This window comes from Chelonia mydas, chromosome 1 (genome assembly GCF_015237465.2).
Source record: "Chelonia mydas isolate rCheMyd1 chromosome 1, rCheMyd1.pri.v2, whole genome shotgun sequence".
Lineage (NCBI taxonomy): Eukaryota > Metazoa > Chordata > Testudines > Cheloniidae > Chelonia > Chelonia mydas.
The window spans coordinates 94,891,484-95,126,218 of NC_057849.1; the positions used below are offsets into that span (position 1 = coordinate 94,891,484).

The 234,735-nt window shown below is 40.5% G+C and overlaps 1 protein-coding gene and 1 long non-coding RNA gene across 9 annotated transcripts; one reads left to right on the plus strand and one right to left on the minus strand.

Moving 5' to 3' along the window:
* Positions 1-4,750: 4,750 nt before the first annotated feature.
* On the minus strand, positions 4,751-214,157 carry ABCC4 (ATP binding cassette subfamily C member 4). Of its 8 annotated transcripts, XM_037895822.2 has the most exons (31): positions 213,905-214,157; positions 182,607-182,717; positions 177,283-177,403; positions 176,226-176,450; positions 171,149-171,238; positions 169,328-169,491; positions 163,695-163,820; positions 159,871-160,120; positions 153,122-153,226; positions 148,364-148,453; positions 147,470-147,661; positions 146,407-146,501; positions 146,194-146,280; positions 139,582-139,678; positions 138,169-138,384; positions 135,131-135,271; positions 133,449-133,486; positions 132,931-133,031; positions 130,177-130,323; positions 90,480-90,559; positions 70,746-70,896; positions 69,924-70,043; positions 67,231-67,341; positions 65,739-65,839; positions 63,591-63,782; positions 58,954-59,109; positions 51,721-51,810; positions 51,106-51,278; positions 45,781-45,886; positions 15,741-15,875; positions 4,751-7,645 (listed from the first exon to the last, which is right to left on the minus strand). In XM_037895822.2, the coding sequence occupies exons 1-31, from the start codon at positions 213,976-213,978 to the stop codon at positions 7,538-7,540; spliced, it is 3,993 nt and encodes a 1,330-aa protein (XP_037751750.1). In that variant the 5' UTR covers positions 213,979-214,157; the 3' UTR covers positions 4,751-7,537. The 8 variants fall into 8 exon arrangements, with proteins under 8 accessions (XP_037751750.1, XP_037751759.1, XP_043390591.1 ...); XM_037895831.2 differs by lacking the exon at positions 58,954-59,109 and having other exon boundaries at positions 213,905-214,134; XM_037895837.2 differs by lacking the exons at positions 4,751-7,645; positions 15,741-15,875 and adding an exon at positions 29,890-30,351 and having other exon boundaries at positions 213,905-214,134.
* LOC122463644 lies at positions 42,973-62,171 on the plus strand. The gene is made up of 3 exons (XR_006287213.1): positions 42,973-43,199; positions 56,868-56,873; positions 62,160-62,171. It is a non-coding gene; the product is annotated as an uncharacterized LOC122463644 (long non-coding RNA).
* Positions 214,158-234,735: the final 20,578 nt, after the last annotated feature.

Sequence of the window (234,735 nt, forward strand, 5' to 3'; positions counted from 1 at the left end):
ACAAAGAAACTTTCCCATAAACACTTAAAGTGAGAAGCCCTGATGAGAAGGAACACCTAATTGCTAAGAAATATTTTGCATAAATTCTTTGTATGACTATTCTGACTGTAGAGTGCCCAGACCTGAAGGGCTCTATGTAGCTCAAAAGCTTCTCTCTCTCATCAAAAGAAGTTGGCCCAAGAAAAAATATTATTTCACCCACCTTGTCTCTCTCATAAGATGTATGGCAGCAAGGACAGACAATCTCATCCCAGAGTCTAGGATTTCAGTCAAAGATGAAACAGAAAATATAAGATAGCAGCCTTTTCTCCTTTTTCAGAAGCAGCATTAAAAAGTCTTTTTTCATCTCCAAAATACTGTGTCCTAAAGCAACAATATAAATTTTTCAAATAAGTCTGCACATTTGAAATCCTATTTCTTATTTTCCCCCACCTAGATTTCATAAGGTCATGAATAAATTGAGAAAACTAAGGTTTAAGTTTAAGAGGAAAGACTTCTGAGTTATTTTATTTATATATATATTTATATATATATATTTATATATAATTTTTTTAAAAAAAGGTGAAAATGCCATTCAGAGAATGGAAGAAAACATGGACTCCAGTTCTTCAAAAACAATAATGTCCCCTGTAAAGTACACTGAAATCCTCATGGAGGTAACTGATACTACAGACTGATAGTGTCTACACACATATACATTGTGCCATTTGTAAAAGATGGGGATTGCTCAATTTGTCTGCTATACTAAAAAAATCTGACAGGAGAAAAAGGCTGTACTAGATATACAGTATGTTTCAGTGCAACTGGAAGTTAGACACTGACCTTCAAGAGCTAGCCTCACAGCTACGTTTTATAACAAGCCTGCCCTGCCTTTGAACAATGTACATGCAGAATGAAAAAGTGAAAAGATGGAAATGTCTGGCAGAATAAACCCCTACAAGCCAGAATCAGTTACATATTTTAATTTAGAAGATATGTAATGAAAGAATAGTTACCAGTTTTCTAACACGACAGTTGTCCCATTCGAGATAGAGTAGATATTGTGGTTTGTAGCTTCACACCAGCTCTGAGTGAGGATGAAGGAGAGAGATTTCCTCCTCCATGCCTCTTCTTGGGAATTGGTCCTGCAGTTTCCTCATCCTGCTGGTCTGTTCTGGCCTTTGTCTCTTTGGGCTCCTGTACACCCTACAAGAGAACTTGGGCAGTTCCTTGGTCCTGGTCTGGTAGGTACCCTTTAAGCCCCCGGTTATCTTCACACAGCAAAGACCCCAGCTCTGACTTCTTAAGCTTTAAGATTTTAGCTTCTTTTCTTTGCATAACTCCACTTTCTGATCTTTCTTGGGCGGTTCCCTTTTCCTGTCTGTCTCTTTACTCTTTCCCAACAAAGGACACTATTTCTGTTGCTTTTGCCTTCTACAATAAAGGGTTTTACTGCTGTACAGCCAGACCTTTTTGGGGATCAATAAGGAATTCTGTCACTGACTGCCACGTAACTTGGATGTCTTAGTGCTATGCTGTTGTTCTTCATGGCTCTGCCGTTGTTCTTCATGGCTCTGCCCCCAGTAGCCAGCCTACCAGTGTAGGGTCCCATCCTGGTTTCCACCAGCCTAGTTACTTCTTACAGGGTTACCACAACAATCCCTTCTGGTCCCGAGTCCCCCCAAATCTTTCTCCCGGAGGTCTTAACTACCAGCCACTTGGACTTTTCCCCTCCAGTTCATCACCCCTAAGGGTGTGAAACCTGCCCCCAGTTATCCGTTCACTTTGGTGCTCATGCTCCCCACCGTCTGCACAACAGAGGCCTGCTTGAGGCAGAAACAAAGAAAAAGTTTGTTTAATAGAAAAGAAAATCACAGATTCAAAGCTGCAATAGTAAGGAAAAGCAAAATACATACAAGTCACACAGAACAGAGACACAATCTGAGGCTTTACGTTTCTATATGAGCTAAATTCCCTCGGTTAATACAAGTTATCTATCGCCTCTGAACAGTTTCCCAGCTGGCCCTCTGTCCTAGAGGGGATCCAGTGCTTCATGAAAAGCACCCCACTTAGATGCTGGCCCTTCATTTGTGGATAGCCTTCATTTCAAATCCCTTTCAACAGAGTTTGCAGGGTTTTCTTCCTTTCCCCCCAGACTATGGTAATCTATACATTAGTATAATGTATACTATACATTAATATAATACTATATATTAGTAACACAAAGGGGTGGGGTTTCCCAGAATGGGGTTTTCTTTTCAGTTTCAAGTTGTTTCAGTGTTTTTTCCATTAATTTTAATGGTCCACCATTGTCTCTTCCTACCTGGACAATGCTAGGTGCTCAGAGTGTGAACACCTGCCTGGGAGGTGCCCTCCCTGCCTGATTGTCTCACTGCACTGCTGTGAGGTGTTGTTGCAGTTGCACTATGGGTACGATTACAATTTTCTACACATAAATACATGCATCAATTCATAACCATAACCTGTATACATATCTCCTAATGGCCATCAAGTTCAGGACATTTTTCACAAAAGAACTTAGTTGGCATATTTTATATACATAATAACACTGTCGACAACCAGTTGATTCAATTGCTTATTTTGGGGGGTTCAGACTCCTTCATTCTCTCCTTCGGGTGTCTGGACCTTCATTGTCACAACAGCCTTTTTCGCAACTGCATCACATCGCTGACTCATAATCAACTTGTGATCTACTAAAACCTCCAGATGCTTTTCAGCAGCACTACTGCCTACCCAGTTATTCCCCCTGGTGTATATGTGCTTTGATATTTTTTCCTTCATAAGTATAGTACTTTGCACTTGTCTTTAATGAATTTCATCTTGCTGATTTCAGACCCATTCACCAATTTGTCAAGGTCATTTTGAATTCATTCTTCCTGCTTATTTGCTTAAAGCCTGCTATTAAACTAAATCAATATATTAATATAGTAAACATCCCAACAACAAACAGGTGTAATGGTCGGCACTCACAGCTGGAGCAATCTCTGGCAGCCTGTGGAGGAACCAGGTTGTGTCTCTGCTTTGGTTTCCCTTAGCGTGCTTTCAATAAGTTCAGTGAGGTTGATACATATTGAACAGTGCCCCTTCAGGGGTCTAGTTTACTCATTCCAAAAGGGAACATGTTGCACAAATAAGCCTCCTCACCAGCATCCTCGCTGACAGGGGAAGGGAGCAGAATTAACCTCAGTCCACCATCCCCCTTCCCTCCAGGCTCCTTACCAGCAAGGCCCTCTTGACTCAGAACACTCTTCTGGAGTCAGGGCTGCGACAGATATTGCAAATATCTCTTTCTCCTCCTACCCTTTGTCCATCTGGCTGTTTAGGCTGTAAACCCTCTGGGGGAGGGACCGTTTCTTACCATGTGTTTTTACAGCATCAAACACAACTGTAAGGGGACCTGATTGAGGCCTCGGGACAGTGCCATAATACAAATTATTTCAAGTGCAATACTGCATTTGTGTCTTTACATGGTAATGTGTGTGCTCATTATAACAGGGTTACACATACTTTTGAGGATTTCATCATCACACTTTCTTCACACAGCAATACGTCATACCATATAGTCAACTAAAAACCCTTCTATGACAATAACAATAAAAAGTTATTATACAAATTCCAAGGAAAACAGTGAAAGTTCTCAAACAATGCCACGTTACCGAAACTAAAGTGTGTGTAGAAATCCATTCTTCTGTTAAAATGTCAGAAGTTCACCCTCATCACAGGAAATAATTAGTCCTTTTAAAAAAGAAGAGTGAATGCAGAGATAAAAAGGTCAGATTTTTGTGGGGGAGAGAGATCAGGCAATCTGAAAAGCAACACTTTTCAGGGAGGTCTCTACACCTTTCTTGGGAGTCCTAAGGATCTTCCATTTCCCCACAATTTTATCCAAATGCATCATACCACTATTTTTCTAACCATAGGCTGGAACCAGTCAACAATCACTCAGACAACCAGATAAACTGATCCTGATCAAAGAAAGTGATGGTCTCTTTCAAGGACTGGCCATGCTGGTGTTGCTGGAATTTAGCCTAGATCTACCCTAAGAGTGAGACCTTGGTGCAGGGAATTCAACAGAACATTGCCACAAGGCCCACCGGACCCAGAGATAAACACTATTTAAAAGAATTTTGTGCAGTCTTCCTCCTGATGGTGTTTATTCTTCCACAATTTGTCTATTTTGTACAAACAGATATCAGATACGCCATGACTGTCATTTGCCTAAATTACAATTATTTAGATCAGAATCAGGGGCTGCTCTTAGTCTCTTTCCCAACAAATACACCTATGCACTGATGACTTTCAGAAGTTGTTGTATTTTAAATAGTCTACAGTAGAATTAAGATTCTAGAGAATTTTAAGGCAGCTGATGGTGAAGAAATTGTTTTAAAAGGCTTCAATAATTCAGAAGATGGAATTCATTTCCAAGAGATTCCAATTAAGGAATGTAGATCGTAACAACCCAGCTTTGTTGCTTGTAGGTAAATTAAGAATATTTTCAAATGTAGATGTGAGAACAGTTTGAATTCTACCTGAAATAGATATGTAAAAGGCTTACCTGGAACAGAACTATGTACATTTAACAGTCAAGAGACCCAGCAAATGGAAGGCTAATTCCCTCCCACACTTTACTTAAACACTAAGTCATAAATTTGATTGCTAACAATAAGGTACACTGACACATTTTTACTCATCTGAAAGTAAATGGACCAGCCAATGTTACATAATTGTTAAAACAAAACAGCAACAGACGTTAAGAAAAAAATGGAACAATGATTTATTGGTTAAATCTAACCTGTATTATTTAGCTTAACTATTTTTTTAAAAGAGTACAATATGGATTTAATGGCATTGAGAGAAGTTACTAGAACATGAACATACCAGTACCAGTTGTCCTGTTCAACAACTTACACAGGTTTTCATTTTGATTTCTGACACTGACATTTGAGACATATAGCTGGTATTGTCCTGTCAAAACATGTCATACAGTATAATCCGCATTCTCCTAGATGCCAAGCATTTTTGTGTGCATTCAAAAAGCTACAGTATCAAATTAATTCTGGTAAGTAAAGTATACTAGTTGAGGGTCTGATAAAGCAAGATCTGTCTAGCTTTCATGCCAGTGAGCCTGCAGAAGCCAAAAACTTTGGATTCTTCTCTCAAATATACCATAGAAGCATTTTTGGCTGAAATGATCTAGAGCCACATTATACCCTTGATCCATGCACATGATTCTCTTGAATATTGATGGAAATTATGGGCATAGATTCACAGTACAATATGGCCAGATGCCTGCACTTTTGTAGTATGTTTAAAAACTCCAGCATATCACACACAGTACGCATGATTCTCTTCTTATCTTGTTGTACACCAAAGACATACATCCATGCAAGGCCATAGAATTGCACCACTGTAAAACAGGGTTAGGTGAGATTAGACTCAGCCCAATAAAAGGGCCCGAATGTGAGACCCTTATGTTAAATAGCACCATATCAAATGTCGTCCTATTGAATTTAATGGGAGTAATTGTGGAGTAAGGTGCTACTCATCAAGAGAAAGGGTGTCAGAATCTGCCCAAGCAGTATTTCATTTTGGAACTTCATGATAACAATAAAAGAGTGTTACTAGGAGCCAGATGCCACACCTGTGTAGATGGGCAAATGAGAACCAAATGCAGCGGAAATGGATCATTTCTGCTGTCAGGTGGCCCATACCACAAAGAACCCACATACGGGGATGCCACAACCCTTTGAATGTCACAGAGCAGAGTTCTGTAGCAGCTGGTCTCTATTTTGAACCTTGGCATAAGTGGGTGTGGAGGGATGGCTGGCAGGACTCATCCACAATCTCCTCTTCTCCTTCAGCAAACCCTGTTGCATGAAAGCTACTACAGGTTGGGAGTGAAGACTCTGTTCTTCAGCCTTGCCAGTATTGGACTGGGTTTCTGCATAGGGAAAGCTCTTCTACTCAGCCTTTCTTCTGTGGCAAAGAGTATGACCATAATTATCTTACTTGTGGACAGAGCGGAATTTTGCATTTAAATCAGATTTTTGCTGGTATTGCTGCTTGAAATAAGATTAACAGTTTGAATTTCCCTTAATTTAGTCACTTCCTTCACTGGGAAAATAATATCTATCATATTATATAACAATTATATTCTACAGGATTTTAAAAATCACAACTTTCTTTTCCATATTTCTTCATTATTTGCTGCTCTTCAGTCGACGAAAGGGAAAACACCATTTAAAATGTAAGGTGAATAACCTTAGACTGCACTGAACCTCAAATTGTAAATATCTCTATCAAAAGCAAAGAACTGGAAGTAGCAAAGCACTTGCTTAATTTTTGAAGCATGCGAATAGTGCTACATGCTTAAGTTCTTTACTGGATCAGGACCTAACTTATGAACACACAATACAGATCTTTCCTTAAATTCTTCTCAATATCAGTAAGGACATTCAAAATTACAAGTGATACTTTTCTACCCATGAGAGCTGAAATGGCAATTTCACAAAGGTTCAATTAAACAGAATTCCTGATGCAAAATTTTTAAATGCATTAATTTAAAACAGTAAAATAAAGTATATTTAATGAATTTGCTGTGTACCCTGCAGGTGGAGATTTGGCTTGAATTGTATTAAGGCACAATAAATGCAAATAATGTACACATTTTCACAATGTGTTTTGCAGAAGATAACTTTCTGCTACATAGTGTTTACTGATGACAAGTCTTTCAATAAGTATTTCCTCTAGTTATTTTAATACTTTTTTCTTTGATTACCTGGATAAAAAGAGGAATGTATATTCAATTATTTAAATATTGGGGCAGTGCAAAATATAAGCAAAATGCGACCATTTTCTTCTAAAATACAGTAGATTGATACTGATTTTCAGCATTTGGATCTCAGCAAAGGAAAACTGAAATTTTTAGATTAATTTCAGCACACCATACCTGTATTACATTTTAATTTAAAAATTAATATTTATAACAGTATGTTCACTTATTTCTATAAAAATGTATTTTTGGTTGGTTCAGTTCTTGTTTCTGCCAGTTTGTAAAACTGCTTTAAAAAGATGGCTTATATAAAAAGTACTGCATTAGAAGATGGTGTGTTATATTATCAAAACTGCGGTAAGACAAAGTTGTCATTTTAAAGTGACACTAAACAAACTGATTTTACATGCTTTCCAAATGGGAAAACAGAGAAACTCCAGGTTTTGTAATAATCTCTAAAACTGCACCCCAGAATTGTTAGATGCCTTGCACCTGTGATTTAAAAATGAAAGTCTCCACAATGTAACTTTAAAAAACAAACAACAACCTAGGTCTGCCTAATTCCTTTAGTAATGGAAATTTATTTAGATGGAAATGATAAATGTATTGCACTGAAATTAAAGAGCTAGACAGATGAAACATTTCTCTTAACATTGAATATGATTGTTGTCTAGTGCAAAAAGCTCCCCTCTAAACACTGTCAGTCATCCAGTTTAGATGGTTTCAGGTTTGCATTCTACAGAAAGCAATCATGTCTACGCTGGATCACAGTGCAGTTTCATAAATGATTAATCCTGAGGCAGCATCTTTTGAAGAATCTGTGACAATTTGACCATTCTGAATAACTTCTGGGTAATTTTTACTGAAGTAGACCTAGAAAAAGAAAACATACATACACTGATTAAACATTTTTTAGTTTCAAAAGACATAGTTCTCCAGATTAATGCAATGTAAGCACAGAAATTAATTTCCATCAGGAAACTGAACAGGAACTTTAGTTTAACAAAATTCAAGACATAGCTCCTTATTCACTGAGGAATTAGTAAAATTACTCTCCGATCTTTCTCTCTGATCAGAATAAAGTGTAACTGAATCCTCACATGACCTGTAGATCCATTCAAGTTCTGATAATTCAGATCAATAGATATAGTTTATCACTTTGCATTAAACAGATAAGTAAAATTATTTTACTGGCTCAAAACATGGAGATAAATTAAAAACAGGATGACAAAGAGGCTGGGAAATCTAGAGTCCGCACAAGGGTTTCTCATTTTCACACATAAAATGAACACAATGGATCTGGATGTTAATATCAGGTTGTAATCCTTATATTTTACAAACTATGACTGACAACCATTGAAACTTCACAGTATATGTATGAAATATCCCAGCGTTTAATTTGTGCTGCAGGGCAGTTATAGGGCCTATAGAAATGTGATCTCTGGATAGTGTACCACAACAATGAAAGGAGAAGCAAAAGCCTTAACAATGACTCAACCAAGCAACTTCTCTAAAATGTAAGATGATACCAAATAATAGGACAGTTCTTTGCCAAGCCTTTGAGTTCTTGAATTCTACCAATTTCTAGCTGAACTAGAAGAGATACAGGTTTCCTGATAAATGTATAATCAGAACATAAAGGAAATGAAATGCTGTCAAGTTTCACTGTTCCACAATCATCAGTTTTTAGTAGCTGTATCATATCTCTGTTCCTTGACAGATGCGCATTACAAAATGAAATAATGTCAAGACTTGTGTGCTCTTATCTGAAAATGTGTTTGGGTGAAAAAGGACTTCAAATGTAATTTTTTCAAAGAAGAATGTGAAAAGTTTTGTTTGAGTCTTTAAAAAACAGAAAATATGCGATCTTTCTGAGGCTGACATGTGTCATAAGTTAGGTCTCATATTCATGCTGTCCTGAATACGGCTTGTGAAACATTTCTCCTATTTATATTTTGGGGGCACTGTCAACAAAGTTAGCTTTGCCTGATAATTATGTTCTTTTCATATCTGAATAAATGTATAGGACATAGCTATATTATACAAAACCTCCTATATGTATGAATGTCTCCCTTTGTGTACACACACACACTAACGCAGTGTATTTGTACAATTTCCAAAGAATATTAAGGTTATGATTTGAATCAACAAAAGGACTGGAAGTCAAGTATTCTCCAGTAACCAGCCATAATGGGGTGCACAAGGGGAAAAGTAATCTAGTGCCTGGCTGCATCTACATATTGGAGGTTGAAGCCTTGGTAGTTCACTTCCATCATTTTACTGATTTAAGACATAATTTTAACATATTTTTACTGGAGCTTTTGACAGTGAATTTTCTTAAGAAAAGGTAATAGAAAACCTCAGCACATTACCGGGGATACAATGAAATGGCAGTAGTTTTTTCAACCATCTCACTGTACGTGTACGGGAATCCTTCACCCGGGGCCTGACATCGCAAGATGCGGAATGCCCACAGTTCAAGTGTGTAAGGTGCTTAGAGCCTCACATAAGGCAGGTCTTCCACTAACATTAACAGGACAGTAATGACATTAAAACATCTATACAGTAATGACTGTGCATGCATAATAGCTGATATTTAAATATATATTTGTAAGCAAAAATCTTTTATCAATGTATCCAAAGGCTGTTAATATAATAACTGCCCACTCCTGGTGCCACTGAAGTTAAGAGCAAAGCTTCCCTTGACATCAGGATTGGAGTCCAAATGGTAAATTTTGTTTATCTGAATAAATCATTGTTGAGTGTGCAGCAGTGGGGTAAAATAAGCTAAACTCAATGAACATGTTGTTCTGTCCAACAAGTATTTCTCTTTTTCTTATGATGATCTCCTAACAGCTCCTTTTAAAATGAACATAGATAACAATAGGGCTCAATCTTGCAGAGTGGCTTTGAGGTGGCTGAGCAGTGTCACACAGCATTCAGACTCATAAGCAATTCTGAGCATGCTCAGCAGGATGGACTTTGAGCTGCATCATACTAAGCCAGGGTTGCTACCTTTCATATTTGCAGAAAAATAATAAGAAATGCTAAGTGGCTGAAATGGGCAGAATTCTCTGACTGGTTTATGAATGTTATAATTCTTGACATCTGATTTGTGTCCATTTATTCTTTTACGTAGAGACTGTCCAGTTTGCCCAATGTACATGGCAGAGGGGCATTGCTGGCACATGATGGCATATATCACATTGGTAGATGTGCAGGTGAACGAGCCTCTGATAGTGTGGCTGATGTGATTAGGCCCTATGATGGTGTCCCCTGATTGACTCCTTTTCTTTTTGCGAGTTCAGACTAACACGGCTGCTACTCTGAAACCTGTCATTATGCAAGGCACTGCATTTAGCCGTATGGAGTGGAAATCTATCAACTTCATGAAAACACTCGTACAGATACAGACAGACATCATCTTCCTTTCCAAATGCAAATAGATGGACATCATACCAAAAGGACTGAAGGTAAAAACTCCATTACAATCTACATACCACACAGACTATGCTGACAGCTTGTGTCACACGCTCTCAAAGAAACTGCGGAACCACCTGATCAACATCCTCTACAGCAAACAGGGAAAGATTAAGAATGAGCTCTCATAAAAAACCAACCTTCCACACAAACTTCCTCGTGGCTGGACTTTATTAAAACTAGACAAGCCATTTACAACACACACTTTGCTTCTCTACAAAAGAAAAAGGACACTAAATTATCTAAACTACTACTTGCCACAAGGGGCCACAGCAATGGTTCCCTTAACCCACCCAGCAATATTGTTAATCTATCCAACTATACTCTTAACCCAGCAGAAGAATCTATCCTATCTCGGGGCCTCTCCTTCTGCCCCTCCACCCCCACGAACATGATACAGTTCTGTGGTGACCTAGAATCCTATTTTCGACGTCTCCGACTCAAGGAATATTTCCAACACACCTCTGAACAACATGCTAATCCACAGAGACCTTCCTACCAACACTACAAAAAGAAGGATTCTAGGTGGACTCCTCCTGAAGGTCGAAACAGCAGACTGGACTTCTACATAGAGTGCTTCCGCCGACGTGCATGGGCTGAAATTGTGGAAAAGCAGCATCACTTGCCCCATAACCTCAGCCGTGCAGAACACAATGCCATCCACAGCCTCAGAAACAACTCTGACATCATAATCAAAAAGGCTGACAAAGGAGGCGCTGTTGTCATCATGAATAGGTCGGAATATGAAGAAGAGGCTGCTCGGCAGCTCTCCAACACCACTTTCTACAAGCCATTACCCTCTGATCCCACTGAGGGTTACCAAAAGAAACTACAGCATTTGCTCAAGAAACTCCCTGAAAAAGCACAAGAACAAATCCGCATAGGCGCACCCCTGGAACCCCGACCTGGGGTATTCTATCTGCTACCCAAGATCCATAAACCTGGAAATCCTGGGCGCCCCATCATCTCAGGCATTGGCACCCTGACTGCAGGATTGTCTGGCTATGTAGACTCCCTCCTCAGGCCCTACGCTACCAGCACTCCCAGCTATCTTCGAGACACCACTGACTTCCTGAAGAAACTACAATCCATTGGAGATCTTCCTGAAAACACCATCCTGCCACTATGGATGTAGAAGCCCTCTACACCAACATTCCACACGAAGATGGACTACAAGCCATCAGGAACAGTATCCCCGATAATGTCACGGCAAACCTGGTGGCTGAACTTTGTCACTTTGTCCTCATCCATAACTATTTCACATTTGGGGACAACGTATACCTTCAAATCAGCGGCACTGCTATGGGTACCCGCATGGCCCCACAGTATGCCAACATTTTTATGGCTGACTTAGAACAACGCTTCCTCAGCTCTCATCCCCTAATGCCCCTACTCTACTTGCGCTATATTGATGACATCTTCATCATCTGGACCCATGGAAAAGAAGCCCTTGAGGAATTCCACCAGGATTTCAACAATTTCCATCCCATCATCAACCTCTGCCTGGACCAGTCCACACAAGAGATCCACTTCCTGGACACTACAGTGCTAATAAACGATGGTCACATAAATACCACCCTATACCGGAAACCTGCTGACCGCTATTCCTACCCATGCCTCCAGCTTTCACCCAGACCACACCACACGATCCATTGTCTACAGCCAAGCTCTACAATACAACCGTATTTGCTCCAAACCCTCAGACAGAGACAAACACCTACAAGATCTCTATCAAGCCTTCTTACAACTACAATACCCACCGCTGAAGTGAAGAAACAGATTGAAAGAGCCAGAAGAGTACCCAGAAGTCACTTACTACAGACAGGACAGACCCAACAAAGAAAGTAACAGAACGCCACTAGCCATCCCCTTCAGCCCCCAACTAAAACCTCTCCAACGCATTATCAAGGATCTACAACCTATCCTGAAGGACGACCCATCACTCTCACAAATCTTGGGAGACAGGCCAGTCCTTGCCTACAGACAGATCCCAACCTGAAGCAAATACTCACCAGCAACCACATACCACACAACAGAACCACTAACCCAGGAACCTATCTTGCAACAAAGCCCGTTGCCAACTGTGCCCACATATCTATTCAGGGGACACCATCATAGGGCCTAATAACATCAGCCACACTATCAGAGGCTCATTCACCTGCACATCCACCAATGTGATATATGCCATCATGTGCCAGCAATGCCCCTCTGCCATGTACATTGGCCAAACTGGACAGTCTCTACGTAAAAGAATAAATGGACACAAATCAGATGTCAAGAATTATAACATTCATAAACCACTTGGAGAACACTTTAATCTCTCTGCTCGCTCAATTTCTGATCTCAAAGTGACTATCCTTCAACAAAAAAACTTCAAAAACAGACTCCAATGAGAGACTGCTGAATTGGAATTAATTTGCAAATTGGATACAATTAACTTAGGCTTAAATAGAGACTGGGAGTGGTTGAGTCATTATACTAAGTAAAACTATTTCCCCTTGTTTATTCCTCCCTCTCCTCCCCCCGGCACTGTTCCTCAGACGTTCTTGTTAACTCCTGGAAATGTGCTGGAAATGGCCCACCTTGATTATCACTTCAAAAGGTTTTCTCTTCCCCCACCCCACTCTCCTGCTGGTAATAGCTCATCTTAAGTGATCACTCATCTTACAATGTGTATTTTTTCATGGTCTGTGTGTATATAAAATCTCCTCACTGTACTTTCCACTTTATGCATCCGATGAAGTGAGCTGTAGCTCACGAAAGCTTATGCTCAAATAAATTGGTTAGTCTCTAAGGTGCCACAAGGACTCCTTTTCTTTTTGCGAATACAGACTAACACGGCTTCTACTCTGAAACATAGCAAAGAGACTGTGATAAAGGACAAGAAAGAATATTGGGATGTGGAGCTGAAGGGGTGGGGGATTGGGACAAGGATAGGCTGGTGGGGTCAGGGGCAGAAGTGTCTGTAGCCACTAAAGTCCCCTCAGAATCTAGAATAGAAACCAGGATTCCAGAATCAATATTCCTCTCTACTCAGCAAATAGCTGTATAACCAACTGGCAAAATTTTTACTACATTTACCTCCCGTGGCTGGCCCACACAGATGACAACCTACTACTGAGATCGGCTACTCCTTTAGCTCAAGTAGCAGAGGTCTGAGTGGTGGATATAAAGATTCAGATTGAGCAGGGGGTTGGATTAGATGACCTCCTGAGGTCTCTTCCAACCCTAATCTCCTATCATTCTATGATTCTGGAACAGTTGAACCACTATGTAGGAGACCATATAATTTCATGTGATGGAATTTGGTTTTTCAGGTTGCTTTTTTAAAAATCCAGGAAGTTACATACAAAAAACTACTTTACTATTAAGATTGCAAAGTCAAGCAGTCAGAAATTAGGAAATATCACAATAAAGTTGCCTGTGCATTCTTATTTCTCTCCCTTGGTCATATGCATTATAGTACGCTCTTTAATTACATGATCACCTACTGTTTGTTCATAGGACCCTTGCATCATTTAGTGCACAAGATGGGCCTGTTCTGAGAATAAAGCAGGGCTGAGTACTGAAGGAGGCTGTTGTCTGAGGACTCCTGCCTTGTTTGTTGCAGAAGTTGGAAGGTGTATAACGAATAAGGCAGGTATTGCAGAAAAAGAGGAGAGTCTCATGGTTAAGACAGTTGACTACCAATCTGGAGAATGGGATTCTATCCCTTCCTCTACCACAGAGATCCTATGTCAGGGGTGGGCAAACTACGGCCCGGGAGCCACATCCGGCCCATCAAACGTTTTAATCTGGCCCTCAAGCTCCCGCTGGGGAGCACGATCCAGGGCTTTCCCCTCTCTGGTGCTCCGGCCAGGGAGCGGAGTCATGGGCTTGCCCCACTCCGTGCATGGCTCCGCGCGGCTCCTGGAAGCAGTGGCATATGTGCCCCCTGCCCCCAGTTCCTACACGTAGGGGCAGCCAGGTGGTTCTGCACACTGCCCCCGCCCCACACGCTGCCTCCGCAGCTCCTATTGGCTGGGAACCATGGCCAATGGGAGCTGCAGGGGTGGAACCTGTGGACGAGGCAGTGCGCAGAGCTGCCTGGCCACCCCTCCATGTGGAAAGCCAGAGTGGGACATGCCGCTGCTTCCAGGAGCTGCTTGAGGTAAGTGCCACCCAGAGCCTGCACCCCTGACCCCCTCCCACACCCCTAAACCTCTGCCCCAGCCCCGATCCCCCTCCCACCATCCAAACCCCTCGGTCCCAGCCTGGAGCACCCTCCTGCAATCCCAACCCCTCATCCCAAGCCCCACCCAGAGCCTGAAACCCCAGCCGGAACTGTAGCCCCCTCCCCCCGCACCCCAATCTCCTGCTCCAGACTGGAGCCTCCTCCTGCACCCTGAACTCCTCATTTCTGGCCCCAGCCCAGAGCCCACACCCCCAGCCAAAGCCCTTACCCCCTCCCACACCCCTACCCCCAATTTCGTGAGCATTCATGGCCCGATATACAATTTCCATACCCAGATGTGGCCCTCGGGTCAAAAAGTTTGCCCATCCCTGTCCTATGTGATGCTGAGCAAATCACTTAAACCAAATTTGAGAGAACTAGAGTTTGATTTGTAGTCAGGCTAAGCATTCACAGCTGCAACAGAAATCAGTGGGAGCTGTATTCAGAACAAAAAGTGTTATAAAATGCTAAATTATCTAAAAAATCAGGACACAGGTATATCAAATTGGGCACCCCAAATTAGTACATACTTGATCTTAATGTCTCTGTGTCTCAGCTCCCCATCTGTATAGTAGGGATAATACTACCCCCTCATCTCAGAAGGGTGTTGTGAAAATAAATCACTTAATGTTTGTGAAACACTCAGATGCTGTAATGTTAAGAGTCATAAAAAAGCTCATGAGGAAATTTATAATTCTTTATTCAGAGCTGGTTTGAATAGTGTGCAATAAATAAGGCCTGGGACCATACAATGAACAATGAAGAGAAAGCAAAATATTGAATACCCACTCATTCAATGAGCACCATTCATCTTGTGCACTGAGCAAGGAAAAGATAATATGTGATCATATAACTAACATTTGTGTCATAAGGGGGTCAAATGTAGGTCGCATGGGCAACCTTAATTTTGTCATTTTCTAACTTCTGAGTGCTTGACCTCACAACCTTAACGTTCTTTCACGTTCATTTTTTTGTGAATGATGTATATCTATAACACACACTATACTATTTATACATGCATATGTGCACAAACACATACAGATGCAAACAATCCCAAGCATAATCTTTCAACTCAGGATATATATCATTTTGAGCTCTGGATGTATATTATTTTATATCCCAGTAATAAAGCACTGAATATAAGGGTTTAGAATTGAAAAGCTGATAGACCATTAACTACAGGAGTGGATGGGGCCTGCTCTAATACTGAATATGCTAACATGTGAAAAATAAGACTATAGAGACAAACTTAATTACAACTTCTTTTAAAACTACCTGTTTTGCTGTTTCAATCAGAGCAGAAGCTTCAGCCTTGCCCACTTGTTGCACCATCTTGTAGAACAGGCTCTCTTTTTCTTGTAGCAAAATGTATGGCTCATTATATTCTTTCAGTCTTCCTGCATCTAAAACCTGTTAATGAGCAGCAACACACCTATTAACACATGAAATTCTGAAACAACATATTATAGGTAATTCACTACAATAGTAGGGCTGGTAGGTGGGTTTTTTTAGACTGTATTCTTTGATTAAATGTTAAAATGCATTATATGGATTGAAGGTTGGATATTCTAATATCCTTTCAGTGGGCGCATGGTATATTTTCTGTTTCTAGACCAGGGAAGATACCTACCCTGACTCTATTCTTTACTCGTAATAAAGATGAGGTACTATTAGAGATAGAGGTGTCAAAAGAAGAAGTGCTAGAACAAATTCATAAATTAAAAAGCAATAAGTCGTTAGGCCAGCAGTACACACTCAAGAATTTTGGAAAAAAATTAAGAGTAAAGTCGGTGAGCTGCTAGGAAAAATGTGCAGGCTCTCGTTACAATCAGCCACTCTGCTAAAGAACTAGAAGGTAGCAAATATTGTACATATATACATTTAAAAGATACTGACTGGGTGATCTCAGAAATTACAGACTATGAAGTCTTACTACTTTCCTTGGTAATTTGATCAAAATGATAATTAAAAATAGAATTATAAAGCACTTAGTAAATCATGATAAATTAGGATCTAACCACCTTGGCTTTTGCAAAGGAAAATTATGCCTCACAAATTTATTAGAATTCATAGAATCATAGAATATCAGGGTTGGAAGGGACCTCAGGAGGTCATCTAGTCCAACCCCCTGCTCAAAGCAGGACCAATCCCCAACTAAATCATCCCAGCCAGGGCTTTGCCAAGACTGACCTTAAAAACTTCTAAGGAAGGAGATTCCACCACTTCCCTAGGTAACGCATTTCAGTGTTTCACCACCCTCCTAGTGAAAAAGTTTTTCCTAATATCCAACCTAAACCTCCCCCACTGCAACTTGAGACCATTACTCCTCGTTCTGTCATCTGCTACCACTGAGAACAGTCTAGATCCATCCTCTTTGGAACCCCCTCTCAGGTAGTTGAAAGCAGCTATCAAATCCCCCCTCATTCTTCTCTTCTGCAGACTAAACAATCCCAGTTCCCTCAGCATCTCCTCGTAAGTCATGTGTTCCAGTCCCCTAATCATTTTTGTTGCCCTCCGCTGGACTCTTTCCAATTTTTCCACATCCTTCTTGTAGTGTGGGGCCCAAAACTGGACACAGAACTCCAGATGAGTCCTCCCCAATGTCGAATAGAGGAGAACGATCACGTCCCTCGATCTGCTGGCAATGGCCCTACTTATACATCCCAAAATGCCATTGGCCTTCTTGGCAACAATGGCACACTGTTGACTCATATCCAGCTTCTCGTCCACTGTAACCCCTAGGTCCTTTTCTGCAGAACTACTGCCTAGCCATTCGGTCCCTAGTCTGTAGTGGTGCATTGGATTCTTCCGTCCTAAGTGCAGGACTCTGCACTTATCCTTATTGGACCTCATCAGATTTCTTTTGGCCCAATCCTCTAATTTGTCTAGGGCCCTCCTATCCTATCCCTACCCTCCAGCGTATCTACCTCTCCTCCCAGTTTAGTGTCATATGCAAACTATTCTAAAATGCATCAATAACACAGTAGATAAAGGAGAACTGGTTGACAATTTATTTGGACTTTCAAAAGGCTACTGAAGGAACTAAGTATGCACGGTAGAGACAAAATGTTTATTGCTCAGGAAGGAACGCACTAAGAGATAGAAAACAAAGAGTAGAAATAAATGGTCAATTTTTAACATGGCAAAAGCAGGATACCACGAAGTTCCATACAAAGACTGATGTTCAATATATTTATTTGTTGTGTGGAAAAGAGGTGAGTAGTGAGGTGTCAAAACTTGCAGATGGTACAAAATTATTCAGGTAAGTCTAGACCAGAGAAGACTGTCAATAACTTCAAAGGACCCTAACCAAACTAGATGAATGAGCACCACAATGGCAGACGAAAATAAATTCTGACAAATACAAAGTAGTGCATATTGGAGGGAACACTTAACGACTCATGCATCCGATGAAGTGAGCTGTAGCTCATGAAAGCTTATGCTCAAATAAATTTGTTAGTCTCTAAGGTGCCACAAGTCCTCCTTTTCTTTTAACGACTCATATACTCTACTGGATTCTAAATTAACTATATGACTCAGGAAAAAGACTTGGATATCATGGTGTACAAACTATATTCTAAGTTTAGTAGCAGTCAAGATAGCAAACAAAATGTTAGGATACAGAAGGGAATTGAATAGAAAATAACATAGAAAATATTTTTCTATTATATAAATCAATGATATGCACTCACCTGGAATACTCTACTCAGCTTTCAAAAAGGATAAAGCAGAAAGCCAGGGACAGATGATGAGAATGATTACAGAGACAAAAACTCATATAGCGAGATGTTAAAGAAGTTGGGATTATTTACTTTAAAGAAGAGATGAATAAGAGGGAACATAATAAAAGTATTGAAAATAGTAAGTAGCATGGAGAAGGTAGCTCAAAGACCTGTTCTCCCTGTCTCATAACACAAGACCAGCGGACACTCAATGAAATTGAATGGTGGCAAATTCAAAATGAGGAAGAGAAAACTGCTTCATAAAATGCCTAACCTGCCTATAGTGCTCATTGTGACAAGATATCATTGAGGCCAAGAGGTTAGGAGGATTCAAGAATGGATTGGATGTTTATATGGATAACAAGAATATACAGAATTATAATAGTAAATACTAAAAAAAGGTAGGAAGCAATATAAACTCTCATATTTCAGATTGTAAGTCAAACTCTTACTCTTAGGGGTTAGGAGGAAACTGCCCATGAAACAGGTAATTCCAGAACTTTTGGATTTCTCATAGTTTTCTCTAAAGCTGCTAGTACTGCTGACTGTCAGTGACAGAAAACAGGACTAACTGGACCAATGGACTGATCCATGTGGCAGTCCCATGTAAGAATTAGGCATTGTTGATGCTTTCTGCTAATGTGTTTTAAACATCTGGACCTAGCATTGGGAAATTCAAACTCCCAGCTCTAAGCTACCAGTTAAATTATAATAGATTCATAGATATTAAGGTCAGAAGGGACCATTATGATCATCTGGTCTGACCTCCTGCACAACGCAGGCCACAGAATCTCACCCACCCACTCCTGAGAAAAACCTCTTACCTATGTCTGAGCTATTGAAGTCCTCAAATCGTGATTATACCAGTAATGTACCAGTTATTACACATTTAGAAGTATAATATGATACATTATATTTGAACATATGATAATCAAGATCATATGCAGCAATTATTACAAAAAAAATTGCAGAGAAGTAGCCCATAGACTTTTTTCCATTTAAAAAAGCTTCTATAGTAAAGAAAAATGCAAAGTATATGCAATGAATTCCTCTAGAGAACAATATATATACAGTACTGTTGTGTGTATGGATGTACAAAGTGTTAATGGAAAACTTTTGCAAGCTCAAGTTATATTACACAGCACATAAATCACTCTTACTCTATAATAAATAAAGTATGTCACCTGGGCAGGTATTAATTATACATGCAGATATTTCAATATTCTTACACCTATCATTATTAATTTGCATATTTAAGGATAAATTACAGATGTAATTTTCATTGCAATCTTTTATTTACTACAGTAAATCATAGTTAAATGCAGCTTTCTTAAGCATTTAAGGATAATTGAATCTATCTTATATACAGTACATACATAATAATTAAGATGACCTATGGCATTCCAAGTTAGGTGCCTTGAATGTGCAATTTTTTTTAAAGTATAGCACTTTATTATGTAACCTCTCCTTATGAAATCAAAGACAAAGCATGTTCTCCAAATATAGGACACTTTCTCTCTCTCTCATGTGAAGAACTATGTAGATAAAATGAAGCTATTTCCTATGCCCTGGTCTAGACTACAAGTTTAGGTCGAATTTAGTAGCATTAGATCGATTTAACCCTTCACCCGTCCACACGACAAAGCCATTTTTTTCGACTTAAAGGGCTCTTAAAATCGATTTCGGTACTCCTCCCCCGACAAGGGGATTAGCGCTGAAATCGACCTTGCTGGGTCGAATTTGGGGTAGTGTGGTCGCAATTCGACGGTATTGGCCTCTGAGAGCTATCCCAGAGCGCTCCATTGTGACCGCTCTGGACAGCGCTCTCGACTCAGATGCATTGGCCAGGTAGACAGGAAAAGGCCTGCGAACTTTTGAATCTCATTTCCTGTTTGGCCAGCGTGGCAAGCTGCAGGTGAGTGCAGATCTCATCAGCAGAGGTGACCATGATGGAGTCCCAGAATCACAAAAGAGCTCCAGCATGGACCGAACGGGAGGTACGGGATCTGATCGCTGTATGAGGAGACGAATCCGTGCTATCAGAACTCTGTTCCAAAAGATGAAATGCCCAAACGTTTGAAAAAATCTCCAAGGGCATGAAGGACAGAGGCTATAACAGGGACCCGCAGCAGTGCCGCGTGAAACTTAAGGAGCTCTGGCAAGCCTACCAAAAAACCAGAGAGGCAAATAGCCACTCAGGGTCAGAGACCCAGACATGCCGCTTCTATGATGAGCTGCATGTCATTCTAGGGGGTAGAGCCACCACTACCCCACCCCTGTGCTTTGACTCCATCAATAGATTATCACACAACAGGGATGCACATTTTGGGGATGAGGAAGATGATGAGGAGGAGGAGGAGGTTGAGGATAGCGCACAGCAAGCAAGCGGAGAAACCGTTTTCCCCAAGAGCCAGGAACTGTTTCTCACCCTGGACCTGGAGCCAGTACCCCCTGAACCCACCCAAGGCGGGCTCCTGGACCCGCCAGGTGGAGAAGGGACCTCTGGTAAGTGTACCTTTGTAAATATAATACACAGTTTAAAAGCAAGTGCGTTTAATGATTAATTTGCCCCGAAGACTTGGGATGCATTCGCGGCCAGTACAGCTACTGGAAAAGTCTGTTAATGTGTCTGGGGATGGAGCGGAAATCCTCCAGGGACATCTCCATAAAGCTCTCCTGGATGGTCACTCCTCATGGTCACCTGGTTGAAATAGGGTAATTTTATTAAGGGGACATTCAGACGTGGCTGTTCCTGCTGGGCTGTGTGCCTGTGGCTGAAAAGAAATATTTCCCGCTGTTATCCACAGTGTGGGGAGGGGTGAAGCGATCATCCCAGAGAATTGGGTGTGTGTGGGGGTGACCGTTCCTGCTGGGCTGTGTGCCTGTGACTGAACAGAAATCTTCCCTGCTGTCCCCCATGCTGTGGGAGCAGGGGTGAAGCAATCATCCCAGAGAATTGGGGGTGTGGGGGGGAGTGTTAGTTGGGTTTGTGCTGCACGTTAACTCGAAAACTGCAGCCCTTCCTTTTAAATTGCGCTGCTGTTTGAAACCATTCCCACATGTTATGAGGGTGTCCATGTCCTCATCACTCTCGTCACTGCGCTGCCATCGCCTCCTCGCCTGCTTTTGCAGGTTCTGGTTCTGCATATACTGCTGGATAACACGCATGGTGTTTACAATGTTCATAACTGCCATGGTGATCTGAGCGGGCTCCATGCTTGCCGTGGTATGGCATCTGCAGGAGAGCAGAGTGGCAGCGGAAGCAGCGGGTGGATGACGATGCTGACAGCAATATGGCGCCCGCACGAAAAAAGGCGTGAAACTATTGTCGGCCGTTACTTTCATGGAAGGGGGGGGTAAGGGGTAGGCTGGCAGCAGACAGTGCAGTACGACTGCTAGCCGTCGTCGTCTCCTGGGTGCTCGCCAGCTGACGGTGCAGTACGACTGTAGCCATCATCGTTTCCAAGCAGACAATCTCCATGAGATGAAACTTCAGAAGAGAATGACCTGGAGTCACTCCCATGTCTGCCCAGGCGCCCTGACCGACCTCACTGAGGTCGGCCAAGAGCACCTAGGAGACGACGACGATGACGGCTGCCAGTCGTACTGAACCGGCTGCTGCCACAAGGCAATGAGCTGCTGTTGTGTAGCAATGCAGTGCCGCGTCTGCCAGGACACATACGGTGACAGTGAGCTGAGCGGTCTCCATGCTTGCCGTGGTATGGCGTCTGCACAGGTAACCCAGGAAAAAAGGCACAAAATGATTGCCTGCCATTGCTTTCATGGAGGGAGGGGGGCCTGACGACATGTACCCAGAACCACCCGCAACAATGTTTTTGCCCCATCAGGCATTGGGATCTCAACCCAGAATTCCAATGGGCGGTGGAGACTGCGGGAACTGTGGGATAGCTACCCACAGAGCAAGGCTCTGGAAGTCGACGCTAGCCTTGGTACTGTGCACGCACTCCGCCGACTTAATGGTGTTAAGTGGGAACACACACAACTGACTGTATAAAATCAATTTCTAAAAAATTGACTTCTATAAATTCGACCTAATTTCGTAGTGTAGACATACCCTATGTAAAATACTGTTTTATACTATTACGGAATACAGATTGTCCTGAAGCTACAAAGAATTTTGTGAACATTACAAAAAACAAACTACTGGATAAAATTTAAAGTTTTTGACCTATAAAAGCCCTAAATGTCCTGGGATCTACTTATTGAAAGACTGCATCTCTCCAGTGCCATACTATTGCCACAGCTGCATTCACAGGGGACAGATGAGATGGAGTCCCAGGATCAGAGGGAAGCAGCTGATGTGGCATTATCCATGCACACTCCTCAGCTTTGGAACTCACTCTCCACTTCAGTTTAAAACAGCTCTAGTTTATCAATCTTTGGAGTAGCATGAAAGGCCCATATGCTTTTGCTAGCTGTGAGGAAACAGGAAAGGCTGCAGTGGGAGTTCTTAATGATTTTAAATATGTTTTTCACTGCTGGATTATCATTAGTAGATATGAATACTGATTAATGGTTAAAGGAATGGGGGGCTATAGGTATGGTCTATTTGGTCCTTATATATTTAAGAATAGTCCGTGAATGCCTTGAGTAAAAGATAGGCACTCTTCTTTAAGTGGCCAAATATAAAAATCAAAATAAATAAAATACTTTGGCCAAATGTCAGACTCAATGTATAGTACTTAACTCCAGGAGTTAGACCTATTAAAACCAATATCACTATTTGCAAAGTAAGCTGCTAATCAGTGTAAGAGAGGTAAAATCTGGCCCTTAACCACTGACGCTTATCTTCTGATGAAATTACATCCAAAGTGTAACTCATACCACCATACAATATGACTAAACTCAGCCCAGACACTTTCCCAGGTAGTTGTACCTGTTGAATTTGGTCCAGAAAAGCCAGACAGACTCTCAGCAAGATCAGACAGGAGTAAAATAAGCATGGAGGCAGGTATTGGTGTTCGACTGAAGTCAGATCTTGATTTCAGTGTAAGTGCCAACACAGATTTTATCTGACACCTAAGAGAAATCACTTAATTTCTCAGTGCCTCAGTTTCACTATTTGTAGCCTGTCATAAATATAAAGAGAAGGGTAACAACCTTCCTGTATACAGTACTATAAAATCCCTCCTGGCCAGAGGCACAATATCCTTTTACCTATAAAGGGTTAAGAAGCTCAGGTAACCTGGCTGGCACCTGACCAAAAGGACCAATAAGGGCACAAGATACTTTCAAATCTAGGGTGGGGGGGAGAGGGAAGGCTTTTGTCTGTCTGGTCTGTGTGCTTGCCGGAGAGAGATCAAGAAAGCAAGTAATTCAGCTCCATTAGAATTAGTAAGTACTAGCAAAAAGAAAAGGAGTACCTGTGGCCCCTTAGAGACTAACAAATTTATTTGAGCATAAGCTTTCATGAGCTACAGCTCACTTCATCAGATGCATTCAGTGGAAAATACAGTGGGGAGATTTATATACATAGAGAACATGAAACAATGGGTGTTACCATACACACTGTAACAAGAGTGATCAGGTAAGGTGAGCTCTTACCAGCAGAAGAGCGGGGGGCGGACCTTTTGTAGTGATAATCAAGGTGGGCCATTTCCAGCAGTTGACAAGAACGTCTGAGGAACAGTGGGGAAGGGGGGAAACATGGGGAAATAGATTTACTTTGTGTAATTACCCATCCACTCCCAGTCTTTATTCATGCCTAAGTTAATTGTATCCAGTTTGCAAATTAATTCCAATTCAGCAGTCTCTCGTTGGAGTCTGTTTTTGAAGTTTTTTTGTTGAAGAATTGCCACTTTTAGGTCTGTAATCGAGTGATCAAAGAGATTGAAGTGTTCTCCGACAGGTTTTTGAATGTTATAATTCTTGACGTCTGATCTGTGTCCATTGATTCTTTTCCAAAGAGACTGTCCAGTTTGGCCAATGTACATGGCAGAGGGGCATTGCTGGCACATGATGGCATATATCACATTGGTAGATGTGCAGATGAACGAGCCTCTGATAGTGTGGCTGAACTGATTAGGCCCTATGATGGTGTCCCCTGAATAGATACGTGGACACAGTGGGCAACGGGCTTTCTTGCAAGGATAGGTTCCTGGGTTAGTGGTTCTGTTGTGTGGTGTGTGGTTGCTGGTGAGTATTTGCTTCAGGTTGGGGGGCTGTCTGTAAGCAGGGACTGGCCTGTCTCCCAAGATGTGTGAGAGTGATGGGTCATCCTTCAGGATAGGTTGTAGATCCTTGATGATGCGTTGGAGAGGTTTTAGTTGGGGGCCGAAGGGGATGGCTAGTAGCGTTCTGTTATTTTCTTTGTTGGGCCTGTCCTGTAGTAGGTGACTTCTGGGTACGCTTCTGGCTCTGTCAATCTGTTTCTTCACTTCAGCAGGTGGGTATTGTAGTTGTAAGAAGGCTTGATAGAGATCTTGTAGGTGTTTGTTTCTGTCTGAGGGTTTGGAGCAAATGCGGTTGTATCGTAGAGCTTGGCTGTAGACAATGGATCGTGTGGTGTGGTCTGGGTGAAAGCTGGAGGCATGTAGGTAGGCATAGTGGTCAGTAGGTTTCCGGTATAGGGTGGTGTTTATGTGACCATCGCTTATTAGCAACGTAGTGTCCAGGAAGTGGATCTCTTGTGTGGACTGGTCCAGGCTGAGGTTGATGGTGGGATGGAAATTGTTGAAATCCTGGTGGAATTCCTCAAGGGCCTCCTTCCCATGGGTCCAGATGATGAAGATGTCATCAATATAGCGCAAGTAGAGTAGGGGCATTAGGGGACGAGAGCTGAGGAAGCGTTGTTCTAAGTCAGCCATAAAAATGTTGGCATACTGTGGAGCCATGCGGGTACCCATAGCAGTGCCACTGATTTGAAGGTACACATTGTCCCCAAATGTGAAATAGTTATGGGTGAGGACAAAGTGATAAAGTTCTGCCACCAGGTTTCCCGTGACATTAGTTTACTTTAGTTTTGGCTTGTGATTTTCTCTGTGCTAAGAGGAAGGTGTATTCCTGGTTTTCTTTTTGTCACTTTGAAGTTTTTGCCCAGAGCGAAACCCTCTGTGTTTTAAATCTGATTGCCCTGTGAGATTAGCTTCCCTTCTAATTTTACGGAGGTGCTTCTTTTACCTTTTTTCTTTCTACTAAAGTTCTGTTTCTTTTAATAGCCTGATTGATTTCTCTATGGTCCTAAGACCCAGGGCTTTGGGTCTGTGATCACTTTGTAACCAACTGGTTACAATATTATTCTCAAGCCTCCCCAGAAAAGGGGGTGTAAGGGCTTGGGGGGATATTTTGGGGGAACAGGATCTCCAAGTGGTCCTTTCCCTGATTCTTTGTTAAATCACCTGGTGGTGGCAGCGTACCCTCCAAGGGTAAAGAGTTTGTGCCTGGGGGAAGTTTTACCCTAAGCTGGTAGAAATAAGGGTCCCCACATGCAGGTCCCCACATCTGTACCCTGGAGTTCAGAGTGGGGAGGGAACTCTGACATAGTCTCACAGGGATGTGGTAAGAATTATGAACTGCTTGTAAAGTTCTTTGAGATCTTTGGATAAAAACGCTTTATAAACCCAAAGTAGTGGTATATAGATTAGGGCCTGATTCTCTACTGTCTTGCACCTTGTGCATCATTTATTTATACCTGTGCAAAGTGAGTGTAAAAAGCAACCATTTTGATTTGGCAGCATTTTTTACCCACTTTTTACATGACTACACAGGGGCAAAGCTGAGAAAAGTCAGACCCTTATGTCTAATCTTGTCATTTACTTTCATGGGGCTATTCTCCTGAGTAAGAATAACTCACATGAGTATGAGTTTACAAGATAGGATCTTGGTGATCACCCACAGGACTATATGAAAGTTCATCTTTAAAGTTAATGGAAGACATCGATCCATCTTAATATGCAAATGCATGTGATTATACTTTATTTCTGCCCAGAATGCCATTTGTACTCAGGCAGCATTGTCCATACAATTTTACTTTAAAAATGTGTAAATGTGTCTCTTGGTTCTTGAATGGAACCCCCTAGCCATTTCTGAACCACCGAATGTTTTATCTGAGTTGTGGAGTCTTCTGGGGATGAATAGCTGTCATCCACCCCATCACACACAACTTAGTGTGAGAGTTACCAAAAGGTAATAGATAGAATTGGATTGGATAGACAGCACTACTAAAGTTTAGTTTGACAAAGAGAGAGAGAGATCAACAGAGAAAAGGGTGGGAAAGGATTTAACAAAATTAGAGGAAAGCAGCAATTTTACAGTGACTTGCAAAAGCTAATTCGGAAGTGCAGTGTTATCCATACAAAAATATATCCTCCCCATGGCCTCTCTAACCAGCCTCTGGGGGCTATTTGCTTTTGCCACAAAAATATTTCTGAGCTACTTTTTTATAAAGATTTTTTTTTTATGCCACAAGTTTGTTGGCCATTTTTTCTCTGGTATCTATTGCAATAGTATGTTTTCTCCCCTCAACGGTGCAATTTTTAAGGATTATTTTTTATAACTTCATTTTTATATATTAACCTGGACCCACTCTGTGCAATAGTAGATATTTCACTCTCTGTGATCTCAAAGAATGATGCATTCTGAGTGTCCACAGCAAAGAGAACTGGCCAGCAGACTTCAGGAACATTACTTTTTGCTTAAGATTAGTTTGAATTTATTATGTACTGAACTCCCCTCACAGACTGATTATTTTGGACATTTTTCAGAGTAACAGCCGTGTTAGTCTGTATTCGCAAAAAGAAAAGGAGTACTTGTGGCACCATAGAGACTAACCAATTTATTTGAGCATAAGCTTTCGTGAGCTACAGCTCACTTCATCGGATGCATACTGTGGAAAGTGTAGAAGATCTTTTTATACACACAAAGCATGAAAAAATACCTCCCCCCACCCCACTCTCCTGCTGGTAATATCTTATCTAAAGTGATCACTCTCCTTACAATGTGTATGATAATCAAGTTGGGCCATTTCCAGCACAAACCCAGGTTTTCTCTCCCCCCCGCCCCACACACAAACCCACTCTCCAGTTGGTAATAGCTTATCTAAAGTGACCACTCTCCTTACAATGTGTATGATAATCAAGGTGGGCCATTTCCAGCACAAATCCAGGGTTTAACAAGAACATCTGAGGGGGAGGGGAGTAGGAAAAAACAAGGGGAAACAGGTTACCTTGCATAATGACTTAGCCACTCCCAGTCTCTATTCAAGCCTAAGTTAATTGTATCCAATTTGCAAATGAATTCCAATTCAGCAGTCTCTTGCTGGAGTCTGGATTTGAAGTTTTTTTGTTGTAATATCGCAACTTTCATGTCTGTAATCGCGTGACCAGAGAGATTGAAGTGTTCTCCGACTGGTTTATGAATGTTATAATTCTTGACATCTGATTTGTGTCCATTTATTCTTTTACGTAGAGACTGTCCAGTTTGACCAATGTACATGGCAGAGGGGCATTGCTGGCACATGATGGCATATATCACATTGGTGGACCCATGGAAAAGAAGCCCTTGAGGAATTCCACCATGATTTCAACAATTTCCATCCCACCATCAACCTCAGCCTGGTCCAGTCCACACAAGAGATCCACTTCCTGGACACTACAGTGCTAATAAACGATGGTCACATAAACACCACCCTATACCGGAAACCTACTGACCGCTATTCCTACCTACATGCCTCCAGCTTTCACCCTGACCACACCACACGATCCATTGTCTACAGCCAAGCTCTGCGATACAACCGCATTTGCTCCAACCCCTCAGACAGAGACAAACACCTACAAGATCTCTATCAAGCATTCTTACAACTACAATACCCACCTGCGGAAGTGAAGAAACAGATTGATAGAGCCAGAAGAGTTCCCAGAAGTCACCTACTACAGGACAGGCCTAACAAAGAAAATAACAGAACGCCACTAGCCGTCACCTTCAGCCCCCAACTAAAACCCCTCCAACACATTATTAAGGATTTACATCCTATCCTGAAGGATGACCCAACACTCTCAAAAACCTTGGGAGACAGGCCAGTCCTTGCCTACAGACAGCCCCCCCAACCTGAAGCAAATACTCACCAGCAACCACACACCACACAACAGAACCACTAACCCAGGAACCTATCCTTGCAACAAAGCCCGTTGCCAACTGTGCCCACATATCTATTCAGGGGACACCATCACAGGGCCTAATAACATCAGCCACACTATCAGAGGCTTGTTCACCTGCACATCCACCAATGTGATATATGCCATCATGTGCCAGCAATGCCCCTCTGCCATGTACATTGGGCAAACTGGACAGTCTCTACGTAAAAGAATAAATGGACACAAATCAGATGTCAAGAATTATAACATTCATAAACCAATTGGAGAACACTTCAATCTCTCTGGTCACGCAATTACAGACATGAAAGTTGCGATATTACAACAAAAAAACTTCAAATCCAGACTCCAGCGAGAGACTGCTGAATTGGAATTCATTTGCAAATTGGATACAATTAACTTAGGCTTGAATAGAGACTGGAAGTAGCTAAGTCATTATGCAAGGTAACCTATTTCCCCTTGTTTTTTCCTACCCCCCACCCCCAGACGTTCTTGTTAAACCCTGGATTTGTGCTGGAAATGGCCCACCTTGATTATCATACACAATTGTAAGGAGAGTGGTCACTTTAGATAAGCTATTACCAACAGGAGAGTGGATTTGTGGGGGGGGGGGGGGGGGAGGAGAGAAAACCTGGATTTGTGCTGGAAATGGCCCAACTTGATTATCATACACATTGTAAGGAGAGTGATCATTTTAGATAAGCTATTACCAGCAGGAGAGTGGGGTGGGGGGAGGTATTTTTTCATGCTTTGTGTGTATAAAAAGATCTTCTACACTTTCCACAGTATGCATCCGATGAAGTGAGCTGTAGCTCACGAAAGCTTATGCTCAAATAAATTGGTTAGTCTCTAAGGTGCCACAAGTACTCCTTTTCTTATTTTGGACATTGAGCACATTTTGGTTGCTCGCTCTGTATTCATGTTTACTTTTCCAACTCACTTAACAAATGCAGAAAAATATAAGCCAAAGTATAAAATACAGGATAAAAAAAAGTTATGTTAAATCTAACGGTCTTTTTGGCAAAGAGAAAAGGGGTTTTAAAAGACTTTGAAAACAAAGAAAGTACATACTATATAAAACAAGATTCAACAAATGCATCAAAACATAAGTGACAAAGCGATGAATGTGCACTATTTATGTTTCTTTGTATATCCCTGTATCTGTCCCACATTACTGAGTTATGCAGGACTTGGTGAATTCAAATGACATACATTCACCATACTCTATATAAATACTAATTTTGAAAGTGAATAATACTTTTCTTCTTACATGATCTGTGTTCTCTGCATTACCTCATCAAGCTAATGTATCACAAGAAACAGATTAAGGTAAAGCATACAGCCTTTGAAAGTGGTGTAATAAATATTGTGTAACTGGCCATCCAGAGAGACAAAAGGTAAACTGCTTTTTAAAACTTTGTATATATTATTTTCTAACTTTCAACAATGAAAGCAGCCAAACAAATAGAATCACTACAGTTATAAAACATTCTGAGAAAAATAGATTACAAGGGAGTGGTGGTGTATTTCAGTTATTAAAGAATGAACAGTATTCACTGTATAGCCACAAGGAAAAATGGACATTCAAGAGTTGACCATAAATGTTTTTATTTCCTATTAAAAAGGAAACTAATTCAATCAAATTTTCTCCGGGGGAATATATCTGAATTAATTTGGATTTAGGGAGAACATAACAAAACAACAAAATTATTATAAACTTCAAAATCCTACTAGGGAAAAATACTTTAAACAGTGTTATCCTCAGAGGACACATCAAGCCGATCTTCAACAAAATGCTGGCAAGAGAGGAGTACTTAGGAGACACTTTTAATTGCATCATAATTATAAAAAAATATATTTTATCCAAGACTCTAGATAATGCATAGCTTTGTGGGAAAGAATTCAGCAGCTTGTGTCCCAGTTTGAATAAACTCAGATTTAAGTTTTAAGCCTTTTCCTCCTCATCATGGTTTGCCTAGCCGGCTCAGAAACTTATACACATTTCTCATAAGAATCATTTTGTAGATCTTATCCTCCCTGGTACACGGTTGTGACCTGAGGATACAAAGAAAACTGCAAATGTAGTTCAGGAATAATTTTCAAAGGTTTTACTCTCTACATGTAATATAAATGTTCCCCACACCCTTCCTGAGATTTGGTACAACTACTCCACTGTTAAAGGCAGCTCAAATTTGGCGCTGATTGCACATACCACTTGCTGTATCCCCCCCCCACACACACACACCCGTACAGTACTGAGCACAATGGCACCTTTAACTTCATTTGATTTGAACTGTTGTCTTTTCATGCACCTGACCATTTCTCCACTGTGGTGTGACAATGCTGCTGACCATTAGGATTCTGAATACACGCTCTCCCCACTTTCTGGGGGAGAAGTAATGCTTAAGTAGTCTTGTTCTAGCATCTGGACTGGTGGGTCTGCTTAGTCTTAAATTATAGCTCACTGGAAATTGACCATGCTACCATCAATTAGCAAATTGCTCTAGCCCCAAAAATTAAGGCATGAGTCACCTCCACTCTTGTCAACCTTTACTAGTAGGTGCTTAACAGTCTACTCTTTTTCTGTTTGCCCATTTGATTGCAGACATCTGTGGCTAGCTATTATGGCATAACAAAAATCATAGCCATGTGCAAACTGCTGAAATCCCTACGCTGGTGACCACCGTCTGATACCAACACCTCATGTAGTCTGTGCTGGGCAAAGACGTCTATGTGTACCAGCCACTGTGGAAGTTTTTGAATTCTTCAGTTTCTGCAACTCAAAACAACATCTATAATATACTACTAGATTCATGTAGTTTTCACTATACAGCATGCAAAGGTCTGGTACCACCTCCTGCCATGGGTAAGACAGTATATTAAGGGATTACATGCTTCCAAGAGTCTCACTTGAAGGTTCCTCACACAGCAGCACAAGCTTTAGCACTTCTTCTATTTGTCCATTCTTAAGAGACCAAACAGCAAAGCTTGGGCCATGCACTACTTCATCACAGTGTGTCCTTTCCAAGCTCAGTGACCATGAAACCACAAATATTTCACCTGGAGGAGTCAGATCATACATAACTACTAGCTACTCACAGAATGTCCAGAACTCCAACAACTGTGACAAACATTTTCTTATGACCAGCCGGCAATGATAGCTTTCTTCGGTGTAGATAAATGGAGACCTGGCTTGGTTGCGACCCTTAGTTCAGCCATTTTCATGCTTGACAATGAACTTGTGGCTCAAATGACTCTTGCAAATTGCCATGTTATGCCAGAAACTATCTGCTTAAGCGGCAAAGAGTCCTGTGGCACCTTATAGACTAACAGACATATTGAAGCATAAGCTTTCATGGGTGAATACCCACTTCGTCGGATGCTTAAGGTTTCAGTAACTGGTGTGTCCTTTTCTGGTCGGTGTTTAACAATAATGTTGGGTGTCTTCAGGAGCAAAAAAAAAAGCATTATTTTTAGTCTGGTGCTGCTGCTATGTGGGTTTTATTGCTCGTGGTTGCCTTCAAAGGATCTGACTCCATTGTCCTCCCCCCCAGCAAATTGTATTGATGGAAGTGCTCACAACGATCACAACTACATGAATTTCTTTTTCGATCTGGGCATAGATTATTTCTGTGGAGATGAAAGACTTGAATGTATGAATCAGTATTCGCTTCTTGCAGTAACTCAAATCCAAGTCTTCACTTCGATGCTTCCATGTGAAGACGCTGCTTTAGCCAAATGTGTTGCATTAACAATTAATTGTTTCATTTAGGTGACGGCAGAACCTTGCTGGGCGTCCTATTGAAACTCCGTCTGACTCTTTCTTTAGGAGATCTCTCAGTGGTGCCAACTCATCTGAGAGGTGTGGTTTGAACTTGGCAAGGCAAAACAACAATTTTCTTTTTAAGCTCAGCAGGATTCTGACTGTCTCGTTTTAGAGATTGCTGCTGAGTTTGCTGGGCCAGGCCTGATACCTTCAGCTGAGGGAATGTGACTGACATACTTTATTTCAGTTGTTTTTATAATACATTTGTCCAGATATCTGGAGCATAGCACATGGCTCGGTATTGTTTTCCTCAACACAAAGCACAAACATGAAGATGTCTTCCTCAATGACTGCAACCCCACAAAGCCCTGCAGAGCTTTAATCCAAGGGTTTTTGAAATACTTCTTGAGCTGAATGAATACCAAAGAGTAAGCAGGTAAATAAGTTTCTTGTGGGATAGTAAACATGGTTAGTAAACCTGGCTAGAGAATGGTAATTCCATTTTGTGGAGAATTTCAAGATTTCCAAATTTGGTTTTGTTCCAATTTTCAGCCCAGCTGTACTGGAAGTTCCTGCTCCAGGATAGCCCACTTGGTGGGCTGCCGAGGAGCAGGGAACCCAGAAATCCTGGGCTGCCAAGGACTCATGAGCCTGGTGGGTTGCCAAGTAGCTCGGAACCTGGAAGCCCAGGCTCCTCAGAAGCATGCCAGGAAGACTTACGAGGAGGCAACCTGGCTGGAATTCTGCCTGGTTTCCAGCAGTATTTTGTCAGAACTGAACAGTTTCTGCAAAATATTTTGATTTTGATGTATTGGCAAATTCTGATGACAGAACATTTTGTCAGAATTTTTCTGACCAGCTCTAGTGATAAGTATTGAATTTCTTTTCCCGTTTTTCCAACCTTGCCTTTCAGACACTGGAAAACTGGGTATCCCAAGAATGTACTTGTCACTTCATCAGACGTATGCATCTGGTAATGGTCCGATTTGATTCCCTTGTTCAGGTGTCACAGACTCAGCACAGCTGTAGCTCCCCTGTGTGCAGCTTCTCCTCTACCACTGCAGAGTTCAATCGCCTTCTCTGTAGGATCACCTACTTTGACAATTACCCCTACATTTTCCAGTTTCAATATTTCATTAGCTGACTGACTGATTTTTATGTTGCAGTACAAGTGGGATTTTTCTTGGACCGTGGTACGTACTCTGAGACCTATTGGAATCTAGACCTTAATCTGGTGTTCCCTGGCCAATATCTTCAAAACTAGAAATCTAACTTCTATAGAAGCTGCTGATGCTTAGTACTTTTGAATGACAGGGTTATTTATTCAGATGCCTAAATATGGATTTAGGAGCCTGACTTTAGCCTGGGAGTTTTGAAAATGTTGCCCCCAAATAACTGCTGTAACCCTTAAAACATCTTTGCATTCTTTCAGTCCGTCATCTGTTTTGATTGGTGTCAATGGCACTAGAACTGTGATGTTTCCCACTGACATTACCCAGTTCATGATCCAGGATCACTATAAGATCAGATGTTTCTTAGGTTTCTGTGCTTTACTATATAATATTGTACACATTTTATACCCTCATTGCAGTTCTCTCCACTTCTGAATTTCAAGCTGTGCATGCAAATTGAATAACTTCTGCTCCTCAGGATGTTTCATGGTTTCCCAGTTCACGCTGGGCTCCAGCAAATCTACCATCTACGTCAGCCAGCTTTTGCACATGCAGGACTTCTGTCTCATGTAATGCTTGCAGGAGTGAGTATGTCCTTTAGGCAATAGCTCTCCACCAATAAATGATTCTAGACAGAAACACTTGGGCAGAGAGAATAGCTTTCCTGGTGATATGCTCAGTTTCTGCATTGCAACTAAGTGCACACTTTTCTACTAGATCAAACTGCCTATACGGTCAACTAAAAGAACTTGTAAGATTATCTATAATAACGACATCCAATGATTTCCATTAACACAAAAAGCAAAAGACGAGCCTGTAAACCATTGTATGCAGAGTGGTGCTAACACAGCATTTATCCTATCTACCAGCTTCCCCCATTCAAACTAGTATGCTCAGCCATAGCTGCAAGATAAGCACAACAATATATAGGAACCTGGAATAAACTTTACCAAGGGCACAATACATTAAAAACAACAAAAAACATGGGGACAAGTAGAATGAGATTCACTGGAGAGCTTAAGAAATAACTTTTGACAGAGAACACAACTCTAGTTCACACGAACGATAGATTAAAAAATCAGTTGTAAATTGCTTGAGTAATGAGAAATTTCAATGGTTTCTCAATATAAACTGGCAAATGCTTTCAATTTAAAAAACAAAGAACAACTCTACACATGGATCCACCACTTTAAAGAGAATACACCAACAACACATAACGTGTGTCACTCTTCGTTTCTCCTTCAACAGTATCATTTTTTGATTCTCATGCTTCTAAAAACTCCATGGCCTTTGTAGGATAAGTGATGTTATATTTTGTTACCTCTGCTTGGTACTTACAAATAGACATGAGGCCAGATTGGTATAACAGCTTCTTATAAAATAGAGTGGATCAGACTGAGTCTAAGCATTTCCCAACAGAACAATGGATATTGGCTTATTGCTGCCTGAACTCTTGAGCCCTGGCTGTGAAGTACATTACAGTACTTTCACATTTTCTGCCTGGATATTAGTCATTTCAGGATGTAATCAAAGCATGTTTTCTGTACAACAAAGTAACACTCCCCATCAGTTTGAAGTTCCCTTTTACCAGAATGGTGAACTACATTTTTTTAAATTAGAAAATGAAGTATTGTTTGCACACAGAGTTTCCATATCAAAGAAACATTCCAGTGATAATAAAGTCTCCAGGAGGGAAACATTACTATAATTCAGAAATTTGGCAAATATTTCTTAGCACTTCAAAGATTCCTATAAGGCTTTCCTCATAGAAAAGCACCATGATGCAGGGTTCAGAGCAGAGAAAAGCATCAGAACTCGAGTATTTTTAGTTCTGTTGATGCCTCACTGTGACTTCGGGCATGTCCCTTAATCTCTGTGTCCCTCAATTTACCCATCTGTAACATGGGAAGATTATTATTATGGTATTATTATTACAGGAGATGGGTTAGATGACCTGACCTAACAAGTCTTTTCCAATTCTAGTTTCAATAACTGTGAATACTTCCGTACCTCGCGGGGCTGTTGAGGTTTAATTAATTAATGTTTGTACTGAGCTTTGAAATTTCCAGATGAAAGGTTCTGTATAAATGCAAAATATTATTACTCCTTGATGTGATTGTGTTGGAAAAGTATCATCTTACACAATACAACTCTTCTCTCAATGATTTCAAGTGTTTGAAGTTTTGATAAACATATTTGTAATTAAGAACGATATAGTGGAGATAATCTTAAGGCGTGACCTGGATTATGAAACCAGAAATATGGCTTTAGGGATGGAACAAACTAGAATTAAAACAATTCCTAAGGCCAACTCTGTCTGTAGTTGGGTAAAAAGCATTCTGTTCTTCCTTTTTCTCTTTCAGTTAAGCTACTTTCCTTTTCCAAAATTGAACAGATTTTATAGTGGTTATGAATAGAAGATTTACCATTTTTACACTAACCTAACTTTTATATTTGCTCATGACTTTCTCAAAAATTTCCTTGATCTAAAATTTTCCATGCTTGGACTCAACCTAAACATGAATATTGTTGAAAGTTTTAGCCAACTCGATCTAGCCATTTAAATATTTGAGCATTAAACAAAAACCAGCAACAACTTGTCCCCCTATTCCAATTAGAAATGTGGTCTGATTACTTTCAACAGAACAGTTTTTCATCAGATAATGTTGGTTCACTGAAATCCAAACATTTTGCAAAAATGTACCGGTTTTGATGAAATGTTAATCGCAAAAGGTTTCTCAGGTCCAGGATGGAATTTCTGGCCTGACAGACCCTCCCTCCCCCAGCCCCATTCTGTATAGCCCATTGGTTATGCCACTCACCTGGGGTAGGGGAACCTACATTCAAGTCCCTGTTCTGCTGTTCTCCCACTTCCCAGCTGAGTGCCCTAACTACCAGACTAAAGAAGGAGAACAAAGGCAAGACAAAATGATGATGATCAACAGATGGCTCAGGCAGTGGTGGTTTAAGGAGGGCTTTGGGATGTTTGACCACTGGGAGGCATTCATGGACAGAGGTCTGTTCTCATGGGATGGAGTCCACCTGAATAGGGAGGGATATAGACTTCTGGGACGGAGGTTGGCACAAGTGATTAAAAGAGCTTTAAACTAAGAACTCAGGGGAGATGGCTGGGAGATGCTTGTGTAATGTCCATGCCTAATTCTAACATCGAGCTGGAGGAAAATCAAGTAAGAGAGAATACAGCAACAGACAAAGGAATAATAGAGAGTAGGAGAATGGACAAGAGAAAAGATAGTGCCAATACCAATGAAGCAAACAGGTAAGTGATACTGGCAATAAAATGACTGTACCCAATTGGGTGAGGAATCTGGGTGAAGCCAAGCAGAAAAAAATAAGATGTTTATACACCAATGCAAGGACCCTGGATAACAAAATGGAGGAACTAGGACTACTGGTGCAGGAAGTGAAACCAGATATTATAGGGATAATAGAAACATGTTGGAATAGTAAAGGTTGGAGGGTATGTGCTATTCAGGGTATTGAAGGGTATGTGCTATTCAGGAAAGACAGAAATAAAGGTAAAGGTGGTAGAGTAGTACAGTATATTAATGATGAGATAGACTGCAAAGAAATTAGAAGTTATGGAATGGATAAAACAGAGTCTGTTTGGGCCCAAAATCACTTTGGGGAAGAAAGCTACCAGAGGCTCCCCTGGGTTAGTGTTTGCTACAGACCCCCAGGATCCAGTTTGGATATGGATAGAGACCTCTTTAATGATTTTAATTAAATAAATACTACTGGGAATTGTGCGATTTAGAGAGACTAATTTCTCAGATACAAATTGGAGGACAAGTGATACTAATAATAGTAGGACCCATATTTTGCTGGACGTGATAGCTGACAGATTTCTTCACCAAACAGTTACCAAATCTACAAGATGTGATGCCATTTTAGAATTTTTATTGGTGAGTAGCGAGGACCTCACAGAAAAAGGGGAAAACTTTGGTTCAAGTGATCATGAGCTAATCCATTTTAAACTAAATGGAAAGATAAACCAAAATAGATCTGCAACAAAGACCCTTGATTTCAAAAGGGCAAACTTAAAAAAATTAAGGGAATTAGTTAGGGAAGGGAACTGGACTGAAGAACTGAAGGACCTGAATGTGGAAGAGGCTTTGAATTACTTCAAGTCAAAGATGCAGAAACTATCTGAAGCCTGCATCCCAAGAAGGGGAAAAAATTCATAGAGAAGGATTCTAGACCAAGCTGGATGAACAAGCATCTCAAACAGGTGACTAAGAGAAAGCAGAAAGCCTACAAGGAATGGAAGATGGGATCGATCGGCAAGGAAAGCTACCTCTTGGAGGTCAGAAAGTGTAGGGGAAAAAGCCAAGCAGAGTTGGACCTTGCAAAGGAAATTAAAACCAATAGTAAAAGGTTCTATAGCCATATAAAAAGAAAAGGAGGAAAGAAGCACTGAGCATGTGGTGGAGATTAAAGATAATCTAGGCATGCCCCAACACCTAAACAAATACTTTGCCTCAGTTTTAATAAAGGTAATGAGGAATTTGAGGGTAGTGGCAGGGGGGCTAATGGAAATGAGGATATGGAAGTAGAAATTACCACATCCAAGATGGAGGTCAAACTCAAACAGCTTAATGGGACTAAATCAGAGGGCCCAGATAATCTCCATCCAAGAATATTAAAGGAACTGGCACATGAAATTGCAAGCCCAATAGCAAGGATTTTTAATGAATCTGTAAACTCGGGGGTCATACCCTATGACTGAGAATTGCTAATGTAGCACCTATTTTTATGAAAGGGAAAAAATGTGATCCAGGAAACTACAAGCCTGTTAGTTTAACCTCCATTGCATGCAAGGTCTTAAAACAAATTTTGAAAGAGAAAGTAGTTAAGGACATAGAGATAAACATTAACAGGGATAAAATACAACATGTTTTTACAAAAAGTAGATGGTGACAGACCAAATTGATCTTTTCCTTTGAGAAGATAACAGATTTTTTAGACAAAGGAAATGCAGTAGATCTAATCTACCTATATTTCAGTAAGGTATTTAATACAGTTCCATGGGAAATTATTAGTTAAATTGGAGAAGAATGGGATTAATATGAGAATTGAAAGATGGATAAGGAACTGGATAAAGGGGAGACTACAATGGATCATACTGACAGGTGATCTCTCAGGCTGGAGGGAGCTTACTAGTGGAGTTCCTCAGGGATTGGCCATGGGACCAATCTTATTTAACATTTTTATTAATGACCTTAGCACAAAAAGTGGGAGTGTGCTAATAAAATCTGCAGATGACACAAAGTTGGGAGGTATTGCCAGTACGGAAGAGGATCAGAATATTACACAAGAAGATCGGGACGACCTTGAAAGCTGGAGTAATACAAATTAGAAGAAATTTATTAGTGCAAGGTCATGCACTTACAGACAGATAACAAGAATTTTTGCTGTAAGCTGAGGATTTATCAGTTGGAAGCAACAGAGGAGAAGAAAGACCTGGGTGTATTGGTTGATCACAGGATTAGCTGCCAATGTGATGCAGCTGTGAAAAAAGCTAATGCAGTCCTAGGATGCATCAGTAGAGATTATACAAGGCACTGGTGAGACCTCATCTGGAACACTATGTGAAATTCTGGTCTCCCATGTTTAAGAAAGATTAATTCAAATCGGAACAGGTGCAGAGAAGGGACACTAGGATGATCTGAGGAATGGAAAACCTACCTTATGAGAGGAGACTCAAAGAGCTTGGCTTGTTTAGCCTAATGAAAAAAAGTCTTTCTTTGCAGCATGGGGCACGCAGATCACTTGCAGGTTTCAACTAGTGTAAATGGTGGATTCTCTGTAATTTGAAGTCTTTAAATCATGATTTAAGGACTTCAGTAATTCAGCCAGAGGTCATGGGTCTATTACAGGAGTGGGTGGGTGAGGTTCCACGGCCTGCAATCTTCAGAAGGTCAGAGCAGATGATCATGATGGTCCCTTCTGGCCTTAAAGTCTATCAGCCCATCAGAAGGCAGGTCCTGATTCAGCTTACACTGTCTTGGGGACCTGATGAACCTGAAGTAAATGGTGGATTCTCTGTAACTTGAAGTCTTTAAATCATGATATGAGGACTTCAGTAACTGAGCCAGAGGTTAGGGGTATATTACAGGAGTGGATGGATGAGGTTCTATGGCCTGCATTGTGCAAGAGGTCTGAACAAATGATCATGATGGTGTCTTCTGGCCTTAAAGTCGATGAGACTATTGGGTATTCTGGGTGACTCTCTCTCACTGTCTTCTGTCAGAGCTGTTCCATTTTGTGTATCTGAAGATGGGATTTGAACCTAGGTCTCCCACATCCTAGAGCAGTGCTCTAACCAGTGGGATATAAAGTCAGTCTCACACGCTTTCTCTCGCGCTCTGTACTAATGAATATTTAATACAAAGTGGAACCCCAATGGGCTATTCTGGGTTGGTGTTACTCTCTCTCACCAAAATTTCAAAAAGGTCACTGTTTTGTCTGGTATATAATGGGAAAATATTTGAAATTTTCACGAGGCAAGAAAACAGTTTCCTGCCTAGCTCTAGTTATTAGATTTTGGTGAGATCTATAAAACAAGCCCAACTTGAAGAAAGTCAGTTCAGCAAGTCTAAAGTTATGTTTGAAGTCTGCACTTGAATCCTGATAAGTTATTGAAAGCCTACAATTTGAGACAGCATAAATTTGGGATGGCCTAGAATTGGAGGCAGTTTTCTTAAGGAGCAGAAAAATATAAAAGGCTTAGAAAATTACAAGTCCTGGAAGATAAATAGTTCATTTCTGTTTTTGTATTTATACTCTTAACCCCTCCCCCGCCCCGCAATTTGTATCATGTTATTTTCAGGGTTATGGCCCTTCAACAACACCTCGTTGGAGTGCTGACAGAGTTGTATGCTTATTCTGGGTCCGGTCACTTAAGTGGGGGCACTCAATAGCACTCCGAAGGGGCTGGATTCTCAGCCCTCCAGCCAAGTTCCTTAGGATGTTTACCCCTTTCGAGGTCCCAGGGAATAAACAACTTAGGAGTAGCAACATAAATGAAGGAAAAGGGACTATACAGACAGTCCCAGACAGGCCATTGGCCTCTCCTCCTTCAGAGGGGCCTTGGATGGCGTACAATCCAGCTCCAGGTCCACTGGTTCACCTACAGTGGAAGGAATAAGATACAGCCTCCTTTGCCTCAGGTGACTTGGGCCTTCTTTTCAGCAAGGGTGTAGGCTCTGCTCTCTGCCAGGCTCTGCTCTCTGCCCTGGGAGCTAGCAAGTTGAGCATTCAATTCTCCTCCCAGAGCTGCTCCTCCTCCTCCTCCATTCTTGACGTGACTCACAAGTGTGGACCACTCCAAAGCAGAGCATCTCCTTAACCCCTTCCTCTCTGGTGTGGGCTTTACATACCTTGTCACAGTTACACATTTGTATTTAAGAAATAACACATTGTGATATTGAGAGTCCATATCTGAAAATATATGCACAAAGGGAATACAGTTAAGGTTAATTATTTAGCCTTAACTTTTGAAATTCTCTGACTTTTGAGTAATTTGTTTATTAACCTGAATCATCCATTAAGGCTAGTTTGCATGCACGGAATATATGTATTTAGGGGTACCAGATGTGCTATTTCCATAACAAAGAACAGTCTCTTGCTGTTGTAAGAATACTGAACACTGTTTTGGTTTTCTTTTGTTTTTTTTTACAATTCCAGGATCCTTCTAGCCTCTTTAATAGGTCACTTCCCATAAGGTACATGTATATATGAATGCAGATTTTTTTTTTAAAGTATACTTTTATTTAAAAGTATCCCTTCCATAGACACTGCCATTTACCCTCTGACTGCCCAGAGCTGGGAGTGGATTAGTCGATAATTGCCTGTTCTGTCTCTCTGAAGCACCTGGCATTGGCCACTGTTGGAAGACACAGTTCTGAGCTAGATGCACCATTGGTTTGACCTAGTACAGTCATTCTTATGTTATTTTCAATGGTGTACAATGCTTCTGATCTTTTGAAGGCAGAGCCAATAGTTTCATGTTGGTATCCTTCTTGCTGCTAGTGTAGTGAGAGAAGATTAAGTCTCACTCATAGCTACTGGAAACCAGCTGTAAGTGGCTCCAAGCCAGGAAAAGCTCTGTGTAGTGATGAAGAAAAGAGGTTTCTTAATGGCTCACAATAGGTATTAAAATTTCTCATTCTTTCGGTATTATGTTTCTCCCCCCTGCAAATTCTCGCAGAATTCTCAAGCCACCAATGTGGACTAGTAAAGCTTGCTGAGCCTATGGGACACTTTGTAAATCCTCTCTTTAATACAATCTAGAAAGGACAGCAAAACCATTCCAAGAGAAGTCAGATTGGATTGTATGTGGACATAAAGGGTTTTTAAAGGACAGGGGTCTGTAATGTAAGCTAAAAGGAAACAATAAAACTTCAGAAATGGCACGCTAACTCTAGAGCTACAACAAAGGAACTATCTTTAGTCGTAAGAGAGCGAGCAGTATGGGAAGAAAGACTATTTTTAATTTGTCTACCTTGCTCCAGTATTTTATAGCAAATGAGTAAATAAAGAATTAAGTAGCTATCATTATAACTGTACCATGCTAAATAACATGAAAACATCTTCATAAAACAGCATTCTGAACCTAACATGTTAATGGTGCCTAATGAACCAAAACCAGTGGAAATCCCTTTGGATAGCCAACATATAAACGAAGTTATTAATTAGGTTGCAGTTGTTTCCGAACAAGCCTTTTATTCAACATAGTGGCAGTAAACAAAACCAGATCCATCAGTCTTTCTGGGGAAGTATTCACTAGTGAAGGAATACTTAATGATTACTCCTTAAGCACTTGCAGTTACATGACTTATTATGACAAAGTTTATGAAGTGACTAGCAAGCAGTAAACTATAATCTCTCAATTCATAGCCTAATGTTTATGATGCTCCAGAACACCAATAGGCACAGATGCTTCATTTTTGTACACACCACACAACCATTACAATCCTTGACTATTGGTTTAAAATGTGTTTATGGTGTCCAAAAGGAAAAAATACCTAGTGAGAATAAAAACATTCCCTATTTCAGCTTTTATGAGAGAAAAAGTTTAATAAAGATGGTTTTATTAATATCATCCTCATCTGGCAGGAGAGTGTATGTCAGTCTTCAGCTCTGTAAAGGAGCCAAATCTTTAAGCTTCAAAGTTGGTGTAGGAAAAGTTATCAGAGGCTGGGATGAAGCTCTGTTGACAATGACTAAAGGGGAGAAGGCTCATCTGGAAATTGAACTTGAATGGGCTTATGGGAAGAAAGGGCAGCCTGATGCCAAGATTCCTCCAAATGCAAAGCTCTTTTTTGAAGTTGAATTGGTGGATATTGATTGATATGAAGACCCTTCTGTTCAACCATAAGTGTGACCTCTTGTGTCATTTCTATTGTTGGTTTTTGTGATGTAAGTGCCCACAAAGGCCCACATCTTACAGTGAATAGCACATGGGTGGACAGCTGTGCCCATGCAGAGTTGCATTAACTTGACTGAAGCTCTGTACAAGAGTAGCATAATCAGAACCTAAGAAATGAGTTGAGATGACAGATCCACACCTAGTAAGCCATTAAATAACTGGTAGTTGCTTTCATTGACTACTATCAAGCTAGTTTCAAACCAATCAATAAGAGATTAAAGGCTCCATATCTTTTGGCCCAGATCAGTCTCAAACCAAGAACTATTGACATAGTGCAGCCAAGAGGACATGAGCACCATCTTTGCCAGGAGGCGTGGGAGATGGATTGGATTGGCCATGTGCTTCGGATGGAAACTGATTCCATCACCAGAGTAGCAATAAGATGGACACCTGAAAGCAAGCAAAAATGAGGCTGCCCCAAAACAACATGGCAAAAAGCAGTGGAAGCCGAGCTGAAAAACCTGGGGCACAGCTGGGGAACCATCGAAAGACTTGCCAGAAACAGACAGGAGTGAGGAGCTTCGTTGCTTCCAGAGGCGTAAAGGGAACATGATGATGATGATGATGATCCATTCCATTCTCTTAACATCGTGCTGACCTCCATCTTGATGTATCCAGATGTATCTATATCCAGTTTTCAAGTTTCTTATAGTAAGAAAGCGCAAATGACTGAAGAAACATGGGGAGCAAATAACAAACCGAGATACAATTTACATAGATATTTAATGGGAGGAAATAATCTGGAAAGCAGTACTCCTGATAGAGGGCTAGAAGACTCAGAGCGGAACAAGGGACCAAATTAGACATAAGTTTGCAATACAATATGGGAGCAAAATAGGCCAATACAAATTTAGGCTGCTCAGACACAACAATGACGGAGCAGGGAAGCAACGGTCCTTCTTTATATAGCTCTGAGACAACTGCACATGAAATATTGTTTGCAGCTCCTTACAAATCAATGCCAGAAAGATCCTTACAAATTGGAGGAAGTTCAGAGAACAGAAACAACAGTGATTAATAATTAGGAATTTGGAGGGACTTACTTACAAGGAAAGACTTAAATGTCTCACTTGAATATTCATAGTTTGGTTTGGTGACTATAGAAGAGGAGATACAAATATCTGAATGCTGCAGAAGACTTCAAGGAGGAAAAGTTATATCAGGATGGTACAAGGCAGTATTCATACTATAATGTGATGAAATTAAGAAAATATATAAAATATCAATACAACTCTTCTCATATTGCTGTTGAATAATCTCTCAAGGGAAGTGGTGGAAACCCCACCACCACATGGGACATTTATTTGGGGAAATACTAATTCATGTACTGTAGGCAGGGCCACTTGCATGCAATGGCTGTGGAATTAAATTCTTGTTACAAAATTAATCTCCAGAATCTGTTCCTGTATAAGACACATTATGTTATTAGCCCTTATGTTCGTGAAGATAACCTTGAAGAAGATAACTGAGCGTAAACCAATGCAGTAATACCAGCCTGACCCTGCAGACAACTTGAAACAATAACCCCAAGAGCTGGAAATTGTTTAATTCATCTCAATCAGGGTCCACAATTCTATAGACACAGAATTTGGCATATTCCAAAATATTCAGCATTTTTGCTGTATAAGTCAGCATTTTACTAAAGCCAGGTGCCTGACATTTTGTTTTATGTCTCCCAGGCCTTTGAAGCCCTTCCTGCAACCTTCGAGCCTGGGAGCCTAAAATGTCCAGTTTGCACCCAGGAAGCAAGATTGTGGGGGCCTGGGGCAGAGATAAGGGTGATGGAGGGAGACCAGGTACCAGAAGTACAGGCTGGAAAGTGGGGTTGTTTGGAGAACAGCGAAGCAACTGAGCACTGGGAAGCTGAGGAAAGGAGCTGCTAAAGCTATCGACAAGCTCCCTCTTTCCCCTGGAACACAGAGGAGGAAGAATTTTCTGAGCCAGGCTAAACAACATTGTAGGAGCCACGGCCCAGGGACTGCAGCCAGGTTGCCAGGAGAGCACAGCAAAAATATCCCCTCTTGAAAAATAATCAACAGATTGCACTTCACTGAGTCTTTTTCAGCTATGAGCTGAGGGGGAGCAGAAGATGGCAATGAAAGGTATTTAATAAATGTATATGTCTGCAGAGTACATGGGACCCTGACTTTAGAGTACAATGCTGAATCAGCAGAGAGAGGGACTGGGTGATCTAGTAGGTCTTTTCCCATCCCTAACTTCTATGAGCTGCTAGTCATGGTAGTTGTCTGGGTTCCCTCCCCACTCTGAACTCTAGGGTACAGATGTGGGGACCCGCATGAAAGACCCTCTAAGCTTATTTCTACCAGCTTAGGGTAAAACTTCCCCAAGGCACAAACTCTTTGCCCTAGGAGGGTACACTGCCACCACCAAGTGACTTAACAAAGAATCAGGGAAAGGACCACTTGGAGTTCTTATTCCCCCAAAATATCCCCCCAAACCCTTATACCCCCTTTCCTGGGGAGGCTTGAGAATAATATCGTAACCAATTGATTACGAGGTGATCACAGACCCAAAGCCCTGGGTCTTAGGACCATAGAGAAATCAGTCAGGTTCTTAAAAGAAGGATATTATTTAAAAAAAAGGTAAAAATCACCTCTGTAAAATCAGGATGGAAAATAACTTTACAGTGTAACAAAAGATTGAAAAACACAGCAGAACTTCCATTAGGCTTAGTTTCAAAGTTACAAAAAACAGGAATAAACCTCCCTCCAGCAAAGGAAAAATTCACAAGCAGAACAAAAGATAATCTAACACGTCTTGCCTGGCTTTTACTTACAATTTTTGTAATATGAGAGACTTTTAGGATAGTTTAAAGGAGACGAAGGAGTTTTCTGACCTGATGCTTCTCTGCTTTCCAAGAGAACACTCACATCAAAGCCTTCCCCCCCCAACCCCCTTCAAGATTTGAAAGTATTTTCTTTCCCCATTGGTCCTTTTGGTCAGGTGCCAACCAGGTTATTTGAGCTTCTTAACACCTCACAGGTAAGGAGGAATTCTAGGCTACCCTTAGCTGTATGGTTATGACAGTAGTGTTTAGAGTGAACTTGAACCAATGCTGTTAACTTTCTTACCATAATCTTGTCACTGTCGATAATGGTGTTCAACCTGTGTGCAATGGTCAGCACAGTGCACTGGGCAAACTTTTCACGAATTGTCTTTTGAATCAACTCATCCGTTCTGAAACACAGGAAGAGCAGTGGAAATGGAAGTGAGAGATCTACATGAACAACGATCTGACTGCAGAGAAGTTCTATGATTGTACTGTAGGTAACTGTAATATCATTCAATCCATAACCAACAGGTTTTCTGCCCTCTTCTTAGAGACCAATCCTTGCTATTCTCCCTGCTGCTATTCAAGAGGGCCCTGACAACCTCTTAGTCACTTGGGAGACAGAAGCCCAGGGGAGACAAAGGGTCCCACTCTCTGAAGCAGTTGTGAGGATAGGTTATGTACACCCCTCCTCTCCAATAATTCTAGATAGAGGGGTGGTTGGGGATGGTCTATATAGAAGAGAGGGAGAAACTTTTTTTTTTTAAAAGGACAGTCATTAAGCTCAGAACCATTTTTACTGAGGGGGCACTAGGGGAGCACAAGGAGTTATAGCTTAATAAGAAATTCTGAAAACAATTAAAAATAAAGTTTAAACGATTTGGAACTTTCAAGTTGTGCCCACTGTCAGCCTTTGTAGCCACATGATCTTACCATCATCCTTGTCCTCCCTTTCTTCCTATTGTTTGTTGCACTCTCTTGTTGAATCTTTTATTAGTAAGTTCTTCAGGGCAGATGCCATGATTGCTTATATTTTGGACAGAATCTAACACAATGGGGCCTTGATCCCTAATAATAAACCAATGGTTGCATGTATGTGCAGTTTCAAAAAGTTCTGAAAGTGAGGCTGCCAAAAGAAGAGTTAACTATATTAGTTAGAAAAAAGTGGGGGCCCATACTTAAAACAGCACAGGTTACAAAATAATATAGAACCTATCACTGATAGGTACTGAGACAGATTCACCCCAAGGTTATTCAGATTCTGGAGGAGAGTCTGCTGGAGGGAAGGGGAAAAAGGAGGTTGTGGTGATTGAAAGCAGCTGCAACTTCACCTTCAACAAGGGAGGGAAGAAAGCAAGCACAGCCTCAAAAAATGCCCCTCCTAGATTTAACTGGAAAATGGGTATAGCCAGAGAGCCTGGGCTGACTGAGTGCAAATGCCATTTCCAATGTGAATTACAACTACCCACCCAGTGGAAAACTGAAGCAAAGTAGCAGTGGCTCTGCCATTCCGCAGGGAGAATTCGCACTGGGAGCAGGCACCTCTGTGGGCCAGCTTCACTATAGCCCTGATCCTTCACATATGTTTGAAAACAAAAACCTGATCTGAATGTTAATCAAATAATGGTAGTTGACAAAGAAACCCAACCCTATTTTAATTAAACTTCATGCAGACAGATTTATCTGGGGGTGAAAAAGGGATGTAAATTCTCCAGAAAGTTTCACAAGTCGCAATTATTGGAGATTTTCCAAGACATAACGCTGGAAATAAAGTGATTCATATCATATCAAGTTGCAATGGGGGAGGTTTAGATTGGATATTAGGAAAAACTTTTTCACTAAGAGGGTGGTGAAACACTGGAATGCGTTACCTAGGGAGGTGGTAGAATCTCCTTCCTTAGAGGTTTTTAAGGTCAGGCTTGACAAAGCCCTGGCTGGGATGATTTAACTGGGACTTGGTCCTGCTTTGAGCAGGGGGTTGGACTAGATGACCTTCTGGGGTCCCTTCCAACCCTGATATTCTATGATTCTATGATTCTATGATTCTATTTCCACTTCTAATGCCGAGGGTTTCATGTGCAACTTTTAAGAATCATTTAACTACTACAGAATTATTTTATTCATGGGGATAAAAATTCCAACTTCATGACCACGAAGAAAAGCTAAAATTGTGCTAAATTTCCATCAATCATCATGTGAAATACTTAGACCACCAGGCTTAGGTAAACTTTCATATTGTGACGGCTATAGAAAAGTAGTGGGAGACAGATATATTAGCCCCAGGCTAAACAAATCCCTGTTACCAGGATAAGTAAATGGCAGCTGCTCCAGGTCAATTAAGATATCTGGCGCCAATTAAGATCTTTCCAGAAGGCAGGGAAGATAGCTAGGTTGATTGGGTCACCTGAAGCAAATTAGGGGCTGGCTGAAACTAGTTAAAAGCCTCCCAGTTAGTCAGTTGGGCACACGTGTCAGGAGCTATAGGAGGAAGCCGCGCTGTTGGAGGAACTGAGCAGTACAAACCATTTCAGGCGCAAGGAAGGAGGCCCTGAGGTAAGGGTGACGTAGATATTGAGGAAGTGGGGGCTACTGTGGGGAACTGTCCCAGGGAATTGTACGAGTCCTATTTTCAAAAAGTCAGCTACCCTAGCTGCTACCATTAGGGTCCCTGGGCTGGAGCCTGGAGTAGAGGGTGGGCCCAGGTTCCCTCCCCCACAACTCCCTGATTAACCACTGAGACTGGGAGACAACAGAGACTGTGCTTGGGAGGGTTGCTTCCCCTCACCTTCCTTGCTGGCTTATGATGCAAATGGCTCAGTAGGCTGTGACCCTTGCCCCTAGAGAAAGAAGGGCTCACAGTGAGCCTCTGAGGCTAGCAAAATCTGCCAGGAAGTGCAAGACCCACGGAGACAAGGACAGAGTCACAATATTTAGACCATTTCCTATTTGACAATAGATTGCAGTATTTCCTGATGGGCATCCTATTAGATTGTACTGCTTAAAAGTCCACCACCATAGCTACGCCCAAGAGGTTAAGAAAAAGGTAGTAAAGACTGCAGTGTAAACCAACTCAAAGAAGAAACTCCAAGTTAAAGTTGATACCTCTTCAATCATTTGTATTGTAATGCTTATGGTTGCTATTAGTAAACATTTACTTTATTGCAATATATCTGCAGCACATGTCAAGTAAGATAATTTAAATGGATAATGCAAATAAAAAAAATAAAGATGTCAAAATGGGGAGGATGAATAAGAGGATATGAAATTTCCGTTGGTCTGATTAAATCACAGATACTATCACTTTTTAGCCAAAAATAAGCTAGAAGCCCAAAATCTATGGAGAAGGAAAGGCACTTTCTCTAAAGATTTTAGAAATGAAATGCATGCTTCACTGCAAAGCTTCTCTGCTGGCACCACTTCTCTCCCAGGAAGAGGTTACAAAAATGAGTCATGGGCAGATACCACAGTGGAAGGATGAATTTACGGTTCTGGACTCCACGGAAATCAGGAAGAAGTCTATTAATTGCTAATGCTAGGTGTTTTATTTTTTTTAAATACAAGTGAAAATAAAATAGCCTGTTTCTTCTGTGGAAAGAGGAATGCCACCTTGCTATCAGCAGTATAAGAACTGACAATGATACTTTGCTTCCAGAATTATAGACTTACTATAGGTAAACCAGGTACAGTTAACTGCAGTTGGGAAGGTTTCACTGGACACAGCCCTTACATTTTTGAAGTTTGGCATTCTGATACAGAAGGGTAACTTCCCCCAGCACTGGACCATTACACATCTTACCAATCTCTCACACAGTACTAAAACAGTTTGGCAATATGCAGCACTGCAGTGATGGAAGTAACTGTGTATTATGTATAGAATGACTGACTTCTTTGGGGAAATCAAAGATTTGTACTACCTCCTCAGAAACGGCCACAAAATCTGTTGATTTTGCATGTGGCAATATGTTCACAACTCCTCAGTCAGCTTTTCTCTCTCTGCTAGCACCCAAATTTAATTTTCCTCAGGAAAACTACAATCATTGCCACTCGAAAGTGACCTACAGTGAGCAAATCAAAAACCAAACACGCCCCAATCCCGCAAGCTGATCCTCACAGGAGGTCCACCTGCACTGACCATCTTGCATGATTAAAGCATTACTCTCCTTTGCCATGATGCCTACAAAAAGCTTGACAACAATCAGGCTGCTGGTGTGCAGAGAACTCTGCCCATCTTGCTGACCAATACTGTCTCATTGTTTCTTTGTACTCTGCCGTCTGTCTATCTCCATCTGTTCTCTAATCTTATACACAGATTGTGAGCCGCTTGGAACGGGGACCATCTCTTTGTCCTGTGTTTGTACACTGCTTAGCTCAATGGAGTCCTGTTCCATAACTAGACCTCCTACATGCTGTGGTAATTCAAATAAATAATAATATTAAGTATAGCACGCTGGAATACTACAGGCTAGATTTCTCACTAATGCTGTACAGATCCTTTTTACATCCAGAACTGATTATTATAACTCCTTTTATCCTGGAATATCAAAGCAACTCTACTGATTGCAGCTAGTGCAAAAAAGTGACTGAATGACCAGTCATGAACAAATAGCATCAATTCTTTGACCAATGAGTGAACTACAATTTGCTTTGATGATGTATAAAATAATAAATGCACCTATTTGAAGGACTTGCTGTTTTATTGTCCTTGGATTTTCTCAAACCATAGTTTGGTGGAACTATCTGTTCAGCTCAAACTGATGCAGCATATTTGCAGAGTTTTCAAAAAATACGGTCTCTTTTAGTGATTCCCACCAGTGTTCAAAAGAGCTTTAAAGACTACTTTATTTTGTAGTTCCTATGATACTTGAAGATCTCTTAGGATTTTGATCTCTATTTAATGGGTTTTATCTGTAACCCACTGTGTGTACTGAATAGCATCCTGAGCATTTGGAAGGAATGAAAACTAATAAATATTATTTGTTATTTGTCACAGTCATTTTTCCTTGCTCGTCTTTGTCACTATGTGCACAGGATACCCTTCCTGGATCAACAGACCTCAACACTATGCCTAACTTTTTCATCATGAGGTGCCTCATCTTTGTGGGATCGTGGTGGCCTTAGAATCTTTCCATTCTGTGAAGTCTTTCAAGAGTTTATCTTTTGTTTGCAGTGTAGCTGTGTCGGTCCTAAGATACTAGAGAGACACCAACAGAAGTTAGTCCAATAAAAGATATTGCCTCATCCATTCTGTCTCTCTAAGAGGTTATCCTGACAGTTGTGATCTGCATTTCCAAAAGGAGTCTTTTATCCATGGCTGCTGTAGGGTAAATAGCTTTGAATGTTAATTTACGCACAGAAATCAAGGATATTTTTCTCCTTCCAAAGACAGAACCTGTATCTATCCCCTCTTAGGATGCATTCAGGGGAGCTTTCATGATCGAACCCCTTAAGCTATGTACCGTGTTTGGTTTGCCTGCTCTGATTAGGCATTAGTGATGCCGTCAGCGTTCATGAGAACACAAACCCCCGCACGGGCTGCACAAGATATGAAGCTTTTCAGTTCACCTCTGTGTACGCCAACCATGTACAAACAGGATAATTCATTTTACTATGGCCTTTGGTGTTTTACCTTGGGTCCACATTTGCTGTTGCTTCGTCAATAATCAGAATTTGATTTTTTTTGAGAACTGCCCTCGCAAGGCACACGAGCTGTCTCTGACCGACGCTAAAATTAGATCCAGATTCTGCCAACTGTGTCTCCATTTTATCAGGAAGTTCTTCCACAGCCTCCTTCAGTTGAACCTGTAGGTATGCCAACGTACTGTAAGATGAGTAACTCACTTCTAAACAAAATGTTGTTGTGATTAGGTTGCCTATTTTTTGTTATGCTTTACACAACAATAAGCATGTAAGATTTACCTTTCAGACTCATATACATACACTATGTAATTCAATTCTAGAGTTAAGTCTAAAACTGTTTAAAAATCTATTTTTAATTAATCAAAATATATCAAACCTGTATCCCAAATGATAAAAAAATATTAATGCAAGATCCAGCAGGTCAATGTTATATACAGAGACATTTATATACATTTATACACCCCACAATTGTTTTCCTTTCTTCTGTCGGCCATATCCTTACGTAATCCAACAAACCAGCTCAAACCTAATATGTATAAACACTATGAATAATGTTATTTTATATGTAAACATTAGATACAAATGATCAGATATTTGGAATTACCTCTTCCAAGACATTCCACAGCTCTTCATCAGTGTATTCATTGAAAGGATCCAAGTTTTTTCTCATCGTTCCAGTGAACAGAATGGGCTCCTACAAACCAATGAAACATTACATTTTACTTTTTATATACACTTAGTTTTCGTACTGCAATACAGAATTTAAACACAGTAACGTTGAGTTGAAGCATGCATACATACATGTAGTACAACAACAAATTATCCCTAGTACAAGGCAAGGGAAAAAACTGTTGCGATTCTTTTTATATCAGAGAAGTAATAAAAGAAAAGAAAACTCAGAGGTGTATTAGGAGCATGTGGAAGAAAAAAATAAGATAAATGCATAACAAGCCTGCATGAAGATATTTTAATAAAACAGATAAAACAAAAACAGGTATTTTGACAAAATCAATATATATCCAACAATTTCTTCTGTCTGTACTTGAACTGGCTTATCTGTGCTACTCTTGACACCACAACACTTTATAGTATATTTATAAGCTAGGCAATTAAATCCACTGACACTGTTAGCGGAAACAAGCAACAACAAGATCAACTCAACGCATTAACGTTCCTAGGATACTTGGGTGCTTTTGAAACTGTGCCCCCTAACTATATAAGGCACAGACAGAGGAGAAGACTCAAGTGGCTCAAGAGGTAGAATACAAGGTGTTGGGATTTTTGTTTTATTTCAGTTTGGAGAAACCTTCCAAGTTTAACATTAAAGAATCTGAAAGATAAATAGATTTCACAACTTTTCTGCAACATTTACGTCTACACCTGAATCTGTTAATGATGGTTAATACTAATATTTGTACTTCAGTAGCACCAAGAAAGAATTTGGGCACCTCTAGGCAAACACACGACAAGGCATAATCACTGCCCCAGAGAGTTTACACTCTAATGTCGAACAAGACTCAACCCATTGAGTGTGACAAACCAAGGGAGAGAACAGGATAGCGAGACAAGGGTGGCAAAGAAAACAACATGCAGTTACACAGGCTAGATACATGCCCGAGATGATGGTTCCAAATCATCTGAATTTTCTTTTTAACCTAGTCATGGCTGACTGATTTCTTGTAGGTGTCACAGCAGAAAAGGAGCAGAAGTATGGATTAGTTCAGGGAGGGAATTCCATGTTACAGACAATGTGGAAAAAAGTCTGGAGATATTTGTAGGAGAAGCAGACAAATGGGCATTAAAGGACGACATAATTGGCAGAGCACAGGGTATGGGGGTGATAAGAATGAGCAAATGACTAAGGAAGGAAGAGTTGTAAAGAGTCTTGAGGGGAGGTTAAGAAGCTTGAATTTGATACAGTGAAATACAATGAGCCAGTGGAGGGAATCAAAGAGTGAGAAGGAGGAGGATTATGGCCTATTCTCCCAGCTGGGACAATAGGAATCCCTCAGATCTGCTGCTGGCATCCTAATGCTCCCTCTGAAGACAGCCAGGATATACTATTAGTCCATTCTATGGAGGGACTAAACATACCCTGGGTTAGGGCTGCTACCACTGCACAGACCTCAGGCAGGAATGTGACGACATCTTTGGTTCCTGAATTTACTAAAATGTTGTAGCTTGTTTTCTAAAACATTTTTCCCTTGTAAAAGTGTCCCTATTCCTTCATTCATTACATAGGGGAAAGGCAGCCTCTGATCTGCAGTCTGAGGACTGATCACCTTTCTGCTCTTGGGTTTCAGTTGTGGCCACCCCACTTTTCTGCCTATGGAGTTACTGAGCAAATGGGGTTCAATACCCCTCCCCCATCTTGTTTTGATTGTCATGTTCTAGCAGCCCTCATCAGTTGATGAGCTGGGACTGGAATCCTGTGACAGGAACCCATACCTGCTAGATTTTCGTTCTTCCTTTTTTTACTGTGTGGGTGTGTAAAATCGCTGTTAAGGCTCTGGTGGGATAGCTGTGCTCTTCTTGCTCCTTGGGATAGAGACAGCTTTTGCAAAGAAGTAGTCACTCTCTGGATCCTCATCCAAGAGAAGAAATGCCTAGGGTATCCCTCTAAAATTCCCTGCCCTCATCTTGAGACGAAGGGAAGCTGGAAGGGATGCCTGCCCCTTGCCTAATGAGAAGTGTCCTATTTAAAGACTTGTGGCAGGACTCATCTAGGTGGAACTATTACTGGTTGGAGAGGGGTTGGGTTTGATAGATTTACTCCTGGAGCAGGCATTGGGTGCCTGGACTCTTCCTCCTGTGAGCCAATCATGTTATTCCTTCCTTTCTGTGTTCTCTCTCTCAGTGTGGAATATATTGTGGCTTGATGGGAGGCAGACCCTCTCAAACTAGTCCAACTCAGAGCCTCTCCCCTAGGCAGAGCAAGGGTCCACAAACTGTGGACAGGCATGGCAAAGCTCTCCTGAGCTGCTAAACAGAACTGCCTCATTAGATGAACACTGCTTGGTCTCTGGTTGGTGTCTTCTGGACAGTTCTACCATGAAGAGAAGAGGTAGAGGGACCTGTCAGGGGGGCACTACACTGGAAGACCCAGAAGGCAAAGATCTCCATGCTGCTCTGAAGGGGAGAAGAGGCGTGAGAGAGTGAAAAGACCAGGAAATAAGTTTGTTCCTACCCAAAGGCCCTGAAGGAAATCAAAAGGTTAAGGCAACAAAAGTGGGAGAGCACTGAACCACTAAGCTTTAGCCCAATGCCACAAACTGATCTTCAAGTCAAAAAAAGCAAGAGGGACATGATTTTGCCCCAGAATTCCCTACTAACAGCCCTGAATGCCACTGATATTCAAGCAGAGACGGCACAGTCTGAGAATCATGAACTGCAGGAAATGTTAGGATGTCAGTAATTGTTGGTGTTATACACAAGATATCTGAGCCCAAAAAACCATCATAATGCAGTTGAGGACTGTGAAATATCTGACTTGTTACCAGAGTTTCTTAAATCTATATATATATTTTTTTTAAAAAAAGAGTAAACATTTGTTTATATATGATATGATTTTTTTAAAAACATCACACATCTTAAAGGTTAAATCCTGCCCTGATTAAAACCCCATGTAACCCTACTGCTGTCCATGGACCTGCATGTGGGTGTAGAAAGCCCATGTAGAATTTGGACCTAAACCTTTTATGATTATGTGTTAATTTTTAAGCCATTCCTGGAGTATTATGAAGGTATTGATGATGGCAGAATGTGGTACAATAAAAATGTAAGAAGATAATGTGTTTTCTTTTTATTTTCTTGTTATGTGCCAAGTATTTGAAAGTATTTGTTGCACCAGGACCAATAAAAACCTGTTGAATGAGCAAAGGGGTTTAATAGAAGGGTTGAGGGAACATTTTTCTTTAAAAAAACAACACTGCAAGTAATTTGTTTAACAATACACATTTTAATAAGTTATTTGAGATGTTCTGAAGGTATTGTTAAGATAATTTTCTGTTTCAATCTATTTTTATAGGTTGGCAAAATAAGAAATTGAATTTATAAAATGTTCATAACTATTATAAGAGGTCCTAAAAGCAAACATGTATTGCAACAGTAGATAAGGATAATTTTTAATTATCATTTCTGACACAGATTAGTATTTAAAATAGCCTGTTTTATGAGAGGAAGTTAATAAGCCAAACCTGTAAATAATTGTTGTAGAAATGCTTGCAGTCAGAGTAACAGATAATATTTACAGACAGACACAACCTTCATACAGCTCCATCCAAGCAAACAATTAGAAACCTAAGGACATTTTTATTTCTGTGAGTAGATATTTAAACTCAGATTTAAGAAAACTTCACTCTCTGGAGAGTGACTCAGTTAGCATGCTACCCGACATATTTTACAAACGCCTACAGCTAGACTACATAGTTTTCCAAGAAAATGCTGAGGATTGCAGCTACAAACTGTTGCCCCAAGTTATGTAGCTATTTTTATTACTCATACAAATATTAGTAATATAGTACAAAATGTCTATTGTAGTATAATTATTCCCCCACTCTCCAAAATGGTTATTGTCATTCCTTGGTCTTAGACCTTTGCATATACTTAGTAGAAAACAAACCTCTCTTTATCTGGAAGAGAAACCCTACCTGCTAACCTTCAGATACTGAAAACCCCTGGGGACCATGACAAAAACCTTCTATATAACTAGCAAGATAAAAATAATAACATTTTACTTCATTACAATAATTTTATGCCCAGGTCAGGAAACTTCTGCATGAATAAAATATACAATTAATTATGAGTGCTCAAGGTGTGGAACAGCATTAGATCAGCAGTTTTCCATCTCTAGAGTTATATTTTGTTCACCTGGGATCAGATATCCAAATGTGGAAATCACCTGAAATACTTGTGGTTAAAGTTCTCAAAACCCTGTAGCCCTTGAATGAACTGATCATCATCCATTTTCAGGAGAAAAGAACATTGTGCACAAACAAAAGAGAAAGAATTTAAGTCTATGTAAAGTCCTCTTTAGATAGAAAAAGGTCACTAACTCCACTGAGTAGCACCACTGTGCATTAATGAAGCCTCCAGTATGCGGAAACAAAAGACGGCCCACAGGAGGCTGCAATCCAATTGTATGTCTTTGCTAGTGACAGCATACTTACCTCTTTCTGTTTGGCTTCTATTCTCAAGAAAGAAAAAAGAAAGCCAGGTGATGGAGAGGCATTAAAGAGCCGTTGTTTGTTAACCTTCTTATCACATTCACAGTTGTTTTTAAAAAGAGAGATAACAAAATATAAACATATAAAACAGTACATTAAGTGAGTGCTACCTTGATTTCTTCATCCAGCTGATGGACCAACAAACATTCAGACACCAATATGGTCAAAGGCCTCTGGATCCAACGTTATTAAACAAAACAGAACGAAAGCTGGAAATTAACAGTTAAAATGCTACCTACCAAGCAAATTCCACTGGTGTCTAAACAAGTGTTTCCTCCCGTCACCCAAACAAATAGGATGAGCTACCTGCAAAGCACATGCCTTCAGGAAAGGAATAGGGCACTGCAGAGGGAGCACCATATAGTCATGGCTGCTAGAGCCATGTTCCCCCGCAAAGGGGAATTATGGCCAGAGGATAGGTCAGAGTCCCCATGGAATCTGGTGACCTGCATAGGCCCCGCTATCCAAAGGCATGTGGATCGTACCAAACTCTTCTGCTGCAACAATGTCTAGCTTGCTGTTTCAGTCAGCTGTAGGGTAAAGGTGTGTGGCTGCTCTGAAGAGGAAAAGGCGTACTTCCAGAACCACCACAAGTACTTTTCTTCCAATGCCCCTCATCAGGTCTAGGATGGCAACTTTATGGCTTTGTAGCTGGTAGCATCATCCTCAGCCAGGACCTAACACATGGCTTATGCCTCTTCTGTTAATAAATTGAAGGCCTAGAACAACTGCCCTCACTGAACAACATTGGTCACTACTCAGAGGTAGGCATCAGGCTCATCATCCAGTCCAATCTTGGACAGAGAAGGGCTGGTACTCACTGGCTGCTTAGCTGGTGTCCTGGGATTACTGAACATAGGAAACACAGCTAGTGGATCACTACTTTGGCTTGTTTCTCCTTTGTGATTTACAGTGAGAACTGCTGTTGTTGGGCTACAATTGGTTTTGCTGCTACTGTCCATCTTCCAGTTTGTGATCTCTTCCATTACTCCCCCTTTTTATACCTCTTTTGCAGATGAGGTTCAAAAGAAAAGTTCCATGCAATACCACACGCAGGATGCTCTAGAGGTCAGCAACAAGACTCATTTTTTCGGGGAGAAGAGGCAAGACATTTCTGGGAGAAGGTTTGCAGCTTTGGAGTTTGATCCCTTCAATAGTCCAAAGCCAGAACCTGGTAATATTTAAGATGCAGTGCAAATAGCATCTCTTCAGACTGGCATTTTAGCTGGCAGGAAATGTATGGTCATTTCTGGGGGAAGGAGGAAAGTGACTTAAAAATTAGAAAGGCTCTGTTGTTGAAGAGAGGTGCTGAAGGGCAAACAGATGTTTAGTTGTGAAGTCCTGTTTAGCCATTGATATTGTTTGTTATTAATTTTTGTGCTTACACCCAAATCATATTATAATACGGATATAGCCAGTAAAATAAGAAAACATTCCAAACATTCACGTCAATTAGCAAAAAAAAGTGTTTAATTTTCACTCAGAATTTAATTCAAATATATGAAAAACCAAAAATCACATACTGCTAAATAAATCTAGCTTTCAGGAGCATGTATGTGTTTGAGAGGGGAGAGCAGGGTTTCTTTCTTTGCTTTTTTTCTTTAAAAAAAAGAGAATAATAATAAAAAAATCCTACACACACACACATATTCTCTGCTGCACCACTTTCCATGTAGTCCAGCTGAGGGGTGGGAGATGGGTATCAGGGAAGCCAGTGGAGGTCTGTGATTCTCTCCCCAGCTCCTGCCCTGGTGCAGGTTGCACAGCTGGCAACAGTCCCTAAGGGATCATATGCCAGATGTTGCTGGAGTGCAACATACCCTGACATGCCTTCTCTGCAACTTTCTCCTGGTGGGGAGGGTGGCATACTGCTTGCACTCCCCTACACTCCTGTCAGAGCAGCACAAAGAGGACAGAGAAGAGGAAAGAGTCAGACCCAAAGGGCTGATCCGACACGTTATGGAAGAGGCAGTCTGTAGGAAATAATGTGATCTTATTCAAATTCTTTCAAATACATCAGATTACACAGAAGCACAATCTCAGTTATTGTCTCTTACCAGTTGTTGAAGAAGTTGTCCACAAGAATGGACTGATTTAAATGATTAAGACATATGGCCTCAAAAATTGCCCTACTTTCAGACTGAATCATTTGGATACTAAATATATAGGCTCTTGTTTTCAATTTAGTAGTCCATTCCAGAGATATTATGGAAAACAATAGCCACTAGTATTTTTAGCAAATGTTTTATGCTCTGTGCTGGCTCTTCAGCAGCAGTTAGCCAGAAACTTAATTCAAACTGTTTCTAGAATTGTGCGGATATTGATATCACTGATGCACACACAAAATAATTGGTTGACATCACAGGAATCCATAGATAATGAAGTTGTTAAAAAAAGCCGTGATTATTTCAGCTCCATTCTCAGGTTACAGTGGGGGAACAGGGGAACTAATATTTGCAAAACAGACAAGGATGAAATTCTGGGACCTAAGAGTACTGCAAACAGAAAGCAGAAAAAGAAAAAAATTATTATAAAAATGATCTTGACAGAGTTTTTGAAATGTTACAGCCCTAAAATGAAAATAGATGTGGCGGACAAAGTCAGCTTCATACCTGAGGTATGATTGAGATTTTCTTTCGCAAGTCATGAAGTCCTAGTTCTGATGTTAAGTACTTATCAATCCAAATTCGTCCTTTGGGTTCAGCCAACCGAAAGAGAGCTGCTATCAAAGAGCTCTTTCCAGCTCCTGTTCTTCCCACAATTCCAACCTGCAAAACCAACCACGCCAGTATGATTAAAATTGTTTCTTTCTTTCTTTCTTTTTTTTTTTTTTTTAAGGTAAACGCTAAGAAGAACAACACCCTGGAGTTGGATGGGATTTGAAGCTTTAAGAATTTTCTAGATCATCTCATTCAAAAGTGAAATGAATGTTTTCTTAACAAAATGCCTCCCTTAATATCAGTTGCGGAATGCCTAAATGAGAGGCAATGTGGCCAGCGGATGGAGCACTGAACTGGTACTTAGGAGTCCTGCGTTCCATTTCCAGCTCTGCCATTAGCCTATTGGGTGACCTTGCACTAATCATGTCACTTCCCTGTGCCTCAATTTCTCTATCTGTAAAAAGGGAACAATGACACTAACACTCCTTCGTAAAGCACTTTGAGATCTGCCTATGGACATTATTAGTATTAAGCAAGCATTACTAACTGCACTTGAGACAATTCTGAGTCAGATTCTGATGACCTCACTCAAGCTGAATAGTATGTAACTCAGTGAGGAGCCATAACAAAGTCAAAACTAACAATAGAGCTACAAAAAGTATCTGAGCAAAGGGCATGGAGAGATGGTCCTAATGTTTGCCATAAGGAGCTGCAGTAAAGAAGAAACTAATGCTGGCTGGGGCAGTGGATTCCTTTGATAGTCTAGCTTTCAAAGTTCAGATCACTGGAGGGGACAGATATGCTGCTTTTCTCAAAGCTCTGAATACCAGAGCCACATATCTCATAACCAGGGATCTCAAAGAAGGACATTTGAGGGAATTAAGAAATCTAGTTAAGTACAATAAGTGGAAGAAGGCCGACCAATCCTAGAAGACACTATAAGGCACAACACAGTCTAAAAATCCTCTCAGAAAAGAGGAATTCACAAAAAGGAAATCTGCCAATATGACTCCACAAGGAGCCATTGAAAAACCAGAGGATTAAAAAAACCATACTGACAACAGAAAAAAAAAAAAAATGGAGAAGCAACCCAACTAACACATTCAGTCAGTAAGTCTTTCCCAGAAAATGCAGGAAAAATGCAAAATAAGGAAATGCTAAGAAGCCTAATGGTATGGAACTAAAATATCTTTTACAAATATATCAAATGAAAAAAAATACGTAGGGAGATAGTAGGTCTATTAATAAATGAAGAAAGGGGCAAAATTAATGCTGACTAAATATGACTCAGCTAGTGAACTCCTTTCTGCAAAAAACCTGTCTTCAGAAGAAGCAGCTAAGGGATTACTTAGAAAAATGGAATGTACACCCAATCAACTGTCTCACAGAGCACTGCTTAGGATAACTCTCTATATAGAGCTGCTCTGCCAGAACCTCTTACAGTAGAACCTCAGAGTTATGATCACCAGAGTTACAAACTGACCAGTCAAAACACACCTCAATTGGAATCAGAAGTACACAATGAGGCAGCGGAGCCAAAAAATAAAAAAGCAAATACCGTACAGTACAGTGTTAAACATAAACTACTAAAAAAAATAAAGGGAAAGTTTTAAAAAAAACATTTGACAAAGCAAGGAAACAGTTTCTGTGCTTGTTTCATTTAAATTAAGATGGTTAAAAGTACCATTTTTCTTCTGCATAGTACAGTTTCAAAGCTATATTAAGTCAACGTTCAGTTGTAAACTTTTGAAAGAATAACCATAACATTTTGTTCAGAGTTACGAACAAGTCAGAGTTATGAAAAACCTCCATTCTCAAAGTGTTCGTAACTCTGAGGTTCTATGTATATTGCATTCAGTTCAAGGCACCACATTTCCAGAGAGATATTGGCAAACACTGGAGGGACTTCAGTGATGAGCAAGAAAAATTATCATGGTTTGGAGATACTGATTTATGAGGAAAGATAAAAGAGTTAAATATGCACAGCAGTGGTTCTCAACCAGGGGTAGGGAGAAGTCTTCCACGGGGTACATCAGCTCATCTAGATATTTGCCTAGTTTTACAAAAGGCTACATAAAAAGCACTAGCGAAGTCAGTACAAACTAAAATTTCATACAATGACTTGTTTATACTGCTCTATATACACTATACACTGAAATGTAAGTACAATATTTGTATCCCAATTGATTTATTTTATAATTATATGGTAAAAATGAGAAAGTAAGCAATTTTTCAGTAATAGTGTGTTGTGACACTTTTGTATTTTTATGTCTGATTTTGTAAGCACGTCATTTTTAAGTGAGGTGAAACTTGGGGTACACGCAAGACAAATCAGACTTGTAAAAGGGGTACAGTAGTCTGAAAAGGTTAAGAATCACTGATGTACAGTGTAGCATAGTTAAGTAATTAAGAGGGCACATGACAACAGAAGAATATTTGAAAAGTACAAACACCAAACAAAAGAGGGTAATTATGTAATGTGATACACAGAGATACTGAAATGATATTAAGGAAAGGAAAACTTAAGGTGAATATCAGGAAAAAATTTGTAACAGAGAAATTAAGCTATGGAACAGGCTCCCAAGCAAAATGGCAGAACCTGAATTTAAAAGAAACAAAACACCCTAGACTAAGCACAAGAAAATATACTGGAAGAAGCAACTTGGAAGATGGACTGGATAACCTAAAATGTCTTTTCTACCTCTAAATTTTCCAATTATATGATTTTATTGAATAACTGATTCAAGTAGGTGTGTACAATCACGAAGTACTATGTAAGTGCTAATCATTATATTACTGTTACCTAAAACACAGCATAGTTTTAGCAAATCTGTTTAAAGGAATGGTATAAAAGTAAAAGGAAAAAAAAACTGAAATGAGAAATATTTCTGAAGAACCTCTACTAAAGCTCCTCTTCCTTCAAAAGGATAAATCAGAAAGAAAAAGCTAAATGGAGAACACACATAAAGTGTTTTAAAGAAGAAAGAGTTCAAAAGCATTTCTTTTGAAAACCTTAGTGATATACACTATTATATTAGCAACATGAAGGAAAACATTATCAAAAATAAAGTAACTCTTAAAATAAAAATGCAGCTGCTTGTATATTGTCAATATCTCTCTTTCAGGCAGGCATCAAATGAAAACATTGCATTTTTCAGTGTTTGACCAAAAATACAAATGGATTTCTCTAAATTGACTACACGCTGCTAAAATCAACACGAATTTGAACTGGCTCTCAGTAAACAGAATTTTATTCCCTTTTATAAATCATGTTATTCAAAAGGCACATTATTTTTCCATATACAGATCATAATCAAATCTGTCCTGCAAAACCAGGCAGGCAGGCCCTTGTGCAGCCCCACTGAAGCCAATGGCTACCTGCATACACAAAAGGGTCTGTCAGCAGAATTGGGTTCCTGATTACTAAACACATAACTCAAATTTAGGTCATCCAGACAAAGAAAATAACTTACGTTTAGCAACTGTATGAACGGACATGTGTTAATGTGTTTTTAAACACCACTTACCATCTAGCTTTGACAAAGACAGTTGACTTGTGTTTAAAAGCCACCACTATTTTTGGCCTGATCTACCTTTAAAACTTATACCATAAAAACATAAGAATGGCCATACTGGGTCAGACCAATGGTCCATCGAGCCCAGTATCCTGTCTTCTGAAAGTGGCTAATACCAGGTGCTTCAGAGGAATTAACAGAACAGGGCATCCATCCCCTATCATCCAGACAGTATATTTCAGGGGTGACCAAACTTACTGACCCTCTGAGCTGCATACGAGAATCTTCAGAAGTTCGAGAGCTGGGGTGCGCCTGCTGGAACTCAGGGCTTCAACCTGGCAGGGACGGGGGTCTCGGGGCTTCAGCCCTGTGGGAAGTGCCTGCCAGGGCTTGGGGCCCCCTTCTTGCTGGGCAGAAGTCAGAAGCGATGCATGGAGGGTCTCATGGGATCACGTCCCCCCCGGCCCCACACCCCACCCTACCCCCCGGATTTTTGCTAGGGTTTGCTGGCCCTCACTCAGTCAGTTCCTGGAGCTGGCAAGCTGGAAGTTGAGGCCATGTGGAGAGGCAGTGGCAAGCAACTGGGAGCAGCAGGGAGAGCTGCTGCTTTTGCTGCTTCCTGCAGAGCTAAAGCAGCAGCCCTTCCCTGAAGCTCCCAGCTGCTTGCTGCTGGCTCTTCATGTGGAGCTAACACCAGGGAGACGCAGGGAGGGGCCGCTGAGGGTAAGGGGGGAGGAGGCGTACCTGGAGGTGCGACTCAAACTGTTTAAATTGTACCCCCCACTCTCAGCAGGCACCAGTCATCTCTGGCAGAAGCCCCTAACCCCACCACCCCACTGCAGGGCAGAAGCCCTGAGCTATCTGCCTCAGTCTGATAGGTGGAGAATGGGGGGGTATAGGAGACTCCACAAGCTGCACTTTAAATATAAAAGAGATGCATACCTCTCACAAGCCACAGTTTGGCCACCCCTGGTATATTTTATAGCACTGTATAGAGTTGGAAAAAAAGACCATAAGGTATTACCTCCTTAATGAAAATGTTGTGTATATCTGAAATAAGCATGCAATGCATACCTTTTCTTTTGATCTAATTAGAACAGACAAGTGCCTCAACACCAAGGGTCCATCTAAGCTGTAAGTGAAGTTAACATTTTCAAAGGCTATCACTCCTTGGCTTGGCCATTCAGCTGGTGGACGTTTGTTGGACTCCCAAGGAGCTTCCTTTTCAAGTTCTGTGTATTCCATTACTCTTTCTACTGAGATCATCTAGAAAAAAGTCACACAAGCCATGAAACTCTTTTATATTTTGGGTAACATTCTGATTATAAAAAAAGCTACAAAATGACAGGAGAAATTTTCTTTCAATCATATGAGAGGGAGAGAGAGAGAGAGAGAGAGAGAGAGAATGAAGCGTGGTACTGTCCTATTTTTATTAGACAGAAATGCAAGTCTTACCTCCTAATATAGGTCCTGATCCAGCATAACATTTAAGTATGTACTTAATTTTAAAGCATGTTAATTGAGTCAATGTAAGCATTAATTTGAGGTCAATGGGATTACTCACATGCTTAAGTGCTTTGCAGGACTGGAGCCTTATTTTCTACATGATAGGTTGTCTTTCTGCTGGGCCTCTATGGGAGTAATACTAAAGATCTGACTTATATCTGAGCTACAGGAAGATCCAGCCTATTAATAATATCATTGATAAGTTTATCATTTTTGTGTGTTCTGAGCCACCACCATCTCTGGGGTTTCACCAATGAGCTTGTCCCTTGCAGCTCTGGCTAAGGTTACTATGTGCTTGGAATGAATATCTATAATTCAGCAGTAGAGCCAAATCAGTATACTGGTTACTACAGTATTCGCTAGATAGCTAGCAGAATTTTTTTTCATATCCATGGACATACAAATATGAAAGAGGCAGCAAGATCTATTGTTAACTGAGATTTTATGGGATTCTAAAAGGAAAAGACTAACTAACGGAACTAACCTCTCCCCAAATTTGAGACATTTGGGCTGCCTCTCTCTTCTTGCAAATATGGGAAGCAGTTCGGTTTTGGCCATGGGGTACCGTTTCCCCCCACCCTTTCCATCCCCGCAACAGATTATTACATCAAAAACTGTAAGAAAAAACTAAACTTTTCTTAATAGATTATATTTCACCTTACTCAGCTTTGTTAACTTCATATATGAACCATGAAGAGACCATCGTAACAATACCCAAAGACTTATCTTGACAGCAGTGGATCTGGGGAGGGAGTCAGTCCCAGAAAGTGAACAATGCAGTAGCAAGTTCTCCATTCTGGACCTCTCCTCCTCAGTTGGAAACACATGAGAGACAGAATGCAGTACGAAAAAATTACTAGTGAAGGAGAGCTAAGTAGGACAAAACCTCAAAACCTCGGATTCTTGTGAGTCATGGAAAAAGGAAGTCATTTACAATAGCTCCACGAAGTACTCCACATTCTACACTAGTGTCAGCCTAGTAAATGGTATGTCTTGTTCTATGATACCTCTGAATCTTCACCTCCCACAGAGTAATTCACCCCCACAGGAGAGCCTCATACATTTGAACTTCATTAATCCATAACCTGATAATTCAGACAAAAAGCTTAGCAGTCTCTCCCCACTCCTCCAAAAAGATTTATAAGTATTGGTTAATTCTTGCCTGCAACATGCTTTAAAAATGCAATAAGCTATACAGAATAAATGCTAAATACAAAATTATTATTAGCAGGAGTGTTGTAGTACAGTTTAACACTAAATAAGCCTTTGTTATTCTTTATGTAGTGTACAAGGTGTATTTACCAGAATGTTACAGTGACTCATCATAAATAATTACAAGTAAACCAAAATTGTCAACACAAATGAATAAGTAGATTTTTGATGTTGTATTTTTTTTATTGTGGTTGCTTACTCATTAATTTAAAAAAATTAATATGCAACAAACAGCATCTTAGTAAATAGTGTAAATTGATGTTCTACCATATGCAAAAATGTATTTGGAAATTTATGCCGACCTTATGTAGTATGACTTGAATAAAGATTTAATACATCTTAAATATTTGTTACCTTTACACAAATTAACAGGGTCTAAGGCTTTAGATAGAAATAACAGGGTCTTTAAAATTCCATTAATGCAAAGATAACACTTCTAATGTATTTCATGTCACTGAACAGCAAAGAGATGTGAAAAATAAGAAGTTGAGAAATTAATATTACCAGATTTTCAACTTCAGCACTTTGCCTAACTCCCCACTGGAACATTCCCATGAGCGTGATTGCATAGGACAATGCCAAGCCAACCTGTCCTGCATCCAGAGCTGTAGGGCGAGGAGGAGAAAAATCACATCTATGTAATTACACAAAACTCTGCTTAACTCCTCCTTCAATCTAATACGCCACTGAAGTGGTAGCTGGCTCTAGGTCACACCAGTTTAAATAGTAGCTCTGTGGAAAAAGTCTATCTTGTCACATTACTTTTGTAAGCTTTCTAAAACTATATTTGTGTTTGACAATAAGGTCCTGGCTCTCCACTGCAAGGCACCTTGTCTTAAAAAAAAAAAAAAAAAAAAGCCCAGAATCAACTAATCTCTTAAGCACAAGCTTAAGGTCATTGCTATTCAGTTAAGCAATTGAGAATCTTTCAATTAATTTCAAAGGGAGTTGGATCAGGCCCCTAAACCTGTGCATGGTGAGCATAAAGTGCTACTAAAACACATTGCTAGCATTTACACAAACTATGTACTGGTATAAATGGGTGCAAAGCACTGTAAGAGCAGACAAGATGCTTTTGAAGGGCAAACTTCTGCTCACCCTACTCATATGGACAGACTCATTACACTCAGCGAGTCAGCTCTTGTGAATAAACTAAACAGGATTTGGTCCTAATATGGGAACCGATTCTCCTCTCACTATAGCCATTTTATATCAGCATAACTCCATTGACTTCACAAAAACTGCTCCTTGTACTGATTGGAGAGACAAATCAAACCCAGTGTTTTGATTTGTCTTCAAGTCTAGTAACTTGAAACCTAGTTGGAAATCTCCTCTATAATGCCATGTATATAGGTCTATATATAATTTATCTAAAGGAAAAATAAAGGAAACAAAGAACAGCAAACTAGCACCCAAATTTCATGTCCAAGATAATTACTTCCTTTGTATTTTAGAAGACTATCTAGTTTTAGAACATCTACCGTAATTACATCCTAGGATGATCATATAAAACAACAGCATCAGAATGACAATGAATATAAAATTTCTTATAATGCAATCTCCCTTTCTGGGATTGGGCTCTCCCTGAATCCAAGACATTTGAGCTGAATCCTTGAATGTTCAGCCTGCTTTGTTTTGCCTAGTCTGCCGTGACAAGACGGGAAACAAATGTTGTTGTCCCAAAGACAGCTTTAAAAGCTAGTATTTCAACAGTAAAGGCAAGATTGTAGAACTGCAAGCTTGCCTGCAACACTGTGGGGAGATAATTTGGAGAAAGGTTGTTAGGTTCATGGCCAATCCCTTGAGTCCAGAGAAGTCTGAACGGTCTCCAGTACTTACAGGAATGTCTTGGACTGAGGGACAGACCAGGATCTAGAAAGAAACATTTTACTTAACTGCAATCCGTAAACAATTAGAGAAAGTAAATTCTGAAAAAGAATAAGGTATTGCTATATATTGTAATTATAGCATTAACATTCCTAGCATCTGTACTTACTCTTTGCGAGAAGCAGGGAACCAAAGGCAACCACTATAACAAAGATGGCACAGATGGCATCCAGCCGCACGGCAAACCATCGGGAGGTAGTCAAAAACAGAAACCAAGCCTCTAAAGAGTTTTTTAAAAGTCATAATAAGAACAATAAGTTATTGGGGAAAAATAAGTTCTATAAGGACTCCCATAAGACAGTAATATAACATTAGCGTGGACTAATTCCATAAGCTGCAAAAATACCATTGTCTTGGAGAGTGTTTGCATGTGTTGATGATGATGTCCTATTTTCCTAGCTAGTGCTGGCATGTTTTCAGGTTTTCACACCGTTTAACACAGCTGAGACTAGTATATCAAATAGGAGTCAGAATAGAAATAAAAGATGCTAGGGCCTGATTCATAGCCCACTGAAGCCAACAAAAAGACTCTCATTGACTTCAATGGACTTTGGATCAGATGCCTAGTATGCTATGTAAAATACCATTGCAATTTTCTTTCATATAACATTTAGATAAAGTATATCCCAATATGCTTCAGAGAATTGAGTATTACTAGACAGTGGAGGTTATATGATATAAATCACAGAAGAAAGCAGCATAATCTGTATGATGAAAATTCAAGTATTCAAAGTTAGGGCCAATAACAGAAGTCAAATAGGCATCAGATAGAATTCTATATCGCTTTGTAATCTGGGCCTGTTCATATAAAATGTATTTTCATATAGCCAAATTCAAAGTTACATGTCTTGGAAAAAGGCCATACCTACAGACTGGGGACCTGTGTTCTGGAAAACAGTGACTCTGAAAAGGATTTAGGTGTCATAGTGGTCAAGCAACTTATCATGAACTTTCAGTGCGATGCTGTGGCACAAAGGGCTATTGCGCTCCTTGGATGTACAAGCAGGGCAGTAGTAAGTAGAAATAGGGAGGCAATTTTACTTTTGTGTATAAGGCACTGGCGAGACTGATACTGAATACTATGTACAGTTCAGGTGGCCACATTTTCAAAATATATTAAAAAACTGGAGGTGCAGAAAAAAGTCACAAATTATTTGGAGTTCTGAAGAAAATGCCTTGCAGCAAGAGACTTAGAGAGGTCAATCTGTTTAGTTTATCAAAAAGAAGATTGAGAAGTGACTTGATTACACTGTATAAGTACCTGCATGGGGAGAAAATATCACATACTACATGGCTCTTTATTCTAGTAGAGAAAGACATAACAAGAACCAATGGTTGAAAGCCGAAGTGAGACAAATACTTCAGGTCAAGACTGGATGACTTTCTGGGGATACACTTTAGCCAAACACAAGCCTCTGGACTCAGTACAGGGGTAGCTAGGTGAAATGTAATGGTCTGTAAAATACAGGAGGTCAGGTTAGATGATAAAATGGTCTCTTCTTGCCTGAAACTCTATGAATCTATCAATTAAAAAAAAAAAAGAAGGCAAACTAGTATAGAATACTTAGTGCAAACATAATTCAGATTACTTTTGCATATAGAATATTCATATTGCAGCCAAGTAGACTTTAATAAAAACTAACCTACAGTATTAACACGGACAGGAGCTCTTAAAGTTGCTCAGACAAAAAAGATAAGAGATTAACAGATTTTTATATTTTTCCAAAGGATAATTTACATTAAATATTTTTGTACAGTTTTAGGATTGGTCTACACTCCACAATCAGGTCAATATAAGGCAGCTTACATTGACCTAATTATGTCAGTGTACACACTACAGCCTTGTTCCGCCAATGTAACTGCCGTACTACACCGACATAATAACTCCACCTCCACAAGAGGTGCAGGGCTTATGTCCCTGAAGTTAGGGTGACACAGAGTCTGTGTAAACACTGTGTTAATTACATGGGCTATTAGCTCTCTTGTCAATTTCACTGCTTGCTGTGAAATTGACAAGAAAGCCAGGCAGCTAGAGCCCAGCTACCCCTACTCCTTTGGAGAGCTGGGAATCTGGACCCCACTCCCAGCAGGGAACGAGCAGGCGAGAAGCCCCAGCGGGCTTCCCCGCCTGCTCCTGGAGGAGAATGGAGAGGAGAAAAGCCCTGGGAGGCTTTCTCCTGCTCCTGCAGGGAACAGGGAGCCAATGGGGCAGGCAGCCAGCTGGGTTCCTGGCAGGGATCTGTCAGCAGAGCTGAGAGACTGGGCTCTCAGCTCCCCACATTGCCCCTCTTAGGTCAATGGAAGCGCTCCTGTTGAGATACGCACCACAAACCCAAGGAGAGTCATGTGGACATGCACCACGGCAGTAATTACTGCAGTGGCTGTAAGCCGACCTAATACAGGGCGACTTAATTTTTTAGTGTAGATGCATCCTTAGTGTTCCACCTCAATAATATTAAATATTGCTAAGTATAACTTGTTTTGCCTTAAAATATTATGCAATACAAGAACTTTGTGAAAAATGAATTTTAAATATACTTATTGGGTATACTTTAAAATGTTTATCGTAAATATTGTTATTATGTATGCTTGGCTCTCTCAAACTATACTAGAGTCCAAAGTGTATTCTACAAATCCAGAAAAACAGAAGAAACAACTAATGGGGAGATTTTTCCCTAAAGAGAGATGTATTAAAATCAGTGTGAGCTGTGCATGTATGCTGCACATGTGTACCTGAGGGGAGAAAATATTTCCCTCTGAAAGAGCTACGTACTTAGTTGTCCATGTCTATTGGTGACAAACCTGAGTGAAGATCTTGGTGAGCATCAAATAATTCTTGGAATCTTTGCTCTGCTTTGAAAGCACGAATTGTCCAAAGTCCCTGGAGAGATGTTGACAAGTGGGAGAACACTGGACTTCGAGCTGCAAAGTAAAAAAGACTCATTTATTGTAGCTGAAGGGCAGTGTTGGTAATTTTTTGCACTATGTTAACCTTTAATCCTACTTCTCTGTTTACTGACACAAGCCACTGAATCACATCTTTTAGGATAAACATAGGATAAACCTATTTTCCTGTTACTCAATTATACCCACTTGGATGGCAAAATGGATTAATCTAATTGACACAAAAAAAGTTTTCAACAGTTGTTATCATCCATGACTTCTTCCTTTGTTTCTTTCACTAATCAGATAATGCACCCATTTTTTTTTTATTCATGATGCTTAAGACTCAGACTCTGCTATTTAATAATCAATTTGAAATACTGAGATAATCATGAATCTATGAATCTATGAAGGTCATACTGGGTCAAAACCTACATTATTATGTGCAATTAGCCCACTAAGGCCAAGATTCAGCAAATCACTTAAACTTAACTTTAAGTTTAAGTTGTCCTTCACTTTAAATATATGAGTAGTCCATTTGACTTCAAAGACATTAATTGTGGGCTTAAGCCTGGGGTTAAGCAAGTTTTGAAGGATTTTGCTGGGTTAAGACTCAAGACAACAAGCAAGTAATTTGCAAAACTACAGCAAAAATTCCTGATTAATTGATTGTTTGCAGAATTTTAGCATCTCATATAATTGTTGCTCAGACTTAAAATCAGCTCTATCCAAGCAACGTACTTGTGGACTCCAGACGTTTAATATCTCTCGCTGTGTCTAAGAAATACCGTCGAAGAAAAATGAAAAGTATACAAAGTGGAACTAAAGGGATGAGTATCCAAGGAATCACTGCCACAGCCACAGCTACTACGCCAAAAATCTGAAGGAGAGTCTGCAACAACATAGGCAAGAGAAAACGTTACTTCCTTACCCAGAAGGATTCTGTTTAAAACAAGCTCAAAAACTATTTCACATCATTAAAAGGTTAAATATTCAGACATAAAGATGACACTCCAATTAAAAGGATAAAAAACAACTCTCATATAATAGCTAGATCACAATTATTTTCACAATATAATTATAAGATTTAATATTTTTAGTATTTCAGATTAATTGTAGAATTTACTCTATTTTCTGCATGATTTGTTCTGCCAGAGTCTAATGGGAGCTGCTACAATCAACTTGACCCAACATGAAAAGCTTGCTTGCATGGCATTGGTCCATTTCCTGTGATCCTGCAAATAACTAACAGTGTACCTGATTTACAAATGGTTAAAATGGACACGTTCAAGATAGGTAATAGTTAATTGCTCTGCAGCCATTCAGAGAACCGTATAGATATATTTTCTAGCTCAGGTGAAAGGTTGAATTGAGCTTTGACAGAAACTTAAGTGTTCTTTGAACCACCTTGCCCAGCATAAACTGAAGATCCGACTGCCTGACAGTATTTTTAAAGTTTGAACTTTCTATGCCTGTGTGATTAATCTGATAATAGGAAAGGTAACTTCTACAGTGAAGAACAACATGGAACACTGCCAAGAGAGGTTTCCAAAGAGACCAGTGTACCAGGTTAAGAATCCAACAAGAAACAGGAGACTGAACAGCTAGGCTAAACCTGAAGCTTACCTATAGAAATCTGGAGATACTAGAGTGAGAAGGTTAATTGTCTAGGGTGTGGAAATCCTCAGGGCAGCGAGTGCTCCCATAAGAACAGCCATACTGGGTCAGACTAAAGGTCCATCCAGTGCAGTATCCTGTCTACCGACAATGGACAATGCCAGGTGCCCCAGAGGGAGTGAACCTAACAGGTAATGATCTAGTGATCTCTCTCCTGCCATCCAGCTCCACCCTCTGACAAACAGAGGCTAGGGACACCATTCCTTACCCATCCTGGCTAATAGCCATTAATGGACTTAACCTCCACAAATTTATCCAGTTCTCTTTTAAACCCTGTTATAGTCCTAGCCTTCACAACCTCCTCAGGCAAGGAGTTCCACAGGTTGACTGTGTGCTGAGTGAAGAAGAACTTCCTTTTATTTGTTTTAAACCTGCTGCCCATTAATTTTATTTGGTGGCCCCTAGTTCTTATATTATGGGAACAAGTAAATAACTTTTCCTTATTCACTTTCTCCACACCACTCATGATTTTATAGACCTCTATCATATACCCCCTTAGTCTCCTCTTTTCCAAGCTGAAAAGTCCTAGCCTCTTTAATCTCTCTTCATATGGGACCTGTTCCAAATCCCTAATCATTTTAGTTGCCCTTTTCTGAACCTTTTCTAATGCTGTATATCTTTTTTGACATGAGGGTTCACATCTGTACGCATTATTCAAGATGTGGGCGTACCATGGATTTATACAAGGGCAAAAAGATATTCTCCGTCTTATTCTCTATCCCTTTTTTGATGATTCCTAACATCCCGTTTGCTTTTTTGACTGCCGCTGCACACTGTATGGACGTCTTCAGAGAACTATCCACGACGACTCCAAGATCTTCCTCCTGATTAGTTGTAGCTAAATTAGCCCCCATCATATTAAATGTATAGTTTGGGTTATTTTTTCCAATGTGCATTACTTTACATTTATCCACATTAAATTTCATTTGCCATTTTGTTGCCCAATCACTTAGTTTTCGGAGATCTTTTTGAAGCTCTTCACAGTCTACTTTGGTCTTAACTGTCTTGAGCAGTTTAGTATCATCTGCAAACTTTGCCACCTCACTGTTTACCCCTTTCTCCAGATCATTTATGAATAAGTTGAAAAGGATTGGTCCTAGGATTGACCCTTGGGGAACACCACTAGTTACCCCTCTCTATTCTGGAAATTTATTATTTATTCCTAACCTTTGTTCCCTGTCTTTTAACCAGTTCTCAATCCACGAAAGGATCTTCCCTCTTATCCCATGACAACTTAATTTATGTAAGAGCCTTTGGTGAGGGACTGTAGCGGGGTGGCTATCCCCACTCCTAAAATAGAAAGGGTTAAAAGCAGCCCTGGAGAGGGCTGTGGCTGGGGACTGCTGACTGGGGAAGCAGCCGCAGTTGGGCCACGCCCCAATCAGGCCCCAGCTGGCCTGTATAAAAAGGCTGTGAGCCAGAGGCCCAAGGAGTCTCTTGACAGAGAGAGAGAGAGAGAGAGAGAGAGAAAGAAAGAAAGAAAGAAAGAAAGAAAGAAAGAAAGAAAGAAAGAAAGAAAGAAAGAAAAAGAAAACTGAGGGTGGTGCAGTGCTGGGGAAGGAGCAGGCTGAGCAGGGGCGCTCCAGGCTGGCAACTCCCCAGGCTGTAAGGCCTGGTCCAAGGCCCACAGAGGTACTGGGAGGCAGAGAAAGGCAACAGATCTGAACCCCCTTGCCTATGATGAGTGGCCTTTACATTGAAGTCTGCCCCAGGGAGCGGGGGTTGGAGATGACTGGCAGTAGTCCAGACTGAGGCAAGGTGGGGATAGTCGGTTGGGGGTTCCACAGGAAGGGGAGACCCAGAGGCAGAGTGTGGGCGTACTGCCAGGGGCAGAACCCCAGAGAAAGGGGCACCGGGATACGGGGACCAGAGCTGTGTGGATCACCGGCCTGCAGAGGGCACTCCAGGCTGGAAAAGAGCTAATTCCCAAGGACGACCAGCAGGAGGCACCGCAGGGGTGAGTCTGCTCCTTTACAGGGACCTTGTCAAAGGCTTTCTGGAAATGTAAGTACACTATGTCCCTGGATCCCCCCTTGTCCACATGTTTGTTGACCCCCCTCAAAGAACTGTAATAGATTAGAAAGACACAATTTCCATTTACAGAAACCACGTTGACTTTTGCACAACAATTTATGTTCTATGTGTCTGACAATTTTATTCTTTACTACTGTCTCAACTAATTTGCCCTGTATTGACGTTAGACTTACTGGTCTGTAATTGCCAGAATCACCTCTATAGACCTTCTTAAATAGTGGTGTTATATTAGCTATCTTCCAGTCACTCGGTACAGTAGCTGATTTAAAGGACAGGTTACAAACTATAGTTAATAGTTCTGCAATTTCACATTTGTGTTCTTTCAGAACTCCTGGGTGAATGCCACCTGGTCCCAGTGACTTGTTACTGTTAAGTTTCTCAATTAATTCCCAAACCTCCTCTAGTGACACTTCCATCTGTGACAATTCCTCAGATTTGTCACCTACAAAAGACAGCTCAGGTTTGGGAATCTCCCTAACATCCTCAGCAGTGAAGACTGAAGCAAAGAATTAATTTAGTTTCTCTGTGATGACTTCATCGTCTTTAAGTGCTCCTTTTGTATCTCGATCATCCAGGGGCCCCACTGGTTGTTTAGTGTATGTACCCAATGGTACATATGTACCCAATGGTAGGTAACATAAGCCTTTATGACATGCAGCTAGCTGAAATTCCAGGTTTATGTCAAATTCCTGCTCAGTGTTAATAATTACTTCTTGGAAGGTACACTGTTAGAAAACTGTTCTCCATAGTCCATACTAGCTCCTAGATGTGGAATCCCTTCTAGTTTATGAATTTTTGTGTGTAACTAAATTCCAGCTGAATTCTACTGCTGCTGCTTGATCTCCAGATGTCAATGGAAATGTGGGACTCCCTTTGGCCTTGAGAAAGCAAGACTTGGGCAGGAAAGCATCAATCCTTATCTTTTTAAAGGTATTTGGAAAAGTTTAATGAAATATCAGATATGGATGACCTAATGGATAAACTGAATTACCTGGATTTTCATAATATTTTCCATTAATTGCCTATGAAGCAGGAAGCATTCCCATCTTACTTCTAATAAAGTCCACACATATTTAATCAAGTCAAACTTGCCCCCTCATGATGGCTGTGTTATTTCTGAGTTACCAATAGAGTCCATCAGCACAAACCTCAGAGGAACCTCTCCCCTTACGCCTAAGTGTTCTTAGGGTTTCTTACAGGATCTTCCTGTCTGAACATTAATTTCCCCTACACACATGTAAGGGTCCTACATACACATTTCTGTTATATCTTGGTAGCACAATGAATCAACAGAATTTACTCATCAGCTTTATGCAAGATTCTAACTCCTGATAACAGGATGCATCAACAAAAGAACCCTGCATCCCTATGCAAGATTATGCACTTTGCCACCCTGTTACAGTACCTCATAAAAGATTATTAAGGAAAATAACTATGGGATAAGAGGTAAAGTCCTGCTGCGAATTATACACAGATTCAACAATAGGAAACAGTTGTTATAGCCCACTATTCATCAGAGTTAAAATAAGTTAGTAGGGTAACTCTCCAGGAGTCAGTTTTGAGGCCAGTGTTGATATACAGTACAAGGTAAATTAACTTTAAAAAAAAAAATCCAAATTTGAGCTTTAGTGATGATAACCCACAACATTTTGCCAAATACTGTTGTGGGTGGGAGGAGCGCTGCTGAGATCTAGCTCATTGAACAATACCTTATTAGGCAGGAAAAGTTAGGCTACTAATTAGGCCACTGGCATGCTGAGACCACTGCCCATCATGCTGATCAATACTGTCTCACTGTTTCCTTGTACACCCACGTCTGTGTCCCTCTCTTGTCTTATGTTTACTGCTTTGGGGCAGGGACCATTTTTTTGTCCTGTGTGTGTGTACAGAACCTAATACAATGGAGTCCTGATCCATGACTAGGGCTCCTATAATTAATATCATCATCATCACCACCACCACAAGCATTTGAGGTCTCGTGCATGTAACTTAGGGATTTATCTTATGAGAAGAAGGTATCAGAAGGATTTGTTAGAAATAATTTTTTGTATGACTCCAGTAACAGAAAAGACCTCTGAATCTTGGTCTCTCCTGAGGCAGTACAAGCAGTACAGGTTGAACCTCTCTAGTCTGGCACCCTTGGGACCTGACCCAGTTCTGAACCAGAGAATTTGCCAAACCACGGGAGGTCAATGCAGAGTGCCAGCGGGTCTCCATAGGCGTGGGAAGTAAAGGTGCGGGGGGTGCTGTAGCACCCCCAGGCTTTGCACCCAGTGTGGCCCCCCGCCTGGGGGCCCCGTTGCCACCTAGAGTCTCTGTGGCCAGCCCCAGGTCCTCCGCCTCCCTCCTGGAGCTTGAAAGCCACAAATCAGCTGTTTGCGGCACTCCGGAAGCACTGGGAGGGTGGAGGAGGAGTTGCACGGGGCTGCCGGAGTGCAAGAGCTGCGGGGGCGGGGAGCAGAGAGGGAAGCATGGTGCCGGTAGATGCTCTGTACCCACTAATTTTTCCCCCATTTGAGAGAGTTGTACCCGGGTGTGTGTGTGTGTCACCCCTCCCCGTGTGTGTCACCCCTCCCTAAAGTCTTAAAGATAAGAAAGTAAATAAAAAGAATCCAACTACACAGTATTTCTTTTTAACAGGTTTGTATTTTTTTGAATGGTTATACTGCGTAGTTCTGATTACCATTGAACTTATTTGAATATGAGTAATTTTACCAGGTGTCCCTTATTCAGCATAGGGAAATACGGTCCCCCTAGTAGGTTCTAACTTCAAGCATGCACAGGGAACACCATCTCCAGAGTGGGGATCTATTGCAGTATTCTTGCCTTTGAGAATTACAGATAATATCTGAATGGGTAATAAATAAACTACCTTAACAACACTGTAGATAAAATATAAAACTTTTAGAGTGTATTTTTGACAAACTATATATATGCACTTTCCACAGTTGTTGGCAGATATCAAAACTGGAACCAAAAACCCAACCCTCTACCTCTTGAGCTATGAAGAACTCTTTTAGCTATAAGAAAAGGAGTACTTGTGGCACCTTAGAGACTAACAAATTTATTTGAGCATAAGCTTTCGTGAGCTACAGCTCACTTCATCGGACGCATTCAGTGGAAAATATAGCAGGGAAATTTATATACATAGAGAACATGAAACAATGAGTGTTACCATACACACTGAAACAAGAGTGATCACTTAAGGTGAGCTATTAAGCAGGAGAGCGGGGGGGGGGGGGGGGGGGGGGGGGGGGGGGGGGACACCGACCTGGAGTTTTCTATCTGCTACCCAAGATCCATAAACCTGGAAATCCTGGACACCCCATCATCTCAGGCTTGGCACCCTGACAGCAGGAGTGTCTGGCTATGTAGACTCCTTCCTCTGGCCCTACGCTACCAACACTCCCAGCTACCTTCGAGACACCACTGACTTCCTGAGGAAACTACAATCTATCAGTGATCTTCCTGAAAACACCATCCTGGTCACTATGGATGTAGAAGTCCTCTACACCAACATTCCACACAAAGATGGACTACAAGCTGTCAGGAACAGTATCCCTGATAATGTCACGGCAAACCTGGTGGCTGAACTTTGTGACTTTGTCCTCACCCATAACTATTTCACATTTGGGGACAATGTATACCTTCAAATCAGCGGCACTGCTATGGGTACCCACATGGCCCCACAGTATGCCAACATTTTTATGGCTGACTTAGAACAACGCTTCCTCAGCTCTCGTCCCCTAATGCCCCTACTTGTGCTACATTGGTGACATCTTCATCATCTGGACCCATGGAAAAGAAGCCCTTGAGGAATTCCACCAGGATTTCAACAATTTCCATCCCACCATCAACCTCTGCCTGGACCAGTCCGCACAAGAGATCCACTTCCTGGACACTACAATGCTAATAAGCGATGGTCAGATAAACATCACCTTATACCGGAAACCTACTGACCACTATGCCTACCTACATGCCTCCAGCTTTCATCCAGGACACACCACAAGAGCCATTGTCTACAGTCAAGCTCTATGATACAACCACATTTGCTCCAACCCCTCAGACAAACACCTACAAGATCTCTATCAAGCGTTCTTACAACTATAATACCCATCTGTTGAAGTGAAGAAGCAGATTGACAGAGTCAGAAGAGTACCCAGAAGTCACCTACTACAAGACAGGCCCAACAAAGAAAATAACAGAACGCCACCTTCAGCCCCCAACTAAAACCTCTCCAACGCATCATCAAGGATCTACAACCTATCCTGAAGGATGACCCCTCACTCTCACACATCTTGGGAGACAGGCCGGTCCTTGCTTACAGACAGCCCCCCAACCTGAAGCAAATACTCACCAGCAACCACACAACAGAACCACTAACCCAGGAACCTATCCTTGCAACAAAGCCCGTTACCAACTGTGCCCACATCTATTCAGGGGACACCATCATAGGGCCTAATCAATTCAGTCACACTATCAGAGGCTCGTTCACCTGCACATCTACCAATGTGATATATACCATCATGTGCCAGCAATGCCCCTCTGCCATGTACATTGGTCAAACTGGACAGTCTCTACGTAAAAGAATCAATGGACACAAATCAGATGTTGAGAATTATAATATTCAAAAACCAGTCAGAGAACACTTCAAATCTCTTTGGTCACTCGATTACAGACCTAAAAGTGGCAATTCTTCAACAAAAAAATTCGAAAACGGACTCCAACGAGAGACTGCTGAATTGGAATTAATTTGCAAACTGGATACAACTAACTTAGGCTTGAATAAAGACTGGGAGTGGATGGGTCATTACACAAAATAAAACTATTTCCCCGTGTTTATTCTCCCCGCTCCCCCACCGTTCCTCAGACCTTCTTGTCAACTGCTGGAAATGGCCCACCTTGATTATCACTACGAAAGGTACTTCCCCCCCCGCCCGCCGCTCTCCTGCTGGCAATAGCTCACCTTACTTGATCACTCTTGTTACAATGTGTATGGTAACCACATTGTTTCATGTTCTCTGTGTATATAAATCTCCCCACTGTATTTTCCACTGAATGCATCCAATGAAGTGAGCTGTAGCTCACGAAAGCTTATGCTCAAATAAATTTGTTAGTCTCTAAAGTGCCACAAGACCTCCTTTTCTTTTTGCAGATACAGACTAACACGGCTGCTCTGAAACCTGTCTTTTAGCTAGGAGTAAGTTATAGGCTGTTAGTTATGGAAGCAGACATAAGGGAAACCCTTACTAAGCCAGTGTATTACCTATTGGTAGCCTAACATTTTTTTCTCAGCAATGAGGACCTAAAATAATCCATTTAACAGGACACAAATGACTTGCAAATAAAGGACTGTGCTGTATTTCAAAGCCCACTGAAAAACAAGAGTTGGGGAAAAGAGGATGGAAGTAAACACAGTGGTTTAGAATAGTAGCTTTCCACAATAATGCAGGAATAGCTGTTGTCTAGAAAGTGAAAGTTCTTTTTTCCCTCTAATTTTCTCCTATTTTCAGAACTAGAGAAAATAATCCAAATGTACTGAGGAAGTAAAAAGTGCTATTAAATTAATACCAAAAGACAGCAATGCTTCCCAAAGCAAGAAATGTTACATCCCTTTTCAGTCCCTGAAAAGTGCCCTCCTCTTTCAATGTACTAGATGACCCAAGCGTCAGACATTACTTTATGGCCAACTTAACTGAAACCTATTTCCATAGCCTTGGACAACCTGCACAAAGACTGCTGCTCTATTGTTGATGCTGTTAAAATGTGGAAAGAATGTCAAACATTGAAGAAAGAAATACCCAACAACAAAGTTAAATTGCAGGCACTAAAGAAGCAGATGGATCAAGCACTTACTCCACTTCATTTTCTTGCCAATATTCCCAACCCAAAGTACCAGGGTAGATGTCTAAACTGCTGAAGGAGATGATGCTACTATGACATGAGCATCTAATAATCACCCATTAATCATGCCAACCATCATGACTTTCAGGGTTGGAGATGAACCATTCAAGCAGTACATGTTTGCTGATGATCTTTTAAAGAAAGTCACACCATTGAGCTGGTGGAAGTCACTAGCTAAGCACCTGGAACCAGAGCCTGTTGAAGTGCTACAACTGCTTTTGACAAAGTAGCCTCTTCTGCAGGCACAGAAAGAATATTTTCTTCATTTGGACTAATACATTCAAAGCTGAGAAGTCAATTAGGAGTTGAAAAAGAAGGAAAACTTGTCTATGAATAAAAACAAGGAGGGAGGGAATAAGATCCCCTAGTTTTAAAAGTTTGAAGGACAGTCTAAATAACAGAATAGACGGTCTCATTTTCAAGAGATTTAGGCCAAGTCTACATTATAAACTTACTTTGATATAACTACATCGCTCAGGGGGTTGAAAAATAATCCACAATCATACCGACCTAACCCCTAGTGTAGACAGCTCTCTGTCAGTGGGAGAGCTTCTTCCTTCAACACAGGCACCGCTCTGAGGGAGGTGTATTAATTACGCTGACGGGAGAAGCTCTCCCGTTGGCACAGAGAGTCTTCACTGAAGCACTACAGTGGCACCACTGCCGTGTTTTAAGTGTAGACCTGCCCTTAGGCAAGTAGAAACTTAAGCTCCAGTCATTTTCACTTGTACATATTTAAAAAAATTTACCATGTTGGGCTGAAATAATAGTTCAGTTTACTGACTACAGTTAACCCCTTTGTTTAAGAAATCATTTAGTTGTAAATGTGAAACATTTTGATAACTGAAATTTATGTATCTAAAATATTTAAAGCATTAAAAAAATTGTATATGCTGCTTTGTGTTCAGTTAAATTCCAGTTCCCACCCTAATGCAGCTTGACACAAATCATGAGAAAAAGAATCTTAATTATCCAGCAAACAAGCAATATATCATTTACCATATTCTAACATAATAAAAAGATACAATTAATAATAATCTGAAAAAATAAACTATTCAATGTTAAATGTTAAATAAATGTATATAGTTATAATGGACCCTCCTAGGTAGCAATTCTAGTGTAAAGGCTTTATTTAGTTGTAAATCAACATGTTTTTATGGTTCTATCAACCGATAAGAATGTAGTTAGAAAATAACTGAAGTACAAATGAAAAACTTGATTAGAACTGATGATTTATATCAAGGATTTCCACTTGGTGATATAAATCAGTGATGTAAATTGCCTTTCTTTAAATCAATCCATAGACGACGTACTGTCTGTGGACTCATCAATGCAACTCCTTAATCTGCTGGAGGATTCACTGATCAACAACTATATCAATTTCTGATCTTGTGAAAAGCAGGATAAAAGTTCTGAAGTACTGCATGATATGCACATGTAACCCTAGAAGCACATTTCTATGAGATTTTTTTTGTTACAGATAATTTCTTGTCCTCATGTTTGTTTTCAGAATAAATATGTATAATGATCCAACACCCACACTAGTAAACATAACTTAGTAATTCAAATTATGCTCAGTTTTTTTTTCACAAATCAAAAGTAAAATCTACAGTCTTTTTGCCAAACAGTGAAATCCTACTTTGTTTGTAAGCACATAAGTCATATCTATAGTATATCAATAGTTTAAGGCAATCTAGAAGATTTGTACTTATCGCCATTCGGAACAGGATTGTTACATTCTATAACTGACAGTAGAATTAAAAGATTTCTAGCTGCTGTGAAGTGTTAGAAATATTAATGACCTTGATATATCTTTTTTTTAATAATCAGGTTGTGCTACAAATGTGGAGGGTTATAAAAATGCTTGACAAGCCATTTAAATAAATAATCAAATGCTCCACCCCGTGCCAAAAGCAAATTTAGTATTACAAAAAAGATAGAGAAAAAATACAAACAAACTGTAGAAAATATATTTGCTTAGCCTTATGAATACCTCTTTGTGGCCTTTCCATACTAAAATATACCAAACCCCACTTCTAATAGACTTGAAGAGTCTAGGATCAGCAGGATCTCTTGAAAGACATTTAGGAATTTTGGGTGAACTCAGCTCCTCACTTGGCCTCTGGGTGGCCAAATCCTCAGCTGGTGTAAAGGCTGGTACACTTCAATTCAGCTAAGCTGATTTGCACCAGCTAAAGATCTGTCCCAAAGTAACTTGGGAAGGAAAATAGGGATATGAATGCCAAAGGTAAGGTCTGACCTAAATTTTTATCCAAAAGTAGAACTGAACCTTTGTTTGGTTGTTCATTTAACTTTGAAGTAGTTTTGTGCACCTCAGCACCTTTTGGTTTCATCCAGAGGCACCAAAATACTTTGAGAAAAGCTGTCCTTGCTATATTCCCGCTGCTTGCAACCAGTCAAAACCATGAACTACTAGAAATCTTGCAAAAAGACTGCATCACACGAGACTTCCAGTACTCTAGACCAGGAGCTACAGCGAAAAGAGTTCATATCACTAAATGAAAGCTAGTTTTATTTTTCAAGGAACTGAGAGATACTATATTTAAAACACTGCTTTCCCCCAATTCATTGAGAAAAATCAGAGAAATAACTTAGGTACAATATGTTGTTGTAAGCTGAGAAGTACACAAAGAAAAAGACAAAGTGAAAAGAAAATGAAGAAGAAAAAGGTCAGGAAAGAGAAACAGAGTCATCAAGGGAAAAAAGATAAATGCAAAATAATTAAGAGGAATGTTTGTTTACTGTCTTCTTCCACATATGAATAAAGGTTAGGGGGCATCTCATTAAGAATTTATTTTATTCAAAAATAGAACAGATATGAAACAAGAACAAAATGCAGAAAACACTGAAATAGTTACCTGGATATTTGATATTTTATATTAAATTTCTGTTTTGCTATAGAAATAAACCTTATTGCATGCATATATATAGAGAGAAAGAGAGAGAATGAAACTTTACCTGTCACTAATAATGCTGAAAATAGTTGTAGAGTAGAAATAAAAACTGGAAACTGGAGACATCTCTGAGCTCTGCATGGCTCTGGCCTAAATCTGGATGACCAGCCTACCCAGATATTTGGTTGAAGTACAAAATAATTTTTTAAAACATTAAAGAAAAATGGATGACAGTTACAGTGTAAAGACACAGCAATGGCTTTAGCATATATACTGGTTAATACTGGTTATCATCAAGATTACTCCATCTGGTTCCTGAGATTTAATAGTTGGGGCATTCAAAAGAGGAGTGAGAGAGCAAATAAAGGGCTGCTTTATTTAGCCAACACACCATGTTACCCTCACACCTACAGCATTTTTGATCTTCAAGGCAGAAATCCTCCCCTCCTTTTTTTCACATCAGTGTAAATAGGATATTTTTATTCTGAGTTAATGGCAACCATGAAAATACAAAAATAAATAAATCAAGGAACTTCAGAAAAAGTTACAGAATCACCTTTTTTTTTTTTTTAAATGAACATTTCCACCTCACCATATTTCTATCTAAATGCCTGTGCCTTCTTCTAATAGACCTGGTAAAAATAACATTCTTATTTTCGCCTGTCCCTCTGTCCCAATAAGACTTAATTAGCCCTATGTTAAATACTAACTGATCCATTGTGGCATGGATGCTGGACAAGAGAAACTGGAACAGAACAAGATGCAAGCAGAAAAAGGTTCAGAGAGTCCCCCCATGATTAACTGTCACCATGCTGCTATTTACTGTTCTCTTTTAGCTAAACTTCCTATAATGGCAAAATCACAGAATCTTTGCAACTAACACCACTCAAAAAATCAGAATGTAACAACACACACACAAAAGATACATGTTTGCACGACCTGCTTCACCAAACAGAACAGAGAGACATTTAACAAAGATCCCAGTCCTTGGGTATTTTTTGATACCCTCATTATTTTAATGTTTTAAAATATCATAAAAATTGAACCAAGTTACATAATCTTTTAGCGGACAAAGACCTTTTATGTAATTATCCAATGCACACATCTTAAAATTATCTTACACATACAAAAGCTGACTAACTTTGGGGGAAAAAATGAACTGTAAGAATCACAAAATGACAAAGTCATTGTAAAGCTAAAAGATGCTGGAATTCCTTCTACACACTTTCCCTGACATTGCCAAACAATAAAATGCAAGGGTCAGTGGTACTGAAACAAGTAAAGGCAGTTCCACTCTTTTGCACCTATGAAAGCAAGTGACCCTAGCTTATTATTCCAGTCTTAGGCACTTTTTGTTCTTAATATCCAGATGCAGCAGCTATTTTTTAAAAGGAATGACTGTGGACACCTTCTTCACATTTTCCTTTTCTTCAGTATTTTCACTTCATAAAGCTGCAGTCAATGTGTTTTGTGTGTGGTGAGAAGGGAATGACACATTCAGCGGTGGTCTTAGCCAAAGCCTACATTGGTGGCTCAAGTAGTCTCAAGATTAGGTCTTTGTATGTGATGAAAGGATATGAAAAGTCAGTTATTTAAGCTCAGTCAAGCTGTTGATTTTGGGAGGAAAAAAGGTTTTGCAATTCAGTTTTCCTCAATAAATCACTGCCCTTTACCAAGAGCAGCTGCTGATAGTTCACATGTTCACAATGTTCCCCAGAAACAAAACAAATCTTGAGTTTTTTAAAATCCAGCACAGGGTAAAATCAAAATGAGTGGGAGATAATTTAAAAGCAGTATCTTCTTTAAATATGAGGGAAACTAAACCAGCAATTCATTTATCTAGATATGAATAATGAAATCATAGAGGATTTACATTTTGTTATCAAAAAGACAATAAACTAAGACATCTATATTATGCTGACTTTAAATACCAACTTGTGACTATTGTAGAAGAAAGGGAATATTTAAAAAAAGAGCATGAAATGGTGAAGCTATTAGAAATGGAAGAATCGGTAGAACTTTACGAAGATGATCATACTGGCCAACATTTTCAAGTGGCTACTAATTTTGGGAGCCCAACTTCAGACACTTAAAATGCTGATTTTTCAAGGATGCTAAGCACCCACAAGTCCATTTGAACTTAATGAGATATGGACTCTCAGCATCTCTGTAAATAAGCCCCAAAGTGTCTCCAGTTGAGCATGCAGAAATCAAGGCATCATAAACAGTGGCCACTTTTGAAAATATGGGCTATTGTATATAAAATGTTACTTAATATAATGTTATATCTTACATTTCCTATTAAACTATGAGTACTATAATATTCCACCCCTGTATTCTTTCTCCAATTAAAAAAAGCCAATATACAAATATTATGTTAAGTTGTATACAGCTGTAATATTTTAACCACAGTGTATTTAAATGATAAGCCACAGTCTGTCAATGAGCTCCACATGGCTGGAACCTTGCGTCCCTGCCATGCTAGAGATAGAGTCAGGAAATTTTGGCTAAGATACTAAGTGAGCTTAGAAGGGATTTTCAAAAGAGCCTAAAGGAGCTGAGTGCCCAAGTCCTATTCACTTTTAACAGAAGTTGGGCATTGAACATCCTTAAGCCCATTTATCTATTTAATTAAATCTGATCAGTTTTATTGTTCACTAAACAAAGGATATTTGTGACTATTATTTATATTCTGGTAGCACCTCTAGACCCCACTCAGGATGAAAGTCCTATTGTGCCAGATACAGTACAAACATATAAGCAGGAATAGAATAAAATATTCGGAAGCATCTAAGGAGATGTCTTTCAGTGCAAAAAAAGGTGTTTGCTAACTCAGAATAAAATAGTAGTGAAGACATCGCAACCTAGCTTTTAATCAAGTTAGCATTTGAATGCAACACCAGACTCCGCTACAGGCTTTACCTTGAGCTTCAAACTCAAGATAATAGTGGAGTTTTCCTGTCCGTACTGCTTTTTTAACCTGTTAGCTAACCTGAGTTAAGAACTAACCCTTTATTGTATTTACAGTGTAGATGTACCCTAAGTAATTTTAGGTGTCTAAATCCATTGAAAGTCAATGAGAATCAGTCACCTAAGTCATCAATGCACTTTTGAACATTTTATCCATGGTTCCTGCCTCGAAGAGCTTACAACTTAGTTGAAAACGAGACGTCCCAAATGAATGTAACCAACAGCAGGAAAGGAAGGGGAAGGAAGAAAGAGGGTAAGAGTTATAAGGTAACTGACTAACAAAGTATATGGGCTTATATCAACCACCAAACATTGTTACCTTCATTTTGCTTTTCAAGTTATTTCCACTAGTTTAAGTCACTAACTTTCTCAAAATCAGTTTGGACTATAACAAACATGGCAGTAAATGAAAATGATCAGTTATGAATTTAATAAATATGGCACAAATTTTCAAAGAGATGAGCTGTCATGGAAACTTACGCCCACACAGAGTCCATCAGAGGCATAAGGCCCCAAACCAGTGCACCAATTTCTGGATACAAGCCTTGAACGCTAGCAGCCTGATACAGAGCCTACTGAAGTTAATGAAAAGATTCCTATTTACTTTTATGAGTTTTGAATCAGACCGTAAATGTAAAATTCAAAGAAACTCAGCTAAGTATAATAACCTAATATCCGATAATAACCCTCTGTCTGCACATACAGCTCCATTTGATATCAGTGTAGCAGCATACATCCTTAAATGTGTGCTCTGACAGATCATTCTAATTTTTATTTATAAAATGATGGAAGCAATTATTCCAACAGACAGTTATCAAGCGAACATGATCTTTACAAAGTAGCAGGCAAAAAATGATTTCCTCATTCTGTAAGGCCAAAATCTTCTCTTTTTAATACCTTCATGCTGAAGTTGAGCAGATCTTTTCACAAAACAAGGGAAGCAGAATTTATAGTCTCCTGCTCTTTAATCCTCACATATTGGACTATGAGGAGCTGACATTAGGTGCCCTTTCAGATCCACAGTTCTGAAAAACATGGTCAGCTCTGGAACCCAAATATAGTAAAGCTTTATTTAAGCATTTTTGTGCTTGTTGCATGCCCCCCATTTAATTTTTTTTTCTCTAACAACTCTTTATTACATGTCCAGAACATTTCTAGTCTCTTTTAAAAATAAACAAACTGTTTCTTTCTGGTTTATCCAATGACAGACAAAATAAATGTAATTATTTCCATTTTAGGAATTATTTTTCATCCAGGATAGCTATCTAGACTAATCATGTTCATTACAACTGTTGTGCAGTGTGTAAATTTTATTATGGGTCTACAGTAATACTGGGAATTTTTGGTATTCTCTTAAAATCTATATTCTTTTTAACTATGAAATTCCTGAAATTAGTAAATTTTTATTTATTTATAGGTACTTCTACAGCACTCCTCATTGTAGTATCTGGGCCCAGCCAAGTTAAGTTTATTTGTTCAGAAATGAAATATACACTTGCTAATATAGTAACGATAACTCACAACAAGGACCACTTCCTCAATGCAAATCTTCACAAGAAAAGCTTCTACACATAAAGTAAGATGAACCAGTTACTGCATTGTTTATTAAATTTCACTTGATTCCTCCTGACAACCATTTAAAACAATGAATTTTGGGAAATGTCCCTCAAAGAATCAACAACAATAGTAGGGATCAGAGCTTTTATACTTCGCTAATACTGTTCTTAAAAAGAAGAAAATATTTCTTCCTGAAGGGATTATAGAAAGTCTTATAAAAGACACCTGCAAACAAAACAAGTGACAAAAGATCTTTATCATAATTGATAACAGTTATCCTCTCTAGAAATCTATGCTTCCTTAGAGATAAATAATGTAATATAACTTTGCTGTTAAATTCAAGATGTATTAACTAATATGCACCACCGACGTTCAGCAGTGGTACATTTTAACAAAGAGAGGGAATGTTTTTCCTCTCATGCTCAGAAGTTTAATAGCTAAATGCAACAAACCTACAATAGGATTTAACTAACTAAGGCTTCTTTTCTTATGCCCAACAGAACAGGGAAGCACTGAAATTTATGTACAACAAAAATCATTTAAATAATTTCAGTAAAGATTCTGGACGTATACAACTAGTGTATTTAAAAAAAATCCTTTTACCCCCACTTAACTATACCATACATCTGTTCCCAAAGCTTGTGTGTTTTCACTTACAGTGCAAACTTTAGAACACCTGTCTTTCAAATATTTAAATGCCCTATTTACAAGAGATGAACTAAGTAGCTAAGCACATGAGATTTTGGATGGGAAACTTTTGCAAATTGCAGTTTTCACAATATGGATAAGAGGCTTGATAACAATCAAAAGAGCAAGAAATTCACATTTACAATGAAATACTTTATTCTCTCATCCCAGATCAGTTTTGTTTGGGTAAACATACAATACACTGACTTTACCCCCATTTGCCTATAATATCTGAGCACTTACTAACTACAGTGGCAGGCACTTGAAAGATGCATGTAATAATATAAATTATCTGCACTAGTTGGAAAGACATATTTGTACCTCTCTACCTCCAGACACTCCACAATGGGAGACAGACCCCCTCCCTACTCTCAAATGAGTGACAACATGGGACACGTTAACCCTAAATTGAGGAATACCATGCGGAACGTCATTTCCCCTGCAATTATCTGTTTACCTCTGTTCCCTTTCCCCGCCTCAGTTTCTCAACACCTCCCCTTTCCTTTTGTCCCCTAAATTCTTTCCAACTCTCTCCAGCTTTAGCAGCAGTCACCAGGCTTTGTGGAGGAGAGGAGTTTCATGCTGATTACAGGGGCAGACAATCAAGTACCAGAAGCAGCAGCAAAGCCATGTCATTTCACTGTCCGCAGCCTGGACTCACCCAGTCCTGTACACAGTGGGGAGAGCAGAAGCATACTATACGCAGGAGAGGAAGCTAGCAAAAGGGCAGTATGCAGAGTAGTCTGGGCACGCAGCAGGATAGCAGGACAAAAATACATTGCCTAAACTAATTGAAACAAAGCAAGATGTCCTAATAAAAGATAGCTGAAAAGTCTAAAGAAAGACAAAGTTTTGATTCCATATAACTGATAGAAATAAATGGCCAATACACATACACTCTAGCACAGAGATGGGCAAACTACGGCCTGCAGGCCACATCCAGCCCGCAGGACCATCATGCCCAGCCCCTGAGCTCCTGGCAGGGGAGGCTAGCCCCTGGCCCCTCCCCTGCTATCCCTCCTCCGCTGCAGCCTCAGCTCGCTGTGCCGCTGGTGCTTTGGCCTGCTGGCTCCGGCTGGGCGGCGAGCTCCTGCTGCTCTAAGCAGCATGGTAAGGGAGCGGGGGGGGGGGGAAGGGGCAGGGGGTCCCGGGGGACAGTCAGGGGACAGGGGTGTGGGTAGGCATCAGGGCAGTCAGGGGACAGGGAATGGGGTGGTTGGATAGGGGCTAGGGTCCTGGGGGGGGGGGGGGGCGGTTAGGGATGGGGGGTCCCGGGAGGGGACGTTCAAGGGACAAGGAGCGGGGGAGGGTTGGATGGGTTGGGAGTTCTGATGGGGGCTGTCAGGGGCGGGAAGTGGGATGGGGCAGATGGGGGCAGGGGCCAGGCTGTTTGGGGAGGCACAGCCTTCCCTACCAGGACCTCCATACAGTTTCGCAACCGCGACGTGGCCCTCGGGCCAAAAAGTTTGCCCACCCCTGCTCTAGCAGATTGTTTACCTTCTGCGCATAGGACAGATCTCTTGTATACTTTGGAAACTAGGCAAATTCAAAAACTTAACATTAAGAGTTAGGAAAACAGCAGATAATGGTAAAAAGTGTTTACAATTTCTAAGGGAGTTCCTGCAAGCAGATTAAAAAAAAAAAGCCATCCCATCTCCCTCTCAAAGGGGTCTACTGCACTGAACAGCTTTGAAAAGCAGGGCAAAAAGCTCTTCAACCTTAAGGCCTTGCTTAGGCAAGAAAAGAGGTGTTTTCTAAAAAATGTGTTTTAACTAAAAATGTCTTAAATTAATTTTTTAGCACACTTCAAGAGTTAAATATTATCAATGTGATGAAAGTAACTTTTACAAACCCAAAGTACATTTAATTTCAATATGAAAAAAACAGGTTAAATCTCCATGGAGTCATCCGTAAGCCTGGATAAAGCACTAAGTAATATTACTGTAGGAAACATTTCTGAATAGGTAGAATGATGAATCTACAGACTGTCTAATCAGTCTTTTCCATCTCTAATTTCTGCAATTCTGAATTTTAAGTCTACAGGCATTAAGAATATTTTAGCATACAGCGGTTGTTTTTGTAAACATTTTGCTTTTGAAGTATTGATAAAAAGGACGAATTGGGATGCCAATCAAAATCACTGGAATATCATAAATTTAATCCTTTTATTGTCACTAACATTGTTTGTGCTTATAGACATTTTTCTATTTGCAGTAACTTCTTTCTCTTGTTCCTATTAAGACTATTATTTTCACCCTGTTATTACTAATCCTTTCTTTGTAAAAAGCCACACCTATTTTAATCCAAAATGGTGTGGTAAGCATTTGCTTCTTTGTGGAAGTACACACATAATTAGGTTAATCTGTGCTATCTTGCCATGTGAATTGATTGTTTCTTTACTGTAAATATATTTCATAACACACTAGGCTTGCCAGAGTGCTTGGAGGCAAATCCTGAGTGATTTACGAAGCATGTAGCTACTATGAACTGAAATCTTGACATGATAGCAAGCTGTATAGCCACACCTACCTGCCACTTATTGCTCATGATAGCTTTTCACTTGCACATTAAATTTTGACCACACCCTTCTTTCACAAACAAGCACTTTCATTAAATTCACTCAACTAAAACTCTGGCAGATAAGTGATTGGGTTTTGTATGTCATCTGAGTATAGAGGACTTGAAATTCATAGCACAAGGTAAAATTCTCAAACAGTAGCATCTACATTACCTGTATGAAGTCTAAAATTGTCAGTGGAAGCAAATCATCCAGATGGCCAATATCTTTGGAGAAACGATTTAAGATTCTCCCTATAAAAACAGGATTCAAAAGAAATTGTAGTTTTTTTCAAAGACAATTTTTAAAAATTCACAAAAAATCAAAATAATATTTTTTAAAATACAATATGCTTTAGTTTTACAGGCAATTTAAGAAAAGCAAGAAGAAAATGGCTGACATCTGAAAATAAACAAAAAAGAAGATCTTCTGAAAACAGAACACAAAAGGAGATTTTTTACAGCTAGTGCAATATATTTTGCTAAAAAAGAATAAAAATATTATTTTTTAATGAATGCTTCTTTAATACAGATATAAATTGTTTATTTAACAGTGATAGTGTGTGGTCACCACCATTTCAAATGTTCATAACAGTCTGAAACTAGTCATTTAGATAGAACCTAAGACCTCAATCCTGCAAATCCTTACATACATGCATGACATTATCCACATAGGTAAACAGTTATAGGACTAGATTCTTAATACTTATATACATCAATCAATATGGGCCATAATCTGTCTGACTCTGGTCCTTGCTTGCAAGTTCCACTGATATTTACCTGAGTTGTATACATTTACTGCAAGGCCTAATATTGTCTTTTTTAGTAGTTCTGTGATTTTTACCCAACTTAGATTTCACAAAAGTAAAGAACTCTTAGCATATTTAAATTCACGTTGCAGCTATTCTGGAATCAAATTTTAGTTAGGTTTGTGTTGATGTGGCATGTTTTTATGTTGATGCAGCATGATTTTTATAGTTATTCAGCATGTTTTTTATATTTATTCAAAACCTTGACAATGCTGATCTTTATTAAAACTAATAACATTTTTAATCTATTATCACTGAAGCATTTATTCTCTTCTATTTTCTTAAGGTCTACTTGAGTGAAAAAAATTCAGTCATAGCAAGAGAGCTTTAATTATAAACGTCACCATTCTGCCACCATTAGGTAGATTAGCACTTTACTCCACGAACTGATGCTTCTACTCAGGAAGTAAGGTACCATTTAACCTAGGGATGAGAATCTTACCTTTCATAAGGGGTTTATGTATGTGGACACATTCAAGTTTCTTTCTTTCTATCTACCTCAATTATTTTAATGAATTTTGTGATGAAATTTAGTTTTTCTCTCTTTTGGAATCATGGATCATAAGGAGAGGGGATTGAAGAATGTATTTTTTTTTGAAGAAAAGTGATAAAAATCAGTGATTTCCAAATCCTCCTCTGGTAGAGGGGCAAGAGCGGGTCCTCTGCTGAAAATTCTGTTGAGTTTAAAAGTTTGGCATAAAGATGAACTGCAGATTAAAAAATGAAAACAGAGTTAAACTGAGATTTTTGTGATGAACATCTGTCTCATTAGCCAGGATCAGGTGGGAGAGGATTATTCAGTTCACAAATGTTTTTTTAAACCAGCTTTCTCAACAGTCTCTCCTCTCTCTCTGATATAACCTCTTGGTATGTCTAGGTTTACTGAAGATATCTGAAAGTGAATTATTCTGTGATATCACAAACACTGTGTGTCCAGGCTGTACCCCTAAAATCTCCATGCAGATCTCACCACACAGTGGGAAAGGACAGCTACTTCTACAGCACGATCCCCACTTACCTAGTAGCTCACAGAAGACTGTTCACAGGGTCGGGATTGATGTGCTGTGGGCTGGACAGGGACTGGGAAACCCCACATTGGGTGGGAGTGGGGTGAAGTGAGAAACACATAATCCCTCTTTCAACCTTGTAACGAGTACTCAGGAAAATTAACTGATCCTGGCACAGTAACCTGTTCTCAGGTGCCCTTGAATCATGGGGAATCACCTTTTAAGGGTGGTCACCCGGAGGCATCCCTGTCCATGCAGAGCCATTGTAGTGGGAGAGGAAGGGCACACTATGGGCATGGAGATAGCTCTGAGACACAGGGCCTCTGTGCAGATGGCGCAGAGATCCTGCAGTTTTTGGGTATCCTCCAGATTTGCAAATGAGCCCTGCCAGTTGTTTCATGTTGGAACAGAAAGATCAGGGAAAACTCCATCAAGGGATGCCGCTTGGAGGTTTCTTTCCCTTTGATCCCCTCATGGGGGTTTTGACACAGGAGGGGTGACTCAGCCCCTGAAATGCATGTGCTGCAGTGAGACTCCTGGTAGCTCTAACATCACATTCTGGGATATCTTCAAGGGAACCAAATAGTACCAAGAGGATTTCACAAAGTAAAAGATCATTTAAAAAAGTTTAGTGCTAACTTCTCTTCAGACTGCCCCCGTGGCCTGCTTCGCACAGGGACATACAGCACAGAAGCCTGAGCTTCTCTCTGTTTTAAATTTTGCTTTGGCATTCACCTTTAATCTGGTTTATTTGTAATAGTGATAAGAGATTGCAGCAGAATTATCTTGGTTATTCCTCAGAGGAAATTCCATAATACACAGAACTGCACCAACAAAGCAAGTTCTTTCAGACTGGCTACTTCAACACCAGTAGTACCGTGCAGGTCACTATTAACAATGTCAGGAAACCTGGAATACCTTCACCATGTCCCATGATTCAATGAGTAGATAGCACATGCAAATTCCTTCCTGGAGCAGCATTACAGTTACTCTAACACAGCTGTGAAAATAGTTTAACTTTGTACTTTTTGTAGACAGGGCCATAAAGGGTAGAAGGCTGAGACAAATTAGTAGTGAAATGCTCACAAACTATCACAAAGCAGTTTATCACTTTGAAGTTTCAATCCCAACACTATCTGAAGTTTTGTTGTCCATTTTCTGGCAGATTTTTATTGCAACTTACAAGTGAAAGTTAGAGGTTTGTTACTGTAGAGGTTTGTGACTACCCCTTTGCACTACCTCAAAAAGTTTCAAAGCTCTACGACAGCCGCCATAGACAGATGGAGAAAGTTTTAAGTTGCAACAGTAATAAAGTTCTGTTCTGGCTCTTTAAAACAAAATAAAACATACACAACACAAACATTTTATAAAATAATACCAAAACTCATTATGACTGCCAAGAACAAGTTCCAGAATATTCTCATTTACAATAACATCTCATTTGGCTAAAGTTCTTTGATGCATACAGACCCACGCTAAAACCAAGCTGGGTGAACCATAAGAAAGATTCCTCTGGCATGACTATCTCCTCCTCATATCCACATTATAATCAAACTCCTACTTAGTTCTCATGGGTAATCAAGTTGCTAATTAATACCAAAAATGGTAATTTTGGTGATTGCCTTATAAAATTATTATATGTTTTTAGAGAATGTTTTTGATACAGCAGGTAGTAGGAAAGTAGAAATTAATCTGACATTATCAATAAAATGGGAAAAAATCTTTTAATCTGCCTAATCCACATTCAAATGTAAATATAGTAATTCTGTAGAATGACAAGAACTAAAATATGAGTAAGAAAAACAGTTGGTGTATGAACATGACTGAACTTGAAAGGAATGGGCCCGTCTACAATCCACGCTATGAAAAGAAATGTAAATATCCTGGAGTTGGATCAACCAATTCCTAAATAGGAAATTCAGGTCTATCTACAATTGCAAGATTTTAATATTTTGGAATCTTCAATAGTTACTGCACAAAGTTGTTTATTGTCTATTCGGTATTTATGAACACTGCTTTTGGTAAAGCATGACTGATCATTAAGCTCATGGAAGTGTTTGCCTCCTAAAGGCTCATGTTTCCTTCTCCTATTGCTAATTAGTTATTCTAGTGCCCATTACTGTTGTATCCGGGTGCATCACAAATAAAAACAAAAAATTTCTAGCACAGAAGAAAGAAACAAACAAAGCAATGGGCCTTAATCCCACTTTCACAAAAGCTGATTTTACCCCAGTTACTCCATTGACTATATGAGATCAGAATCAAGCCCAGGGGACCCAGTTCACAGAAGGTATAACTTCTCTCAACAGTAATAAACTCCGGCAATGACAGCTTACCAGACAGAGCAAATTCCAACATTAGGGACCAGTCACAGAGAATAGCCTCCATCCAAATCTCAGTGCCCCATTCAGGGATTTGCCATTCTGATGTGGCATAGGTAGAGATTGCATATTCATAGTATGGATATGTCTACACTGCAATTAGACACCCATGGCTGGCCTGTGCAGCTGACTTGGGCTTGTGGGACTTGGACTAAAGAACTGTTCAGTTGCAGTGTAGACATTCAGGCTCAGGCTGGAGCCCGAGAACTCGGACCTCCCACCTTGCAGGGTCCTAGAGCCATAGTTCCAGCCTGAGCCCTGGGATCTTGTGAGGTGAGAGGGTCCCAGATGTCAGGCTGCAGCCTGAAGCTGAACATCTACGCTGCAGTTGAACAGCCCCTTAGCCCAAGCCCCGCAAGCTTGAGACAACTGTCACAAACCTACCATGGGTTTCTAATTGCAGTGTAGACATTACCCTAAGTTTCTAATTCAAACTGAAGACTGTTTCACAAGATATGAAGAAACATAATTCTACTTTTCCTTTTTGAATAGCACATGGTTTAGTTGCTTAGGTATACACTATTAACTGTGCAAGAGAAGACATTCTAGATGTGAAAGCAAAATTAATCATTCTTGCAAAAATTCTCAAACCTTTCCCAAGAACATGATTATACATTTTCTGCCAGCATTCACACACTCAACTTGCCCAGGGCTGCTCCCCAGATTCAAAGGATTGTTGTACCTGATATCTGGGACCCATTAAGCTGGCCTACAGAAAATATTTTCTTTAAGCCCTCTGGGGCCCTTATAGCCTATCACCATTTCTGTGGGCTCCTTTACGCTTCCCCAAGTCCCTTAAATAAGCTGTGAGTGTTCTATGGATCATTTGGACTGTGGTATTTTCAGGACACTGAATGCGTAGTAGGTAAGTCCCCACAAAAATCCTGCCTTAGAATTAACCCACATTTTCAAACTCAACTACTGCATGCAACTTGAATTATTCAAATACGAATCACATCTTCTTCACACAGCATTTTAAAAGAACCAAAATTACTAAAAATATAGACATTGTATAGTAATGGATGGATAACCTCCACTGACCAAAAAAAAGTCTTCCCATAAATCAATTCAGAAATATTTTAAAGTGTCAGTGTTGCAAGAGTACTTGAATCTGCCAAAAGAACCTGCTATTTTTAGTATTATGAAACTTCCAAACGCTTTGTGTAATTTCAGTAGCAAGCTGCAGTGGAGAACGTGCTCACTCCAGCAGTTCCATGTATGTTACTACATTAAATAACTTAATCAAACCACACTCTGTTCTTAGATTTATTCTGAAGTAATTAAATAACTATTCAATGCCAATTAATCACAGTTAAATAAGGGTCTGTCAGCAAAGTGCTATGTACACATTTGAGACTATTTAACTGTCAAATACTTGGCAGTATCTAAGTTAAACAATGATTCATTAAACCTCCCTTACAATACAATAGTTAGGCTAAACTTGAAGTGAAAGAATCGAAACTCTTTTCTTCTGCATGAAAAGAACATCAAACCTCAGAGTGTGATATTCTTTTCTTACTAACTCTGTAAACTGCTTTAATTTCATGAATCAGAATGTGTTCAGGTGCTCTATAGCCACTTTGCTTCGGCAGGTGTTTGTTGGTATTTTAGAGTAGATATTCAAATCTTTTCATCCAAACAATGAAAATACTTGACAATTTACCACACCTATTTAAAATGTTTATTCATACTAAACGATTAAAGGAATATAATCCAAACTGAATCAACATTTATGATCTAAACACCAGAAAATGAAAGAATTTTCTTCTACCAGTTTCACATTATTATCCATCACATTAACCTTCATGTGCTACTATTAGCATTTAGTATTACACAATCCAAATTCCCAAAATCAAGTGATTAGTAATCTTTGTTTAATGAATTTTACTATCCTGCTTTACTTTCTGGCCAATGTATTAATCAAAACATTCCTTTACAACAGAATAAAATAGATGGATTGATTTTAAAGTCTTGCAAATAATTTAGAAAGCCCTATACTCACTTGGGTCATCATACATTTCAGACCTACTCTGTTGTTGCTGGTCTGCTGACTCCCTTATTTCGAACGAGAAAAGGTTTTAGAGTAAGACTGCTGGGGATAGAGCCTTAGAAATGCTTGTTTTTTTCCTAGAACGTTTTCCCTGTAGAGATTAGGCTAATCTTAGTATGGAGCATTTTGAACATTCTACACTTTTATTCAATGTACACTTTATTAATAAAATGTTGGTTTCCTTTGTAACCTGAACAATTACATGGGAATGGGCTTAAACACCACGTTTAATGCTCAAGGACATCTGCTTTTCTACAAACTACGTTAGGGGCCGTTACCACCCACTCCAAAAACGTTGCTCCAGTGGCCACAAACAGGTTGAAGGAAGGGTAACAGAGCCAAACAGCATCATCCCTCACTGCCTCCAAGCCCTCACAAACCCCGTGGAAGCAACACATAGAGTGCTTGGGGATCTGTACATTTAGGAACTGCCTCAGCGAGGTACTTACGCACATACACATAAGATCAAGCAGTCCCATTTACTTCTTCAGGCTTACTGTATGCTTAAAGTTATGCATGTGCTGAAGTACTTAGCTGAGCCAGGTCTAGATATGGTTGGGAATTTTTTGACAAAATGGAAAGACAGAGACTGACTATATCTCAGCAGTTGGAGCAGCGAGTCACTTCTTGGAGGTGAATCCGACAGAGCAGGGATTTAAACTTGGGTCTCCCACATCCCAGGTTAGTGCCCCAACAGCTGGACAACAGGCTCATGAGGCGTATACGTACACACACACACACACACACACACACACTTTTCAAAATCTTGCAAATTTGTGCAAGAGAGGAAAACAGTTTCTCACCTGCTTTAGACAGGATTTCAGTGGGGGCAGCTACACAGTAGAAAGTGTGCGATTGGCCAACATCTTTTCTACTCAGTGTAAGGGGACTGTTGCCCCCTTACTAACATTCAGTGGGGGTGTCTTAGTTGCTAGCTCCCAGTACTAAAAGGGGGGAAGGGCTGATGGGAAATCAGGACCCTGAGACTGACAGCCCCCAGGAACAATGGGGAGAGGCCAATGCTCCAGGTCAGCCTGAATGAGGGGGCGGGCAGGCTAATCAGAGAGTCAGGAGGCCAGGGAGGTCCCGTTCTCCGTGTGAGCTGGATTTGCCTGGGTCAGACAGAGTGGGGCTGAGCTAAGGAGAAAACGGGGGCCCACGCTGAGCTGGGGAGCAGAGCTGTGCCAGATCCAGAGGGGCCAGAAAAGCAGCCCACGAAGCAGGTCAGTGCAGGGAGCAGAGTCACAGAAACAGCCTGCAGAGCAGACCTGTGCTGGGAGCAGAGCTGTAGCAACCAGAGGCAGAGGGGCCAAAGAAGCAGCCCAGGGAGCTGGAGGCAGAGCAGCAGCCATGCTGAGGTATGTAATGATCAGTGGGTCAGAGAAGTGCCCAGTGCAGAGAGAGTATCCCGGAGTGGGGACACCCTAGCCCCTGTCCTAGGTGACCACAGCAGTGTTGGGGGTCAAGCCCCCCAGAAATCCTGGGCCCAGCCTTGTTGGGGTTACGAGGACTCTCCCAGACAGGAGAGTGGAAGGGGAGTCCTCAAGGGCAGGGAGGCCGCTGGGTAAAGGAATTGGGAGCGAGGACTCAGATTCTTTCACTAGCCCACTTCACCAGGGTAGTGCAACTATAAGAAGTCTTCCAGTTTATCAAAGCAGAAAAAAAAAGTGGATTTGTCCATATCAGATGCTGGCAGGAAATACACATTGCATCAACCTAGTAAAATACAACTTAATGTAATCATTCAATCAACAAAATAATTAAAAATGGACAGACTCTGAAAGGTAACATAAATTTAACAGATTTCTCCAACGAGAAATCTGAAAATACATCTCCTGTGTAAGTGACAGTTACTGATCCATTCTGGCTTTTCTTCCATGTTCCCACAAATAAATGTCTATAGGCCTCTTATCTTTTTTTTTTATGGAGTTAGCACCACATGCCCATGTAAACTGCCACACAGCATTGCTGGCTTCCCTACAGGCATCCCATAAATACAAACGAATTCTGCCCCATATTTTCTCAGAGGCCTGAAACTGACAGGAATATTATCACTTTCTCAGATTCTTGCAAATGGGCACAGTGGTGCTGGCAGAAATGTGCTGAGATCATAATATCCAGATAAACTGCCAGCATGTAACAAATTCAGATGGGGTACTTGCTACCCAAATTAATTTACTACTTGAAAAAGACTTGACTGTCAAAAGACTGTCAAAAAGAAAAGAGGAAAAGAGTTAAGAAATTTCAAGAAAATCTGAGCACAGTTTGTGTTTGTCTGATTTTCAAGTATAAGATTAAAAAGAAGAAGAAGAAAATGAGAGGAAATCAGCTACAAAGAGATATACACTTTACAAAACTGGCTGATAGTTTTTATGCAAGTGTTGTCCTGTTACTATATATGGGCTCTATTTTGATAGTCTTATCTCTCTTATTGGATGACAACAGATGAATACACTATTTGGTGTGATTTATTGTTCCCAAAGTTTACTGCTGTTGTTCCTGAGCTGCTTATTCCAACTAGTATCATTATTTTCAAGAAATTTTGATTAAGTCCACCTCTGTGCAGAAGACAAGCACAAGGCCCATGCACCACTCACGTCACACTTAAACTCTATTTTGAGGTCTTAAGTGGTTCATCTAAAGGTTTTCCACTTGCCTGTTTCACGTGTAGTGTTGCCAGGCGTCCAGTTTTGGACCAGAATGTCCGGTCGAAAAGGGACCCTGGTGGCTCTGGTCGGCAGCACAGCGGGGCTAACGCAGGCCGCTTCCAGGAGCAGTGCAGAGCCAGGGCAGGCAGGGAGCCTGCCTTAGCCCCACTATGCTGTCACCTGAGAGCCGCCTGAGGTAAGCCCTTGCTGGCTGGAGCCTGCACACCCACCCGCACCCCAACCCTCTGCCCCAGGTCAGAACCCTCCCCACACCCGGCAACCAAACACTCTCCCACACCCCTCATCCCCTCCCACAACCTGACCTCTCCTCCCCCCCCCCCCCCCAGGTCAGAACCTCCTCCTGCACCCTAGCCCCAGCCCTGAGCCCCCTCCCACATTCCAAACCCCTTGGCCCAGCCTTGAGCCCCCTCCTGTACCGCAACCCCTCTTCCCTGGCTCCACCCCAGAGCCCATACCTCCTGCTGGAGCCCTCACCCCTCTCATACCCCAGCCCGGAACCCCCTCCCGCACTCCAAACCCCTCAGCCCCAGCCCTGAGCCCCCTCCCACACTCCAAACCCCTCAGCCCCAGCCCGGAGCCCCCTCCTGTACCCCAAACCCCTCCTCTCCGGCCCCACCCCAGAGCCCATACCACAGCCAGAGCCCTCACCCGCTCTCATACTCCAACCCCCTGTCCCAGCCCAGACCCCCTCCCGCATCCCCAACTGGAGCCCTAGGCCCCTCCCACACTCCAACCGCCTGCCCCAGCCCAGTGAGAGTGAGTGAGGGTGGGGGAGAGCGAGCGACAGAGGAAGGGTGGCTGGAGTGAGGGTGGGGCCTCAGAGAAGGGTGGGCACAGAGGTGGGGCCTCGGGGAAGGGGCAGCGCAAGGGTGTTTGGTTTTGTGCAATTAGAAAGTTGGCAACCGTATTCATGTGGCTGTGGTCAGGAAAACACATATGTTATTAACATTCTCCCGAGGTTAAAATTTGATCTCCCGAGGTTAAAATTTCAGCACAGAATGTATGCAAATTCCTCATTACCAATAACTACATTTAAAAGTATCTTGATTCCCACTACTATACTACTTTTTCGCTCTCAAACTACCTTCACCTTAAGTGTCAAAACACTCTATTATTATAATACAGCATTACCAGTTAACCACTTTCTCTATAATTTCAGTCTTACCAGGATTCTCCATACAGAATAAGATTTACTAGCTGCAATAAAATAAGCTCCTAAATAATCTGTTTTACAAAAGATTTTACCTTCTTTCATGGCATGTTCACAAGCAATTTTCAAATTATTGATCATTGAGCTCACTTACTGCTTCTCACTTCATATATATATATTTTCCTAAACCACTGTGTTCCTTCACAGTAAATAAAGAGATCAGAATTATTTAACAATTTTGAATAGCCTCTAGCTAAAAACCATAGCTTTATCCACCAAATACCAAACCACATCTTTTTTTTCAGTTTATAATGAGATCTTTACTCATAATAATACAGCTTATTTATTCTCTCCTTTCCCTTTCAGAAATAGCTTTAAATCTTGTCCCTCTTATACTAACATCTAAAAAAAAGACAACCAAAAACACTGACTGCACTCAAGATTCTTGACTTGTTTTTTTCACTAGCTTTGTTGGGGAGGAGGGTATTTTAATTATCAAATTTCCCCGCATTTGAGAAAAATTAAGTGCTGGATGTAATGCAAACAGGATGAATACAAAAGCAAGAAATAAAATATCCCACCTCTTTAAATGCATTGTGAAAACATTTCAATATTAATTTATTTTTCTTGTATACGTCTACTTTTATATGACAGTATGATGAGCGAGAGCATTGTAATTCCAGTAGTCTAACAACCTATAAAATAAGCAGTTTTTTTACGAATGAACAGGTCCCAGTAATAAGAGGACATGGCATCATGCATCGCTAACATTGTCTGAAGTAAAAAAATATATATATATATATATATATATATATATATATAGCAACCATTCACACTTATTATGCACAAATGCTTCATCTACTCACATTTTTACAAAGCACCAATGTAGCAGAAACTTGGAATAGGCCATATAAAATGTATGACTTGCTGGCTCTTTACCAGTCAGATCATTTACTGGACTCTCACTTGGATTTCTGTGTACCATGAAGACATTAATTTCTGAAAGAGCATGCGTGATATAACTGTATGATGATGTATAAATCCTGATTGTATTCAGATTATTTCTTATTTCATTTTGTTCTCTTTTGGATCTCTTTCCAGGAAGTAATTTAAACAATGTGCTTACTGCTGTTGAATGCAGTGGGTCTTTGTCTGAGCACGAGAAAGAAAAGGGGTTGTGGTGGCTTTGAGGGTCTCCACTGAGCAAGAGGTAAGCCAGAAGTCCAGCTCAGTGGCAGCATCGACCTATCAGGCACACAGGGGTGAGGTGGGGTGGGGGGGATTTATACCCCATGCCCTCCATGTGGAATCCTGCACCGACCAGCAGCACTCACCCTCCCACTCATGGGATCAGAGTAGAACTGGGTCTCTTCTGATCTGCTGTGGGCATTGTGCTAGCTGATTTGTTCTTTGGGGCTCGAAAGGAATTTTTCCCTCTGCCAGACTGGCCAAGCCGGGGTGGGTTTTTTCACCCTCCTCATAGCAGATCAGAGATCCAGTGGGGGTAGGTAAGGTTAGTTCAAGATGTCACAGCTCAGTAGGTGCCAGATGTGGTAGGTCTCCAGTGCACGTAATCATTCCAAAAGGGTTCTAGTTCCCTGATAAACGAGAGATGAAAGGGGATTTAGGGAAGTCATCTCCTAAACAAGCTGGAGAAGGGGACTGGTGCCCGTGACATCTGGCACCCCCTTTCTTTCCAGCTCCTCTCAACCCTCACATGGGGCTTCTCAACAATGGGCTACTTCCAGGTTGAGAATGGGGGCGGGGGCTGTTAGTCCCAATAGGTGGAGATGATTAAGGGAAGAATGATGACCTGCACGGTATTATTTATTGCCCAGTATTCCCAGATAAGTTAATAAAGTTGTAGCCGAATTAAACCACATCCACTGTATCTTGGTTTTCTTCCTATGAGGCTAGAACAATGGACTGAAATAGCTAAAGACATATTTATGTTTCCTTTCAAAGCCATTTTTAGTTTGTTTTTAGGAAACAAAGAAGAATATAGAAATATGTGACATTTTTTGGTAAGTCTGCTCTCCAAGAATATTAAAAAACAATTGCTTGCTAATGTGGTATAATGCCAGAAGCTAGAATTCAAAACAGGCTTTGGACACAATGCACCATTAAACATTAACAGTGAACTTCTTAAACAATATAAAAAGAGCGTTGCCAGCTCTCAAGATTTTATTTGAAAGTCTCACAATCTTTGGTGATTTTCTTAAAGTCCCAGTTCTTGGAGTCAGATGATTACCTGAGAATCATAACTTTCATTGAAGTAAGAAAAAAAAAAAGACAGTTTTTAGCATTCATGGTGGCAGAGAAAAGACTGACAGTATGACCCTATTGCAGTCTAAAGGCTCAAAAGGCAAATAAAAAGATAACCTAAAGTTATTTTAAAAATCTCGTGACTTTAAAGACAATCTCATGATTTTGCAGATCTGATTCATGTCTTTTAGCTTGGACTTGGCAATACTATAAAAATATATAATTTATTACAAAACAATATAATCCCCACTAGCATGCATGGATAAAATTTACAATGCAGGATATTTTCCAGAGGCTAGCATGGCAAAAAAAAAAAAAAAAGTGGTCTATTGGAACAGTGGTCTATAAAGAGTCAAAGACTAACCAAACAGGGATGTGTGTCCACAACAGAACTAAAAGAATGCTCAGATGAACTGCTGTGTCCAGAGAAAGACATGAGAGCATTTCTAGCATTGCATACACAGAAGTTAGAACCTCCATTTGTACACAGGGATGGTAGCTACCTGACCAGATATTCTTTTGCCACAGTGTTGAGTGACATGTTAACCACTTGGTGCTCAAACCACCAAATTTTGGTATGCATGCCATTAGGACTGGTGTGGCAAAATCCCCACAACTTTGGAGAGATTTGAGTCAGAGAGGGTCCAGGTGAATGGCAATGCAGATTGCAATGATATATCATTCAGAGTCAGATTGGTATGATGACAATATAGAACATCACTGAATACACAACTCTTTCCTTTTGAAATGCTCATTTAAAAAGCCTTCCACCTGCCTGTGTCCTGTGGCTATGGTCAGGAAAGCATATGTTATTACCATCTTGTATAAGACTTCCAGAACTTTTAGCAGCTTTTTTATAATATCCTCTCTCATATTGGAGAAGATAATTAGGACTGTGCTCCATCTAAAGAATACAGTAAATGTGACATTTCACACCCTCATCTGATTTTCTAGAGCCTCATCTTCCCCTTGTTAAGTTATTATTTTTTGACCCAAGCCTCTGTGAAGATTTTTACATCAACGTTTTCTTTGCTAATCTTTAAATCTATTTTAGTCTTGTCCAAACTGACCTCTGGCTTTAACCAGTAAAGTACCTGTCAAGGTTCTTTCCCCACTCTGAACTCTAGGGTACAGATGTGGGGACCTGCATGAAAAACCCCCTAAGCTTATTTTTACCAGCTTAGGTTAAAACTTCCCCAAGGTACAAACTATTTTACCTTTTGTCCCTGGACCTTATTGCTGCCACCACCAAGCGTCTAACAAAAATAACAGGGAAAGAGCCCACTTGGAAACATCTTTCCCCCAAAAATCCCCCCAAGCCCTACACCCCCTTTCCTGGGGAAGGCTTGATAAAAATCCTCATCAATTTCCATAGGTGAACACAGACCCAAATCCCTTGGATCTTAAGAACAATGAAAAAGCAATCACGTTCTTAAAAGAAGAATTTTAATTAAAGAAAAAGTAAAAGAATCACCTCTGTAAAATCAGGATGGTAAATACCTTACAGGGTAATCAGATTCAAAACATAGAGAATCCCTCTAGGAAAAACCTTAAGTTACAAAAAGACACAAAAACAGGAATATACATTCCATTCAGCACAACTTATTTTATCAGCCATTTAAACAAAACAGAATCTAATGCATATCGAACTAGATTGCTTATTAACTCTTTACAAGAGTTCTGACCTGCATTCCTGCTCTGGTCCCTGCAAAAGCAACACGCCGACTGAAAGAACCCTTTCTTTTTCCTCCCCTCCAGCTTTGAAAGTATCTTGTCTCCTCATTTGTCATTTTGGTCAGGTGCCAGTGAGGTTATCTTAGCTTCTTAACCCTTTACAGGTGAAACGGTTTTTCTTCGGGCCAGGAGGGATTTAAAGGTGTTTACCCTTCCCTTTATATTTATGACAGTGCCTAGCGAGGATAGCTACAAAACGGATATTAATAAAAGGCCTATTCTACCATACAATTTAGCAGTGCCACATCTCATATGATTCCTAAGGCGCCTTTTCTTCTCCATCAGTTTGTATTGTCAAAGAAGATACCATACTAGTGGTGTTTTTGCTATCCAAAGTTTGGAAAAGTTAGCACTATCTGATTTTCCATGTCTTTTGCCCATCATTTATGAAACACATGGAATGGCTGTGAGTAATGCTTTCTACCACCACTGGTTGGCTAGGAAACTCCATCCCATCCTAGTGGATGAAGAGTTGACCTCAGTTATTCGTGCCTTTGTCACCTCTTGGATGGATTACAGCAATGTGATATACCTGGGTATGAACTCTTCAGCATTTAGGAAACTCCAACTAATACAAAATGCTACAATGCATCTTCTCAGCAACACAGGCTACCATGACTGCATCCGATCTATTCCCTGTTCTTTACATTGGTTGCCCACAGAATTTTGAATCAAGTTCAAGATCTTGGTCCTCATCTTCAAAGAGCTTCGTGACTTTGGCCCACTGTACTTAAAAGACCACTTAAAGCTCCAGGATGAACATCATGGTCGACAACTTCACTCCTCTGCAACAACGGAACTCTCAACAATAAGAGTAAAACTTGTCTGTGTGTGGGAGGCAGAACCTTCTCCAGGACTGGTCCAAGACTATGGAATAAACTCCCCCAGGAAGTAAAGACTATCACAAACCTCACCACCTTCCACTCCAAGTGCAAGGCACATTTCTTTGACCTTCCCTTCTCTAATATAAATACATAACAACAGGAATATTTAACAAAAAACAAACAAAAAAACCTTACCAAAATAAGACACTCCACTCCATGCCCTTCACCCTCTAAGGACAGGACAAGAGAACAAACACATGGCATAGATGTAGTCACACTACCTGATGTAGTACTAGAAGGCACACAGTTACTACAGTGATGAGCGTGGTATACAAATCTATATAGAATATAATTGAAATCTTGGCCCCACTGAAACCAGTGGGAGTTTTGCTACTGACTTTAATGGGGCCATTATTCTACCCACTGTGTTTAGGAGTGGCACAACAACAGTGTAAGTGTGCTTACCCCACCATCAGGTTCAAAGAGCAACTTAAATTTTGCAGGATGTTGAGTTTGGCCTCTATCCAGCTGGAGGCAATCTGCAGCTAGTCTTTCGCCCTTTATTCCCAATCTTGGAATTGTAACAGAGTTTTTTAGAATGAGGGGAAAAAAATTTCTCTCTGACTAAAACTAAGAGATGGCTGAATAAATTTTCCTTCAATTTTCCTCCCTCCTTCCACAATGATAACACAAACTGATGGACAGAGATTATGCATAGGATTTTTTTTTTTTTTTTTGGTAAAACTTCCTTTGAGCAATCAGCTTCTGAAAAAAGGGGTTATCATAAAAATAATTATACAGCCTTATCTATAGCTTTCACTAACAGCAAAGCTGTTTGAATGTATAGGAAATCTTATACCCTATATTTCTAATTAGACAAACAAAGTTAACAATTTCTCCTTAAGCAATCCATAATGGCATATAAGATTAGATATATGAAACAAAAAGAGAAAAATCCACATTATTTTAAGTAATAATACTTGACAACGGTAATATACCCCCTCTACTGGTCAGCTATTAGAAATTTACATTTCTTAAAGATGTAAACCGTACCAGTCATTACAGTTACACAAAGTAGTTAATATTAGAATACAATGTCATGATTTATCCCAGTGGGTTCTAGTGATAAATACAAGGGCAGTGATACATGAAACTAAACCTATGAAAGCAAACTTTACACCTTATGAATATTCTTCAGCGTTCACCACAGTGATCATTCCTTATCATACACAAGCATAATTTAATTGTATCATCTCCATTCTTTGAGAGCGGAAAGATAGATTGTTTACATTAAGAAGTAGGTTACATTTGAGACATGCATGTATGTTAAAAGCAAATCACTCTAAAGGGGAAAAAAATCTCATGATCCTATAAATCTAACTTTTTTCATGTCTCTGGAAATACGTTACGCAATTACAAATATACTTAAAAAGTATATTTTAAGCTTTGATTTATACTGGACCAACAAGTCAACAAGTGATTACAAAATAGAAACAAATTAAACAAAAGTGTAGTGTTTAGGACTGCCACATGGTGGTGCTATTGTTAGTTATTTGCATTATGGTAGCACCCAAAGGCACAGTGAGACTCAAAACCCCATTGTGCTGGGTGTTGGATACGAATGCAGTAAGAGAAAGTCCCTGCCCTGAAGGGCTCACAATTTAGATTAAGACAAAACACAGACACAAAGGATTGCAGCAGATAACAAGGGAAATGGACAGGAAAAGGGAGAAGAGGGTAACAGTAATGGAGTCACAAGACCTACTTTTAAGGAAAAAATAAATAAAATTAAAAAAGAGGAAGAGGTTAATAAATTTCTACAAGCCATTATCCATTGGTAGTTTAACTATGGGAATCATGGCAGAGATGGCTCTTGACAAAGGACTTCAAGAACAATAAAGTAGTAGATCTACTTTGTGAATAAGTTCAGGACAGTCTTTCATGCACAGAGGGCATGAAGAACACATATACGACCTTGTGAGAGAAGCAGACAAAGTGGTGACGGACAGGAGAAAAACTGCAGGGAGGAACCAGCTACAGAGACTCCAGTGGGTAGGAGGAGAAGCAACCTCAGCACTGTGGGGCAGGACTTAAAATGGGGTCCAGCCAGGGCTACCTCCGACGTATCCCTCTGGAGCCAGAATTGTGCAAGGGAGACGCTCTAATATGGGAGCACTAGGATCTCCCCTCTGCCATGTAGCTTTGGGAGGAAATTGCAGAAAGGAATCAAACTCCAGCTGGTAGGAGCAGCTGCAGAAGTAGCCAAATCTGGGACCTTTGGACATTCAGAGAATGTTCTACAGTTCTTCTTGGACTTTCTCTGCCTCTGCTGAATGGCTCTATCTCCCCCTCCCCCACTTTCCTTGTTCCTTCATAGGCTCTTCAGCTGAGCTTCACTCCACATCTGTCCCTCTTACCCTCATCTCCCCATCCTGTCCCTTCAGTCTCATTCTCTACAATGTCCCCACTCCCCCTTCACTTTTCTTTTCATTTAGTAACTCCAATCCCAAAATATTGTGGAACTAATATACTGTTTGCTGCTGTCACATTGTTCACTTGGCTTGTGTGTTACAGACCTTCCCCCACCCTCCATTATCCAAGTCATTAATGAAAATATTGAATAATACCAGACCCAGGACTGACCCCTATGGGATCCCACTAGATATACCCTCCCAATTTGACAGCAAACCATTGATAACTACTCTTTGAATATGGTCATTCAAACAGTTGTGCATCCACCTTATAGTAATTTTGCCTAGACCACATTTCTCTAGTATGCTTATGATTATTAATAAATAATAATAATAGGTTGCCATCACTGGCTGAGCCAAAAAGATGGGTCCTGATAAGGTAAGACAGAAGGGGCCAAGTGATAAAGGGTCTTCACCACCTCCCTAGGTAACCCATTCCAGTGCTTCACCACTCTCCTAGTGAAATAGTTTTTCCTAATATCCAACCAAGACTTCCCTCACTGCAACTTGAAACCACTGCTCCTAGTTCTGTCATCTGCCACCACTGAGAACAGCCGAGCTCTATCCTCTTTGGAACCCCCCTTCAGGTAGTTGAAGGCTGCTATTCAATGCTCCCTCACTCTTCTCTTCTGCTAACTAAATAAGCCCAGTTCCTCCAGCCTCTCATCATAAGTCATGTGCCCCAGCCCCCTAATCATTTTTGTTGTCCTCTGCTGGACTCTCTCCTATTTGTCCACATCCTTTCTGTAGTGGAGAGCCTAAAACTGGACACAATACTCCAGATGGTGTCCTCACCAGTGCTGAATAGAGGGGAATAATCACTTCCTTCGATCTACTGGCAATGCTCCTACTAATGCAGCCCAGTATGCCGTTAGCCTTCTTGGCAACAGGGGCACACTGTTGATTCATATCCAGCTTCTCATCCACTGTAATCACCAGGTCCTTTTCTGCGGAACTGCTGTGACACTCTGTACCTTGGGGGAACACCCTGCAATCCCATGTTCATCCTTATAATATGATTCTGTGGTATCCAATGCAAAGTTTGTCATGTTGGGTGTCTTTGGAAGACTCATGATGCACTGAGCGTTGTTATTACAGTAATGTTATAGGTTGTAATTTCATGTATATAGTTGTGAGGCTGAAAATGTGTCCTCATGGCTTAAAACAAGCCCACGCAAAACTCTCCAGGAGCAGAGGGGCAGTTCTCACCTCATTAGGGCATGTATGGGACAAACTCAGCCCAGCCTCACAAGAACAAAGGACGCTGGCCTAGGCAGCAACAAAGGATCTGTTGAACTCTCGAGTGAGTCACCCCCCTTCCCTTGCTCAGTTTGGGACTACAATGAGGTAATGCTCACCTGACTCTGAAGGGGTGCGGAAAAGCCAAGAGGGAAGAAAGAACATGATAAAAGGGAGAGACGTTTGCCATGTGCTCTCTCTTCCACTTCCATCTACAGACACCACCACCAAGTGACTGAAGCGTTGATCAAAGGGAAGAGCCTGCCTGAAGGGCAACCAGCCAGCCTGTGGTGAGAAGCATCTAAGTTTGTAAGGGCGTTGAAAGTGTTAAGATCAACTTAGAATGCATTTTACTTTTATTTCATGACTTCTTGTTCTTTGACTTATAATCATTTAAAATCTATCTTTTGTAGTTAATACATTTGTTTATTCACCTGAAGCAGTGCGTTTGGTTTAAAGCGTGTCAGAGAGTCCCCTTGGGATAACAAGCCTGGTGCATACCAATTCCTTTGTTAAATTGACGAACTCATATAAGCTTGCAGCGTCCAGCAGGCATCACTGGACACTGCAAGATGGAGGTTCCTAGGGTTGTGTCTGGGACCGGAGCTATTGGTTAGTGTCATTCGTTTGCACAATCCATGCAGCGGCTGGCCAACAGTGCTCTCTCACGTAGCTGGGAGCAGCTTACATGCCAGAGGCAGTGCGTGAACCTCCCGGGAGTGGGGGGTTCTCACAGCAGAGCAGGGTAAGGCTGGCTCCCAGAGTCAACAATTGGAGTGACCTAGCAGATCACCGGTCCAGATAACACCAGGGGAATGTCACAACTGCCACTTATCCAGTTAGTCCCCAGCCTGTAGCAGCGCATGGGATTCTTCCGTCCTAAGTGCAGGACTGGGCTCTTGTTCTTGTTGAACCTCATCAAATTTCTTTTAGCCTAATCCTCCAGTTTGTCTAGGTCACTCTGGACCCTATAGAATCATAGAATATCAGGTTTGGAAGGGACCTCAGGAGGTCATCTAGTCCAACCCCCTGCTCAAAGCAGGACCAATCCCCAACTAAATCATCCCAGCCAGGGCTTTGTCAAGCCTGACCTTAAAAACTTCTAAGGAAGGAGATTCCACCACCTCCCTAGGTAACTCATTCCAGTGCTTCACCACCCTCTTAGTGAAAAAGTTTTTCCTAATATCCAATCTAAACCTCCCCCACTGCAACTTGAGACCATTACTCCACGTTCAGTCATCTGCTACCACTGAGAACAGTCTAGATCCATCTCTTTGGAACCCCTTTCAGGTAGTTGAAAGCAGCTATCAAATCTCCCCTCATTCTTCTCTTCTGCAGACTAAACAATCCCAGTTCCCACAGCCTGTCCTCATAAGTCATGTGTTCCAGTCCCCAATCATTTTTTTTGCTCTCCGCTGGATGTTTTCCAATTTTTCCACATCCTTCTTGTAGTGTGGGGCCCAAAACTGGACACAGTACTCCAGATGAGGCCTCACCAATGTCGAATAAGAGGGGAATGATCACGTCCCTCAATCTGCTGGCAATGCCCCTAGTTATACATCCCAAAATGCCATTGGCCTTCTTGGCAACAAGGGCACACTGTTGACTCATATCCAACTTCTCGTCCACTGAAACCCCTAGGTCCTTTTCTGCAGAACTGCTGCCTAGCCACTCAGTCCCTAATCGGTAGCAGTGCATGGCATTCTTCCATCCTAAGTGCAGGACTCTGCTCTTGTCCTTGTTGAACCTCATCAGATTTCTTTTAGCCCAATCCCCTAATTTGTCTAGGACCCTCTGTATCCTATCCCTATCCTCCAGCATATCTACCACTCCTCCCAGTTTAGTGTCATCTGCAAACTTGCTGAGGGTGCAATCCACACCAGCCTCCAGATCATTAATGAAGATATTGAACAAAACCGGCCCCAGGACCGACCCTTGGGGCACTCCACTTGATACCGGCTGCCAACTAGACATGGAGCCATTGATCACTACCCGTTGAGCCTGACAATTTGGCCAGCTTTCTATCCACCTTATAGTCCATTCATCCAGCCCATACTTCTTTAACTTGCTGGCAAGAATACTGTGGGAGACTGTGTCAAATGCTTTGCTAAAGTCAACGAACAACATGTCCACCGCTTTCCCCTCATCCACAGAGCCAGTTACCTCATCATAGAAGGCAATTAGATTAGTCAGGCATGACTTGCCCTTGGTGAATCCATGAATCACTTTCCTCTCGTCTAAGTGCTTCAGAATTGATTCCTTGAGGACCTGCTCCATGATTTTTCCAGGGACTGAGGTGAGGCTGACTGGCCTGTAGTTCCCAGGATCCTCCTTCTTTCCTTTTTTAAAGATGGGCACTACATTAGCCTTTTTCCAGTTGTCTGGGACGTCCCCCGATCGCCATGAGTTTTCAAAGATAATGGCCAATGGCTCTGCAATCACATCCGCCAACTCCTTTAGCACTCTCAGATGCAGCACATCTGGCCCCATGGACTTGTACTCGTCCAGCTTTTCTAAATAGTCCCGAACCACTTCTTTCTCCACAGAGGGCTGGTCACCTCCTCCCCATGCTGTGCTGCCCAGTGCAGCAGTCTGGGAGCTGACCTTGTTCGTGAAGACAGAGGCAAAAAAAGCACTGAGTACATTCGCTTTTTCCACATCCTCTGTCACTAGGTTGCCTCCCTCATTCAGTAAGAGGCCCACACTTTCCTTGACTTTCTTCTTGTTGCTAACATACTTGAAGAAACCCTTCTTGTTACTCTTAACATCTCTTGCTAGCTGCACCTCCAGGTGTGATTTGGCCTTCCTGATTTCACTCCTGCATGCCCAAGCAATATTTTTATACTCTTCCCTGGTCATTTGTCCAATCTTCCATTATCCCTACCTTCCAGTGTATCTGCCTCTCCCCCCAGCTTAGTGTCATCCGTGAACTTGCGGACCAATGCCTGGGGCACTCCACTTGATACCAGCTGCCAGCTAGACATGGAGCCATTGATCACTACCGGTTGAGCCCAACAATCTAGCCAGCTTTCTATCCATCTTATAGTCCATTCATCCAGCCTATACTTCTTTAACTTGCTGGCAAGAATACTGTGGGAGACTGTGTCAAATGTTTTGCTAAAGTCAAGGAACAACATGTCGACTGCTTTCCCCATATCCACAGAGCCAGTTATCTCATCATAGAAGGCAATCAGGTTGGTCAGGCATGACTTGCCCTTGGTGAATCCATGTTGACTGTTCCTGATCACCTTCCTCTCCTCCAAGTGCTTCAAAATGGATTCCTTGAGGATCTGCTTCATGATTTTTCCAGGGACTAAGGTGAGGCTGACAAGTCTGTAGAACCCTGGATTCTCCTTCTTCCCTTTTTTAAAGATGGGCATCTGCTCACATGGATCATCTTGCAGGATGAGAGCTTAAATTATGTGCTTTAAAAGTGACTGAAGAACAGGGTCCTTAGTGTGGAAATCCAAATGAACATTAGTAACAAACTCTAGGTGTTTTCAAGTACTACAGAAATATTTTGAAAATAATGTTAATTAGTTGCTTCTACACATACTCAATTCCTCTATTCTCCTCAGCAGAAACAGACAACCAAAGGATCACTTTTATGTTTAGAAAAGAGACACAAGAAGGTTCTGACATCTGAGAATTTAAACTAGATTTGAATCCTATTGAGGATGCATGAGTCATCTCTCAGGTTTAAATTAGATTATCTGCTAAAAGAAGAAGCACTATAATCTATAATGAAGGGTGACTGCCTACAGGAAAATAAATTTTTGTCCCTAGTGGCAGATGCTTGAACTTTAAAGGATCTGAGACTAAGCTTTTTGTGTAAGCCTTCCTGACAGAAATCAAACAATTGAAGTAATATCTTTAGTAGGTCCAAACTTCACTCCGCATACCACATGAAAACAATATCTAAACTCTGTAAAAGAAAATATATTGTCACTTCTAAAGCAACTGAGATCAAACAATTTACAGAAACCAAGACTTATTTTGATGACAATTAAATCTATCACCAGGATTTGAGATTCAATGAAATTGGACAATTGTGAAGAAAGGGGCTTTATTTTACAAAGTCTGGAGTACTTGGAAGACTCAACAGAAATTCTGTTGCACACTGAATTAGATGGAAGTATTAGATACTCTTTGAGGATTGTCTAGAGTTCAGTAATTAAAATAAGTGCTTCTTTGCTCTGCTCTGTTTCCTTCCAGAATTGTGTTTGGAATTATAGCAGAAATAGAAAGACATACTTCAAGATGCAAACAGTTTTCAGAACAAGCATTATACCAGTCAGGTTTCCTTTCTTAAAGGAGTGGCATATTTTGGTGTCTTCTTTATTGTTTCAAGTCTATTGCAACAGAACCTCTATTCCCATTAAAACTAGAGCCAAAGATGTATGATTCACTTCTGTACACCAAGCCCAAGTGCTTTTTAAGCAGTCCACCAATCTCTTTTTCATGTATCTACGATGTTGTAGAAAGCCCTCATGTTACCTCACACAGTATTTTGGATACCCAAAAGCTGTGGGCAGCAATGCGGGCCGGACCACCGCTTCCCACAGCTCCCATTGGCCGGGGACGGCGAACCATGGCCACTGGGAGTTGTAAGCAGCCATACCTGTGGACGCTCAGGTAAACAAATTGTCTCGTGGTCCACCAGGGGCTTACCCTGAACAAGCCGCGAACCAAGTTTGGGAACCCCTGATCTAGTCTGACCTCCTGCACTCCTGTAATAGACCCATAACCGCTGGCTGAGTTACTGAAGTCCTCTCATCATGATTTAAAGACTTCAAGTTACAGAGAAGCCACCATTTACACTAGTTTGAACCATGCTGCAGAGAATGGTGAAAACCCCCCAGGGTCTCTGCCAATCTGACCCAGGGAAAAATTCCTTCCTGAAGCCAAATATGACAATCAGTTAGATCCTGAGCATGTGGGCAAGACCCACCAGCCAGACACCTGGGAAAGAATTCTCTGTAGTAACTTAGAGCCCTCACCATCTAGTGTCCCATCACTGGCCTTGGAGATATTTGCAACTAGGAGTGGCAGATCGGTTACATCCCATTGTAGGCAGTCTCATCATACCATCCCCCGCATAAACTTATCAAGCCGAGTCTTGAAGCCAGTTGGGTATTTTGCCCCCACTACTCCCCATGTCAAGTCTTTTGTAGGCAACACAGCACAAAGGGCTTTTGAGGAGGGATTTGAAAGTGGGTAATGAGGAGGCTTGCAGATGTTTATGGGGAGTCTTCAGGGACAGCATGGAAAAAGACATGAAGGTGCTTATTTGAAAACTTAACAAATGAAGATGGAGATTGGCACCATGGACCAATCAGAAGCGAGTGTCGATGAAAAAGAAATGAGAGACGATAGGTAGCGTGGGGATTGACTATGAAGGGCCTTGAAAATGAAGAGAAGGAACTGATATTTGATGCCACAGAGAATTGGGATCCAATGGAGGGGTGCAAAGAGAGCAGTGCCATTGTCAAAGTGATAAACTAATGGCAAGAGCTCATGGCAAGTCCACACAACAAAAGCAGACTCTATGGCTATTACCATGGAAATTGATCTCATAGGGTTGTATCTGTGGCTGAAAACATGACTGAGATTAGTTTGATAACACAATTTTTCTTTTTACAAATAATTTTTGTCCCTGCTAGCAATAGATTAAAGGTGTTGGTCAACATATGTATGTATTACTTCTTACATTCATATGGATTAAACGCACAATATGGATATTGTATGTATAAATTTTGGCAGTTACTCCAACTGAATTGTACTGTTTTTTCCCACAATGCTGTTCACTCTTGTTAACTGGCATATCCCACAATACTGGATACAGAACAACTCAGCATTTGGCATAAGGGGATAGGAAAACTGTCAGAAACAAAGTACATTACTGTTCTGCCCCAATACAAGCTTGGGAGGTACCTTCATGGACCAGTAACTGAAATGCTATTTTGCAAACAAAGATAAGCAAGGTACAAAACAATAAGTTAAGGAACTGGCAGAAACTGAGTTTCAATTGTATTTTCCACTGAATGCATCCGATGAAGTGAGCTGTAGCTCACGAAAGCTTATGCTCAAATAAATTTGTTAGTCTGTAAGGTGCCACAAGTACTCCTTTTCTTTTTGCGAATACAGACTAACACAGCTGCTACTCTGAAAAGAATGTTTTGTAACTTGTGAAACCATGCCATAAATATAGCCAATTTAAATACATATTTCCAAAGCACACCTTCTGTGTAATATGAACTGAACACACTGCTTCCCTAGATGCATTGCTGATGTATTAACTCTTTCTTTTGTGCACCATATTTCTTTGTCTATAGACAATAAATTGGCTGTGCTTGGTTATTTGGATCTCTCAAACATTTTTAATATCCAACCACAGGTGTAGTCAAAATCAATTGGCTAAAAATATCAACACAGTGCAGCCATAGCTATTTCACTAAAATTATTTTGACAGCATTACAAAAAAAAAAAGGAAACAATCCTTTTTCCAACTATATTTCTAATATTATAAGTGAATTTAGTACTGGTGAAAGGTGACAGATAACAGACCGGGTCACACTCAAGTCCATCCCACACATAGAATACAGCATCAATGCAAGCTTTCTGCCTTCTGCCCCATTCATGTGTCTGACACCTGTTTTAGAATGATCACCTGCAGAACAATTCCCCTGAGTCTCTACTACAGACTGAGCATCACTGGATTAATCATTAAGATAAGGGGGGCGGGAATTGTGGGTTTTGTATTTTGTTGTTGTTGTTTTTTTACACATACATATAAACAGTGTTTGGTAAATGACTTTGAAGACGATGCTAAATTTCATTGTATGTGTCAATGCTGGTAACTAGCTTACTTTATTACCAAAAAATATGTACTGCCGTCATTAGTAACATAGTTCAAAAATGAAGGTCTTCAATATACCTGTCAATGCTTCAGAAAGAAACCTCAAGTCAATATTCTCTCACAGGATGAATTGGTTCTCTTTTGAAATTATTCCTTTGGATAAATTTCTGACGATTAGAACAAGTCTAAAATTGTTGAAAATGTTAGAAAGATTATTACAATTTTTCTGTGATCAATAGAATTGCGACAGAAAAGAGAAACATTTTTGAAAAACTAACAAGAACTTGATTACATAATGAATAACTTTTGACTTGAAATGTCCTATATTATTACCTTCCATCCTATCCAAGTACCAAGAAGTTCCTTCCGAATAGCAAAGATGTGCAAGATGAATAAAGAGGTCTACTATCATCTAAGGCATCTTCCAGAATTACACTCTCTTTTAGTCAAGGAATACCAGAATTACTTTTGAAGAACTAATAATAGTAGCTTTTACTCAAAGTAAGACAAATTTTGTATGCATCTTTTTTCCCTTCCCCAAATTAAAAAAAAAAAAACTACTAGCAATTTTAGAACATTGGGCTCTATTGTCTGGACATTTCACAACACATATAGTCACCCTCAAACTGAGATTTTTTTCCTGGTTGGGAAATAAATGCTTCCGCAGATCCGTTATGAGAAGTACTAAGATTATATGCAGTGTCACTTCAACAGGATTTTGTATAAATGTTTAAACATAGGCCTGGGAACCTTAGCACCTAAATTAATCTCGATTTCTCCATTTGTAAATTGGAAATATGAAAGTACCTAGCTCACTGGGTGCTGCAATGATTGATCATTGTTTATAGATCATAATGAAAATAAAAGGCATTTTATATATATATGTGCTACAATATATATTGCAAATAGTCAGCACTATAGGTCACATGTTCGTTTCTGCCATGTAGAGCAAGAAAGAGCAAAGAAGCCAACTGACCCATAAATGAGGGCAATGCTTCTCTGTCATGCTCCACACTGACTCTCATACTGCAAGAAGTCCTGCATACAAAAACCTCATGGTCAGGACTCCATCCATTCAGAAGGGCTAGACTAATTGAAGAGGTGACAGCCACTCCAGGATATTGTATCCGAGGAAGACCACAGGGATCACACACATAAAATAACTGCACTAGCATAGAAATGGAATGGATGTTCGAATTTAGGGGGTGGGGGTGACTGGGTTTTGGGGGGGTTACAGCTGATGTGCAAAGGAAAAGATGTATTGCGAAGGTCTGATGTATAGGGAAGGTCCTAAAAAAAGAAATGGTAGCTGTTTTCCTACATGAGAAATTCACGTCAATTGTCCTGGAAGACTAGATAACCTTGCCTACACTCGGAAAAGTATCCATTATTGACAATGGGTGTTCAAAGAGATGCAGCTGAACTTGTGCTACACCTGCAAGTGCAACCAAGGACAAACTGTGTTCACCATTGTTCACCATGATGTTCAACTGCATTCGCTGGTGACTAGCAATAGCAGAAGGAAACTCTTTTTTCCTATAGACAAGGCTAAAGGTGATTGGAGACTGAGAAATGACAACAGCAAAAGAATGAAAGTTGAGCAATTAACAATGGAATGTTTTTTAGTCAGACTATTTTTTTCTTAACACAAATTGGACTTCAATGACTAACATTTTGGGCAAAGACACATTTGGCAAAGATTTTGCACACACTGTAGTTTAAATGAATTACTCGTAATTAATACATTAATTTGCCTAGTAACGAATCTATTTGTTAAAAAATATATTTCCTGAACCTTTTCATTTTTGTCTGTATTATTACAGACATACTTGCTGACAGGTATTTTGAAATAAATGATTAAAATAATGGAAACTGGCATGATTATATTGTGTTATTTTGACAAATAAAATATGCAGAATTTTTAATATTTTGGCACAGAATTCCCCCAGGAGTAATAAAGAAGCAGAAAAGGCCACAAGCCCAAATTTTAAAAAAAATTATTTGCAGATCTCCCTAAGTGGATTGTTCTTCCCATAATAAAAACCTTTCCACATTACCCAAAAGGGATACTGGTTCAACGGCAGCCAAAACCAACCTATTCATGCTGTCACTTGCAGAAAGAGTAAGATTTGTGAACCACAATATATGTCTGTATATAGATAGCCTGGGCCTCCACCAGATGTCTGGGATTCAATAATATCTTGTGACGTGTGAATTTTGGAGGCCAGATCCCCTTTCCACTCTGTGGAGTGGGGCAAACCTCCTCCCACACAGACTGATTTGGATTTGGATAGTGAGTGAATCTGGAGTTTCCTCATCTTGTACCTGAGATGTTCCTGTGGAGGAAAAAAAGTGTCCCTATATCATCATCTAGCAGCTTGACATGTAGAAGTTTACTAGTTTGCAATAAATATATTTTAATTAAAAGTGTCCTAACTTCATTTTAATTAGGGAAAACAGTTTTAGTAATGAAGCTATGAGCCAAATAATGGCTGCTCCAGTGTAGGCACTGTGGGAGCTAGAGAGAGGTTGTTAGCCTTGCCCTGCCAGCCAGCCAGTGCTCCCATGCAAAGAAAGTAGTGATAATGTAGCTGCCTGCCCTTCTTGGAGCAGGGAGAGAGAGAGAGAGGGAGAGATGCTGCCACCAGCTCTGAACAATCCAGATATGTTGTAGCCATGCTTCCTTTGTATTAGAAGGCTTTGGAGAGGTCTGTTGGGGGCAATCCATGCTACATCTTTTCAGTGGTTATACAAAGGAGTACTATGGAGTGTGCTTCTCCAGCACCACCAGAGGCATCATATTTGCTCCTGTTCTGTATGCATAATGCCTCCCATTATCACCACACTTCCTACCCTTTTTCCACCCCACCCACACCATAGCTTTAACAGAAGGAGTCATAATTTAACCATACGTTTTAAATCTCTTGACTCGAAGACAGAAGTTTTATGCCATGGTCTGTTTTGCTGAGTAAGTGTAATGAGTTATCAGAAAGAACATACCAATGTTTGTTAGGATGATGCCATATGTATTTAGTTGCATACTTCTTGGCCTTTTAAATAGCAATAAATGCACATTGCAGGATCAATATCTAATATTAAAAATAGATTTTGAAACCATCCTGGTCTAATCTCAATGCTGGTACAATACGCTTACATGTGGGAAACCCAGCTTTGGGATCTAAATGTTGTCCTTAATTTATGGAGTGAGAATGCTGTGGCCGAGGAGAAGAAAGTACTTTGTGTTTGTTTTCTTGTGACCTTTCCAGTCAACTAAGGAACAATGTTGATGAGCTATCGAGGAAGCCGTGACCAGATCTCTTTGATGGAAAAAGATCCACCACAATATGAGGCTTTATGTGTGCTATTTACTAAATTAGCAGGGGTCTATATTGTATCTTATATGTATTAAAATTTCACCATGAAATAGTGTGCCTGACAAAACTGTGAAGTACTGTGCCTGACAAAGTGCCTGAAAAATGCAAGGAAATGACAAGTTAAGCCACCAAACTGTACATATACCATCTTCTCCACCGACCAACACACTATCATTACCACAACTGCCATACACAAAAGACCATGCACCACAATCTTAACTGTGGCCTTTATTTACCTTTCTGCATGCACCCGTTCATCATATTCTTTTTTCCCTCAACACCAGGAGTCGTTTAGTGTAGGGTTGTGTTGGGAGAAGTTAGAGTGGTAAAAAAGTACGTGCAGGGGGAAGTTTAAAGAAGGTGATGGAAGGATGGCATTCCTAGATAGGCAAAGTAGAGATGGAGGTATATTGTCTGAGGTACAGTAGCTGTGGCACTGGTAAGACGTAGTTATGGATGGAAGAGTAGATAGTACAAATCGCTCGGTGGCTTAACTTTTCATTTCCTTACTTTTATGGGTTAGTGTTTGTCAGGATTCAGGGCTTGAAGCAAAGACAGACTCCAAGTAACCTAACAAATGCAGTTGGATCAGCCCCACCTCTCCTGGGGGAAGGATAGCTCAGTGGTTTGAGCATTGGCCTGCTAAACCCAGGGTTGTGAGTTCAATCCTTGAGGGGGCCATTTGGGATCTTCAGCAAAAATTGGGGATTGGTCCTGCTTTGAGCCAGGGGGTTGGACTAGATGACCTCCTGAGGTCCCTTCCAACCCTGATATTCTATGATTCTAACATGGAGAAGAATCAGTGCCAGGCATTGGGCCTATGCCTATACTGTATGGGAACCAGGACACTTCCATCAAGCAGCCCTACAATGGTCTGAGCTGCGGTCACTTGGGAAACACCAAGTTCCAGCTCCAATAGAGCCTTTCTCCTCTCCTTGCAGGCCAACATTTGTCTCATGGTATCCTGGTGATGGCCAATCAGCATCCAAAACATCTTCAACTCTGGCACCCTGCCATGCCTGACACCAACGTAGAGGTGCTGCTGGACTCAAGTGCCTCAAGCAATTTCATGGATCTTGAGCACACAAGATCCCCACCAGCACAAGGACTTCCCCAAGTTAGTGGAGTCCATACATGTGTCATTCCTTTCGTAGGGACCAAATGGCTCCCTTAGAGGTAACCACTCTTCTAGGCCATCAATAAATCCTCCGGTTTGGGCTAATTCATGCACTGCATTCATCAGTTATTCTTGGCATTCTCCGGCTCATTGTCCATGACTGGTCAGAGCTGCCGAGGTCTGCTGGCCCCGGGCAGTGGTCCCCTGCTGGCCAGTCAGCTGGAGCAGCTGTGGTCATCCGCTGGCACTGGCAACAGTCCGCAGACCCCGGCAGCTGGTGCCATTGGCCCCGGGCACTGGTAAGGCATGTAGTTGTGGATGGAAGAGTACAATTATTGTTTACTTCCCATGACCTGTCCATGACTTTTACTAAAAATACCCATGACTAAATTGTAGCCTTAATCATCAGGTATTCATGAGTCCTTCCTAGTTATAGAATAAAATCTCACAGAAAAAATTGTAGTTCATCACTGAGAAGATATTGTGCACACCCAGACCCATCAACCAACCAAATAGGGTTGTATGCACACCCTGACACACTCCCCCACGGATAAACCCATTAGCCCTGTGGGCATCCAAGCTCCCTGCCCCACCAAGTGTGCACAGTGCATAAGCTTTGTTATAATGGTTAAATATGATCCTCAGTTCACCATTTTATTTCTTAAAAACTCCGATTCCACGAGTTGTTCTCAAAAGACACCCCCCTGCCAAGTTTTGCATAGATAGACAATGTTTTTAAAAAGATATTGATCAACAATATAAAACAGGACTGCCAAGGAAATTAATTCAGCAGGAGACCAAATTCAAATGCTTCCTATTAAAAATATGATAAACCAAATCAAAATGCATGGAACATTCAAAAGGGGATAAAAATTAAACTAGTGTAAAATTTCACCCCAAATGGACACCTAACATTTAGAGGGAAATTTCCACACACACACACCCATTTTAGAATACTACCCTAGCTATGGAGTCACTTCCCAGAGCCTCTGTAGTGGACACACAACATATGTCTACTTTTTATGTTTTTTACTCTTAAAAAATAATGAATTAAACAAAGCCATATGTGATAAATGAAGGGGGGGAGGAGTAGCTTCCTTTTATGGACACCCAGCCAGCCAGTTAGCTTTAAAATCCCTCTTGGTAGCTGTTCTCTACTTGCTTTACCTGTAAAGGGTTAAAAAGTCTGACTGCATGCATAAGTAAAAGGAAGTGAGTGGGCACCTGCCAAAAGAGCCAGTGGGAAGGCTAGAACTTTTTAAAATTGAAACAAGACTCCCCTTTGGCTGTCTGTTGTTGTTCTCCAGAGAAAGGAGATGCAGAGCAGGAATAGGGCTAAACTATGCCGTAGCAAGCTTTAAGCCAGGTATGAAAAACCATCAGATCATACCTAGAGACTACGTATCTGAAACCCCAGATATGTAAGTATAGGAGGGAATGTTTAGGAAGAAGACGCGATTAGGGTTATTTCTTATTGGCTTGTGGACTCCTCTGTGCTAACCCCCAAATGCTTTTGTTTTGCTTGTAACCTTTAAGCTGGACCTCAAAAATATTATTTTGATGCTTAACCCTTATAAGTGGTTCTTTTTAAATCTAGCAAAAAGACTAAGTTCCAAATTTTCTTCTTTTTTGTTTTTAATAAAATTTACCCTTTTTAAGAACAGGATTGAATTTTTGTGCCCTAAGAGGTTTGTGCATATGTTGTTTAATTAGTTGGTGGCAACAGCTGATTTCCTTTTTTTTTCTTTCTCACTTCTTCCCCGGAGCGGGAGTGAAAGGGCTTGCGAGTATCCCACAGGAAGGAATTCCCAGGTGTGCTTTTCTGGTTCTCAAAAGGGATTTTTTTGCACTTGAGTGGTGGCAGCATCTACCCATTCAAGGTCAGAGAGAAGCTACAATCTTGGGAGTTTAATACAAGCCTGGAGTGGCCGGTATTAATTTTTAGAATCCTTGCAGACCCCCACCTTCTGCACTCAAAGTTCCAGAGTGGGCAATCAGCTTTGACACCATACAAGGGCAATAACTTACTAATGCAAAAGCTATTTAAAATACTGATATCTGTCAACACACCTACCCCATCAAGCTGTTCCTTCACTTACATACCTAAATACGAAATCAAGTTCTTATTTAGGATATATTCATACAGTGGAAGATAATGTCACAAATACCCAAATCTTGATTCTCTTTAGACTTCCTGCATTTCTACCCATATTAATGCATGATGCGCTGTGATTTAAAATAGCTGACAAAACACCAACATACATCTTTTTCTGGAAAAAAAAAGGGGGGGGGGAAACCAACACGCTAATTTATTCTGGATTGTTTCTAATGGTTTGGGAATTAATTCTACCTGTTACCTTTTCTAATTAAACAACATCAGAGTAGTGATCACTTAAACACTATCACTATCAAGTGCAGAAATCTCGCCACTCCCGCAGCTACTGATTGCTATAGTTCAGGTTTTAATCTGGATTTCTGGAGTAGGTAGACTTTTAGATATAGCATCATCCCAATTTTCATTCATATCTTCTACTGAAATTTTTATTTTGGATTGTAAATCTGAGAAGTGCCTTTTCATCCCAGTCTTCTTCAAGAGCCTCACATGCAGAGAAACAATCTTCAACTGTTGCATAATCTGCTAGATGCTTACAGTCTGGTATGAGACTAATTAACTCATCCAGATGCTGCAGTGCAGATTACCCAGGATCATCTGGGAGAGAGAGTTCCGTGCAGTACAAAACAGAAAAGCACTGTTAATGAAACATTTTTTTAATTGTAATGCTCTTCAGTTCATTCCAACTTGCAGCAGCTCAGTTCACAGCACCCAGCAGGTTGATGTCTCTGCAGGCAATGTTGTGCTTTAAATTGTATCCATTTTATCAATTAGAAATGACATTAAACACTAACAGAAGGTTTTTAGAAATTTGATTATCCCAACATATGACTTTAAACACAAGGTGCAGTTTCCTGGAAGCCTTTTGGTTTCATATTTCAAAGACTGATATAGCTGTGACCAAGGGCTCTGTCCATAAACAGCAAGACAGAATGACTTTTTCACACTCTTTGTTTTGTTTCCAATTCACAACAAACCTAGAAGCCTCCCACAATTTTTAAACAACTATATTATTACTTTCTCTATCGGTCAGATCACTTATTACTAGCTTTTAAACCATACTTGTCTACCAATCTGTCTATTTCCAAATCCTTATTTTATGGTGGGGTCACACTAACTGGGCTATTCTTCAGTGTTTCAGTTTTAAATCGCTCACACATTGTTTCACTAATATTATCACTCTCCATTTGTTTCCTTTTGAAAGTGCCTTGAACCATCAATGTTTCCTTCCCACCTGTGGTGAGTTGTTAAAATGTCCTGAATCTGTTTATAACCATGGCATAACTCCTCTTCTACTTTTCTGCATGCCACATTCATGAATGACTTTAATTCAGTCTTCTAAATTCAGTACTTTTAATTAGGTTCCTTTCCCTTTGTCAGCTTCTCTCCCTACCCCTTTACATCTGGTTCAGATGGAATGGCTGCCTTTCTGACTGCTTTAGCAAGTGGCAGCATAGAATTGCAGTATCTGGGCAGGTCAGCATACGGTCAGAAATGAGATTCACAGCAGGCCATTCTTTTGCAGGGGGTCTTACTGTGAGGAAGATGGAAAATCTCTGTGAAGGGACTTGAAATCTTGTGCCAGTGAAGCAGGACACTGCCACTGGGAAGTGGCTGCAAGCACAAGTGTCACTCTATATCTGTTTCAAATATGTGCAGTATTCTTCTAAACAGCTTTTATAATATTTTAATTTTATTTCACACATTAAGGGTAAATAGAGTGAATGGCAACTTGACGAACTGCAAAGGTAGTGGGCTTGTCTCATTATCAGCTTCTGACTGAGCTTCAGCCAATGATTATTACAAAGAAAAATAAGAATAAAAATGAAATAGGTTATGATAATAGATAATAAATGTAACCAAAATACTGGTGTAATATTTACTCACCTTAGACTACTCCTACAGTAATCAACTTTATAAAGGTTATTGGCAGAATCACAATAGCAATCAAATATACGTAAGTGTAAGTCTATTTAAATTCGTAACAAAAGCTATGAGACTATCAGTAAGTGAACAACTCCCATATAATATCATTTAATATCACACCCTGATAAGACTAAGCACATATAACCATTGTTATATGAAAAAACATTAAACCTTTTTAAAAAAACCAAAACATGTAGCAATCAAACAGGTTTTAATTACCACACCTACTTTAAACTACAAACAGTTCCATTCAAACACACAAAAACAATATTTAGAGTGTTATGTGGCTGTTCAGGATCTTTATGATTGATGGAATCTATTGTGTTGTCATCTTTATAATCACTCACATTTGTTGTTCCTAACAAGGAAAAGGAGGGTATGTTTTTATTTTATAATACAGGTTGTCTTACAGTGACTAACTCCTTCCTTTGAACATAAACTAACAAACCTGTGTACACGTGAATATGTTTTAAAAGTTGGCTCACAGAGGGAAAAAAACAAAGCCTGTGGAACTTGAGCTAATATGAAAAATATTCTACTTAAGGGAGCTGTCAAATAGCTATTATCCTTATTCACCATTCCTTGAAGTTCATCTTGATCACAAGGAAACATCAAAAAACTATTTTAAAAACCCAGTATATAATATATTTTGTTATAAAAGGAAACCAGTTGAGTAATTTCACTCATATAGGCATATAACCAATTTTCTGACATTGCTACTGAATATTTTATCAGCAACGAATTATAACACTAGCGAAATATTTTAACATGAAGCCTTGCCTTGTAAACTACCTGTCCCATATGTCAAAACATCACCTACCATAAATCATAGAATTTAAGACCAGTATTTCTTGTTTAAACATGCTACTTATTCAGCAGAACCACTTGTGTGAACAAGCATAGATTAAAGTACACAAACTTAAGCAACTTTGCCATCCAACTGATAGAACTATAATTTAAACTCATTATCAGTGTTCTAATTTTCAGAGTGCTGAAATAATGTGCTTGTTGAAAATATTATACATTTAAATACCTTAACAGCATTGCCCATTTGAAGCTACTTTCAACTTGCAAATAAAACAGACAGGCATTTGTGTATTGATGAACATGCTTTTCACCCAACAAAGGAACTTTCTGTGTCAAATTATAGGTGTTTAATCAGTTGATTTATGAACACCACAATTAAATAATCTATGCCGTAGAAAAAAATAAACTGCATTATAAAACCACTTTTCTTTTATATTTTTATCTACCACATTTATAGTTGGGATTTGCTTTTGCCTCATGGCTAGTAGCTTTCAGTTTAATATATCATTTTTGGCTGTAAAGGTAAGGGACTATTTCTTTCTATGATAATGATGCCTGAATCTCAAAAAGTTTGGCATGGAAGCACCCAAAAGACTGAACGCTTATTCACAGCTTGTCCAGCCCTCTGGCACAAATGGGCTGAAAATTTCACCAGAAACAGGACATTTCTTGCAAGACTTTCAGTACTTTCTGCTGCTGAGCAGGCCAGAAATGCTGTTAGGGCCGCAGTCCACAGTATTGCGGCTCCTCTTGTTCTAGTCCCAGCCCGAAACCCAGAGTGCTAAGAGTACTAAGCGTCTGTTTGTTTTGTTTATAAAGACTGAGAAAATTTTGTGTACATCTCAGTAGTGCTTCTGCTTCTAGACAGAGCTTTGAGGGGAAAACAGGTTTCTATTTTATCTGAACAAATTCATACATATGAATCATTTATTTTATTCATTCCTATGGCACTTATAGCATGGCAGCAGCGGGTTTCAGTTTACTAAATTTAAACAGAAAAATTATGTAGCCCATCCACAAAAACTAAAATTATTGCAAGGACTAGCATCCCTTCTCTAAGGAGAGAAAGAAAGATCAGCCCACAAGATCCAAGAAACAGAAAAAATAAACACAATTATTTAAAAGCTATGGAACTATATTTCAAAGTAGGAGCTCTCAATTAAACAATCACTCCTTGTGGGATCTTGGTGTCTAACCCAGAGTTCTGTCAAATTTGATGACAAATGTTTCTTACAAACAAGTAGAAAAAGAAACTAAGTGTTGCTAGAGTCCTCCTTATATGAGCCAAATAGGTAAAATCCATAATGTTACCTGCCTCCTTTGGTGACAAGACTACACAGTTTGTGGACTCTAATCTCTTAGAAGACAGGCTTCGAACTTACAGTGAGAATAATTAAGGGAAAATATTATATTTGTATGTAATTGAGATAATACCACAGAACCATATTATTGCCCAATGTATAGACTGAAAAATTGAAAGTCCAATGCTGAAAGATTGCTTCTAAAAATAGACCAGATGAATCTTTGTTATTTTTCTAATAAACTGTTGTAATACTAGACCAGGATAAAATGGATCATGCTGCCCTCTTGTGCTAGACTTGCAAAAGAGAGCAAGCCTTTATTAATGCTGGAGAACAGATGAAGTGGAACATACGAAGCATTCACTATGAACTGGAAAATGTCCACAGTTTCCTCCTAAGAGCTAACCTGGAATGCATGTTCAGACTCCCATACTGGTATCTGGATGGAGGAGCAGAGGAAAGTTTGAAGAGCAAAGGATAACTTGTATATTCCTTTAAAAGAATGCAAGTAAGTTTTATTAACCAATATAGACAAGCAATAAATAATAAAGTCTGAAACCCAACAATGTGATATCACATATAAATCAAACATTATTATGACTCCATAATTAGGGGTCTGTCGAGATCCACAGCTAAAACTGAATTTCAGTGCCCTAATTTCCAATCACCACTTCTGCACATAGAGTAAAATTTTCAAAAATGTTTAAGTCACTTAGGTACTTCAGTCCCATTTGCAATGAGACTTAGGCTCCTAAGGATATGTCTACACTGCAATTAAAAACCAGCCTGGATGCTGGGACACTCCAGGCTCCAGCCTGAGCCCAAAAGTCTACACCACAATTAAACATCCCCTTAGAACCACACCCCATGAACGTGAGTCAGCTGGCATGAGCCAGCCGCGGATGTCTATTTGTAGTGTAGATAGACCGTAAGTCACTTCTGAATATAGGATGTAGGTGCTTTCTAATAATGTTACCAAACAGTGTTACCAGTAACACACTTAAACAATCAATACTAATTGTATTTTTACATATGTGTCATATTACATAATGGTAGAATCTGCCTACTTAAAAACCTTTATTTTCATTATTAAATATAATATTTTTTAAAATACTTAACACGTTTTTCTATTGTTTCTTTTATTTCCTAAAACATCATGACATCTAGATTTCCAAAATTATTCCAGATTACCTCAATCGTTCCTAATTCTCATTTATACCACGACACCTTTACACACTTCTGGAACTGTCAGAACAGCATAAAGGGGTTTGCATGTAAAGGAGAATCAGTCCCCATATCTGAGTCATAAGTTAATCAGTAAAATATTATTTTTAAAAAGTTATTCCCATTAATCATCTTTACTGATTTGAGATACACCACTGGGAGCTGATGAACATGTCATGATTCATCACCTATTTCCCTTTTTCAATGTCACTTCCCTAGCCCTACTTACTAGCCTCTTTCCCCAACAGGAACTATTAGGTGCTCAACACTTTTGCAAAATCAAACCACTTATTAGTTGCCTAATTGGATTTAGTAGCCTAATTTAGTCCACCATTTTTAAAATCTTGGCTCTTGTATTTAGTATTGCTGCTTATAAAGAATGATCCTCCCGAACTACAGAGAAGTAAGGAGATAGCTAAGATTGCTGTGGGGATGTTAACAACGAATTCCTTAACTTCTGCATTACTACAATCTCATCCTTACTGGTGAATATAACAGCGTAAATATAATATTAAAAGAGCAACACAATACTTTCAAAATAAAGTTGTAGTTCATTCATTCATTCATTCAATCAATCAATAAGGCACTTCTTTTAATAAATGGAGACATCTTTAGCCTAGGCAAATCTTGCTCCAGTTCAAAAGCTACCTGCACAGGAATTGATAGCAAAATGGAATCCCTAGGTTGAAGATCTAAAATAAGATGCATACACAGTACAAGATTTTCCAGATGACTGAAAGATGGTGCACATATCGTGCTTAGCACTAAATTGCAGAACTGCTGACTGCTGCAACTTTGAATAAGAACAACCAGAGTTTCATATGCCTTCTTTATGAGAGAAAGAAGACGTGCAAAAATACCTATACAAGAATATCTTTATATGCTACTGTTAGCAAATGATGTAGGAGAAGGAACATGTGTACACAGAAATTATTCCTAAATCACAGAATAACTACTAATAATGGAAACATCCATGTAAAAACCATAGAGAGATCTGGGTAATACTGGTGTATTTGTTCTGTGCATAGCTGTTGTTAAAAAACAAATAATGATCTTTTACATCACACTTTTTATCTATAGGTTTCAAAGTACATTACAAAGCAGACTGGTAAGTAATGCAGACTGAATGCAGGTATTTAATTCTATCCCATAGATATGACCTAGAGATTTTATAATAAATTATGTTCATTGAACTTACTACAAGATGATTACATCTCCCCTCAGATGGGGTTACTGTACCTTGTTAAACACTTCAAAGGGGGAAATGCTGCATATCTGGTGATATCCCCTTTGGTTGGTCCTGCCATTCCTCTTGACCAGCTCCAACAGGCATCACACAAACAGATATATCCTGCTCCACTGAGCACCAGCTCTCCACTCACCAGCCCCCTAGCTGAGCATACAGTTTCTCTTTGAGCCCTCCCGCCTAGACTGCTACATACCCATAATGTTGGCCCACAGACATATCTCTATGCATGTCTAAATGCATGTTATGTTCAAAAAATGGTACCATGGCTATCTACTGCACTTATAATCTCACATCCACTGCTTTTTACTTCATATGATCATTTATGCAAAGGAAAAATAATAATTCTCTCAATGAAAAGCACCCTAGACTTATTCTCACAATCCTGGAAGATGTTTTATAGGAGAAAAACCTCTATAGGAACACATCACATCATCCTTCCATTTCTCAAAGACCAGTGATTCTCCTCTTGGTATTTTCTTTCCCCACTCCTCCTCACTCTGCTTCACTTTCACTTCCTTTCACTTCTCCCCCTCCTCAAATATAATCACATCACAAATTTATCAGGTGTACTTTGCATCCAAACACCTTTCCCTTTATGCTCAAATAAATTTGTTAGTCTTTAAGGTGCCACAAGTACTCCTCGTTCTTTTTGCTGATACAGACTAACACGGCTACCACTCTGAAACCTGACCCAGATTATATCTTAAATTGCATAGTTTTGTTTTCTATCCATTCTGGGTGCGTGAGTGAGTTATTTTTACAGTCATTGTCCAAACTGTTGTTTCTACACATTTTTGAACCGCTATAGCATAGTTTAAATAGATTGTTTAAAATCATCTCTGTACACATCTTTGTCATCCACAAAGAACATTTAGCGTCAATTCCACAAACAACATTTAGGGTCAATTTTGCAATGAAAGACACTACAAATTACCTCACAAAAATGCACATATACTTGTTACATGCAGAAAAACTTAAACTCATGTTCACAAATCAAGTAATTAGTAATGCAACTGGTAGATAAGTGTGCAATACCAACAACAGCTTCTGTCTGCATGTGCAAGTGCAGGATTAGGTAAACATCCAGAATAAGATCAGTCAGTTACTAATATGCTTTAAAAAAATGTAACTCTAGCTTTCTAACTGATATGATGTAGTAGTAAATATGAAGATTTTATTTTTTAAAAACCAAAAATGTGTGAGTATCAGAAGACTTAATTTGGACTACCACACATTTGTTTCATTTTTCTTATCATACGTCATGATGGAGATAGTATGTAATTTTTTTAAACGTTCCTCTTACCTATAGGGTTTCTGTCAAAGAACAACACTGGAGCTTTCAAAAGTGACTGAAACATTTTGTTGTGCAAAGTTTGACCAGCATTCACAAGAACGGTGAATACCAAGAGACTTCTCACTATGCCAAAAAGTACTGTCGCCACAGTCAAACCTAAAATTAAACAAATAAATACGGTCAAAGTATATACACAGATCTATCTCTTTAATGATACAGTGTGAGAGCATTTTGGTTAAAACTACATTCATTTTGTTCAGAGTTGTATTCAGACAGTTCACATGAAGCAAATCATCATCTTAAAGCTTAAGACTCAGGATGAATGCTCTCTCCAGTAGGAAGCAGTACTATAAACTTGTTAATAGCTTAATTTATCCTAAAATTAACTGACAATTTAAACAGTTTCTTTTTTATACCATTTACAGAGGCATAACTTTATACAACCACAGGAAATTTCATTAACTATCTGATAGTCTGTACAATATCCTTTGCACATCCATTCTGTCACGTAATTCTTTATATAGTATTACACATAATTGTGGCTTATGTTGGTCACTATTGAAAAGTCAACATTTTCCAACAGATACTAAGCACATACTGACCAGTTATTTCCTATTCTAAGGATAGGGGAAATTGGCTATATTTCAGATCCCACTGTATGGCAACTGTGGGACACGGTGAGTTTTTAAATGTCAATCACTTTATATAGTCAGGTCTATCAATTGTACCATGTTATTTGCAGTAGTTTCTGCTGGCTTAGAGTTTTACCTCAGTAGAATATCCTTTACTTTTCTGTCCAGTGGCACCTTAAAGACTAACATGCATGCATCTGAAGAAGTGGGTTTTTACCCACGAAAGCTTATGCCCAAATAAATCTGTCAGTTTTTAAGGTGCCACCAGACTCCTTGTTTTTTTGGGGATACAGACTAACACGGCTACCCCCTGATACTTTACTTTTCTGAATCTCTGTTTTACACAAAGGTTCAGAAAGAAATACGGTAGCATTTATTACACCCCCACATCACCCAGGATCTGAAACAAAACATAGCCTTTTGCCAAATTCAGGAATGGTAACAATAGACATAGATCACATTAAACTATTAGATATATCCTTTTGCCTTTGGTTTTTAAGATTTTTTGGGGGTGAGGTTTAAACTTGGTTTCTGTAAAATGAACATTGTACCAACCTATTGCTTTCAATTACAAACAAAAAACAAACAATTCTATCCTTGAGAGATCTTAAAATTACAATATCAAATTTATCTTTATTTTGTTAGCATACACAAATCTTGCCTTAAATCTGTATAATTACTTTATTATTTGTAAAATGATTTAATTGTACAATCATAAAATGCCAGATTCTGCCACCCTTACTCATATTGTGTAGCCCTGTGGAACTGTGTAACACCGAGAGATCCTGATTGTCAGGTGGGATTGAACCTGGGGCCTCTGGAGCTTAGTGCATGAGCTTCTACCTCATGAGCTAATGTTTTAGCTGGCTTTTAGCTCATGCACTAGAGGCTCATGCACTAAGCTCCAGAGGTCCCAGGTTCGAGCGCACCCACTGACGACCAAGGTCTGTTGGTGTTACAAGTGGGGGCTCGCCTGGGATTTCAGCTGGGAAGTGTCTGAAGCTCGGGATGCACTTCCTCAGCGAGGGGAAGTATGTAACCCACACACGTCCTGGGTGTGGTGTTCTGTCCCATCTAGTGACACTGAGACCACTTAGAGAGCAATTAATGAGTCTGCTCCATGCTCTGTAAGAAAGGGTGGTATCATCTGGCCCTTAAACTATAAGGTTATCAGGGCATGGATTTGACTTCCCTGTGCCCTCTGTGAAAAGACTAATATACACGGAGGAGCTATGAAAATAATAAATCTGTATCAGAACACATGCACTGTGTGTTTGTTTCCCTGATGTCCCTCAGGACCACCACACATAAATGAGTGCATGAAATTATTGTGGTTCATAAAAGTTTAAACAACTACATTAAACAAACTGAAAAGAATGATAACTAGTTAAGATTTGGTGGAAGCTTCTTAATATATAATTGATTTTTTTTCAGGATGGTATGTAAAAATTAAGTACTTTTGGCCATATTTTGAAAGGTATTTTAGATGCCTAAAGGTGTAGATAGGCACCTAGTTGAATTTTTAAAAGCATGTAGGCATGTAACTCCCATTGATAGGAGTTAAGCACCTAAGCACTTTTGAAAATGCCATTAGGCTCCTATCTGCATCTTTAGGTATCTAAATATCTTTAAAAATCTGGCCCTGTGTACCTATCAAAGATGCTTTATTTTGCTACGGAACTTCAGAAGGAACATACCCATCCTGACTTTTAAAAAGCCATCACTGTATATAAACAAAAACTGGAACAGAGAGTTGCAGAATGAGGATCAATTTCTAATCCCTCTTGCCCACACATGTAATGACTGATGATTTAGCTGAAACAACCTATTAGTATAGACAATAGCCACAAGTTTACAGTGACTGCCTTTTTGAATACTCAATTCCTGGTTTACCTTTCAAAATCCAGTACAGAGCAAATTAAGAGTCTGCATTCAATCTATTGCTTCTACTAGAGTTTTTTTTTTTTTTTAATTATTCCTATTAATTTAGTCAGGAAACAAGGCTCAGTCTGCTAATCTGCTCAGACATTACTGAATCACTGTTAGAAATCCTATTTTCCCACACTGCTACTTAGAGTGTTCCTTTCAAAACCCTCTATTATATTGGAGCAAATGATTAAAATATTTTTACCTGCATAAATTCCTAAATACAAGCTAAGATCTAGATGTCTAGTCTCATTTATTCCATTATTTCCATGTGATGTGACATTCAGCTTTTCTTGCTGGTTTGACCTACAGAAATGAATGCAAAAGATAAATAATAATCAATACAACAGGAAGATCACTTAAGCAAGGCATTATCTAATCATTGTGAAACTGGAAAAACATACCTGAAGTTTTCCATATACCTGTACATTTATCATATTATTCACATGTACCTTCTACTACTTTTAAATTGAACTTCAATCAAGATCTCCAATTCTAAATATTATCTGGGCTCATGCTGTCATGGATTATACATGGGTACAGACTATTATGAGTCACACTTTACTGCAAGAACTTTATTTTGTCCCACAAATAAAGTAAGAGGGGATTGGAAGGAAGGTTGAACAAACTCTAAATTTTCTTTGAACAGACTTCCCCCCATATATATATTTCTGTTTTCTATTAATTATACAGCACTTCTCTGCAAGAAGTCAAATAACCTACCAGTATGAAAGCCACCAATCCTGAAGCACATAAGCAACCTTGAATAAATAAAGGCAAATATTTGGATTAATTTACAAAAAGTATATAGTACGAGAGAACTAAATTTCCTCAGCCATTCTTCTATGGTAAAATCTGTCATTAAAAAAATATGCTGCCCATCCCAAACCCTTCCCTCCCCTCCCCTTCCCTTCCCCCCCTCATATACTATACTGAGCTGGTGCATATATATTTAGGGCCCAATCTCATTCTTCAGTTAGTAGTACACCTCACTGCATATTTCGTAAAATCAAATACTAGGCATCCATATGAAAGTGCATGAGCTGATTTTTCTAAGACCAATAGTGATTTGCAGAGCATATGAGGAGAGCTAGAACCCTCAACCTCCAGAAGGCAAGAAGTTACCTACTTATGAGAACTGCGTGATGGTGAAACAAGGGGAAAGCAAGACGTTCAACAAAAAACAGCCATAACAACTCTCTCTAACAGATGTTAATTCATATAGCAAAGGGTTGGGTCTTTCTGTTCCTAAACTCCCTATGGTAGACATCGCAAAGTGCTTCTTGCTTAGTACATATGCTCACAGGCATAAGAGCCAACTCCTGATGTTATCAGTTCAGAACTTTATTTTTATAGGAGATAATTAGGAACACAATGTTAAAAGGAAGGAAAAACTGAAAATAATTTCTGCCCTCACTCTCCAACCAGAGATGACTATGATATTACTAGCTCTGTAACAGAGCTTAATTTGTATCAAAATCTACCTCTGTTCAATTCAATTAAAATACTGTAGGGCTATCCCAGAGAGACCAGATCATATTCATCATCTTCCCAAACACAGATGGTCTCAATTCAAGGACCTTGTGCAAATTCTCTTATTTCTTCAAACTTATCTTTGAAGCCAAGACCAATCATTTCTACAAAATTCCTTTGAACCTTCTCACCACAACACAGTAACAAGCCCACATCATACCATCCTCAAAATAACTTCACTGGTTCCCCATTCATTTCAGGATACAGTTCAAAATTGTTCTCCTTGGTAAAAATTCCTTCACAAACTTGCTCCAGCTTGCCTCACACATACAGTCTTCCTCTATTTCCCATTCCCTACTCCTTCTACTTGGTAAACAACAGCCTCTGACCTATCTCCATAATCTCCTGTCTGTTGGCAGGAGAGTCTTTTCCTCTGTAGCTCTTATGTCAGGAACAGCCTCTATCAATCTGTCTCATTAGCCATATAACACATTTCGATTCTGAATTGAAAACACATTTTCTCCCATAGCTCTACCTCAAATGCAATCTATGGCTGCCATTATTTTTATTTAATTTAGTAATTACATTATGTATCTCTGAGAAGGGTAGTGTAATACAATTTGTATGAATGGCAATATAAAATAAATTATACAACACAAAAGTGCTTTAAATTGATCAGCAGGACTATTGAACTGAGGATTATTACCCTAATGTCCCACTGGAATACAAATTTAAATGATAGAAACCACATTCAGATATTATCAGATTTGATCAGGTATACTGCCAAGTATTAAAATGATTATACATAAGAGTATCATGTATCAAAAGCTTTTCACATAAACATCAGAACAGCTGTTAAGTACACAGTGTTAATGTAAACACAAAACAAAAATCTATTCTTTATTATTTGTGGCACCCATCAGATATCTTACCTGTGCCAAAATATTTAGAAGTAAAAGTATAAAAATTACAAAGTAGTTTGCTCCAGCAGCAAAATATTTCCTGTAAATCTTGAAGTTTATTTTTCCCTCAGACCGGCTCTCTTCTGGCAGTGCAGTCACCAAAGGTTCAGTCTATAAAAAATAAAATGGATAAGAAAACTAATGCTAAAATTCATATTAAAGTCATGGTTCCAGAAAAAGTTACTGATAGATCATAGTTATGAATCAGCAATATACTAAATAAGGAGATAAAATTATACTTATTAAAATATTTTTAAAATGTTAGCATTGTGACACAAAAACAACAGAAAACAGGAAATTCACTCTTACAGCGCAGTACTACTCCAAGAATTTGACTCTGTAAAATGGGATTCTGGGGGGTTCTATCTTTGTCTCTCAGTGACTCCATGTTATAAGTACTCAGTTTACAAGTAACAAGATGTTTGTTCTAACTGCCAGTGCTGCAAACTAAACCTCAACTGAGAGCCAAACTGAGTTTTTTTCTCTCTCATGTATCAACATCAGTAATAAAGGTTCCACAGACCAAGATCACAATGTGGGAAAGCATCTGTATTCAGAAAGAGCACTTAAGCATGTGTTTAAATACTTCCCTGAATAGGAACAGTTTAAAACATGTGTGTTTCTGAATCAAGGCATTAAAAAACAAAAAGAGAAAGACTATAGCCAAAAGCTGTGCACCCTAGGGGTTCTCAGACTTTTGTACTGGTGACCCTTTTCACACAGCAAACCTCTGAGTGCGACCCCCTTTACACGTTAAAAACACTTTTTTATATATTTAACACCATTATAAATATTGGAGGGAAAGTGGGGTTTGGGGTAGAGGCTGCCAGCTCACGACGCCCCCATGTAATAACCCTGAGGTGTCCTGATCCCCAGTTTGAGAACCCCTGCTTTAATGGATCAAACTCAACAGGAGCAACTCCCTTGAAACAGTTCAGATTGCAAGAGCCACAAAATTCCAGCCAATTCTCCAAATTCTCCGAAGAGTAAGTGCCCACAAGAGAGCTTTTAATGGGGAAAACAGAAGGAGAGGATGACAAATGGAGAAAATTAGATTGAGGAAAGGGGAAAAAGAAAAGTTAATTATAGAGCACACGAAAAACCAAACAGAAGGAGGAAGAGAGACAGATGAAAAAAACAGTAAATGAACAAAAAAGAAAGAAACGAGAAAATTTGCTGAGACTATAAGTAACTTTTAGTAATTGTATTATCAATATACAGAAAGACTGGTGCTAACATGATGCAGTGAAATACACAATGTTTCATTTAGCTGTCCAGGGATATGATTGTGTAGGAACAGGGGGAATGACAGACCTCCATTGTGGATGGGAGAGGAGCAGAGGAACTCAGTATACACACACACACATAGAAGAGAACAATAATCTGTTCTGGGTTTGTATGTCACTGCTGGCACTTTGCATGGTTTGGGCTGTGATGCTGGCAACCAGGTGCCAACTCTTGCCAAAGCTTTAGGCCTCAGCTGAGCACTGACAAATTCATTGCTGGAAACCAGTCTGTTTCACCTGCGTGTTAGTATGGTTAAGATGGGTACTGGACTTATAACAATATGTTTAGTGCTTAGACTTTATGAAATGCTTGTAAGTGAGATTAATGCATGCAGCAACTTACAATATCTTTATTAAATGCTATAAGATAATATTTAAGTTTTTGCTTTGTAACTGTAAAAACTGTTTGCTATAAAACTGTGAACCTGTCGGGGGGGATCATCTCCTGCTCATCAAGAAGGGATATCAGAACTAAATGAGTCACTGTGGGACATCACAATACAAAGACTTTGTTAATTGTCCCTTCATAACCATGAAGAGGCTACTTGCAAAAGGGCTCATCCCATCAGCTTGAATTCTGGGAGAAGGAAATAAAAATAGCCAACAAGAAAATTTTTCATGTCTCTTTTACTTTTTGGACTTTTACAGGGCCAGAGCTACGAAAGAGAAGCAGATACCCCCAGGGTCAAACTGGGTTAGCCCTAAAAGACATTCATAGCTGATAGATTACTACAGTTCTGTCACCTTTCGGAAACCTGCTTTAACCTTGTAATACTTCTCTCATTTATTTTTCCTAGTTAATAAATCCTTAGTTAGTTTACTATAGGATTGGCTACAAGCATTGTCTTTGCTGTGAGATCTAAGGTATAAATTGACCTGGGGTAAGTAACTGGTCTCTTGGAACTGGAAGCAACCTGCATATGTTGTGATCTTTGGTGTACTGCAACCAACTATCACTAAGTCCAGCTTGCCTGGGGTGGCCAGACAGCTGGGAATGCCCAAGGATGTCTGTGACTCCATGGTTAGTTGTTACAGTGAGTTAGGAGCTCATATTTGTTACTGGGTTGGTGAAATCTAATTATAGAACTCACATCCAGTTTGGAGTCTTTGCCCTGCTTCTTGACAGTCTGCCCCGAGGTTGGCACTCACGGTCGTGAATCACTCCAGATAGCATGACATGGGCACATTTGATGGGAAATGAAAATATTGAGCCCACTGGCTTTAGTACCAGCTGGCAGGGACAGAGTTTAAACAAATATAACTAATCACTGACAAATTACAGTAAAATATCAAGTTTTGTTGGCCTAAAATGATTGTTCTGAAAAGTCTTAAAATACAGAAAACTGCAGAGAACCCTTGCCCCTCCTTTTTATTTATTTTTATATGTATGTACATATGCTCTTTTTTACAGAAGACTAAATAATGGTATTTATAGGCACAGGGATGGAGAGCACATAGCCCTTATGTATACACATATTTACAACCTGCCTCTGTGGCTCAGGGGGTTAGCGCAGTGGCCTGGGAATGCAAGGGTCACAGATTCAATTCCACGTTCAATTCCAGGGCAGCTATCTCGGATTCAGAACCTCCTCACTGGTGGCTTGTCTCCCTGCCTCAGTGGCTCATCTCTCCTCAACGTTAGCCTACCTTACCATAAGAATATCATAGTTTGAACAAAATTAACAAGTAATATGATGTTTAATTCATATTTGATGTACTCACAGGTGGCTGTTCTATTGCTCCATCTTTCTGTGACTGCACCAAGGAATCTTGTGACCAGACAGAGGACTGTGAAAAGGTACGGTTCCTTGCTAACTTCATAGTGGAGATTCCAGGAATTGGTGACTGTTCAACCTCTTCATTTTTTTTCAGAAGGGAAGCAAAATCTATTCCAGAACTCAGGAACTCTGAATAGGTCCCTTTCCCCACCATTTTACCCTACAGCAAAATATTTTTTAAAATTTTGTTCACATGCTGTGTGCACATTCTGTACAGGGTGAATTTAACAATCTTGTTGCATAAATCTTCATTACTGGAGCCCCATGGCTTTTGACACATGTACTGTCTGAAAATAAAAGCTCAAGAGATTTCTTACAAACCCTTACTTCATAACACTGAAAGGTTAAATCCTTCCAATTATCCATTCTTTTTCTGTAACAAGGCATTACAGGCAAGATCCTTACCTCCCCCAAACCAGCCCCTTCATGCCAGTTAAACGGGTCAGAGTGGTATAAAGGGACCCGAATCTGGATAGGGGAGGATTCCCTCATTGCAGGACCTGCACAAGGTAGTCTTACAACTTAGAGGCAGGCTTCCATATCATAAACAGGTCTCTTAGCTTATGTGATATGCCAGAGGTTGTGGAGCCATGCAGAATTGGGAGGTCTTAAAGCCACCTTAGCCCTCTGCTCCCCATGGGGCTCTTAGAGGAGCCACACAGAATTTCACCCCATGTGTTCCAGCCTAAAAAACCCCAACACAATCCATTCTTTTGCACCTATGCCAGAGATTATTGTACCTTTAAGGTGATCTGACAAGGAAAAAGATGGGTGTTTTGCAACTTTATGAAGTATAAAGAAGGCCTAAAGGGTCCTGCTTCTCCCAACCTTAAAAAGTAGGGGAACAGTCCTGTAATTTTTTTTTTATCTTAAGTATTTAGGACCATCAAGTCTGGGGCTCTCTGCTTTTGCTGGAAGACTAGTTTGTCTCAGATACATATGGCCTTTTCTCAGTCTTTAATTAAAATGGAACTGAGCTGCAGAGTCTAATAAATACAGCTTCTCCTGCTCTTCCCCCTGCCCCACCTATTTATTAAGGCACTAAAATAAATCTTAACAAAAAACAAAGTTTTAAATACTCAGTAAAAATCACTTCCCTACAAGCAGAATATATAACATGATAATATGCCGGGTCAAATTTTTCAGGAAAGTTATTCTAAGAAAACTCTTCTCAGCTTCTGTTGTTAATAACAGATACACTTAACGAATGTCTTTAGGAGACATAAAATACATTTATAAACTGTAATTATATTTTATAGAAAATCACTTTTCCTAACTCTTCATATTTTTATCTTCAAAGTATGAATGAGTAGCAGAAACAACTGAGTTTTAAAAGCGAGCCAGTGATATGACTTACCTCTTTTAAAATCAAAATCTGGTTTACAGCATGGAGGTACTGCAACTGATGAGTCACTAAAATAGAGATCTTTTGGTGCAAGGCCTGATAAATACACCTGCAAACAGAAGGAAAGAAATGGACAGCACATTAATGTTCTAAAACATTTTTGTACGTTACAGAAATATTTATAAAACCACATATATTAATTACTTTGTCGTCAAGGAAGAAAAATACCACCACAGGACAAGCAGACACCCAAAATAATGTACTTGTCAAAATTATGTTAACTTGGCATGTCTCTAATACACTGAAGAGCACACTATGGGAATCTCTTATTTAAATACTGTATGCTTACAAAGTAGGTGAAATAAACCAAATTGTGAATTAAAATTTCTGATTCTAGAGAAAAGAGATTACTAAGGAAATCTTATAATTGTGCATTCAGCCTATTATTAAGACATGTACATGTCTTAAAGTAAACAGGGCTATGAACAGAACAGACCTATTTAATCAAAATGAAATTCACAGAAGTGAATGAATTTAGGCAACATATTGTAGCATAGACAATTATCCAAAAACAAGGGCAACATTCAACTTCTGTGAGCTAAATTTCCAAAAGTTTGTGGAGTATGTAATTAATACCAACCGGAGGAGTAAACATTATTATTATTATTATTGGCCTGGACCATATTGACTCCAATATGCGTATAGTGGTGGATCCCTCAAGCATAGCTCACCCTCTTCCATCCCACCTTCACAGAAAGGGGGCTCACCTGTCTCTGTGGTATCATCCCTCTCTTGTGCCCCAGATGGACGGGTGACCAGGCCATATTTCAGTGAGTAGCACTGCGACATCACAAGAGCACAATGCTCACTAGCATTCTTAGATGTTGAAACTGAGAAATATTGCCCTGAAAATTTTGTGAACAGTAAGGTATGTGTTTTTAAAAGGTTTCCTAGCCTACGCAGAGACAGCAGAATCAAAGGTCTGATTTATTTAAAGTAGAATTGCCTTTACTGAAATCAATGTATTAATGGCTCCAGTTCCATCTAGATTACATTAGAAAGTCTCATTTTGTAAAGGGATGGGGGTGCTCCAAGTTAAAAAAAAGGTAAGGGGGGAGCATGATTCAAAAAAAGGTTAAGAACCATGGTATAACCTGTTCTTAAAAACCTCCAATAACAGGAAGTCTAGTTAGGTCCTTTGGAATCCTATTTCATTCGTTAACTATCCTTACAGTTAGAAAGTTTCTCCTAATATCTAATCTATCTCTCTCTTGTTGCAGATTTAGGGCTTGTCTACACAAACAACTAGATTGCAGCAAGATGGGATGTGAATTTACCATGCACTGGCCTGCTGTGGTCTATCTGTCCGTGTGCACTCTGCAGATGTACATTAACAGTTAGTCAGAGTGCTTTGATTGAGCCCTCTTTGAAATGGAACTAGCTCAAAGCACATTATCAAACAGTTAATGTGCATCAGAAGAACACACCTGGACAGTTAGACTGTGGCAGGCTCGCAAGGGGTAGATTCACACCCCACCTTCCCTCAATCTAATTGTTCGTGTAGACAAGCTGTAAACTGATTACTTCTTGTCCTATTTTTAGTGGACATGAAGAACAATTGATCACTGTCCTCTTTATAACAGCCTTTAGATTTTCGTCCCATGGGACCTTACTTACCAGTTCTTTGTCAAAGTCTGCTTTTTTGAAATCCATTGTTCTGCTGCTCTCACTCATTCCTTTCCTTAAAATCATATATCATTTCATGTTCACTTTAATCCAAATTGCCTTCTACCTTCAGATGCACAATGAATTCCTCCACATTAGTCAGAACCAAGTCTAAAACGTGGAACTTCCCTCCAAAATTACACTATTCTGAAGTGCAGATTTGGCAATAGTCGGGTTTTGCACAACTGATGTGTTTAAGGTCCAATATTTCACAAACTCGCCAAGCTAGGAGCAGGAGCTTTGTCTCATGCTCAAAGTATTTCTGCACATTTTCAGAAACTAAGTAACAAAGGCTTTTACAAATGCAGGTTAAAATTCTCTACAACTTACTAAAGAACAAAATATGTGGTATACAGCAAGGAGATGCTGAATGCACATAAACTTCTATGATGCCATTTCTCCTTTCACACTTATTTTGCTACATATATTCCCATTTCATGAGATGCTTCAGCATGCACTGTACTAGTGGTGTAGTTGAACTACAAGGAAGAGAACTAGCATAATGTTACCAGCAAGCTCTCCACAAATCACAACTTTAGAGAATTTTGTAGAGTTGTACTTGGGTTTGGGTTGGCCAGATACATGCTATGTTTTTTTATTTAGCATTAATATATTGAAACTGATATCTGAACTGGTAAAATCTAAAGGAAGAGCAGGTTAGAGTGGGTGAGATAATGTGTTCATTTAAAGTTTTCATTAAAAAGTACTTCACTTCTCCCGTCCCATCCATTGCTCTTTGCTCTGCCGTTCATACAATTGCTACCAGGACTCAAAAGTGCTATCTTTGAAACCACAGCCTGATATTCTACAAATACAAAAGATCGTGCTCAGAGTTCAGGTCTATCTAGCATGATTGAGAACCAGGAGACTTTAAAGCATATACCAAAATTTGTTACTCGTTCCAGCTAGCTGCTGAACATCAATAAAATTTAGACCTTTCCCAATTCTACAGCTATTATGGAGGTATCAGAAGAAAACTTCTACTTTCAAAGAGGTATCCCTGAAGACCGTGGATGGAAAAAAATGGTTACTAACCTTTTTGTAACTGTAGTTCTTCGAGATGTGTTGCACATGTCCATTCCAATGTAGCTGTGTGCATGCCCCAAACACAGTCACCAGAAATTTTTCCCTCAGTGTACCCGTTGGGTCGGCTCTGGAGCCCTCTGGTGCAGCACACTCTTAGCGCCAGTATAAAGGGCCTGGCCAACCCTGCCCCCCCTCAGTTCCTTCTTTCCAGCCAACTCTGGTGTAGAGAGGTAGGAGGACGGGTCTTGGAATGGACATATACAACACATCTTGAAGAACAACAGTTACAGAAAGGTAGGTAAACATTTTTTTTTTCTTTGAGTGATTGCACATGTCTATTCCACTGTAGGTGACTCCCAAGCAGTTGTATAGGAGGTGGGGTTGGAGTTCATGGACATGGTGACTGTAAAACAGCTTGACTGAAACTGGCATAATCCTAGCCTGTTGCGTAATGGCATAATGAGTAGAAAACAAATGCACAGACGACCAAGTAGCCATTCTGCAAATGTCCTGAATAGGCACCTGAGCCAGGAATGCTGATGATGATGCTTGCACTCTTGTGGAGTGGGCAGTCAGGATAACTGGTGGTGGAACACTGACCTGATCATAACACGTGAGAATGCATGATGTGATCCATGACGAAAGTCTCTGAGCAGAGACTTTTACCCTTTCAGCAATCACTGTGAAGAGTTGGATGGATCTACAGAATGGTATGGTTCTGACACGTGGGGGAAGAGCGTGTTCTACCTTCCTGCCTGTTAAGGTAGAACATAGCTGCAGTGTTGTCTATAAGCACCTTCCCGAAATGTGAGGCAAGACTGCTTGACAGGTCAGGCGAACTGCCCAGAGATCTCTGACACTGATGTGTAGCGAGAGCTCTTATGGAGACCATAGGCTTTGAGTCCCAAGTGGTCCTAGGTGTGCTCCCCAGCCTAGTGCTGATGGGTCCAAGACAAGGGAAATCGGCAGATGGGACCATGAGAAGGGCATGCCCATGCAAATCACCCACGAGTCCAGCCACCAGTTGAGGGAGGTGAGGACCAGAGAAGGTATAGTAAGGACCAAATCCAGATAATGGCGGTTAGGTGCATACGCTGAGGCCAGCCACCATAGCTGGAGGGGCCTGATGTGTAGTCATGCATTCTGCATCACATACGTTCATGAGGGCATGTGACCCAACAGCCTCAGACAAGAACAGGCTGTTATAAAGGGATGGTCCCTGAGGAGTACTATCAGGGATGTGATTATCTGAAACCAACCTTCTGAGAGGAAGGCTCTGGCCTGGGTGGAATCGAGCACCACTCCAATAAATGCTATCCCCTGTACCAGGCTAAGGGTAGACTTCTGTGCATTTATTAGCATGCCTAAGGCCTGGAAAGTCGACTAAATGAGGTGGAATCCACTATGGCCTCACTGAGAGGTAGGGCTACTCATGACAGGCCCACCGTGGTCAGGATGTCGATCAAACTATAGAAGGACTCTCTGACTTCCTCCACCTGTATGCCCAAATTTTGGACCACCCTTTTCAACAAGTCCTGGTGGGCCTTCTAGTTGTTATGGGGAGGTGACGCACCTGCTCCCAACATGGTAACGTTGGGAGAGGAGGAAGAGGAGCCTCGCACTGGCTGAGGGCACTCCTAGTCACCTTCTGCGCTGATCGGATCTCAAGGCACCTGCTCCTGGTACACAGCACTGGCCCTGGTACCGGAGTCTGAACTGGTTGCTCCCCAAAGGTGTGGGGGTGCCCTTCCTTCAGACGACAGCGAATAGGAACGCCTTGACTGGGGTTCCTGCATCAGTGGAAATGCCCACAAGTTCCAAAAAGGCCACTGCATGGTCATAGGCCAGTGACCAGGAGGCCAAGTACTCGATGGTATTCCCTGGCCCAGGTGCACAGCCAGGTAGGGACAACTTGAGGAATGCCAGGGCCAACTCCTTGGTTGGAAGGAGTACAACCCCCTTCTGACTCTGATGACAAGGAGTCTCTGCCTGGCGACCACGGCTCAGCGGTTCCCACCGATGCCGCCGAAGTCTGCGTCATTGGAATGGACATGTGCAATCACAGAAAGAGTTGTTCTCCAAGTCTTCCTCCCCCATAATATATCTTGGTTTTACTCTAGAGTTTGGAAAAGAAGACTGAAAAGAACTTTTACTTCTTTTCTGAGTTTCTAAATATCTCATTCTCCATGCCATTTAGCAGCAAAGGGAGATCACGTGTCATTGAACCAATGTCATCTAGCCTCTTTATGGTGTTTATTAGTAGGAAAACATTATTATTTGTACTGCGATAACAGCTAGTAGCCCCAGTCATGGACCTCACTGTGCTAGGCACTGTATGAACTCAGAATTAATGGATCTGGAAATATCAGGCTGGAAGATTAAGCCCTAAAAGGTACTTATGCCCTTTCCTTTTAATTTGCACGCTATATAATGAAAATTTAAGACATTAAAATTGTAAGTGACAGTGGACACACACACACATTTAACAGCTGTTATAGCCCTCCCACAAGAAGCAGAAAAGGAAACAGTGTAGCTCAGACAGAGTACATGGGAATGCAGTGCATCAGAATATATGAGCTTTATAAGTGATCATGGATGCACACCAATCATAGAAGGCAAAATTCTCCCCAGCACACAAGGCTAGCACAAAGCCTATACACCACTAAAGTCTTATTTAAGCCCTACAAAGCAGGTAGTGCTGGCTCACAGAAGTGTATTTTGGCTACTGAAAGAAACAACAAAATAAGCCTGATGGAATGAGAAGGTGAAAAAATACATATTTTGCACCCAATTTTCAATTGGTCTGAAAATGCAGCTGCAAATCAGAGAACCGCCTACACCAATAGGTATTCAGATGTATAATTATCTAACCTACATGTTACTTTTCTGCATGGCTATGAAAGTGTGTGCCAGATTGAATTTGCATCCACTAAAGAAAATCTTGATCAAGAAAACAATCTTGTTTAGGGCCTCATCCAAAGCCCACTGAAGTCAACGGGAATCTTTCTTCAGACTTGCAACAGGCCTTGGATGAGACCTGTCAATAGAGATAGGAGCATACCAGGTACATTGGCCTACTCGACTGTTCTTGAGTTATCTATCTGGGCTTGCAGAGCAAACCTCTGAAAGCAGAAATGGGAGAAAAGAAAAAAACCCACAGTAATTTATGAGAAAGGGAACATGATTCTCACAAAGAACAGTTCTATTTTCCTTGAGGATGAGGGAAGGGCTAGATTCCCCTTTCTTCTATGGTAAATGTGTTTTCTCTTTCCTTTCTCCTCATACTGCTCTCAAGTGTCTAGTCAACAGGACATGACTCCTTATTTCATCTGCCTGAGACGGCTTAAACTATAAAGAATGAGGGAAGAGGAAAATCATTCAAGAATTTAAAAGAGAAGGGAGATGCTTTTCCTAGCCACTTAGAACAAACAGTTGCAGTTTAACAACATAAAGCTCTAATGATGTAAAAAATGAATGACAATTCTTTGTTTCTTTCTTCAGGTATAGAGTGAAACATTATAAACTAATGTTTGGTTGGTACTAGGGACTAAAACTAGCTTACCAAATGTAATATTGCATTATGAAATTTGCCATTCTGCTCCAAGAAAAATGGCATGTTTTTCCTTAAAAAACATATAGTCCTATTTATCATGGCCTCAAAAACAGATTATAGATTCAAGTGAGGAATGAAACAGCATGAACAGATTAACTGCTTTCATACATATATCTTAAAGAATAAGTTCAGGAAGAAAATACTGATAATATAAGCTACAGAAGGAGAATTGTCTCTAAAAACAATATTTTTCTAAATTTCCCTGTTTGGAATCAGTGTATCTAAATTAAAATTCAAAGAAAAACAAAATAATAACATACTTTTCAAATAAGTGTCTGCTAACTTCTGCATCTACTGCACTCAGTGGATCATCCAAGAGGTAGATGTCTGCATCCTGATACACTGCTCTACAACATTTAAAGAAATGTTAGTCAAGTCAGTGCCAAATACATTCTTACAGTTAACTTGCTTATATTGGTCACTAGCGTCTATGATAGGTACCAACAGATATTACAAGAAATAACAATTTTTACCTAGCAAGATTTACACGGGCTTTCTGTCCACCACTCAATGTAGCTCCACGATCTCCTATCATGGTTAGGTCACCATCTTCTAACAATCCCATGTCCTGTGAATATAGAGAACATACAGTGGTAAAAATTCTTTACAAAAGGAATATCTCCCACATCTGAATCAAAATTACTTTCCCAAAGTATTTAGTAGTTACTAAGCCCTGGTCTACTCTGGGGAGGGATCGATCTAAGTTACACAACAGCAGGAGAGATTAAAAAAGTTCTATCTACAGTGTGTAAAAACAACCTTGCAAAAAAGATTTTCCATCACAGTAAGAGTCTATTTTTCACCTGTATTACTGCTGATAGGAATATCATAACATGCTGCAGGATATGCAGCATAATAATACCTTTTAGCTATCAAGCAAAATGTCTATTTCTTGACTAATAGGTTTAACCCTCTTCTGTATCACACGTGACAAATGCCTTCTATACATACATATACACACACACACACACACACACACCCCTTTCAAAAACATTTTTCCACAAGGGCTCAGCAGGTTCTCCAGTCTATAGTGTTAAGGAGCTATGAATATCACTTTGCAATATGCACATTGTACATCTTAAAGGGAGTATAGCATTCTGTAAAGGTTATTTGCAAAACAAAAGTGGCAAGTGGCATCAGTTATGAATGTTTGTTTCTACCTTGTTAGCTCATTTAGGCAGTTAGCTCCTCTAAGCATCTATTATAAAAGCAATTAACATGGCTAAAACTCATTATCATACAAAATATTTGGAACTAGCTTTTACCTGTCAAATTTGTCCTAGCTTCTCAGAAAATCAATCTCCCTCTAGTGAATTTATTATGAATTACAAGAATTTACTCTTATGCCTAAATCTCACAAAACAACTATGTACGATGTTAAATTATAGGAATCATCTATCTCACAAGTAAATTGGTAACTAATTCTATAAATTACGTATCACAACAGATACTAGCTATCATAGCAATAACATTAAAGTGAAAAACAAAGTTGGCTGTTGCTAAAACAGAATCAACATTCAAAAGAAAATCACTTACTTTTTTAAGAGCACAAACTTTTAGAACTTTTTCATACTTTTCTTTCTCATATTCTCTGCCAAATAGTATATTACTTCTCACGGTGCCAGGAAATACCCATGGCTGCTGAGAAACATAGGCTATTCTTCCTCTAACATCCATCAAACCTTTGTCTTTAGGCAGTTCGCCGAGTACAGCACTTAAGAGAGATGACTGCAAGAGAGTTTATTGTTTGGTTGGTAGTTTAAAAAAAAAGTTGTTAAACTCAGTTTTTGAACACTATAAAGAACATGCAGAAAAGAAATGATACATGCCCCCACTGCAGATTCAGAAACTAATTTTTCATTTTAATGTGTAAAAAAAACTTTGGATAAAATTTTCTAACGCACTTAAGTGACTTCAGAACTTCAGTCCCATTGAGAGTCAATGAGATGTAAGCTCCAAAGTTACCTAATTCTCAATGGGACTGAAATTTGAAGTCATCTAGGTACTTTTGAAAATTTCATCCTTTAACTTAGTTGGTTATATCATTTTTAAAATACTTTGCCATTTTTATTGCATTAAAAGCTTCATTTTGTAAATTGTAACATAATGGGACAAAACTTAAAAGAATTCTAAAACCAACACACTATGAAGTAAGACATGTGATCCATTTACCCAAACAGGAATACATGTACTGGTAACCGTCACATTTATACTGAAAGTGAAGCATTGGGGGAGGGTGGATGTCTTAATTTTGAACCTCAAACCATATTCTTCACAGTAAGTGGCATTACCCTAACTACTCTGTATTCCAGTATGCGCACCTAAATGTATTATACAACACAACATAAGAAATTCATAAAACTTGAATGCATATGTCCAACAGAACTGTAGCAAAAACAATGTAAAACAGGCCAACACATTATGACTTACTTTCCCAGCTCCTACAGGGCCAATCACAGCCAATAATTCTCCTGGTCTGACAGTGAAAGAAAGTTGCTGAAGGGTTGGGATTTCCAAACTCTATGAATTTATGAAGGGAAAAATAAGTTAATTTTTCTCAGTACTGAAAAATGTATCAAAAATGTCTTTTAAAAAGTAGAATAGTATACATAAACTAGCAGATAAATCCACACACTTAATAAACATGAAACTGTTAACATAGATATTTATTTCTAGTCTAAATCTTCTTCAGTTCATACAGAGCATTTGTCCACTTGCTTTGCATCTCTCCTTCCAACCTTTAATTGTAACATTTCAGTTTCTAGCAAAATGGAGATTCATTCCTTTTCTAAATTGTAAACTCCTTACGGCCACGATCCATCGTTTTAACGATAATAATTAATCCCCACAAGGTGGCAGCAACAGGGCATTTTTATAAATTGATTTCTCAATCCAGCATAAACAGTCTAGGATCTCTGCTGGTGTTTAGTTCAATAGAGCGATGCCAGTTTACACCAGCTAGGGACCTGGAACATATATGTTTATTTATTTAGGAAGTGATTCCGTAAAATACATTATAGCAGCTATAATGACCCATTTGTCAGTGTTTACCAGAACTGGACACAGTATTCCAGAAGCAGTCACACCAGTGCCAAATACAGAGGTAAAATAAACTCTCTACTCCAAACCCAGTTTCCCCTGTTTATGATCGAAGCATTGCATTAGCTCTTTTGGCCACAGCATGGCACAGGGAGCTCATGTTCAGCTGACAGTCTCCTATGACTTCCAAATCTTCTGCAGAGTCACTGCTTCCCAGGATAGAAACCCCCAGTTTATAAGTATGGCCTACATTCTTTGTTCCTAGATGTATAGCTTTATATTTAGGCATATTAAAACACACATTGTTTGCTTGACCACAGCTTACCAAGAGATTCAGATCGCTCTGTATCAGTGACCTGTCCTCCCCATTATTTACCAGTAACTCCCCCAAATTTTGTGTCATGTGCAAACTTTATCAGTGATGATTTTATGTTTTCTTCCAGATCATTAATAAAAATATTAAATAGCATAGGCCAAGAACAGATCCCTCTGGGATGCCACCAGAAACATACCCATTCAATGATGATTCCCTTTTTACAAATATATTTTGAGACAATATATCAGTTAGCCAGCCTATTAATCCATTTAATGTGTGCCATGTTCATTCTATATTGTTCTAGGTTTTTTAATCAAAATGTCACGTGATACAAAGTCAAATGCCTTTCAGCAGTCAAAGCATATTACATTAATACTGCTATCTTTATCAAACTTGATATTTTGATGAAATTACAAGTGTTTTATAACTTATCTTTCTCCATGATCTTTTCAGCAAAACTCCCCTAATAAACTATTTTGTAACATTACTAAAAACTTAAGACAACTTCATTCCAAATGAGTACTCTCACCTCCTTATTCTAATTAAAAATTAAAATAAAAACTGCAACTTGAGATTAATTTTAGCCAGCATATTAAGACTAATTCTAGTCATCATACTGGTTGGGCTTGAATGCTGTGCAACTTGCCTGAGGGTACAGTGCTTAAGAATGTATAACAATTGTACCAAGGGATATTTTGATCTTCCCTAGATTATTTCACACAAATATGCACACAATACTTACAATATTTGTAACATGTTATTAGTGTCATTAAATAATCAACATGATTTCAACAGATGGTTTGTTGAAATACTCTACTTACTGAAACATTTATTTAAAAAAGTGTTTCCACTAACAAAAACAATATGTATTACTTGTAAGTGCCAACAGTGTGCTTGGCACTGTACAGGACACAAATTAAAAAGACACACATGAAAGCTATTTCCTATCATTAGATGGTTAATTTAACTGGCTAAAAAAAAAAAGAATAAAATCTTTCCTTGTGTGTACATTGTCCAAAACTGGTGATTCATCATTGTACAATATGGGAAAAGTTACAGCAAAAATGCAGAAGTTAATTTTAGTTCTAATAAAAAGGAAAGTTCAAGCCATACATTCTTTTTAATAAACATTGTTCATTAGAAAAAATGTAAAATCATTATTATTAATAGTTTAAAGGCTATAAAGATAGCCAGTCACACACACAAAAAGAGCTAAACGTGTATACATCCATGGAAGAGTCTTGCTCAGCAGTCATCAGATCAGGGTGAAACAGCCCATGACTATGTAAAACCCTAGAGGTCCCTTTTTTTTTCCCCCACAGAAATTATGTGAGAAATCAGAAGTCAGTGACAAAACTTACAGACGTATACACAACTCACAGTAAACCAAATAGAGGAGTTTTCTTAATATATTTTGAATTTGGCCCGAGTATGTGACACAGATAGCACTGATCAGAACCATGCAGAGTTCAGGCAAATGTTAGTATGTAAGATTCACCCCTTAGACTTCTGGCAATGCACCTCAATCTTGACCCCCATCAGAATCCTGGACCTCTCTCAAGACAAACTAGGAGAAGACATATGGGAATGGTATTTCTTTACACTGGGTCGAATCCAAAGCCCACAGAATTAAGTGGCAGGCTCTGTATGTAAGGGGGTGATAATTCTTCTTTTGACATCAGCGGGGTTTGGATCAGGCCCATTATAAGAAATGTGAAGACTTTTAATCAAAAAACAACCAAAAAAAGCTGAAAATGTCTGTGGGAGCGCAGAAGGAGATGGCAGAGACAGCATCATGATATGTTGTAATCTGTCATCAAATCACAAATGGCCAGTATATTGACAAAAAGATACAAGACAAAATGCTAAATCACACTGTGAAACCATGTTCAAGCAAAACATTTTCTGACACAGATTTGAAAGTTCCATCTATTTCTTTAAAGCCCACAGTAACAAAAGCTTGTATGCCCTCTCACATCAAAAATACTGTTATTAAACTGATTTTACTGAATAAAGACATCAACTAGGGACTAACGTTGAACTGCACAACTGAAATACTTTGTTTTTATATATAATAATTTAACTTCTTTGGGGGCTAGGGGGTTTGAAGTCAGACTGGGAGAGCCATGCTGCATATCTTATGGATAACATTAAATTTATATACAATATAATTCTTAGACCTTCAAGATTCCTTATAACTACAGATAGAAGTCACTGTGCACTGCCGGATGCTTTCCATAAGAGAAACTATGAAGGTTTCAAAATGCACAATAGACTGCTGTTTGACACAGCATTACTAGTTTTAAAATGAAAAAGGTACCTTACCATCTTTTTTTTAAAAAACCCAAATAGTCCATGTAATAGATTTATCACCTATGTAATACCTTTTTTAAACACCACTTTGAGTTTATGAAGCGTTTTTAGCCCTTTTTACATAACGAGTAATCTGTAAATGAACTCTGCGGCTGCCATTGTAATTAAAAGAACAAAATGCTTCAGGTTCGCCACGGTGAGCTCCTGCTCTCGACCCCAATGTGCGTGGCAGTGCATCATGCTGTTTCTAGACCAATGGCTGATCTGCAGTCAGTTGTTCTGAATCACATGAAAGACTAAAACCTGATAGGTTTCAGAGTAACAGCCGTGTTAGTCTGTATTCGCAAAAAGAAAAGGAGGACTTGTGGCACCTTAGAGACTAACCAATTTATTTGAGCATAAGCTTTCGTGAGCTACAGCTCACTTCATCAGATGCATACTGTGGAAAGTATAGAAGATATTATATACACACAAAAAGCATGAAAAAATACCTCCTCCCACCCCACTCTCCTGCTGGTAATAGCTTATCTAAAGTGATCACTCTCCTTACAATGTGTATGATAATCAAGTTAAACCCTGGATTTGTGCTGGAAATGGCCCACCTTGATTATCATACACAATGTAAGGAGAGTGGTCACTTTGGATAAGCTATTACCAGCAGGAGAGTGAGTTTGTGTGTATGTGGGGAAGGGGGGGAGGGGTGAGAAAACCTGGATTTGTGCTGGAAATGGCCCACCTTGATTATCATACACATTGTAAGGAGAGTGGTCACTTTAGATAAGCTATTACCAGCAGGAGAGTGAGTTTGGGGGGAGGGGGTGAGAAAACCTGGATTTGTGCTGGAAATGGCCCAACTGGATTATCATACACATTGTAAGGAGAGTGATCACTTTAGATAAGCTATTACCAGCAGGAGAGTGGGGTGGGAGGAGGTATTTTTTCATGCTTTTTGTGTGTATATAATAAGATCTTCTATACTTTCCACAGTATGCATCCGATGAAGTGAGCTGTAGCTCACGAAAGCTTATTCTCAAATAAATTGGTTAGTCTCTAAGGTGCCACAAGTACTCCTTTTCTTTTTGTAAAACCTGATAATGTACTATAAAAAGGTCACCAGAAAGGAGCATTATACTCCATTTTACGTTTTGTGTCCTTGACTAGCAACAAATCAGAGTTAGGGTTCAGAGTATCAGGGTGACAGCAGAGTGATAGTCAACCAAGCTGAGAGAAATTGTCACATAGAACAGTAGCTTCTTTTATAACTAGTTTTAACATTTAGAGATCGCTGTATTTTATAATTAATCTAATTTGATAGTGTTTTCATAGCTATTCTTTAGTTTTGACTTCACCCGCTAAATGGTTTCACATATATGTAAGAGGTTATATATGAAGTTTGTGTACTAATGTATCGTACAATATACCCACTACCTTATTTAGACTCAAAATACTTGCAGCACCAAATTCAATATGGTTTTAAAAAAAAAACCTATATCCATGGGGTTTTGCGGAGGGAGATTTACCTTATCCCAATAACAAGTCAAGTCTTGAACATGAAGTAGGATATTTTCGTTGCTATTCTCCAATTGCAGATTGAACTGTGAAACCTCATCAAGTATTAGAAAGTTCTGTAGTAAAAGAAAAAAACAGGGATTGCTTAACAGGACCCAGAAAAGTGAATTAAAAATAAAAGTGTTTCTGGGTATACAGTACAAAAATGGAAACGATATGTGACAAACTACTCTGACCTAGGAATTATGTTTCCAAAGCAACGTACAAAGACTTCAAACGGTATCCCATTATTAACTAACCATAACTGTGCATTTACCTATTGTTCCACCAGCAATACTATTCAGAAGTGTGCATTTCATGGAATAAAAATACTTCCAATGAGGTTTCAGGATTTTTTTGTTAAGAACTCTTATGAGAAAGTTGATACCATAATCTGAACTTCAAAATCAGCTGAATTTTTGCTTTGAAATTTTGACTATAAAACTATATGAGTCTCCCCACTCTTTCTGCCCCATCTATAGCACCTTTACCCACCTGTCAGCAGTTTTGACTCTATATCTTTACTCATCACATAATTTGACAGGTTTCCACACCCCTTTCTGGGATATTGCACTAATGAGCACCCCTTTTACACATCACCCCTCTCCCCCTTTTGTCACTAGCCCAGGCTTTCTAATTCAGTGGTTCTCAACTTTTTTGGGCTCAGGACCCATTTGTAAATGTTTATGGCCTGTCACAACCCAGTAAATAGTCCGGGAGTGGAGGCCCCAGGGTGATTTTGGTCATGTCCTGTCCCCTGGGGGGGGTGATTGGGGTCTGCCCAGCACTCACCCCACAGTGGCAGGTTCTGCAGCTCCTGTGCTGTGGAGCTGACTGGGCTTGGCTCTCTCTGGGGTTGCAACACTGCTCAGGTTTGCCCCCCCTCCCTCCCTGCTGACTGAAATAAATTTGTGAGAAGTGCAATTGCAATACAACTCACTCAAATTTGGCCTACCCGCATGCCCGTCATCATGACAGCTGGGCCAAACCTGAGTGGTGCTGGGACCCAGAGGTTGCAGTGCCTGGACCAGGGAGGCAAGCCCAGCCAGCCCCATTGGACAGAAGCCACTGGAGCTGCCACGTGACCCCTCTGAAACATTTTGGAGACCCAATTTTGGGTCCTGACCTACAGAGTGAGAAATCTTGTTCTAACTGAATGTATGCTTAGAGTGGTGTATCTATAAAATAATACAGAAGTGGGCTTGAATGTATACTTAACTCTTTTATGGGCAGGGGAGGGTGCTTGTGAGTGGTGTTCTGTGTTTGCATGTTGTATGTTTTGCTAAACATTTTTTTTTTTTTTTTTAACATTTATCCATCCTTCAAAAACTTCACTAAAATGAAGAGCCCTCCAATACAGCTGAAGACAATAGGTGCTAATTTCCAACAAATATATTACAGGTTATGAAGAAATACCTTAATTTGAGTAAATGGAATAAGAGAAATTGGAGTGCAGGTTAGACATGTATTCCCATTATGGTCTCTCTATCAGTCTGTTTAAAAAGAAATGCTAAAGGAATTGTGTGAAAGAAAAAAGAAGTTTTATTCCTGTTCCAGAATTAAAAAAGCAAATAAGGCTAATTGATAAATTACACAGGTTTTGTAAAGAGTCTGATAGAAGTCTTTCTGCATACTCATTTTGCTTATTTTTTGTTTGGTTGTTTTTTGTTTTATCCCCTTTAATTTATATATTAATATGATACAGTGAATAATCCCATAAAAAGCTGTGGAGTTATAAAAACCTTCAGACTAGATCAGGAAAATGCAATGCAACTTGATATTCTATGATGTATGTGTAGGCTTGGCTTGACATTAGCAATTATGGATGAGGCCTCATTTCTTGGAGTCAGGAATAGGGAGGAAAACGGATAAGCAGGCTGGACACAGAATGTCTATACTAGTTAAAATAAGGGGAAACACCCAGGGAATCATTTACCATGGACAAGATAAGCCTGGAACATAGGATGATGTAAATAGTAAGTTGTGCATGGACAGAATATGTTGTACAGGGATTGGCTCCTACAAAGTTACCAAGCCAATCCCAGAACATGTGATATAATGTGTAAATATATATAAAGGAAGAGGTTTACTGTGTAACTTTAGATGTATGATACGCCCTATACGTATCTCCTATGCCTGTGTCTGTTCAACTCCATGTAGCTTTTCTGTATGCCAGATACAGGAACCTGAGTGACGAACTGGAGTCGGACTGGATTCTTGGGGAACTGAGTGGAAGATGTCTCAGGGGAATCCCAACAATGAGAGTCTGCAAAAAGCCCACTCATTAAAGAATACCTTCTGTTAGGCTAGGCCAATGAGGTAGGGTTTGTTGCAAGCTCTCAGAACAGGGGTTTCTGCCACATGACTTGTCGGTGGGCAGGGGTGAGGGAAGTTTCACTTCTCTCTGCCTTTTTTCAGCTGTACTTTTAAAAAACTTTCTTGGTCACCTCTGAAAAGAGGCTGTAGAACAACTCTACACTACACAACATAACTAACTCTACAGTTATATTTTGTCTCTTTGTCACTAATACTTCGAAATCTTTGTGCAATTTTATTTTTTTAGAAATGTACTAACTGCAAATAAGAATATTTTCCTCTAAAAAATGATTTTACACACACACACACACACACACACACACTTTATTCCTCTGGTAGTAAGCGTTTCTACAACTACTTAGTAGATTTTATTTAGAAAGTACTCGATCGATAAAATACTTTTAGGTAAAAATGTATTAACTCTTCTTTATTCATCCGTCATTTAGACTTTGTATACCCATTTATTACAAGACTTACTTTAGAATTGTATTACCTGGATGAAAGAATATTTTCTGCTAAAAATGCATGATTTTATATAATAAGCCTTTATTCCTCTAACATTAAGGCTTTGATGGCTATTTAGAAATGTACTAAATGCATAAAAATATTTTCCTCTAAAAATAAGAAATGTGTGTGTGGGTGTGTATTTATGTATGTATTAACACTTCTCCTTTATTCCTCTGACATTAAAGCTTTCATTTAAAAATACACTAACTACATATAAAGATATCTTTCTCTAAAAAAAGTGAAAAATGCAGTTAACATATTTATGCATTAATACTGTATTCTATCATTACTAAGATTCTTGTAAATTATTTAACGACTTTCTTTAGAAATGTACTGTGTTAATATTATTTTCCTCTAAAAATGAGAAAAATCCATGTATGTGTATATATATGTATGTATTAACACTTCTTTTCCAGTCAGTAAGCCTTTGCACAATCATTTAATGCCTTTATTTGGAAAACGACTAACTAGATAAAAAAATATCTAAAATTGCATGTTAACAGTTCTTTATCCTTCTGTCATTCAGAATTTGTGGACCTGTTTACTAGACTTTATTTAGTATTGCACTAAATGCATAAAACATATTTTCCTCTTAAAAGGAGGAAAAGGCACGAAAGCTATAGCTATTCATTCATTTTTAATGTTTCCAGTAAGCATAAATTAAATCAATTTTTTAAAAAAACTTTTTTTCCAAAGTAGCTGATGGTGGCAAAATGTACATGTATCTAAACATGATATCTAAAGGCCACAGAAAAGGAGAAAAGAGTAGGATGGACTTCCAAAATCATACGGCCTGCTGACTGGACAAAAAGGGGGCAAGACAAAAAGAGCAGCACAGTGTGTGAAACAGGTTCTCATTGGCACATTAACATAGAAAGAGAGCACGGAAACCTGTCAAAAATTATATGACAAGTAAAATTATAGAGTTAAAACTACTCCCCTCCTGTGTGATGTATGAAGGCCTCAGCATGGGGTCCAGGATTGTGTGGATTTTTATAGGACTTTCTGGAGACAGGGCAGGCTAGGGGTTGCACATTATCTCCCTTCCAGCCTAGGGAAATTTAAGCAAAAAAAGACAAGGCTTACGATTACATTATTTCTGTTGCTAAATCCCTCAGCCACTATGGTCCTTGGGATACAAGGAAATGAACACCATTCCTTCTTGGCTCATGTTTCCTCAACGGAATTGTTAAGTTCCAGTCGCAGAATCTCTACTACATATTGTACACAGGCATACACCTCAATTGTATTGTAGCCTGCAACACACTTAAGACACCAGGCAACAATGGCTGATGTGCAATTCAGAAAGAACAGAAGTAGACTTTCAGATCCCAGAGGTAATTTTCAGGGTTAACAGTTACCAAAAGTATCTTTTTTATTTATAAAACAAACATATTTGATCTGCAGTTACTGAGACACAGTAAACCAGGAAACCCCAGAATAGCTGCTCTTGGATGGAAAATATTCTGAACAGGTATCAGGCAGCTCTTGGAATAGTTGATACGTTATACGTATACGTTATACGTTATACATATATATAACGTATACGTTATACGTGATACGTTTATACGTTAAGGGCTTTCCTTATTTTTTAACCAATAGTCCTTCAAAATATGCAGATAGGATTAGTATAGGAGGAGGAGATTTTTGCTGACAATCCAATAGGGAGCACTACAGCAATAGTCCCCAGAATTCCAAGACATAGAATAGCGGACAGGGAGAAAAAAAAAAGAGTTGGAAAGGAAGAGTTGGCTGGGTGGGGCTGAAGATGAGAGACACACTGGGGATTCACTCCAGCAATGAGAGAGAGTACCTAGAGAGAAAGAGACAAAGACGACAAGGGAAACAAAAATCAGATAGGGGTATGTGAATTTTTTTTTTGAATAAAAATCATGGAAACAAAGGGGACAAGCTGTTTGACTAATTCTGAGGAATTTATAGGAAAAACACAATGGTAAAATTTTCAAAAGTGTCTCACTGACTTTTGGTTTAAAGAACTCGGGGATCTCAAAATATTCCTTAGCACCTTCTGTCCTCAAGAATCTACCCTGCTGAAAGGAGTTAAGCTGCCAAAAGCCATCCATAGGAGTTTGAGAAGCAGACATTGCTTTAGAACAGGGCTTTTGATATTGTCCTTGAGAGTGGATGCGACTATCTTCTGTATATGGGATGACATTTCACTATTGTCAAAACTGATTTTGGCACTTAGGTTCCTAACTCTCACTGAAAGTCAATGAGATTTAGACTAAGTGCTCATCATTTTTGAAAATAAGATTTGGGCACTTTTGAAAAATTTACTTTTAATTATTATAGTTTTATGAGACTCAATAATAGGAAGGGAACAGAGGACTCATTGCAGGTCATCTCCATGGCAGTACATTCTGCAGCATCAACCAATCAGCCCTTAACACCCATTAGAATACACAGGTTGCTAACTTTTAGAAGATCTGGCCACGTAAGTATGTAGAAGAAACTGAGTTGCTAATAATTTTCTGAGCTTATGTTTGCAAACACAGTATACTAATTCAACTTCACATTATTGTGCAGTGGTGTACCATTATCAAAGGAAAGAGTAGTATCACCTAGGATTAACTTAGGTTAAGTATGGAAACTAGAAGTTTATTTGTAAGCAGAGACTGAAGAATGAAATCTCCTCCTCTGGAGAAATTCAAAGATAATTGACCTCTTTCAAAGAGTTCCTTTCCTATTGTTTTCAATGGGACTGAGGCCAAAAGCTGCACAGCTAAGATGCCTTCTTTCAAAGTGGCCACTGTCTTGCATTGTTCCCAACAGGAGTGAAGCCAAGCTGTCCCAAGAGAAGATAGTGGCCCACTCTGTCATCAGGAAGTAGAGAGGAGCCTGTGAGGAGCACAGGAGCAGCCACGGAGGCGGTAGGCCATCTTCACCAAAGGCAACCTGTTGCCTCAGTCCCATTGAGAAAAATAAGAGATAGCAGCCATTTTGAAAAAGCATGTTGTGGAATTCTGAGCAATAGAACGTTCTCCCCTCTGCTGAGGAAGAAACTTTCAGTTATGAAGAATATTGGCAAAAAAAGACCCTTAATCCTAAAATTTTTCTTCAAGTTTAGCCAATGCCCAAATTTTCAATGAATTATCACTACATGGGAAGTTTGAACACTCTTTGTTATTCCATTACGAAGACCATTTGGGACCAAAAAAGGTCTGAGACAGGATTCTAAAATTTCCTTAAAGGACCCAGTATTTAATTACATTTTAACACAAACTAATTAATAGCTTTCTAAATTCTCAAAAAAATTAATTCTGCACTTCAAAAATTAAGTGCTGTAATTTTGAGGAGGCTCTGCTGGCACTGAGTCCCTGCTGCAACTGGTGCCTCCACGTTGAAGGGAAGAATTTAGCCACAAAAATATAGTTGCAGCTTTAAGAAAAATAAGAAATTTGCAGTTAGCAGTAAATATTTAAATAAAATAACATTCTGTAACTCCTTATCATATCTCCAGAGAAAATTAATATATAAGTATTTGATGCAGTGTGGTATACTACAATATTACTCAAAGCAAACTCAAGAGACCTCGCTGTTGAATTTTAAAGCAAGTACTTCTCTAGTATGAATTCTCTCCTGAAATATAACAGAAAGGAAGCTGTAGCACCTCCCCGCAACCCCCAGAAACATAGGTCTGTTGTACTTTAGAGTACTGTAGTGTAATTCAGATATTTTCCAAAGTACTGTATACAAATAAATGGGATAGTCTATTTTGGAACAAGGTCATGCCATAGGAATCCAAAACGCTACAAATTACAACATAAAATCAAACATTAAATCCAAAAATTTGTTTTGGCGACACTAAAATATTGATGGAACAGTATATATATCCATCAAACATTAAATCCAAAAATTTCTCAGTTTCTCAGTGTACCTTGATTCGTCGTATGCTGATCATTGCCTCAGATGCTCTCTCAACAGCCGCAGGGAAGAAGAGAGTGACAGTCAGTCTCACTGCACCATATAGTGACACCGCCACAAACACCCGACTTGCAGAAATAACATTGCCAAGTAGGACATATGTCATGAAAGTTAGAAAAACTGTTATTTTGCTTGCAACAAAGAACGATGCCAAGTTCAATCCTCGAAGATAGGAGCTTTTAAGAACCATGGAAATCTCCTTCCTAAAAACATAACACAAAATAGTTTCAAAGCTATGACTATATTAGACCATACACACAGGCTCACTCTCATCATGGACTTCTTTTAATAATAGGAAAACACCCAGTTTCAGCATTTTGTTGTTAACTGTTGGGATGTTTTAATTGCTTTTATGCAAGGATACATGTTGTTAAAAATAATGTACTCAAGAATGATTGCTAAAACAGTATTGCATTTGGCAAATAGTAATAAAATAAAACAATAACACAGGAGCTTCTAAATAGGGCCTAGAATAATATTTAAATGCAAGGTTCTTCACCAACAGCTATAGGAAAGGAAAGCTCTAAATAAGACTACTTTTTTTTCCAAAGGAGGAAGAGCAAAATGAAGTGCTTTCTTGTATCTAATTTAATCAGGATACAAAGCATCACTTTGAGAAACTGATGTAATTCTGAAAAAAATATACGAGTTCAGCTATGGAATGCTGGTCCAAATGAATTTGTGTAGCTAGTTGGTTGCCATTTCCTCTGGCTGAATCACAGGCCCCGCAATGTTCCCTGTTCTTGTTCCAGATCCTTCACTGGATTTGGGCCCTATTCCTAAAACTGCTGATCTAGTTCCTGACAGCTGTCATCCACAGCTGTGACCTCTGTGCCAGCTATTCTCCCAACCATTACACTACCAACCCGGTGCTGGGTGGACTGATTCAGTTCACAGGAATACAAGGCTGTTCACCTAATTCGTCTCCCCGTAGTGATCTGAGGGTTGCTGGAGCATATGTTTTCCAAACTAAAATTTATTTTCAAAATCTTCAATTTCCACTTATAAATTAGTCATTCAATATGGAGGTTGAGAGAGCACTGACAGAAATGCAGGGAGAGACACCGAAGCTGCAGCAAGCAGGAAGTCTGCTTCTCCCACCACAAACAGCAACAGGCAGAGGCTCCTGAATGAAAAGGTTTACAGATACCAAACAGTTAGGGAAACAGTGGGATCGCAGCCCAGAGATCCAGCCCCAGACTGGTTAAACTACAGAATGCCACCCTTGAGAAAGGTTTCAGAGTAGCAGCCGTGTTAGTCTGTAACGGAGGACTTGTGGCACCTTAGAGACTAACAAATTTATTTGAGCATAAGCTTTTGTGAGCTACAGCTCACTTCATCGGATTCATTCAGTGGAAAATACAGTGGGGAGATTTATATACATAGAGAACATGAAACAATGGGTGTTACCATACACATTGTAAAGAGAGTGATCAGGTAAGGTGAGCTATTACCAGCAGGAGAGCGGGGGGCGGGGTGGGGGGAGGAACCTTTTGTAGTGATAATTAAGGTGGGCCATTTCCAGCAGTTGACAAGAAGGTCTGAGGAACAGCGGGGGGCTGGGGGGGGGGGGGGGGAATAAACATGGGGAAATAGTTTTACTTTCTGTAATGACCCATCCACTCCCAGTCTTTATTCAAGCCTAAATTAATTGTATCCAGTTTGCAAATTAATTCCAATTCAGCAGTCTCTCATTGGAGTCTGTTTTTGAAGTTTTTTTGTTGAAGAATTGCCACTTTTAGGTCTGTAATCGAGTGACCAAAGAGATTGAAGTGTTCTCTGACTGGTTTTTGAATGTTATAATTCTTGACGTCTGATTTGCGTCTGATTTGCGTTTGATTATTCTTTTACGTAGAGACTGTCCAGTTTGGCCAATGTACATGGCAGAGGGGCATTGATGGCACATGATGGCATATATCACATTGGTAGATGTGCAGATGAACGAGCCTCTGATAGTGTGGCTGAATTGATTAGGCCCTATGATGGTGTCCCCTGAATAGATATGTGGACACAGTTGGCAACGGGCTTTGTTGCAAGGTTAGGTTCCTGGGTAAGTGGTTCTGTTGTGTGGTGTGTGGCTGCTGGTGAGTATTTGCTTCAGGTTGGGGGGCTGTCTGTAAGCAGAGACTGGCCTGTCTCCCAAGATGTGTGAGAGTGAGGGGTCATCCTTCAGGATAGGTTGTAGATCCTTGATGATGCGTTGGAGAGGTTTTAGCTGGGGGCTGAAGGGGATGGCTAGTGGCGTTCTGTTATTTTCTTTGTTGGGCCTGTGCTGTAGTAGGTGACTTCTGGGTACTCTTCTGGCTCTGTCAATCTGTTTCTTCACTTCAGCAGATGGGTATTGTAGTTGTAAGAACGCTTGATAGAGATCTTGTAGGTGTTTGTCTCTGTCTGAGAGGCTGGAGCAAATGCGGTTGTATCGTAGAGCTTGGCTATAGACAATGGATCGTGTGGTGTGTCCTGGATGAAAGCTGGAGGCATGTAGGTAGGCATAGTGGTCAGTAGGTTTCCGGTATAGGGTGGTGTTTATGTGACCATCGCTTATTAGCACCGTAGTGTACAGGAAGTGGATCTCTTGTGTGGACTGGTCCAGGCAGAGGTTGATGGTGGAAATTGTTGAAATCCTGGTGGAATTCCTCAAGGGCTTCTTTTCCATGGGTCCAGATGATGAAGATGTCGTCAGTGTAATGCAAGTAGAATAGGGGCATTAGGGGATGAGAGCTGAGGAAGCGTTGTTCTAAGTCAGCCATAAAAATGTTGGCGTACTGTGGGGCCATGCGGGTACCCATAGCAGTGCCGCTGATTTGAAGGTATACATTGTCCCCAAATGTGAAATAGTTATGGATGAGGACAAAGTGACAAAGTTCAGCCACCAGGTTTGCCGTGACATTATCGGGGATATTGTTCCTGACGGCTTGTAGTCCATCTTTGTGTGGAATGTTGGTGTAGAGGGCTTCTACATCCATGGTGGCTAGGATGGTGTTTTCAGGAAGATCACTGATAGATTGTAGTTTCCTCAGAAAGTCAGTGGTGTCTCGAAGATAGCTGGGAGTGCTGGTAGCGTAGGGCCTGAGGAGGGAGTCTACACAGCCAGACAATCCTGCTGTCAGGGTGCCAATGCCTGAGATGATGGGGCGCCCAGGATTTCCAGGTTTATGGATCTTGGGTAGCAGATAGAATACCCCTGGTCGGGGTTCCAGGGGTGTGTCCGTGCGGATTTGTTCTTGTGCTTTTTCAGGGAGTTTCTTGAGCAAATGGTGTAGTTTCTTTTGGTAACCCTCAGTGGGATCAGAGGCTAATGGCTTGGTGCAGCAACAGGCCTGCCACCTGATGGCTACACTTCAGATGGACACAAAAGGAGTCTAAGTATAACCTCTGTAGGATTCTAGATTTATAGCTAAGGTGAGAAACGAAATCCCATGCTATTCCCCAGAGAAAAATATTTTGCAGGTTAAAGTCAGGAGAGCCAGTAAGCAGGATTGCAAGGATGAAACTCTTTATCAATAGAGGACGTCTGATTAATAGGCAATAAACCAAATGTGAAAACAAGAAAAATGGTGATTCTATATTCACACTTACAAGAAACCAAATTAATAAATATCAAATAATTTTTTCTGCCCTCAAGACAAACTCATATTGTCACCCCTTATGCAGAGGTGAAGAAAAAAACTACAAAGCTATACAGAGATTCTAGGAAATTTCTGGATTTCAAATCAAAAAACTTAAATGAATTTAGATCAAATACCATGGCATAAATTTCAGTGAAACACGGATTACCTTCTTATACTGCTAACTAATTCTGAAAATGATTTTTCCCAGGCATACATCTTTATTATCCTCATACCAGCTATGACTTCATTCATTGTCCTAATCCTGACATCTGTAAAGGCTGCAGTTCTGCTCCTGTAATTAAAAGAAAAGTTCTCAGATTCACAACAAAAGTGACTGTTCAATCTGTACTGTTACACTTATACACTAAACTTTGACATGCAGTAAAAACCTGGGTTTTGTGTTGTCATCTATGCAATTTCCAGTGAATAGCCTAGCATTTGTCTACACCAGGAGTACAGAGCACTGCATGTACCCATATATACAGACACTGTGATTATATGCCCTATTTTTAAAAAAGAAAATGTATTTTTGCATGGTTAAGAATAACTGAAATATATTTTGGCCAGAGTAAGAATATTTGCCAATAAAAAAGACAACCTGATAAATAAAATGCCTCTCATCAAGTGTAATATACAATATAATAGAGATTTTCCAAACATATTTAAAAGACAAGATAAAAAAGGGAAGGAAAAATACTGGACATTCAAGAAGTAAATAATCTGAGTTGAAAATGCCAAAATATAAACATTTCTACAAGACAGCAACTGCTTTTTCTGCCAACACAAAGTGGGGAAAGAGGCTCTTCTGAAGAGGTCAATGAATGGGATTGACCTGATCTTGGTTACTTCTGTGGCTAATTCTGCCTGAAGCACAGCATAACTCACGATATGGAGCATTAAAAGTAATTAGTTATAATTAGGCCTGGTGAGAAAATTTTCATCAAGATTAAATTCTTTTGACAAATGAAGGGGAAAAAAATGTGAACTCTTGTTTTCTGACCAGCTTAAAATATAATAATAGTCTGTATCCAGAGCTATTGATACCTCACACGCAGGTCGTATAAACTCAGTTAACAACTACCAAAACCAGCAGTTTCTTCGAGAAGCAGTAGGACAATATGAGAGGGAAAGCAGACCACCTCTAATACTACAGGAAAGGACAGTGGGTATCTATTATACTGAAAGCAAGAATTGTAAGGAAGAAATTTTCTTGTAAATACATATATTTCCAGACTTTACAACTTAAAATCACCAGGGATATTTCCAAAAATAATATAAAAAATTGGTACAAAAGTGAAAGGAAGTGGTAACAGGAAACAATGAGAAACAGTCACTATTTGTTGATAACTGTATAAAATATGACAGCAGGATTTGTTGTTTAGGTTGCATTAAGCATATCTATTCTAACCCCATATTTCCTGTTGCTTATAACCAGGGATTCTAGACATCCATTTGCCATGGAAAAACATGGAATTTGCATTTTTACAGAGAATCTTTAGTTTTTACATTTTGTGAATAAAAACCTATGTAGTAGAACCCCATTTATCCGAGCCTCCATTATCCAGCTCTCCAGATTAACCGAACCAGGACTGACAGCCCGAGCCCCAGGCGATGGGACTACCGCGGTCAGCCCCAGGCAGCGTGGCTCAGGCTTCAGCTGAAGTTGCAGCCCTGCTACCCAGGGCTGAGGCTCTCCGGATTATCCAAATTATTGATTATCTGATCTGACCCCAGTCCCAATTAGACTAGATAAAAGGGGTTCCTCTGTATCAATAAAATATTGTGTTCAACTGATACCTATATATATTGTGGCTAGGGAAACTATGGTACAGTGTTTTATTTTAATTGTGGAAAAACACAGACTTTTTTTTTTTAATCAGAAAATTTTGGTTTCGTTTTTCTTGTTATCACGGAAAATTAGGATCTCTTCTTATAACTAAGGTCCGAGTTTATCATGGCAAACAAACTTAAAAAAAACAGCTTCTTAAATGGTAAAAAGTCACCATTTAAACTGGGGAAAAATTAACACATTTTTGCGTATGTATGAAATGGTTCCTTATTTTTAAAGTATTCTAAAACCATATTGAATTCATTCATGTAGAAAAGAAAACACAGTAAACATAAAATATTAATAAATTCTTATTTATAGTAGGTTTTATTTTGACACATCATGTGCTAAAATTTTCCACCGTTGCTACTACCAGCACAGCTCCACTAACAGCAGGAACTATTGGAGCACTAGTGTAGACAAGGCACTAGCACATCAGGGCTAGACAGCACATTCTATATCGGTGCTCCAACCATTGCTACTACTGTTGGAATTGGAGAGAAATTTCAGAGAAAATAGGTTTGTGTATGCATAGCCAAAGAAGCCGTCCTACAAAGCATTTTTCTTTCATATAAAAGTTGTGTTTAGAGATGACAGGATATCTGTAAAACCATGTCACTTAGGAATACAGCACATGATGTATCAAAATAAACCCTACTATAACTTTTAGAAGCATTTATCAATATTTTATGTTTACTATGTTTTCCAAATGTAAACAAGGTTTGCTAGTAGAACACAGGAAGACAATATAGTATCACTTACTCTTGTTTCATGTCAGGAAGATTAATAATAAAAAATAATCCTTTTTATGGTTTTTAAACTCTCCCAGTGAGGGTACATATACACAGCCAAAGTAGTGAGTCTCAGAGCCTGGGTCAAGAGACTCGGGCTCGCGGGGCTTGCACTACCGCACTAAACACAGATGTGTAGACATTGCAGCTCAGACTCTGAAGTCTAGGGAGGAGGGTAAGCTTCAGAACCTGCGTTCCAGACCTACACACAACTTAAAAGCTCTGTCCAAACAGCTATTTTTAGTGTGGTAGCATGAGCCCAGTGAGCCTGAGACTGTTAACCTGGGCTCAGAGGACATAAAGTTAAGTTTCCTATGGTAATAGTCCTCAATGGGTGCGTCTTCAACTGTTCCAGTGAAAATTGGTTTTTATTTGGATGAGTTATTATCCCTTGCAAAGTCATATTTGCACATGCATACTGGAGGCCAGATTCTCACTAGTGTAAATCAGAGTAGCTCATGGACTTCCATGGAGCTATGACAATTTATACCAACAGAAGACCTGGCCCCAGATTTTAAACAGAACAGATGCACATGTTAGTTGTGCTACGCATGCACTCACACCAAATTTAGGTGTGAAAAGGAAATATACCAAAGGTTTCCTATAGACTTCCTAAACTATGCATGAGAGGGTCCCTCGTATAGTCCTCATAAAGTGCTTACATTCAAAGTCAATGGCAAAACTCCCACTGGCTTTAATGGTAGCGGCCACAGTGCATGAGATAGCGCATAAGAGTCATGACTAGCCCAATAGTGGAATTAATCTTTTCTAACTTTTTCTCTTTTAAATCACATAAAATATTACATTTTTTAAGTACATTTAAAGAGAATGCTACCATTACATAGTTAAGTCCTGAAAAAGTCTGGAAATTATAATGCTAAGATTGCTCACACAATCTGAAGGTTGCTCCGATGCGTATATTTACAATACAGTCTTCAATTTCATGATCACAAACTGTTTCTCAAATAATGCGGTACAATACATACATTTTGTATAAATGTTTATGTGCGGCTAACAGTAGTACCATATAATACAGCGTCCCAGAGACCACAAAGGTCATTTATATGACAAGTACACCAGTTAGTCTTATTCAAGACATTACAGAATAAGGGTCCCATTCTGAAAAATAGGCATTGAAGTCAATGGTACTATTTGCATGAGCCAAGTTACTAACATGCATAGATATTTGCAAGACTGGGGCAGAAGTATAAAATGCTGCATAATAATGAAAGTTAGCTTCTCATGCAGAGCCCACCTAAACTTGTAGCAGTGGCTCCAATCCTGCAATTAGCTCCACGCAGGTGGACCCCTCTGCCCAGGTAGAGCCCCAGTCACTTCAATGCCCACACATAGCTCATTGCAGGATTGAAATCTACTTCAGCTTCATTCCCTGAACTGCAAATAAAGAAAGACTTACGCATATGTGTGCAGATAAGTATCTTCCTCATCAACATATTCCTTCCCCTGTGCTGAGCCTAAGCAAGGATCTGCTGCTGGTTGAAAAACATTGAATATTACATGGCCACTGACTAATTATTACAATACATAACTGAGAGAAGATAATTTCTCACCTCGTTGTGTGACCTTGGGCAAGTCACTTAATCTCTCTGTGCCTCAGTTTTCCCATCTGTAAAATGGGGATAATAATGCTTACCACCTTGAAAAAGCACATTGAGCTCTATGGATGAAATGCACTATGCAAGTGCTAAGTATTATAATGACTGTTAATATAAAAAAGCCTAAGTCAATAAAGCTAAACTGGATCATTACAAGAATGAAAACAGTGCAAGTGTATAGACTGAAAAAGTTATTAAAACATGGTACATGTATGTATAACTAAAGTTGTGGGGAAAAAATTGTATTCATAGATACTAAGGTCAGAAGGGACCATTATGATCATCTAGTCTGACCTCCTGCACAACGCAGGCCACAGAATTTCACCCACCCACTCCTGCGAAAAACCTCTCACCTATTATTTTATTATTTGAGAAATAGTAAGCGACCACGTAATTGAAGACTGTATCATAGTGAACATGCACAAGGAACAGCGTTCTATGGGTAACTCAAATTTGGTAATTTCCAGACTTTTGAGTGCTTAGCCATGCAATAGCAATGCCAGTTTGACTATTTTCACAATATTCTACTTTCAACCAATCTTAAAACAAATTAAAACGTCAGTACCTAGCCATATAGTTTTTATTATATAAAGACAAAGTAGGAAACTATTCACACTATAACAGGTTATGGCACAAAGAAGAGCCAGGCCAAGCTCACAGACATCCACTCTTTACTCAAATTAAAGAGCTTTAATAACATTCTCAGACAAAGCTACCAAATGCTTCATTAAAACAGAATATGTTTGTAAAATAAGTTATCTATTAATTTAACACATTACTAGAACTTTGCCATTATAAAAGTTTGAAAGTTAGGAAATCAGACTACTGTAGTTTAAAAAAAACTATCAGACTTTTCGCAATATGTGATTGGGGGGGGGGGGGGGAGCTGGGGGGGTGGGGAGAGCCATAAGGTCTGAATCCTGGTTAGAAAGCTACTGCTGAGCCACTATACATAAAAACTCTTCCTGTTACAAATCTTGCACCACTACTGAAGTCCTCAGGAGCCCATTGCCATCCCACCCCCACCCCATTGTTTCCTCACACCCTCTCCCCACTTTCAAGACCCTGAATCACAGGTACCATTCTTACAAATGAGGAGCCTTGCACAGGAAACTTTTTAGAGCTTCTGACTGCAACATCTTCATCATCCTCAGACGTCAAACCTTGTGAAAAACCAAGGCACTCTCTTTTTCATGTTGCAAGGAATAACAGTATTGTCCACAACAATCCCAGTCCCTAAATGTCCATGCAGCAAGATATCAAGGTCAAGATTTTTCAAAATATTAAACTTCCAACTCCATATGTAGGCAAGCAAATAAGCAACCTGATTTTCAAAAGGATTTGGCACCTAAGCAGGTCCCAGTGACTTTAATGGGATTTGCTGGATGCTCAGCACTTTTGCAAATCACTTCTCTTATTTTAGGCGCTACTTTTTGAAAATATTGGCAAACAATTGGAAATTGAATGAAGGGCCTTGCCCATGGCAGTTTTGACATCAGGCTAACCAAGCACATGCACTTTCAAAACCTGCACAGATAATGTGCACCACAAAAGTTTACCTTACCTTAGTGAAGAAAACAACCTCCCAATACAGGTTTGTAAAGGAAGTAGAATAATCAGAATTGCCATTCCTGCAAGGCATGATGGGCCTATTTCAATCCAGAGAAGAACAGTTACTGCTATAGCTTGAAGTGGTCCAGCCCATAAAAAGTGTAAGAAAATTGTTACCTGCACAATTAGTTAAGATATAAAAACAGCTTTTAGCATTAATTGAAAAGACAAAAATACAACAATAAAACCCTTATCAGCAGGGAAAATTTATATATAAATATATATAATATTCAATTTTAAAATATAAATTTTTGCATGCTTTGTGCTTCTGGTAGACAGTCTGAAAAATAAGCCTGCAGAAAGATTATGGTATGCAGGCGGGGGCGGGGGGAGGGGGGGGAGAGAGATTGATTCACAGCCCAGTTATTGAGAGAGAACTAAATAATGGTTTTAAAAAATCAGTATCCTCAGATAGTTAGAGTGCAGGCATTTGCATAAATGGGAAAACTGTACAATTATGCATCAGTAACTTTAGAGTATCCTGTATTCCAGGACAATTCCATGAGTATAACATGTGTCCTGTCATTTTCTTGCTTCATTTACAAAACTTATAATTGTCTGCCAAAACAGTTCAGCTATTTCTGAGAACAAGGTTCGGGAAAAATATGTTTTGCCCATGTTAAAAATTCCACCAGCCTTTTCTTTGAGAAGCTCTAGCATTCCTTTTCTTTTGGAGCAGGGACTTGAAATGTGGCAAGGAGTGGCCATTGTATCAGAAATGTGCCTTTTGCCATCTCCAAGAAAATCCACCCAAATTTGCTCAAGTAATAAATCCTTGAAAAAAAATCACAGTTCACACACGCTGAACAGAGACTTGTTAGAGTTTAAGGTCTAAATCTCTGAAGAGTCTATCCTCACTGAACATGCTCCAGCCTCCCACGGGTCCTAGTGCTGAACATATTGCAAACAGGCCATCACCACAGAGCCTATAAGGAAATCAATAATCTGTATTCAGGGCAAAGTTTGAATAGTAAACACAAAATAAGGCCTAGGGCCACAGCTGAATGATGAGGATAAAACAAAATACTGACTGCCTGTTCATTCAGTGAGTTCCATCCTTCCTACGCACTGAAACTGATAGCGGTTGTGGAAAATATAGTATGTGCTGATGTAATCAGAGATTGTAAGGCATTTCCTAACTTTTGAATGCTTGACTTTGCAACTTTAATAATGTTCTTTTAATGTAGTTTTTTGTGGGGGTATTTTTTAAACATTTTGTTTAAATTAAAATATTCTAGTAAAACACACACAACATTAGGGTGCTGCCTATTAATTCAACAGCAACACTGCCTTCGGATATCAGTTCAGCCCAGGACACCTTATTATAAAGCATGGAAGTGTTTCCCAGTTTTTACAGTAATCCTGGTTGAATTGCAGCTTAAAAGCTAAAATGAAGGGTTTTAAATGTGTTTCAGTTCACTCAACACAACCTTTTAAAAACTAAAACCAAAAGCATCTCAAATAATTCAGTCAATTGCAGAGTTGCCTTTAATACACTTACATGCACCAGCACTACGCCGGGTTTATAAACACAGCAAAAATATCTACACACAAAAAGAAAACAGATTTTTTCCCAATTTCAAGAAGATATTGCTATTAATATGTTTGGTAAAACCACCTTTAAAAATCAATACTAAATTATGAGCCTAAGTTGTCACTTTAACAATGATTGTAAAGTAAAACTTCATATGCCTCACCCCTCAAATATTGCAGCTTGGACCCATCTCTCATCTCCTTACCAGAATTGTCTAAGAAGACCAATAATAAGTCTTACCTGATCAAATTTGTTCACATCATTTGATAAAAGATTTACTATTTGACCTATGGTAGTTTTTCTCAAAGCTGTGTTACTGAGACGAAGTGCCTGAAATAGAAAAAAAAAAATCAAGCATTCTTAAATTATTTTAAATTAACTACCACATTGTATGATATCAGAATAGATGCATCGTCTCTTCTAAAGCCTAGATGTACTACTGACAAATCTGGCATCAGAGCTATGAATTATGAGGTATTTTTAAGATGAAGACACATGAGAATTCTTGGAACTGCAGTTTAAAGGCCTTAGTTAAAACACGGGCTGGTGATTAAGATTTGGCTCTGAAGTAGAAAACACATATAGAATAATATATTGGGGGGAGGAAGCAGAATTGATATTAAAAATCTATTTCCCTCTGCATTTCCAGAAGAAACTCAGAACATGAAACTAATATGGCAAAATATTAAACCTGAACCAAAACCCCCCACATGCATCCCTCCGTCAAGAACACTTGAGCAAAACTAGACTCAAAATCTCTATCCTGAAGACTCAATTTGACCAGCTGACGCTTTGCCCCAGTCTTCCAATGATAAGAATAGAGAACACTGCAAATACCAAAATACGGGTACTGTAAATATGAAGATGCAGGGGGAAAAATGCCAAGACTTTTAATGATGCCCACTGTATACTTGAAATATATCTTTAAGAGGCAGATCAAATAGTTATTGGAGTTGTTATTTATATTGCATCACTACTGAAAATATTGCCAGTGCTTTCCAAATAGTCTCTTCTCCAAAGAGCTTGCAACTGAAAGCCCTCCTGATCCTGCAAAGACATAAGCATGTGCTCAACTTCCAGCAAAGTAGTCTCACTGATTTCAGGATCTGGGCCTAAATAGGAAAGACAGACAAACCACCATTCAACCAGTAAAATGTCTGAAGTGGTCTTAGGTACAAGTCTTATTAGTTATGTTTGTGTGTTACGTTCCACCAACTCTCCCTCCTTTTTCTAGGCACCCCAGCTAACCTGCTTCACTAGTGCAGCCCCAACTTGCCCACCCTACAAAGATTCAGGCTGATATCCTCTGAGAAAGCAATCAGCCAGACATTTCCCATATTAATAGTTTAGTTTCTAAAGGCTACCTAGGGCTTGGAGAAGGTGTACACAAGAGCACACCTACAGCACACCTGCTGCTCACTCTATCATTCTCTGCCACTGGTATGGGTGGGGGAGAACCCTCCCTGTAGTCACTGGCAGCTCTTGCAGCTTAACTGCTCTCAAATTAGCATGTTTGTCATAAAAGAAATCTCAGAGAAACATTTACATTTTCCCGACAAAAAGAACCAGCCTAGACCTAAGTCTAGAGAAGTAGCAATGTCAAACACCAAGCAATGGCCTTAAGCTTGTAACCAGGTTCCATTAAAAAACCCTATTTTAGCTCTCTCCCAATCCACTAAAATACTGACTGGGAATGTTGGTTTGGCATGAAAATTGCCAAATTTACTCTAAAGGCAAAAGAGAATTTCTCGAGGGATTGAAGAAAATTTACCAAGGTGGGGTTTTTTTTGTTTTTTGGTTTGGTTTTTTTTTGAGTTACAGATTATTAAACTCATCATTAAAAAGAAACTCTGATTTGAAATTTTTCTGTTTGTCAAATGTTTATCTCTTTCTAGCACAAAAAACAGATTGGTTAATGTCCCTTTGAATTTTCCATATAGTTACAGATCCTTGTAAACACGTGGTTGGGCTATATTTGGGCTGGGGTGGTGGGAATTAGGTTGGAATTACATAAAATCATTAATGATTGTTATGGAGAAGTTAAGCTGAATCCTATTCCCACTGCTGTCTTCTTCTGAAATGCTGCCTTCTTTCAGATATGAGCTCATTGGTCCTTTGTCCATTTCCTTCCCCCTGTTACAGGCAGTTCTACTCTCCTCCCAACCAGAAATACCATCTAAATAATACTGACATCAATCCCTCGATTAGGATTTGTTTTAGAATCAGGTTAACTAATTCTGGTCTCCCTTCTTAGATCTTTGTTCTCTCCCTGTTCCAAACTGTTGGTTGCAAGTATAGAAAGATAGAGAGATATCACGGAGGAAAGGACCAGTTTGTTTCCACTGAAGGGACCGTTGTCATGTTTTAGAGTAATTAGCCCACCCTGTCCCAACCAACAAATCACTGGTCTCACAACTTGAGCTGTTTTGTTCTTTTTATTTCTGCCAAACTGAAGAGAATGCTTAGAAAATGAAGCCAATTATTTTTAAGAGAAGTAATGCATCGATGATCTTTGGGTTACAGTATCGGACTGAGAATTAGTCATGAGACAGATTCTCGTCCCATCTTTACAACCAACTTCCTGAGTGCAGCATCTTATTACTATTACTTTTTAGTATACAAAACATCTTTTTGGAGTTTTAACAACACAAATAGACAATGATTTGTTCTACAGATAAAATTAGTTTTCTATCACTTCAGATGAAGGGAAAGGGAGTACAAAAATTTAAGTAACTAGCATTTGAACTTCAGTACTAGGAATCTGTCATTTACTATGGTTAACAAAACCAGCACACATAATGACACACAGCCACCACTGACAGAAACTTAGCAATACAGGTGTATATTTACGACAGATATTAATGAATGCCAAAAAAAAGTATAGGGGAAATTAGCATTCAGCTTTTCTTTTAAAACTGTATATCAAGGATTTATAAAAGGTATGACCTATCCACACACCTCAAATGAGGATAACTGATTGCCAAGTTTATTGGTGTTCTACCATTACCTCAACCTTTACCCTGGGGAGCAAACATTTATGAGATGAAAGAAGATTAATATTCCATTTAATCATGCGTAGAAGTAAAGTACACAATGTGAACATTTTGCCTTTCCAAGCTTTCAGCCCTCCAAGTGAATTATCCACACTGAAACAAACAACACTTGCTATACAAATATTTCATGAATTTCAAGCAACGTGTGTTATGATAATCAGTATAGTAAATTAATTCCTTAGAGATATGTTTATGTACAAGAAAGTAGTGTGCCATGTTAGAACTGAGTTCCCAGAGGATAATTTCCAAGGTATCAGAAGAGGGAGGAGGATAAATATGTGCATAAAAAACAATTCACCAGTCCAATGGCCTGAGACATTATTCCCTACTTTTTTCTCTCTTACTTTACTATAAATTATGGAGTCCAAAGATGAGGATGGAGAGAGGAGTAATCTAAATGTTAACTTTAAGAGGGGGTATTACATGTTTTAGAACAGAGGACGGGTTGAGTTTTTCCCCCTCTTAAAAAGAAAGATTGATGAAAATTCAATCTGAATGTAATCTAAATATCTAATCCCTGCCTAAACTTCATTTCTGAGGCAAGGGTGAGGAGGGCACTGCTCCAAAAATTTGGAAGGCAGGTAATTTAAGTTCATCAGAGCCCCTAACTATATAGATAGTACATTCTCCCCTCTGCCACCTCCTGTATGGTTCCTACATGCAGTGCTGATAAGAGGTGGAGAAAAGAAGGGACTGTTGTACTGGGACCCTGAGGTCAGGGGGCCCCTCAAAGTGTTTTGTGTAAACAAAGTGAAATGGGAGGGAAGGCAGTGAACATGATGCGCTGGGGCCCCAAAATTTCTCGACAGGCTTACGTACATGGGAGGTAAAAATAGAGAGAAGCATGGTGGCTTGAAGGCTACCACCAGCCACAAAGAAGCTACCGACAGCTAGTAAGGCTATGGCTTCTCAAGAGCCACACTGGCAATGGACGAAAGCAGCTTTTCATCCTGTGAGCTGCCCAGCTACTTTCCTTGCCTGCTCTGGCCTGGTAGTCGCTACTTCTGCTTCTGTTCCACTGATCACCTGACTCCTCTCCCTAGATGGTGATTGCCACATGTTGATCAGCACATGTAGGTGAAAAAAATGCAGACACAGGGGTAGAATTAACTGACAGGCCACAACTTTAGTAACTTAACGATGGAGAGGAGTGCTATCTGCCCACCCCTGCTCACATACCAAGCACTTAATTGGGTCCAGTAGAGAATCACAGGACTCTCACTATAATCAATAACTCAGGGCAAACCCTCTTCAGCCTAAACCCTAGGACTCAACTCAGTCCTGACTCCTCTCACCCTCCCCTCCACATGGGAGATAAAGGGTACTAAGGGTGAATTCAGTCTGCAAAGACTTCAGGTCTCCCCTTCTTACAGCAACAGGTTCACTAGCCACATCCCAGGTCTCATTTACCTCTGGGACCTGGCCCTTTGAGCCTTTATTCACACTGGACACCAGGCTCATGTTGCAATGGACTAATATTTCTGTATTCGTCCTAGTTAAATTCCCATCCTATTCTTACTCCTTTTAACCTGAAATCTGTGAAAAACCCTCTGGGCCTGCCAAGAAAAAAAATCCTTCCGGATCCCAGGAACTGGTCATCAGTCAGCCCCACAGCATCCTGGAAAGACTGCTCAATATACCTCAACTGCAGGAAGGGAAGGTGGGGCAGCAATACTGCACCTAGGGAGGCTTTAATTTGAGAGGAGGGAGCTGTGAGAGCCAATCAGCTCCCCTAATGCCCTTCCTGGTTGGTCAAAGGGAGGCAGAGAAACCCTTCCCCCAAGCACAATCCCACATGCACTTTGAGACATAAGGAGGGGCTTGGCTCCAGCCTGTCTGGACATGAGCTCTCCTCTTCCAGGAGTTGGCTATTCCCCTACTTGTTTGACCAAACTTCCTCCCTGCTGAGACAGGAAGGCAGCAGGCAGCGGGGGGCATTCTCTCCCAATGCATCTCTAGAGTGGAGGAGAATGATCACACAACAGTCAACAGCTCCCTTTCCCCCACATCCTCTGGACCTCAGAAAATAACCTACAACATTATATAGGCATCCATATACTGTTGAGTTCAGTATAAAAAAATCAATACATATATATATGCTAACCCTGATTTTCATTAATATAGACTTATACCCTGTTCCTTCAAATGCCATGACTTCAGAACTATTACAAGAGTGAAAAATAATTCAAATACTTAATTTTAAACTAATTATTAGAAGAGTTAACTTATATACACATACATTTGAAAAATGAAAGGTTGCTTACCTTCCGATAAATCATGTGACACATCGCTACTCTCAACTTCATGCCAGCCCGTTGTACATGATAAAAGTATAAGTGGTGTGTTATGGCTAAAATCAATGTACATACAGACAAAGCAGCTGCATAGCCGTAGGCAAAATTCAAAGCAGCAGTATCAAGGGGATCAAAACTTTCAAAATAATTAATAATTTTTCCCAAAAAGACTGGTTGAATTACTTTGAGTGTTTCCTAAAAGAAAGAAGGGGGGGGGGGGGGAGAACAAATAGAAATAATGTATTCTGTAGTTTTTTATCCAGGTTTCTTCCAAGGCAAGTAAGAACTTTCTGGCACACCCTTCTTCCTATTATTATTATAATAAGACCCAGGCCAGTTTTTATTGCCATATAACCCAGAAGAAATGGACTTCTATATTAACACATGTATTTTAATAGTATTAAAATTAAAATATTTTAAACTTTTCAAAAGTTGTTTAAGCCACCAATAAAATCTTTCATGTTATCATAATGAGTTACATAAATACAGATCTCCTTTAATTTCTGAAGATCACATGGTACTTTTTTGTGACATAGTTACATTTAGCAAAAAGATTTTTTTATGCTTCATCCCATGAACCTATGGATACTGTAATGTACAGACCAGCAGCAGATATGAGTTCAGAAACAACTCCTGAATAGGTAGGGCTGGCACTATCACAGAGAAAATATGCTTTCAGTTATACCAGTGTAATCCCACTGTCATGCAATTGTAACTGAACGGAGAATCCAACCCAGTGTTTTCAACTTCTAGTAGTCAGAGTGTGGCCCTATTGTATTTTTCTGAGAGCAAGAGAGAGAGAGAGAGAGAGAGAGAGATGGTTAAGGAGAGACATTCTAGTCTCTGAAAAAAGTACAGAGTTCGTAGCTGCTACTATCTGGCAGAAAGAAATTATAAATGGGGAAAGAGTTGGGTCCCAGAATTAAATCACGAGTATTCATCACAAATGCCTATTGGACAAGATTTACTTTGCTATTGAGTAAAAGGATATTCAAAGATACATTGTACTGTATTTTCCATCTCTCACCTCGATCAATGTGAACAATCCTAAAGCTAAATAGGATTTCCAATAACAAAGTATTATTGCTTTTGTTAAATGTGGCGTTCTTGCTTCTTCTTTAGCTTTTTGCACCTCTTTATCCCAGTACCTAGAAAATAAAGTAAAATGAGACTGGCAGACAAGAAAAGTCTAACTTAAAAATCAACAGAAACCGAACATAATTTGCTAAAGTTGTAAAACAGAGAGTTTGGTCTATAGTAGGATTGCCAAATTATCTGGTCAGTCACTCCACTTCTGGCACAACCATATACTTTCTCTTTAAGAACCTGACACCAAAATAATCTTTTTTAAAAATTTTATTTTATCTATTTATTTCTGCTGGCTCATGAAAGCCTGTGGTTAGCATTACAGGCTCATTTTGTTCCTCTGTGCTCAAGAACACACTGATAATATCAACAAACCTTGGACTAGCTGCTGATTTATAGAGACATACAACAAAGGCAGAACTAGCTAGTCACAGTCCTTGGTTTGTTCTTAGCCTGGATCAGACTGAGCCAGCTACCGAAGTTAAGGGCCAAGTCACAATAAGCCTTCCTGGCACTGGCCTGCACTGAGGCAGTGTGGAGATGCTCCACCTCGGCAAAATCCCTCTTGGAGCTCCAAGAAGAACAGAGGAGTGTGCACATCCACAGTTCATTAGGTTGTGAAGCACGCTCTCTTATCTTCACCTGGTTATGTACTTAGGTGAAGGGGAAGTGGAATTTTTTTATTATTATTATTTCCATTATCATATTGCCTCGGAGCCCCAATCATGAACCATGACGCGATTGTGCTAGGTGCTGTACAACACAGAACAAAAAGACAAGCTCGTCAGTTCAGGGACTACAATCTAAATAGACAAGACAGACTCAAGGTGGAGGAAGGAGGACAACACACAAGCAGAGAGAACAATGTGATGGTGGCAAACATCATGGGGTGGATTGCACCACCTGTGGTGCCCAGGCTTCCCAGCAAGTGCTCCTTCCTTAGGCAGGGACTATGACTGTGCTTGACCTTTGCATTGTGGCAGGGCTGGGCACCTGCACATGAGCAAGGCACAATCTGTTCAAATCCGAATCAAAAGACAGTAGGAACACAAGTGATCATTCTGTTCATATAATGTGTTCAAGAATACAAAAGCGCCACTCTACAATTGTTAAAGCACAGGATTTTCACATAAGGTGTCTCCCTCATTTCTGGAGGTCAAGTGCATTCTGCTGTGCACCAAGACCTTGTTGGTCCAAGAACTGCGAATACACCAATGTCTCAAACCTGTTAAAAGATGGCATGCTAACTTTGGGCATGCGGAATAGCCACCAGAAAGATATTATCTTGATTACTGAGATATTTTCTCTTATCATCGGGGGGGGGAGGGAGTGGAAATAGGGTAAAATGACAGACTCCACAGTGCAGTTTGTTGGATTTTGTGAAGTTTCTATAAGCCTTAGTCTTGCAGTACTGAAGGCTGCTTGCTTAAGTAAAGTAGAATCAGAGGTTAAAATAGGGAAAGAACAAGTTAAAAATTACTTAGACAAGTTAGGTATCTTCAAGTCACTAGGGCCTGATGAAATACATCCTAGAATACACAAGAAGCTGATTGAGGAGATATCTGTGCCATTAGCGATTATCTTCGAAATGTCATGGAAGAGAGATTCTAGAAGACTGGAAAAGGGTGAATATAGTGCCCATCTATGAAAAGAGAAATAAGGACAACCTGGGGAATTACAGACCAGTCAGATTAATTTCAGTACCCGGAAAGATAATAGAGCAAATAATTAAGCAATCACCTACAGGATAATAAAGAGATAAGTAACAGTCAGCATGGATTTGTCAAGAATAAATCATGTCAAACCAACTCAATAGCTTTCTCTGACAGGGTAACAAGCCCTGTGGATGGTGGGAAGAGGTAGATGGGTATATTTTGACTTTAGTAAGGCTTTTCAGATGGTTTTACATGACCTTCTCATAAACAAACTAAGGAAATACAACCTAGATGGAGCTACTATAAGGTGGGTGCATAACTGGTTGGAAAACCTCTCCCAGAGAGTAGTTATCATGGTTCACAGTCAAGCTGGAAGGGCATATTAAGTGGGGTCCCGCAGGGATCAGTTCTGGGTCTGGTTCTGTTCAATATCTTCATCAATGATTTAGATAATGGCATAGAGAGTACACTTATAAAGTCTGCGGATGACACCAAGCGAGTAGGGGTTGCAAGTGCTTTGGAGGATAGGTTTAAAATTCAAAATAATCTGGACAAACTGGAGAAATGGTCTGAAGTAAATAGGATGAAATTCAATAAGGAACAATCAGTTGCACACATATATGGGAAACGATTGCCTCGGAAGGAGTCCTGCAGAAAGGGATCTGGGAGTCATAGTGGATCACAAGCTAAATATGAGTCAACAGCTTAACACTGTTTCAAAAAAAGCAAACACCATTCTGGGATGTATTAGTAGGAGTGTTGTAAGCAAAACACAAGTAATTCTTTCACTCTATTCTGGGCTGATTAGGCCTCAAATGGAGTATTGTGTCCAGTTCTGGGTGCCACATTTCATGAAAAATGTGGAGAAATGGGAGAAAGTCCAGAGAAGAACAACAAAAATGATTTAAAAACTAGAAAACATGATTTATCAGGGAAGACTGAAAAAATTGGGTTTGTTTAGTCTGGAGAAGAGAAGACTAAGGAGGGACATGACAACCGTTTTCAAGCACATAAAAGGCTGTTACAAGGAGGAAGGAGAAAAATTGTTCTCCTTCACCTCTGAGAATAGAACAAGAAGCAACGGGCTTAAATTGTAGCAAGTGCGGTTTAGATTGGACATTAGCAGAAACTTCCTATCAGGGTGGTTAAGCACTGGAATAAATTGCCTAGGGAGGTTGTGGAATCTCCATCACTGGAGATTTGTAATGCAGGTTAGACAAACACTGTCCAGAATGCTCGAGATAATACTTAGTCCTGCCATGAGTGCAGGGCACTGAACTAGATGACCTCTCGAGGTCCCTTCCAGTCCAACGATTCTGTGATTCTATGATTTACGAATGATTCTCCTTGTGTGTTGTCAAGTAGAATAGAAAGTGAAAATGCACACATAGACCCACAGATTCTGCTAAATATGCCATTATGTCTATGCAAGCATTTTTCCTGACCACATGGGAAGGAAGTGCAATTATTGCAAGAGTCACTGGAAAGACTTCACCCTCCTTTACAGTGTAAGCCCTGAACTCTTCAAGGCACGTCAGTGGATTTTCACTTTGATTATAATGAGAACACGCTCAAATTGATATTCACCTCCACCATAATTAGGTTCTACTATGCTAATATTCTTGGAATTCTGCAATGATCTGCTGAATAGATCTTAAATGCTGCATTCCACGGGGATTATCAATTTAACTACTACTTCTGCTCTAGCTAACTCAGGATCAAAGAAGTTGTTGCTACTCCTTGCTCCTTCTCCTCTACAGAGAAGTTCCTGCTCCCAATCTAGTTAAGAGTGACAATTAGACCTTTCAGAAGGTTCTGTCCACCTCCTCCATAGCTGCCTCACCTCATGTAACAGCAGGAAGTTAAGAGGCCATGCCACCACTCCTCTGGTAGAGAGGAGAGTATCTTTCAGTAGGAAAGCCCTCTGCAGATATATTGAAACACTACTTGTTTCAAGTTACTATGTAATAAAAACCTCCCTCCTATAACAGAGGTACTGATGAGGTTCCTGTAGGAGTCAAGAAAGAAAATCACTTGCATAAACAGTTATTCTCTTAAAACATGTTATAATAAAGATACACTCTTGGTACATGATCCTGGCACATATCTGGAATGGACTCGCTTAACCTTTAAGCCTGCCTTGAAAAAGGATATTTATACCTACGCTTGGAAGGATTAGATTTTTATCAGTAAATGTCAGTAGACAATCGATTTCACCCTACACACACAAGCCAACAAAAAAATATTTCCATTGATAACAACAGAAATTTACAGATAGGCAGAGTAAGAAAAATGCTGTTTGAAAACTTAGAAGTTTGATTTAGGCATAGTTACTTTGTAAACTTACACATGTGATGTTGATAATTTGTGTTTTAACAACTATAAAGCTTACACTTTTAAAATCTCAGTCTGTCATTAAATAATTCTTGTCTGACCCCTCCTATTGTCTGATCCTCCCATAACTTCCCACAGCTGTGAAAAATTACGATCAATAAAAACTGAAAAAGTTTAAAACCCATAATTTTGCATGACTTTTATTTTTATCAATTTAAATTTTCGAAGTGTTTAAAAACAAACATTAATATTAACTGTCAAGTTATAAAAAAATCAAGTTCTGCCAACCCTACTCATACCACTGGACCTATACCAGTACAAAAAATCCTAGTGAAGATAAGCCCTTAGATGTCCTGTGCAGCTAAACCCTCTCTATCAATCAGTGGCATATTTCACCTTTACTAAGGGAATGTTTTTGCCCCTACTAATTCAGTTTGTTCTGTTTTTCAAGCAAAAAGGTAGAAAGCACAGACTTGTTCCCCTGTCTCTGTAAGGAGAGAAAGTTGGATAATATATCTTTACCACAGCACAGGATTGCTTTATTAAGATATAATTACTGGAATGTCAGAGTACAGCATCTTCGATTCCAGGCATTTTGTAGAGTGCCATTCAAATGAAGTATCTTTGAAGAAAAGATAATAATGTAAATTCTTTTACAGTAACTCCTCACTTATTGTCCTAGTTACGTTCTTGAAAAATGCAACTTTAAGCGAAACGATGTTAAGCGAATCCGATTTCCACATAAGAACTAATGTAAATAGGGGTTAGGTTCCAGGGAAATTTTTTTCACCAAACAAAAGACATTATATACATACACAGTATAAGTTTTAAATAATTTTTAACAAACAATTTAATACTGTACTCACCAATGATGATTGTGAAGCTTGGTTGAGGCAGGGGCATAGCGGGGTTGGAGTGCAGGGGCTTGCCACATTCCGCCCGCCTGACGCTCCAGCCAGGGAGCGTGGTCGGGGTGCGGGGGCTTGCCTGAACCCTGGCTGGAATGCTGGATGGGCAGAGCAGGGCAAGTCCCCGCACCCCGACTCCGCTCCCCGGCAGGAGGGCCAGGCGGACAGAATGGGGGGAGCCAAACGACGTTATAAGGGAATATTGAAAGGCTTTAAGGGAGTATGTTCTCGAATAGATCAGCTACCTAATAGTGAAACAATATTAACTGGGAAGATGTTGTTAAGTGAGGAGTTACTGTATATGTTTTCATCCCAGAGCACTCCTCTGTGAAGACGTGACTACATGAAGTGTTGATTTTTTTCCTTACCATTGCAACTCCTGTCCAACCCTCTCTGATGAATCTTCAGCCAGCACTTTATACATATCATCTTCTTCAAGCTTTCGTTTGTGACCAGTAACAAATAAAGGATTCAACCACCTATTTGAATATACAATAAAAATTGTTATATTCAGTCAATGGAGCAGAAATAGTAATTTATTTATGTATTAATTTGATTTCTCAGGTACTCACAAGCCTCCACCGCCCTATTACTGTGGTAACTGAGCACTTCACAGTCTTTACCATATTTATCCTCACAACCCCTGAGAGATAAGAAGTCGCCCTGATATTACAGATAAGGAACTGAGGCACAGAGAGACTCAGGGTATGTCTACACTGCAATTAGACACCCGTGTATGGCCTGTGTCAATGTAGAAGTTGGGGCTCGAACTGCGGCCTGAGCTCTGGGACCCTCCCACCTCACAGGGTCCTAGAACCTGGGCTCCAGCCTGAGCCCAAACATTTACATCACAGTTAACAGCCCCTTAGCTTGAGCCCCATGAGCCCAAATCAGCTGGCACAGGCCAGCCATGGGTGTCTAACTGAAGCTTAGATGTACCCAAGGTGACTTGTCCAAGGCTACACAAGAAGTCTGTGGCAGAGCAGTGAATTGAACCCTGGTCTCTTAAGTCCCAAGTTAGCACCCTCACCAGTTTCCTTCCTCTCCACTGTCCAGACCCTGGGTATTGTATACTCTTACCAGCATAGAAAGCAGAAAAGAATATTTTGACAATCAGTCCCTTTTAAAAGGAGTGGAATTCTGGGTAAGTAGAAGAGCTTAAAATTTCCCATCAATAAAAAATGAGTCACAAAATGTATAGCAAGGAAACATACGTTAGAAATGACACTTACGAAAATAAGTCAGAAAATAAGGTAAATTTGTGTCACTATGGACACACTATTATAGTAATATTTTGGGACTAAAAAGAGATAGGAGTAATAACAATTCTTAAAATCCTTTAACAGTTTTATACAACAATTCTAGTGATATGTCCAAATAAATCATTAAATTGCGGATATGGTCCAGAATTATCCCTGTTAGAGAATTTTCTTTAAACTGGAATCTCTTTCATAATATTTCTCTTCCAAATGTACCAAACTCTGCAAACTATAGCATGTAAACTAGACAAACCAAAACGTAAAACACTAAGCTAGAGATTGAAATCCCACACAAATAGGAAGGAACTGTCCACTATCAGACAAAACATCTAAATCTCAAAAAACAAAAGAACCATATACTTCATTATCGTCTCCAACACAGTCTTCATGAATTCTTTGGGCAGTTAACTAAAGGGCTTGGGATAGAAATAGAACTGAGGGAATAACTGATTTTCCATTCAGTGGCAGAACTGAAAAATGCAGAAACAGAAAAAAAAGTCCTCACTTCGGGTTGAACCCCAAACCAGAAATGTTTTCAGTTTCTCACAGAAATGAAGAAAAAAACCTGAAAAAGTTCAATTTGAGTCAAAACATTCTGCTCAACCTGAAATTAATTTTTTTGAGGGTAGGGTTGATTTAGAACTATAAACATTTTATTTTGAAAATGTAAAAAAAAATAAAACATTCTGACTTTTTCAAAAATTTTCTTCATTTTTTTGGCCAAAACTATTTGCCAGATTTGACCCAAATTCACAAATAGTTTTGGTCAACTCAAAACTGGTGGTGGTGGTTGTTTTTTCATTCCAAAAATTTCACCCAGCTCCAGATATAAAGAATATATTTTCTGGCACTCCCATATCGCCAAAGGCACTGCCCTGCTCAAATTCTGTTGATGTCCCATCCTGAATTATTTCTAGATCTGTATAAAATATTTCCTCTGTCAGAAATCCAAGGAAAAGAAATAACCTTTAATTCTAAGCTCTGCCAATTGTGGGTAACTCAGGAGACACATCTGGTTGTGAGTGAACACAGAAACCTTATTTTAATTATGTTAAGCTACGTAAAAAAAAACATGTAACCAGACTTTTGAAAGCTGCTGAATCTTCATCAAAGGGTCAAGAGAAATCTTTGCAATGTCTCATGGAGTTATAAATATGTCACGAGAAATTATATGGGGACACATTTCACAGCTTGATATCCATTCATTAAATATATGGAAAGAAAGATGCTAACCTCAACTAAGCAGAATATTGATGCAATACTAGCCAAAAGATTTACTCTGTCTGACCTGACAAGGCTTTTCAAGTTTAAAAATGTCAGAGAAAACTGCCAGTTGGCTAGCTCACTCACAAATATAAAACTTGATCATTAAAATGTTCACATTGTAAAGTTTTAAATATAGAATGATTGTTATGGAAAGTGTTTTGCAAATACATTACAAAGTGTTCTATCAGCATTAATAGTAATAAAAGACATAGTAAAAATGCAATTAGGAAGAAATGGACAGATTAACAAAGGGACGTATTTCTATTAATGAAGAGCTCAGCTCCCATTTAGACAGCAAAATAAGTGGCCAGATTTTCAAAAAGTTCAGTATATTAAAAAAGCTCTTCTGAAAATCTTGCCAGAAGTGTCACAGTGGGAGCTGTTGAGTACTGAGCACTGTAAAATATGGCCCCAATTATGGGCACTGAGTATTGATAACGTGGTCCACAATATTTAAGTGATAGCAGAGAGAGTGGGGCCATGTCTACACTACAGAGTTAAGTGGACTTAAATAATATCGATAATCATAAGTCATTTAATGCCATCGGTTGTGCACGTCCACACAATGCTCCTTGTGTTGGTGGAACATGTCCACAGTCGTTGCTCTTACAACGACAGAGATAGCGTTGCACAGTAGGTAGCTATCCCACTGTGCAACTCGCCATCCTCTGCCACTGAAATCTCTGGGAACGGATCATGGCACATCATGGGGACGTGCTCGCCGTCCCGTGATGTAGGTTTTTCCATCCCACCATTCCATGGGCTTCCTACTTCATTTTGTGCCGTTTGCCAACCATCCTTGTAAACTGTGTGCCCACCATCTCTGCCTGGCAGCATGGATCCTGATCTGCTGACCAGTCTGATGATGAGCATTATGAACACAACACAGCTGGTCCTGCAGTATTTCATGAGCAGAGATTCAAAACAGAGAGTGAATCGGTGATGCCTGCCCCGCTGTTTGCCATGGAAACAAATAATTCAAGATTGCTGCTGGCATTCATGAACTAGCTTGCCACAGTAGACTGACGGTACTGGGCTCAGGAAACAAGCACCGAGTGGAGATCGCATCGTGATGCATGTATGGGATGACGAGCAGTGGCTATAGAACTGTCGGATGTGCCAATCTACCTTCCTGGAACTGTGTGTGGAGCTCTCCCCCAGAACTGTGGTGCAAGGACACCAGAATGAGAGCTGCTCTCACTGAGGAAAAGCAAGTGGCGATCTCTGTATGGAAACTGGCAACTCCAGACTGCTACCGATCAGTCACAAATCACAGTCCATCTTGGGGGTTGCCGTGACGCAAGTGTGCAGGGCCATTAATCGCCTCCTACCATGAAGGACTGTGACTCACGATAATGTGCAGAAAATAGTTGATGGCTTTGAGGCAATGGGATTCCCTAACTGCAGCAGGGCAATAGATGGAACGTATATCCCAATTTTGGCCCCCAACCACCTTGCAACAGAGTACATCAACCGAAAGGAATACTTCTCCATGATCTTGCAGGCACTGGTGGATCACCAGGGCTGAAAAACTTAGGAGTTGGGCCTGTCTTCAAGGAAATTTGTATTAATCGGAAGAAGAGACAGTTTGGTTACAAGGGCAGAGATGAGGTGATGGGAATCTTGGAAGAAAAATTCAAGAGGGAGTTTTTTTGGTCGCTCATTCACACTACTTGAGTGTCCATCGAAGAAAGGTTTGAACAAATGAAACACCACGAAAACACCGGGGGGGGGGGGGGGAGAGGGGCCTTATAAGCTGCAGGCAGAAAGGAAAACACTCTTGAACAATTGTACGGACCTTCACTGGACGCTGACACATGGGGAATGTTTGAATGTTCGATAAAGACCTCTATATCAAATTGGACATGTGTCACATTTTGCCACATGGGAAGCACTTTCCCCTCCAAGTTCTCCAATTCATTCATGATGCAGAGCTGAAGGACACTTTGAGGATTCTACTCACGCTGCTAGACACAGTCACAAGTGGTGAGCACAGCTTTTCAAAGCTCTGGCTAATTAAAACGTATCTTCGATTGACAATGGCCGACCAGAGACTGACATCACTTGCTATTTTATAGCTTGAAAATGTTATTGACTAGTCTTTTGATCTCTCTGACGCCGTGCTTAAGTTCGGGAGGGCAAAGGCAAGAAATGCGACCTTTTGAACTAACGGACTAGGGTTAACATTCTAAGGCTGTCACCTACTGTAACACATTTTAATACTGGCCCAACCAATGTTGGTGCACAGTTGGGTGGGGGAGAGATAGCTCAGTGGTTTGAGCATTGGTCTGCTAAACCCAGGGTTCTAAGTTCAATCCTTGAGGGGGCCATTTAGGGATCTGGGGCAAAAACTGGGGATTGGTCCTGCTTTGAGCAGGGGGTTGGACTAGATGACCTCCTGAGATCCCTTCCAACCCTGAGATTCTATGATTCCTCCCTAAATTTCTTGGTATTAGTACATTTCAGTTATTCTTAAAATTAAAAAGTTTCTATAAGCTTAGTGGAAATGGATTTTTTTATTTACTGAAATGTGGCATAAATAAATACAGATTTACAGATCCTAGCATGAAAATTTATAGTCTTATATGACAGGGATAAATCATGCATCAAAGTCGTGAAATGGGCTACAAATGCAATAAAAAAAAATAAAGTATTCAAAAGTTTAACAAATGGAGGAGGGGACCAAAGATGCTCCTCGCCTGGGGCGCCATTTGGTCTAGGGCCAGCCCTGGTCCTTATTAAGTCCATAATTTTTTGGTGTCTAGCAGAGTTATGAATTTAAGTTCCCAAGCTTGTCTTTTGAAGGTGTTGTGCAGGTTTCCTTTGAGGAAGAGGACTGAGAGATCAGATATGGCATTATCATTCTGTGAAAAGTGGAAGCTGAAGTTAGACAAATTCAACCTTAAAATACGATGCAATTTCCTACTAGTGACAGTAATTAAACAATTTAACAGCATAGCAGGGGAGGTGGTGGACTCACCATCACCTGGAGTTTTTAAAAGGAGATTAGATATCTTTCTGAAAGATGTGCTTTAATCCAGCTGCTGGGAGAAAATGCTACATGTGTGCCGGGGGTCAGGCTAGATGGTTGTGGTGGTCCCTTCTGAGTTTAGAGTCTGAATCTACTAATCCCCCTGTCATTCCCTTCCTTCATGGGCCATAGAGAGAACAATAAATTCTGCATTGCCTTCAGTATACTCATAACACCAGCAGGCTCTACATTATGACAATGACTATAATAAAATCTCATATTTCAGAGCTTCAGCCAGTCGGCCAGAGGGGTCAGGAAGGATTTTTCCCCCCCAATACACAACTCTCCGGATGTATTCAGGGGAGGTCATCTTCCTCTGAAGCATCAGAGATGGCCATAACTGGATACAGGACACTGACCAGAGCTCTGAAGTGGTACAGAGAGACACTCTTCTTTCTCAGGTGCCTGGCTGGTTTGTCTGTTCACGTGCTCAGGGTCAAACAGATTTGGGGTCATGAAAGAATTTTCTCCCAAGTCAGATTGAAAGGGACCTTGAGGAGGTTTTGCCTTCTTCTGGACCACAAGGCATGGATAACCAGGTAGGATCATCTGAGCATATCTCACCAGTTGACCCCTGACCTGACTTTATGACCTATGACACTGACTCAAGGGTGATTTTATGCTTGCTAGAGGTAAAATGACATTATAAAAGTATAAGATGGAGTGTATTTCTTATTAGCGTATTAGGAACATGCATGGAGGAAAAATATATAAACATAAGCAAATGAGTTATTAGGCCTGTTGTACACTAGAGGCTGTGATTTAGCTGACTAGTGTAGGACTAAGGAGATATTTAATATCTACAGTTATTTTGCACTGTCATTCTCAGAGACAAATGAGTAACCACAAATGGATATACTACACCAGAGGATTCTGCAAGAAAGAAGTTGGGGGAGGGGAGCCTTTAGCAATTAGGTTGCTATGCAGTATCTAAGCAGTTAGACTGAATGATCCTACCTCATTTTCATTGGCAGAGGCTAAAATAGGGAAAGAACAAGTTAAAAATTACTTAGACAAGTTAGATGTCTTCAAGTCACCAGGGCCTGATTAAATACGTCCTAGAATACTCAAGGAGCTGACTGAGGAGGTATCTGAGCCATTATTGATTATCTTCGAAAAGTCATGGAAAAGAGATTCCAGAGGACTGGAAAAGGGCAAATATAGTGCCCATCTATAAAAAGGGAAATAAGGACAATCTGGGTAATTACAGACCAGCCAGATTAATTTCAGGACCTGGAAAGATAATGGAGCACATAATTAGCAATCACCTAGAAGATAATAAAGTGATAAGTAACATGAAGTGAGCTGTAGCTCACGAAAGCTCATGCTCAAATAAATTGGTTAGTCTCTAAGGTGCCACAAGTACTCCTTTTCTTTTTGATAAGTAACAGTCAGTATGGAGAGGAACTGGATGGCATTCCGTACCTAGCCCCCATGGGGGCTGGCCCAGGCCCCAGCCGTGCCCCCCTGAAACATTCCTCCACATCCCCCTGGGGGGGACCCCACAGTTTGGGGACCTTTGATTTGGAAAATGGTCTACATAGAGAGTACACTTATAAAGTTCGCAGACAATATCAAGCTAGGAGGGGTTGCAAGTGCTTTGGAAGATAGGATTAAAATTCAAAATGATCTGGACAAACTGGAGAAAATGGTCTGATGATCAAATAAGATGAAATTCAATAAGGACAAATGCAAAGTACTCCACTTAGGAAGAAACAATCAGTTGCACACATACAAAATCGGAAATGAGTGCCTAGGAAGGAGTCCTGCAGAAAGGGATCTGTGAGTCATAGTGCATCACAAGCTAATGTGAGTCAACAGTGTAACACTGTTGCAAAAAAAGCAAACATCATTCTGGGATGTATTAGCAGGAGTTTTGCAAGCAAGACACGAGAAGTAATTCTCTGACTCTACTCTGTGCTGATTAGGCCTCAACTGCAGTACTGTGTCCAGTTCTGGGTGCCACGTTTCAGGAAAGATGTGGACAAATTGGAGAAAATCCAGAGAAGAGCTATAAAAATGATTAAAGATCTAGAAAACACAACCTATGAGGGAAGATTGAAAAAATTGAGTTTCTTTAGTCTGGAGAAGAGAAGACTGAGAGGGGACATGATAACAGTTTTCAAGCACATAAAAGGTTGTTACATGGAAGAGGGAGAAAAATTGTTCTCCTTCACCTCTGAGGATAGGACAAGAACCAATAGGCTTAAACTGCAGCAAGGACGGTTTAGGAAAAACTTCCTGTCAGGGTGGTTAAGTACAAGAACAAATTGCCTAGAGAGGTTGTGGAATCTTTGTCATCGGAGATTTGTAATGCAGGTTAGACAAACACCTGTCCAGAATGCTCGAGATAATACTTAGTCCTGCCATGAGTGCAGGGGACTGCACTAGATGACCTCCTGAGGTCCCTTCCAGGGCTACAACTCTATGATGCTATGATTCTACATTTAGGAATTAAGAAATAAGTGATACAAATCATTACTATGAATGCTTGATGCTTAATTATGGACATCCCAAAGACCACATATGGATAAGGGCAGCTATTGACCTTATAATCAGGGTAAAGGATCAAATATGGCATATATCCCTACTATTACCATAAGGAAGAGTACAAAATACCAAACCCAGTTCCCATTTCTTCAGGTTCATCAGGTCCCCAAGACAGTGTAAGCTGAATCAGGACCTGCCTTCTGATGGGCTTATAGACGTTAAGGCCAGAAGGGACCATCATGATCATCAGCTCTGACCTCCTGCACATTGCAGGCCATGGAACCTCACCCACCCACTCCTGTAATAGACCCATGACCTCTGGCTGAATTACTGAAGTCCTTAAATCATGATTTAAAGACTTCAAATTACAGAGAATCCACCATTTAAACTAGTTGAAACCTGCATGTGACCCATGCTGCAAAGAAAGACAAAAAACTCCCAGGGTCTCTGCCAATCTGAAACAGGGGAAAATTCCTGCCCATCCCCACATATGGTAGTCAGTTGGATCCTGAGCATTTCAGCAAGACCCATCAGCCAGACACCAGGAAAGAATTCTCTAACTCTGAGCCCTCTCCATCTAGTGTCCCATCACTGGCCATTGGGGATATTTGCTACTGGCAGTTGCAGATTACCTACATGCCATTGAAGGCAGTCTCACCATACCACCCCTTCCACAAACTTATCAAGCTCAGTCTTGAAGTAAGTGAGGTTTTTTGTGTCCACTTCCGCCACTCCCCTGAGAAGGCTGTTCCAGAATGGGTTTGGAACGGGTCCCATATGAGGAGAGATTAAAGAGGCTAGGACTTTTCAGCTTGGAAAAGAGGAGATTAAAGGGGGGATATGATAGAGATATATAAAATCATGAGTGGTGTGGAGAAAGTGAATAAGGAAATGTTATTTACTTGTTCCCATAATATAAGAACTAGTGGCCACCAAATGAAATTAATGGAAGCAGTTTATTTATTAAAACAAATAAAAGGAAGTTCTTCTTCACACAGTGCACAGTCAACCTGTGGAACTCCTTGCCTGAGGAGGTTGTGAAGGCTAGGACTATAACAGGGTTTAAAAGAGAACTGGATAAATTCTTGGAGGTTAAGTCCATTAATGGCTATTACTCCCCCTGGAGTATTGTTTCGATAATATAACGCTGTCATATTGTCTCTTACTACCTGAACTGCTTTGTTTTTGAGTTGAGGCAGAAAAGACCTTAGAGTTAGTCTGATTGCTGTCAATTCTAAAATATTGATGTGTAAGTTCTTTTCCTTTGCTGACCAGTGATCTCTGACCAACAACTGGTTGGTCAGGTGGGCTCCCCATCCCAGAACAGGTCAGTAATATTGACATTGTAGGGGGATTGAAAAATGTACCCTTCCTTCATTTTCTCTAGTGGTTCATCGGTTTAAACAGTCCTTCTCCTTTAAATAGAAGGTCCTCTAGCCCCATTTTTGTCTCACGAGGAAGTCCCACTGATCTTAACCATGTGTGTCTCCTTAGTGAGACAGCCGAAGCTACTGATCTTGCTGAAGTATCTGAGGAGTCAAAAGCCACTCTCAACTGTTGCTTCGCAACATTTATCAAATGCCATTTTGACTGAATGACACTGTTTGTGTTCCCTTGGAAGTGCACGAAGAAAAGAAGACATTTTGCTCTAGAGATGGTATTGGTACCTAGCCATGACAGCTTCAGAGTCAGATAGGCATATGTTTAATGTAGCTAAAGAAAGTATTTTTCTTCCTAACACGTCCAGCCTTTTCCCTTTCTTGTCCAACGGAGTAGAGTGAGCTTGAGCTCCTTTTGATCTGTGAAGTCCCACTTCAAACACCAACAAATTAGGAGATGGATGAGTATGAAACACAGCAAGTCCTTCTTGAAGGAACTTATATATTTTGCCTGCCTTTTTACATAGAGACTGAATGGTTGAGAGTGTTTTACAGGCTGTCTTTGCTGGCTGAAGCAATCCCTCTAACAAGGGAAGTGAGGCTCATTGACTAGACGCTGTCCCAAAATATTGAAGATAGGATGTGATGATTCCTCCACAAAAACAGAAGGAATATCTAATATCTTTGACATTCAAGATGCTAACTCATGAAAGACTATAGCATCTTCCGATGGTGATGATACTGAGATGTCCCCCACATTTTCATACATTACTTCTGAGTCAGACTAGCAGGTCCAGTTCAGATAATATTTCACCTATTTCTACAGATGGCTTGTTCTGAGTAAGCTGCATTGGCTGGTCCCTATCTGTTGGATCTGACAACTGAATGTCCTCCTGATACTCTCTTGCTGAAAGTCTGTCCCCATACATCAGTCTGTCCTGATAAGGTGCCAGAAATGGCCCGTGAGACCACTTTACCCAAAGAGGTACATGGCACTCCAGCCAAACCCCATTGATGGATCCCTCTGAAAATATCTCTGTGCCCATGGATTCACTGAGGCTGCATTGAACTGATTATAATAAATTTTTTTGTGGTTCTAATCTGTGATCCGCATCTCTGTTCTGGCTCCAATCCATTTGTAGCTCAGATGGGACCGGAGACGACAACCTCCTTGAAAAAAGAGAGCAGAGAGATGTTCTTCTCCGGGGATCCCAAAGGGGTCAGTGGAAGAGGCAGCAGCAGAGAGCTCCTGGCCCTTTCCTCTTCTTCGCTGACTCTAAGAGAAGTAGTCAGCCTGACTGGTTGTAGTAATGTTGGATCATATTAAAGAAGTTCTGTATTAAAATCACAAATGAGTTTGATTCCCCATAGTTTAAATTCCAGGGTATTACTAATTAAGAGGTCTCTTGGTTTTTGGTACTGTTTCTCTCCCTCTGTGTGTGAAACTTGCAAGCTGCTAATTGTGTTAGTACATTCTAAGACAGAGTCTGTTCTCAAAGCAATTCACAGAGAGAGAGACTCAAAGCAATACTCTAACAACAGAAACAGCACTCAGAGACTCCCCGCCCTTTTGTTGTATTAACAATTGTGATTAAAATAGAGATAGAGGATGTATGTGGATGGATGCTTGGTGTGGATAATAACTGAATGATCAGGGAGGTGCCAGCCTAAGAATCCAGTGTCCATCAGCTGAAGAAGGCGTCAAGTGGAAATAACCAGAGGACCCCCCCCCGAAGGGCAGACTGGAATCCACCCAACAGCCTCAAGAATGGGAGAACCAAAGAACAAGATAACATCTAGCAGCAGGGAGCCGTCAGGAATGTGCTATCTGCTGATTGATTCAGCAACAGCACGATGAAGCAATTCCCATAGACTGGAATAGGAAGAAATTCCTATAAAAATAGACTGTAAAAAGTGAGAACTTTGGGGGTCTGATTCTGCAAAGCAACTTCCAGGAGCATCAGATGAGCATCTGACAAGGCCCTGCTCCCTCCTCATGTCCAGGCCACCTGGCCAGTGGCTTGGCATGAGCAACTCTAAGGCTGGTAACTATGATAACAACCTTGCAGAACCTGTGTGTGTGTTTGTGTGTGTGTGTGAATGTGTGAATAAATATGAGATTGAATGGAATGTTATAGCTGTAACTAACTGCTTACTATGATTCTTTCTGTATTCAGAATAAATGTGGTATTTTGCCTTTTTCCCTTTAATAAGATCCTGCTGGTTTTTAATTTATTGGTATAACATTTTGGTGGAGAAATGCGAAAGGGGGAATATTGGTAAAAAACCTCAGTTATTGTAAATATTGGTGTGCACACCGCCAGCTCTAGTGAGCTAGGCATTTCTATTAGGTTAACCAGACCTGCTGGCCTCCGAGAAGGTAGCAGGGGACCTGCTGGCCTCCAGAAGGTAGCAGGAAAAACAGATTAAACCAGACCTGCTGGCCTCCGAGAAGGTAGCAGGGGACCTGCTGGCCTCCGAGAAGGTAGCAGGGAAAACAGATTAAACTAGACCTGCTGGCCTCCGGGAAGGTAGCAGGGGACCTGCTGGCCTCCGAGAAGGTAGCAGGGAAAACAGATTAAACTAGACCTGCTGGCCTCCGGGAAGGTAGCAGGGGACCTGGTGGCCTCCGGGAAGGTAGCAGGGAAGAACAGGTTAACCGGACCTGCTGGCCTCCGAGAAGGTAGCAGGGAGAAATAGGTTAACCAGACCTGCTGGCCTCCGAGAAGGTAGCAGGGAGAAATAGGTTAACTGGACCTGCTGGCCTCCGGGAAGGTAGCAGGGGAAAAACACATAGATTAAGCTATGATTTCAGAATCTAGGCTGTGTCACTTGCTAACTAATACCAGCAGTGACAAAGAGATTGAAATATCCATGTTAAGATGTTTAAAAGAAAACAGGGTAAGCCAGTACCAGAGGGAGGAATGGAGTCAGAAGGAACTCCAACCTCACCTTTTGTTAAAGAAATTACACCTTTTAAACAAATCCTTCAAAAATTTGGGCACAGTCCTTGGACTAAACAAGCCCTAGCTGATGTCTGCACTATTTCGGACCTAGAGGATAGATTGGCTCAGTATATCCTCATATACAAACCTTCTAGTGCTGCCATAAGAGATGCAGCAGCAATTTGGTTGTTGTGGGAGGCAGGTAAGGATTCTTCCCTCCACTTGTCTTCATGTAAAGAGGAAAAGGCACAAACGGAAAAGGGAGCAGACACTTGGAAGGTGCTGGCTACAAATACCCAAAGCCAGCTGAAAATAGTGAAAGAGGCACTCCAGGAATCCAAAAAGAGTGAAAAAGTTAACTCTGCAGAGGCTGGAGGGAGGCAGGTAAAGGGGGAGAAGGTCCTATGTACGGCACCCCCAGGCATAATTACAAAGAGAAAAGAGAGTAAAAAAAAAAGTTAATTCTGCAGAGGCTGGAGGGAATTAAGCAGTTAAACTTTGTGAAAATGTTAAAAAGGAAAAAAGTGTTAGAGAAAGAGCATTCTTGGTTTCTTTGCAGCCATTCTGAAAGAAAAATGGGCCCTTTTCCAAAGGAATGTCTGTAAATTAGCCAAGCAAAAATAAACTATCTGATTAAAATCATTTGACTGGACAATTTAGTCAAATTTGCTAAAAGAACATAAGAGGCTTCTATTGGAACTTAATTGCCTCAAATGTATAAAGGGAATGTAAGCTGTAAAAAAACAGAGCAGTGTGGAAGGGATGTTAAGTAAAAGAAAATGTGTATGTATCTGTCTGTGTGTGTAAATATGTAAAGTTCTAAGGCCCAGTTGGTTTTGTTTTTGTTTTAAATAATGCCACTAAAAATCCATTTGACTCTTTAATTCAAAGTTGCAAAACTGACAGACCTTTTTGCTAGACACAGGTAATTAGTGTTGTTTGGCTTTGGGATTTGGCATTTAACCCTTAAAAGGTAACTCAATGCTTTACAAAATTTAAAATGTTTTTAAGTTGTGGCTGCAGCAGGGCAGTCAAAATCAGGAGAATATAAAAAAAAAAAAAATCTGGATTCTGTTTGTTTGTTTGTTTTTTGTTTGTTTTTGTAACAAAATAGCAGATGAGAGTTGTAGTAAAAAAAAATAATAATAAAAAAGACAGTGCCTCTCTGAAGCAACAGCAAGGGTGAGGGGCACAAAACAAAAAGAAGCAATGTGAGAAACACTGAGTCTTAAAATGGCTCTGAGTAATCAGACTGTCACTTTGATAAAGGTACATGAAACCTCTGTAAGCAAAAAAAGAAATAGTGACACCTTATGTAAAAATGGATCTGGATAATGTTATAGAAGTTAAACTATGGAAGGAACAGAGTAACAGCCGTGTTAGTCTGTATTCGTAAAAAGAAAAGGAGTACTTGTGGCACCTTAGAGACTAACCAGTTAGTTAGAACTGGTTAGTCTCTAAGGTGCCACAAGTACTCCTTTTCTTTTTATGGAAGGAACGTGCATTTGCCCCAGAACATGTGCAGGGTATATTGTAGAAGGGGCAAAAGAAATGCAAAAATACCATGCTACTTAATTAAAATGCTATTAGGGCTCCAAAGAGAGCCACAATAGGTTGGGTTTTCTTTTTCAGATTGCTGTGTGTTTTGGAAGCAGAAGTTAAAAGTAATCAAAACTCTGGTGAAAGTTGATTGTGTCCCTTTTAAGATAGAGTCTCTGAGCTGCTGATGGCTTTAAATCCAAAAGCAGGAAGCTTCTGTGAAAATGCAAATTACCTAAATGATAAAGGAAGGAAAGAACTAGCAGCACAAAGGAGCTGCAGATAAAGGACAAACCTGGTCAGCAAACAAATTGTCTAAATAAAAGGCATGGTATAACAAGATAATTTTAATAAATTTAATGATAATAAGTACCCCTGTAACAATGTATAGTGTGTATGATTTTTGGAAAAACCCTTTAAGATTGTATGGTAATGATGCTTCTCAGCTATTACCTGTAAATAAACTTAAAGCTTAACACAGCAGGAAAAACATTATAAACTTGGTCTGCTGTATAAGAAGGAAAACTGAGGTACCCCACCTCAGGGATTTAATGACTAAACAGTGGGATAATTTCCCCATAACCCTTAAAAGATAGACACCATTGAAACCTGGCCTGCCTATAGAACAAAAACAGGAAAATGTGGGGGCAAGTGCTCTGTTTTGCCTGCAATCAGCAAGGGTATTTGTAAAAGAAATATTTTAAGCAATAATCTGCCACCCCAAAAGGGGTAGAAACATGTTCTTTTTGTCTTTCAGAAAATCAGGAAAAGCTGATGCCAGCTGAAGAGCAACCCAATACTATGAATCTACTAGAAACTGTGTTTTGTGTTCTAAGTGTTGTCTTGTGTTTTGTCTTGTTGCTAGCACTGTTGTGTGTTTAAAAAAAAAAATACTAAAGACCTGCAGGTAATTAAAAATAAATTAAGCTCTCTGTCCCAGCTACAGGACAGTCTGACACAAAAACAAGTACATGCCAATGTAGACTTGGTCCAAATTGGTCTGGGTAACCTAAAAGCCCGATGGAATCTTTGGCAATGGCTTAATACTACCACATGGCTTATGCATAAGAAAAAAAATTTAGAAATAGGAAACTACACAGCCATAGCTATGGGATGCACTGAAATGCAGATACTTGCACTAGCTACTTTGGAACACAAAATGTTCTGGGTCATATTGGGAAATATTAAGGTTTGATGCATTTGTTAAAAAAGAAAGAGATCATTGTTTGACACTTATCAGTATGAATGGATGCAATATGTTTCCAGTATTGTAAACCAGACTTGTTAATGGGAGAAATTGTTGTCAAAATTGCACACCAACAGTCCCTGGAGGCAAAGGTATTGAAGGTTAACCCACTCCCCATATTACACATGGGATCCTTCTGGCTACCCTGGACCTTGAGCCAGTGGGCTGGAGAGGGAGGGAAGCTATTGGACACTAGAGGTTGTACCGAATGGACTCCTCAAAAGTGGGTGTGCCTCACCTTGCCTGTTGCCCCAGAACCTTGTAGTAAAGATACATCACTAGGATCGTGTATGTGGCATGAATTAGAATCACAAACTCAAATTGCCTCACAGTACCTTCTCTTGAATAGGCTACATAGAAAGTGACACTGACGATTATAAATCTTAGTGTCAAAAGGGGGATTATGTTGGATCATATTAAAGAAGTTCTGTATTAAAATCACAAATGAGTTTGATTCCCCATAGTTTAAATTCCAGGGTATTACTAATTAAGAGGTCTCTTGGTTTTTGGTACTGTTTCTCTCCCTCTGTGTGTGAAACTTGCAAGCTGCTAATTGTGTTAGTACATTCTAAGACAGAGTCTGTTCTCAAAGCAATTCACAGAGAGAGAGACTCAAAGCAATACTCTAACAACAGAAACAGCACTCAGAGACTCCCCGCCCTTTTGTTGTATTAACAATTGTGATTAAAATAGAGATAGAGGATGTATGTGGATGGATGCTTGGTGTGGATAATAACTGAATGATCAGGGAGGTGCCAGCCTAAGAATCCAGTGTCCATCAGCTGAAGAAGGCGTCAAGTGGAAATAACCAGAGGACCCCCCCCGAAGGGCAGACTGGAATCCACCCAACAGCCTCAAGAATGGGAGAACCAAAGAACAAGATAACATCTAGCAGCAGGGAGCCGTCAGGAATGTGCTATCTGCTGATTGATTCAGCAACAGCACGATGAAGCAATTCCCATAGACTGGAATAGGAAGAAATTCCTATAAAAATAGACTGTAAAAAGTGAGAACTTTGGGGGTCTGATTCTGCAAAGCAACTTCCAGGAGCATCAGATGAGCATCTGACAAGGCCCTGCTCCCTCCTCATGTCCAGGCCACCTGGCCAGTGGCTTGGCATGAGCAACTCTAAGGCTGGTAACTATGATAACAACCTTGCAGAACCTGTGTGTGTGTTTGTGTTTGTGTGTGCGTGTGAATGTGTGAATAAATATGAGATTGAATGGAATGTTATAGCTGTAACTAACTGCTTACTATGATTCTTTCTGTATTCACAATAAATGTGGTATTTTGCCTTTTTCCCTTTAATAAGATCCTGCTGGTTTTTAATTTATTGGTATAACAGTAACATGCCCGGTGTGTCCTGTGATGCAGTATCTGGGTCAACTGTCAACAGAGCCGGAGACAAATCTGCCCGATGAACTACTGCTATCACAGTAATACTGTATGGAGCTGACAAACCCTCATCAGTTCTCTTAATTGGATCTTTAGATCTCACCCTCAGGACAGTCTCCGTAGAGGAGTGGCTCCTAACTCTGCTCTGATAACCTGAATCAGAGCCTGGCTCCATAATGAGATTCTGTCCCTGTAAGTCCTTCTCTCCCAGATTGGCTCTTTGTAATGGGTCCAACATCAAGGACGGTGCACTTTTTTTTTCTCGGTACCACAATTGAGCCTTTGAAATGAGACAGCTCTGGAAAGAGTCTGTCACTCATTCAGTCATGTCACTTTTCTTTCCTTTCTTCCCCCCCCCCCCCCGCCCCATATCATTAGCTTTTTAGGATCCTGCATCTGACATAGAAGCTGAATCTCGCTCCTTCCCTGCTGAATTGGATGGGGTCAGAGCCAAAGCCAGTCCCTGAGAACAGAAGAACAGCCATACTGAGTCAGACCAAAGGTCCATCTAGCCCAGTATCCTGTCTTCCAGCAGTGGCCAATGCCAGGTGCCCACAGGGAATGAACAGAACAGGTAATCATCAAGTGATCCATCCCCTATTGCCCATTCCCAGCTTCTGGCAAACAGAGGCTAGGAACACCATCCCTGTCTATCCTGGCTAATAGCCATTAATGGACCTATCCTCCATGAGCTTATCTAGTTCTTTTTTGAACCCTCTTATAGTCTTGGCCTTCACAACATCCTCTGGCAAGGATTTCCACAGGTTGACTTTGAGAGCATTGTGTGGAAAAAATACTTCCTTTTGTTTGTTTTAAATCAGCTGCCTATTAATTTCACTTGATGACCCCTAGTGCTTGTGTTATGAGAAGGAATAAATAACACTTTCTTCTTTACTTTCTCCTCACAAGTTATGATTTTATAAACCTCTGTCATATCCCCCCTTAGTCGCCTTTTTTCCAAGCTGAAAAGTCCCAGTCTTATTAATCTCTCCTCATATGGCAGCCGTTCCATACCCCTAATCATTTTTGTTGCCCTTTTCTGAACCTTTTTAAATTCCAATATATCTTTTTGAAATGGGGTGACCACATCTGCATGCGGTATTCCAGATGTGAGCATTCCATTGATTTATACAGATGCAATATGGTATTTTCTGTCTTATTATCTATCCCTTTCTTAATGATTCCCAACATTCTGTTCACTTTTTTGACTGCCACTGCACACTGAATGGATGTTTTCAGATAACTATCCACAATGACTCAAAGATCTCTTTCTTGAGCGGTAACAGCTAATTTAGACCCCATCATTTTATATGTATAGTTGGGATTACATTTTCCAATGTGCATTACTTTGCATCTAACAACATTGAATTTCATCTGCCATTTTGTTGCCCAGTCACCCAGTTTTGAGAGATCCTTTTGTAGCTCTTCGCAGTCTGCCTGGGATTTAACTATCTTAAGTAGTTTTGTATCAAAACTCCAAAAATCCAATTATGAGAATCGCCTGCCACTGTCAGTGCTTCCTGCAATAAAGTTGCCTGGAGCCTGTTTTGCCTCTTTCCTTGCCCTCGTGGTAAACGTTGAGCAGATCGGGCATTTAGAGGGAGAATGCTCTTCCCCCAAACATGCCAATTATCTGGCATGTGCATCTGATGCTGGGAAACCTACAGGCATGAGAAACACATCTTTTGAATTCAGGCTTCTTTGCCTTCTGATACATCATGTTATCCTTTAACTATCTCTAAATAAAACTAGGTAACCCTGTGTACTAATGTAACCTCTACTATGGATCCACATAGCAACAATGTAACCATCCAGTTGGTGATGGTTGTCCTAGAACATCCAGAGTTCAGTAATGAGTGCTGGGGGGAGGGGGAAGGTGTGTGGCTGCTCCAACAGCTACTGCTAGTAGAATTTTATTGTTCTGGCTGCATCTATTGCTGCATCCCATGAGAAGAAATATGCAGAGAGCACTCAAAGGAAGAAGTACCCATATTTTACATTTTGAACACTACTGAGTATACTGCCAACACTTAAACACTAATAAGCAGTTTTGGATCTAAGAGAAACGCAGAATTCCACACAAGATAAATCATAGCCAATATTGTGTTTTTTGGTTCTTCAATTTTTTGTGTCAATTTCAATTAAAACTTCATCACCACCCCAAAGTCACATAATTCACAGGGATTACAAATCTTGTTCTCACAGTTTATAGATCTTGGAATACAGATAAAGGACCAAAAAAAAAAAAAGGCTTAAACCAAACTGATTATCACTACTGACAGACTCAAGTGAAACAGATTCAAATGTACAAAATAGGATTATATGAAGCTGAACATCTACCAGAAGTCAAATGTTCACAGTATCACAGACACATGGAGCAACCAACCTCATTTAAGATTCTTAGATACCAGCATTATGTGCCTTACATTTGATTAGATCAGAGCTCTATCCACCAATAAGGATCTTTAAAAGCTGTTCCTACAGAGAATTTAAGAACTAAAAATCAGTTAAGAGACCAGAAAATCTCTGATAGTCTAGATTGTCCTTGTAAACTTTTATCATAACTCTAGATAAGGAAACTCATGTTTTAAGACTTTTTTTTAAAAAGTGAAGCTTTACAGATAAAGAAAGGTTAGGTGGGTGTTTTTTTCTTTTTAAGTGAATTTATTCCTTCAGAAAGGTTTTGGTTTGAGACATCCCAAGACTGAAGTTCCTTATTTGTCCACAGAACAGGATAAGCACAAGCAACAGCAGTGCAAGTTTCACTACCTTTAATGTGTCTCAACTCGAGTGACCACTTTGGGGGGTAAGAGTTCAGTTGTTATTCTTACTCAATCCCTAGACTATTTAGTAAGAATAACAATAGGGATACCACTTGTGAATGTGAATTGTGTGGCATAGACATCTATCAATTTAGAACTGAACTGAGACCATCTTATTTCCCACATGCTACTTCACAACCATCAAAGAATAATTAATTGCAGTCACTGCCAACCTGGATTGGGCTTGACTTGATAACCTAGAGGATAGGTTTCTGTACTCCTATTAGCAAGACTCAGTCATCCAGATGGTAAGTCAGGCAATTCATCAGGAACTCATGTCTTAAAAAGAGCAGGCTTCTCATATTTTTTCCTTTCTTCACCTTTTTGCTTTTTGTCATGCTACCTCTACTGCTTGGAATGATCTTCCAGTTCTTGTGCATTGGCCAACTACCATCTCCTTCAAAAATACACTACTTGTGCAAAGCCTTTAAAAGTGTTCCTCGAGAGTAATTTGCATATATTAAAAAGGGGGATGTTATTGGAAGAGGCCCTGAGCATTCTCTGTTCAGGCTAAGAGAACATCTCTTCCCCAATATAGGGGATTAGAGGATCGTGAATGAGTGCAAAGGTACCACACTGATGTGGAAGTCACCAGAGAGGCGCTGTAAGCAGGCCGAGCACTCGCCCCTCCAGCTCTGTCAATCATGTATACGAGGGAGGAGGCCTTTAAAAAGGAGGAAACTGCAGGAAGATGAGAGAAGAGATCACCCTGAGCAGGAAACTGCTGGAGCGACCCCTAAAGCCACAAGGGGAACTCCCATCCAAAAGATCTCCACCTCTATCCCTATGCAGAGTGCAGTATTCCCAATGTAAGCCTCACAGAGTGAGCCCAGCCAGCTGACTCTTCAAAAACTGCTATGCAAGCAGCACCAAAACAAGAAAGTACTGTTGGCCTTTTTCCTTTTGAGTTGGCTCTAGGAAGACATTATCCTCAGGACACAGACATTTCTTTTTTTTTTTTTTTTTGATCCCACATCTGAAGATACTGAAGAAGACCCACAATGGGCATGGTCCCCAGTTTGCAAGGACTAGGAAACTGGGGTCTATGTATAGGCCACCCACGGTAGACAACTGGACATGGCCACAGTCTCCGCCCATCTGGGAGAAAAACTTTTTTACAAGGATCAAGGACACCACTCTGGAAATAATCCAAGAAGTAATCTGTGTCCTTAGTGAGTCAAGACAGAGTCACTCAGCAACCTGACACAAGCACACGAGATGTACTCCTCCTCAGAAACACTTACTCCTCTACGACACCATCCAGAACATTGTGACTGGAAGAGGTACTCATTATCTGGACCAACAGTTATAAAAAGAGACTATCCTACAAACATGGACTTGATGGACATAACTGCATTCTTACTCCCCTTGGTATGTTATCACATGACGTATCTTGATCAATCCTGAGTCCCATATAAAAAGGCTTCTCTGGGACTCTAAGATCACATACAGATGATCTGTGGCTTAATAGCTTCAAGGCTGTCCAGGGAAATGTTTGACTTCTTCCAGCTCCAATTACAGTGACTACACTGACATTTAGATGGGTGGCAGAACCTCTATGTAGGTGATTCGTCTCTGAAGAAACAGTAACTATACATAAGTCATGGGGGGGCGGGAGTAGGCCCTGAATGTTCTGGGGCCTTGGAGTTCTGGGGCCTGATTTTCCTCACACAGCAGTTTCACATCAATGTAACTCATGGGCCGAATTCTGCCTGCACGTGGGTGCAACTCATATTAACTTGAATGGGACTTGCACCTGTGTGAGGACAGATGTGGGTCTACTGACCTCAGTTGAGTTAATTCTCTGTTACACAAGTGTAAGCGAGAAGAGAATTAGGTCCCTGCTATGGTTTTTGGAATCAACACTGTCAAGCCAGGTATTTTCTACACAGAAGAATAGGATCCTATCTCCTAAATCACAAAGCCCTGCTATTCTGAGATCTGACAGTGTTCCAAAAGGCATTTCTTCCCTGACTGGAAAGAATTTATTACAGAGAGACTGAACTGATTGGCAGTGAATCACTTGCATGGTCCCTAAGTCTAGGGATGGTGGATCAATACACCACTTGGACAGTGAGTATCTGTTATATTGTGCTCAACAACAGCTAGTATTTAAAAACGGTTTTCACTTTGTAGGAGAAGTCTGCAGAGTTTTCCAGAAATTGCCTAAAGGATTTATGTTATTACATGCACAATTAGCCTTTGGAATTCACTGCCACAAAATTATCACTGAGACCAAGCATTTAGCAGGATTCAAAAGAATAGTAGATATGTTATACCAATAAATTAAAAACCAGCAGGATCTTATTAAAGGGAAAAAGGCAAAATACCACATTTATTGTGAATACAGAAAGAATCATAGTAAGCAGTTAGTTACAGCTAAAACATTCCATTCAATCTCATCTTTATTCACACATTCATTCATACACACACACACACAGGTTCTGCAAGGTTGTTATCATAGTAAGCAGTTAGTTATAGCTATAACATTCCATTCAATCTCATATTTATTCACACATTCACACACACACACACACACATTTACACACACACACACACACACACACACACAGAGGTTCTGCAAGGTTGTTATCATAGTTACCAGCCTTAGAGTTGCTCATGCCAAGCCACTGGCCAGGTGGCCTGGACATGAGGAGGGAGCAGGGCCTTGTCAGATGCTCATCTGATGCTCCTGGAAGTTGCTTTGCAGAATCAGACCCCAAAGTTCTCACTTTTTAGAGTCTATTTTTATAGGAATTTCTTCCTATGCCAGTCTATGGGAATTGCTTCATCATGCTGTTGCTGAATCAATCAGCAGATAGCACATTCCTGACGGCTCCCTGCTGCTAGATGTTATCTTGTTCTTTGGTTCTCCCATTCTTGAGTCTGTTGGGTGGATTCCAGTCTGCCCTTCGGGGGGGGTCCTCTGGTTATTTCCACTTGACGCCTTCTTCAGCTGATGGACACTGGATTCTTAGGCTGGCACCTCCCTGATCATTCAGTTATTATCCACACCAAGCATCCATCCACATACATCCTCTATTTTAATCACAATTGTTAATACAACAAAAGGGCGGGAGTCTCTGAGTGCTGTTTCTGTTGTGAGTATTGCTTTGAGTCTCTCTCTCTGTGAATTGCTTTGAGAACAGACTCTGTCTTAGAATGTACTAACACAATTAGCAGCTTGCAAGTTTCACACACAGAGGGAGAGAAACAGTACCAAAAACCAAGAGACCTCTTAATTAGTAATACTCTGGAATTTAAACTATGGGGAATCAAACTCATTTGTGATTTTAATACAGAACTTCTTTAATATGATCCAACAGATATTTATATGAATAATAAGGACATCAATAGTTACACTAGATAGTATAAAAAAAGAGGGATGTAAACTACTAACGCCTGTGTTTAAGAAGAAATCCCCCTTAGCAGATTATTCTACAACTGTCCACAAGGATTCTTGCACCTTCCTCTGAAACATCTGAGGTGAAATCCTGCTCCCACTGATTTCAGTAGGGCCAGGATTTCACCCCTGGACATTGTCACGAAGACAGATACTAGACAGAGGCTGCTCAAGACATTCTGATGCCTAGGCAAAACTTCAGCATGCTGCCCCCTTCCTCACAGGCCTAGGGTGGCAGATTTGGCCTGGCTGCCCCTTAGTCATGACGAAGAAGTGGCTAGGCCAAATCTGCCATCCTATGCAACTGCTCAGTTTGCCTAAAGCTAGTGCAGCCCCTGATACCGAACAAATCTGATCACTCTTCTGATCCAATATGGCAATTCTTCTGTTTCCATGCTCTTTATTTTCAAGTTACATAGAGATGTTACTGTCTGTGGGGCTACAATACCTAACAAAAGCCACATCCTGTACATTTCCACAAACTTTAATTCCTTATGAAGATGGGTTTGGAAACTGCATTTTTCCAATTCTCCTTAAGCCTATTTGTAAATTACTTTACAGGAATCATCTGTTTATACTCAGCCTCCAGCTGTTTTTCAGGAGTTGGACAGGAACCATTTTGTTTACCCAAATTTTTCCCTTGCACTCAGATTTTATTTTCAAGTAGTTTCATTAGGCACTGCCTTAAGTACTGAGCTAAATATACAACATGCATTGTGTGCCCTTTAATTATCAGCTTTGTAATTTGATTACAAAAAGCAATAAAGTTTTCTGGCATTATTTGTTCTTTGCATGGTTCTATTAGCTTCGACTTTAAGTTCCTGCATGCTTTCTCTTACTGACTATTCCCTTATTCATGTATTAAATCAATGGTCTGGCCCAGTTTGGAAAAAATCTAGTGTTATTTACCATTTGGTTGTTTTTATCCCCAGAAGTATTGATAGAAACCACAACTTCAGTGTTCTTACATACAATAGAATGTGTGAATTCTCAGTAAGTAACATGTAACATTCCTATTATTTTTTTGTTATTCCCTTTAAGTTTTCTTTAATAGGCTCACCTCTTCTCTTTCATAATTTTTTTATAAAAAAATTTATCCCCCATCACAGAAACTATCGACAATTAACACAGTAAGTGGACTGAGCTATGTCATTTGTTATAAAAACTCTTGTGATTTGCAGATTGGCTGCCACTTGTTCCTGTTTACTGGCACTCCGTTTAAACAATCCCTTGGGTGTTGAAAAAGTGGATTTGCTTTTTGCTTGCACTACAAAAGAGGTTATTACATTCAGTGTAAAACTTTGTATTTTAAAGCCTTTGAGACTCAACAATGCCCTCTGGACTTGCAGTTACACTGCCAGGTTGAAATACCCCTGAAGCCTCAGAAAAAATTATTTTGTCCATAGCTTTTCCACAATAGGGCCTGATCCTCCAATCTGCGGAGCACTATCACTTAGTGGTGTTGAGCAGAAGTAACACAGCCAGTGATTTCCATGTTACCCCCCAATTGTGAGGTACCATTACCCTGGCAACCCCCCCACCCCCACCCCCGATGCTCCACAATATCAAAGTGCCGAGTGAAATGTTAGAAGAAGCCATTTCAACTGCCTTACCCTCCAGTCAGAAATCCAAAACCTTCAACCTCTCATAACATTCTGTCCCTTTTCTATGGGTCAAATTATGCCTACTTGCAGCAGCTTGGTGACCTCAGTTTGTGTTCCTGAATCACAGCTTTCATTTAGGGGTGGGGTGGAGGTTCTCTAGCCCCCATCGTTGCTAAGAAAATCTTCAGAAAGTGAACAAGAGGTAAAACAATGCGGTGTTATTTGCATGAATCTACAAACTGCCTGAAATCATAACCGCCACTATTCATTTCAGGGTATGCTGTTTTATATCTTTATCAGTGATCTGGAAGAAAATATAAAATCACTGCTAGTAAAGTTTGTACATGGCACAAAAGTTGGTGGAGTGGTAAATAATTATGGAGATAGGTCAGTTATCCCAAGCAATCTAGACTGGTCTGTAAAGTGGTCTTATTTGAAGAACATGAGTTTTAATTCAGCAAAATGCAAGGTCAGACATCTAGGAACAAAGAATATAGGTTATACCAGGGATCGTCAACCTTTGGCACGCAGCCCGCCAGGGTAAGCCCCCTGGCAGGCCGGGCCAGTTTGTTTACCTCTGGAGTCCGCAGTCTGGAGGTTCGGCCAATCGCGGTGCCCACAGACCGTGGCTCGCCACTCCAGGCCAACGTGGGCTGCGGGAAGTGGCGCGGGCCGAGGGATGTGCTGGCTGCCACTTCCCGCAGCCCCCATTGGCCTGGAGCAGCGAACCGCAGCCAGTGGGCGCCGCAGTCAGCCAAGCCTGTGGACGCGGCAGGTAAACAAACCGGCCCGGCCCACCATGGGGCTTACCCTGGCGGGCCACGTGCCAAAAGTTGCTGATCCCTGGGTTACACAGATGAAGTATCCTGGAATGGGGTGACACTGAAAAGGACTTGGCAGTAACAGCAAATAACCAACTGAGCATGAGCTCCAAGTGCAATGCTGCAGCTAAGAGAGACAACACAACCCTTAGAACACGGGAATATTGAGTAGGGATGGAGTATTACCTCTATATGTGATGTTATTGAGACCATTAACTGGAACATTGTGTCACATTCCAGGATCCACACTTCCAAAAGGATGTTGAACAATATGAAAGGGTTCAGAAAAGAGCTACAAGAATGATTTGCAGTCTGGAAAAATATACCTTACAATGAGACACTTAAGTGCAATATATTTAGTTTATCCAAGAGAATGTTAAGACGTGATTTCATCACAGTCTACAAGTACCTACACGAGGAAGAGATTTCTAACAGTAGACAGAATCTAGCAGAAAAAGGCATAACAAGATTGAGTGGTTGCAAGCTGCAACCAAAGTCAGACTAGAAATAAGATGCAAAATTTTAACAGCGAGGGTAATTAACCATTGGAACAACTTAACATAGGGAAATGGTGAATTCTTTAGCACCTGAATCAGGACTGGAAGTCTTTCTAAGAGATATGCTATAGCTCAAACAGAAGTAATGGGCTTGATACAGGTAATACTGGATGAAATTCTATTTCCTGTGTTATGCTAGAGGTCAGACTAGATGATCATAATGATGCCATCTTGTCTTAATCTGTTAACAGAGCTGTTGATTTTGAAGCCTATCAGTGGTAATTTAAATATTAATTATTTTGTTGATAATTAAAGCATGCAGAAAAGAGACGGCCAACCATAATATGGAGATCTGTACAATCTACTGCAAATGGCATCGCACTTTGTCTTAACTTTTCACTTTGCATCGCAATTTGTCTTAACAAGTGGCTGGAGTGTAGGATGTGGACAGAATTAGGAGAACATTCCCTCTGCCACCCACCCACATTTGACTTTGTTCTCTCCCCTCTTTCTTTCCAGATGTGCAGTGGGAATTTCTCAAAGTGGAGGAAGCAAAGGGGCAAAGGTATTATTTATGAGCAGAATGACAGGAACAGGCACCACACTATAGCCCTAATTTTCAATTTTTGCAGAGATTTGGGGTGGGGTGGGGTGAAGGATGCAATCTCTGAGAAATTTTTGGTTAGTCTGAACCACCTGGGACATTTCAGAGGCAAAAAATCATTCGGTTATTTGATTGGTTCTAAACTGCAAATGCATATAAGCCATATCCCCACAAAGGTTTTTCCCATACACAGAAAATGGGGAAAATGCCAGCAGACCTAGTGACAAAAGTGTGTGCTTGTAGACTGTAATGTTTATTTGGCAACCCTCTACCACACAAAACTGTATCACGAAAGAACTAAGTTATTATAAAAGAACTATTCTTGTTTACTAAGTACCTTGTAATAAATAGATTCAGAAAAAAAAACTTACATTAAAATGAGCACAGTTTGTCATGTGATTGTTGAATGAATAAACTTTGAATACAGCACAGTGTTATATTTCTGTTAACAAAGAGACAGGAGGTTGCCTTTTTATCTATTACAAAATGCCTATTAGCTCAGCCTCCTTTTGATCTTAGAAAAAACTGCTTCTGTTTATGATGTACAAAAGCCCCAGTCCTGATATAGGCTCTATGCAGACCGCCTCACCCCTATTGAAGTAAGTGATTGGGACCTCAATTATTTGAGCAACTATCCTCATCACTGTCTCTCCATATTTGGTGCTTAAATGCATTTTTTTTAAAAACAGAATCCTTTCTTCATTGCAAACTTGATAGACAGCCCAACAATGGCTAATATTTTAATCTGACATTCTAAATCATAGCTTGACTTTGATAGCTCATACCCAAGTTGCATTACATTATGCAGAGCCCCTCTTTGAAGAGTTCCACAGATATTTCAACTTGAACCTCTAAACCTAATAAATGCTCATGGGTGATGGTAAATATTTAGAGACTATAGGCAATACATGCACAAAGGACCCTGGTTCTCCATTGCCTCATAATGGCCAGTTAGTCTGACACTTAACCCACGCAAAATAATGGAAAAGCTGATAGGGGATTCAACTGATAAACAATTAAAGGATAGGAATATAATTAATGCCAGTCAATATTGTTTTATGCAAAATAGGCCTTGTCAAGTAAACCTGATTTAATTCTTTGAATAGATTACAAGTTTGGTTGTGTAGAGGCAAAAAAACTTCTGTAAGGCATTTGACTTTTACACAAATTCAAATGAGAAATTACAAAAAATTTTAGCAGTCAGGGTAACTAACGAGTGGAACAAACTACCAAGAGACATGGTAGATTCTCCACCTGTTGATAGCTTCAAATCAAGACTACATGCCTTTCTGGAATACAGTACATGCTTTAGTCAAACACAAGTTACGGGGCTCAGCTGGCAGGTAATTGGGTGAAATGTAATGGTCTGTTATATACAGGAGGTCAGATTAGATGGTCTAATGATCCAGTCTGGCCTTAAAATCTATGAAAAAATAGCATGTAGTTATCTAAACCTGTGCAAAATAGGTGTAAAACACTACAACCCTTATTTCCACAGGTGCAAACGACTACACAAGGTGCAAGTCACTGAAAAAAAAAATACCCAGACCCAAAATGCCTGTCTGCCCCTAATCTAGTAGTGAGTCTTCTCCATTGACATCTTGACTAAGACTACTGAAGAGAATTACTAAAATCTAGAAGTGGATAGTCGCTCAACTTAAATGACTTCCTTGGTAAGCCAATAGCACTATCATCAGATCGAAAAGTGCTGTACAAGAGCTGAATACCTATCATTACTAAGGCTACGATTTAATCGTGGGTATTTTTTAGTAAAAGTCACAAACAGGTCACAGGCAATAACCAAAAAGTCACGGCCAATGACCTGGCCATGACTTTTACTAAAAATACCCCTAAATCTTAGGTGCTGGGGGGTGGGGGTGGGAGGGGAGGAAGGGTGCTCCAGCGGACGCTGCTGCTTCTGGGCATGGGGGGCGGCCCAGGGCCCTCCTGCCACTGCTGCTCCTTGGGGGGACGGCCTGGGGCCCTGCTACCACAACTCCGGGCCAGAGGGCAACCCAGGGCCCCGCTGCTGCCACTCCTCCAGGCCGGGAGGCGACCAGGGTCCCCGCCGACACCGCTCCTCTGGGCCCAGGGGGTGGTGGCCGGGGGCCACACCACCACTGCTCCGGGTGAGGAGCATTCCAGAGCCCCGCTGCCACTGCTCTGGGTGGGGGGCAGCCCAGGGCTCCATCGTCGCTGCTCCGGGCAAGGAGCAGCCCGGGGCCCCACCACTGCTGCTGCTCCTCTGGGCAGGGGTGGCCTGGGGCACTGCTGCTGCTCCCAGACTGCTGCGCTAGGTCAGCACCCGGGACTAGTTGCCTGGGGCCGCCAGAGCAGCGGCCGGTGCAGCTGGCCCCAGGGCTGCCCAAGCAGCTGGGGTGGCCCTGAGGCCAGCTGCACCAGCAGCTGCAGTTGCCGAAGTCACAGAGGTCCTGGAAGATCATGGAATCCATGACTTCTGTGACCTCCCTGAAAGACTTTCAGCCTTAATCTTTACCAATCACAACCAGAAGGGACCTCAAGAAGTAATCTATCCATCCTCTCATGCTAAGATGGGACCAAGTATACCTAGACCATCCCTGATTGTGTTTGTCTAACCTGTTCTTAAATACCTGATGAGGATTCCACAGCCTCCCTTAGGAATCTATTCCAAAGCTTATTCCAAAGCTTAACTACCCTCATAGATAGATTTTCTTCCTAACATCTAACCTAAATCTCCATTGCTGCAAACTAATCCCATTACATCTTGTCCTACCCTTGGTGGACTTGACAAACAATGATCGCCATACCCTTTATGACAACCTTTTACATCTTTGAAGACTTATGTTCACCCTCAGGCTTCTATTCTCTAGACTAAAACATGCCTAATTCTTTCATCCTTCCCTCATGGGTCATGTTGTCAAAGTATCTCATCATTGTTGTTACTCTCCTTTTGACTCTCTTTCTTAAAAGGAGATGCCTACAACTGGACACAGTATTTTAGCTGAGGTCTCACCAGTGTGGAGTAGAGCAGGACTATTACCTCCCATGTCTTACATATGATTCTCCTGTTAATACAGCCCAGAGTGACATGTGCCTTTTTCAAACAGCATTACACTGTTGATCCATGCCCCAGATCCTTTTCTGCAGTACCACTGCCTACCCAGTTAAACCCCCTGTTGTATCTGCGCAGTTGCTTTTTCTTTCCTAAGTGCAGCACTTTGCACTTGTCTTTTCTGAATTTTGTCTTTTTAGTTCCAGACTAATTCTCCAATTTATTTGTCTTCCCACAAGATAGCAACCCCTCCCAGCTTGGTGTCATCTGCAAATTTTATAAACGTACTCTCCACTCCATCATCCAAGGCATTAATGGAAAATAATGAATAATACCTGCAGGACCTGACTTGATATGTACTCCCAGTTTGAGAGTAAACCACTGATAACTATTCCCCAAGTATGGTCTTTCAGCCAGTTATGTATCTACCTTATAGTAATGTCATCTAGACCAGTGATCCTCAAACTAGGGCTGCTGCTTGTTGAGGAAAAGCCTCTGGCAGGCTGGGACGGTTTGTTTACCTGCCGCGTCCGCAGGTTCGGCCGACGGCAGCTCCCACTGGCTGTGGTTTGCTACTCCAGGCCAATGGGGGCTGCGGGAAGAGTAACCCTAATAAATGAGCGTACCCCAAAGTAACAGGCAAATCTGGTAACACGAGGTTTGTACACTTTTGTTTGTTCATCCCTCCATCCTCAAAAAAAGATTTCTGTACTTGCTCAGAACTGTTTGCAGGATCAGGCCAAAGTTTGATTACTCAAACTCTTCCTGCGTTCCCAAGAGCTCCAAATAAAGAATACAGCACTTCTCCCCTCACCACTCCCTCCTTCTCTGCAAGTGAAGCCTGCATTGGGGGAAATGCTGCTCTTCCCTTCTCCTTTAGTCACCCTACCGGGAAACCTTCCATATCGGCTCTGCTGGAATCCTGATCCACAAAGTGAGAGAAGACAGATGGGAGGATAGACTGACACCCTTTTCAAAAAAAAAAAAAAAAAAAGTGTGCAGCAAACAATAGACTGATTCTCCTTTGTCTTGCACCTTGAGTAATAATGTACACCTGTGTGAAATAACTGTAAAATGCTACCAAATCAGAATGGTCAAATTTTACATTAGCTTTGCAAAGGAGCAAATGCAGTGCAGAATCTGGTCCCAAGTACATAGTAATTTGTATGGGCTCTTCTCCCCATCCCACCCCACTGTGAAAAACTCTACCACCCCAAAAAGGATACAACCAATGGTCAGGAATGATACTGCAGGAAGCAGTCAGCTAATAATCTGGATGGCTGTTGCCTTGGGAGATTCCCCAGAGAGCCACCTGCTGCTTGAGGGATCTCATTTAAGAAAACAGGAGTTTGCTAGAGATAGGGCAGATTTCTTTAGAATGAATAATGAATGGCTTGCCTCTGATCCATTAGGTAAGAAACAGCATGATTTCAGTCAGCTTGCGTCAGAACTGGTCTCAGCACAGGTGGCTCAGACAATGGTAAGTGTTGACACAAGTAGAAAAGAAGGTGCCCCTTTCCCCAATTGCTACATAAAACAAAATGACACACGGAAGAGTGTAACGGGGCTTGAAGCAGCGGTAAACAAGGACATTCTCCACAGTAGCAAGCCACAGGGGATACTTAAAAATGGGCACTACTCTAAGGCCCCTGACTACCTGTGGGTAACAGAAGTAGGCAAGGGAGGTTGATTCCGCCGCAGCTCCACTTTACAGCCTGCCCCTGGCTGTGTGCTCCGGGGGGGAGGGGGGTCTTCTCAAACCAGCAGCTCACTACGAGAGGTTAGTAGAGGGTTGGCTGAAGAACCCGCCGTAGCAGCCCAGCTGGTGCAGCAGGCTGGCAGGCAGCGCCAGGCGGAACTATTTCACCTCAGGAGACTGGGTCTCATCTGCCCTGACCAGACCTAGTCTTTGAGAAGCGGGCTGCTCGCACGGAAAGACCCCCCCCGCCCCGCTCCACGAGCAAAGCGCCGTCGCCGCCCCCATGATCTGTCAGCGATGACACTTGGCTCACGGCCACCTCGGGAGGGGGGCAGCTGCTGCTCGCGGGGGCCCGGCGCTGACCGGGGCCGCTAGCGGCATTCCCGGGCGCGCTGACACCCAGCCTCAGCCCCGCGGGAAAGCGCGGGACGCGGCAGGCGCCGCCGGGCTGAACCTGGCGGCGGGGCGGGCGCTCTCCTCCCCAGGCTCCCTGCGTGCGGCTCGCTCCGACCCCCTTTCTGCACAGCCCGGCTCCGGGCGCCAGCGGCCGGAGCAGCCCTGCCGCACGGGGCAGCCCCGGGCTGGGGCGCCGGCGCCAGCCCGGCCGGGGCGCCGGCGCGGCGGGGACTCACCAGAAGAAGAGCCGGGAGCAGAAGTTGGCAGCCCGCAGGGGGTTGGGCTTCTCCTCCCGCCGCGGCGCCTCCATCCCCCTGCCCCGGCCGCGCCAGCCGCTGCTCTGTCACCAGCTGCTGCCGCTGGCTCGGCCGCTCTGTGGCCGGCGTGCAACAGGCGTGGGGCTGCCGGGCAGCAGCGGCTTCCCCGGCTCAGCAGCACCGTGCCGGCGCTGGAGCAGCTTCCGGGAAACCTGACACCCGGCGGGGCGCCGCGGCAGAGCCCGCCCCGCGGGGCTGGCGAGCGGCCGGGCTGGGTCCCCACGCGCAGCACAAGTGCTCCTCGCTGCCCCTGTTCAAGGTTGCATCCGATGAAGTGAGCTGTAGCGCACGAAAGCTTGTGCTCAAATAAATTTGTTGGTCTCTACGGTGCCACAAGTCCTCCTGTTCTTTTTGCAAGAAATGAGGAGTCCCATGGCCGGTCAGCCTGGAGATCCTGGGGGGAGTTGTGACATGGCCTTCACTGGGGGCAGGATTTCACCATAGATGTTTAAGCCCCCATCCTTCAAACACATATGCACACCAGTCCTGGCACTGGCTTCAGCTGGTTTGCTCAGGTACACAAGGTTTCTGAGACGCCTGTTTTCAGGGTTTGGGCCTTAGCAAAGTCAGTGGGAATCTGCAGGAGGCCAGCTCCATGGGGCAACTTGCAGGAACAAGACCATAAATTAGGGCTTTTCAACCTTTTTTCATTTACAAACTCCTAAAAAATATTGAATGAAGCTGTGGACCCCTTTGGAAATCTTAAGACATAGTTTGCAGACCCCCAGGGGTTGCTGGACCACAGGTTGGAAACCACTTCCTTAGATTGGCAGCTCTTTAGGAGAGAGGCAGTTTTCCTACATGTTTGTACAGCGCTTACCCCTTTTTGCACTACTGAAATACAAATAAGCACTAATTAGATTGCAGTTGACAGCTGCAGGAGGAAAGCACCATCACTCCTAAACTTAACAGTATCCACAAGACTTTACAAATTTGAAATAAGACAAATATAACTGCTTAATGCTTCTGAAACATTTTATCCAAGCTTTCCTCCAGATATTATCAGAAAATTTTATTTCAAATCTCAGTTCCAAGTCCCAAGTTAATTGCTGTGATAAACTTTGCATGGTTTGGTTGCTACATGAATGAAGACTTTATAATCTGAATGTGCATGAGTAAAACACGGTCTTGAGTTCTTAGATATTAATAAAATTGATTGTCCCGCAAGTGAAAGTGCTCCAAATCCTTGTAAATGATTTCATGGTGGTAGAACAAAAATGTCTAGTTCACTATATCAAGAAGAATAATAGCTTGTGCCAAACAGAACTTCTTGAAACAACTGTAAAGAATGACTTAAGCTCATCCTCACTGTGGCTTTTATAACTTATATATGGTATTTCTAGGGCCCTTCATTTTCAGGTTTTATTTTATTTAATTTTTCCCAGGAATCTATCAGTGTTTATTGCCACAACAACAAAAACAGGTGCAAATCAGTGAAAAAAACTATTTTTCTGGGTAAACATCTGGGTAAACATTGGTGGACAGAAAGGGGAAAAAAGTTTTTAGTAGATTAATGCTCTGAATTGTATTCATCAATGTGGCTTGCTGTGGAACTAAAACAGAACTCAAAACACAATGCCACCTCTGAGTTTAAGAAAACAATAAATCTCTAATCCCCAAATAAAGCTTTTCATTTGAATAAACAGTTTATTGTTGCAGATTTAGGACTATTAGCTTACAAGTATTTATATTTAATAGTTGGGCCACACCATTTGCAGACACACATTCAACTTCATCCTTTTCTCCTGTTTTTGTTTTAATAAAACTTTTGAATACTTTCTTATGTTCTGAAATGTATTCTAATACAGATTTTCATTTTCTTCCCATTTTAGTGTGTCAAATCTTTAAACTGTCATCTGCTAACAGTTTGAAATGTGTACGTGGTGGGCATGAGATTCACCAGTACGTTCAGATGTGCATGCACTTCAGAGCATGTGTGCTTGTTTGTTTATTGTGTGTATCTTCTAAATTAATGCATAGCCTTACTTCAGCAGGCAGCTTTGCATATACACTCAGACTAACGTATATCATAATACATATATCTCATACGATGTATTGTATTTTCCTAATAAAACAAGTTATTTTTTATATATTTGAATGATACAAAAGTAGGGTGAATCAAAAAAACTGAATAATACTTTTTAAAATACCCAGGAATTTTTCAGTAAGAATCAGCTGAAAATGAAGGGGCTTAGGTATATCTAATGCTTTGAGAGTTATTGTGGCCGGCCATGAATGGGTGCTGCTGAGAAAAGTAGGTATGATACACTAACAGATACAAAAAGAGAAGTTGTTAGAAAACTACATTTTTTAAATTGATACAAATATGGGAGAGGAGTCTGAAAAGAATCATAAGAATACTTATCGATTTAAAAATAAATCTAAATAAAGCATCGGGCTTTTCCCAGATCTTATCTTTGCTAGGTCATATAGTGCACCCCCCAGTAGTCAGAGATTGTTTCCTACGCTATATTTTTGTAGTGCTCAGCTAGAGTTAGATTGTTGCAGGGAAGGAGGAAGGAGACTGAGATGGAAGTCTCTGCAAGTTCTGCCCTCCCATTCCATGATGTCTGACTTTTTCTGCTAGATGATCAGCAATGAAATAGTTAGTAGGGCTGCCATTTAAACTATCATTATAGCTTCCAGATACCACACTGTTGAGATGAAAGAGGACAGTTCAGGCTGTCTTTATGGAGATTGAAGACACTACATAAATTCACATTTGAAAGGTTTAGAACCATAAAGCTAATAAATCCCATTTTCCCAAACGTAAGCTCACATTCAGTAGAAACTGATGAGACTGACAGCAAAGTGCTGGTCTAGTTTAGTGTCCTGCTGTGTCCCAGCTCAGTCTGTCCCCTGGGATCTTGGGAGGAATAGTATACTTCTTACTTGTTGGTTATAGAGGGCTGAAGTAATGAAAGGACTTTAATTTTAGATTTCAGAAAAATGTATATTATAGGATCTGAAGTATTTAGATCATCTCCCAAAACATACAAAGCAAATTCTGCCACTCAATTAAATTGGTCAACCCACTGCTTTCAGAGGATCAAATTTGTCCAACTATGTACTAATAGAAAAGTTAATGCTATAATAGGGGCCAATATAACTCCCATGGACTTCAATGCTATTTGAATTAGGCTTATGTGGCTAAGAAAAGAGTGGGATCATCAAAAGTGATATGTAAATTTTAATCTTAACCTGTATTCATAACCATCCTTTTCCTGGGGCAAAATAGAAAAAAATCTAGTTGCTTGTGAATTACAGTTGTCACACCATTTTTCTTATTGTGGGTATGGTATTAAAAAAAATTCTCTGATTAATTTCAGTCATTCAGAAGTCTTTTGCAACAATGCAATATCAGAAAGTGACTTTCATTTTTTTATTTGTAAAAAAAAAAACCACACGAAGTAGATTATTGTCATTCCACTGAGTAATAGTCTTTCCATAGGTTGGCAGATGGCTTACAAAGGAAGCTGAGTAATCCGTCGGTCAGGGTTGAAATCAGAACCTTACACCTAAATCACATCTTGAACTTGCTTTTCTCTTATATGTGGAGTGTTTGAGAGTTTCCAGATTTCAAACAATTTTGTAGTCTCTGTTCAAATCTTGACTGAATACTGGACACTGTGAAATCAGTTACTGTGAAGTATATCTACTTATAAAATTATTTTGCTGAATGTGGATAGATGGGTTCACCTGTCCCTATTTTAATTTTCTTGGGAGGTTTTCTCTTCTGGAAACTCAGGCATTCTGACTATATCCAACTTTCCCAGTGTATTTGCTTCTAGAATAAGTTGTAGCTTTATCTGATTGGATAGATTGAAATGAATTAAGTGTCATTTCATAAGAGATTGGTTGTCTGTTGCTCTTGCAGAGTTTTGGACAGATTGTCTACTATGTTTAGGACTTCAGACCAGGAATATCTGGGTGATCCAGAGACAGTTTAAAGATGTGTTTGAAAAGGCATCTTTGGGTAATGACAGAAGACTATGTATGTAAGTATTCACCAAGGCCCTGCTACAACATTCTGCCATTTTCTTAAATAGGTAATAGGCACAGAATGTGAGCCCTGTTTGGGAGAGATGGATCGGTGACATACGTTTCACACCATGCTCAGTAAATAGGAACTGTCAGTCCAAGTGGATGGCATATCCGTCCTCTTTTGAGATTTAGTAGGTTTTAAGTTTTCATACTATTCACTAAGAAATCCAGAGCTTGCTTTTCCTGTATTATTTAGAACTGAAATAGTTTTAGAAAAGTTTGGGGGTTTTGCAAATATAAATTAGGCCATTAGCATATGAAGGCATAAATTCCCTCTTCTGACTCACAGCCCTGGGGGCTCTGCAGGATGCCAAGTTTCCTTTATATATATATCCTAGCTCCTAGCTCTTTTAGAAGGTGCCACAAAGGGAACTCTTCTATATTGTGTGGGGGGGGGGGGGTTATAAAACCTGGATTTGTGCTGGAAATGGCCCACCTTGATTTTCATGCACGTTGTAAGGAGAGTGATCACTTTGGATAGGCTATTACCAGCAGGAGAGTGAGTTTGTGTGTGTGTGTGTTTTTTTGGGGGGGGGGAGTGAGAAAACCTGGATTTGTGCTGGAAATGGCCCACCTTGATTTTCATGCACGTTGTAAGGAGAGTGGTCACTTTGGATAGGCTATTACCAGCAGGAGAGTGAGTTTGTGTGTGTATGGGGGTGGGGGGGTGAGAAAACCTGTATTTGTGCTGGAAATGGCCCACCTTGATTTTCATGCACGTTGTAAGGAGAGTGGTTACTTTGGATAGGCTATTACCAGCAGGAGAGTGAGTTTGTGTGTGTGGTTTTTGGAGGGGGGTGAGGGGGTGAGAGAACCTGGATTCCTGCAGGAAATGGCCCACCTTGATTATCATACACATTGTGAAGAGAGTGGTCACTTTGGATGGGCTATTACCAGCAAGAGAGTGAGTTTGTCTGTGGGGGGGCGGAGGGTGAGAAAACCTGGATTTGTGCTGGAAATGGCCCATCTTGATGATCACTTTAGATAAGCTATTACCAGCAGGAGAGTGGGGTGGGAGGAGGTATTGTTTCATGGTGTCTGTGTATATAATAATGTCTTCTGCAATTTCCACAGTATGCATCCGATGAAGTGAGCTGTAGCTCACGAAAGCTCATGCTCAAATAAATTGGTTAGTCTCTAAGGTGCCACAAGTACTCCTTTTCTATTTACCATCAGTGTGACACATTGCTTACGGGAATCTCATGCTCATTGACAGAACTTTAGAAGTTTCTTTTCTATCCTTTAGCTAGTATTTGTTCTTCCTTCCCACGCCATACTCAGAGATCATTGAGTAACTAAAAGGAAAGCCCTCATAGACCCAGATTCCAAGATGCAAAACATATAATATCAACCTCTTTTCTGACCCCATGCTCCTGTGAGCACAACAAATTACTCATCCATATGCCTCCTCCCTCTTTCTTCTTTGTTTTCAGTCTCTCGAGGTTTTGTTCCGCACCACCAGGTTTTGCTCTCTCTCCTAACTCTAGTGCCTTTTATTTCTTTTGTTTTAAAATATAATAAAAAGATGTTTATACAAGGTTCTCAGTGCCCTAACATAATTAATACTACAAAAAAACTCAAGCAGCATTAAAATATTATTCAAAAAGGAACTTTGCCACCTACAGAAAGTTCTTTACCATCCTTCCATCATTTTGAGAAGCATACCATTGGCCCTCTCAAAAAGCCCTTTTGAACAGGCACCTTTTGCAGAGTGCCCAGAAGGTCACCAGATTCATGTTATTTTGGATCAGGGGGAGGAACAAGTTTCAGAGTCAGTATCAACTTGACTTCTTCTTCCCTGTCCCCTCCAATCTGTAACTATCCCAGTCATGTCTCTTCCCATTCCTAGTTCCTTGTCCCAGTCAGTTCTCCTTATCCATCCAGTCCCAGTCTCCATTCCTTCTCATCCCAGTCTCAATCTCATTACCCTAGTCTCACCCTCCAAGTTTATTATTTGAGTCCCAATCTCTCCCCACACCCCGTCTCCTTGTCCAGCCAATCCCACTTCCCCCCACTTCCTGGCTCATCGTCCAATCTGTCTCTTCCCTCTCTCCCCATTAGCTCCCAGGATCCCTCCCTAGGTTCCTCATCCAGTCTCAGTCTCCCTATCCACCCCATGCTCAACTCCTTGTCCTCCATCCTACCCCTTTCCAATAGACTCACAGATGCTGCTGCATGCAGCAACCAGGAGAACTTCTAAACTGGGTACTGAAAAGACTAATTGAGGGTGTGTACCTTCAACCATAGGAGACTACATCATGGCTGCATTCTTCAAACTGCTTTCATCTCTCCACTAGCATAACTTCTGTCTTGCTTGGGTTCAGCTTCAACCAGCTGTTCTTCATCCATGAACTGACCTTGTCCAACTATAAGGCTGTCTTGGTGGTAATGGTATAGTTATATGTGGTGAAGGATAGATAGAGCTATGTGTCATCTCCATATTGCTAGTGCTTGGGTTTACGTCATTGTACTGGTTCACCTAGTGGCTGCATGTAAATGTTGAATAAAACTAGAGATAGAATTGATCCTTGGAGGATTCCGCAGGTGAGGGTTTAAGGGCAGAGGTGCCTTTACCAGCACTACCCTTCAGTTGAATGTGTGCATATGTGTTTGCAGGATCAAGGCCTTACACAGTGAAGCTAGCTGTCTGGATGGTTTCAGCTTGTTAATGCACAACCATTTTTGAGATTTGTGTGTGAAAAACATGTGTCATCAGCCTGGAGGTTCTCACACTTTCACACATCAACAATGAATGTATTTATTTCAAACTTTGCAAAAAACAGCAAACAAAAGACTATTTCACTTTTGAGCTGAGACTAAGCATAGAATATTTCAGCTGAAAAGAAATTTTCTGACAGTTATGGGAATGTGAAAATGGTGGGTTATAAGACAAGGTTCAATATCACCCTAACTGCCTCTTTTGCTAGTAAACAAACATTATAAATAAGTTTTTTTTTTCAAATTCAAGAGCATTAAACTTCTAAATATGGAAGAACATTTTCATCTTGCAGACTTTTGTTGTGCATGTCAAGCAATGGGCTTTTGAATGAGTCATTCAGTCTTTCAATTCTCTGAAGAGATTTTCCTTTAGTAATCTTGAGAGCCTAATGTTTCCTTAGAGGAAGGTCATTCTCTGATTTAAGACCCACCCAGAGAAGGCAGCCTGTAGCCTTAATAGCTTTTGTGTCGGAACTCTTGGGGGGGGGGGGTGAACTGGACAATGCTGTGTAGACTCTCTCAATCATACAGGAAGCCAGTTTAAACCATTTCTTACTCAGCAAGACTGACTTCTTGTTACACCCACTTGCTTTGTTCAGTTTGCCTCCACGTGGATTAGTATTGGAGTCACTGTGTCTAAACTGGAATTTTGAACCACATCTGGCTTCAAAACTTCTACACAGTTGATGTGCCGCCCCTTCTACAACTTCTTTGTGTATCTCCGCCCAAAAAACTTACCAGGCCCATAGTAATCAGAGAAGTCACCCTCTCTGTTTGTTATGCCACCTCTCCAGGTTAGTCTAAAGGTAGAGTAGGACACTATGGCATCCCTGCAGCTCTTAGCGTTACTGAGAATGGATCAGATTGCTGAGAGTTCAGGTCTGGCACAAAGTGCTGCAGGTTTCTACCTCCATGAGAACTAGCTAATACTTTAAATAACTAGTCATGCTATATAAAAGGGGCAATATTATTACAAAGGCATAGAAGTTTACATACCCTACCCTGTCACTGCCTTAAGTGAAAAAATAGCCATGGATGCATTAATGCCATTGTGATATAACTCATTATTAAAATATTTGTATTACATTTGTATGCACTGATATGATGATCATGACTAACCCTCGCTTGTGTCAAAATATAAAAGGAAAAGTATAGCTAGATGCACACAGCTATACAATTATGTGTTTTCAGGCCCTTGTCCTGATGCTGCTAATATTGATTATCATATTAATGTAAATGTATTGCTCATTGTGGTTTTTACTTCAGAGTTTATTAACTTGAAAAAAAGGAAAACAAAAAAGTCCTTGTGGGACAGCCATATCCCAACAGAGAACATCGAAAAGTGGAAAGTCTGCAAAAATAAAAAAACACAGCATCTCAAGCCACACACAAACTTTGCTGTCATCGGGGACGCACAGCCAGCTGGTGCAGCCCATGACATGTGCCTAACCAGCTAGGAGATGCCCTCATGCAACCCATTTCCCAGGCAGTCTTTGCCAAAGAGGCTTATAGTGAAACCTGGCTGGCTTCCCCAGCAGAAATCCTGGAAGAATGGGAATGGTAGTTCCACTCACTCTCCCTCAGTCAATGAATCCCACCATTAGTGCTCTTTCACAAATTCAGGGAGTGGACAACCCTTCTATGCTCACAGGAGCAAATCTGGCCTAATCAGTTTTCAAAATAGATGACAAATGCTGTTCTGTACATTTGTATTGAAAATGAGACAATAGCCATCAGGGAGCTGGGGCTGTCCTATATATCGCCTACCTGGAAATTATCAGACCGAATCACTAGATTCTGTCCTGCTGAGTCAGATGATTCCCAGCACCTGCTTGCTGGGGTCCTCTCCAGAAGAGGGCTGTCTGTTCCCCAGCCCTGCTGCTCCTTAAACAGGCAAACCACTCTGTTACGCAGTACACATAAGCAGCTGATGATTTCATTTGCATTGCTGATGGATTGCTAGAACATAAAGCTTTGATTTTTATGTTAGAGTACTTTAAAGGAATTGTTTTAACGAAGGTGATCGTGTGAAGAACTGTTCCATAGTTTTTTAACGTTTATATTTTACTCTGAAGCATCTAATACCACCAGACTTTTAACTTTTCTTTTCCTGAAGGGTTTGTCTTTTTTCCATTTGGCACAGTGTAGTTCTTGTGTCTCTGTTTCTCATGAAGCACCAGGCACCAGAGCTCTGCTTTGTTCATTTCCTTCTTTGTATAAAAGGCATCATCAATAATATCAGCACAGTTATCAAAATATTTTTTTTCTTTCTTATTGCAACAGTGATCATGGAAGGAGCTGGATTTACAACTCTTGGAACTAAAGTGGTCTATTCATTGAAGATTTATTATTTAATATCTACAGAGCAGTTGTTCCCAGAGGCACGCATCAGGATCAGTGCTATGCACTGTACAAATATATATGTAGATATAGTCACTGCCCTGAAGAGTTCATAGTCTAAGGCTTGGTCTGCACTTAAAATTTAGGTTGAGATAGCTACATTGGTCTAGGATATGAAAAAAACACACCCCAGATTGACATAGCTATCTTAACTTATGCCTAGATGCAGTGATATTGACGAAAGAGTATTTCTGTTGACAAAACTACTGTCACTCGTGGCTACACTGACAGAAGAATCCTTCCATCAGTGTAGGCTGTGTCTACACTACAGGGTTTTGCTAGCATAGCCACGGTGACCTTAAATACCTGATCCTTCAGTTGCCTCCACCCAGGCAAACCCCTGTATCTGCATGGAAGCAGTTGCCTTACAAGACTAGTGTAATATAACGGATGAAGGGAGAAGGATACAATGCAAAATATATAATTTGTACATACTTATATGTTTGCAGTTTTACTAAGTTATCAAGTGCCAACTATCCCCACCTACCCCTCAAACTAGCCAGTATAATTGATTAGCTGATTTAGACTCTAAAACTTTAAATTCAGACGTGACTATCATGATCATCTAGTCTGACCTGCATATTGCAGGCCACAAAACCTCACCCCCACCACACAATCCTGTAATAGACCCATAACCTCTGGCTGAGTTACCAAGTCCTTAAAACATGGTTTAAAGACTTCAAGTTACAAAGAACCCACCATTTACAATAGTTTAAACCTTCACATGACCCCTGCCCCATGCTGCAGAGGAAGGCAAAAAAACCCCAGGGTCTCTGCCAGTCTGACCTGAGGGATAATTCCTTCCTGACCCCAAATATGGTGATCAGTTACACCCTGAGCATGTGGGCAAGACCCACAAGCCTGACACCTGGGAAAGAATTCTCTGTTGCAACTCAGAGCCCTCCCCATCTAGATGTTTCTTATAGATGTCACAACAAATTTGGAGGTATTGCAAAAATTCTGCTTAAAAAACAAAATCTGTCCCCAAGCAAACCTTTTTATGTACTGTGACAGGGTCAGGCCGGATGGCTACAAAAGAGTGGCCAAAGGTAGATACATTAGTTCCAGGTTAAGCAGGTCCCTTTTCCCTGGGTAAAATAACAGGGACTATTCCAGAACACTCAGGAACTTTCTACAACTAATTAAGGCAGGCAGGCTAATTAGGACACCTGTAGCCAATTGGGAAGCTGCTAGAATTAATTAAGGCTAATCAGGACACCTGGTTTAAAAAGGCTCTCACTCCAGTTAGTGAGGTGTGTGCAAGGAACTGAGAGTGAAAGGGCATGCTGCTGGAGGACTGAGGAGTACAAATGCTATCTGGCATCAGGAGGAAGGTCCTGTGGTGAGGATACAGAAGGTGTTGGGAGGAGGCCATGGGGAAGTAGCCCAGGGAGTTGTAGCTGTCACACCGGTGTTACACAAAACACTATAGACAGCTGTGATCCACAGAGCCCTGGGCTGGAACCTGGAGTAGAGGGCGGGCCTAGGTTCCCCCTATCACCCCAACTCCCTATTGGGTACAGGAGGAGTTGACTTGGACTGTGGGTCCCACCAGAGGGGAAGGTCCCTGGCCTGTCCCCTGACCCACTAGGTGGACCAGCAGAGACTGTGGGGATTGTTCTCCTTCCTTTTCCCTTTGCTGGCCAGTGATGAGGTTATCTGAGTGAATGGCAGATTTGAGCCATGAAAATGGCCAAACGGAGAGCTACTGTGAATCTCTGAGGAGAGCAAAATCTACCAATAAGTGCAGGACCCACCAAGGTAGAGGAGGAACTTTGTCACAATACTGAATACATAAACACATTTTTTTAAAATGCATACAAATTTGGTACATTGGTTTGACTAATTCTAAGCACAACATCTTCTGTTTTAAGAAGGATTGGCAGTGTGAATTTTCTGCCAAACTATTCTATGAAAGAGCTTCAGACTTGACCTTGAGGGACTAATACTGGACTGTAGAAGTTACCTGTCATTTAGGTCTTACTGAAGTCTGCAGCAGAATGGCAGGATTTTTTCACTACCTCACCCTACACGCAAGTGTTAATTGTGGCCAGCTTTTTAGGGTAAGTATGGCTCCTTAGACTCCACTCTTGTATAAGGAAATTGGGAGTAACCCTTAGGGAAAAGGAGCTAGGGTAAAGGACAGAGAGATCTGAAAAGGAAGGGACTTTAGAGGTAGCCAAGCAAATGAAGTAGGTATTGTCTAGATAAGTATAGGAGGACTTAGGACAGAGCACAACAGTGCTAACAGTTAAAATAATCATTTATCTACATGTTGGCAACTGAGATAGAAGAGGAAAATAAGTGATGGTTTTGCAGATATGAATAAGTGGGAACCATAAATACATATGAATTTTTTTTCCAGTAGTGACCATTATGTACATGCTACCTGAGGAAATAAAGTAAGTGGCCAGAGAGGATCAATAATATCCTCCCTGCCTTGTATAGGCTGAACTCCCAATCATGAATGAGTAAGAATGTTAGTTATCTAATTGGATATAAAATTTCTCCTTGATTTATAGCTTTTTTACTTCTGTTTGGTAAGTTTTGTGCTATGTAAGCTTTTTGTTTTGTTTTAAAAAAGAACTTGATGGCAATACAACATTGGCTATTTCAAGTCAATGTAGGGAGTGTTCTTACATCATGTGTTTACTTTGATTCAAATTAATTAATAATTGCTTGCATGTCTCTTTATATGATATGGCATTTTCTTATCAAGAAAAAGTCTTTTGTTTAAAGAAAATTGGTTGTAAATTTATACTATTTTGCATAGCCTTAAACTTGCTATCAGCAAAAATCTGTACTTCATTGCGACAAAATATAGAGATCACGTAGGTGAGGTAATAATTTTTTATTGGAACAGCTTCTGAAATAAAAGATAAATTACCTCCCCACCTTGTCTCATTAATATCCTGGGACCAACACGGCTACAACAACACGGCATGTGACAAAATATAAACATTTCAATGGATGTCCAAGCATACCAGGGCCATCTGCAAACTGTAGAGTGATGTATGCTCTCTCTCTGACTGGCTGGGGCTTGGAAAAGTTCTTTGCATCTCATATGCCAGAATCTATAGTTCTAGGTTCTGCCATATGGGCAGTACAGTGGTCTGAATCAAACATCACAGTAATAAAACTCTGGCCTCACTGAAGTCAATTGCAGATCTCCCCCTGAGTTCAACAGGGTTAGGATTTCACCAGTGTCTACAGACATATATATGATCTATGTATTCACAATACTCTTGCTAAAAGTGTTCCCACAGCCATCTTGAAAGCTCTTTATGGGCTTGACTAATCCAGTCAGGTAGTAGAATCAATATTATGTGACTAATCACTGAGTCCAAATAGCTAAATGCAAATTAGTGATAACTCAAAGCAACTGTTACAGCAAATAGTTTGCTAGTAATCCATAGGCTGAAAAAAATATTCTCAAATCATTTGTTAAAGAATTTTGACTTTTCATTACTATTATTATATTGCAGGAGTTCCCAGAGGTATAAAGGAGAATTGAGGCCACATTCTGCTCTCTGTACAAACCACTTAAGATGTGGTCATGCCACAGATAAATATGTAAACCTGAAGTCTGTTAGCAAATAATTCCTGAACAGAAAAAGCTGATAAATTTATGAAATAGTTTGCTGCAAATAGTTCATTCAGATCTACTTCAGTGACCCTTGTGAGTATGGACTGCAGAATTTGAGTGTACATTCTTTTACTATGCATCTGTGATACAAATATGTCCATAACAAACCCATCTCTTCTTATTTAGTTTTGTTGCAGTGCAATTAAGATTATTATATTGATTTAGATTATGAAACCTAGCTATTTACATTATTTAGGCCTTGAATCTGCAAACACGTGTGTGAGAACTTTGGCCCAGATCCACAAAGGTATTTAGGCACCTAAATCCCCTTTTTAGTCACCACTGCGAATCCGATCCACAAAACCCCTGCTCAGCTTCCACCTAATCCTGTAGATGCCTAGGTATTCAGAGTAAATGTTCCCTAAGCATTGCAATGTAATCCCGATCTCAGACTCTGACTTGAGCCCAACCCCCTTCTGTCTACACAAATCTCTCAGACTTTGGGCTCAGGCCTAGTACCCTAGGTCAGACTCTAGAGAGGTGGAGGGGTCAAGCTCAACTCAAGCCAGGACCCAGGGTTCAAGCCCTGTTGCTTTGCAGCGTAGACACAGAACACACACACACTGACTCAGGTCCTGGGAGTCCACCAAAAGTGTCCCACAATACCATGGGCCAACTTCTTTTGTCCTCTTTATCCCAACAATCTCTAATCAACTTGAGGGAAACAGAAGCAACCCTCCTTTGTTTAATGCAGCAGCTCAGCAAGTCAGCCTTTAACTCTTCCATTGTTTTCTGACAGCCGAGCTGCAAACACACCAGCAGAGAGCCTTCTGTGTTTGCAATGAAGAAGAAGGCTTTTGCAAAGCGTTCTGCTTCATGGTCATGGGAGCACATCCAGGTTTTGGTAAACCTCTAGTGCAAGGCCATCAAATGGATTTTACAGTGGATTTTAGTAAAAATAACAGGAATGATCCAGACATGCCAAACCCACGAAAAAAGCACAGAAATTGGGCTTGTTTTTGGCTTAATTGGCTTGTGAGTTGGTTGGCTCATTTTTGGCTTGTAGCTTGTTGCTTTTTCTTCCCTTTTTTTTTTTTTTTTTGATCAGCTCCCAGCAAGCAGGGCCGGGGCGGGGGGGGGGCAAGGGACAAGCAGGGGTAAGGGGGGGAGAGAGAGTCAGGGTGCACAGAAGGCCCACCACAGTCCCAAACTGCATGCCAGGAGGATCTAGTCACATAGAATGTTGAGGTTTTTAGGGATTGGCTTGTTTTGGCCTTGTTTTGAAATGGGATTAGCTTGATTTTTTGGCAGTTGTAAAAGTCAGGGTACTTATTTACAGGGTGAAAGTTGGCAGCTGTGGAATGTTCACACATACTAGCAAAGAAGCTGGCAGTGTTGCAAATTTGTCGGCACAGTGAACAGTGCAGGGAGTGGATTAAGTGGGTCAAGACTGAAAAACCAGGGACTAAAACCTCACCTTGCACAACTCGCTAATATCATGCCTGTTTTATGAGGAGTTTGTCTTGTACATGGTTTCACTAATTGTACTTGTTCATGCACTATTTTTTTTCTGCTAGTGTAATGCCAACAGACACTGGTCGCAGGCAGGCAGGATCAAACCTGGGACCTCTTGAGCTTAGTGCATGAGCCTCTACCACATGAGCTAAAAGCTGACTGAGTGTTAGCGAAGGCTGTAGAGCAGACTCATTTTTTTCTCTCTCTAAATGGTGTTGGTGCCACTAGATGGGACAGTGTTATACCAATAAATTAAAAACCAGCAGGATCTTATTAAAGGGAAAAAGGCAAAATACCACATTTATTGTGAATACAGAAAGAATCATAGTAAGCAGTTAGTTACAGCTATAACATTCCATTCAATCTCATATTTATTCACACATTCATTCACACACACACACACACACACACACACACACACACACACAGGTTCTGCAAGGTTGTTATCATAGTAAGCAGTTAGTTATAGCTATAACATTCCATTCAATCTCATATTTATTCACACATTCATACACACACACACACACACACACACACACACACACACACACACACACACACACACACACACACACACACACACACAGGTTCTGCAAGGTTGTTATCATAGTTACCAGCCTTAGAGTTGCTCATGCCAAGCCACTGGCCAGGTGGCCTGGACACGAGGAGGGAGCAGGGCCTTGTCAGATGCTCATCTGATGCTCCTGGAAGTTGCTTTGCAGAATCAGACCCCAAAGTTCTCACTTTTTACAGTCTATTTTTATAGGAATTTCTTCCTATGCCAGTCTATGGGAATTGCTTCATCATGCTGTTGCTGAATCAATCAGCAGATAGCACATTCCTGACGGCTCCAAGATGTTATCTTGTTCTTTGGTTCTCCCATTCTTGAGGCTGTTGGGTGGATTCCAGTCTGCCCTCCGGGGGTCCTCTGGTTATTTCCACTTGACGCCTTCTTCAGCCAATGGACACTGGATTCTTAGGCTGGCACCTCCCTGATCATTCAGTTATTATCCACACCAAGCATCCATCCACATACATCCTCTCTCTCTATTTTAATCACAATTGTTAATACAACAAAAGGGCGGGGAGTCTCTGAGTGCTGTTTCTGTTGTTAGAGTACGCTCTGTGAATTGCTTTGAGAACAGACTCTGTCTTAGAATGTACTAACACAATTAACAGCTTGCAAGTTTCACACACAGAGGGAGAGAAACAGTACCAAAAACCAAGAGACCTCTTAATTAGTAATACCCTGGAATTTAAACAATGGGGAATCAAACTCATTTGTGATTTTAATACAGAACTTCTTTAATATGATCCAACAACAGAACACCACACCTAGGAGGTGTGTGGGTTACACAAGGTACTGTTGTTACTGGTATGTTGGCATGGTAATGGCAGCTGGCCTGCCTGGCATCGGATGAATGTTGTACTTTTCTAATACACTTTTATAAATAAAGCTTTTTATTTCTTCAAGAACATTTATTACTATCACTGCATCACATCATACAATGTATACCCAAAATAATAAACACATGATCAGGGACAATTAGGAATTAGTAAGTAAACACTATTCCTCCATACAGTTAGCTACATAAATCCATACTCCAATCATTTCCTACATCAAGCCATACTGTGTAGCCCACCCTGCCCCATTTCATAAGTGGTCATGTCATTCATAAGTACGTTGCATGGCAATCAACTCCCCACTGCTCCCATGCACTGAATCCCTCCCCAATCAATGAGCCCAACCCCCATAAGCATATTCATAAAGACATTCTTCCCCTTCTTCCATCAGGCCCCTTCTTTCATGCAAGCCCATAGTGTGGGAGCAGAAAGTATCCCTGATTTCTGTTGCCCAGGTGAATCCAGCTCCAGCTGTATGTGTTAGCTGCACTTTCTGGCTGAGTGTACTGATTCAGCAGCCCCTCCCTGTCACAGGTCCATTCAGGGGGAAATGGCTCACCCCAGGCTTCACAAAAATTGTGAAGAGCACAGCACTCCACAGTAATGTGGACAGCATTGATGACATTGGAATCCATTGGGTCTGTAGACATCTGCAACAGGATTTCCATCTGCCAAAAGCACATTCAACAACCATTCCGCACCTGCTGACTGCGAAATTAAACCGTCTTTTGCCAGGGCTTCTGAAATCAGGGTATGGTTTTATAAGCCAAGGCAAAAGGGGGTCTAGAGGGTCCCCCAGAATAATGGTGGGGACAGCAACTCCATTTATGACAATACTACTTGGTAGGAATAGTGTCCCAGACTATCCATTACTGTAGAATCCTGATCAGTGAAAAATCCTGGCATCATGAACTTTCCCAGTGCAATCCATGCTGACATTCCAAAAAATCACTCTCTGTGGTCCATGGGGGCCTGCATAGCAATGGAGTAGCACTCTTTGCAGTTTATGGGCTTGTGTTCCTTGAGGAGGGCAAACTATGGGCACATGAGTCCCATCAGTGGCCCCAGTGCAGTTTGGAAGACCCATTGTCTCAAAGCCAGCAATTACTTCAGGAATATCTTTTATGCCCGCCCCCTTGGGGTAAACCACATGCCTGATTGTCTCAGAAACCTCTGCCACCATTTTAACCACAGCTGACTTTCTAACACCAAACAGGTTTGCAGTGGATCTGTAGCAGTCTGGGTAGCCAGCTTCCAGAAGGTCATAACATCCCACTTCTGGATTGGCAAAGGTTTTCTCATGCATGGCAGACCCTGTTCAAATCCTTTCTTTCAATCATGTAGAGAAGGGAATTGAACCTGGGTCTCCCACATCCCAGGTGAGTGCTCTAACCACTGGGGTAAAACTTAAAAGGTGGGCAGTGCCTCCTCCTACACTATTTTGTGTGGAGTGAGGCAGGTGCCCCAATCTTTCTCACAAGAAACAACTCAGGTGCCTAAGCTGCCTGGCTCCAGGAGAGGGGTTCCTGGCTATGGATCCCTACTAGAGATAGGTGTCTCTCTGCAGTCTAGACTTAAGCACTTATCTGTGTGAGGGGGTGGGGCTTAAGTCACACCCCTCTTGGCGGCATCTCCCATTGGCTGGTTTAAGCTGCCTAGCATACTGGCTTTTGTGGATTGCATTCTAAAGTGCCTGTCCCTCCCATTCATTGTATAGGGAGCCTAAGTGCCTAACTCAGGCTTTGTGTTGTTCCAGTGATTTTCTGCCCAACTAAAAGTTAGGTGTTACTATGCCTAACTTTCCTGTTGTGGATTTGGGCCACTGTGCATACAGTTAGTCCCATTGAAATCAATAGGCCACCTCAGGCAAAAAGTTACTGGCAGGTGGACAACTCCCAGGGTTGGGAAGGGACAACTCCCAGGTCCTAGCCCTATGTCTCTTCACAAACACCAGCCCTCACTCCTAGGGAGGTCCCCATTAACACCCTGGAAAAAGTACCTTATTTAACAATGGAACGACACCTTGATCTAACTCAGGCAAAGCCAGGAGTAAACCCAGAGAAGGATATCTAGGAGGATTTACACAGACTCTCTTGACCCTTGTACAGCACAAGTCCCTCAACGCTAGCTAGACAGACCCAGACTGTATGCCCCACAACCCCCCTTTGGTCAGTCTAAGCTGCATGCACATTCTGATATGTATGAGTGGTATGCACTGTGAGCTCAGAAAGGTGTGTGTTGCTGTATGATTTCAGCTGTCCTGGTGACTCCAGGCTGTGAGTCTGCAGGGGTCCCCTTTGCAATCACCAGTGCAGCAGGTGGCTTTCCCACTAGCAACTACTCCTTCAAACTCCACACCCCTGTGCTTTGGTGTCAGTCTGCCCCTTGCTCACTGCCACTAGCAGTGGGATTGCTACTGCTTTGTTCTCCCTCTCCCCCAATCTGCTCATTGGCTCAAACCCGCCCAGGAGCTCTGTAGCCAATTTTGTTTCGGCACACCCCACCCCCACACACCTCAACACTTAAATATACCTGTCCCCAGGTAGCGCTCAAGCCCAGTATCTAGGCCATCCTCAGCACAGCTGTATGAGCCAAGTAGGGGGAACCCCTCTATTTGGGCTTTGAGACTGGCAGGCTGTTCCTGCCTCATTGCTCTGTGGTCCCTTTACTGTAGGGCCAGGCTTAGGTGCTTCCTCCCTCCTTGCTCCTACCTCTCTGCTCCTCGCCTCCCATGGAGCCAGGACTAGGGTCAGTTGCTTCCAGTGAGCCACCCCACTAGTGGGGGCCCAGTGACTCATTCTGGCCTGTCTCCTGGCTTCTAGAACTAGGCTCATGATCCTCCCCATTTCGTGGCTTGGGCTCAAAGTGGCAAGGCCACAGCATGCTCCAGTGGACCACCGTCTCTGTTCTATCTGCCAACACTGCTCGTATCTTGTATTATGGCCATCTGAGGTACAGGATCCCACAGACAATGTGCAGTTCAGGGCCCCAGGCTGCATCCAGTTTGAAGCACCTTTGCTGCCTGAGTAGGATCTGGTCCCCCAGGACTAATGGCCTGATACCAACATATCTGCGGTAGCCCCGTTTCTGCTCATCTAGCGCACCTCCATTAGTGGCCACAACCCAGCCTGCCTCACTGAGGCTTCGGTGATGCTCATGGAACCTTTCTGGGGATCCTGGTTCCCTGGGGCTCCATGTTGGATACTGTGACAGGGTGCTGAATGAGAAGCACTTAATCAGCCTCTGCCACTCCAGCCCCAATCAAGGGGAATGGATTGGGGCTGGTTGGATAACCCTGTGTCTGTCTGGTAATGGGCAGTACCTCCCAGCGTCATTAGCCAGGCCTATAAAGGCTAGGAGGAAGCCAGAAAGAAGGGAGGAAGACAAAAGCCAGGCACATAGGGAGCTGGGAGTCTTCTGGTCTGTTGCTGGCTAGGCCTGCACTTGGCAAAGTTGGCTGTGAAACCTGTACATAGGTGGAAAGTGGTGGCTGGAAGGCAACTGTAAATAAAGAACACTGGTGTTGCATCAAGCTGAGGCGTTCCTGGCGGATTGGAGAGGGCAATAGGGGCTGAAACCAGAGGGGCCCAACGTGCGCCTCGCTACAGACACCCAGGGTCATGTCTATTGCAGCTGGCCATGCTTGCCAAACACTATTCACACATGTAATTGCTTGCAGGGTCAGAACCTTAGCTGTCATCCATCTTAGGTGACTGCAAGATAATTTTCTCCATGCACTGAACTGAAGTACTATTAAGTTGCTCTCCCCACCCTTAACTGTAGCATATTTATTTCATATCTACTAGCCGTTACTAGTTGTTGTTGTTTTACACTTTCACTTTTAATGCATTTTCCAATAACGTCACTGCAACATACTGTTTTTGGAAGGAGTTTTCAACTGCTCCAGAAGATAATACTGATGACACCCAGAGTTTTTCAGTGAAAAATATAAGTTATACTTAAGGATCACTTCATCTCTCATTTGAAATGCTACCTGGGAGGCAGAAGTGAAAGTAAGCTGGTCCAGTCCGGTCCGGCATACCGGCAAGAGCCAGTACGCCGTGCCAGACCGGACCGGACCGGCTTCCCCGACGGTGATTTAAAGGGCCCAGTGCTCCTGCCACTGCGGGGAGCCCCGGGCCCTTTAAATCACCTCCGGAGCTCCAGCAGCGGGGCTTGGGTGGTGCTTTAAAGGGCCTGGGGCTCCCCTGCCACTGCGGGGAGCCTCGGACCCTTTAAACCACCACCAGAGCTCTGGCAGCGGGGCTCGGGCGGGGGCTCCCTGCAGTGGCTGGAGCACCGAGCCCTTTAAATCCCCGCCTGAGCCCGGCTGCCAGAGCCCCAGGGCTCCGGCAGTCGGGCTCCAGCAGGGATTTAAAATGCTTGGAGCTCTGCGGCGGCCAGAGCCCTGGGTCCTTTAATTCACCCCTGAGCCCCGGGGCTCCCAGCCGCCTCTGCAGCAGGGTGGTTTAAAGGCCCCAGGGCTCCCAGCGAGAGCCCCGGGGCCTTTAAACTGCCTCTTCCAGTTGAGGCCACGCCTCTTCCTGTTGAGGCCACGCCCCCACTCAGGACTCCAGGGTACCAGTAAATCCTTTAAATTACTTTCACCCCTGGTGGGAGGTAAAAACTACTGTTTGTTTGGTTTTTTAAATAGATGGCAGTACTACTACATAACCGTTTAGGAGAGGCATTTAACATTGTATCAACTGAAACTGCAAGGGGGGGCATTTCAAAAACCAGACATTACCTTCGTGTCTGCTCCAAGTGTAATACTCCAATTTTGGTGAAGTTAAACATTTTAGAACGGGGTCGGCAACCTTTCAGAAGTGGTGTGCCGAGTCTTTATGTATTCACTGTAATTTAAGGTTTTGCGTGCCAGTAATACATTAACATTTTTAGAAGGTCTCTTTCTATAAGTCCATAATATATAACTAAACTATTGTTGTATGTAACGTAAATAAGGTTTTTAAAATGTTTAAGAAACTTCATTTAAAATTAAATTACAATGCAGAGCCCTCCGGACCAGTGGCCAGGACCCAGGCAGTGTGAGTGCCACTGAAAATCGGCATGCGTACCAAAGGTT

Excerpts from the sequence above, each read along its gene's own strand:
- ABCC4 (XM_037895822.2), bottom strand. The coding sequence starts at position 213,978 with ATGGAGGCGCCGCGGCGGGAGGAGAAGCCCAACCCCCTGCGGGCTGCC. Across the intron at positions 135,272-138,168 it reads GAGCAATAGAACAGCCACCT|ACTGAACCTTTGGTGACTGC; the intron begins GTGAGTACATCA and ends TATTTTTTATAG. Across the intron at positions 51,279-51,720 it reads TGTGGAATGTCTTGGAAGAG|GTTCAACTGAAGGAGGCTGT; the intron begins GTAATTCCAAAT and ends GCATACCTACAG.